We start from the raw sequence: 245,079 nt of genomic DNA on the forward strand, positions 1-245,079 counted from the left end.
TCACAACATAAGGAGTCTCCTTTCAAGCACAGCCTTTGTAAACGGCAATCTTTACCTACAACATCATCATCATCATCATCATCATCATCATCATCATCATCAGGATTAACTAGACTCTTTTGTCATACCTGTTTTCCTCCAGTAAGACAAAAAGGTTAATAGATAGAATGGTTTAAAATAAAGTTTAGTGATTGTGCTTTTAAAACCAAAGTAAAACAAACAACAAACATTGATGACAACACAAAACATAACAGTGCATTATAAAAAAAAAAGAAGGAAAAATCCCAAAGTGGCACTTTCTTGGGGAAGCTAAATAATATAGCAATTTACAACATGGATGGAATTGATAAAATAATTATATTTACTGGCATAATAAAATTAGAATTTGCAAAAAATAAAACAAGGAAGACAATTTTGAGGTACCACAATGGGTAAAACAAGAAGACATCATGTATACATGTATATTTACAGACAGTCCACCTCTCTCTGCTTGCAGCTAATTTATTACAGTAACATCTCACTGTATGGGCTTTCCAAAGTTCTTTTCAAGGCAAGCTGAGTCATGTCAATATCTGGAGTAAGAGTTCACTCCATATTGCATTGGAATTATACATAAATATACTACTGTGTATTTTGTTTTGAATGCACCATTTTATTCTTCACTCTTTCGTTTTTTTCAATGGACATATAAAATGATAAGTTAGAAAAAAAACAACATTGGTCTGTTTTCCAGATGTAAAGAAACACTACTGATGTACAGTATGAGGGCAGCCAACATGATGGTGAAATACTAAGATATTTAAAACTGTAAGAGAAACAATGGTGCTCCATTCTTGGACAAAAAATCAGAACAGTCTGTCCTTTTCCTCCTCCTTCAGCTTTCTACCATCTGGGAAAAACAAAAACATTTTGGTTAGCACAAAGGTCAGCCAATATTGACTCACTGTAGATCTGTATCTGTGTATCCCATTGTTGGAGGACAATTTAAACAAAAGTATTTTATATACGAAATTATTGGCTGCAAAGGATTTTGATTCTTTGCAATCAATACCTTATTAAAGTCATAGACATCACCAAAAGCCGTTTTGTTCAGCCAGGCCATCACTGGCCATGTAACATTTTCTGTAAATTCTGTGAATCTCGGGCAGCTCGACTTGGGGGAAGTGTTTCCAGCTGCACGTCCTTTACCTGGAGTCGAGTGTTTTAACTGATGCATGAAACGATACATTTTTAGACATAAGTTGTAACGGCCGCTGTTTTCTTTGTGAGTATTTATTACACTGCGTGCTGCGGGGAAAAGCCTGTTCTAACGTTTGACTCCAAGGTTTATTTTTTTAGCACCTGGTGGCTCTTTTTTACTTCTCATCCGTTAATAATCTGCTCTTTCACGTGATTCAGTTTATTTTGAAAAGTCTCAACAGGATCTTGAGCTTTATTGTGAAAGGTTTATGTGGAACTTAAACAAGCGGACACACGATGCTGTTACTGTCGTTGTTGCTAATGACAACGCATAAAAACAGGCGCTTGTCCGTCCATAATGTGGTTATATTAAATATAAGAGAGAGAGATTTGGACTGTGAAGTGGTGTCTGTTGGCTGAACCTGAGCTGAGAGTATATCCCTGTACAGAATGAATCCATCTACTTCTATCAGCAGTCGCATCATAAATAAACGCTAGCGACCCAGTTTCATTGGCGGCTGTACGTACCCATTTTTGCTGTGTTTTTGATCAGGAACTGTTGCAATCCTACTAATTACTTTCCTTTTCACGCCATTCTGGTACAAGATAATTTTGGTTTTATTTTTGTTTTCTTTTTTTCTTTTTGTCCAGAAGAACTGTGCTCTTTTATGTGATATGTCTACCTCCTTAAGACTAGCTAACTATTGCATAGGGTTTTTCCTAACCAAGGAAAGAATTTTGTGGTCATTCACTTCAGGTGTTTTCATTGGTCTTTCAGGCCTTTTGGTATTGCTGAGCTGCCTAGTGCATTCCTTGTTTTTAACAAATATGGATTTGGGCCATTACTATAATTTTTGCTTTCTCTCTGATAGGTTTATTTTGGCTTTTAGCCAGTAGTGTCTTTCCCTCTTTTGCATGATGATCTTTTTTTCCTCATGTTAAGACTTCCAGTTATTGAGACTTAACCTGCCTACTACACTATTTGTCAGTCAGTTGTCCAATTCCTTTTCAGCCTCTGAAAATTGCCAAACAACTAATGCAATATGTTTGGTAAAAATACCTTGATTTAAAATATAGAGCCGTTGAAATAAAGTTGGCTCTATGCAGTCTGATGGTGTAGAGAGCCAAAAATGACAAAGATTGTGTCATTGTCCAAAAACTGTATTCAATCTCTTGCCAAAATTAACAGATGCAAACATGGGACATTGTCTTTGACATTACTCAAGTAGAATGCAGATGCCCATCAAGTATATTTCAGAGAAGTAGAGTCTAAGACTACCCTTTACCTCTATCTCTTCATCTCCTGGTTGGAAGGCTCTGGAGGTGTTGAGGCCCATATCTGCAGGGTTCCTTCGCCCTCCTTCTCCTCTCCGCCGGCCCCCTGAGCCCCGGGAGGACATGGAGCTAGAGGAGCTTGGGTCTCGGGGGCTGTTGACTGTAGGGAACTGTGGTCGGCTATACGGCATAATGTCTTCTGAACCTATAAACAGGGAACAATAGTTAAGAATCAAGGTGCTACCCATCGGACTGAAGAATTCCTTTATGCTGTAACTATTGTAGTACCTGCATGCTGGCGTGCTTTGTTGGTAGTGCTACTCTCATGTTTATTCCCTTTCCCTCCGTGAGCAGTCTTTTGTCTATCCTGAGCATCTTTGCGTTCAGATGAGCTGGTTCTGGGGTCCGAGTCCTCTCGGGCTCGATATCCCCCTGTTCCTCCTCTCTTGTCTCGACCTTCACCGGCTTTGGGGGAAATCACTCCCCGGCCCTCCAGAGCTACCTTGGAAGGGTGTGTAGGGGACTTGAGCACTGCTGGAGGGGGGATGGGTGGAGGTGGGAGATCTGAAAAATAAACACAGGAAGCAAAAGCACATTAAAAACAAAATAAAACCCCACAAGAGTTTAGAAAATTGCAACAGACTGGAGAACAAGATCTGTGTACTTATGAAACTTTAGTGTGTATCATCTGTCACTCACTTGTCTCACACCTGCAAGGTGATGCACAAACACAGCTGTGATGTGTGTACATACACCCAGAGCTGCAGACATAGCCATGCTGAACGGAAACTCCTCCAAACAGACAGTAAACAGAACAGATGACATTAGAGAGGCTGAATCTGCCAGAGAGTTATGAGATTTGAGCAAGAGAGGAGGGGAGTGTGACGGTCAGCAGCTGCCTCTCTGGCCTATTCGACTTCTTCTGTCGATGAATCAATGCTGCTTGTCCTTGAGCCATTATTCATATGAGACCAGCCAGTGAGCCGCCTGGCCTCTCACACATCACACGGCTATCTAAACAAAACGCAGAGCAAAAGCCTTGTCTGCTTGCGATCAATGGCATTTCATCTTCTAATCAGCTACCAACCTGGAGGATGGTTTTGTTGGCAGCCAGACCCATAATCCACATTGGATTAGAACGTTATTAAACATAGTGAGCGTCAGCTCTTACACTTAAGATCTCAGTGGCTACCTCACAGACTTTAAGACAAAACTGGATTAGAAGAATCAAAGATTTTTATTCTTTTTTTTTTTTTTTAAACGCAACAAGCTAATGGGGCTGGTAATGTCTTTGCTGTGTTGTTTTAGCAGTATAGTGAAGCTTCAATACACTTTCCTGATTATCCTCCACTCCCCTTGAATACAAAAGGGATGGTCAATATCATATAGCAGAGAGGCGTCTGCAGTTTTTTAATATCTGTCTTGCCTCCTGAGTTCTGCCTCAGTCAGAGTCCGATCAATGCCACAGTCTTTGAGCTATAGCTTGCTACAACGGAGGAGCTGAGCGCCTTTTAGATTTACGAGGAAATATCGGCGAGAACAGAGCTCAGATCTGAAACTGTCTCAGAGCTTGCCAAGGAGGATTAATCTGAGGGTCTGGTGGTTAATTAGGCAGGCAAGGCTGAAGCATATCGGAAGAGAAAGGAAAGGGTTAAGTTCGGTGAGGAAGCAGACAAAGGCATCAGAGTCAAACATAATATGAATCATGGAGAGAATATAACTTCACATCAACTGTGCAAACAAAAGAAATGACTAGGTCAAAAAAGGATAAGTAGTAGGGAAGTGAGGCTGCTGAGGTGCAGGGGTAGAGGTGTTGATTTTTTTTTCTGGTTAGCAGTCTTAACCTAAAGAAATTAGGACACCTCAGGGATATATAAACAAATGACAGATATGTGTTTGCCTCTGTAAATGTAATTTGTGCCTAGAAAACAGGGTTTGTGTTTCCTTTCTTTTAAATTTCATTAAATCTTTTTTACCTATCACCTCAGAAGCAGTATTCCAAACCACAGACAGGGTCTGTAGGGTGGGTGGTTGGGGGCAGGGGAGGCAATAAACTCTAAATGAAAAACAATCCATTCAGATCAAATGTAATCAGCAGGAGGACTGATAGGCAGACAGAACTGCAGAGCTGTCAGTACGCCCCCTCCTTGCTCAAACAAAGACGGAGCAGAGCAGGAAAGGAGAGGAGAGTGGAGTGGGATGGAGAGATCACGCCAATGGGAGGGGCAGCGGATGGGGAGGAAGCCAGGATATAAGGATGATGGGGGTTTTTTTTTTTGGGGGGGGGGGGGGGGGGGGGTTCTGCAGTGATATAGCTGGTCTGGCTCCCAGTGAGCTGGATATTAAATCTCCCTGTCAAGTGCTTCCAACACTCAAGGACACCTGACACTAAGAGGAGAGCCAGCTCTGGGACAGCACATACTGTACACACAGGAGTGACAATGTGCACATTCTCAAATACAGATAAATAATAATAATTTAAAAAAAAAGATCTTTCCACAAGATCAAAGCAGAAAGGAAGTGGGGAAAAACAGGTTGGTAGGCTTCTGAGTTTTAAATGATGGTGCTATAAAATGTTAATTGCTCTGTCCCTTAACAAGGTTAAAGCTTTTCCTTCTCTGTGCAGCTGTTCCAGTATTTAGCCTCTTTTTAGTTTATGTTCCACCCCTACTGAGCTAGGTGATGCTTCAGTATGAGCCACAGCACCTTGATCCATTTCATTAGTGGCTAGAGTAGAGAGACATCCTAGTGTCAGCATCTCCAAGCTGGGCAGAGCCCCCGTGAGACAACCCCCCTCAATTTCTTCCCACCATGGCCCTGGCCTCCAGCCCACCACTCGCCCGATCTGTTCAGCCCTGCCACAGATTAGGAGTGAAGCCACGTATGCATGCGCATAAACACATGAGAGAAGATGATTAAAATTCTGGCTTACAGCACACCCATACTCAGTCATTTACAGACACTCTGTCACAGATAACTGCACTTCTCCCTTCCATATCTTTACAGGAAATATAGGAGCAGCATTGATACAAACTGACCATCTGTGTACTTGTGGGATACAGCTAAACTGCTGCCACTTGTCTGTGTAAATAATGATAAGTGATAAAGAGACTGTGTGTGACCGGATGGAGATGATAAACATTTAATTTTCTTGATAATTGATCATTTTTAGATGCTGCATAACACACACACACACACACACACACCCACCCACCCACCCATAGGCTTTAAACAAAAAAAGACCTGAAAGAAATATTCGTTAAAACAAGACTTGTAATTCTGGATGACTATTACTTGAACCTGAAATGTTTTTACTTAATTGTCAGAAAGGATTTTTACTATTTTATCTTAGTAATCTACAATATCAAATGAGCCTGTTTTAAATATAACTAGATGTAATTAAAAGATGTGTACCTTCATTGAAAACTTCACGTCTCTGGTTCGCTGGATGACCTACTGGATGTTGTTTCTGCTTTTTAGGAGGCCTCCTGTGTACAGCGGCCATACTCATGTTACTGTCTGTAGACACCGGGCTGCCAGGACGGTGACTTGATGGGTTTATTTGGTATTTTCGTGCTGACAAAAGAAACAGAACAATAGTTTTTTCCCCTCTTTTTCTTGGACAGCAAGAGAATAAAATTATTGCAATAAAATTAAATTATTTCCTATAAAAGTGGTCTACTTTACCCGACGCTCCCCCAACTTCTTGGCCCTGTGAATTAGGGTACTTTGCCACCCTGAGGCCTGAATACTCTGCAGCTGCAGCAACCGCTTGAGCAAAGTCGGCGTCTGTGAAGAAGGATCCATCTGATGAGCTGACTGCACTGGATCTCCCCGAAGAGACATTATCCTCTTCGGAAGCTGACCCCCATCCGTTGATCATGGAGCCCGTCACTGAGCTCTCCAGGTCCCCCATGCTAGATGCAGGCGTCTGTTCTAGCCCTCGTAGCAGCAACCTCCGCGGATGCATCTGGGGATGGTGAGGGTTTGTGTGGGGGTGGGTGTGGTGGTAGTGCATCTTAGCCACCTCTGCATCTGTCTCATCGCCGTCCTCCTCTTCCTCCAGTATGTCCTCCTCCTCCATACCATCCGTGTCCAAGGCTAACGGGGTGTTGATATACCCATATGTGTGTGAAGGAGACATGGGCCTGGGAGGGGGTGGGGGGCTCACAGCATGGCGCCTATAAAAAATGAGAAGAAACTCATAAACTGTAGAGTTTTTTGCATCATTAAATCATAGTTACCCAGTTATGGAAAAAACAACCTAATCGTCCCATGTTTTAGCCAATTGACTACAAATGAGGTGCTTTACTGTTGATGATGCTGATGATCTTCTGATGTGACATTAGAAGTTAAGTTTTGATCACCCCAATGATGTGAATTTGCTAATTTATTTTAAAATGGCTTCTCTGTGGAAGATGAACTTCAAATTCATTATGGCATCCCCCCCCCTTCAGGCACAATAACAGGGATGAGTTTTCCAAAACAGTTCTATCTCACAGCTGGATTTCTGCACAATTATAATCATTGACAAAAATACATTTGACTAAATTTACGCTGATGTGCTACCTATTTGAAACACATTTAAAAAACAACAACAAAAAAACCCCTAAATGTTCTACTGCTTGAATCCCCGTACTATACTGAAATGAACTGCAACAAATGACTCCCTAGAAGGTAAGAAATCAGTCTAAAACCTAAGATATGCTTTTGAAAAATGGCCAACGGTGCACACAATATACAGACGATATACATGGAGTTTAATGGGCTCAATCAGGAAAACAGCCATGAATTTCAAATGCAAAGTAAATCATGTTTCTTTATGAGGCTTTAGAGAATAGATACATTTCTTGAGGATTTTTTTTTCTTTTCAGCAGCTGAGCGCTCTTATTCTGCTACTTTATTCTTGCAGACAGCTTGACATCATGCTGCTGTACCTGCGTTCATGGCTGTCTGGGGCATCCTGGAGCATCGGCTGCATCTCCTCCTGGGGTGAGGGGGTGAGAGTGGCTGTGGACTGGTGACTGTAAGACACGGCAGCAGGGGAAGAAGCTGCCCCACGGATGGGAGGAGTGGGCCCCCTCTCCATCTCTTCTTCCTCCTCCAGCTCATCAGGCTGCAGGTACATGTGAGAGGGGGGCATGGGGCACTGCATGTCTGGATCACAGCTGCCCGCAGAGAGAAACAAGCCTCATTACCTTCATATCGCTCAGCAAAAACATGAATGTTTTTTTTTTTAATTGAAGCCAGAAAACATCCTCTAAATATTCATGTCAGCCTTCTATCAGAGTCTGACATGAACCTAGCACTAATGGACAGAAAATGCTCGGGGCAATTGTTTGGAATGAATGTGGAGAAAAGGCAGCCGCAATGAACTAGTATTTAAATATACTGTCAGATCAGATGACCATTTAGACATGTCCCACCTTTCTTCCATCGGTAGAGAGTATTCCTCTGTGTTCCGAGTTGGGGGTGGGTTTGCAGGAGGAGGGGGCAGAAGGTCAGCCCAATTCATTGTGCTTTGTTTGGGTACTTTGGGGGTGCGCACTCCCTTCTTTTGACCCTGACTCCCTGTTCACAAAAGGGAAAACGATCATTCACAGGACCGCTACAGATACACATACTCTCTGTCTCTAAAAATCACATCAATTATTAATGCTGGAGAAATCACAAGGTAACAAAGATACTGACAGCAGAGACAATTGACATTAATAAGGCTGACTGACAAGAAAACGATAATTTTACATGTGAGAGTGAAAAGGCTAATGCAACTCTCCAATTTATGTAAGTATGCCCATACTGCTCAGAAATTAAATGAGGGGAAATACTATAAAACAGCTATTTCCCTGAAGGGGTATAACCCAGTATGAAGAGAAAAGGTAGAAGGAAAACAGCAGAAAAGGGTCCAATTAATAGAAAACTATTAAAATTGTGAACCAATGAGCTGTGATGTGCAGGCAGCACTAAAGGCTGCTCCTTAATGGCTTGAACTTCAAACGCAATATCAGAATGGATACATGGCATTAAGGTGGCAGTGTTGCATGCCGTCTGCAATGTGTTATCATTTGTCCTTGTCCAAAGACAGACATTGAGGCCATGATGAAATTAGGCTGCTCCATACTGGAATTAAAGTAAAGCCAATTAACGGAAGTAATGCAAAATAAGCAAGGACAAACACAGAAATAAAAAGTACAAAGCAGAATAACAAACACAAAATAATTTGAAGATGCATTTCCTTTTATCTAATTTGCTTTAAACATCCTTGGATGATGTTGCATAAAGAAAACAAAAAACAATGGAAACATGCTCTCATGCCTTTGTTTCAAAGTACTGTTGGCACTTGTGTTTTATTCACCATGTTTCCACACTGAAGGCTTTGCTTCAAGATGGGCTAACATGCAAATTAATCAAATTACAATTGAAAGCATATTTTATTAGTGGCTCAAAGTGATTTAAAGCCTTTGAGAAAACTGGGATTTTAAAATGGAGCTTGAGGGTATATGTGATTATAGAATTCATAGTAATAATTTAGCTGGAAAAATAATATTTTGCCTTTTTTTTTTTTTTTCTTCCTGCGAACATCGAATGAGAGTCTGTGTTGATTTGTATAACAGCCGACTGCCCGACCTGAAAAAACTCCTGTCCTTGATCCTCTAACCATCTTACCGGAGGTACTACTGCTGCCCCGGTCAGAGCTGTTGTAGGAGCCCCCAGTGTGGCTGTCATGAGTCTGGCTGTAGGGAATTGTGGCTGGCATAGGGCTGTCACCTCCTCTGTAGCGATCTGGTGGTGAGGATAGTGAAGGATATAGTTATTGCAGGGAGGCAGGCAAACAGGGACACCACAAAGACGACTACTTTGTACTAAACAAAGATCACCGCTTTACATTAGAAACGTTAAACAATATATGGAGTGAAATGAGATTACACCGAGAACTATGTATTTAGCTACACATGAGGCATGCAGGTCATGCTTTCATATTCATTCTCATGTGAGTATGTAAACACATGCAACAGCTGCACTGAAATCTTAAAACTATCACACCAGCTGTGGTTCCTTTCTGCAGGTACGACCAGGTGATGATAGCTTCATTCAAAGCATCTTTAAAGATCTTTGAGTTATCTTTATCTTTCCTTTAGAAATCTGACACCAAGGATAAACTCTCACACCTGCTTTCGTTATAAAACAAGACACCCCAGATACCAAAAGATGATAGCAATTCAAGCCTGGCCCTCATTTAGCAGTAAAGATTCTACTTGATTGCGTGGAGAGGTTGCATGAATGCCATACAGACAGGCAGAAAGACAGTGATGGTGCTTTTGTTGAATGAAAAGGACTGAGACAGAGCCAAGGGATACATGAGCATGAAACTCTTCTACACGTATCCAGAGTGGGGCGAAACAGCCAGGAGAAGAGAGAAGTGAGGGAAAAATCGAGTGGAAGAAGATCATGGCTTGGAGTTGGCCTCTCTAAAGATGGCTGCTGGCTATTCCACACACTCACCCTTGTTCAGCTTGTTTTGCTCCATGATGTTGTACTGCAGCTGGGAGCTTATTTCCTGTTTCTGCTGCTGGACTGAGGGGGGCTTCCAGCAGTGTTTCTCATTCACCTCTCCTCCACCCACGAGTCCACCTCCACTCCCTCCAGTCACTCTGTCTGAGTTCATGTTGTTTCCCATAATGGAGGACTGGATGAGCTGAGTGGTGGCATAAGGTGTCGGCTGGCCCCCTGGACCTACAAAGCGGCCATCTTTAAGGTTTGGGCTGTTGAAGGTCTTCATCTCATTGATCTTGTTGGACAGGTCTACATCTCCATAGACTCCTGACTCAGGCACCATAAGGTTGGTCTGCTTGTTTTCCATCTGGTTGTTATAATTGGCGATACAGTCGGCTGAAGAACATGAGGAGGGCATTTAGTCAGTCTTTTCTACTGCTGATCAGCTTAGCAGCAGTATGCCAGTTTGGCAAAAGATTTCAAACAATAAGGCATCATTTCATCTACTGTCGAGCTGAAAAAATTAAGAAAAGCAACACATTTTTCATCTCAAGCTTTTTGAATGATCCCCACCTTCCAGAGAGACATTTCTACTTATGCTTTAAGTCTCAGTTTTGTTTGCAAAAATGACGATCTGCTCTAGGTGACTGACACAGGTTATGTTACCCCCTTCTCAGTTTCACCCATGACTCAGTGTAGGTGTCATCTGTGTTCTTTTTCTTCTGATGGTTGGGAGCGTCTTTGCTCATTGAGAGGGACGGAGACATGTCTGTATCAAAGACCTGGAATGAGGCGTGCAGTAAAAGCACAGCTTCACTGACAGATCCAATTTTCCCTGGCTCATAAAATATTCAAATCCTCCAGCAGATCTGAGAGCCAGCCTTGCGGTAAATACCAAGGACGGCCATAGGTGCGCGCAGCTCGTGCCACGTAACTCATGTTTCAGCTGCATGGAAAAGCTCAAACACTTCAAAAGGTTGATGTGTGAAAGCGCCCCTATGGCTGAGATAAAGGGACCTTAACTCGTATTTCTTTGCTCTGTCACCTAGTCAGTGATCCTCTTAATGTTCAGAATTTAGGTTTGGCACACACACAAAGCATGCGTCTGGCAAGCTCCTTACAGTCATACAGCAGGGTGTCATGCGAGTGAGGGCTGCCTCTAGCCTGTTATTCCCTGTTAAACATCTCAGACCATGTTAAGGTAGAGTTAAACACTTCAACCTCAGAGGGGTGATTAGCACAAAGAAAAACTCAACTTGACTATAGTCTACAAAATGAATTATTAATCCTCACTGGAAAGGTTTGAAGTCAGGAGAAACTATTTAGTGGCTGGATGGATATTGGATTGAACAGCTGGACAGGAATTATGTGCTGCCCTTAAAGGCATAGTCCCAAAGTGCATAATTTAGAACATAAAGCATTTCATTGCAATCCAAGTTCCAGAGGATAGAGGTTTTTTGGTCATGGCTGTTAATTATTAATATTACGTCCTACATCATACTCTGTGTGTGTGTGTGTGTATGGTTTGGCAGCAATGCATAAGATTCTGAGGCCAAATATGCTTCCCTTTGTTGATAACTGTACTAGTGCTAAATAAACTAGAGGCCACCTGGTGGTGTTCTCTTTTTCCCCCCCTCACCCTACTTATCTTATCTTTGCTCTGTATTTATGCCAATACATCTCACTGTAACATACACTTATTCTTCATCACTACTTTTTCCATCTGTATTTCCAGGTACACCCTTCTCCCTCTATCATTCTCTTTTTCTCTGCTTCTGGCCATCGTCTGCAGTCCAGCCTTGACCCCTTCGCCCGCTGCACATTTCTTAAATAACTGAGCACTTAGGGGAAATTACATTACCGGGTATAACAACTGTATGGAAATCAGCAGAGCAATTTGATTAGCAACAGAGTAGAGCTATGAGCCCTGCTCAGTGTGCTCCTTTTATTTCCTGCCTAAAACAGCTCTACTTTAACCTCAGATAAATCAAACACACAAGCGCACAGCCTCTCTTAATCCTAATATTTCTCTAGGTTTTTCTTGTGGAGACCTACAGAAGGGAGCGATACACAGAATAACTCTCCAGGGAGCTAACCTAGATATCAGATTTTACTTCCTTTTGCACTGCAGATTCCCCCAGCTCCCTACATTTCTTATCTCTACAGTTATTTTGTCAAATGATTGCATTGTTGCCTTCGAGAGGAGGGTTTATTTTGGTTGTTGACTACATACGGCACTGACAAAACATGCATACCTGGTCGGCTGTATGTTGCCAAGTTGCTGTCGCTGTTGCCATTGCCAGCAGTGCAGCAGTTGATGCTGCAGTCATTGTGGTTGGAACATGAGTTGGGCCATGTGTCGGCCAGCCAGGGTTGAGTGGCAGAGTCCCCAATGTTTAGTAAACCAGGCCTGTGGACAAAAAAAAGGAGGAGGGAAAAAAACAAAAAGGGCACCAAATGGTTAACAATAGTAAGAAACCAAGCCAATGCCGCAGTGACATTTATGTGAATGAACTGCAACACCCACAATAACATAATATTTGAAAGAGAAGATTATGTGAGTTTATTTATCCAGCTAAGAAGGGGAAAAGTAGAAATCCGGCTTTAGCACTTTTTGCCTTTCGGCCACACACAGGCCCAGGGAGCACATTAGAAAAAAGCCCAGCTAAATAGATTGTGTGTGCTTGGCTTGGCCATAGCCGATGACACTTTCCCTGAGCCCTCGTGAGCATTAGCGATCCGCCTGGATTAGACAGCTAGATAAAATTCTCTCCCAATGCTGCGAAATCCACGTCCTGAACAGGCAGTGAACCACAAATACTCACAGAGTAGATTCCACAGTGTCACACAATATCTCTATCATTGGAAAGTGTTTTCTTTAAGCTGTACACAAGGAGAACAGACTTGAGCAACGGAAGAAAAATGCATCCTTATCATTGTTTTGCCATCCATCTCTGTCTTGTCTCCTGTTTTTCAGCTTTAATTCAAATTCAAATCAAGCTGGCTCATTTAACAGGATTCTACTGTACTACTGGACCTTAAGCCAAGTAAAGACAGTCTGTTTTTGCTCATTGAACGAATCAATTTAGTATACAAAAAGAATGCAGGAACATATATTGTGTGAGTATCCAAATCTCTATAGAGTGACTCTGGGTTCGCGTATCGAAACAGTGAATTAGCCATGACTTACATTTTCTTATTCCCTCTTAAATGACTCATTTCTTGGATTCGTTTTGGGTAATGAACACATTTGTCTTGTACAGCCAAATACAATCTCACAATGACTCCTCAATCACCCTGGCAGTTATATGTTGATACTGAACAACCATTGTCTTTGTGCAGAGCTGACAATTCAGTCATACAACTGAATAATATAATGATGGCTTCAAGCTAACTGTTCATTAACAGAAGAACAACACACGCATACATTACAGTATTAACTATGTTTTGGACTAGAGTAAAGAGCGCATAATGAATGAATGCATATTTTCCTGTTTTTTCCCTGCTATTTACCAGTTATGTGAACACATGCCAAATGCCATCCAATGGATATACAGGTCCAAGTCCAGACATTCTTGCTGTTTATGCAAAATGCACAATTCCACTACATTAGGCGGCGTGCTGTTGCTGCTGTGTACATGCATGTAGCTCCATTAATGTTTTATGGTGATGCTACGGCACAGCCTGGTGGTTGCATGTGGTTCTCCACCATTTGGGACAAGGATGGGCACTTGGCAGACTATATGGGGCTTTGTTCCTGTAGAATTATTACATACTTAATGCAAGTCCTTACCCCTCTCCTCTGCTCTGTGCTACCTTTGAAAGGCACAGCACTCCCCCTAGTGTTTGTCAAAGAAAAGTACACAAGGCACACCCTACTAATATATTCCGGAGGTTTAAGGATTCTTTGTATTTGAAATTACATTCTTAGCATTCATTCACTTAATGCGCCTGTTTAAAAGATATATTTTTTCAAAGACACTAAACAAACTCTTACCTTCCAGCACTGCTGACACCTTCTCCACCTCTTTGATATGCCACTGAAAGAGAGAAAATGAGTTTGTCGTGATTCCACCAACGTTATGATTGTCGTGATGTCCTTCTTTTCACCACAGCCATGTAAGTTCAACATAAAATTCTTTATTTGAGTTACTTATTTTCTTATTGAATTGTTTATTTATTTTGAATTGCCAATTTTGTGAAAAATGATTGGGAGAAAACTGCTTTTAAGCTAGTGCTGTGTTTTTGTGTTTTGTATCAGAGCAAGTGAGTGTGTGATTGAATGCATGTGTCATCATTTCAGCTGAGTCATAGACACACACGCACACACGAAGCAACAGGAGCAGGAGGATGTGTAAGAGGCTTATGAAGAACAAAGATGCAGAGCTCTTTGGTTGTCTGGCTCGGGTTCAGCGTGTTTGAAGCTCTGTGTGCTGCAAGTTGGACTCTTTCAAGGAGCTCTAAGCTGCCGGTGTGTGTGAAGGCGAGATAAACTTCTAACTTTAATTACAATCTCTTCCCTGAGAGGAGAGAAGGTGGAAGAGGGGTAGGTTGGGCCTTTGCTGTGTTGATTCCATGTCTCTCTTTCAAAACAGGAAGTGTGTGGTTTGGTCTCTGCATGTAGCCAGAGGAGATCTTATGCAAAACTAAATTATCGCAGTCTGGTTAAAGATGAAAATCAGTATAATGCTCAGTAAAATCCTGGTTTCACACAGAGTACCAGGGCAGGGAATTTCTCTCTAAAGAATCGAACCTAAACGCGCAAGCAAGGACTATGTTTCAGCTGAAAGATTTCCATGAAACAAGCCTGCCACTGCAAAATTATTCTACCTGATTGCAAGCCTCAAGGCAGACACAAAGCGCACTGCTACCGTGTAGATACAATCCCTGCACAGACAGGATCAACCAGTAGAACAACAAACACAGAGTGCACTGGATTGTCTCCTTCACTGTTACTTCCTCTTATCTATTCACACGGTTTCACATTTGCCATTTCGCTAAACACCGCCAACACCCTTTTGCACACCTCAAGGGAACAAGGAATTTCCGAGGGATGAAAGTCCACGAGTGAAAGAAGAAGGTGGAGAGAACTGTAAAGACAGACTTGCAGGGACAGAAAGATACAGATATACAAGGAGCTTTTCTTTTATCTGTTTTATGCTGTGTCACTTCAGCTCACAGATAACCTCCTTAGCTCTGCTGCCACTTGCCTGTTTAATTGGTGTGTTGGAGACTCTGGTGGTGTGTCATTCTCCTAAATCCCCTCTGAGGTTGCCAGCAGCCCTTTGATCAAGTTACCACTACTATAAAACAGATTCTTGGTACTGTGGCCTCTCTTTTTTGAGCTTTAAGTTCTGAAACAGCTCAAATATTTGCTGGAATATTTATGTGGAGGTAGACCATTGCTGTGCCAATTAATTGGGCCTTTCTTTGTTTTTTAATCAAGTGTTCCTCACCAACTTTTCTACAGCTGGTAATTTCTCTAATGATTCTATTAGGACTGTGGTTGTTAAAGCCATTAAAGGACGCTTTCCCCAACGGCAGTGAAAATGTTTCTGTTGTTATAAGATATTCTGGTTTGGTTTGTATTTAAAAGGAAACAAAGAGGACAACCTTCCCACTGAAAGAATAACATATTGAAGGACAAACAAGGGATCTTTGAATAGGTTTAGGAATCTTTTTTTGGATTTTATGGGGGATGTGTTTCTGTCATTGTCAGATTCTGATTGTTTTCTTGTGTTGTTTTGTTTGTCCTCCTTTTTTCCTGAATTGGCCTTTTTCTGTTGGGAAACTGGACTGAGATGTGCTTAAGGTTTTGAGCACACTGTTTGGTATTTTTATGTTCCAAGAAGTTTGTGAAAATGGGAAAAGGCCTGTGCTGTAGTACATTGAGTTTATAAAAACATAGATACTGTATGTACTGCAGGAGAAGGTGCTTACCTGTTGGTGTAAAAGTGAAGGATGGCACTGTTGGAAAAGACAGAGAAAGAAAGTTATTGAATTATCAGAACTATCTTTCTAAATATTAACTCCACAAAATGTATAAGTTTCGCAATACACTTCAATAGCCTGTATTCACACGCTGCATGCTGCTTGCTAGTCTTTGATCCTCTCAGACATCCCAGAGGGAAAATGAATGTTGAGCCAGCTGCTGGTTCAAGTCGTGGCCCAGACTGTCGGAGGCCTGCTGTTCAGAGGTCTCGCACTGTTGAGATGTCTGTTGCTATCTCAACACTCACATCATCACCCTCACAACTTAATTGCTCGCACAGGCATGGAAGGGGTTCTTTATTAAACATCCATCTACTGTAGTAGGGTGCCTGTTTTTGAAAACTCTTGTAGAAAATAGGATCCTAAGTATCTGATAGTTACTGCAAAAAATTACTGATATCATGCTATAGTTTTTAACTTTAACTTTGTGACTTTTTCAATACAACATGTGGCAGGCAAAGAAATGCATCAAATTCTGTTTTGTTTTTTTTAAGATTATTGCAGCCCAACAAGTAATTATGGCCTGGTCATGAAAGCCTTAGTACAACATTATTTTCACATTTTCATTTTTATTTATTATTACTTTTTTTTTTTAAAAGCATTGGTTTATGAAATGGTTCAGAAACCCAATGAAAGTGGATTAAATTCTTTAATAACTTCTATATTTTTATGGTCTTTAAAATATAGTTGAGTCGTTTCCCTGTTTGAAGAAGTTAAGAATGCTCCAGTAAACACTCCAGTTGATGCAACTTTGCCCCATGCTGGTAGTCATCCAGCACACTGCCTTAAATATGTGCATTTTTTAGAAATGTTGCACTTTGCCTTCAGACTAAAACTGCTTTTGCGAAGAGACATCTAAGAAGCGGATACTACTGCTGCTGTCACATTTTTATTTCCTCAAATAATTACCTCATACAGTACCCCGTGCGAACAGATGTCCTTTAAACATCACAATCATCTTATCACGTTTGAATCTTTCCCCTTGATGCTCAAACAAATCGAAAGATATGAGTGGTTGGAAAAGATTATCTGTTTGATAAGCCTTTGAAGAAGAGACGTACCCAAAACAGTCGTGAGAAATAGAAACGTGACTAACATGCATAAATCAAGAATCAGGTTGCCATTCTCGCAGATGTTTGTTCCCAAGAGCGATGAACCAGTATGTAACCTGTGACTGTATGTAACTGCTGCTTTCTTTTCTTAAAAATGACTTGAGCTAAAAGATGTGAAGGCTTCTGTAGCATCCCATAATAACATTTGTGTTACACAGTGATGTCATTTGTAGTATTTCGAATAATGACAGAGCGCCATGAGGTCATGAGGGAAACAAGAGAAAGCTGTTTAGACTAATTTTGCATTGACAAAATAAATGTAATCTTTTAGAGACGGCGCTAGCATATACTGTCACACACAGATACACAGTAATGCAAATTCAGCTTAGCGAAGATTGTTGATTCATGTGGTTGCAATTATACTCTTTTCAAAACAAAGACTGTGGTCTGGGAACACCAGGAGGAGAAAAAGGGGAGGTATGTCTGCCTCCTGGTTTTCTAAAGAGCTTCCATCTTCCTTTCTTTCTTTTTTTTTCTTCCAAATTTGACCAAACATCAACATATATGATTCACAGCGGGACATGAGGTAACCTTACGCTACACTGTCTTCTCATCTCTTACCTGACCTCGGATCATGACTGCATTCATTAAATATTGGTCTTCACTTTGTTTTCTCTGTAATCTAAGACATAACAAAAAAAAACCCACAATAGCTCTCACAGACCACACAGGTAAATGTGCAGGAGATCAGGATAAGCTTAGCTGAGGTCTCTTTTACTTTGAGAGACACTGCTCCCACTTTTATCATGGCTGGAGTAAATTGAGAGCACAGATAGCCACAGATTTACAGCTAAAATCATTGTTTGTGTGTGTATCAAGGTTGAAGGGTCTATCTTCTCTAACCTTGGCAATCAGCAGTAAACCTAAACCTGGAAGTGAGGCTGTAGAAGGTAGCACTCACAGGCAACAGCTGCACAGCCCAAGGCCACACATTAAGCCAGCCAACACATAAATGAGACTCTGAAAGAGGGGCTAATGGCTCTCTTTATACTCTAAATATTGCGGGCAGAGGCTGGGGATGTCATGAACCTCATTACTTTAAGTCGGGTAAAAAAAAAAAAATGAATGAGTTAGGCAGAGGCTATGCCAACATCCTTGAAATACAGTCTTTGAGTTTTTGAAACAAAGGTATGAGGTCCTTATTAACCAGAATGAAATAATTGGCTGCTCTGTATCTGAAGGCCTCTCTCTCAAAAGTACTTTGACCACGTGAGAATGTGTCCTTGAAAAAGCGAGATTACAGCCAGACATTATCCCTTTCCCAGCGCAGTCAGAAGGGAGTTGGTAAAAGGAGGAATTTTGGATGCCAAAATGTACTTGACTGCAAACACTCCTAACACACTCCTGCAAAGACAGCGTGACAGAAGTATGAAAACAAAATAAAAGAGGTGTTTATGCAGTACTCTCAGCAGGAGCTCACACTGCATCTTAAAGTACTCTACGGGAGACCTCACCTCCAGCGCTGCTCTACAAAGAAATCTTTGTGTTTGACAGAGAGAATGTGAGGTAGGTTGGCGTCATTTAGGGTAAAGACGATGGGGAAGACCGAATTGCGTCGCACTCGCTCACTAAATGCAGTGAGAAAACCTCACTGAAGTAAACCGGCGCCTTGAATTTGAAATTCAAGTTGATAGTTCGGTGATTGTTGAATTTGTTACACTCGTGTACTGACCTTTGCGTATACCTGCATAGCTGCTGGACAGGCCATTCCGCTTCTTTCGGTGTCTGTACAACCAGATGCTGAAGACCATGAGGATAATCCAACAAGCAGCTCCTATGCCTGCTATAAATGCCGGCTGTTTGACCACATCTGAGATCTGCTGGGACAGGGGGTTCTCCTGGTTCACTGTGTCTGTCATTCGGCCAGAAGCATCTAGAACAGTGAGAACAAAGTAGAAGTTATTTTTTGTGCTTTTTGCGATTATTAGACAGCATATTAGTAGACAGAAAAGCAGTGAAAGTGTGTGGTGGGACTTGACCCCAGGCTGCTGCATTTCAGCCATGTGGCAGTGCTAAAACTGGCACCCACAAAGTAGAAATGATTGAAGAAGCAGTATATTTTGACTTGCAAATTTTGGATGGGACAAGTGAAATAATGTGAGTTGGGAATGTGAAAACAACATTATTCAAAGCTGAAACTAAACCAAGTGGAAAAAGACTGAAATAGAGAAATACATTTAAAATAAATGGAGCCTGCACAATACATAAATAGGGATATTCTTTCTCCTGGTACATAAAAAGATTCTTCATCTCAGCGGGTATGTATGAGGCTGGGGTTGTTGTGGAAAAGGAGTTGTTTCTATAATTCAAAAGGCTTTCATTGCAAATCCCAGTCAACAATAGCAGGTGAGCATATAAAAGCAACCAGAGACATTCAAACAGAGCCTGTGCAGCATAACAGCCTGATGGAAGCGGATAGGAAAAAAGAGAGACATCATTCACACCGAGCAATAGTGGTATCATAATCATATAAATAAATCCAAAGAGATCAAGCTCAAACACAGATACCACAGTAATTAGTCTGTGGAAAAACTGAGGTGTGAATGCCTTGAAGCCTGTTTCACTGTGAAATGCGCTGCTGCAAAGATGCTGGCTGTACAGCTGCTCACAACAACAACCTGCTCTCGGTCTGTTTTTCTCATCGTGACACATGAAAGATTTCTTTGACTTGCCCCAACCCCTGTCACTCTGAAATTTCTTCATGTTCTCGTTACTTTGTCTTCGTCTCTTTTTCTCGCGTCTTTCATGTTGTAGCCACTCTTCTAAACTGGCACTCTTAGCCAGAAGCAAAAACACTTCCCAAAAGAAACCAGCTCGCTGCCTTTACCCCTTCTGTATCTTTCTTTGTCTCAGGCACTGAGGCTACGTCTCCATTTGGCTGCATCCCTTCTTACTTTGCAGTCTTCTCAATTTGTGGCTCTGTCTGGCCGAGGGAACGCAGCATGTCAATGTGACTAAGCAGCCCACAAGGGACTGTACAGGTATCTAGGCCGGGATGACGCATACAAGCTCCGAGTGTGACAAATGCATTTGGGTGAAGCGCTGGTCCCCGAGGCACATTGTTCCAGTGCAGTGTTGGAACATGGCAACAATCACCACAGGAACTCTTCAAGTGAGATAAATTGTATCAGTCACAGCCAATGCTTCTTCATGCCCATCCCAGCCCACTCAATCACACATTTGAAACCAGATGGAGCTCTTTCTCTCTCTGCCTCATCCTGCTATTCATGTGTTTTCCATCTCTCCCGAGTAGGCCAGCTCAGAGTTTTGGGGAATAAAAACTGACAAAATATCTCCAAATATTTGTCCATCTAGACTAAAAGAACAAAAAACAATAAGTAAATTACAACAACTGGCCTCTGAAGCAGGCTCCGCTGTGTGTCTTAGCATTAATAACATGTCATGTCTGAGCCCGGAGTGCACGATTCATTATTGCCTTTGTTGTCTGAAGCGAAGCAGAGGCAGAAAACATTGCATCCTTGACTGGAGAATGGAGCAGGGTGCGGCAGTCAGTTCAACAGCTCTGCCACACAGGAATTTAATGTGCCTGTGTTGATCGTACTGCCAGCTACTGTAAACTAAAGCTATTTCAGACTATGCAAAAGCTGTATAAGACCCCCTGTCATTCAGACTCATCAGACTCCCGTGTGGCAGGTTTGATGATGTTTTTCTAACAATAATCACTCCAATTATAGTTTTAAAACATCGTTGATGATAAAAAAGAGAAGACAGGCAGAGGCTTGCACATGGCTGTTCCCATAAAGAAGGGCATTACATAACTGTCTGTTTACTTGGCATTAAGTCCTTTCTCTCTAAAGCTCTTAATTTAAGATGTCTGGATTAATGCCATAATTATTTGTCAAATATTTGGACTTCACTCAGTTGTGAGGATTGGCAGAAGACAAAGGCACTGAAGTAATGTTTTTAAAAAAGGAAAAGAGGGGAGAGAAGCAACAGTTGTTTCTACTCACCGAGCTGAAAGAAAGTGACATCACTCTTGACCCCTGGACCTGCACCAGTGCTGGCTGCTACCTCCACACTGTAGCGGATCCCCGGGGCCAGACTGGGAATCAGCACGGAGAAGGTTGAGCCATCAACTGTACGGTTGATGTGGTACCTAGTCTCATTCCCCAAGCACCAAATCTGCCATAACAGAGACAAAGATGAAGTGGAGATTGAGGCAATGTTATGAGCGTTTCGTGAGAACATTTAGTTTGGTAGCTGCCACTGGTCTTGTGCTCTTATAATAGGCTGGGGCCATTTTAGCACAATCTGGGTATTGCGTTTCATCTCTGAGGCAGGAAAACATGTTATAACTTACAACATTTTACAGAATATGCTCAACACAGGGTTATTATTACTTGAGGTAGTCATAACATGTCACGGAGCAGTCTCAAACCAATTAAAAACAGTAATCATCTCCTTAACCCAATTTTAGCAGAAGCTTAGAGCTGCGAGTCCCTAGAAGGGCAGCTGTCTCACAGACAAACTCCAACAGGGTCACAGAAGTATACTTTAACCTGGGATTAGGACTCAGAGACATCTCTGTCAGTCTGTTTTCTTTACCCCTCACCTCCTTCCACCAGTTAACTGTGTTAATATGCTCACTTCATCCAGCGTGTGTGTTTTTGCACTTCTGTGATGAAAACTACAAAGGCTTAAAATTTCCTGTGCATCTTAAAAATTGTGGTGAGAAGCAGTGCCGCTGGGGACTGAGCTCAGTAATGAGCAGGGAACACTCTCGAACTGTACTTAAAAACCATGAAATTACTCTAAAGTCTATCAGCAGAAAACATTTACCTGGAAAATTAACAGTGGCTTAACTTTTTCACAGGCTCTGCCTCATCTCCCTTTTTGCCACTCACCTATATCTCTTCTGACTCATAAAGGCTTTCCAATTAAAATAAAGGACTTCCACAGCATAATGTATGACAGGACAGTGCTGTCCTATATTGGCCATTGTTAAAGTGTGAATATTATCTGGTAAAGAGGTAGGACAGGGGACTAGAGTTGTTACAGAAAGAAAGATACTGAGGTCTTTTGCCAAAAGTTTACTCTCATTCTTATACACACACTACACTGATGTTCTACTACATCTTTATTGACAGCAGGAAATAAAGGCAAGTAGTTTGTTCTTCAAAGGAAACTTCTCATTTTCATTAATACCACTACAATCATATATTATAAAATACATAATCTCCCCTAAACTCCTAAAAAACTAACATTCCATCTCTACTTCACAAACACATCTGTAATCACAGCTTAAAGCCTCACTACAGCCCAGCAAATAATAAAAGATAATAATAACATTTTGGTGAAAAATATACAACACTGATAGATTTTTACTTTTGAAATGCCACAAGATGTGTGAATTTACCACCTCCACCAGATGGCACTGTTTCACAACTGTTTCCACTAGCTTTCCAACTTTCCTGTCTCTGAGCTTTTGTCAGCAGACACAGAGGTGTACAAAGGTATGCCTCATCTAGGAATTCATTACCTTTCCATGTCTATGTATTGTCTGTTTCTCTGTTATTCTTTTATCTGAGCATCTTCACCTCTGTTTTGTCTCCTTTGTGTCTCTTTCTGAACAGTCCTACTTGCTCAGACCTGAGGTAAGTGCTGGCTGTTTGGGTTTTTTTTCTTCCTTGTTACCTTGTACTCCTGGACCACCCCATTCTGCTCCTCTTCTGGAGGGGGTTGCCAGGAGACGATGATGGCAGTCCCATTGTCCCCACTCTCTGTCACTGTAACCTTACGAGGAGGGGCACTGGGGGCTGGGGAGGTAGACAAAAGAAAAAAAATGTTCATATATGATAGGGGAAAAAAAAAGCCTAAGTGCCTACAGTCTCTCCCTGCTTTCTCTGTGCAATTTAGCTGTCAGAATTTCTTCTGTGCGTGACTAAAGCTCATGTGTGAACAAATGACTAATTATCAAATTTATAAGCATTTTTTAAAATCTGAAACATCACTTTGCTAAATGTAAGTGTTTTTTGGGGGGTAAAAGCAAACAACTGTTATTCAGAATAGACAGTTATAGTGCTGGGGCATATGCTGCTGTGTGAGCGCCAACCTGTGATGGTAACTAAGCGCACACAAAAGAAAAAAGAAAAAGTCACAGTGTGCGTGAGTGTTACAAACAGACATCATTATGAGAAAACAAACGTTATGTTTAGAACTCCAGAAACAATTATCGACACAATTGGAAACAAAGGAGAATCCAGCAGAAAAAGATCAAAACACTCCCACACATGCAACACAGAAAAACGCACGCACTCCAGTAAACACTCTGCACTACAAATTAAAATTTGCAGTTGGGTTTAAACCAAACCTCACAAGTCTGCCACAACCACACCCTTATGAAAAATGAGTATAACACTTGCAACTGGGGTGTCGTATATTGCTCGCCATACCCAAGCATGCGTGAATATAACACAGTTAGCGATAACATAATCCTGCCTGCTGCCAGCAGCTGTTGTATTCTCTCACACATGCAAGCCGTGCATATAAAACTGTGTAAACATGAAAACATGCATGCACACATGCAAGCACTGAAGCACTCTCGCACACAGCCGTACACATTTACACCCTCCCCACCTTCCTCCAGCGTCTTGCCAATTTTGACATCACTGTCTGTTCCCTGGAATTCATTGAAGAAGGGGCGGACTTTGAATTCGTATGTGACGCCCTTCCGAAGGTGCGGCACGACGGCGCTGCCCTCCCCAGGGGTTCGCACCTCAAACACGGCCCATTCACTCCTCTGTTGCCCCTCTGGTGAAGGCCTGTACATCACCTTGTAGCCCTGGATGTACTGTGACTGCTGCTCCACCTAGTGAACGCAACAGGAACAGAGGCAAAGGTGGTGTCAGCTTAACTGGATCATGCATGTCACAAGTAACAGTGGAAAATGATACGGCAGCGTAATAAACTGTAGCATCACTGGACAGCCATGGATTCATGCAAAGAGGTTCGCCAGACGCAGATGGAATGGGGTGCTAACTCATCACATCACCCCTCTGTTTATCCATCCCCATCTTCTACATTTCTCCTTTCGAAAGTCTGTCTATGCGCCATTTGGAGCAGCAGTGATTTGTGCAAACCACACTATGAGGTCATTGGCCAAAGGTTCCTCCAAGTCTGGAGCTGCTTAAATAGGGCCCAGACTCCCAGAACTGCCTGTCTCATCCTGTCCTGCTCTCTACTGACTGCTAAAGTCAGGAAAGAGAATAAAAAGTGCACCTTTATACACGAAGTAGTAGTAGTAGTAGTAAAAAACAAAACAAAAATACAAACAAACAAAAAAATGGTGTGTAGCTGAATAAAGACATTTGTTTAAATCATAGTGATAATTAATGTTACTTCCAACATGGAAAAGAAAAGAATAACTGCTAACCAGTATGCTAATATCCCTATGAGTCCCTGTGGAAGGCAGGCAGCACTGGCTTGTAAAGATTTTAGTGATTTCTTTATCCCTCCCCCATAAAATATGCTGCTGGCTCAGGTGGTCTTCATTAAGCTGAAAACTGTGCAAGCATTTACCACAACACAAAGGAAAATGTAAAACCAAGAAACTGCACATTGAGAATAGATTTAACCCCACAAAACAAGGAAGTTGTGGTGCTCCCTCCTGTCATGTCTTTTACTGGAACATTCCAGCGAGACAGAGCAACTGGACAGTAATGGTTTAAATCAGTCTTGACATGTCAGTATCCTTTTTACATTTCCTAAGCCCCATTTATCACTCACTATGGCACTTCATAATACCTGGGAATGCTGGGGTGGCCTTGTGTCAAAAGACAGAACTGGGATTGTTTTTGCCCCTTGGTGACCCCCATCCTATAGTCTAATATCTACTATGCAAGGAAGTCGGTGGAGCACAAAAGCGTATTTGCATTGTTCCAAAAACATACATTTGCCAGATTAGTTATAGAAGGCCATTGGTACTTGTTATTTAGCTTGTACCAGAAAAGAAAAATCACCATGAGCTGCCGTTTCTACTTCTTCCTCACCCACCTATCCGTTTTAACATCTGTAAGCCATTTCTACTTTAGAGCATGAGTTGGCAGCTTCTTCCTTCTCACTCGTATTATTTTAACAGCCGTCAACTGTTTTCAATCTTAGATGGCACAGTCTGGCATGGCACACACTGCTATATAGCACTACATGGCCTGTTGCAAGAGGTTGTGCTCTGAAGTCTAGCTTTTGGGTGGATGAGTGGTCTGCTATAGACAGAACTGCAAATCTTTGGTTTCTGGCCAGCTGACCAGTTCAGACTGATGCCAGATGGACACTAAGAAAACTTGGATTGTGTTCCAGGCTGCTTTCTGCAGTGTCCTTTCTCTGTACGATGCTAGGATGTTAGTACATCTGCTCGGCTGAGTGGTCTGACAAATTGACCATAGGCCTATAACTAAACTAACCTTGAAGGCTCTAGTGACGAGCTATACCAGCGATCCACTCTGCAATCTGATCCTGAGAAAAAACAAACTACAACAGTCCATTCATTGCTAAAATTATACTCACTGTCCACTGAACCCTGACAGATGAGGAGGAGAGAATAGTGGGGTTGTGCAGGTGGATGACAGCATCTCCTAGCTCCCTCTGAATCTGACGATGGTCCACACCCTGACTGGTGGGAGGGATATCTGTGTGGAGGCGAACAAAAATGAAAAATAGTGGTCATATTTTAAAACTCCAAATGTGACATTATTATATTTTTAAATTTACATCAATAAGAATTTATTATATAGTTCTCACCTTGTGTTTTCACAGCATCAGTGATTGGACTGGGATCGCTCAGCCCATAGGCATTGGCTGCCCGTACTAAGAAGAGGTAGACTGCACTGGGCTTCAAGCCCTTCAGTACAAATGACTCAGGTTTCACATGCTCTGCCAAGGTCTGCCAGCTGCTTCCTGATGCATGACTGTGGACACACCACAAAGAGAATTAAGATTTAAAAAGCTTTAAATGAAGCCCTCCAGTTATTAGTTTGTTCTTGGCCAAGCTTTACCTGAAGGCTTCTATGATATAGGAAGTGGGCGTGGCTCCAGCATTAAGGTTTGGTTTCCAGGAAAGCGTGACAGAGCTACGGGTAACATCAGTGACCTCAGGTTTGGAAGGAGCGCTGGGGATCAGGTTTGGGTCAGTAGGTCTGTTTGGCTGGAATTGGGCCCCAGATTCTAAATGCAGAACAGAGAAAGGCAAATAATAAGGAAAACATAGTCTACTGCTGTTTTCCAACAACCAGGGGAATGTGGAACATCTCCAAGGCTTATGTCTCGTGTTCGCCTTCAGTTTAAATAAACACAATCACCAAAATAAACGAGAAAAAAAAGAATACACTTGTTAGTAAAGTGGTTAGGCTTACCTTGGACCTCTAAATAGGCTTTCCAAGAGGCCTCTCCACTGGGTGTGGAGGCAGTGCAGGTGTAGGTGCCAGTGTCACTGAGCTGAAAGAGGAGGAGGAGAAGGGAGGATGTTTGTTTAAATGGAAATTATTTAAATGTGTCCCACGGTTTCCTGAACTGGGCTCTGCCTCTTGTTATCTTCACCCTACCATCATTGCTTTTGCTTATTGACATGCCGAAGGAGTCTGTAGCAGGCAGCTGTCATTGCCTGATAATCTCAATATCATCTCCTTTTGAGCAGAAACTGGGGGAAAGCAGCTGGAAAGGCCAAAAGTGGCGGAGCATTCCTAGTCAAATGGAAAAGATTTTCACAGGATCATACACTAATTGGAGACCTTTTCTCCCTTTGCCATCCACCTGAATGCCAAACATGAAAGTGACTGCTCTGTGCAACACATGTGGTATATGTTTAAACCTTGATTCATGATTCATGTGCTTGTAGATGTACTGTAACTTTGCCAGACAAAGACAAGGTTCACTTGCATTTTGGAAAATGTGAACCATTGTGCAGCAAATGGGTAATTAAGTATATTTGTGGAACTGGGCATAACTGGAAAAGGGCTTATTTGTCTTTCTTTCTGACTAGTTTGTTTTGAATAAAAATAAAATTTTAATAAAATTCTATTAATGCATTAGATTCAGGGGAAAGAGTTCTTTCAGTTAAAATGCAGCAGTTTAAGAAAAACTGAAGAAACACATGTTCTCTTTAAAAAATAAAGTCAAAGTTCCAGACATCTGGATCTGGATCCAACCAAAAACAAATCAGAATTTCTTGGCTTGTAGCCTGAATTTCCTCCTAATTTAACTGAGATTTGTTGACAAGTTTCTAAGATGCTAATAAGCCAAACATGAAACATAAACATAATGGCACAGATTACAAAAAGGTACATTTTTAAAACTGTCTGTTCTGTCAGCTGGAGTCTATGCCTCTGCTTGATACTAATGACTCTGTTACGGTTTGTTAGTGATTGATGCTATTCTGACACTACTGTGCTTATGTTTAGACAGTAAAACAGAAAAAATGAAAAAGATAAATGTTTGAATCATGAAGTATAAGGATATCCTGTCAACAGACCTCTGTTTTCCCCCCACCCAAATAAGAATAAAATTCATTAAAAAAGTAACACCCGCAAAACAATATGAATAAAATATATCATCCCAAACATCTTCATTAAAATATTGTCTGGTATAAATGACAAGTTCATTAATGTAAAGTGCCTGCAGAGGTTTACTCTTCTACAGCAGGGGAAGGGTTCAAATGCATCTCCTTTCCTGCCTGGTGGCCCAGTCGCACTGCAATCTTGTCACCACAAGACGTGCCGGCATTCATCAGAACGCCGCAAAATGACGTGACCTCCGACCCTGTGACGCCTCCATCTGGAAGACACGTCGTTACCCCCTCCTTGTCTCTACCTAGAAGTGTGTTCAGCATCACACAGCTTGCCATGACACATAGACGTGTGCGCGCACACACACACACATGCAGCCCACAGCGCCTGCTGACTGACAAGAACTACAGACTGTTCAACTTCACAGACTCCATTTCAGATCTGCGGCAACTGACTGACAGCCTGCTGAGGGTTGGCTGCTGGCAGGCAACACATGCTTTATTTACCAACCAGCAGGGGTTTGCCAAGCACATTATGCATGTGATATGGGTAACCTTGAAGTCTATTTTAAATGGATTGAAATCATGTATTATATATAGTGTATATAAATACATGGCAATTTAGCAGATTTTGAGTGAAATTATGAACAGCAGTGGGTACTACGCTGTCCTTTAACTTTGCTTGACACTAAAAACAGACTTTTTTTAAATGTGTCCAGGTGTCTCACCTTTGCATAGCGTATCTGCAGTGCACCTGTGTCCAGTTGCTTGACCCTGGAGTCATGTGTGGACACTAAGACGCCGTCCTTCCTCCACAGGATGGTGGGTGTAGGGTTACCAGATGTCACACAGTTAAGAACAACCGTGCCATCCACAGCCACCGTCTGATTGGTTGGGCCTTGGCGGATGACTGGTGGCGGGCGGTCTGACACAACTGTGGAAGCAGGAAGGAAAATGGGCAATTATGTGGATGGCGCTAATCTGTGAAGGTTTCATGTGGTGTAGCGGGGAAAGAAAAGACACGGGATTCAGTCAGTTATATCCAGCTTGTGGGAGTAAACACACAAAAGGTATAGAACGGTGAGAATTGGGTAAACAAGCTTGTAACAATGAAAGAATGGGAAAACTGCAATGGTAGCAGGAGAGGAATTCAATTCAATTTTAAGAACTGGAAGCAATTTTCTAATCATTCAACAGCAGGAGTCCAACTTAGCCAAATAAAAACAGTGTAATTAAAATGAAAGCGGCTCAGATACTTCAGTCCTCTCGCTGCAGATCCACCATAAGACTAGCAGTATACATAAAAACGCTTGCAGCCAACAATTCCCTGGCCCATCCCCCTGCCATAAAACACCAAACAGGGAAAAAAGGCTTAAAAAAAAAAAACATCTAGCCAGAACAGACAAAGGTATTAGCATGAGGATGTTTAAACTCCTCCCTGTCTCACAGCCTGTAAACCCCGGGTGTTCAACACAAATCAAACAAAGACAGAGTAAAAGCGTGTGTTTGACAGAAAAAGGATGTAATGCACAAAAACGGCGGAAGACTTTAAATAATTTCTGCCGTTTGCGATTCATCATATTCCTACTATAGGTTTTCTGCCTCCCCCAGATTATCATTATTATTCATAGCACTATTGATGACCACTGCTGTCAGCCCCACTGATTTACTAGCAAGTTGCATTCAGTGAGAAGAACTCAAATTAATATCTAACACAGTGTAAAAGCAACACATAATGATATATGTATGTGTGCGTAGATCTTCAGAACCATGCTGTGGTGTAATCTGTGGGCTGCTTTGTCTTTGCTTTTGTGCCGGGGATGGTGCAATTACTAAAACACTGTCAGCATGACCTGTAATTACCAAATCTGCCTGCGGAGAAGTAGTGGCCTCAGAGCGGCCTGCTCACTTTAATAACTGTTATTATTATCCAGAGAGCACGACAGAATGAGAGAGAGAGGAGGACGTAGATTTGGAGCACGCCATTGTAGGTCTTAAATGAAGAAGGACATTTGTTAAATGAAGGGATGAATCTAGGTGTGTCATAGACAAACTAATAGCTGCCCAGATTACTGTGGGAATGGTGGAAGTGAAGCCAAGGTTAGTCCACCAGGCTTGTCAGGGATTGGCTAGAAGGGTAATTAGAGGACCCAATCCAGACCTCACCACATGGCTACAGTCTTCCAACAGTAGACAGCAGCAAGCCAGCCATGGAATACTGAAGGAGACTTTAGCCAGTGTGAAGCCAGCGAAGCCAAGTACTGCGCCACGGTCTGGGTGCACAGGCACCAGAGAGTCTCTACCTCTGACAGGAACACAACGAACTGGCCAGACCAGACCTCACAAACCTCACTTTGGATATTAATATGCTCTGAAGCAAAGCCACAGCATTACATTTGAACAGCATTATACCAATAAACCAAAGATTATCTGAAATTCCGAAGTATTATCCGACATATTCCTCTAAATGTCCTCCTAGTGTTCCTAATTCTCTCTCAGGCTTTGTTATATGCAAAAAGGGTGTTTAAAAAAAGTTTGCCTACCATCTGTGACCTCTAGCAGAGCCTTGGTGATCACACTGCCAGCAATGTTGAGGGCCTGGCAGCTGTAGTATCCCCCATCTGAGCGCACAGCATCAGTGATGGTCAGATCCCCAGTCTGAGACACTGAAAACCGACTGGAGGGTTGAGGAGGTTGATAGGAGAACAGCAGGTTCTAGAATGGATGAAAAAGGATTACATGTGGTCACCATTTTAGTATTTCCTTGAGCAAATCAACTGGACAGATGGAAGATTTCATTCTAAAATGATAGCCAATCATGTGAAATAAGCTTACAAATAGTTATTTACAAAGCTTTTTGAGATGAAAACTTTTACTGCAGTTTATTTTATTTACCTGACTGCCTTCCCGCTGCCAGAAAATGGCCGGTTGTGGGTTTCCAGTGGCCTCACACTGGAAGGTGACAGTTCTGCCAACTCCAACCACCTGGTTCTTCGGTCTTACCACAAATGCTGGCGGTACTGGAGGACAGCCATGAAAATGGTTAGCCAATGAATAGACAAACACACTACTGCCTATTACATTTATCACAGTATTATAGTTACAAGAGGGTCTGAGTTCTATGAATAGAAGACAAAGGAAATGTAAGCGCAGGCCAATGTGCTTGTATTTAATCTGTTATTGAATCCGGCTCGTTTTCAAAACTTTACATGATGTGTGCACAGCAGATCAAACAGTATGCTGATCAAATGCAAAAATGCAAGCATATTATTGTTGTAATGAATAGAAAAAACAAGGCTCACTCCTGTGCCCCTCATTTGCATGGGCAAGGGCATGGACCATTAAAATTTACATGGAAATGGGGAATAAATTTAAGCCATCTGTCCATGCTGACACCCTCCAGTAGTGCAGACCTCAACCACAATGCCATATCCATGCATGTTAATGACAAAGTCCATCTCAGACAAAGTGTGGTGACACAGACCAATGTCACATGGTGACACTAGTCTCAGTCTGTGAGGACAAATAACCTGTATGTAGAGGTCGAGAGGCAGCCCAGTTTACGCTTTTAATATCAAAAGTGCTGTGGATATGCCCTCAAATGATACAACTCTGCACACATTTTCATATTTTTTACACAGTGGCTGTATAATACATAAGAAAAGCAATCTGAAAACTGTCACTTGAAATACAGAAATAATTTGTCCATGAATAAGATGGGGTTTGGTAATGCATAAAAGGGGGAAATAATAGAATGAAATGGTGCAGCTTTACCTTGGAGGCCCAAGCTGAGTGTACTTTTTTTTTTTTTTTTTACCCATTAATGTCCTTTTGCCACTGTTGCCCGTGACAACTGAAACATGAGTGCTGATTGGATGGTGGAGAGGTGATGTGAGGAGAATGGAGGGGGGTTGTGACAGCTTCCTGTCTCTGTCAGGGCGGTGAATAGGTGACGGGTGACATTTCAACTTACCAGACACAACTAAAAAGGAAACAAAAACACAACAACAACCCAAAGGTGAATAAATAAATATTAAACAGCATGACACAAAGAGGAGAGACAAGGAAAACAATGTGATGTCCACATGTACAAATAATCATGCCATCATCAGTAAAACATGTCATATTTCATACTTCACTCAAACCCTAGGGACCACACGATAACATGCAAAGAATAATTCCTGTGAATGAGTCAGAAAGGCATTGAAATGCATCTGATTCAATGTGATTTTAATTTGGGAAGGTGTTCAAGGACAGGAAAAATGGCAGACTAAGTGAAATAAAAAGGCACAGCGATATGAAGCACACAGAGCAGATGTTTTATGCTCAGCAACATCAAGCTTTGTTTATCCTTTTTCCTCTTGTTCCAGGTGTTGTGTGAAGGTGAACATCCCTACACCCTTAATGAGGTTTAGAGCACCCTTAGGAATGGCTACACCAGTCTCTTAAATGTAGCCTTGCAAATGTACCCCGGGACTATAAAAACACAAGGTGAATGTTAACTGTCACTCTCCGGTCATAAATCTCCCCCAGCCAATCACTCACCTTATCTAATCTGTCTGCTTCAACGGCTCCCTCGGAAACATAAACGCTGTCAGTCAGAGTAATGACCAACCTCTTCCTCCTCCCCCTGCCTATCGCTGGCCTTTAAAATGCAAATAGCACGCACATCAAACAAACCTAGAAGACGCTCAGCACTATCCATGTGCGAGATGCTCCAGGAACACACAGTAATGTGAACATACACAACACCCCCTTCACCTTGCAACGCTTCCACACACCCATTCATGTGTGTCTAAGCCTTTAATTAGGTAACCCTACCTCTCCCATGCTGCTGTGATCACAATTGTGGACCTGGTGGGAGAGGAGATCTTTAAACCTGACCTGGCTACTTTGTTGTGAGCTTTCTTCTGGCTCACAGAGCAGAGGTTAGTCTATCGATAAGCTGATCAGAGCAGCCGAGGAAAACACACCGAGCACTGTGGCATCCAGCCCAATAGGAGGCAGACTATGTACCGAAGACCACAGCAGAGATATTTATAGGGGTTTGATCGAGGCTGCTGTTCAGTGGGCCTGTCATCAACACAAGACTCAGGCTGCATGCAGAGGATTTGGCCTGATTAATAGCAGCTCCCACTGGGAGATGTACATCATACTTTATTCTGTCCCTCGCTGAGATTTTGTATTCTGTACATGAGCCGAAGTGGAGATCTCACAACAACAGGCAAATATTTATTATCACAGGTTTTGGTATTTATTATAACTCGAACTGCACACACAAAGCCGGCGGGAAAGTTCCTCTCATTCACTCTGTTTTGGCACCAGTTCCAAGTCTCCTTCCAGACCCTTTACATGGGTTATTAGCAGCGCTGCTCTAGGGACCACCATTGCATTCATGACCTTTCTGCACATAAATCATGGCTAAGGACAAACTTAACCAGCTCAGAAATAATAACACATCGACTTTTTTAAAATTCTGTGCACTACAATGTGAAACAATGTTTAAATTCCATACTGCATAAACATTGTCCCCATGCCCACTGTAGTGTGTTTTTTTCTAATTCTTAAACCTTATAGATTTTGTATTTTCATAACTTAATGAATAGCTGAACAAACTATCTCAGGACTACATTCTCAAGTGGCTTAGATTAGCTATTTTACAATCAATGTATAAATAGAGCTGGTGACTTGGCCAATTCTGTGTTTCTTCCATCAATCAAATGAATATTTCACTTGACATATTTATAAGACCAGAGGAGCTGTAGCAGACTGACAAACACATGTGTAAGACAATAATTCACTGATTAAGTTAGTAATGAGAGCAGAGCGCATTGAAAGAAAAATAGCCCCAGGCGCCACTTTCACAATGTCGTCATTGTTCGCTGACAATCCCACCACAGAAAGCGTGAAAATCTCCCCGTCCATACAGAACAGCATTCTTCTCAGAAACTGTCCCGCTCTATAATAGATTAGCTTTGAAGGCCAGTATCTTTAATACTGCGTGTCTCGTTATAGTTCTAATATTTTTTTTGTTCAATCAGCTGCAATGATAAAGACATTTCATAATGACATTGTAGGAAATGACTTCTACATTGAACCGTTTTTTAAATCCAGTTTTAATTAAACTGGTTTTATCTTACATTTACACATGACCACACAATTAGAAGAAAAACTTCAATTCAAAGAATATTTATATTCATTTCATTTCAGCCTTATATGCCCCTTTACTTTTCAGGCTTAGCAATATTGCCCTACTTTGAGTTTTGATTCAGGGCAACAGCAATGCCCACTGAACCCACAGGCTAAACGACTGCCCCCCATAATGCTGTTGTCTTCAGTACTATAGCGGCATCTTACTACCTATACATCATTTACTCTACTTTGGCCTGCTCAGACCTACAATTACCCAGCTTTTCTTTCCATTCCTGTGCCCACATCTGTAATTAGAAGCATGTCATTTCCGGGCGTGGGACTGTGGCCTGCTAGTCTTTAATTAGCTGGACTACTCAGTGGCCACAACCTCGATGGCCTCCTCGTGTCCTGGTCTGAATAAAAGTCATGAAATTCAAGGATAAATGGAAATGATTCTTAGAACTTGGGTTTAGGCATCAGCCATCGTTGGATTTAACCATAGCATTAGCTCAAGGAGTCATATGATTTAAATTACATGCTATTCACCTGGTGTTACACTTGGAGAGAAAAAATTGGTTTCTAACTCTGTGGAGGTGGTTTTTCTTTGTAGTTTAAGTGTTTTTTTGTACCTTTCTAACTCTTATAATATGTGGGCAAACAGTAATGTATTAAAAGAGGGTCAGGGCTTTGCTTCTCTCCTTCTCCACACAGCAGGGAACTGGCCCGAGGTTAAGACATTTAATTTCCACTCAGGACAGGAGAGGTTTTAGAATTTCAAATATGACCCTTGCTCAGGAGAACAGCTTATTGAACTGGTGCATCAATGCTGTTCCCTTTCATTAACTAAGCTTTCATCAGGGAGAGAGAAAGAATGAAAAAAGGCAATAAGAGAAGTAGATTTATTGACGGGTTTATTGGCAGGTGTGCCTAATCTTGCTCCTCAAACCAATCTAAAGATCGCTGTCTTGTGGAGAAAAGCAAGAAATAATTGCAAAGGGTAGCCATGTGAGGATGAAGTATCTTTTTTTAAACATGTGGGGGTTGGCAGAGGAATAGAATTGCCTTGTCTCCTTAAATCTCGGCTATGCAGACTGCTGGTAGTGACATTAATATGACTGACCTCACTGGAGAATTCTTTCTCCCCCTCTATCCTCTTCACCACAATTGCCCCCAGCCCCAAATCCCAACCTGTTCTGCATCATTGGTGAGGCACCTCCATGACCAACATACTCACTGCCCTTCCATCCAACACCACTAAGCTCCCCCCTCCTTCCCACCCGTCTTGTCTCACCCGACTCTCAGCATTCCCCCTTAGTTTGCCGTTAAATGGTCTCTGTGTTCCTCTGATTCTCAGGAGGGTTTGGGGGGTGATCCCAGCCCCCAATTCCTCTGAATGGTTTCTTTCTGAATGTTCATACTCTGTGACCAGCTGCTTTATATTCCAACTGTGTTAATAAGACATCCAGTAGAGACGGCTACTGGAGGCACTGAGATATTCCATATTTTCACAAATACTATTGTACATCTTAAAATGTGAAGGAAGACAGGCCTCCGGAGTAATGCCACTTGTATAGGGCAAATGAAATCGATTACAGCCGAGCTCCCATGTGCTCTCTACAGCTGTTATGGATTTTTGCGTTTTGTTTTATTAGAAATCAATCAGCTAATTGAGAGAGAATAGCTGAAAGTGATGACCATGTGGCGCTAAAGCTGAAGACCATTATTGCACCGTAGCTGGGCTAAACTGCATTTAAATCAGGCAGCACAATAACCCAAAATGGAAATGAATTCAGAATAGCTGTCCAAGGGGCCATGAATAACATATTTGTAGGACTACAGGAGTATTTTGTCTTACCGTGGACAGTGAGCGTAGCTGATGCCTCCGCCTTGCCCACCATATTTTCTGCCACACATGTGTAGGAGCCCACATCAGCAGAGACCAGACGACGGATCTTCAGGGTGTGGTCCTCGCGAATTTCATACCTAGATTAAAACAGGTACTCATATATCACATGTTGTCAAAGACAAAAACAGTTGCAGACAAAGACAAAAGCGAGGGTGGATCAAACAAAGACAGGGAGTGTGTGACTTAGGCAGGTATTGTGGGATGAAAGGGGACCAGTTGATGAGTCAGACCTTCCTTTCGGCAGATCACCATCATCTTTCCTCCAGCGAACAGTGGGAACTGGATCGCCACGGGCCTCACACCTGAACTCTACGCTTTGGTCCACTAACACCACCTGGCTACTCGGGCGACGGACAAAGCTGGGACGCTCTGCAGAGATGAAAAAGAGCACGTAAATGAACACACAGCAGTCCTTCAATCATGTTTTTTTTAATAGAGCTGAAGCTTTGATTCCATAAAAAAAAACATAAAAAAATCTCAGATCCGTCCAAAAAAAACAAAAAAAACAACTAAAAATAAATCACAGTGGAGAAAGTTTAAAAACAAAAAAAGAAAAGAAAAGGCAAAAACAGTCGTTTTGTATTTATTTAAACCAAGGTGTCAGTGTTCATGCTAATATAATCTCTCATTATTATTCAGTTTCTAGTACGTGTCAGTTCAGTAAATGAGTTTTCTGATTTGCCTTCCTCTGCTGTTCACCATTTTCTCTCTTTTTAGTGCAACTTCCCTTTACTTTGCCCTACTTTACCAGATAAGCGGCACCACAAAGATTCAATGTAAGCTTACATTGAATCTTTGTGGTGCCGCTTATCTGGTAAAGTAGGGCAAAGTAAAGGGAACTTGACTTGACTTTTGAAAGTCAAATTGCTTGGGAAATCAATTTAGAGCACCTGCATGTGCCCAAATATTGATGTTTGGTGCTAGAGTATTTTTATTTGTAAATCCATCATGGATCCAAGCTATAGCAATATTTGAATCCCACCCCAACAAAGATAGACACCTATAAGACAAAATCCAGTATACTATAGAAGCCAGATGGTATATACCACTCTCGGTCCGACTCTCTCTGCTCAACAAGTCACAAAAGTAAAAAAAAAAAAAAAAAAAAATTATATTAGTAATTTATAATATTGAAAAATAAGAAATTCATATCTCTTAGTCTTAACACATTCCATCAGATGGGACATGGTGAATGGACTGGTTCTTATATAGTGCTCTTCTACTCGAGCAGGCAATGCACTTTTTATATAGGTCTCATTCAGCTTCTATCTAACATTCACATACACACCCGATTAATGCATTTGAGTAACTCTGGGTTCATTATCCTGCCCAAGGATACTTTGGCAAACAGACTGGAACATCCAGGGATGAAACCACCAACATTCCAATTAGTAGATGACCTGCTGTACCTCCTGAACCACAGCCACATACCATGGTTAGTTGTTGTTGTTGTTGTTTTTTAATTTATTTAGAAAGAGGGGCAATACATATTAATGAACATTTAAACAAATGTAAGTTGTAAGGACAACTAAGAACTTAAATGAAGAATTTCTTGATTATGACACTCAGAAAAGTAGAAGGAGTAGGTAGCCCTTATGTATTCTGAGTTTATTTCACTGTAATTTTCTTATCTTGACAAGGTTTCTGGGGAAAGGAAATAAAGGAAGTGAAGAAGATGATGCTAAAAATCAGGAGTCTGGACATGTTCTGTGCTTAGGCCAGAGAGAGTCAGGGTCAGAGGTCAGTGACGGTGAAACAAGATGCAGCTGGTTTGCAGGGAAGCTGCAGAGAACAGCCTGAGATTCATAATGAAGTGTGAGATTGGAGGTAATCTCACACTTCATCTGATAAAGGTCAGTGACACCATTTAGTAACCTGGGAGGGAGACGATCATAGCTTAACATCTGGACCTTTGTTTTTATTCTGCAGGCCAAAAAAAAGAAAAGTGTGTGGCTGTTGCATGTTTTGGGGGTAGCATTAGAAGCAGAAAAATAGACAAAAATCTGAGGTACATACCAAGCACTGTAAGTTCAGCTATTTCGCTTTCACGTTCTCCAACCATATTTGTGCCGACGCACACATACTTCCCAGCATCGCTTTTCCGGGCATTTGTAATCATCAATTTCCCTCCACGTATCTGTGAAAGCAGAAGAGAAGGTGATAGGCTTTGTATGGAGAGAAAAATGGCAATATTAGTCTGAGAGACACTTGGGACTTGTTGTTGACACACAGAAAACAGCAAAGCCCAAACATTAGGAAACATTTCCTGATTGCACTCAAGAATTCCAGCGAGCATTTATGCACCAAAAGCCCATTACAACACCGTGATAAAATGCACTCACAAACATATAATGGCTTGATGGGAAAGAGGCTTTTCACTGGGTTTTTGCTTTGAGCTTACGGAGACACAGTCCAACCGGATGACTTTAGTCTTTAGTTGTTTTATGCCGTTTGCAGTCATATTGAACTTGACTCTAAGCCACTATCAGCTGACCTGTTTCTCGCCAAGCTAAAGAATACTTTTCAAATCCAGCAGAACCACAGCTCACTGAGGCACCTGAGGCATTTTTTTATTATTTTTTATGTACGTTCATACAACTACAAGTGAGAGCAAGTGGACGTTCATTCAAGCACACATGAACTACATACACGTATACACACCCACACACAGAGGAGAAAATGTGTTTGTCCAGGTGAATGTCATGTCTGTTATTTCCCAGGGCTTTGATTACAGGCCAGAGGAGATGCTTTGTTCTCAGGCAGTCGGAAAAGCAGTCCTGGTCCCAGCACAGGCCCCTCAGCCCTTCTCTCTGCTGACAACCGTGCCAGTCAGCAGAGATACACACAATAGCACGGTGCACGGTGATCTCTGTGCCCTGATAAAGCTTAAGGTTTTAAATGCACACATCAGCCTGCAAGACCAGGACCACCCTCTGCAAGCATGTAATGGATAGCTTCATTAGGGAACACCTGACAGAGAACTTGACACACAATATTGCAACAATCTGCTTCAGCCATGACCACCGTGTTAAGCCCAGTTACACATGTAGTCACATGCGTGCTAGGGCATCTCATCTATACCTCAAACAGCGTGTTTTCATCTGTTTTTGTAAAGTAGTTGCAATAAGTTTAACTTTCTTGAAGGACAACTTTGGACAGCAGACACATTCTTCTGGTTCTGCGGCATTCCTCGGCCCTTCACCCCTGATTAATATTCATGGTAAAGCAGGAGGCAGAGGGACTTGAAGAGGCTTGGAAGCCTGGCTTATTTAGGGCACCCTGTGGTGCTGGAGGGGTTTGAAGTATCATTATGTTACTGTTTGTTTGAGGAAAGGCTTAACAGCTAAAACACTGTGACACTCACAAAGGCCCAAGGTCAGGGCAGACCATGCAGCAGAGAAAGAGGGGGTGTACTGTTGGTTCCACAGGGCTTTGACATGAGGAACCACTTAAGGCCCCTGTTCCCTCTATCCATATCCTTACCTCTGTGAGTCTGTGGCAGTTTCCCATTCTCTGCAGGCATATTTGGAGTGCCAGAGCAGCAGGGACTCTGAGAGCTGGCTAAAGTAAATGAATGTAGCAGCGGCCCTCTTTTTTTTCCTGCATGCATATCCTCTCAACACAACACAGTGCAGCACACTGGCTGCTGAAAGCCCCAACAATCTGACCATTATCCCTGCAGTAGAGGGAGATGGCACTATCCTGTTGCCTTTTGTCTCATGTCATTTGGCAATGCTGATAATGCAAAAGCCCCCCATTCAGCACCAACTCTGTTGGTATTCACACAGCAGTTCATTTTCCAGGCCGATAATTAGCCACAACTACAGCACAAAACGAGAAGGACAATGTGCTGCATTTTGGCCATTTATGATGCTGCCGGCAGACTCTCTCTCTAACGAGACAATGGTCTAGGCTTAAATACTGGCATTTTCTCTTTTTCTATTTAGTTGTCCCTCCCTTATTGTTCCTGGAAGACCATTTAGACAGAGTTGAGAGGGATGTGGCCAGCTGCTGCTAGTGGCACAGCAGCAGGGTAACTTACTTTTTATGGCTGTGGGAAACCTTTTGCATGAAGTCATGAATATATGTGAAATGGCGCACAAAGTAGGGACGTATACAATATCAGGCAGGTGGTTTTAATGCCGTGCTGGATCCATGTGTGTCACGGCACGCAGTGTGCAGTAGGTGTTTACGTATAGCTGGCTAAAATAGATAGCACACAGAAGAATTCCGTGCGCTCTCTCTTCCTTTCTGGAGTTAATTCCCTCCTTTTTAAGCTATATCCAGTAAATCCAAGCCATCCCAAACCCAGTATAAAGTGCAGTGCAGAGAGAAAATCCCCACTGCAGGTGGTTTGGGACCTTGCTCTGATCAACAGTGATCACCAAGGAGACTGCACGTTTAAGCATGCTGCATGGTGGGAGAAGTGGATTGAAACAAACATAACAATGCAGACTAGATGGGGTGGGGTTTGACGAGCTCAGCTGTTCATTACATTAAAAAGACCTCTGCTTCTCCCTCTATGGTCATTCATTGCAACCAAATTTACTATACCATAAACAAGCTTGCCGTATGATTTTTCTATTTCTAATACAACTTGATCTGTTAACATCTGTCACCACAGTTGATTACACATATTCCGATTGCCATTCATGACGTCTGGCGCTACTTTTAAAATGGTCATTTGGGAACACTCAATCTGTACGGTTTTGTACTTGACAGGAAGTTTACAGTGAGCAACACCAGCTGGTCCAGACTGTTTTTAGTTCCTCAGAAGGCCCAACATTGCTCCAAGCTACAAGGACACAACTGAGTCATCAAGCAGCAGCATTGAAAACGTTTACTCAGAGAATTTCATCCAACAGCAGACAAAAGTCATAGCTTCCACTATTCTGGGTGTAAAATCAGTATTATTGCAGAAACAGGAACAGTTTATCCGTGTTGTTCTTAAATAGGCACAAACATGATTAGGTGGAAGAACGTGTGTGTGAGGCATGCATGACACGGAGATGAAACAGGACTGCTTTATCTTCAAAGTATGAGGTAGTCCAGTAGATAATAACCAAAACTGAAAGGGTAAAGGATGACAGAGATTAACATTCCTTTTATTTTACAGAAGATCAAATGCTGAACATGAATAGTTTTGATGTCAGTTTAAGGAGAGAACACTATCTGTGATGCAACAGCGGGCAAAGATAGCTGCTGTGCATACAATGGCCAGATATGCACTATTTGAATGAGCAAATACTACACTAAATTCCTCCAGTCAACAAGGTCCACTGTGTAGTGAAATTTTTGTGCTCCTCAGTGACAACTGACTAAACTCAGAGACAGATATGATTTAATTCTCTTTAAACCAGATTATGCGCTTGTTTCTTTCAATTATGCTGTGCAGCGTCCAGATTTCCTGAATGTGCGGCTTAGGAAAAAAAACTGAGAAAGAACAGCTACACTGTTAAAGAGCTTGGGACTCAATATATCCAACCTCAACTCACCCTCGCTGTGCAAAACTGTGTTCAGTCATGAACAGCTCTCCGCTAAAGATAGCCAGCAGCGATAAATCACAATTCTGACCTGCCCAGAAAGTTTTATTTTATTGTGCACAAGTAGCCCAGGCTGGTTTTTCAGCGACAGACTGCAGACATACTGAGTGGAACATCTTTATTAGTAGCTTATATTTATTATCTGGGCAAGATTAGATTTTCCACGACTGTACAGTGAAGTTCAGCACTTTGTCAGCACTTGGGGGGCCAAATTCTTTGATTGCCTAAAAATTGTACAATGTGCAGCCAGAATCTTAAAATCCATCTAGTCAGATTGTTAAAATGTGATCCAGGCGCACTACTAACTACTGCCTACTCACTGCCTGCTTATGTTAGCCAACTGCTGAGTTTGACTTACTTCTAACGAGCGCAGTATAATTAAACCCAAGTAAAAATCTCCTGCTCAAGAACAATTACTACAGACACAAACTTGTGTTTGCCACAAAGTGTTTAAGCTAGGGATAATCAAGAAACATCTTCAGTAAGCAAGCATGTAGAGCTGACTGATACTGTTGTGCTGGCCTGGGTGCTATTTTAATTAAACTGAATAATTGGTGGTTTGGTTGTAAATGCAGATAGTTGTTGTTTTGATTCTGCAGTCAGTCCTGCTGCTGCTGAGTGCAACTTTCTTCGATTCCAGTCAGCTCATTTCTCCCCTCCTGATCTACACTTCTCCTGGTTGATTTCACCAGTAGGCCATCCCTAATCAATGCAATGCTGCCAGCTAATGGAGCAAGACTAATTCCATACCTCAGTTATTAAGTGCAGAAGGCATCAAGATTGGGTATTTTGGGTTTGGGAATTGCTATTTGTGAATAATGAGCCGAACAAATCAATCTTTCAACAAACGCTGAGGTGGTGGTAATGACTTGACCTAGAGTACTAGGTCATTCTCTCTCATAGATTTAAACAGACATATACAAAGCAGTCTCTAAGCTTCAGCACATGTCAGCGATAACAGTTACTTACAGTGATTCTCTCATCTCTGTCATCAATATTCACTCCATCTTTTTTCCATGATATGGTGGGTTCAGGATGTCCACGAGGAGGTTGACACTCCAGGACTGCCGGCTCCCCCGCAGCCACAATCACATCTGCAGGATTTTGTCTGAAGTCGTCACGTAGAACTACGAGAAAACACACAAAAAAGGGAAACATTTAATGAAATGCTAAAATGTTTCCCTCTGGGGATGGTATGAAAAAGAAAGAACGAAAGAAGCACGCTATTGAGGTGTGTTTTTTTTTTTTTAAAAACAACAACAACAACAAAAAAACAACACTTTAAGTCAAGTTGTCTTAACACACAAAACTGGCTCTGCATCAAATGACAAAATGTTGAGCATATCTCGCTTCTGATTTACTCCATGCAGAGGATCATTGTGTACTAAAGAGTGTGTCTGTTATTGCATCTTCATCTCTCCTTGACCTTTCATATTTAGATATTCTGAATTCATGCACCCATTCTATTTTAACATGCTTGAAAGCCTGCCGTAGATCACTGCCACTCCTGTCTTTTTGATTTCCCCTGCTGGAGTGCTTTAAAATAGATGACACAGCCATGGATTTTGATTTTTTTTGGATACACGAGTTCCACTGTTTGTCATTTAATTATTTCTTGTGGAGAGTAATTTGATAACGAATAGATGTGGAGGTTTTAAAATATGAACTGAGTAGTTCTGTATACGTGGCTGCACCTAAAAATCATTAGTCTTTGCCTCCCTGCCTAATCAGACTAGTAGATTAATATCATTAATAAGTGGACGTCGCAACAAAGTAGATCAATGCAAATCCACTTTCTGAGAGGCAGACAAACTTCATATCAATGAGCTCATAATGTGCAGTGTTAAAGATAAACTGGAGGTTTATTGAGCGGAGAGAAGGTTATGAAAAAGCAACAAGCTCCTTTTGGCAGACAGTGTGTGCCAGTAATCATGTTTCCAGCTCCAATGCATATATACATATAAAATATATAAAAACAGTGTCTGTATCCTGAAATTCAGGCCACACACAGAGTAGGGAAGATCAAGGCACTGTGTGCGTGTGCATTGCTATCTGTAGGTAAAACCTGGAAATTATGTGCAAGTTGTTCTGTCTGCATTTTGAGGATAAAAGTTGCACTTTAGCTATCTTTTTGTCTCAGGCTCCTTAGCTTGCTCTAAAGTCACCGAAGGACCCCTCACCTACTGACAGCCTACAAATTCCTGACTAAACCCTTTAAGCACTTAATTGGTCATTGGCAAGCCCAGATACTGCTCTCTGTTTCTTGTAACACTGAGTATTCAGTCCATTAAAAGGAACTTTGTTTTAGAGGAAGATGGCCTGTAATGGCTTCCACAGTCCTGTTGCCTAATCACACCCACGCCTCCCCAGAAGCATCTAAATTCCAAAGCATGCGGCAGCATTTATCAGAAACAAAGCAAAAGGATTCACTGGATATTTTGTGAGTTATTTGCCATTGCACCATCAAGAGAAGGCATGGGTCCGCAGATCTATACACACTGTGCTGTATACAGTTGAAAGGCAATTACGTGTGTAACTCCCTAACTTTTCAGCCTCTCACTCTAATTCATCTCACACTCAGCAGTGCAGCTGTGGGCCGAGTTCATGCTGTATGGTTAATAGCAGATCGAGTCATTCAGGAATGTAAACACCAAACATCCGATCCATTAGAGCACCAGCTCCATCTGAAGAAACTGTCTCTGTTTGTATCAGCAAATCCAGCTTGTCCTTAAGAGGATTATTGTAAAAGTCAACCTAATGTACCAAGGTATAAATATGCTGCATCAGTTGGAGACAGTGATTGATACTGATCAAGAATCTGTACATTGAAGATATGAGGGAAATCATATTTTTCCTTTGAGGTAAATACAGTCTTTCAGTGCCAGGGAGCTAATATTCACAGGCATCTGTCCCTCTGGAAAATAAAGAATGATATGCTCGGAGGAAAAGAGGGAAAAACGATGCTATATTGACTTGTTGGAGGCCCGAGGGAGAGCTGGCATCATTCAGTGTTTACACCAACAGTGCAGTGAACCCCCCCCCCCCAACGGCACTCACGGCCTTTCTCCACCTCCAAACCAACACCTCTTTGTTATAAACACAGCTGAGTGCAGCACAGCAGACAACGCTGAACATCTGCGTAGTGGAAAACAAAATCCTCTGGGATTGAGGAGGAGTGAGCAAGAGGGAGACAGAGGCAGCCAGACAGTCTGTGAGATCGACAGACAGACCGAAATCTGGATGGGGTACAAAGCCCCAACTCTATCCCCAGAAGCCCCATCAGATCTGGATCTGGGGCTGTGGCAGAATCATTTTGCCTGCCCCCTCCAACTCATGTAAATAAAAGATCCAGTATTGCTCCTTCCTGTATTCACATATATCTCTGCTCGCCCCTTACAGCTCCTGTTTTGGGACCCAGAATTCTGGTGGGGGGAAGTGATGCAAGGCGCTCACACTACGTGCTGTCCTGTAAGTGTGTGCGGTGCAGTCTGTATCTGTGTTTGGGATAATGAGCCTACTCTACCATTCTGTCTCTCTAGTGAGCCTGCAGCTGTCCCCTTGCAGATAATATTTCCTGGGCTATTAACAGAGGGGCCAAACTCGGTGTGTGTGTGTGTGTGTGTGAGAGAGAGAGAGAGAGAGAGAGGAGTGTATGCGTGTACATAGAGATTTTCAGTTTGTAGCTTAATATGTGGAAATGAGCCAAAGTCACAGGTCCCAGCATGAAGACGCCTCTTTGTCCGTCCTGGATTTGCACAAATATGCTGATGATGGGATGGAACAGAGTGGATATCCGGACCTGGACAGATATCAATACGCTTTGTCAAGGTAAAGGGATGCATTCTGCCCTGCATTTCCTCTTTTCAGGAGTGGAAGAACAAAACATGTTTTACCTCACCTGGCTGACATGGCTTGCTGCAAGACAAATTGCTGACTATGCATAAAAAAGGGGGAAAAAATCATTCATCAAAGCAGAGTCTTAGCTTGTAGTGGCAAACATCTGTTGGGCTATATTGTACTGTATAATAAAGCTGTCTCCAGGTCCACAGTAGCAAATTGGAGCTGTGTTGAAGCTAATGCAATTAGCTGCCATCATTTCTTGCATTCAAACCCTCCTTTAAAGGTCAGCTGAGATGGCTGCTCTCAGTTCTGAAAACTAACAGGTTCATCACCCCCATAAGCTATCCCCTGTCCACACACACACACACACACACACACACACACACACACACGCTCATTCACACACATAAACACACACTCTTTTCCTCAGGAAATTGAAAACAGATGTTTAAATGTCAAATTAAAATGAGATTCCCGTGCTGCCCTCCAACATTAATGAAAATGAAGACTTAATGCCACACACCAGTCTGGGTGGGAAGATCAGATGAGCTTTGTTCTGAGGAAATTAAACCAAGTAAAACAAGCTCTTCACAAATCTTTAGAGGGATACAAAAAACAGACCCACCAGGGAATTAAAGGTTTATCAGAAGGCACCCGCACTCAATCCCACAGAGACACACAGCACAGCGTGGGTCTCGCCTTTGGCTTTTTCCTCAAAACAGAATGGACATGGCTATCTCCACAACGGAAGCAGCGGGAATGACAGGAGAGGAGAAAGTGAATTAATGAGAGGAAGAAGAAAAGTAGAAACAAAAGGAAGAAGAGACTCTGCTCGATGTATAATGCAGGACCGCTTCCTTTTTATCCATCCTGGTTTCCTCAAGGTAGTTCAAGTTCACAAGCGGCAACATTGTCGGGCTATCAGGGGCCAAATATCATCAAATACTACCTGAGGATAGTAGACAGAGATGAATGTGCAGCGCAGCGAACACCAAGAAAAATATCAAATGGCTAAGCAGCCCCAGATGTTCCTGGTTATAGGTGACTGCTTAAATCCTTAGCTGTAGCAGAAATCCATTCTTTTTTTTATTTTGCACTGCAGGAGTATTTACTATTAAAGTGTCTCTATGATTCAACATGATTGAGATGTTAAAGTCTTTGTACACGCAAAATATGTACATAAGAAATGTTTAAAAAAATGGAAATATTGAATAATAGTTTACAAAGAAAGAAAACATCCACTAAATCTCTCCTTTTCTGGTCAAATAACGGATTTATGTGCATTAAACTAAAGCTTACAGTGGATGAGCTCCCCTCCAGTCCATTTCTACTGACTATTCAACATAAATCCTCTGCCCCATCATGAGTGTTGTTTACGCCATAAGCACAAACCTGGCCTAATCACAGTGTGGCTCTGTTGTATGCTTCCGTACTGATGCTCTTCACCTTGCCTCCAGCACTGTCCTGCGATACAGACAGCGCTCATTCGCTCACTCAATGCATCTCCAACTTTGTCTTTAAATTTCTCTCCCCCCTCTCAGCATTTGACCCCCTTATCTTACCTCTCTTTCGGCTCACACACATTGAGTGGCTTATATCAAAGACAGGCTTATAGCAATGGTGTGTTAACCCATGGCACTCCACTGCAAAGGCTGTTGCAGGTGGATAATTTGCCAGAGGCGTGCATACTGTGTGTCTCTGCTTGCACTGTATAAATCTGTTTTTTTGCTGGTGGGTGTGAAGATATAACAGGACTCCTGGTGCACTCTGGAGAATCACTGCCTCCCGCCTCCTTCTTGTTTCTTGCTCCCCTCTGACCCCACCACCAGAGAGTAGAGACTGGACACAGCAGACGCGCCTCTCTTTCTGGATCTGACTGGCGTTCTTCTGCTCTGAGCTTATTTCCTCTTGCCCACTGTGCAGAAAGTCTTATCCGTCTGTCCAACAGCAGGCAGATAATGCTGTCTAGGACAGATGATTGCAGATACAAACTTCCAACTCATGAATATATATCCAAATACAGAGATAAAAACTGACAAACAGGGCAGCTGAAAAAAAGAGCTGACATCATCGTGAAGCCATCACAGATTTTCCACTTGTAAATGTTTTGTTCTTTAAAGAATTGATTCATAGCTTTCGCATTTATATTTAAAGTCTGGGTTTATAAATCACATAGAAACCAATCAAAGCTCCCCAGACAACCGTGACATTCAGTATGAGGTCACATCTGCAGAGTCACGTCAGTAAAAATGCTTGACAGCCTATGTGCATGGTTGACCATAAGATATCTCATGCACACCCGTAAATATGTCAACAAGAGCAGAAGGACTATTACCCCACTGGCCTTTAGGGTTTGCACCTGCACGCCCCGAACATCATGAGGTCATCCTACAGAATGTGATGTCATGTCACGGAGCAGAGACAGGATGTCCCGATTACTCCTACAAACAGAACTAGCTTGAACAAAAAAGTATGGGAGTCCTTTTGTAAACAAAGAAAACTCAGGCACAGCCCTCAACATGTATTCACAGCTTGTCTTACTTGTCTTTGGTATCAAGATACAAAGGAGGAATCACTGCGGTTTAACATTACTGGAAGATTTCTCAACAACTGGTTTGTTGAGGGTGACACACAGACACATAAATACAAACCAAGCCATGTAGGGAAATATGCCAGCTTAGCCGATGTGTTTGCGCGTGTTGGATAAAGGCATTTTTATTACACTAGGCCAAGTGATTTCAGTAACTGACACTGGCAGGCAGGGCAGATGGCTTTGCGAACCCTTAGGTGACATACCAGAGGGCTTGTCCGAGCTTGCTCTGGCCCAGCGAAGCTGCCAATGCAGAGGGTTCAATCTCGGCACCTCACCCTCTACACACTTTAACACGCACATGTAGGCCTCATGTGCAGCAGTATCCAACAGTAATTATGTCCGTACATAAAGAACACAAACATGTGCTCACACACAGGCGCGCACACATGCACCACATAAAGGAAATTCTGCCCCACAGCCGCACAGACAGAGAGGCCATTGAGTGCCTGTGTTTGTTTAAATGGTCATAAGTCTTCTCGTCAGGCTTGGAGAGCGAGATGGCGTTTGGCGAACATGGCAAAAGGCACAGAGGGCAGCGGGGAAGCAGGTTTATGTGAGTGACTGAGTGAGTGAGTGACTTGGCACCTCATAGTTCAATAAACAGTGCCTGTTTGATTGGAGTGCTGGGTGAGCATGAGTTGGACTAAAATAAAGAGTGTTTCAAGTGCCGGGGCAGTAAAGCCAGGAATGTCAGAGGAAAAAAAAGAAAAGAAAACTCGAGAACAACTCTTTCGGTCCAAAAAAGTTGTGAAAAAGGAAAAAAAAATACAAATCCAATAAAATCCAGATAAGAACACCCACTGCCACAATGCAAGCTGTGCAATAAACATCTGTGTAGGATTATCGCATTTTCATTTAATGACTGAAAAACATTGACAAGCTCCTTGTGGATTTGTGAGCTGACAGATCACTCACTGTCTACATATGAAAGTAATCAAGGCTGTTTGGATTCTCAGGGAGAGCCTGTTACCTGTTGTGGAAACTGCATCAGATATTGTGGGTATTAAATGCACTCAAATCAGTATCAGTACTGGTCAGGCTTAAAAAAAATCCAAAACACTTTTCCAAAGCATTATGCTGCTTCTATTGGAATTCATACTTTTTCCACTCTTGCTGGTTTAGAAGTTTCACTATGCACTAAAACAATAATGAGGGAGAAAGATGGGAGAAACAAGTAAATGAATACACTTTATGAGCAGTGATTTACCTTCACTTTTGACAATAGATCACTTAATTACCACTACAGCAATTCTGCGCACACCTAACTGGTGGGTTCGGGATTTGTCCAGCCTCACTGGACTGTGCTCTACTTTTAAATGTACGTCATCTGAGTAAAACTTCTACTTTGTATTCATAATGGTGTCTATAGGTGGAGCTTTGCATCCAGAGGAAGACGAGGAACTGAGAGCTGGTGTAACTTAACTCTCACCACTCACTGTATAGCCCCGAGCCTGCAGCTCTCTGCACACAGATAAAAAAAAAAGAACAGGTGTAACACTATCGTCCACACAAGCAGGTACACCTGTACTGTGTGCTCGCTCATTCTTTGGCTCTTTCTCCCTCTCAAACACAACAGAGAGACATATTGCAGCCCTGCTTGTCATTTCTCTGAATTGAAGTTTTACTGTGGCTTCCAAATGCTTTCTATTAAAACTGCATAATGTAGATCCTAAAAGAATTCTCTAGATTTATTATTATTTATTATTATGGAAAAGACATTGAAAAGACATTAAGCTTTTAAATTTTTTAAATGTAATTCTTCAGCACTGTGAGCACCAAAAAACAAAATTCGGTTACTTTGTACTCACGGGTAGAGGCAGAAATCTCAAAGATGGATCTCAAAACCTCAAACCACATATACGCACAATGAGATACTAGTTGAAGTAAGTGAGAAAATGTGTTATTTTGCTGCTTGGGTGAACCTGATCCTTTATGAACTCTTTTCTCCCTCTCGTTGCGTTTATAGTTTCACTCGCTGCTGTTCTTTCTTCTCACCCTGTGCTCAAGCTAGACTGTGCTAGTCTGAGTCTTCACAGTGTAATAGGATTTTACACAACACACAACTGGTGAGGATATGCAGATCACACATTTGTCACCACAGAATGCTCATTATAGTAAATCCCTTTACTTCGAGAAAAGCAGGCGTAAACATGCCAAGAGCCATGGAATATCTCTATCCACAAGTGCCTAAATCCCACTATGTGTCTAACACGGCTTAGTTCACATTGTGTCAGTTATGTTTTCTGACAATATCGCGCTGTGAGCTGCCCTCCTGTCTGTGTGGCCCCAGCAGCTAACCCTCTCCCAGCATCTGCAAAGATGAGAACCTTATTAAAACAATCTTCCCAATTAACATTCCTGGCACTTGGAGCCCCATCCCCCAAGGAGCAGGACCTCCTCAGCCTCTCCTCCAAACCTGACCCCTCCTCATCTCTGTGATGACAAAGAAGCTGTGTAGGACCAAGACCAGCCATGAGACCCTTGAGCATGAGTGGTGAGAAAGGGGATGTGAGGCAACTTGTTTTCCTTCCTGCTGCAGAACAGAGATCCGTGTGCTTGTCTGTTTTTACACGTGCATTTGTTTACGTCTTCATCTGTGTACCGTGCGTGTCAAAACGAGAGGGAAAATACAGTTACGCATAAGCGAATTACTACCAATCAGGACAGCACGGTCATCGCAAATAATCCTGATTTGATGTGACGTGCAATGACACGGGCTTATTTGCACAGGGTGGAAAACTCATGATCCTGGGCTCAAAGAGGTACTGTAAGATCAGGCTGTCCACTGCAGCTAGCACACATCAGAGAAATTACATCCATAAACACAGCATGCTTTCCCGTAGAGTGCCATCTGACCCTTTGTGACCCTGTCAGAGATTTTAAAACACAAACATCTGCTGCAAATCTTTTCACTTCTCTATTATCCTGAGATCTCACAACCAGATAATCATACTCGTTCCAATCTCTTGCCCATCTTCCCAAAACAAAGCTATATCAGCTATAACAGCAGAGACTAATGGACACGGAGCAGAGGTATTCTATAGCAGTGCTGTGCAAACAGCACCGTGGTGAGGGGAATGAGATCCTGATGTTAAAAGAGGGATGTGATGTTTACAGTGACTGAGATTCTGGCTATGCTTCATGTGAGTGTTAATGGAAATCACAAATATTAAACAGCTCCTGCTCACCATACGTTGGCTGAACCTCCCATTGTCTTATATACTGAAGCATCTAGTGTGTTTATATGAGTGCTCATGTGCAGGTAGGTGTGTTTGCTTGGGTTTTAGTTCTCCTGACTCACTTTGCTGCCAGTCTGTTTGGACTACTCCTTATTAATGCATGCTTAATGAGATCCAGCATACACACAACTTCACCGATGCCTTTGTAGCATATGTCAAACACACTAATTCAAAGCTGAAAAGTTAGAATTCAGCCTTTCATCTTAAATTGGTGTAATGGAAATCTTAGCCTAATACCCTTAGTTTCCAATGAAAGTCTAATTTGTTGGAGGTTTAGGAAACAGTAGGAGTGAGCGATTGTTGCAGTGTCTTGGTCGGTCTGAACTATAAACTGGAATTACATCAGTTGGTGTTGCAGAGGTGACTGGGGAGGAGTAATGTGATAGTGGCTGCGTCGAGGGAAACAGGCGCTGAGGAAAATGGTGAAAGAAAAAAAAAAAAAAAACGCTAGGGAGTCCAATGTAATGTTACAGCAGATCTCTTAGCCTTTCGTCATGGCCACTTTCATTTCCACTATCCCGTTCCCTCACCAATCACTTTACCAGGCACAGAGGAGATGGGAAAAGAGGAAAGGAAGAGCGACAAAGACAGGAAGAGCTTGTAGAGATCAAGTAAAAGTTGGGAAGTGGGGATAAGGGGATAGAGATATAGGGCACAGGAATGTTAAAGAGGGTGAGACAAAGCAAATGAGGGTACTGGTATCCAAACATGTGTTGCAGCTCCAGAGGGGCACATCTTTGTCTGATCAGTTGCCGTCCCCATTTCAATGGTTTCCACATGGACCCTAAACTTTCCCAGATGAACCCTGAGAAGATGAAAAGCTGTCCACATCATATCTAAGAGGAGATCTGTTACAGTGGGAAGTGTTGCCGAAAGGAATGGAATGAGGGAATGCTGTCAGATACGGTGTGCCAAACAGAAACAGAGAGTTGAAATTTCATCTTTAGCACTTGCCTACTAAGTGCGTACTCCTATGTGATCGCTGCCAGATACTTTGGCGCTATAGCTTTTCACTACGCTTGTCAACTTGTCCAACATGCAATATCGAGCTTTGCTGATACCAAAAGGTGGTTTTGTAAATGTGCCAGAAATTAACCTGATCTCTGTGAAATTGACAGTGTGTAAGGTTTCAAGACTGATAAGTCCCCCATTTTCCAAATTTCAATTTTCACAGGATTGAGCGTGCAGACAAAAGAAATGTTTTGTCATAGTTTTTCTTCTTTGTTTTATGGGATACTTTGCTACTGTTAACATGCCTGAAACATCCTACTGAGCTGATTTATGATAGTCTCCCCAGGGTACAAAGCCAAGCCCCGTAGAAGTGGAAATTTAAGGCTACTGCACTCACAGAGTTGGCGCAGTAGCCTTACAGTAGATTTATAGAGGTGGGAGCAGAATCTTTTCCACCTCTGTGGCAATGCATGCCTGTTGCATAGACTGAATTTTCAAGCTTGGTACCCTGAGACTAGAACAAAGCTGAGTGTCGCAGTGTTTTCCACCTAAACAAATTTTATGTGGGGAGTTTGATTTTGTTAATTATATTTTAACTGAGGTCATTCAGAGTTAGTCATCTTCATCTTTTTATCACAGACAATGCTGTCGTGAAGCTCATTTTTCATAAAGAAGATTTGTTTGACTTTTTCTTAAATATAATTTTCAAGAAAAATATATCTGATTAAAGAAAACAATAAGTGTCTATTAAAATCACATGGTTTAACATCATGTCTGTCCTGTAAAATTGTTACACCTACGTGATGTGACACAAAGTTATAAAACCACATGCGATAAAGCTATTAAGTGATTCGTAATTGGAAATTCTCGAAATAGAAAATATAAGAGGGAAAATTGCTCAGAGATGATAGACATATCCTGGCCTCATTGGGTGACAGCAAAGGATAATACTAAATACTGGTCTCATATCTTTTGAGCCCCATTCCCTGCAGGCTTTCTTTGCAATACAGTTGGAGATGAGTCTTCAAAACACAGACGTGAAAAATTCATCTATGAACATCTAATCACACTAAAGAAATTTCCTCTGGCAGTTAATCCTTTTGGGAAGAAGAAAAGCAGTGACAAGGATGGTGTAAAACCCATCAACTGTACAATGTAATGGACTTATTAAAGATCAGGGACGTTTCAATTGTCTTTTAATAAGGGCAGCTTATCCTGCTGGTTCTTCTTTCTGTTGTTGTTTTTGTCATTTTTCTTTTTGTTTTCTAAATTGTTTCTTTGACTTTCTGTCTTTATTAATCATTTAAGAGTATTTTATTTATTCCTTTAATTTGAAACACTGAGAGCCTTTCTTCTCTTTCCTCATCTTCTGAACTATTTTGCTGACAGACAACAGAAGTGCAACCTCTCTTTCACCTCTTTCATTAAAAAAAAAAATCCTACTCAACACGGATGCCATTCCCAACATCCAAAGGCATGTGGTCAGCCCAAAGCCCCCATGCATCATAGACAAATTATCCTGAAAGCAAGAGAGGAGCCCATCTGGTGCAGAGGAGGGGCAATGAGCAAGAGGAAAGGAAATTTAAGAAATGAAGGAGAAAGAACTGGTCGGCCGATAAGAAGGATAAGGGAATGGAAGGCAGAAAGGCAGAGGAGTGTTTGGGGGGGGGGGGGGGGGGGGGCAGATGTTTGAATTTTCTGCCAAAAGGGAGAAGCAAAGATCCATGAGCTGGGTAGCTAAAGCACTAACTGGGGTGTGTTGTACAAATGAGTCTGTGAGAGGCAAGAACTGGTGAAATAAGAGTTCGTGTGAACACCATTTAAAGCTTGGCAGTCTGGATTATTTAAGAGGGGAATAAACACTCTGCTATAGGTGAAATATAACTAAAAGACATTCAGCATGGTGGCAAACTGTGTATTGCCGGCTGCTAGATGAGGAGCGCATTTGAGGTCAGAAGCCACGTGTACACACACAACGTTGTGTTCAAAGCTGTCAGGTTGCGTGGTCAGTAATACAACTCATTAGCACTTGCTAACCCAACTGCTTCAGTGTACTAATAGAGCAGTGGAGCTGCGGTGTAAAACAAGCAAACATGAAAACTCTGAAACTGTCCCTTGGCAAAACAGAGCATGTGATTGTGAAATCAACAAGCAAGACAAGAAGCCCCCACAACCATCATCCGCTCCCTCAGCATCTCTCCAACAAACTAACAATCTCATTTGCAGAGGTAAAGACTCAGCGAGCAGATAAACTACCTCCATTCCTCCCAGTTCTCCTGAGATAAGACCTAACATCTAACATGCCTCACAAAATACTGCCGCCGCCTCCCTGCGGAGGTAATCACAGAATAAACTATGTTTGGTTTCTACCAGGTACAAAAAAATGCCAACAAATCTTTGATAAGAGACCGTACTACTAAAAAGCTACATTGTGCAAAAAAAAAAAAAAAAGGGAAAAAAAAGAAAGAAAAAAAATCTGAGTCAGGATGTGAAAGGGCTTGTTGCCCTCTGGAGCGCCAGATGAGGGCAGTTTGTTGTGGAGAAAAGCAAAATAATTCAGAGTTCATATTATGTGGGTTAGACCAGCCTGGAGGCAGAAGCCATAAGGGTGACATCAATAAAACATTCCTTCACCATTTTTCTTGAGCACAGGGATTTTGGCATAGTGCAGCTCAAATGCAATATGCAACACTGGAATTGGAAAATACAATATCAGCCTGACAAAGCTTGACGGTTACTTTTATCTTGGTATATTGGTGTTACGTTGCTACAACAAGCAGCATCTGGGTGACATTATGATTCTGTCCCAACAAGAAAAGTTAACATGCGACGTTTTATGATACTGGCCAATTGGAGCTTCCTTTGAAACACGGTGACTCAAAAGAAGTATGGCCCCCTAGCACCTAGTTTCAGATCAACTACAAAAAACACAATGAGAAAGATGATATTACACATCTGGTGTTCAACAGCACAAAATACTGTGCAGTTTGATCCTGATACAGCACAGCCAGAGCTGCAAAAGCAAATTGGGAGTCTTCCTTCCCTGTAATTTGCATCTTTTTGAAATGTAGGATGAAACAAGCAAACCTGGGTCACATTATGCTGGGAGAAAAACTCAGCTAAACACTGCACATATTTTAACTTAGCTAAAAACAAAACATTACATTCCCTTGCAAACAACTGGATCTGTCTGCAATTTTTGAAGTGATTGCAAACACACAACCCTCCTGCAGTACCAGAGACCACATGCCTTCTATTGTTTGAGTCCCCACCATGTTGTCTGTATCTGGGAGAGATAGCATCTCTGTAGAGCGCTGTGGCGTTCAGAGCCTGTGGGAGGCAGCACACCTGCACAACAGAGAATAGCAAACGCTTCTATGGATACTGGGAGTCTTTGAAGTGGAGATGGATTCTAGTTCAATACCCAAGACCCTCTTTTATCACACAAATCACTCTGTGGTTTCAGTGCGCATTCTTTGTCATGAGAAATGGCTTTGAGACAAGTCAACTGGAGCTTTTAGGGATGTTGAAGTGTTTGGCTGACCAGCTACTGAGACATGAGAGAACGCGTTCACACGGAGCATACACAAAAAGTCAAAAACACTAAGATCTCTGAACACCAAGGTCGGCTTACTCAAATTTTTATTGCACAGTTAATTTGCAAAGGTTCAGGTATCAAAACAGAGACAGTGTAAATACACACATTGGGTAGAGACTAATTAATGGAAGATGAACTGAGAGTTACAGTATGTTTGGGTTGGAGAGGGAAAATACCACACACACACACACCGTATCAAAGTATCACAGCTACATCTCCAATATCTACCTTCAGTCTCTGGGCTTTTACGGGCATCCTGAGTATAAACTAGCTGTGAAATATGACATCATAAAAAGCAGTCAGTTTTTCAATTGTGAAGAACCTATGAATTATTCAGAGGCAACTACTGGCAATATATTTCCCCTCTATCTAGCTGCTTCCATCCTTATTGCATAGCTCTCTCTGCTTTTCATCTCTGCCGCTCTTTTTAACTTTTGTATATGTGTCAGTTTTTGTCTTATTTGTTCATCTCTCTCAATCCCCGTATACTGAAATGACTAGCGTAACTGCGGAGTGACGATGACAGAAGAAAAATGGAGCAGAGTCTGGAAAACATGAGAACACCGCATTGTGAATGACTGGTGTTAAAGTGGACACCTCACCCTTTGACAGATCTACAACAAAGTTAAGTGAGTGGAAACCCCGACTAGTAAACAGAGACATCAGAGCACGCAGAGACGATGTTCCAGTGTCAGCTCTGTCATCATGTGGCTAAAAACCCAGCCAGTGTTGTCCTTGCAATCCCAGTGTCTGACCCTCCATCTGTCACCATCTATTTTACCATACCTCCTTAACTACACACCATGAGCACGAGGCCCTAGAAGTAACCCTCTTACTGTACATCACAGTGGTTTACTGTGCTTGCTTAAGCATGATACAGTAGGAGTCTCTGGGGAGTGAACCAGTCACATGACAGCACCTTCCCTCCGTGGTGACAGATAAGGCCATACTGTATGTCTGTATGCACAGTGATGAGTTATGATCTCACCGGGGCTCTTTGTCTCGTATCCTATTTTCTATCTATACAATTCTGCATAAAAAGATGAAGCACATTTCCCGTTAATGGTCCACCATCAAAGCGTGCTGCTGATATCACTAATTAAAACCATTAAATCTCAAAACTACCATATAACGTTTGAGGGTAAGAGAGTGCTTGGGCTAAAGGTCAGAATTTTTAGATTTTTTTTTACTCATATTTAGACAAAACCTTATTAGTTGTCCGTGGCTGGTGGTGGGTGTTTCGTGCAAAATCATTGGGGTGGGGGGAGGGGATTTATTTTAATTCAAATTTGGACGCCGCTCACGACTCAGGATTCAGGAAGTGGGAACAAAAAGGAATAACAGCGATTTGTACAGTAATGAAAGATGGCCATTTGATGAGTTTCCAAGATTTAAAAGATCGGTATAGTCTAGAGAAAACCGATTTTTACCGGTACCTGCGACTCAGAGACTACTTTTCAAAGAAAGTACGAAGTTCGCGTACGTCTTATGGCATCCTGAATTGCGTAATTAAATCATACAGGGGCCTCCAATTCAAGGAAATTTCTGTACTATATAAAAATCTAAGAGAGAACACGACAACATCAACTGAATACATAAAAAAGAAATGGGAGCAGGAAATAAAAACTGATATCTCAACTGAGGAATGGTTAGATATGTGTGAAACCCAGAACACAACGACTAAATCAAGATGCTGGAAAGAATTTGGATGGAAACACCTTACTCGATTCTTTATTACACCAAAAATCAAAAGTAAACAGACCCAAGACAGTTTGCCATGCTGGAGAAGATGTGGTAACATGGAAACACACCATACGCACGTGTTTTGGGAGTGCCTGAAACTGCATAATTTTTGGAAGAACGTGACTCTTGTAATAGGCAATATCTTGGGCTATCAATTTCCACACAATTTTAAAACTGTATATCTTGGGAATATTAGAGAGTATGTTATGTACGACGACTTGTATTTGACAAAAATCCTATTGATAGCTGCAAAGAAAGCTATAACAAGAAACTGGTACAAACTGGATCCGCCTTCTTCAAAAGACTGGTTAAATATTGTTGGAGAAATCTATGCAATGGAAAAAATGACTTACATTCTCAGATTAAAGGAAGATATTTTCGTTGCTAAGTGGGAGAAGTGGTGGTGGTCAGAGGGCCCGGTGGCGCCTGTGTCCGGCAGCCTCGCCTCTGTCAGTGCGCCCCAGGGCAGCTGTGGCTACAATGTAGCTTGCTATCGCCAGTGTGTGAATGTGTGTGTGAATGGGTGAATGACTGAATGTAGTGTAAAGCGCTTTGGGGTCCTATGGACTAGAAAAGCGCTATACAAATGCAGGCCATTTACCATTTACATTATATGGCACCAAGGAAAATTAATGAACGAACAAAACATTTAAGGTCTATAACTCTGTATATCTATTGATGCATGCCCGTATAAAAGTACGTATATAAGCTGGAGTATGTATGCTGCGGAGTAAAGGCAGGCATGCATACGGTAGTTGATTAGAATTGGCACCCACACCTTTTGTTCGCTTTAGTTCTGTTTGTTTTGACTGTGTGCTTGCATGGTTATTTCTCCTGTAATGCAATACATGTTTGTGTTTAAACTGTGACAAAACTATCAATAAAAATTTGAGTGTCAAAAAAAAAATTTGGACGCCACTCAGATTTTTCTTGTTTGCATTCTGACACCAGCTTGAACTTTACACTGAAATGAGTGAATATTTTCTTGGCTCATTTGCAGTTACACATTTTGGACTGAAGTCAGGGTTGCTAAGGAAATGTTTATTACGTGTGTTTGTTATGCATTTATGTTTCCGGATTTTCACTAATTGCTCCCTCATTTAATAAGAAATGATTACTGGGCCAGATGTTGAGTATGTTGGACAGTAATGAAGATTATACAGATACAGTCTATGAAAACTTAACTTCCTGATCCAAAATACATTACCTTTATATAATAACAATAATAATGATAATAAAAAACCCAACTTGTAGGAATAGATGAGCCATGACATCCATTTCAACTGGCTACACAGTCCGATTCTTCCATTGTTTCACTACAGATGCCACATGCACATGCAAGCACACATACTGCATTACATATACCACACGTGTAACTTTAACACCGCTGTGAAAACGCAGCTGTGTGCACCACTAATGTACTCCAAATTATGTCCTTGAAAGAGTTACCACCACTAACAAAAGCCATTGTTTAGAATGGCTGGAGTAAGGACTGGCAGTGATCAACTTGAATGATGTAGTAAGAGCAATCCATGGCCACTCCACAGGAGATAGAAGAGCACTGCCCAGGCTGAAGAGGCCCTCCACCTTCTCATCTGTCCACTAAAAGCCCTCTGTCACTGCTTCGTGCATGTATCCTCATCCACCCACGCCCTGTATGAGGCCATAATGAGCCCTGGGCTAATGCATAGAAAAACACAATTAAAGTCAAAATGGATACTTCCCCACTCAGTCCATGCATGAGCATGCAAGAGAGCACTCTCTGTGTTGATGTGTTTATGTAGCTTACAATGTGAGCTTGACCACTTGTGTACTGTCCGTGTGTGCGTTTGCTGTAAGAAGCTAACAGAGCCGACAGCTCCAGCCAGCAGGCCTTTGAACTGTGGCCTGAAGGCCCAGCAGAAGACAGCAGCACTCGCTTGTAGTTAGTCCCTTCTTTTGGCGCAGAATCCTTGGCAGGTCACTATAAAAGGCCATGTGCACATGGACCTGATCCAATATGCATCGCTTTGTTTGATCTCTCACTTGGCACACACACACACACAGAGGGAGAAAAGTCCCTGTAGAAGATCCATGAAAGTGACCTGAGGGAGAGTCCAGCAGTGTGCTTCACTGTAGTCAAAGAAATCCAAGTCCAAGATTTCCACTCTGAAAGGCCAACTCCAGCTCCCAATAATAGTTTGACAGAAGCAATATTTGCTTCCAACTGCACTGTATGCAAGTTAAACTGCCTACACAATGGTACATTTATTATGGCCCTGATATATTTGTCTTCGTCTTTCTCTTTTTCTGTGAGCCAAGAAGAAAAATCATTCTTGGTTTCTCTGCTTCCTTGCCTTTTCCCATTTCTGTCACAGCTATTATTTCATGAAATCTGACTCCTGGTATTCAGTTTCTTTTCAATTTCCTTTTCAGCAAAGCCCGACTGTTCTCTCCTCCCATGTCAACCATGTCTTAGTGCACATTACAATGTGCCAAAAATATCTCCGTACCAAGAAGCAATCTTAAAACTACATTCAGCTACATTTGTCATTTCATTTCAGGAATGAGCTTTCATGGAAATACAAAAAACAACTCATCTGAAGAATTCAACTTGCCTTTGTTCTACATCTCATGTTGCTGTTTGTTTACTCATCTGAGTGTGTTTGACCACTTGTTTTGGACAGTCAACAAGAGCTCCACAGACTTCTACTGAGTCCCAGACAGCCATCCTTTCCCCAAGGATAATATACACTCTTATGTAGAAGTAAAAAGCAACTAATTGACCAGAAATCAAAGCTAATTGGCTCTGTTTAGCCTCTTCCTGTCCCATAGCAGTATGGACACTGGGGAAATACAATCTGACCCTATTCACAGACTACCACCAACAAAGAAGCAGTAATGAGTAGTGGAAGTGTGATACTGGATTGTATTGGTACCTGCAGGGTGTGGTGGCCCCTGGCTGAGCTGTTGGCCACTTTTGACTTGCTGACCTGTGTCGGCCAAAAGCTGCCTGGGAGGATATTTCTATCAGCTTCCAACATGAGAGACATTTAAACGTCTGTAAGTTCCGTGGATCTTTTTCTTGATTTCTCTCAGGAATCATGCTGTAACACATCTTTAGTGTGTGCATTATGATTTGAATTTGGTGCATTTACTAATCTTTATCAACAGTAAGATTTACACGAAGCAAGCAGACTTCTCTGCTTCTAATATGTTCATGCCGTGTATTTTAGTGTACTGGGCAACGTACAAGCTAATTACATGATTATATTTCCACCGGCTGTGACAACCGCAGTGGAAATAAGCAGTGAGCAGACGAAAGTACCTTCATCCGATAGCCACATTAGCTGTCTGTTAAGTTATCATTAAGGTAGCGCCTAGCGGCTATGGCTAATAATAAAATGGTAATGTTAATGTGGGGGCTAGACACCAAGCGCCATCAATCCTGCTGTCTGTAATGTTATAATAGAGAGTGTTCATTTACGAGGATAACACAATTATTGTGCCCCAAAACTATTATGTTTCTCTTAAATCCCACATGAGCTGAGAAAAGTCTACCAGCAAGAGGACAGCAACAAACATGTGGAGCCAAGTTACCAGAAGCACAGCACTGCTTCAGACAACTTGAACGTTATAAAGACGTTATAAAAAATGGTTCTTGATTTTTTTTTTCCATTTTTGTCCCACATGGTAATGAAAATGGTACAGAATATTTTCTTGGGTATCAGTATCGAGATTGAAATTCTAATATCGTGACAACCTGACTTGATATTAGAAAATAAATTATCAAAAAGGTGGAAATACAATATTATGTGTCAAGCAGTGTTGACTCCCTGTGAAGATGTTTATAATACATTCTTGAAAAGTTACTTAAAGGGGGACACTCCTGTTCAAAAATCTATTGTGTAAATGAACACCGTGTTAACTTTTCCAGAGATTTCACACCAACAATCTCACCAGGTCAGTCCTTGTGAGATTCATGAATCACATGAAAACATGACAAAAGTCTGACAGGGAGACAGAGAAAGAGAGAGATCCAGCTTTTAGCAGCAACAAGATCACTAAACCTTTGAAAATATGGTTAAACTTAAGTTGGTACGTGCAACAGCTGCCTCAATTGCAACAAGTCTTTTGTGCATAAGGCAAAATCTCACATGCACACCGCGGTGCTCTCAGTCATGCTCATTTACTCTGTTCAATTGACGTCTCGAGGAACATTAACTAAAATTTAACGTCCCCACACTTCTAATAGCAAACACAGAATATTCTCTATTGTAAATTTGTTTTAGGAAATTATGTATGCATTTCCCAAACACAATAATGTGGTTTTATCTCAGCCAAGTGGAAGAAAAAGAGGCGCAATGTACTCAATTTCATCTATGAGGTAGAGGGGCAGATAATCCACAATAAACAGTGATGGGTCATAAAACAAATGAAGCAAGCCTCAAATGCTGCTTGCACTGCTGTGGCTACATGACCTACATCTGTAAAGTGGAGGAATGCCGATCCTTATCTAATGTAGGATAGAGCTGGAGGGCAGTTCATCTTGGCACAAAAACCTCACTGTTATTCACCGTAAACTTTCTATTCACAGTGTGTTGAACTACAAGAGAAAACCCTCAGAGTTGGTGAGTGTACTTTAAGTATTGCAGTGATAAAGATTGATTTGTGTTACATCCTATAAGGAGAGCCATGGAGTATCCGATGAGAGCCCTGGCAAGGTTACATTAAAGGCATTCCAGTGAACCCTCAGCTCTCCACAGCACAAGATCCCAGTTTCTGTTTCTCCCTTCCAGACAAATGCCAAAGTCATTGTTTTTTCTGAGCCTGCTTTTCGGAGGGAAAACTCAATCCTACTGGCTGCCGGTGTCACCAGTGGCCCCTTGTCCTCCCCTGTCATTCAATCCCATCTCTCCTCCTTTCAGGAATGCACTTCAGTCATTCTTTTGTACTCGCCTTCCCTTTTTCTCCAGACCACTGTGCCCTAGGCAGTCTGGGGGCAGTGTGTGTGTTTGGTTGCTCCAGATCTATTCATCCTCTCTGGTGAAACAGGATACAGTGACCTCCTCTGTGTCCGGTGGTCCCCATCCCAGGCTCCTGTCTGCTAAGTGTCAGAGACTGGGAACTTGTGAGAGGAGACGAGGTAACTCAATGGCTGATCAGGAGGAAAGCCAAGAACGCACGCCTGTTGGGCATCACAGATAGATGATACTGGATCAGAGTGAATAGACCAAAAGTAATATCAGTTTATGTTAACACTCTGGACCGAATTCTCAGAGCCATCTGGTGTGCTGTCCTGTTCTGACTCCCTTGGAGAAAGCCATATATCTAGGTTCCAAACCGTGACTCATAAATGATGCAGAGTGATGGAATATGCCATACTGTACCTCAGCAGGGGATATACACATAGATGTGTTGATTTCAATGCCATTTTACAACACTGTGTCATACGTCAATGCTACTAGCAAACCCCTCCCTTCCCATTATGGAACAAAAGTGGGAGCATTTTAGGAAAGGTTCCTTCATTATACAGGGGAATACATGGCACCCCCACCTCACGAGACATGACAACCTCTCTGCACCTCACATTAGCATAATCGACTTTTACCACGTGAGCTGCAATTTGTCTGGAAAATCTTTCCCCTACAGGTTCATTATTGAGAGTGTGTCCATTAAAAATAACTGAATTACCATCACAATTGGTTCACCATAAGGTACAGTGTTGGCAGTCTTTGAAAGAGTAATTGGATCCATTAAGGCAGGAAAAAATCCTGCCGCAAGAGCCAGTAAGATGCATGTTCTTTTGTGTTCAGTGTGTGCAAATGTGTGCGTCAGTGTCTCTGTAAATGCCACTGCATGGCAGTTCCTCTCGGCTCTCTTCTTCTGCTACTTCTTCTCCGCAAAGGTAGATTGGGACCAATTAAGATTAAGTTTCATAATTAAATTTAGTATTCTTTAGAGCATATAATGTAGGCAACGATTTATTATAATGACAATTTGCAACAAGAGATCCTCCGAACAGAAATTTGAATGTCACTCCACTAGTCACAAGGATGTTTCTGGCAGTATAAACAGCCACACGGAAGAGTCCCGCTGTATTGATTTTTATGCAAAATAACTTTAAAAATGGAATGGAAATGTAATTTCTATTGCAAATTTCATTACACATAAATGCGATATGCTTTACTTAACAATAGAAATAAAAGCATAACCATAATAAAACAAGTGACAGGCAAAATAAACGTAAGCATGGTCGAAAGTCTGAAGAAAAATCTAGAAAAAAATCAAATGTACACCATCACAAACTTGTGAAAGGAGAAACCATTATGAAGTGCTGGCCTGTTACATACTGTCAGCGCAACTTCAAAGCCCCTTTGTATTGATTCTCTCGAATCAAGTCTCTCGAACTCTACTGGAGGGATGGAAGACTATCCTTACAGAAGATTTTCCTTCATTTGGTGCTTTAATGATGGTGCTGGAAAGCCCTAACATCTAAGATCTCCATCCAAAGTCTCCCAGAAGTATTCGCTTGGGTTCATGTTTGATGACTCTGAAGGCCATAGCATATGATTCACATTACTTTCTTATTCAAACTATCGAGTGAGTGGGCTTGACCTTTTAAAGGACACTTTTCCGTCAGTATAGAAATATTTAACCACATGATAAAGGTGATAACACTGAAATTTGCATATACCCATCCCTCATAGACTATGCCAGCAAATGCACTGCACAGCATAATAAACACCTAAAATCTGGGACTCTCAACCAGTTGCTCTTTGAACTGAAGAAGCTTCTCAGATGAGCGGTGAAACATCTTCAAGAAACTTAAAGAAGCCTAGTTGCTTTTCTTTCCAAGCTCCTTAGATTACCAAGACCTGGATGACAGAGTACCTTCACAAACAACAGCCTAATTCCTTTACTATAAAGGTAAATGTTTTTCCATTAGTCTGTCACTCATCTGTACATCCCGAGCCTTCATTTATTTTTATTTATTTGTTATATAAACTTGAGGATACAGGCTGAATTCATACAATTTTTGATGAATATTGCATTGCTTCTGCAGAAACACCTGTGTTGTCTGCTGACTCACAGAGGATAGCGTGTACAAATAAGAGCAGGCAAGCAGGATGATCCATGAGAAAACTGCTCTCCCGTGTAAAGCACCTCAGTCATGCGAATCCATTTACAGTTTAGCCTTAATAAAAGGCTCTTTAACTTTGCCGCACCCAGTATGCTGGACAACTTATCTAGCTAATGTTAACAAGCTGAGCGGGAGTTGTGCTCCGTGATAAATCTGGCCACAGCCAGGGAAAAGCTCCACCAAACAGCCTCTGCCTTATGATGAATGAACAAACCAGCAATAGTCCTTGAAACATGAGGGTAACTAGAAAGTGCCACAAACTAATCTGTCTCAATTGTGTTCAGCTGCCTGTGATTTCTATGGGTCTACGCAGGAATGTGTGTGTGCGTCTGTGTGTGTGCCCAGAATAAAATGCTGTAACGCCATTACCTGTCTGAAATGGTGGCCCAATTATGACAGTCTCCTTCAGCATGCAGCCTTGCAAAACCAGCCTCCATGAAATTGATTACCTGCACACCTGGACCTCATTTGAGACTATTTTTCCCTCACCCCCCCCCCGTCTCTGCTGGGACCCTGTTCATTTCCAACAACAGGGGAAAAAATGTTTTTTAAGGATGCATGCATAAAAAAGTATTTGTATATTAATCGACCAATGCAATCTCATGTTGGAAGAGAGAAAGTGCAAAAGGGAATTAATTTTTGCTGAGATGTGAGAAAAAACCAATTTAAGACAAATTGGGAGAGAAAATGAGAGGGTGAGGAGGAGTGATACAGGGCAAGGAATGAATTTAGAGATACTGAATAATCACCTGACTCCCAGTGTTGCCGTCCCTGCTGCTATCATTAGCAACCGCAGGTCTTTTATTCCCTCATTCTATTTTGTAATTCTCTTTTAAAAGAGTACCCGCTCTGATTCAAATTGACCTCCTCCATTGGGCTCAAGGTTACTGGGGTAGGCACAAGGACAGCGCTGTGAGAGAAACAGCAATGCTTGGCTGCCATTGAATAAATAGAGACGTTTTATGAGTGCTGGTGACAGTAAAACTGAATGAGATGACAAATCTGCCAATTGGGTTATTCTGAAATGTATTTTATTGCTGAAGTAAAGATGAATGTTTAGAGGTTTTACAACAGTTAATAATTTTTTCCCAGATATACAAGTGTATCATGCTCTTATTCTATGAGATAATATTATATATATCTGCCATATTGAGAAATAAATTCAATGGTTGTTAGTGATGGCACTTCACTGCGGCTGCTGTTCTCATTTTGGTTCACTTTTATTTGGTCTTTGCACCTCTGCCGTGCTTATTTGAGGTCTGCTATAAGGAGGCCTCAGTTCTCATTGACCGATAAGGTTGGGAGGTGGAGGTAAAAGGGGTGGGAGCTAGTTGGTGATGCTGTCTTACTCCCTTACGGCTCCTGGTAAAAAAAGCCCATTTGTGTTCTGCTGTTGACCTCAGTCTCTCAGTGGGAAAATCTCTGGGGACTCCCTCTGCTCTCCATCTCTCCATTTCTCCATCTTTTTAGCTATCCATTCTTCTCTTTATCATCCACTTCCCAGTAGCAATGCATTTCTGCTGATAATGTTACAAGGCTTTTCCCCTCACAGGGATACCTTTATGGGGAAGTGGGATGACAACCTAGTCAAGTAAAATTGCAGACATATGGCTTATATCATTGGCAGTTTTAAAGCAACCACAAATGTCGAGTTACTTTTTTTCTTCTTCTGGGTCCCAGTTTCTAGCCTGATCTTAGTTTTTTCTTAGATGTACTCCAGGGATTGTCTGAACTCCCACTCAATGAGCTCAAATGTGGGTGGATTTAGTCTTGCCTGCTGGCTGCAGTTAGAGCAATGCTTGGTTGCATGGTGCTACAACCGCAATACAGGGCTGTCAGGTTTGTGCAATGGCTATGTTAATACTCAAACAACCAAGAACACAAAGCAGTGTTAGTTTCAAAACAGGATGGAAGAGGAAAAGTTCTGAAATCTGAGGTGGTGAATGTAGCGAAGCAGTCACGCTGTGGTGGGTCCCGCATATCTGTAGCTGGTGAGCAAGCCCGGCGTACGGATGACTGCGAGGCAACCTCTCCTGTCTCTCTTGACTGTTGTTTTGCATTCTTCATAATTAGAAGTGCCCAAGCATGCGAGACATTCCTAATAGAGGTGTTTTACTCTTGTGGCTGACACCATCACTCAATCTGAAGCCAGTGGTCCTTTCCCAAAAGGTCAACAGCGCAGTCTTCCCCTCTTTCAAGCTGCCTCCTTCCAAGAGATGGGAGGCCCACGCGTCAGAGGGACAAAACCACACGCCGCCTTCTTTTGTTCCAGTGCTCCTGTTCTACCTCTGTGAACCCCAGGGCTGGATACTAGTTAAACCTAGCTTCCCTATAGTGACAGATGACTCCGCTGCTCTCTATACCAATGAAGACGAATGCTACGCATGAATTATTAAGGGCCGGAGCAGTTCAGAATATTTTTATATTGAACGTCTCATGAATAATTCCAGCAAGGCTACACCAAAATGAATTACCTTGTTCTTAATGTACTGCAAGGAGGTGCTACTCTTTGTCTCCAGGTAGTGGAAAAAGATGCTGGATGTAATATCTCGGACATAAAAATTCATCTCATACTGGTATTTGGTATTGGGAGTGAGGCGAGAGCAACCTGGGCTGTGATGTGTTTGGACAGTGCGGGATTGTATATTCCCTTTGATCTAGTGGTTGAAGATGGGTCCACCGAGAGACTCACACTGGGATGCGAAGTATATGGAATGCAGAGGGGGCTAGAGAGAGGCAGTGATTGGGAGGGGAGGGATGGGGTTGCATGTCCAATTATCTAGCAGCCAAGGAGAGAGGGAAGCTGGCCAATTAGAGGAAAAGGGGAGAGACCTCTGCCAAAGACCCCAGATATACCCCACCGAGAGAAAGGCTGACAACCAGACAGAAAAACACAGCCTACAGAGACAGAAGCAGAAACTGAAAAGTTAAAAAACTAATAAAAAGAAAAAACAGAGCAGGGTAGATAAAATACATTTCTATTATACTGTCTTGGGAGGTGAAGGAAAGGCAAGCTGAAGATGAAATGATTTATTCCCTCATTGCTGCAAGAGTATTGTTGCATGGTTCCTGCTTAGGTTTACAGTACTGAATACTTTATTATGATAAGCTCAGTTCGGCTTGTGTTACATGAATTCACTGAATTTGGATAAAATCAGATTTCACTTGTTTTTCATTTTCCAGAAGCATTTCAGGAATTTGTTATTTTGTTCACCGGTGGTAGTGCTCGTATATGATGAATACTGTAAAATAATTACTATTTAGTACACTGTGCTGCTGTCAGTTCGGGTAAAATGATGATTTACAACCCTATAGAAACTGCAGCCAGCCAAATCCCCAACTGAAAAACACTTAACGGGATTATAACTTAATAAAAAAATGTCACACATCCACCCTTATAAACCTCTGAAATGTGCGTGCTGCTGTGTTTCCTATAATTTACAGTGAGGCTGACTATTAATCATCTTCTGACTTAAAGAAACTTCTCAAAGTGACTTGGAACTAAATCCAGGTGTAAACAAAGAGAAAGTCAAAGTCTGTTTTTTTACTAAGACAATGCCACCTTGTCTTTCTAAAGATGCAATTCCCTGTCAAGACAAGAAAGGTGCTTGGAAGAAAAACCCTCGAGCACATGGAGCAGAGATAAATGGAACAATTAAGGATCATCCATTATCACCTTCTTATTAGGGAGGTCGATGACTTTTTGAGTCTCAGAACATGATTAATTGTTCACTTTACCAGCACTTAAACTCTTTGAAGGGCTTCCATTTTGAAATAATTTAATATTTCTTGTTATTTCAAGTTTTGCTCAATTACAAATCCATGCTGGATTTTTTAATGATTAATTGTAGCAGAGGATTAACTCAGTTAACATGTTGTGCACTGTGCAAGCAAAAACATGACAAGTGAGGATCAAGGATTGCTCAACTAACTTAGTCACGCACTGAAAACAAGCATGATAAAACTCACCTCAAAACCACAACACTTAAAAGTCCTCAGAGCTCAGAAACTTCATCTTACAGTTAAGACTACCAGTATTTGTGGCAACTCATAAACCGCTTAGCCACCTTCAAACTCAGTCAGTTACAATTGCTTTCTTTGTCTCTCATCTCTGTGCCACTGAAATACAGAATGATTGCTCACTCACTTCAGGAATGTCTGGTGACTTCTCAATGTCTCATTTAAGTCTAAGCAAATTGAGGGGTTTTGAGCTAAACAGCACGGCGCTCCGCGGCCAAGTCAAGTCCAAACAGCGGATCCTGTCGTTTCAGACCAACTGTATAATTTCTGACACCACAGGAATGGAGCCACAACTCTAAACTGAGACAATGGCTGTTTGCTTTGAAAGGCGCGCAACGCTGCCCAGAAGTCTGACTGCCGTTCTACGATCACACTCTTTGATAGCAGGAAATCGTCTTCACTGCAATCAAGAACATGGCATTCTCTCTTTAGGCACCTGTGCTTCTGATTGTCATCTGTTTCCAAGACTAAAAGGACATGCTCAATCATCTTCAAAGCAGCAGCCTCCATTTCTGTCGTGCTCCTCTGATACAGAGAAACATTTAGGAGCTGCAAACAGGATATTAAAGATCTTAGTCATCTAGTCTTACAGCTGGCTCCAAGTACAAAGACTGCAGTGAGTTAATAATTAACCACAGGTCCACTTTACACGCTTGCCTTGACCTCTGACCTTTTTTACTCACCACTACTTCCTGTGAGCATATTTAGGGTCCTATTGTAAATGGCCCTTTGATCATGAAGCAGGGCAGATGTTTAATACATACAAAGCCATTAGTAGTCCTTTGTGCTTTAATACATCATAATTTGGAGTTAAGCAGACAAAGGTCAAGAGGTCACTGTGGTCTGACCTGGGAAGGCCCTTAGTGCTTGATCACTGGTCAGTCTTTAACAAGCCTCCTCACGGAGAGACAGTGTGCCGGCTTAAAGAGCAGTTAGTGGGGGCTGCTTGGTAATGTGCAAAGCAATACAATTTACATGAGACGAGAAGAGAAATTAGAAGTAAATGAGAGGAGGACTGGCTCATCATTCTTTCAGTCCTCAAGCTCACTCCCCCTTCTTTCTCGTAAAATTTCAAAATAGAAATGAAACAGGAAAATAACATAAAACATCTTGTGAGTCTGTCCTTATATTGTATGAACAAAGACAAAAATTCAGACATGATGGGTAATCAGGGTGTAGAAAGGTTTCTGAATACTTTTGGGAAAAACTATTGAGAAACAGACACAAACACTGAACCTTACTAGTGAAACCTAGTAACTCATTGCACATCAGTCATACCCACGGGCAATTTTAAAGCCGATTTTCTTCTTTCCAAATTCTGTCCTTCGGTCTTGGGCCTTTTACATTTTGCCAGTCCTCCTCAGTGTTTTCCAACTTTTACTGGAACTCTATCTATCTCTGAAGTCCTTTTATACCTTGGTTCTGAAAAATCACATAAGTCACATCCCAGGTATTTAATATGTTTTGATATAAATTAGGCTATAATGTGAATTGTTAATTAGCCCTTCCATTGTAAGTCACTACACTAAAGACACGACTTATCGCATACATGCTGATAATACCAAAATGACCAAAGAAGAAGCAATTTGTTCAATGTGCTGATGTTAGTAGAAGCATCAATAAAAACTGTTTTTAATAAATCAGTATATGTCTATGCTGTGTCAAACCGGCTCTCTTTCTGTCAGCAGTTACAAAAGTGCACAGAGCCATTCATCAAATTCTACCAGATTTATTAAGAACCAAATAGCTCTAATAATTTTAGCCCCTTCCCTGGCAGTCAAAGGACACTAAAATTTTGAGCCCGATGAAACACGATTTATTAGCAGACTAAGGAAGAACGCAAGAAAATTGGAAGTTGGCATCTGGACAGATTAAGATAGAGAAATTTTACAGTGCCGCATCTGTCTTCAGTGTCCCTGGGCTAGAAGAAGAGCTCAGACTGATTATAACCTGTGGCTGACGACAATCAATAAAGTCCTGCCTGCAAATCAATGGCTGACAATGGTAGATGATATGGAGTGAATGCTTGTGTGTCTCTGTGTGTGCGTTACATAATCAAAATACATTTGTATGCATGGAAACAGTAGAACAGCTAATCCCCCACACCCACCCAACCCTTATTACAACTCATCTATCTCAATGAGAGAAGTAAGGGATGACTGGCATTTGGCCCTCTCACTGAAGACACTCAGGAACACTCATGCAAACACACAAACAAATGTACTGGGGGGGAAAAAAAAAGACTTTTGTTATTAGCATATTTCCAGGTTAGCTGTTTTTCAAGAGAATGAAATCATGTTTTTCATTGATGTATCTGTGCTGCATGTGCAAACTAATTTGAAATCTTAACCCTGAATACCTGGAGCTACAACCACTTTATTTTATTTATTTATTTTTTTTTGCAAATGAAGATGAACAACCAAAACAACTGTTAAAATTTAAATTAAAAAAAGAAAGACATGCAGGAAGAGAATGTATGTCACAAATCCTATCAGTTTTAGGCCTGCACATGGCTATCTCCTCTTTTTCTTTGACTTACTTATAGCACATTTTAGCAAAAAATATGGCTTATTAGAATTTGTATAAGCGCAGTTCTTTATGTCATTACATTTCTACACACATAGCTGTACGCAAACATGCTTGCACTGAAACATGCCAAAGATGACAATGAATGCTCTATAATTAGTATAATAAACATGTGTGGAAAGTACCATACAAAAAAAGCTGTCGATGATTTACCAAGATAATTCATCCCAGGGAATATGGTGGGTGCAGTAGAATGTGCATAAACACTACTTAGATGCACTAACCTCCCTTTTAACACCTGTCTAAATAAAGAACAACGTTGAAATGCCTGTTTATACTCAGCTGTAATGTCACTGACCTTGCTTTTATCCTTGGGAGATTTTTAAAATAGAAAACTTCAAACAGTTTACGCATATGTTTAACACCAGTGCATGCTGACCCAATGTCAAAGGCAAGTGGATTTTAGATACAGCTGTTTTAAAAGTCGCTTTAATGGCAAAAATGTGGAAACTGGCACCAAACTGCAGAAGTAAAACACTTGATCCATCTTATAATTAATAAATCATCATTAATCAAGTACAAAGTACATCCGACGGCTCCATATGTACGCTAACCATGCCTGTATCAGATGTAGACCATCTTTAAGTGAGCAACAGAATGCTCTTCCAGTCTGCAGAGCACTGGCTGCTTCTTTCATGTAATGAGGGTATGCTATGGAACTAGTCATGACGAACAGCGCACAGATGAGAGTAAATACCACTCGCTCACAGCTGCGTTTGCTTGCTTCTCTGAGGGTGCAGTGGAGAGAAGACAGAATGCTAACATGAGAGCAGGGAGCATAATGCGAAACAGCGCTCATCTAGCCTGACAGTTATTTGCATGCAGGGTAAATAGGAGAGGAAGGAAGGCAAACTACAGACTGCAAAATACACCATGAACCCACCTCCGACTCAGGTAATGATAGAGCAGAGCTTCAAAATGAGTAGGCGCACAGAAGTGTGTGGAAAGACAAGCGAGTTAAATAGGGAGAAAGGAGGAAGGAATAACTCACAGGCAGATATTTTGTCATCAAAATCAGTCTTTTAATCTCAAGAGGCAAAGTTACCTAAAGTTTCCCTTGAAAAGAAACGTTCAAAAGGAGGATATCCTCATATGTCTGCTGCTCTTTTATTGTAAACCTAATTATCACCAACGCATCTGACAAAGAACGAGTCCTCAAAGAAGCGTTTTGTCAGAGAAAATACATAAAAGATTAAAAGCCCGGGGAAGAAGGGAAATATTCACTTTGATAAAAACACACTTATGGTGGTAATGGACGTCTCCGCCTGTGCTGTTTTCATTGCCCTCCCTCATGTTTGGTGAAATTTTATGGTCTCCTGGAATCTCCCAAATCTCTGTTGGTAGGAGGGCTCCTTTGAGCGCAACCACATCCCAGGGGAGAAATGTATGACGAGAATGCTTTTATCCTTCCCAGAACTGTCTTTTTGTACAAAATTCATCATAATAAGTGCTACTTTGAACATAGACACTCCGATTCTGCCTCTGAAAAGATGGTAGATTTCATTTCTTTACAAATGGATCAACTAGTTTCCAAGAGGTGAGCATTTACAAGTTCGAAAGGGATTCATAATGAAGGCTGTTCCCCGTGAAAGTCATTACTACTGATGAGAGCACGGGGCTTATTAACAGTAAGAGAATCACCCGAGGTGTCTGGCATGATCTTCTTTACATGTGTGATCACTCTCGCGCTCTCTTCCTTGCTTTTCTGAAAGGTTAAGAGGGAGGTAATATGTTATAAAGAGAGGATTAATCCAGCTGTCTGACTACCACTTGGCTGCGTGACTGTGCTGATAACAGGTGCCGAAGACATCATGGACAAATTAACAGTAACTCGATTTATTTACTGTTGTAAAGTCCAATAGGAGAAAGGCATTCTTGTGCACCGAGTTAAAAATGAAGAATAGAATTGTATAAAAAAACAGATCAGCTGCATAAATAAGCCAACATTTGCTGTCACACTAAACCAAACAGGCCAAACATGTTCATACAATGCTCACAAACAGGCAAACAAAACCCCGATGCACCTGTACTGCTGCATATAGCTCTAATCAGGTCAGAGACTGTGACATAGAATGCGTTCACTATCTCACTTTATATGATAATGTGCCACGGTTGACACGCTGGAACCTAGATAAGCCATATCAGGCTGGGAAGATAAATGTGACAGGACTTGCAAAGGACCACTGCTAAATCGGCTACAGTATATAGAGTTTATTTGGTGACTGCCTGGCGTGAAAGTGAGGATATGGCCCAATGATCTTGCTTGTTCCAGGTGAGGGCCTTCGCTATTACATTCGCTTTCACGACAGGAGCAGCTGACGTCCTCCCACAGGGAGTCACAGTAAAGGTCAGAAGCACCCTGAAACAGGTGATGGAGAGAGAATCGCACTTGAGCTTTGGATTTAATGTTTTTAAATAAAAACCCAAGAAGCCGTGTTTATCGTGAAAAAGTTGAGTGGGCACACATGTTCGTGCTGAGCAATGCAGGGCTTCACATTTACACCCAGGACCCACCGACAGCCTGTGACTGCTGGCAACTGACCAGACCCACAAGTGTAGCTGGCATCAAGTGTACCTCGACAGCAGCTGCTGAGAAAGCATAGAGTGTGAAAGCAGCAGTGCAGTGGAAACAACATTGAAATTAATGTGGATGTAGAGGCAAAATAGCCCGTTTCCCTGTGGAAAAGCCGAGGAACTGAGGAAATCAACCTTGGCGTGGCAGTGACACATCCTCAAGCGGACGATGATGGGTCAGCAATTCCCCTCACCCTCTGGAAGCAAACCTTGTCAATGTAATTTATGTGAGTGAATCTGTACAGTTTGTCACCTACTGTAGCAAAAAGTGAGTTATAGCCCATTATGTATAACTGATTCTTATATGTACTCCAGTAAATATAAATCCTCCATCGCTCTATCCATGGAGAGCTCATAAGGTGTGCAAGTCTGCTGCACCCTGGCTGGGAGGCTGCTGGTGCTTGTGGCAAAAAACATCCTCTAGTCTTAGCCTCTCTACAGACCAAAGCATGTCCCAGGCTGCCTTGATTTAACCAAATGCAAGATTTTACACTTGAGAGTAATGACTTGACTAGAGCACAAGCAGGAAGAGAATCTCAAGGACCTTCTGCCGAAGGAAACAAGGAGACTGAGAATTCTGTAGCATGCAGCTAAATGCAACCAATGGGGACCAATTAGTTATTAGAAAGTACAATTCTCCACACTTACTCGAAGTCATCGATTAAGTATCTGCCAACCCAATACTCAATTCAATACTCCCTTTTTTTTTTCTTTTTTAAGACTCTGTATGTGTGCACAATTGTGTGTGTAAGGAGAGAGAGGTGACACACATATCCCTTCAAACATTGAGGTATGGTGATGAAGTATGGCAAACATCTCCACCTAAACACAATGCAACAAACACGGTGACCCCGCTTTAACCCTGGCTCTGTCCATCCATCACCCAGCAGCACACACCAGTGAAACCCATATCTCTCTCCTTTGTCGACATCAGGCCTACCCCGTGGAGAGATTCATGCGGCTTCACTCCATTAACGGTTCCAGCGCGCACACACACAGAGCCGGACAGTTTAACAATCTAACAGACATTTTATATATGAAGTTATAGTGAAAATGCTTGGGCATTGACAGCAAGCTGTTTAAATCAAAGAGCACAGTTTAGACTTTAGGTTTAATGACTTTCCACCTGTCCCTTTACAGAGTTGGAACAGAAAATGTGCGCTGGCTAAAGAAATATAGCTCCAGAACAAGTTTTTTTTGGGTTTCTGGAACATATTTTCACTGTGAAAATGTACTTTCCCCACATTAGTCATAATGAAGAGAAAATTACAGAAAAACTTCTGACAACCACTCTGATTGCCAGTGTTTTTTGGAATGCTTTCAGTTTATGTTTATTACGTTTATTACATTTATAAATGATTGGATATCAAGCCTTTCAGTTAAATGGCACCGCCACTCCTCAAAACACCAGACAGATAGAAGATAAGAGCTTAGACAGTCAGACGTGGTCAGAAAGGCAGAGGAAATCCCTATCATTTGTCTCAGGCCCTGCAGACGTATGTTCAAGCTCAAGTCTCAACCCCCCTATCTCTCCTCGCTTCTCTCTCAATAGTTTAAGGTTCATGTGGAGGTGAGGGTTCCTACCTCCCCTTCCTCCACAGTGACCCCTTGCTCTCTGCGTGTCTCAGTGGAACAGAGCCCCTCAGGGATCAACCTCTTCCCCTACAAACAAACAACACACACATCCACACGTGTTGCTTTTATGGTCTCTGCAGGTGCTGCTACACACAGTGAAGCATACAAAGTCCCAAGATGCACACTACGCAAGCCAAGAAAGGGCATGGTTCTTTTTCTCCAAAGAAAAAGATTTCGATATTGTTGTTTTGCGGTGGTAAGACCAAACTGGGAGGGGGGGGGGGGGAATCTTTCAAAAGACCTGGACTCTTGTTTCAAAAGGCAGGTACGGTCTGTACTTTATTGTTCGCAACTGGAGTTAGAAGATTTAGACAGCGCTCGATGTGCTAGAAGTTTCAGACCAGGTAATTATTGTAATTTAATCTTGAGTGAAGGAACAACAGAAGAAAAACTAGTATTACTGCTCAGCGTGAGGGTGTTTCAGGGCGAGAAGCAAAGGGAACTCGGATGACCGTGTGCTGCACAGAGAGCACTGCCAGTCAAAATTACTTTAAATAACTAAAAATGTTACTGCAACGCTTGTAACATATGTGATGGAGGATTTTTCACAGCGTGACACACTGTCCAGGTGATGCAGCTGTTCCCACTTGCCAATCACATCTTCCCCCCCCCCCCGGACCTTCAGGTCTTTCTAAACAGCAAATTTAGTCTGACTAAATTACGAGGCACATAAGCCGAATTCAACAATCATGTGTGACTGTGTTTATCTCCCTAGAGGAACCATGCACTACCACTGACTGACTGAAAAATGTGGGGATCCTGCAGCTGATCTTGACCACCCAGTCCTGAAACTGGAGAACACAGCGCTACGCTTGAGGTGCACAGAAATGCATTAGAACTGTTATCCTGAACTATTTAGATATTTGTTTTCTAGGCATACGGCAGAATTTCTCTTTTAGGATTTTGTTTTTTTAAATATCCATTTGCTTATTTTGGGTACCTGATATCCCCTCACATTCAGCAGTGACCATCCCTTTTCACTACACCCTACTGGTGCCAGCATGCTGACTATGTGTCTAAATTAGGAGTCTTTTTTTTAAAGCCCTTCAGCTATTTTCTTCATAAAAGCACCCAGGAAAAAAATATCTGTGGACAGTGCAGCTTCAAACGAGCTACACTTTAAGAGAAAGGAAAAAAACTCTCTCTTGTATCATTCAGCAAATGAGTATTGAGACTGGGCACTCTGTGAGGAAAAAGTAAAAGAGGCTTCCATTTTTCTCTAAGTGATCATTTTACTTGAAAATACAATGGAATCTAAAGTAGAGTCATCATTGTTAACTCATATGCATGATGACTTTATCAAATTATAAAATCCCATGCCAAATGGCAGCTGAAGCTTTACATGTTCCCTGTTAATTATTAGCAAAGCTCCAGAGCACAAACATTGGTATTCAGGACAGCCTTAGATTGCGGTTACATTCTGGATACACCGATAATGATATGCAGGTCAGAGAAGCTCCATCATCCATAATCAATAACACACAGTATTAGGTCTGCTCATCCATGGAAATGTGATGTGCAATTTTAGACCGCATACATGTTGCTGGAGGCAGAGGCAGCATTGTTCCCTGACCCACATGCTTCACCTCTTAGTGCCTTGGCAGCACCCCTGGGCTTGTGGCGGTAATGAGAGGGCAAGGGGACAGGCAGCCTGGGTTCACACATAGAGCATAGGCCAGGGGGGGGCAAGCAAAAGAGGCCAAAGGATATACAAGCCTGAGATGCATACTAAAAAGGCATCAAGCACAAATTCCATTGGCAGCAATCTTTGTCAGGTCCATCACAGCTAATATAATTACCCTGTGATCCAAAAACCCTGCTGAGCACAGAAAACCTAGAGGGAGGGTTGTGCATATCTTAATCCCTCTGTCAAAGACAGCATCTCTCAACATTAACTGCTCTCGTCACCTTTTGCGAGGGTAAGTTGATAGGAGGAGGGAATTTCTTTTGTATCGCAGTGGCGGAGAGGAGATGATCAGAAACTCCTTGGAATATTTTAACATAACACAATGAATTCTTAAGTAGACTGACATTTAACCCTAACATTAGGTTGCCTGGGATTGAGCGAAAAAGAAGGACAGTGTGTGTTGCGTCTTCTTTTTTTCCTGCAGCGGCGGTTCATTCCCCCACAGGACTGTGGCATGACAGCTTGGGCCCATCACTAAGATGAATGGTTCTGTCCTACACAAGGCCTTTTAATTAGCTCCACAAGCTGCCTTTTATAAAAAGCGCACACAGAAACGCACCCGCACACACGTCATGCTACGCACATGTTCACAAAACATAAAACCCACAAGCAAAGAAGAAACCATATCAAAACTACACTAGGGAAAGTTTTTGAATAGAGCAATATTTCTGTTGGGGAAAAAAAAATGCCAACATTAATTACCTTTGATGAACTTCAGCCCCCATCTATGCTTAACCCAAAAATGTGGGAGGGCTAGTAAAAAGCAATTTCTGCTCGGTGTTATCAATCTATCATCATTTTACTGGCAAAAAAAGGGGGTAGGGATTAGAGCAAGCACTGAAAGGGGTAAGCATGCTGGCGACCAGACATGCACCATCAAGACTGGGACAGGAAGCAAGAAATCACACTCTTCCTCCTCTGGCTCCCTTTCATTGCCTTCTTTTCTCCATCTCTTCCTCCTCCTCCTCCTCCGCCAAGACTCTTCCTCCACACATGGTTGGGAATGTGGAGTCCCATCCACTATTAGAGCGTGGGTGGGGTTATAACAGGGCCTGGGAAGGCTACAATGAACCACCAGGGCTGTTCCAATTACAGAGTGACTGATACCAGATGATGAAGCTTGCGGCATCTCACATTAACATCCACCATAGCCACAGCATCTGCCCAGATGAAGGGCCATAGCAGGACATTGAGCTGCACACACATACTGCACTATCCAATTAGTGGAACTGCCAGCTATGCAGCATGTTGGTGGGTGGAATAAAAGGAAGGCTGCCTGAGTGGACTCAAACCTGTGCTGCAAAGCAAAAATGCTGTAATTGTGCTACACGCTCTCATTAGCTAAAGGTCCTAAGTTGGGTTGTGCGTGGGTGAGTGTGTGTGTGTGTGTGTCTTCGAGTGTGTTAAGATAAAAAGAAAAAGTGAAAATAATGGAGAAAGAGAATCATAGACGTAGACAGAGACATATTTCTGATTTGACAACAGCAAGATGGTCAGTGAAGTACAGATAATGGTTTGATCTGTCAAACTCTGCCTTCACAATGTTCCACTGCTCTTCCTCCTCGCTAGGCTTGTTCAGCCACTTGGACAGACGCACACACGCTTGCGCGTGCACACGCTGATAATAAAAGCAGCAAAGGGCTTTACAGTACATCTGCCACACTGCTGAAGCAAACACTGTGGCCTCTCAACACAACACCAGCTGTTCTGGAGCTATGTTTGTTTATGGCCCATTGTTTTCTCTGCCCTGTCTTTCACTCCTCAATTTCAATTTACTCAAATACACACGAACACAAAGGAGGGCAGTGTGTCAACGCCCACAGGCCTTTGAAGTGCAGACTGAGTGTTAGTTTAGACATCCGAGAGCAGTTATAATGTGAGCGTGCACCCATTGCACCCATTCATTGCACACGTTTGGTAATATATGGGGGCACTCAGAGGATGTAGAATAGATGGAAAAAAACTCTAGCACTTTCTGCCCATTCTGACCCTCAGCTACACCGGGCTGTATCATTTGTATAGTTAAAGAGGTGCAACAAGAGCCGTCTGGTGCGGAAGAAAAGTTAATGATCATAAGTCACTAAAATAAGATAGATATCGAACATCTTACACGTTTGCACGACTGATTTCCTGACCTGCTCCTGGTGGTAATAAAATAATTTGTTATCAGATCTACTTTAATAACTGACAGCCCTATAAATCTGTCAAGTGCACCATGAATTACTGCATTCCATTCACTCAATCCTGATATTCTCTGTCTGCATGGAAAATGGCCGTAGCTGCCAGGCAAGTCAAACAGATTTGATTTCACTCATATCTAGTAACAGTACGTTTTTCTTTCTCCTGCACTGCCTGTAACAGAATATGCCTTGTTCTTCTTGGCCTCAGGAGAAATCTTCTGCCTAGCAGGGCTAGAGATGGACGGAGAGAACCCTGACTGACTGTGCCTGGCGGCGGGTCTGTGGGGAGCAAGCTCATCAGCAGTCTACTGGAGAGGGAAAGAGGGAGGAATGGGTTGAGGGAAGGGGTGAAAGAAATAGGGAAGAGGAAAGGGAGATCAATAAGCCAACCAAGAGTATCCTTTTTCTTGTATGAGAGAAATTTCCCTTTTTTCCCCTCTTTTCTCTCTTTCGCATGAAGGGTTGGTCCACAGCACCCCAATCACACTCACTGAGAAATAAAAAGGATATATATATATAGAGCGACTGATATTACAGACAGTCTTAGCAGGACAAAGAATCCAATCATACACCCAATATGTACTGAACTTTTCTTAGTTTTGGAGAAAACTACCCAAAACTTATTACTGTAGGAGGTTATAGTGCTGGATATATCTACAGGCACAAACATATACGGAAACCAATATAACTGAAAGTGCCACGGGGTGCTTCTTTGAACACATTCACACACAGTATTGTCCCAAGAGGAATTTATTTGATTTCATTAAAACACACAGAAGATGTCTATTTTCTTCTTCCCCCCACATCTAATCCTGTTGTCTCTGAGTTGTCAGCATAAAGTCCTGATTATGATGAAACATAAAGATGATAGACTCCTGAGGGTTAACAGTAAAAGGCAGTATCCCCTGAGAAGTGCCCTGACGACTTGCTGGAAACAGCTAGGGAACACATATAGGGAAGAGAAAAGTTCCTCCTCCAAATGAAGTACATTTATTCTCCATCTTCAGCTGGAGAGAAAAGTATATCATGCAACAGTGCAGCCATGTCTGACAGATTCGTCATTGTAACCCAACTCGTTAGTCACCCTTTCAAAGGCCATCTTTGTTACTACCGTCATTAAGAGGGAACAGATTAGTCAAGCAGGCATATGAACATTTAACCTCTGTCCACTGAGTCAGCATGGCCTGATCGATTCCTTCAGATCAGCAAAGGATGACAAACAATAGCAAACAGTCATTGTAAGCTCAGTACTGAGAGCAAGACCGAAAGCCTCTCCCGCAAGGTCAATACTGGAACCTCTTTACCTTGATAAGGAAGCAATGGGTGATAAAAAGAGGGCAGAGTTGACAGTGTTGTACATTCTAGTCGACATTCATAAAGAAGATGACCTCATATCCTTTTTTATCATCGTCTATCTAACATGGTTCAAAGTCCTCAATAGGTACATAGAGAGTTCGGCTCAACTTAAAAGAGCTTTGACTTCGATTTGATTAAAACAGAGGGGGATCGCAGGAGGGCCCTGACGCTGCCTAGCACAAACTAGAGCTCCAGCTAAAATCATTCATCCTGAATATTGCCAACAAAGCTATGTCACTGTTATTCAGGCTTCATCTGAAAAGGCCATGTTTGATGAAAGGACAGCTGTCATAGCGGGGACCGGAGTAAGTACTATGATGACAGAGTGATGCCGAGAGAAAAGGAGGTCATGTAGCTGAGAGTCACTTAGGAGACATGGACCAGGGGAGGCCAGGATATTGTTCGTCAACACGACTAACCTCACAGGGCTCACAGAAAACAGTCTGGCTCTCATTTAGTCTACCTCCGTCTCACCAACTGGAATCACAGTACAACAAACATACCAGCATTTTAAAAAACTGGTGTTCAACATAAAGATTCATTGATGTCGTATAGGAAATTTACATCTAGTCTGCTTATTGAAGCAAAATTCATGTTTGAATTATCTGGTAAAATGAGTCATCTAATAAAAACATTTTTTTCCTCTTTCCCTCCTTTTTTAAAAACAAAAAAAACAAAAAACAAAAACAAAAAACAGAACAAAACACAGAACAGAGGCATTAGAAGCACTAGAGCCAGAAAAAAAAGAATGAAAAAAATTCACTCACCAGATCCCAATAGCACCTCGGAGAGGCGGAGCTGTTAAACATAAGCGTCCTATCTGCATTTCACTGACATTTTCCTGGCAATATTTCTGGGAATATATGCAGTTTTCCACTTTTCACTTACTGCTATTTGAATCCACCAGTGTGAGCTGGCCATCATACCCCTAAGTCTATAAATAAAGGAAATGTTCAACAAGCCAAGACATTAAAATTAAACTGAGACAGTAGCAAAAGAAAACGCAAAAAGCACTGGCATGTGTCTTGTTGGTTTAGAGTAACATGCAATCAAATTGTTTTCTTCCTTCCATCCTTTCCCCTGTCAAGGGCCTGCAAACAAAACCGCCTCGTTTGAACAATAGAGCCATGATTGTTGTGGGCATAAAGTGAAACTTATCTGACATGTAGCACCCTTTGAATATACAGCACTGAAGCCTTGAGAGGGAAAAGAAAAGCCAAAAAATGTCCCTCCGGTACAATGGCAGCCTTTGTCAGAGTGCAGGCTGATACATAGCAAACTAAATGGTAAATGTTTGAGCAATGAAACTGAATCCATGTTTCACTGCTCAAAGCAGGGTCTAACCTGTTCAGGACTTTGGCAGGCTATTTATGTGTCTGGGGAAGAAGGAAAGAAAAGAAAAGCAATAGAAGGCAGAAAAAGCTCAGTGCTTAACAAAATACCACACTTTAACCAGTTTAAACTCTCTGTTCTCCAGTCTGCCTTTCATTTAGTCTGAGGCTTTGCTTGTAGTCTGCATTTTTTACTGCTGACCAGATGAACCTACAATATTTCCACATTTGTGCCTCTGATGACAAACCTATGTTTGACTTTTTGGTTAAGGTCACGTGCTCTGTTTGGTTTTGGGCCCCTGATCTCAGACTGCCAACACATACAATACAAATCCACAAGTCACTCGACTGGCTCAGTTAAGAACCCAAGCTTAAGTTAATGAGTGTTTCTTTAGCCCCAAATTAAGAAAAAGCTGAGATGATGGAGCTTTCACATAGGACAGATGATGACAACTTTCTTTGGTTGCTGAATCTATCAGAAGACCCTCTAGATCTGGATTAGGGCTCCCCAACAAAAGTGAACTTCAGTATCCACATGAGGAAAGCCAGACCATTCCTCCTACCTCAAGGGACAATGCTGTGGTAGAAGTCTTTGGCATACATGGCCATAATCAGCTGTGGCCATGTTCACTCACCTACTGAGAAAACCCAGATTGATCCCCTTTCACAAAAAATCTCAGGGAGGGATACAAATCACATGTGACACCACAATGTAAAGACACTGAACAGAACTGCAGCACGGAAGGAGACATGGACAAGAGGAAGGAGAGGATGAAAGGAGGCACCAGAATGTCACAGTGAGTCTATTGTGGATTTTTAAAGACTGAATGTGTTCTTCTGTAGGGAGAACTCAAGCATGCCTTCCTCTGCACATCTGATAATGAGGGTATCCACACACACACACACACACACACACACACACACACACACACACACACACACACACACACACACACACACACACACACACCTTAAAAAATATATTGTCAAGACATCTTACTATTGAAAGAAGCTTTGCTTAGTCTACCTATTCCCATTGTATAGCCCTGCTCCATAAATAGATGAAGCCAAATGGTATAACATAAACTCAAGACTGACTTGTGTCCCTTAGTAGCATCTGCCATGGAGTAAATCTGCCCACAGCCTGCAGCTGTCAACAGGAAGCCCAGAATGACCTCCATATACACACACGCACTCAGTCAAACAGTCACACAGAGCTGCACGCACACACACACGCATAGGCTTTCATCTGTCAATGATTGGCTTACATCCAGCAGTGTATATCTGTTCCACTCAGTTTTAATAAAACTTCATACTCAGGCTTACTCAAGACCAGTCTTGAATATTAAAAACTGCTCTTTAACTTTGTCTGTGTATTAAAGGGAAATGGAATTAGTAAGACAAACTGTGTCAAAGAACTGTTAGAATAAATAAAAAAAAGTGCTCTTGGAAGGTTGGAAACACTTCCTATATTTAACTGGAGTGGCAGCACATATACCTTGTAGCAGAGTGCCGACAACCACGTTCTCGAAGGAGGGAAGGGCTTCTGGTTTTTGTCAGCGCAATAGCTCCCAGCACCTCAAGTGCTGCGCCTCGATTGCCAGTTTGCTCATATTTTCCCCCAGCCCCTTGGCAGAAAATTTACAAGAACGTTTTTAACAGTTTGTTATTTCATGGGCTGGCAGAGTCAGTTTTGCTGAGAGCCTTGTAAATGTCTTTTAGGACCTTGGATAATCAGCGGGACTATCAGCTGCAGAGACTAGAGTGCATGAAAATAACAGTTTCCAACAATCCATCATGAAGAGACAAAGGTAAAGCAGACAATAATTGCTGCATATACATATGTGGGATTGCCCTGTTTTCAGGCTGTATCAGAAAATGTCACAATGGCATTTTTTTTTCATTTCTCACAGCTTGTCATTAAGATCAGATGGAGCTGCTGTTTTAAAATTGTACAGATGGGCTTTTACAAAAGATGTTTTTCAAGTGACAGCTGATTCAACCGTCCTGCAAACATCTAAACTCTCACCAGTCTTTGTAGACAGCTGGACTAAACTGCGATAAACATCATCAATGGAACAACAGAGAGGATGCGCACACACATGCGCAAACACGCACACAAGCAAAGCATCATATGCAACAAAACAGACCAACAGCAATCCCTTAGCGATAATGGCCATATACCAGTGAGGGTGTGACTGTGGTAGAAAGATAGGGGGTGTGCACCCTGTTTCAGTGCCAATGTGCCATCTGCACCCAGTACTGGCTGAACTAATGAGAGGATTAGGCCCACATGCACAGCCCTGGGACAAGGCCCCTACCCTAACACCAGCAGGAACCCACCACACCAGCACTTTAATATGGAAAAAAATGACAGAATCAAGGTGTGCACATGCTGAGCAGAAACCCCGCTGACTGACAATGTGCAAGGGCATGTGGGTTGTCTGTTTGGCCATTCATGGATGAGACTCAGTTTAGGTGTGTAGAAAAATACCAGTGTGCACTTGTGTGACTACATTGCATGGGCATACTAATAAAGGACAAAGCAATGTGAACATGAAGGAAACCAGAATCAAAAGCTCAGCAAAGGGAATAGTGGGGATCACAGGGAGTCTTTTCCTCATCTCTCACAGACAAAAGATCTGCTTGATAAAATAAAACAAAGAGAGAAAATAAATCTGTTCACCTATGAAAAAAAAAAATCTGGATTAAAAAAAACATGAATATGTTAGCTGTTCAGATAGCATCGACTCTATGAGTACACTGTTTATACCAAACATACCATCAACACCAACACCAGAGACTGCATATCCTAAGGCAGCCAGCCCTTTTACACGGCCCACAAGGAGTAAAAGCTCCCTTAGGCATTCCCAGCTAGTAGTGAAGCCTTTATGGGGCACTGGCTTCCTACTCAAGGCCATCATCACCTCCAGCGAGGTGTTTTGTTGCAGAGGGAAACACGAAAGGAGGGGTACAGACCTAAATGACAGCAACGGATATAAAAATACCACCAGAAAGGATGATTACTAAACAAATGAACAGATAAATGAATAAATCCACTGACCTTGGGTGCAATTAGTCGTTAATTACTGCACACCATGTGCTCTGGGAGACACATTAATTAAAAGGGGATAATGGAAGGCAACAAGGGAAGCTTCATGTGAAAATGGTTGCCGGCAAAGAAGATCCACCAAAGGCACCAAAATGAATTTTTCATTTGAAGACTGGTGCTCATCTATACTGCATGATAGTGTAGCACGACGATGGTGTGAAAATGACCACAAAGTAAAGATAGCCCATGAGAAAAAAAATAAAATACAACAACAACAAAAAAAATAGTTGGTCAAACAAGTGCTCAGATTTCTTGAAGCTCGAAATTTATTATTATGGCTTTGGGAAGTAATGAAATGTGAAATCACACAAAATACTAATCTGCCACAGAAAATGCCATTATAGGTATTATAGCAAATATCTACTAGCATTCATGCTGGACATTTTAATTTAAACCTTTCATGTCCAATACTGCCTCCTGACCACAGTGAGGAAACTTTAATGACCAGTCAAATTGGGTCTTGGCAAAAGAGGTAATTTGCCTTGTCCCCCTTTTAACTCCATCTGTGTCTGAGCATATTTCTGTTCATAGTCTGCTTATGGTTCTGTTCCCACAACTGAGATGGACATTCTTTCCTTTTTCTTTTCTTTATGGCTGTGGAAACCATCATTACCCTGGCCACCACCTACACTAAAGCACTCCTCTGAGGGCAAGAACAGAGACAAAATGAGTTTGCATCCACATTCAAGGGTCAAACAAAACCTAACCTTTATCATTTGGGCCACAGTCTTCCTTTCTCATTTTGTGCCACATGAAGCAACAGTAGTAAGGGCTGAATACCAAAGGACAATTATGTTTATGTCTTGACTGTCTCCTTCCTGCTCTCTGTTGCCCGTCTCTCCACACTGGCTGATCAAGGCCCTGAGAGTCCTGTAGTAACACTGAGTTTAGACACTCACTGACTGTCAATTAGAGTCTCTGTCTCTTGTGACCCCCCACACAGAGACTTTAAGGATCTGTTGACAGAGTCAGTCATCTCTACCTGGTTAGTCACAGTACTATTTAAGGATAACGTCACCTTAAAACACTGACGTACTGCTGAGTGTCTGCAGTGTGTCCAAGACAAATGGACACAGCTTCAAACAGTATAAGATGACAACTAAGAAAAAATAGTGTACAAAGCTGGAGTCTAACAGCTTGATAAAATATGTGCTCATAAATTAATAAAATAAAATCACTGGCATGCTCAGAAATGGAATGACTCACCGCTTGTTCACGCAAAGCTAATAGAGAAAAACAGACCCAAGAATAGACTTAAATAGAATGAAGGGCATGACTCTCCTGTGCCTCACATACAGGGCCAATAGCAGAGCTGGCAGAACATTGTCCAGCGGTTCTGTTTTATTGAAGTCTTGTATTTGTTAATGTGTCTGGGCTCCTGCACTGCTGAGAGAGACAGCCTCACAGAGAGGCTGTTGTGTTCGGGTCTGGCTGAACTCCACTGTCCCCTCCAACCAAACTGCCATATTCACACTTTTTTATAAACCCTTATGAACTGGGGGCACTATGTGTGGGTGAATAGTCACTCTACCTATTCACACACAGAACACTGTTTTTAGAGTTCACAGAGTCAGCTGAGCTGAGAGCAATTGTTCCAAGAGTGTGTTTATGCTTTATTTCCATCACTTTTTCTTGTTCAGTCTTCCTCTGTGCCTTTCCAGGCTGCTGAATAGTCTACACCCTCTCTTTCATGGTGCCCTCTCTGTTGCTGGAGCAGTGACGCCTAGGCAGGACTTGGGTCTTAAATAAGGCCTTGAGGCCTGACACATGTGGCCTGTGAACTGACAGCAGCTTTGTGGCAGAGGCAAGAGGCGTGGGAGTTGGAGGCCAGGGGCCAGGGACACTCGGGGAAGAGAGACAAGCTAAAGGAGCCCCTTGAGAAAAAGCCTGAGCCAATAACCACAACAACACCTCAACAAGGGCTCCAGTCATCCAGTGGAGTCGAGCTGGAAGAAAAGTAAGGAATGGTACCACTGCTAAGTGCCAATGAGAATCAAGAAATCCAGTGGCAGAGGGAGATGAGGAACAGGCGTGCTGTGGAAAACCAAAAAGGCAAAGTGAACAGATGATAGAGTGCTGGAGAGAGGAAAAGGGAAGAAGAATGAAAAGGAAAGCAGACTTTACGGGTGGGCTACTGATGGCAGACAAAGGCATGTGGAAAAAACTGTGAGGAAGCCAACCTGTATAAAGGCACAGTAAATGTGAAGAACAGGAACAGGCAGGTGAGAGAAGAGAGGAGCTTGAAAGTGTGTTGTGTGTCACAACACATTGCTGCACATGGTGTGGTACTTGTGAACAGGCCAGCAGGGAGGTAAACAACTTCAGAAAGCATATTACAGAAAAAAGCAGCCAGAAATAGTTTGACAGCGGAAGAAAACCTGCAAATATTTAAGAGTGTCTCTATCAAATTAGATAGGGAACAGGCCTAAAACAAAAACTCTTAATGATTAGTATTATTGTTTGCCACCTATAGATTTCAACAAAGTATGAAGGAAACTCACAGCCAGGGAAAGAAACATTAAGAATAAAAGAAAGGAGGGAGTCGGTGCTTTTCCAGAACAGCAGACAAAGAGAAAGACAATTACAGAGGCTCTAAAAATCTATTCAGTGCATTTTGCTGGGAACAGTTCCTCCTCCATTTCAGTCACTGTGCACTTCTCTGGCTCAATCCCAGCTTAATCCTCCAATTTACCTCCATCTCAAGTGATTTCACAGTTGTCACCGAACACTGAATTTCCTTTTTCCCCTCTTTCCACAACTGTTATGGGGTACATGCCAAGATGGCGCCAAGATAGAAAACTGGCGTGGGGGGTTGAGGTGGAGGTGTTTGTGAGTGTGCGTGTGTGTGTTTGGTGGCTGCAAACCTTTCCTTCACGGATGTTAACATTCTCGAAACAGCAAGTTTAAACACTTGACTGTCATTTAGCAGGTGAAAGCGTTCAGGCTGGACCTGCTGTCGTTAAGACTTTAGAGAGCTGGAAGAGCCGTCGCAGCAGCTAATGTCCCTCACTTAACATTGGAACCATCGACATTTCACTAACGAGACAAGAGGCCCTCTGAGAAGTCAGCAATCCAAGTCAATGAGTTCCTGAGGCACAAATAGACACACACATACACACACATATACACGCAGACACATACTGAAGGTCAAAATGTTATCCTCACCTGTCCCCAACCAATCAACTGATGTCCACACATCATGATGAAAGTCGTGTCTGTGGCTGGTCTCCAAAGCACCGAACTGGAGTTGTCTAATTACAGTTGGAGAGGTCACTGTCCTTCCTGCAGCTAATGTGGATTTACTGACACTAAATCCTGCCTTAACAAGGCATGGAATCTATCAGACACATAGAAAAAAAACAACATACAGCTGTGCAACATGGGCATTTTGGATAACAAGACAAGAGACGGTAGCTAATGGTTTAAAATCCTGCTGAACATTAAATCTCCTCTGTCATGTCCACAATTGTGCCCATTGATTCCCTCCTACAGCTGCAATACTGTTTTGTTTTCTACACTTCAGATCTCTTGAGCTTTGTGCCATGAAGCTATGCCACTGGTATGCGACGACTCTGGGCAGCGGAGTGAATTAGGTTTGAAATGGGGTCAAAATAAATACACTGGGGCAATGTTCTTGGCATTGACAGCACCATGTGTTACCCAGGCTGGTTACCGCTACACAGAGAAGTGAGGTGTGGTAACAGTAAACAGCCCAGACACAAGAATGCACAGTGCAGTAAAACGCTATACAGCACCATTCATCACAGCACCCCGAGCGCAGCAGGGGCACAAATATCAATGTTTCCTCCTCACGCCCTGTTCTACAAACAGATTTCAGCATACTTTTAGTCTCCTGCTGTCTATAATTCTCCCCCATGTGCCCCACTGTCTATAACTGACTGACATTCTTGCTGTCTGTTACTGATGTGCTTGTCACTGAGGTTTTCATTAATAGCTCTGTGAGTAAACCATTTGAGGTTTAGCGTTATGCCACATAGGCTGTGGTGAATGCCAAACGGGTCACCTCTGGGACAGAATCTCAGAAAAAAAAAGGCTCTGTAGTGCAAAGTGGTGTAGCAGTCTAATGCACAAGGTTGGAATACTGTTATTTTTTAAATTTATTTTAGGTGGGAGGACAAGATTAAGCACATTAAATAACACTGCACCGTGCTGATTTGATGATAAAATACGAGTCAACATTTGTACGAGCTAACAATAAAAAGCAAGTGTCTGTGACCAGTAAGAGGAGGTGCAGTCCATATACACCGCTATGGATCATTTAGTGCACCATCAACAGAGCAGGGCTGCAGAAGTAGAAGCATGTGTGACATTCAGGCGTTGGAGGTGTCTTTGCGCGAGTGTGTTCAAACGCTGAGTGTAGGAGTTCCTCTAAACCCTTTTGGTGATAAATTCAAGCTTTTCCGGCCAACTTAAACACAGCATAAATCTGTCCTCAGAGCCAGTCAGCAACAAACAGCCTCAGAGGCAGATTTGTAAGGAAGAAAAATCCAAGAGTGACAGCCAGCAATCTATTCTCTGCTCAACGTGTCCTTTTTCATGTTGAACACCATCAGCATTTATCTCACTAAAGCTTTTCAAGTTTCAGTCTTCATTTTCTTCAATTTACTGTATGTAAAAATATACTTATATATATATAAATGTTGCAAGCAAGCAATTCAGATAGTAATAATACATATACCGCACGCTTCCTTTTGTTTTTTTCTTTCTCAAAGATTCCCAAGGATATTGGATAGGCAAAATGATTTAACAAAGAGCTGGGAGTAGAACAAGGTGCTTGAAGCAGAAAACAAAAAAAGGAAACAATGAGCGATAAGGAAGACTGCACAGAGAAGATAATTAATGAATAGCTGCGTCAAATAATACAAGCTGTAACAGTGGGACCTCTTGTCCTACTTCTTGCTGTGTGTTATGCACTCACAAAGACATGCACGCTCAAATAAGGGGGAGGAGGAGGAATTAAGACGTGGTTCCGAAAGGAATTTACGAGTGATTTACTAACGGACTTTCCCATTAAAATAAAATATGGAACAGTATGGGTCATTGAGAAAGACAATGAAAACAGAGAAAAGCTGGCAAACACAAACAGTCTTATAGCAGTGACACGACTGCACTGCATTAGTTGGTTCAGTAAAAAAGAAAAAAACCCCACAGAATTTTAGGTGGAAGCAGCAGCAGTGTGGGGGGGACTCATGAATTTTGTTCTGTGGACGGGGTGTTGGAGTTCACTTTCTTTGTTAGGCTGTTCAGCTGGTCAAGGCCACGGGAGAAACAGACATGCCCACCAAAAAAAAAAAAAAAAACTGGACAGAGCCAAATGGTGTGGAGAATGGGGAACTATTTTATATGGAAATCCCAAAGGTGCACTTGCATTAAAAATAGAAGTCAGTCTAGGAAAAAAATATACCGGTCAGATAATGAAACCGGTTTCCAGATGTGCATATTCACCACAAACTGTGACTTGTAAATTAATATTAAAATATATTCAGTTCACGGGTCCTGCTTCGAATTATGTGAGGCAATTTTGCCAGTGTTGAGAAAGTGCCTGATTTCTGTGGCAGGTAATTGAGAGCAGTGATGTGAATAGTGTCGGATATGGTGAAGACCTGACTCTCCCCTCAGCGTCAATGTCTCTCGGAGGCCCAGGAAAGAACCATTGTTCCATCAAGGGACACAAAAAAGGGATTAATTTGAATTTGGTTTACAATGCCATGCCTTTCAAGTTAATCCATCTGGCCTGTGCCCCGGAGTTGCCAGTTACTCCCTCCATTCCTCATTCACTCTGCCAGTGCTCTTTGTCTACAGGAGGGCTAAATGTCAACTCTACCACTGCTTGCAGACTAAGAGCCCTGAGAGATGCTGAGAGACAGAAACAGAAAATGAAGACAGAAAGAAAAGAGCGTGCTTTACAGATACATGTTTATACTGAAATTTAATTATCCTTTCACTCCTGTTTTGTGCCAGCAAAAGCTACAGTATTGACAGAGAGATGCATTAAATGATAAACTTTTAAAATCTCTCTAAATGCAAAGGAATTTTGCAGTGCTGTACTTAACAGATGGAGATTTGGCATTCTGATTCAGTAAACAGCTGCCTGTGTGGAAAATAAATAAGAAATATAGTCACGTCCTTTCTTCCTTCCTGTGTAGTTGTTAAGTGGCCCACATTATCTGGCACCCCTGCTGAGAGTGGTAAGATGAACCTTCCCATACATCCATCATGTCTGCTTCCTCTCTTTCTCTTGCAATAAAACCAGCTTCTACCAAATTACTATAATGGACTAGGACATTTCAGTCATTCTTTGGTTCTCTATATTAGTTCTTAATATTTTCTGCCATTTAAACTTTCACATTTTCCAAATGTTGTGGCTTTAAAGGTTTAAAACATAAATCTGGTACATTTTTTCTCTTTAAATGGAACAAAACTAATTGGGGAAAGAGTACAATACTTGATGCTGTCACTTCTACACTCAGTACTTAACATTTTGTGTTTGTTTCAGCAATTTTAAAAAAAAATACACATTAATGGTATCTGAAGAACTGCAATAATTCATAGTCATTGCTGCTCTATAGTATATGAGCATGGTTTGGAGAACAAAGTGAGCCAGTGACTGTGAGGCACCAATGGGTGAAGCATCTAAAGGGAAAATGTATGGCGCTTTAGGGTACGGAGTGAAAGATGATTTAAAAACACTTTGCTAGCATCACTGGCTGAGATAATAGCAGCACTTCTCCTTCACTTTCTCCCTTATGCTATATCTGCTGCCAGAGGGACGGTCACATTACTGACCTGTGTTTTTTATCTTTTGTATTCTTTTTCTGCACAACTCCCATCAGACTCCTAATACACTCCTGTAGTACTCACATCTCAGCAGATCAACACAGGAGGACACTAAACAGTTGCGGTAGACATCTGCAGGGTGAGTGCGAAGTGGAGAAATACAGATGGGGTTTTTGAAGTCTCTTGGCTGTTTCCTCGCTAACAAGCCTTTCAATTAGGAAGCGCGGCAATTTATGGCAGCAAATATATCTAAATGCATGAAGATGATTCATTTGGAGCCGAACTTGATGAAAATTATTTTGGTCCCAAGAGAACCGAGCAAAACCCAGATAATAAAAAGAACAAATAAGAAAGAACACTGATTTTAATTAGAGATGTTTTGTCAATGCTACTGTCTCAGCTGATGTCCTCACCCATTCAAATACTCGTCAGTATTAAGCAGACAGCTCGCTGAGTAGATTATGCATAGAGAAAGGTCTATAATTCTCCACAGATGGAGAAAAATGGGATCAATTTTCGACTTTTTCTTCCCTCAAAATCAGGCCCAGTAACACTACTTCATACTTTCCTTTTTTTTTTAGCAAAACGTTTCAAAAGCCTAACACAGGAGGATGACTAACCCAGTGCACAATACAAATTAACAAACCTGCCTGTGATATTTTATTTATAATCATGCACAGAGCTTTTCAAAGACTAGGTGCTAATGATACCAAATGATGTCTGCAGCTATCAGATTCATCTAACTTAAAAGCTGGTGTGAAATGGAAAAGAAAAGAGATCTAAACAAGGAATCATCAAAATACATACACAATCGACGCTCCGCTGTGGTTGGTACTAGACTTGAGGTAATCGCTGACAAACATAATAACAAAGAGATGATGATCTAATTAACTTAAGATAAACACAATGGTAGAAGCCCAACTGTGATGCCTGAAGTGGGCACAGTACTCCAATTACACATTTGGGCTTTTTAGGTCAACGCTCAGTAGTATGGCAAGGATTTAACTAATATTCAATTACACAGTGGCTTAGTTTTTCATATAAGCCTGCAGATTTAGCTGTCACTCAGAGTTTATTTCCAGCACGTAAAACTGGAAATAAACGGACACAGTGTTTTGACCAGGTCAGATGTGTTTAGCCTACAAAGATCCTGCATCCTGCTTGCATTTCCTGGTACACAAGCGTGCCATCAAACCTGTTTACAAGAGGTATTTTCCCACAAATATCAAAATATCTGTTTTACTGCCAAAGTGTCAAAAAGACAGAATCAAGTTGCGGATTTGGTAAACAGCACTATGAGTTCTACAATGCAGCCATTCTTAAGTAATGAATTTGAAACGTTATACTTGAGTTAGAAGTGCAAAACATTGTGGGACTGATGACTGGAGACACAGTTAAAGAGGTGTATTGAGGTAGACAGCTTGTACCACCCCCTTCTCATACACCATTAGCCCTGGCAGTGGTGGGGTGGGGCCCCACAACTGTGGGTCCATCTAAAGAGTGCTAATCCACTGCTGGGCCATGCAAAACAGGGGACGACCAAACATAAATAAATAAGAGAGAGCTGAATCTCCGTCGACTTTTCCCATTTCAATCAAGTGCAGGGATGGAAGCCAGACGGCACGGTCACATTCAGGGGTCAGTTCAGGCCATAGCTGGACTGGCCATCGGGCATACCGGGCATTTGCCCGATGGGCCGCTGGCGATTTTTTGTTTTTATGGGCCGATGTTTTTTTGTTTTTTGTTTTTTTTTTAGGAAGGGTATATATAATGAAAGGTGTTGGATTGGCCAATTGGTCATGATCGACTCTGGGCTGGACCAATTACAGCCGAGGAGGCTGGCTGCACCCTCCCCCTTCTTTAGCAATCACGTGATTTTCGCGCATTGCATGCCGGGAACTCGTGGCAAAACAATCCAAGTACCGCATCAAATGCAAACATTTGCAGCACCGCAAAACGTTCATTCTCCGGTTCCAATACCTTCTTTTTTTTTCTTTGCCGCACAAAAAAGGAATGTACAAAACAAAAGGAGAACAATGCCGGTCCGTACAAAGACAGTCTCGACGAAAAGACAAAGAAAAGATACGAGGAAAAAATCAAAGGAGTGAAAGAGTGGACAAAAGACGTCAGCGTGCTGCCCAACTTTCACCACGCGCAGATTTATAATTACACGGTTCTTGGAGTGAGTGCATACACTCATGAACTTTAGTAACTTCAGGTCACTGCAACAAGCCCAGGTACAGTTTACCGACGGATGGGTGCAGGACCTTGAAATGCACCGTGTAGAACGAAAGACTATTGCACATATCATAAGTTTACCAGTCTCACAAATCGTCTTCATAAATACACATTCATTAACAGTTTAGGACCTTTGAGCTCAACGGTAATTAATTAGTAGTGGAAATAATTTCTGGTAGTGTAACAGTGTTTATGTGGTATTATTCCACTTGCCACAAATATCAGTGTAATGGGGAAACAGCGCCCCCCTCTCGGTGTGGCTGGCTGCAGTAATCGCTGCCAGTCTGCCGTACGAGCCATACGAGAGGTGAGTTGTATTGTTCCGCACACAATATAGCTAAGTAGTACAGACACATAAAACATGTTTGATTAGCTGACGAGCACCGAGTGTAATAAGTGCTTAGTGGACACATGTCCAACACCAGTTTTATGTACTTTTCATTTGTTTATTAATGTGTGAAACTGTATGCTAAAGCGGAATGCTAATGAGATGTTCTGCCGTAGTGTGCTGTGCGGAGTGGTGTGTGGCGAGCCTGTGCACTGATAATACACCGTTGTTGCCATTCAGGTACATCATTTGTTGTTGCTGTTATTTTATTGTATATTAGAAATTGTAATATTGCTGCAGTAATCGCTGCCAGTCTGCCGTAGCCATACGAGAGTGTGCTGTGCGGAGTGGTGTATGGCGAGCCTGTGCACTGATAATACACCGTTGTTTCCATTTAGGAAATAAAGTGGCAACGATCGATCAGAGACTCCTTGTCTTTTTAAAAACACTACACAACGCAGAGTCGAGGAGTCTGTTTGGGCCGAACTGTTGCAGCGGGATGAAGCAGAAACCGGTTACAGTAGCATTACAGAAATGTAGCAGTGACAATAATATTGTATATTGTAATCGCACTGGACAATTAGTGATACAAAACAACTGTTTTATCCTGTGAATAAAAGTATATGTTTTTGTCAGTGTACCATGGTTATAACAGAAGCGAAACGCAATATAGTGTCAGGACAATTCACTATTTATGCACAATAAACAAAGGAGCATAGCGCGACAATTTCTGTTCAGCGCCAGACTTGCTTGTAACCTATATCACCAATTATGTTAAGAAAAATGACGTATTAACTACTACAAAACTCTGACCTTTGTGGGAATGCTTGGAGCAGACTAACATGTGAGCTGGAGTGTTCTGAGACGTTATATTTGGTATATCCAGACCATCCATCAGCTCTTACTTCGGAAACATGGCTTAAAAAAATTTCACTTCAACGACGTAATCCGATAAAAAAAAAAAGATCTCTTTACCCGTCGGCTTCCTGTGGCTGTCATGCGACCGGCTATTGCAGTTAATAATAATACAACAGCTTCTTGCCATTTTTTGGGTTTCTTTTTATCGCTGTGTAACTGAGTTCAATTGAAAGCCTGCGTGCGCTAGTACCTCTTGCCACAAGTTCCCAGAATCCTTTGCGGTTTTATCCCTGAATGACGTCACATTTTCAATCTTTATCCTGGTGGGCCGGTCTCTAGTCAAAATGCCCGGGCCGATTTTTTGTCCCAGTCCAGCCTTGGTTCAGGCCCAATTAGAAAGCCCTCCATTGAAAACGGGAGTGATTATTTTTAAACCTTTCGAGTGTCTCTGCCTACTGGCAGACAAGTGGGGAACTTAGGCTAAGGAAGGAAGGGGGAGAAAAAAAACCTTTGCCCCCCCCAAACCTGCCTTTCTCCCCACACTGCCTGTCAAAATGCACAAGGTTTATAAACAGAGACAGACAGGATTAAAGGTGTAAAGAGGGAGGTCAAAGAGAGAGAAAGGACCTCCAACTCTCTCACTGACACATACCAGTCGCAGGCAAGCTGAGGATCATCACCAAGACCACACTGCTATTGAAAAAAAAAAAAAATACAGCTGAGCCAGTAATGTCTGGGAGCTGGAACAGACTTTATTAATTATTATCACTCATTAAGAATTCAGGTAAAATGATAGGCACCACACTGGGGTGGAAAAAAAGAGTGGGAAGGTGTAGAATGGGCTTGTGTTAGTGCTTCATATACCAAGGGAAGATTATCATGTAAATGGTATACTGTACAGTAAAAACCCTGCTTTTATAAATGATAGCAGCTGGGCCTCAGAGAGGGAGGGATGGATCCGAGCATAAGTGCTCTTCAGGGATACTATCCCTGCATTTTGTCTGCTACATCAAAGAGATGCAGCTGAAGAGCTTCCATTTCCATAGTTCAACACTGTGAGCTTCCTCTATGACATGTCCATAATGCTTTCTCCCTGACAACAGTCATGTGCATGTATGACAGCTGCACATGTTTGTGAAAGTGAATGGTCCTCTCCATTTTATATTGCCTTTCATTTCAGACATTCACAATTATTCTATTTGTGACCTGGGGAACACTTGGGAGGATTTCATTAAAACTCTGCTTGATAACACAATTCGTTTGATTAACTTAATGGCTTCCAGCTAGTTTTATGCTCTACTGTTAAACACTTATTAACACCGTAACTTCCCTCATCATCCAAAGTGTAATTCCACATGGAGAAGTATGCATACCACAACAAAATTTCAATATTTTGGTGCCAATCCCTGTCATTTTCTCAAATGTGTGTTGACACTTATTTGGATTAGGATCAAAGGAATAACAACAACAAAAACACAGCTGGGTGGCAACTGTTGTAGTTCAGCATGCAGCATGCATGATTGGTGAAATTACATCCAAGTCAATTTATTCTCTTTCTACTTTAAACACTGTAGAGGTAATACGGTCGTCACTCGCAGGTCACATTGTGCAACTGTCCACATCAGACTACTTGTCTTCTGCTTGTCTAGTGCAGAGATGTTTAATTCTGTCAGCCAATTACAGGCCAGTGCTGTCAGGAGATTGGTGCTGAAGCTTCCTGATGAATGCACGCATGTCAGGGATATGGATGGGTTTCATCTGGAGTCTCTCCACACGTCCAAAGTGCACATACAAACACACGCATCCACACACTTCCACACCCTCAGACACACATCCTTGCTGAAAAATGTCCCCTTGGGACTCATACATCTCACTTTGTTCCACAAACTCACTTGGGCTCGTTTGCAGAAAAAAGCCTTCAGTGAGCATCTGCTGAACACAGTTGTGCAGGAGTACAGTCTTTTAGCTTGACATCAAAGTTGACCAGTGAGTGCAGTACTTAGCAAGTATGAGAACTCACTACAGATCAAATGGAGAAATTGTATGAATAAAAAAATACTGCATGGAAAAAACAGGCAAAAGTGGACTATAATATGCTGAAACTGGTTCCCACCATCGCTTGGATAAAATATTCCATGACATTCATAACTAGGATGAAGTGTTTGTATAACCCAAATAACTGTATTTTATCCTGCTTTCTAGGTGCTGTAGCTCAGGAAAGCCCTGCAGGGATGAACAGTCTCATTCTGCTACGTACAGGCCTGCTAAGAAGAAATATGGCTACAAACTACCACCAAGTTGGAAAAACAGTTCCTAGTTCTCCCGGAAATGTATCAAATCCCTTGACCGTCTCTGCCTCCTTGAAGATATTCTTAAAATTCCACTGCCAATGAGAACCCCGTTGAGATTAAATATTTTCCTATTCCTCCACTAAATTCCTCAGAAAGGGGAGATAGCCTAGATAATACAATTGTGCATTTAATGTGTAGTCTACCATTTCCATGCAGCAAACCTTTTCTGTAAAAGCTAGATTGATGCTCATTCTCCATCTGTAGTAGAGAGGATTAGCAGACGGGCTGAGGGAGTGTCTTATCTCACCTTGCACAGATAAATCAGACAGGGAAACAGCTCTGTTCATGCACTGCTCTGGAGAGCAGTAGAGAGGAGACACAGGCATTTGAACAGAAATGCCACACACAGCCTCGACACCAGACTGTTTGTTTAAAACCTGCTTTAAGGGTTTATGCTCTGCTCTGGCTGCCCCAAGGAGCGAGTGGGCAACGGCCGTAAGCTCTGAGGTTGTTTGGAATGAGCAGAATAGTCACCTTGATCTCATCTCTTCTGACAGTTTCCACACAACACGACAAAGAAAGCTTCCTGCTGAGAACTTGGCCTAGTTTTTCTATACCTGACCTGTTTCAGATATTTATTCTTTCTGTGGAATATCCTGGCACTCATTTGCATAAACAAAATCAGAATCTTTTACCCAAACAAGAAAATACCAAACTGACACGTGAAGCTTAGTGATGAAAGTCACACATAAACATCAGACAACACTGGGTTTACGTGCTCCTCAAGGTTGCACTAACATGTACCAGGCAACAAGAATTTCCATAGTACTGTGACTGTTATTCACACTGGAGCATGCATACTGTTGTAACACCTGCAAAGACTTTAATGTATGATTCGGTATCACAGAAAAATTGAATGCTGACATTTCTATTGTGTCCTGCATGCCACAGTGAAAAGCTACAGGATTCCTACAACTTTATGGCCAAAAAGGAAAACAGTTGATGTTCAGAATGAATATATTTCTAGTTATGAGGACAGCTATAAAAACATGTGTGTGTCTGGAAGACAAAGATGGCTTTATGTGGACTTGCCTCAAGGGGAAATAGCTGGACCCTTGTGCAGGATGAAGGGAAACTATATTTCAGATGCCATTCAACCTTGGAAAGCAGTGCTGCAGAAGTTCTTGTGGCAAAGCGAATGTAAGGAATTGACCATGTCTGAATGCAAGCAGTGTGTGATCTAATCACTGCAGCAATTTTTCATGTAGCATTTTCCACAGTCACTGCCGAGACAAGCCTGTGCTGCTCATTTGTCTCAAGACTAGGAGACACTAAATGGTGAATCTCAAAGCTAGCTGTTCTGTTAGTGTGTTAGCTGAACAAAAAGATCATTTCCACTCACAATATCTATTAAGCAGTGGGCGTGTATTTGAAAGCTCCCAAGCAAATTAAAATCATTGATCTGCAGAATTATCTCCACGACTGTTAATTAGATATTTAGTCAAAATTAAGAGATACACACGAAGGTACCAGGAACCTTGAAGGAGTCATTCTGCATAAATGATGAAATATGTGTCCCCATTGGCCTGAATGCAAGTGTCATTATGGTCTTTAAAGGATTTTAAATTTCATTACGAGTCTGCTTTAACAGCTGATTAGATTTGGAATGTAACCATGAGTCATATATGGTGAAATGTTTAGATTCTAATCAAGACTGATAGGGAAAATAAATTGAGCGTGGATGCAGAAAGTGCTGATAGTGCTTTCATCTAAAAAAAATCACCATCATTAATTTTTGCATATGAAAAAGTTCTTTGCCACAAAGAAGGCACCCTCATCAAGGTGACCTCTGGGGCGTGAAACATCAATGAATCAGGTGCAAGCCAACTGTTCTATTGAAGGTGGGAAGTTGAAAGGAACTTCAAAGAAACCATTAACAAGAACAGAGAAAAAAAGAACACTCATAAGAGTTGACACCAATCAATAGCGGTCTAGGAAATTGATTCCTATTCGGTTGACCAAAAGCAGTGCTGGAGGGGAATCTTTTTTCTGAGCCTCCACCAGAGCACGATGGCCACGCAGAGCATGAATTACATTTAAGAGCAACTTGCATTGTGAACAAACTTTGTGGCGCTCAGGGATGAAAGCCAGCTGTCAGGCCACTGTGGCAACTGAGTGCTTCACCACTGAGGACAGTGCTTGTTTGCCAACAGCAAATAAGCGCCTCTGGACCATTTAGTGCCATCTCTTTTTCTTTTCTGCAAACAAAAGCAGTCTGCCACTGAGATGACACAAGCTCTTCTCAGTGGCCGCTACACTGCCAGATCAAACACAGCGCTGTATGTGGAACGAGCCCAAAGCCAACACAGTAAAGAACTCCGAACTAACCACAGTACACGCATGCTACATACTGCCAGGCCAGCACAGAGGAATTTTAAGTCCCTTCTGTTTTGGCTCATTTGTCAACCCAGCATTTGCTTTGCATGGAAAAGTCTTCATTGGTCATGAAATAAAGTTCATGAGGCACCGCAGGGTGGTACCATATCGATGTGGAATCCTGCCTACAGTAAAAAGCCTAACAACAACAACAACAACAAAAATCTGTCAATTTTGTTGCTGTTCTCACATTAAGGGTGTAGGTTAAAAAAAAGGCAACAGTTCAACTGGTCATTCATACCTCAAAATGAGCACAAACACAATTGGTTGTGCAACTTTTTGTCATATAGAAAACTGAAAAACATTCACTTCTTTAAGCAGGGTTTGTTCAATTCTACTAACTAGCAACCTATCATTTCTCTCTATCCTCCCTGGTTTTTGGCTGCTAATTCTTTCCCCAAGCACTGTGCACTGTTGTGCACTGTTGACCATGACTGTAGTGGAGGCACAGATAAAGGTAAATGTACGACCCCAGTACGCCACTCCCAAAAGTTGGGACACTGCATAAAATGTAATCAAAAAGAAAATGCAATGATTTCAAATTCATAAACCCAAATTTTATGGGTTGTAGTAAATGTCAAAAATGTGCACCTTCCATTGCTCTTCTACACACAGAATCTACAGATTATTGACACGTTTAATCCTCAACATGCATGAATAAAAATAGTCTAATAAAATATTTACAGGCATAAAATCGTCAAAAGCTGCTGTGTTTCCAGAGAGAAGAAAAACAAAAACAACTATAAAAAATAAAAAATATGACTCGAGAGTGACATCAGCAACATATCTTAGCTGCCAAGTGTTTAAACAACTTTCCAAATGCAGACACATGTAGCTATAAACACACAAGAACTTATAAACAAATGTCACACAAACATGCATACACGCGCTCTCGGAGACATGCACACATTGTATGGCAGCATGCTTATAGGCAGAGAGTTGCCAGCTGTCTGAGATCTTGGAGAGAACAGAACACCACCTGTCCCCTTATCTTCCCCTCACAAGCCAAAAGAGACTCTCTGTCCAACTGGAGCCACCTTCTTCTACTCTCTCATCCCACGCTTAATGGCAGCCTGTCCGCAATTTTCTCCTCAATAGTTTATCTCTCTTTGTTGTTCCTTCCTATCTCTCCTTTTGCATGTTTGATCTCAAAGCAGCAGATACTGCGCAATTATTTAAAATCGCATCAAGGCTTCTTTTTTTTTAAGTGGACAAGAGAGTAATTTAAATGTTGTACCTGGTGGAGATGGAACCTGATGACGTTTAGATTTGGGCTTAGGTGGACAGTTTTGCCAGATGTTTCTCCTATTGTTGCCAGATAGGAATTCGGCCATCAGGTCAGTGTCGGTGTGTGTGTGAGACAGGGTGTGAGGTCAACATTTTTCTGCCTCTGTGTTTACATTATCTCACTCCTTCACCTCTCTCCTCGCTGTGCCATTGTTTTGCTTTTGGTTAGCTGAGTCTTTGGGTGCAGACAGATTGATAAAAGGCAGACTAAAGCATGGGCAAAGTCCAACCACAGCTAAACCAAGTTTTGCTGCTTTCTGTGTACATAGCAGCCAATATGATGTCCTGAAAGAACACAAAAAGTAAATGTGATGAGCAACAGATTTTAGTCCTTAAGTCCTAAAATCAACCTTAATTGGGAAAGATGGGGTTGGGGGGAAAAAAAGGGGAAAAAAAGAAAGCGCTACAGAGCTCTTCCATAGTCTAAGTATTGATCTAGAGCACATTTTTAGTAGCAGCTTTGCTTGAAGCTTTTAAACAAGAGAGATTGTGTCAGTCTGTTTTGGTAGCTAGACGGCAGCCAGTCAAATAAAAGCAAAATGTGCAGTCTCCAGGTAACCAGCCATAGTAAGAATGTGCATATGACGGCAGCGCTAATGGGCCAGACTTCCTCCAAGGAACACACACACACACACACACACACCTTCCTGCACCTACTGTACGCACATATACATACTGAACAGGAGCACTTTAGCCTGAAAGAAAAAAAAACTAGAGGAAGAAATGAGTGATGGTTCAACCAGCTGTCTGAGAGTTATGGTCTGAATCATGGAGAGAGGCCAGGCTGATGCTTTTCAGACAACCTGAGGAGCAGTATAGCAGATGGTGGTCACCACTGGATAGCATAGCTAAAATTAACCCAACAGCTTAGCATGAATTAAGCTGGGCCTCTGGGCAGAGAACCTGCATCCCCTCAGGACTGAGGTGGGTGCTGGGTAGAAAGTACCAGGCCGACAGGGACCAAACCGCAGCTGAAGGAAGGTTTCACAAAATCAGCAGGGTCCTGTCTGTCTCAGAGCAGTTATTCCGACTCCTCTGAGGTTGAAAGTGAATTTACATAGCAGTAGTGAACCCTGGTTAATGTGATTAAATCCTGGCAACACACTGAGTGATGATTAACTTATTCTCTCCCCTCTCCATGCCCTTCCATGTTGCTTTTTGCATCTCTGTAAGACAATCAATAAGCTATTATAGCTCCAAACAGTGGGGTAAATTAACTTAGGCTTCCACCTGCAGAGTCGGCACTCTGGACTAATCCCATTGGCAGGGGAAAAACGCTACTGGATGCACAGGCCTGGTCTCAAGATCATGCGCTTCCACACTGCGATTACTGACATGACTCAGACAGCAAAGTAGCTTCTAAAGCCCAAACATTAAATAAGTTGCACTATAAAAGCAATGGAGTAAAGGTAAGGTGTGGTATAGTGCCTCTTAAAAGTTTTCCTTTCTCAAGAACAAGAAAGGAATAATGAAAGTGTTGAAAACTAGAATCAGTAAGCGTCCAATCCCGAGGTATTTTTAGGGGTTAAGGGAAGAAACCAGCTAGATCCCAACTGGTTATTGACAGCCTGTCTATCCGATCCATCAGATGTGAGCCAATCTGCTAAAGAGAACTAAGGCACCATTGACAGATTTGAATCTGATACTAGTGTAAGGTGGACAGAGAAAGAAACATAGAGAAGGCGGTGGGAGAGGGGGTGGTAGGGTAGGGAGAATAGAAATGTCACCCCTAAGCTTAACAACATCACTATGGTCATACAATACCATGCCTCAGTGAGTCACATGTCAGCTATTTCAAACTTACCCACAGCAACACTGACTACTGTTTGAATTTTGAATGGATCCTCTCTACTTTTCTCCTTTTACACATGACGTCTCCCGTCTGTCTTTTATCCAACTCTTTGCCTGTATATGGTTACACGGAGCTCCCTTTGTGTTGCTGCCACACCCTGTTTAGAAAGGTCAAAGGGGCACAAAGAAGAGGTGAGGGTGTTTCTGTTCTGTTCACTGCTCAAGCAAGCCACCCTCTTCTTCACGGTCCAAATTAGACTGTTAGATGTATATGTTTACATACCCTCCATCGAGGATTATTATGATCACTGCACATGTAATTAACCCCAAGCTGCACAAACAACATTCGCTGTGAAGCTAGTGAGCCAGATGCTTAAACATGTCAAATAAAAGCTTTCAGATACAACCTGCATAGCATTAGTTTGTTGCTGTTCCAGTTCATCCATTTCTTTTCATTTGCTTCATCATTAGTACACAATCACTGTGGTAATGGAGCCAATCCCTTCATTTGTAACATGACCTAGCATGTTGAATATCTGGGGCTTAGAAATGAACTGTTAGAATTACAGAAAGGTCAGAAGAAAAGAAAGCTTGTGGAAGAACTACATTGTGATAATGAGCATCAACTTTCATTCATACTGGTCCTATTCTTGGACACGCTCTTGTCTATGTAACATGACAAGGAGAAACTAATTTTCTCCCAATTTGTGCCTTAATGATCAGAGTAGCTACCACAGCGACCAAGGGCGATTAAATGACAAATGAATGCCATCATATATCTCCTGTTTGTTTGTCACTGAGTGATTGCAGGGCTCTGGCTTTCCATAATCAGTAGCAAGAAGACTGCATTTCATTGGCAGTCAGATAGCACAAGGCAGATTATTATCACTGTTTGGGTCGACTGCTTAGTTCTCCAGCTTTTCCTGCCTGTCACGCTCCAGGCTCAGCAACATGCTACATTTTTGATAAAATTTCAGATGTCTTTTTTTCCCCCACTTTCCCCTCCCTTTCCTTCGCAGAGGTCGTGGAAATACACATCGGTACTTCAATCTTTCTCTTCTTATCAAGTCACAGGAGACAGAGCGAGAGAAAGCAAAACAGTGAGGAAAAAGGGGAAGGCGAGAAACACAGTGGGCAGGAAAAGAGGAGATAGCAGTTTAAGAGGGAATACATATCACATAAAGGCTCGTATCACACGAGTGTGGCATAAACACTGTTTTCTGTGCTATCAGTCCACTGAAGCTGAGCAGAATCAGCCCATCTGTGCTTATACTGCCAGACAACCACCTAACTGCCTCTCAACAGCCCAACAGAAGCTAGAAATCCACAAATTACACAACCAGTTCACATATTTGTGTGCTGTCCACTTGCCACAGTTTCCTGTCACTATAATTTATATTTAATATTTTTTTAACCATTTCTAAAGTTTGTGAACATTACAGTTCAATGTAAAGGAAAAGAACTAGCAAAAAAAAAAAACCCTAACCCAAAACTTACAACTAAAAGTTCTTAAAGACTTATCAGTCTCATGTTATTTGCTTGATACATGATTCATTTGTATTTAACAGTGTATATATTATATTAGAAATATGCTTATTGTTGTTATTGAGGTTTATATATATCTTTTCTTTTCCTAAATGACCTTCTGTGTATTGTTTACATGATATAAATAAATGCTAGAAAAAGTCTGAACAGTCTGTCACATGTGCAAAATTGGTGTCTGTCTTCATGAGTAAATCACAGTATGAGACATTAGTCTTTTAAGATAAACACAAAAAATATTTACTATACTTTTTGATTTTTGGTGAAATTTTACTGGTTGTGTTTTTTACCCTAATTGTAAAACAAGCAATAAGTTTCATTCTCCCATTCATGAGAGAGTGAGAGTAGAGCTGAGGCTATCAATAGATGGTATGTTACACAGCGAAAATCCCTGGATCCTGACCTTATAGACTAATGCCTGTGCAATTTTAAAAACATTTTTCTCCATGCACGCTAGCCTTTCAACTAAATGCGAACACAGTTTTGGGTCAGTAAAAACTGACCCTTTGCAAAACTTGTTTAAGGCTGAAGAGATTCAGAAACTGTTTGCAATGCAGACAGGGAAATCTGAACTATCAGTGCTTCTGACTGGTCAACATAGCTTTGATGTTAGGTTTATATTGCCAGTGATTGGTTCCCAAATCTCTTAACAGCATGCTCTTGACACAGCTTAAGTTTTGAGTTATCGTATAGACAGAGAGCACTTGTGTGGGCAAGATTACATTTTAGAATAAAAATATTCGTGTACACTGGGGCAGAATGTGCCTCTTGAGCACACTTTCAAAACTTTGGCAAAAACCCCTAAAGTTCTGGTCTCCAAACCCCTTAATCCTCCCCAACGCCATCGTCTCGGATCGAGAAGCATGATAGAAGGTTTCAAGTGAGGGCTTAACCCAGGTTTAATAACCAGAGTGTGTCTGCAGAGCAGAACACCTCATCATATGACCAGACACCAGAATGCAGGCACGTATGAATGCGCAAGCCTCAAAGACATATGAACACTCATACGCAGAGACTCTCTGGCCAAAGGAGGGGCTCAGACCAACAAGAGATTACACCTACCAACAAGAGTAATACCCGACTCACAGCAGAAGAAGGGGAGATTAGATCTAGCAGCATGCATTCATCTAGTTCTCACCAGCACTGACGCAAGCTTTACCACCATATGGAATATAACTCAAAAAATATGGACACATTTTCATTAAAAAAAAAAAAAGAGCACAGTAAAATACACTTGCTGGACACAACTCAGTTTTTAAGAGTAGAGGAAGGGAAACTACTCTGTTATCAGTGCTGCTCCTAAGTGGTAGTACAGGACCACTGGTCTCAAGAGCTCACACACTTTATCTTATCTGTCCTAGACTAGCACTTCATAATGTTAATATCATACTTCACTATCCTGGGATCCAGCAGCTGTCCTACAAAACCTCCTGTTCTGCACTACAGCCAAAGGCGAGGATTACATCAAGATGAATAAGCAGTCACTGTGGCGACCGGGGGGTGAAGAAAAAAAAAAAAGATCTGACGCACAAGAGTTTGGGGAAGTGTCCAAACACTCAGACAGACATAGCTGTGAGGTAGTTTTGCCTTTTCCCAAGAAATCCAGAGATATCTGGGCAATGTCATCATATGTAAATGGACGGATTGCAAAAGCCATCACAGAAACAGAGAAAAGTGCTTGACGTGGACTCGGTAAGTCTGGGCTAGCTACCTCGTTAACAGAGACAAGTTATTTACTGCATGAATGCACACTGAGAGATCTGTAAGGCAGAAAGCGCCTCGTGTCAGTGTGTAACAGCTGTGTTTAGCACATCTAATGCGCTACACTCATTCTGTCTTTGTATATAGGGAGATCAAAGAGGCCAATATCTATCACACTAAAAAGACTAACCTAATATAAAGGAGTATATTGTCACCATTACAAAGTGCCTTACTCACCCAGGCTCTGTGTCTATCGTTTAATGGCGAAATTCTACTTGTGACAATCAGATAATATAGGTGATAGATACAGGGTGGGAATCAAATGGACTCTGGGTTCTCAGGTACTTTTGGAGGACACGTCCTGCTTGTCTCACCTGTCCCACATTGCTGTCAGAGATGGGTGGAGCATAAAGGGATTGATGGCACATTGAGCTTTACCCATCCCTATACACCTGCACCTCTAGTCTCTTTCACAGAATACATCACTAGACATTGTTCAGTAGAGCAGTGTACACAGACTGATGGAATTAAACATGAACACACACGCATACACACACACAGGAAATCTCGCTCTGTCGAAAGCATCATTCTTGTGTAAACCAATCCATTCATTCGAGTTTCTCTCACTCTGCAGGATGTGTGTTTCTCTTTAGGCTCTGTGCCCGTGTTCACTGTAAAACACCACAAAGCGCCTAAAACTCTGTCAAAAAGCTGCTCTGGCTCTTATCTGCTGCTACTCTACTGTTTCCCATGGTGAGCAATTTCAGCGCTTGGCCTCCGATCGTGCCAGCAGTATTAGTTTTGGTGGGGGAGGGCTGTGTGGGCGAGGTTACGCTTGCATGGTTGTGAAAACCATGTTCCAAAAATCCCCAAATCACTGTGGCATTTGACACATTTTCACATGACTGAAAGAGACACTAGCATCTTCTCTCCTTCACCCCAGGTTGCCATCACTGCTCAGAGTGACAACTCCATTTTAGGGCAGTTATGTCAGCCAATATCTGCCAGGATGCTTCTTATGAATATTTAGTGAACGTGGTCAAAGTTTTAAGGTACATATCCAAGTCACTAACAAGAACTGCATGCTAGTTCCGGGCTTGCTTGTGTATCACAGAAAATATCATCTCAAAAGGGGACTTGGGTATCGACCAAGCATAGCAAATGGATACTCCAGGTTTAATTAAATGGAATGCATTGATTTATGCAAACAGCCTGAAGCGGCAAAGACGCTAAGTTCAACAGACCACACGTAACATGCATGATAAAAATTGCTCTATGCATATATGGCTATACAGACGACTAATTGAAATGCATGTGTTGAGCATATCTCCCCTGCAGAGGTTTCACAAAGACTAAGCTGACAGTTATGTGCTGTGGGGAGTGTAATTAGACAGTAACCAGTTGCTGCCCATGTACTGCAATTTCAAAATTAACAACAGCGGACTGAAATAGGTTTGAACAGCAGTACACACCCTGGAACTATTTAGAACAAAATAAAAAAATAAACATGAATAATGAATCCAACATTTCATAGGCAACATGAATATTTTACTCTAATAGGAAATGGAGACTTTCTTTTTTTGAGGCAGCTTTGACAGCTACACATGCACACGCCATCGGGCTCAGAGATTGTGGACCGGGTCTGCATTCCAACATGAAACAGATTGGAGTGAAGGCCAAGGAGCGTCTGTGGTGTGGAGCCCACGCCTCAGCTGCATGTTGACTCACGAAGCAGACCCTGGCTGTGCCGTTTGCACCAATTTGCTCTGAACCTCCCTGAGACAAATAACTGCCACAGAGCTGTAACGCACTGCCTCCAGTCCACTGGCAGCTTGCCAGCACACGTGCTACTGGTGGAGTAAGCTATCCTGTTTTTTTTTTTCTTTTTCAAAATCAGTCAGCTCTTTCACCCTTATTCCTTTCTTTCTTCACCTCACAGTCTCATTTTGCTTCTCAAAGTTCTTAATATTTGCTGAGCTGAAAAAGGGGATTAAAAGAAGCGCAATACCCAGGCAGGGATAGCTCAGTAGGTAAAGTGGTCGCCCCATGATCGGAAGGTCGGCGGTTCGAATCCACTTAACGGCTACCCTGAGGTACCCCTGAGCAAGGTACCGTCCCTACACACTGCTCCCCGGGCGCCTGCTTAGTGGGCTGCCCACTGCTTCACTAAGTGAATGGGTCAAATGCAGAGAAAAACAAGTAATTTCCCCATGGGGATCAATAAAGTATCCATTATTATTATTATACCCCGAAAATGATAATAAAAAAAGATGGATGTGAACAAGAAGTTGATGAAATTTATAAACCCAGACCTTCTGCACTATATTGCTCCTCTCGTAATAAGTTAATGAAAGGCAAAGACCATGACAAATAAATAATTACTCTGCCATCAGGCAGTGAAAGAAGCTGTTTCAGTCACAGAGCGTGTTCCATTTCAGTGGGCAGCAGTGGAAAAATAATCACAAGAGAAGAGATGAGGAGATGGGTAAGGGCAGCGGAGAAAGAAATGTTTGACAAAGTCAACTGGAATGTTTATGTTGTGTGTCAGGTGGAGAGGATTAGTCTGAAACGTTTACAATACAAAGACCCCAACTTTTCGATATTCAACAGATGTAGTACAAGAGATGTCCTGCAAAAGAGACAGGAGGGTCTTAAGATCAGTGGGAGGTGGCTTCTTTGCCTTTGGACTGCTGCATGCCAGCCAACTGTCCTCCACTCTGCAGATGACCCTCAGGCATGGCCCAGAATCTGTCAGGATCAACTGAGCCGCCTTCAACACATCTGACGCCCTGACCTACCCCTACTAATCAGAGAGTCGGCGAAGCCAGCTGGCTGCACATGGTGACAGAGATTTCACAGCAGCATTGAGATCAATGCGATTCTGGGGTAAACTTGGCTGAAAAGAGTTATATGCTGTGGACCGAATTCAAGTAAACATCCCTTTGCTTCTGTTGTTAGTGGCTGTAAAAAGTAAACCCTGCCTCTGGAGAAAGGAATCTGTGTGTGGATATGAAGCCTGCAGCCAACCCTGTGCGGTCAGCACTGTGCAGTCAGCCAGGCCACTACACAGCAGGCCCTGAGGTTATCGCCTACTCAAGTGGAGCAGTGTGGCGTCCATTACCTCACTGTACTATCTGCACAACCAGGAAAAGGGAAATAGCTATTCATAGAGCCTCTCAGGGACTCATACACAGCATGGGTAAAACAATCTACTCTGACAGATCACAGGGTATATCGACGATTATCATTTTGTGCCTGTCTGGAAGTGATTACTTAAAAAATTATAACCATTATAAATGATTCTCTTACTTAATATATAAAAATTAATAAAGGTATTCATTTCCATTTTAGTGGAACAGTGGTAAGAAGATTCAAATAATTAACTTAACCCTTTAAAGCACGCTCCGTTCTGCATAACTATTTTTAAATCCCGGTAGCTCTGCAACCACGTAAGCCAGGGTAATAAGTTTTTTTTGCATATGAAACCGGAGGAGTTGTACTTACATCTTATGCCATCAGCCTGTCCTAGGTCAGTTTCCTTCCACATATAGCTTTGCAAAAACTGCATAAAAAGCACTTGCAGCAACAAAAACATAATATTCCAGAAACACGCTTTGCCGATCTGATCAGCTGTTTGTAACACTTCAGCTCGAACTATCCCGTGTCTGCCATGACCTGCCCGAAACCGGAAGTGACATAATGTTGAGGAAATGTAGTTTTTTTTGTTTGTTTTTTTGCCATCAGGGCCTTATGAGCCTATACTGGTGTTTTTAAAAGTTATGTTTGACTTTATGACTTTCTGTGTCGTTTCTGGGATGCTTGGAACTAAAATTGCACTGCTGGAAATGGTTTATTTTGATGCATATGCTGGTTTTTTTGCAAATTTACATTATAATATTTATTTTTCGTTTTTCCTGCACTATATAAAAATTGGTGTATTTCAAAAATAAAACTATGAAGACACTTAAATTTCCTGTGGTGGGAAACTATTTTGTGCAACTTTTTTGTATTTACAGTTTTGAGGGACAGGCATCTTAAATTTCTCTAACTAGAAATATATATTAAAAAAACGAAAACGATTTTCAATTTTTTTATGGTTTATTGCACTTTTTTGCAATTTATGTAATTACTATGCACTTAATGCATACATATTATTAAAATTTGGTCTATAATGGTTGTATTGATGTATATCAACTTAAAATGCTCCCAAAAATGGCTCTACAGCATGTAAAAATATAATATAAGCTCTGGCGGACTTGGTTCTATGGTAGGTCTTAAAGGGTTAAGAAAAAAAAATCAGTTCTGCTTCTTCTGTTCACTCACATTAAAGTAATCTCAGAAACACTTTTTACTTTTACTTTCCCCTGCTGAGTTCAGAGTCTTGTTTGCTCAGTGTTTTGCAAAGAAAAAAAAAGAAGAATGGCATTTGAAGATTTATATCATGGAAAAATAATCATAATGTTTGAAATACTTTTAGTTACAATCTTGAACAAATGGTCTTTATCACCTGGCTGTTCTCAAGCACAAAGGCATTTCATTATTTGTCGCTGACATCTCTAAAGCAAAGAAAACAATAACACAATAGGCAAAGAATTCTATCTTAAGCTTGTCTCAATGCACCAAGCAAACATGATTCATGGTAAATGGCTTTGGGTTAAGAGGCTGAGATAGAGAGATTGTGGGCTGTACTGTACATGTGGTTAATGATAAACCAAACAAACTGGGCTAGCTCTCCTAGCTGGCAAAACAGGACTTGTTGAAATGTGGATTACGTTGACAATCACTGGTGAGCACAGGAAACTGTCAAAGCCAGGGTCTTAGAATAACATCACAAAAAAATTCATGTTTTCAGCTTTTAAAGTGCTTTTAAAGCAAAAATGTTAGAGAGGGAGAACGAGGCAAAGTAAACACAATTAAACCCATGACTTCCTTCTTTGGAGTTTCATTGGAAATTAAAAGTCTGGCTAATCCCTCAACTTAACCTGAGTGAAAAATTCTATCTACTATATTGAACTCATAACAGTATCATTATGACAAGCATCTGTAATGACAACAAGGGGTAAAAAAGGGTTTATAACTTTCCTAAACCCTCATAAGTCAGATATACGTCTCAAAGTTTATTTACTCGGGAGTTTAAATGTAGCCTCGAAAAGAAATCTCAGAGTTTCTGAACTTTTTCTTTTGCTTTTCTTTTTAATCTCCAGGGTTCCATCCTGGTTGCTCCAACAACATAATTACATGTAGTTAAGCATGAACTGTGGAGAGGGGTGAGCGAGAGACACCAGCTAAGCGAGAAGGAGAGAGAGTGCTGGAGCACAGTGGCTTGTCATTATGCATCTGTTTGAACCTTATACAGCATAGACCTAAACTTGAGACTGAGCCAGTAGTGCTCTGGTCCTCGTGTTTCCCGCCAAGTATCTTGTTTTTCTACTTGAAGAATCCACCTCTGAAACAAACACAGCATATTGCCTACTACAAGGGAAAGTTATTTTTAGCACTCTGGCCTATGGAAACTTGTAAGTATACCAAACTTAAATGGTCTTCCACTTTTATTAAATTGTGCAGAATTGTAATTTTTATGTTAGAAGTTAGTTGGGAATATATATATATGATACTGATTCTCTGCAGCTCTTTGTCATTATCCTTACTTCTAAAGGAAGACCTTGACTCTCAGCTCTAAATCAGAGCATAGACAATACACTATAAAAACTTATAGTCTGATCAGCAGGCCTCGAAATGTCTTGGATCTATTGCGTCTGCTTTACATTTCAGCTGACAGTTGGGATAGAAAATATTAAAAAAGCAATCAGAGTGGGGAAGTTTTGTTACATTTGTATATTCCAGATATTCCACTAATTCAGCTTAAACTACACAGCAATCCCTTGACTGACACCTCATACCCAGTACCACAACAGCAGCCCATGCCCAATGCAGCAATGGCTCACATTCATTCACACATGCTCACATTCAAGCGCACACACCATTCTTTCTTTCCCCATCTTGATTAGATTACAGTGAGTGAGGTTGGTGACAGCCTCTGGGCACGCTGGAGGAGCGGTTGATATCTGAGCTCCTCAGCCTTCACTCTCAGCCAGTCAAGAGCGCAACGAGATAATATATCTGAAGAGCTGACCTCACCAACAAAATCAGTCTTTTAAAGAATCATGGGAACAATTTTGTCAACACCAGTCACAACTCTTAGAAAACACTTAAGGTTTTAGAAAGACTTTTTTATTATTTGTCCTGCATTGCAAGCACACTGACAGCCAAATATTAGCCTTGTTAATGTGTCACAAAGGCCTCTTGTTGACCCTACAGATGCTTAATCCACTCTACATCAAAGCTCAACTGTCATAGCACAAGCAAAGCAGACAATAAAAAGACATCGCCGATTCTTCAATGAAATGAGTAGGAAGGCTCTTTATTAAAAGATGACTAAACACAGATGCAGCAATTGCATTCCTTTTGCTATAAAACCTCATATCTATCTCTTTGACAAAAAGCAGAGGTAGGATGAAAACAGAAAGGACATTGTTCCTATTGTAGCTCATGACCACCTACCAAGGGCCCTTTAGAGAAGCATTCACCCTGGAATGATCAGGCCACTCTCCCCCCCCAAGGCTCTGCAGGCCTACAGAGACGGCTGAGCCAAACACATCCTGCCCATCGCCCGAGAGATTATTCAACTCAATGAACACATTGAGCGCAGAAACACAGGAAGAAACTGGAGCCTGCTATTCAGCAACATCTGAACCCAAACTACTCTATTCACACCCCACACCAGAAAGTGGCGTGGGTGTGAAAGTGGGAAGACATGCTGCACTTACTGGCTACTTCCAGCGAGGCGTTGTGGCTCACTGCCTCTCCCAGGTAGTTGCGAGCAACACAGACGTAAGAACCTTCATCCGGTTTACTCCGCCGTCCGTGGACGATGCGCAGGAAGAAGAGAGAGCCACTGGGAAGAAGCATGCGCTGAGAACGGGGATTGTCCCTGTCCGTTTCCACCCGCTCTCCATCCTTGTACCACTCCACTGTTGGGGTTGGACGGCCCTCTGCTTTACAGTTGAGAGTTGCGGGCTCCCCTTTGGAAACAATCAGGTCAGAGGGGTGCTCCACAATCCGGGGTGGGGTGTCCTCTTGGCGCAGACGGGATCCTGAGAAGAAATTACAAAAGTGACGATTTACATCTGCGAGTCCTTATTTAAGCTATTTAAAGGAATGATAGGCTTGTTGTGGACTTTGTCTTATTTGATTGAAAAGTTTTAAAGGGTTAGTGCAATGTGGCTACAGTAGATGCATGTAAATTTTAGCAGCTGATGGTAGGCCACTTTAAAATACTTTTTTCAGTATAAATTTTAAACAGTTAAATTAATTCTACTTTACATATATAGCAATAATCAGTTCTTAAGTATTAAACATGCTGATTATTTTTAAATACAGACAAAATTTGATAGTAATAGATGTATTTAAGGTACTATTTGAGGTTGTGGTGATGAAAGAAGTAAAGAACACGTCTCCCCCCCCCCCCAATAGCAGCTCCTGTGGTAAAGGTTAACATTGCTGCACCTTTGTGAGTGTCATTTCACAGATTGAAGAGCAGAAAAGGCAACGAAGGGAAAGGTAAACAAAAATATGACACACCTTGAAGGTTAAAAAGGAAATTAAGAGATAAAAGATAAGATAAAGGTGCCATGTGTAGCTTCATGACAGAAAAGGAGCAACAGCAGAAATTGCACTTTTGAAGAAAGACAGATGAGCCACAGCAGAGCCAACAGCAGTGCCAAGGGGGTTAACACCCCAGTGCTATCTCTGGTCATTAATATTGCTCTCTGACCAGTCAGCTGTAGCTATCAAACCTGCTTTACATGCAAATTAGCTTCCTGTTGTTAATTCCTGAAGGGCGGGACTGGATGGCTGTGAATGCATTGTGTGGCTACACACAAAAGTGTGTTGTGTGTGTGTCTGTGTTACCAAGAGAAAGAGCTCTTCCCCTCTCACCATATCTCCCAGCATAGGCCTTTGGAGCCCATTCAGCACCAATTAAAGAGAGTCGGGTATAATTGGAGGCGCAGGCCTGCAATTAATTTACCCAGCATCCCGTGAACTTGCCACACTACCTCATTTATGTGCCATACACCCACCCATGTTACCCAAGAGAACTGGTGCTGAGAAGGCATCTTCTTGTGGTCGCCACATATTTTTGGTAAAGTCAGCATAATTAGTGACAGCTTTGTGGAAAGATAAATCACTTCAAGGCAAATGTGTACTTTGGTCAATGAGATATAATTAATCCAGTATCCCAGTGAAGGACATCACGATCCCAAGTCTTTTGAAATATCCCAATAGTAATGATTTTGACAGGTAAGGGCTGTGCGGACTTTTTGAAAATTGCTTGATTGATGAAAGAGACACTGTTAAAGAAATGGAGTTTTTATCTCAGAGGGTTGAGGCTTCTTCTGCACCTCATCATTCTTACATGAACCCTACACAAACACTGAAATGTGGCGTCAGCTCCTCCATTGGGACCCTGTTTGATGTTCATATGATTCTGCACACTTTTTTTTAAAATTATTGGTCACAAACTGCAGTGCTTGCGGTGCTTGTGGGGAAAAATATCACAAAAGCAAACGAGTTGACTGTTTGCAGATTGCAAGGTTGCTGATTATTTTCTTCTCAGGTAATTTAAATTCAATGTTATTATTTTATTTAAAGCGCTTAATCTGGTGGAGGACAAAAAGAAAATCCTCCAATAACTTTTCCAAAAATGAAACACTTGGTGACACTTAACGTGAGCATTTGTTTAAAAACTGGAATTAAAATAATGATAATTAAATGAAATTCTGCGATTAAGATGGTAGCATATTAATGGTGCAGTGCAATAATTGTACACCACAGAGAACTGCAGTCAAAATGTACCCGTAATCAGTACTGTATCTGAAATTATTACACTAACGCCAGCAAAGCTGAAGTTTTATTATTTTGTGGCCACATGACACATAAGATAAAGTCACACACAGAAATCCCCACAATTCTGAAACTGTTTTGGTCCTGCACGTCAGACGCTCCGTGGGTATAAAAAACACATTTGTAGATTAAAGCATTTCTGAGAGTCGAACAGAAACAGATGGAGAATTAGAGAGCGATATATCAAGCCTTTAGCAAGAATGAATTAGTCCTCTATCTGGCACTGAATAAAGTTTATAAAAAATACATATCTCTGCTTTCTGGCTATTGAAACCGTCTCAACCAGTACTAGGCTAATTAACCCCCATTTGTAACCTGCTCTCAAAACAGACCTTTTAACTTAAAGTCCATATGCTAATAAAGACCCAGCCCTTTGGTCAGACAGCATGGAGCTGCACTAACTTTGCTAGCATACACAGGCTGATTACTACTGGAGCAACTGTACCACTACCACCCCTCAGCAGACAAGGCAGGCTAATATGTTTTATTAAAGAGGACTTTGAAGAGCTCAGCCGCTATCTGCTCTGCCCGTTCCCTTCCTGATTTAGATAGCTTCTCTCTAATTTGAAATGGTCTGAAGTTTGGGGCCTTATGGGGGAACCATTAACTATTTAGATGTAGCACACTGTGAAGAGAGCTGTGCAGCAGGCGGAACTGTGTTTGATCATTGACTGTTTACTGTAGATGATTATGGCCGATCTGCATGATGAACATGCAGACTGATGATACAATATGAAGTGGGCCACTGTGTCCTGTAACAGAGAAGCTGGTGAGAATAATTGTATTAATAAATATTCAGCAGTTGAACTACTGAAGTACACTAATAAGTGTTTTGTGTGCGTTTGCTGAGAGGGTGTGCGTTTTGAGCCGTGACTGGGTGCACGGGATGTATCAGTTACACAATGCTATCATCCCTTCCTCGTCACGACTGAATTCTTTCTAGGCATATTTTGCTTGTGTGTGCGTATGTAGGCTTTGCCGTGCTGATCCCCGCAGACACTTTGAGTGACCTCTGTTACTTCAGCTCCATTACCCCTCACCAGGGGAAAGAGAATTATCCTGTCAAGGAACAAACACTCCCGTGCTCCCTTCTACAGGTGCAAGCTTTTAGGAAATGGAAGCTCACTTCACTCCTTCGATGCAGCACACACAGACGACCAAATTTGAGACCGAAATAAGAGATGAACAGAGTGCGTACTTTCACCATTGCTTTCTCGCATTACTTTAAGTTGCACTCCCCTTTATTTCAAAGCGCTGCCCTTCCTTCTCCACTGCCGCTTTCAACCATCCTCTCCCCTGTTTTCTATCCCCCTCGTCACCCCCCACCCCCCCCCACCCCCCCTCTTTGCTTCCAGACAGAGAATGCAAGATGAGCTAATGCAATACACAGCTTCACCAAAGGGAAGCTGGGACTTCTACTGCAAGGATCTGATCGATTGGTGCCTGAGGCAAAATTCTACTTCTCCCTTAACCGTCTCACTTGCTAGAGAGCTTTGTGCATCTGTCTTCTCATTTACTCACATAGGGAGACTCACACTACACAGTGTTAAACTATGCTTGAGGGAGTCTTTGCTCACTGGAGGTAATTAAAAAACAACAACAATGGAGTCAGAGTTTTCTCACTCATGAAAGTAATCTTAGTAACAAACAACAATCCCAATAGCAAAAGCGAACACAATGAATTGGAAAGGCTCATGCCAAACCACATTGCCACAAGGGTGCAGACCTAGACATTGACCCATATACTGTACGCATGCAAGGATTCATGAAGACCTCCAGGCGTTTGCTCACTCTAAAACCCAGACTCTTCCCCCCACTCTAAACATGGATAGACATGGCATAAGAATGAGATTTATGATGGTTCTCATGAAGCAAATGGCCATTATATCACTAGGAATATTTATGTGTATTGAGATTATGGCTACTAGCTTCACATGGATTCATCTATATGTCTTGGGGCTAAACTTCATTTTCACCATGCAACATGAGATGATATACTCTGACTTTATATTCCAAAAGATAATCATGCTTCCTCAATCGGATTAAAGAAATATGCTAAAAAGAGACAGACTACTTCCAATGAAAACAACATAGTGAAACCTCAGGAGGGGACTATTTTTGCACTGGACTTGTAAAACTATCATGAGAGATGATATAATCAAATAAAGTCTCTTTAACTTTGCAGTGTAAGAATTTATTTGTTAATGTTTACTGCCAGTGTTAATCGCCCAGGTATCAACATGAAGAAGCAATAGAGTGCAACTGTACGGTAACAAGTTACAACTATTCCTAAGTCTGGGATGTGGCAATCAATCGAGCTAACTATTCTGACTTAAAATAGAGAAGAAGGCCCTCCATCGACCTTAACTCTCAGCAGCCTGAGGACAAGAAACCCCCCCAAAAAACACAAGGTTAGCTTTCGTAGAGACACGGGCCATTTCGTTAACACTTTTGCACTTTGAATTTAAAATGCAGTTGGAAGAAATCTAGAAAAGAGAAAAATAAATGAATAGGAAATAATAATAGAAATAAACAAAGAAAAAGAGACAGAATTAAAGAATTAAAAAATACTCTTTACTTCATAGCCTCAAGGATATACTTCTAATGCACTTGAAATAATTCAGTGTATATTTTTGGATTAAAACCATTGCTGACCAGATGAAAGTCCTCTGCTTTGCTAGTTATGTCCTTAAGCCTTTTTTAAATGTTTTTTTTTTTTTTTTAAATTTCATGTCATTTTATTAATTTTTTGGCTCTTTATTCTGCTTCATAGTAGTTACCTTCTTTGCGCTGAAAAGCTCTATGATTGACTAAAACAGAACCTAGAGGAGGAACATGAATCCAGTTCCTTGTGAGACCAACTCAATACCAAAAATATTAAAATGTTAATATGATTTTTTTCTGTCCATTGACACCAGTCCATCAGTGGGGAAGACAACTGCATTTATTTATTTATATATATATATATATATATATATATATATATATATATTATATATATATATATTTATATATATATATATATATATATATATATATATATATATATATATATATATATATATATATAATTTTTTTAACTAATCATGCACCACTGACTAAATCCCTATATGAAGGACTGAAGGAAAGAAGAAAGACAAGCTAAAAAGACGTAAAACAATTACCTAGCTTCAGCAATCAGTTCTGGTCCAGTGATTTCCCTAACTTCAAAAATGAATGTGCCTTTGTCCCTCACAGCTGTTTTCCATGGCTACTATCTTCACAGAGTGTGAGGAAGAGGAAGGGAGCCAGGCACCTGCCCTTTACCCCAGAGTACTCACGGGGGAGAAGGACAGTGAAGCAATTTAGATCCGTTGTCAGTCTGGTCCCCTGAGGTAGGGAGACAGGATAATGTGTCTACTTCCTTGACTGATAAAACAACTTCACAATGCCGGGTCATTTGACTGTCAGAGAACAAAGGATCCCAGCGACAAATTTCATTTGATTATATGAGTGAAGTTGCTGCAAGTTTAATTTCCCCCATCAAAATGGGCAAGGTCACAGAATATCATAAAGAGAGGCAGTAAAATTGAAAGCTATTGCAGGAGCCTTAGCCGTATCATCACAAGCCATATCAGATGTCCAGCTGAGCAATGGTAAGAGATATGGAATATGGATCTGTGATAAGGAAGGCCAAGCACAGTAGGGCACTTTTTATCTACAGCCCCATTAATCTGTGATTAGGGGACTTAAGAGGGATTTATGGCAGAGATAAGAGCAAAGGGTGTGTCCCTCGGGGTAGCCAGGCGTACACAGGAGCCACGCCTGCTCGGGACAGGGCTGGCCAATAAATGACTTAACACAAAAGAAAAGGCACCCTTTTCTGTTGAATTAGAGACGATAAGGGAGAGAGGGGCAGAGATAAGCGGGAGAGACGGACACAGAGAGAAAAGACGAGGTACTGTACTCCTGCTGATCAGATGACATTAACAGGAAAGTGAAACTGAATCTTTTACCGTTTCAGCCTCAGAATCCCACCCTGGAATGTGCTGCATGAATGACTTTGCCAGTTGCATCAGATCAGACCTGTTTTTAATGTTACACAAGGCTATCGCTTACACTCCTAAGAGGCAGGATTAGAGCCCTGTGTGTGAGTCTGTATGGAGCTCCAGAGGTTGGGTGATGGAGGGGGTTGATGGATATCTTTATGGCCTCTTTTCCTCCTCATCTCTTTGTCTCCATTTACCAAACACAACAGGGTATGGTTACCTCGCTTATACTACATCAGCACTTGAGAATAGTTATCAATTTCCAAAAAATGGTATCTCTGTCCAAATGCTTTTTTAACACAAGCAAACCAGAAGATTGTTATCTATGAGTTTATACACAACAGTACACTATTGGGTTGGCTGTATTTGTTGTTATAGAAACGAACACTCTCACAGATTACAATGCTCCCATTGATATTTGAGCAAAATATGGCTGTGGCAAACTGGCAATTTGCATACACATCACAACACCCCTTGATAAAAAACAAAACAACCCCCCTCCACCCTGCTTACTATTGTGCGTTTCAGCAGAGCCCACTACAATTTATCCAATCAATTCTTATAATTTTCACAATATGATAAACATAGAAGAAGAAAAAGTAAGCCCAATTACTTGTTATCTTCCACCATACTTGCTCCAATTTCCAACTTGTGCAAACACAACCTAACTATTAAGATCTGTCAGAGTCCCTTTATCACTGTTGTTGCCTTTGATCATCCTGTTGCTTGTTCTCACCTGCAATAAAATCGTGACAAATCAGCTGATGATACCATAAACAAGGCGTTCTACTTCCTTTACTCGGGGCCAAGGGTTACTAGCATAACTTCCAACGCTCTAGGATATTCACACTTATCGCTCATCAGGACAAGAGCCAGCAGAGGTCTCAAGGCCTGAAGCACCAGCCCGAGTTCCTGGCTGTGTCAGCTGGGAAACACATCCTGGCGCATCCCTCTGCAATGCGAGCCAGGTTGAGAGTAAGACAGCATAGCAAAGTACTCCTTTGGGAGGCTGGAGCTCATCCTGCTCTGGGGCCCCCATCTGAATCTAAGACAATAGTAGCAGGATTTTAACTTCTGCACCAGGCTGTAGATACAAGGCACAGGAACAAGTATGATGAATGCAAAAATATTTGTTTCGTGTGTCTTTGAAAGAAAATGTGAGCACAAACGTATTTATAAATAATGTTACACACTGAGGTTTACCCCCACAGTTTAAACAATCCAACATAATTTCACATACACTGTCAGCAACATACCAAGCAGGAGTAAATGTGAAAAGATGTGGCAAGAGAAACACACACACTAAAAATAATGAATTTTCAACAGGCACCCATGGGACACAATTGTGAATGAATTGCAGTTCTTCCTGATACCAATCTGCTACAGTCAGTGTCATTAGACACAAACAAAAGCTGTCAAACTCTGCAGAAGGCCATCAGGGCAGATTTCATTCCTACAGGATAAGTATAATAGCTATTCTTTATTATATCAATTCACTGGGAAGAGGAGGAAATCTGCAGTGGAAAAGACTGGAATGCTTGTTAGGATGCAGCCTGTCAAATTGGCTCTGGAGACCGCAGGCAGATGGGATGAACAGAGCAGCGTGGATGCAAGTACAGAGTCCGTCTGTCTGCATGCATGTGTGTCAGTCTGTCTGGTATCTATCTATCAATCTATTCACAATGTGTGTGTTTGTGTGTCTTTGAGCAGACTTGCAGACTCCTCAAGTTGACCCTGTATATTCACAGTGATGACCTGAGAAGAAAACCTAGCTCAGACTTCTCATGAATGCCGGTGTCAAAGATGTCATTCCATCAGCAGTGCAGATACCCCAGGAAAAGAGTTGTAATTAATATGGAGTGCAGATGACAGGCTTGGACCTTCTATTAAGGAGCTTCATGCAGCACAGTCAAGGCTTCAAGTAAGAGTGGGGAGGGGATGGGGGGGATTACTGAAAAGAAGCACAAGGGAGCAAGACTGGGCAATTACTTCTTGTTTTTGTTTTCCAGCATTGCCGGTTTTTAATGAGGTTTGACCAGTGTGATCTCTGGGATACATCAAAGCTTTCTACAACAGCAGGATAGGAGAAGCAGAGGTAATTGAATACACTGGTACATTTATTTCCCAACAGGGGACAGTGAGTATCTCACTGCTGACTTACGCAAGCTGCTAGACTTGAAATCCTCAAGTGATTAATACAACTGTATTTCAGCAAAATTAAGTGTTTACTGTTTTTGAAAAAATAAAAAAAAGCATTCAAGCAAGAATTATGAGCATATTTCGATGGGAATGGCACAGTAGAGTAAATGTAAATAAAACAGTTTGCTTAATTTAATTTCGAAAAGTGCTGCCTGCTTAGTTTTGTGTCAGTAACAATATGATCAGGTGATTCTCTCCTCCCAAGGTCGCTCTCTGGGCTAACTGCAGTATTTCTGTCCAGCCACTAGACATGTGGGGACTGAAGGCAGGGGAGGGGCTGAAAGAGCAGTGAGGAGGAAGAGGGACCAGCACACTCAGCTGGCACAGCCCAGTCGTGGGGAGTAGGGCATGTGGGCTTAATGCCAAGAAAGAGAACTGCTCTGAAGAGATGCCAATGTGAATTGAGGCAGGCATGGCCAAAAGCACCTAATGCTTTTTTAAATGTTATTTATTTGATGGCAACAGTGATACAAGTCTACTTTGGACCAGCGTTACATTACAGTTGCTTAGTGCAAAGCTGAGGACCTTAACTTCTTATGTGGGCTATTCTAAACACTCAGCCAAAAACATTCTGTAGTAAATCTCAGACAGCTGCATGCAGAAAGGGAATTTCATTTATTGCATTCAGTCGAGGGCACAGTGGTAACATCTGAATGTAGAAACCCGGCACATTTCCTTCTGGTGCCCTTTAGGTTAAAAGGGCAAATACAGAGCACATAGTATTGATGTGTCAATGTGTGCAAGCTTAGGTATTGGCATATGCAACAGCGGTTCACATACTCTTGGCTATGATGGTATCCTTAAAGTGAAACGTGGCTCCCACAGCATAGGTTAAGACTCTGTGGAGCCATGTGGCAAAATCCCAGATACACCAGCATGGGCCTGCTGAGTGGGACATGGCCCAAGTCCAGCCAAATGGAACACAAATTGCCCCAAACTGTTCAAAACCTTGCCTGGAAAAAATTTAAGTGGGATGTAAGGTTTGCCATGTGATGCACAGTAAATATTTGGTCAAAATTAATGAAGGGGCAAAGTCTGCCAAGAAGCCTTTTTCTAGACGTCCACAGAGGGGAGACTGTGCCCAGTCTGGCATTAAAAAGAAATTTCCTTTTGCAGACAACTGCTCACTGGCCTGAATGCTTTCCAGCACCCACTTACCATGTCTCTTCCTCAAAACATACACACCAACTGTCCAGGTACACAATGTAATGAACCAAATACTGCTTCCTTTGATGCTTCAAAGTGAAAACAACTTGATCGCAAATTTAGTTACTCCCCATCTGTCAGTGTTCCACATTTGACAGCAGAAGCACTGCTCAGACTAAAGCTGTGAGAAATGCTAGTTTGGAAATATTGATTTAGGATGATTTAAAAAAAAAAAGAAAAGAAAAGAGAAAGTATATCTGAGTATATCTTAACATCATGCCCTGCCACTGGTCTACTCAACATCCTCTTTTAAAAGTGACCTGTTGAACTGCCAAAATAATGATTTTCAGACAGTACTTCATCATATATGCAGTGCAATACATTATGGTGTGAAAGTCCTTTGTTAGGATAACGGGAAATATGACCATATGTGGAAACGTGTGGAAATATACATGAAAATACAGCACACAAAACAAAAACTGAGTTTGTAAAATTTAACAAGCTTGTAAGTCAATATTTGGTATGACCAATGCCAACGTATTCTTCAATACACTCCAAGTCTTTTAGGCAAACTTTCTTGTAATTTCTTTAAAAAGTCTTCAGGAATAGTTATTCAGGACATTCAAAGTTCTCCTTTGGATGTTGGCTGCCTTTTGTGCCATCATCTATCAGGATGCCACACTGGTTCAACGTTAGTTAGATTCCTTTTTATGCTGAATGCTCCACAGGTCACTGTTAAGTCATTTAACGAACAACAACAAACCAAAAAAAGAAAGAAAGGAAAATGGTCAGGTTCAAGGACTGTAATTAAAATGAATGAAAAAGCAGCCAATGGCCAAACTTTAATAGATCTTCAGAAAGCCTGACCAGACCAGAGAATTATAAGTCTGGCTCGTTGAAAGAAAAAATAAAGAAATAAGGGGTCGCTCAAGACTTTTGCACAGTACTGCAGCTAAATTGAACATTAGTTAGATTTAGAAGCTACGAATGGAAGAAGAGTTCTGAATTATTTTGGTCTTGTCTAAGATGCTCAACGTATTCCCATCATTGTCACTGTACGCTGTGTAGAGGTGAAGAAAGAACTGTAGTATTTTCTGGCTAGACAACCTGTCAAGACTACATTTTAGCAGGAAGTAAAGCCTTTCTACATTAATGACTTCTAAGGCAGGAAAGGTGAATCTGTCAAGGCAAAGTGCAAACAGGGAAATGGGGATGAGGCCCTAAACCTACAATGAACCTGTTTTAAGTCAGAAGTATGAAGCTCACCATTGAGAGTTGCTGACTGACATACAGACAAATACCAAAGCAATCTTATGTTTAAACGCTGAGGAAGCTGTCTTTCACAGAGTACCTACAATTGTTATTCAATTAGAGCTTTCATGGTTTAAGCAAAAGACGGCACATCAGAAGGAAAGACGGGAGGTGACTGCAAAACAATCACACAGTTGAAGGACTCTGAACTCTTTACAGAAGAACTGAAGCAGATTTGCAAGTCTCTCGAAACTGAGAAGTAAAAGCTTTCTGAAAGAGGGGAAATTCGGAGCCTTTACACATAATTAAAAGGCGTTATTCTTGTTCAAAGAGTTCAATAGCATTTGGACATTTTAGAGACTGTGGCACTTCACACATTATCAACCAAGAAAATAAGAGGAAAAAACAGTTTGGGGTTTTTGTGTGAGATTCAATGGTGACATCAGGTTTCAGAAAAAATAATGTCACCAATTCCCAGAAAATATGTGAGGCTGATAATGGGCTGGGATTAAAGTTAATCTCTTAACTCAGAGCAACAGTGTATTTACATGATGGGAAAAAAAAAAAAAAAATCACCCAGTTATTTGAAGCCTCCTCACCATGGTTACTGCTGAATGGTAGAACAGGCTCCAAAAGCAGTCCTGTAATAGTAAGTTTCAAGGTCACCTTCCCATTAATTATGTTTTTCAGTGCTTCCCCTTAAATAAAGTGCACCCCTCCTACTTCTATCACTGTCTTTTGTGTGACAGAATTAGCCCCCAGGAACCAGTAGATTTAGCTGCTGACAGAACTCACAATAAGAGTGGCTTTTAATCATGAATCTGCACTGCATAAATAGATAACAAATGTTTCAAAACATAAAATAAACAGAATAATAATAAAAAAATGTTTGATATAGGAAGACAACCTTGTCACCAAAGGGAATCTTGAATCTTAACAGTGGCAGCATAGCTGAGAGGGGGAGGAACCAAATACATTAATCAACTAATTAGCAGTCTCTCTTTTAACTGCTAATTTAATCTATTCCTCTCAGCCTCTTTAATGGTATTTTCCCCTGTCAGTTATAACCAAAGGGAGGTTTAGCATTTCAAAAGTGTATCCAGGCCTTGAAATGAGAGGGTAATAGAATGGTCACAGAGGCTGGGAGGAGGCCTGAGCTCTGGGAGTGAGAAAGAAAAGACGGATACAGGGAAAGGCTGTCCTCAATGCCATCTCTCAGTCTCCCCAGTGGAGAAAATGAAAGGGAGGGAGGTCTGAACCTTTTTAAAATGCACAAGGCAGAGCACCCCACGGTAGCACAGCTTCACCGCCACAGCAAACGGTAGGCCCAGGGCAAGCCCTGTGAGAGTTCCTGAGCATGCAAATGTTACACACGTGAGGGATGTTGGCCATGCAGCCCGAAAACCAAACCAAACCCTCACCGCACCACTGAAGCTTTGTTCCAGGATCTTTAATTTACTCAGCACTTCTAAAAATCAACTTCACCTGTCCCCACATGTCCTCCTCTAAAAAACCCAACTCACAGTTTACCACCTCTATCACCCTAATCAGCACATTCAGCAGTGCCATGAGGGAACAGTAAGAATATGCAATGTGCGCACAGGGAGCCATATCAAGAGTATTCCCACAAGCTGGCGTATCGTGGTATGTTTGACTGCTCCATCCTCCCCTTCGTCCTCTGTTCTTCCTCCCTCCATCCCCCTTCAACACCCTAGGGTAGCCTTTGTGTGTAGCTGCACTCCTCTCTTCACACACCCTCAGTCTCTGGTGAACTATTCTCTTCCCCTCCTCCATGCCTTACAATCGCCCCGTTAAGGCAATACAATACGGCCTCCTCGTCCCTTCCCCACAGGCTTTTTCTGCGTGTCGGCCTGCTTTATTTAAGAAAGACTCTGCACTGACCAGTCACAAAAAAGGCAAGTCTTAAAAAAATTGGGCCAAAACAAAAAAAGAAAAGAAAAAAAGTGGGGGATGGGTAAAAGGATGAAGAGATTTCTTAAGCCCCTTTTGCCACCCCACACAAACACAAGCCCCATGTGCCTGTCTTTTATTCTTGATCACATCTATATTACTGAAATGATCAGGACACCAGTAATACATTCAGGATAGATCAAAAAAGCATGCATGTGTGATACAGAATCAAATGTAACTTGTAGGGCTCTGTAGGAAACAAAAAAGGTCTTTATATTTTTTTAATAACAGAAAGCTGTGGGAATTCTAAGGGTGCCATTTGTGAAATGGGACGGAAACCAGACAACACCGTTCATCCTATAAGGACACAACATTCATCACTTTTAGACCGAGTGGCAAGAGGGAATGTTTGTCCTCCACGTCAACCGACAGAACAAGATGCATTAACTATATTGGCCCAGGAGTCTAATAGCCTAGACATGCCTGCTGCCTTCAAATATCAGCCAGCTGCAGACTAAAATGCTTATATGACTTATATGAAGTTATGTTCCAGAGTATTCTTAGTGTAGACAGCTTATCTCTGTCTGGCTATACGTTTTTGGGGCTTAGACCGACAGACAACTTGACAGACAAAGTGATACTTGCTAAGTAAGTCATGACAACATTATCAGCATGGAGCGAGCAATACTCTACGAAACTCACACCGTCTAAACTGAATCCTGGTGAGACACAGCCGTTAATTCCTGTGGTACTTAAAATACCAAGAAGTTGACACAAAGGACATTGAGAAGTATCTTCCTCAGGTTTTTTTTTTTAAATCTAAATCCTCCATTTCTCCTTGCAGACATCCGTATCAGTTGAGCTGCAGCCACGGCAAATTACAAACTATTGACGTCAGATGGATTTGTTAATTAATCCAATTAAGCAGTCCTTTGAGGTCATTAAAAGAAGAGCAGCCGAGGGAAGGCAGATCATCAAGAGTCACTGCCTAATTTATCTGCCCTCAAACAAACTGTTTTGAAATGTTTATCTTGTCAGTCATTAATGAGTTAGCCACAGTTCTCATGGACAGGAAGAGCACACTCGCTGGCCTCCCACATTCCTCCATGTGTTTTCACTAAGCCAAAGTCTACCTAATCCCGGATCTTAGGGTGTAAAACCCAGTTTGATTCGGATTAGGATCAGATTAAAGTGTATTAGTGGAAGTTATGGAGCTACAGCTTTATGGACACCATCATCTCACGCAGGTGTGAGATTTTTAGAGGTGACACGACAGACTCGAGACTCAAATTTCTTAAGAAATCTGCTTTGCTTACCCAAAATCAGTTCAGAAGGTTAAACGCTCAGATAAATCATTATTTCATCATCATCAAATTTTCATCATATTTTATTCGCCACATGCAGTAAACTGCAGTGAAATGATTATTTGTATTTTGGGGCCATTTGAAGCAACTCCTAAACACTATTTCACAGAACTGATAAAGAGAAATGGGTAAGGGAAAGACTGGCTTTAATGAGCATGTTTCCAGGCCATGTGGTAAGAAGCCAGGAGACAGAGATACGTCTCACCTGTGGTCTCTGGCCATTAATTGGCTCTGGAACCTGCTGTGTCCTGTCATATGAAATGTTGTGATGTAGCAGGTGGAAGTGCTCCACGATTTATCAGCACTTATGGGTCAATTTGTCAAGACCTCCACAGCTTGAATGTGCCGGGGCTGGAGATGCTTACCGAGGTGGTACCACTCCCACTGTCTATGTTTTTATCAGCATGACTACACATTCACACTTAGGCACTCTGTTGGGCTGGATGTAATCACTCCAAGGGTTTATAACAGCATAGAAGCCAACTTTTAGAGGAAAGTCTGATATGTGCCTTAAAGGTAGAGCCTCCCTGTTAATATATATATATCATTCTAACAACCCTTATTTCCTCAGAGTAATCCATAGCATCTTTCTGTGTGTGAGAAGCAGAGCCACCTCTTGCCCTCATCTGAATGGCACCTCTGAGGCGAGTGCAAGGTTTGATGAGCACTTGGAAGAGAGATAACAACCATTTAGTGTATAGCAGGAGGACAGATCATTCTGATAACAGGGCAAGACAAGACAGAAGGAGGTATCAATTTACACCCTTCACACACAGCAAAGCGGCAATAAGCAAGTCATCACAAGTCTGTCAGGGCAAAGGTCATTTTATCTCTTACTTGCTATTTCACAGATACAAGAAGTATTAAAAATATATTCTCTCACCCAGGCTAAATCTTGAACGTTTAGAATAGGATACAAAGACATGTTACTAAATGCCACTGAGAGTTTGCTTAAGGGATCTGATATATTCCCTACTCCAGAATAAAGTTCTCAGCCATGCAATTAGTGGCAAATGTGAAATATTTTTTCCTGGGAAGTGGCATGAAATCTAATTTTCCTGACACTTGTGTCTAAACCAGGGCTAGTCATTATAGTATTTCTTGTCCAGTCCATCTCTCCCCAGAAAACATCCCGAGACATTCACAGACGGGAGTAATTGGAAACTCTGCTCTCCTACAGGACGGGACCATTACTGGCTTAGGAGCCAGCTTAGGGCGGAGCAGATTCAGTTCTCAGCCCTCACCTCTGACCTGACTTCCTGTTTAGGTGCTACAATATTTTCTTGTAGGTTCACAAGCTCTCCCCATCACCATACAATAAACAATGGCCAAACTTGCATGAAACAAGTCAGAGGTTCAAATAACTCAATGCAGAAACACTGAATCAAAAAATGGATGAATATGGGCTGCCAGACCTTATAGGGAATGAACTGGATATTTTATTGGGGATAGGTCACTTTAAGGCTTAATAAAAGTCATTTAAGTGTGAGTATGAGTTTTGCTGACTATTACTTAGGTAATGAGGTGTGCAGTAGCAACAGTAAACTGCAGTAAAGGGTTCAAATGTCACTGCTATTTCTCTGACACAGTAGTTTCTTTACAAATATAATGTATATTGAGCATCTTCCTGTATAGAAGTTCTGATAACTAGTTTTTTTTGTTTTGTTGTGCAGTTCTTTGTCTACAAAATGTCCCCATTCCAAACCCTCTCCTCTTAATGTCCTAAAATGAGGTGGTAAGCATTTCTTCTCAACTCTGAAGCAGCTGACCTGGAAACCCCAGCTAGCACGGTCCAGAAACTCTATAAAGAGATCCATGTGATGGGTGAGAAGAAACAAAATGTGAAAGATAATGGGAGGGGGGTAATGCAGGATTAGGCAACAAAGACACCTAAAACTGTTGTAGTTCTACATGAGTTGCTTACATTTGTATTACAAAACAACCGATGTAAAAAAAAAAGAAAGAAAAGAGAATAATCTCTGTGATTTGATTTTAATTTTATAAGCATAAAAATAGTGTTGCACTCAGCAATAATCGTGGTCCAGGGGGAGAATCTTGACATACACAGAAACATGTTCCCCATAGGGGCATGTGCTGTCTGTATGACCGATGATAGCTGCTCTTTCCACTCATCCCATACGGCCTCAGCACTTTATGTGTGACTTTATGTGTGCTCAGCTTTTAAAAGTTAAGACAACCCCTTTACCCTGGATGTTGACTTTTGTGGTGAAAGAAAAAAAAAAAATCACCGTTTCGTGTACTTTTCTCATTTCAAAGCATGAAAGTGAAAGAAAATACATTAATAAAATAGGATCATCTTACAAAGGGCAGAGCAATGACTACAACACACTTCCTAACAAAACTCCAGCTCTCAAAATGTGTTTACTTATTTCTGGTAAAGTTTGTAACTACATTAGTGCAGAAACCATTCTGCACGGAGTGCTCCTAAATCAAATACGTTTGTGTATCCACTGTCACTTAAATCATTTTAAAACGGCCTTTATAAAATTAAAGATTAAAACTTGAATTTAATTCTTCCCCGAATTTTTCATTTCAGCTAGTAAAACCCCAGTTAAAGGCTACCAGATTACTTTGAATCATTACCAACGACTTACCTGAGCACACATGGAGAATTCCTAACAGAAATACAAATCCAATTAAAGTTGGAGACATCATTCAACGTCTCTCTTGTGAGAAATGTTCTCGTATAATCCAAATTATATAAATAAAAATTGAGGCATCCGCTTCTTCATGTCAAACTGCACTCAAAGGGAAAAAGCTTAAAATCCACAGTTTAAAAACAAACACACTGATTTTCGTTTGTGAGTCCCAAACGCAAATGATAAAAGTCCAAGATCAGTCCAACACGAGCCTGATATGGCTTCTTGGTGTAGGTGAAATTGGGGAGTTGAGATGGGAAAGAATAAAACAGAAACAGTCCGAGATTTCAACACATGTTCTGTTCCAGTAGTCCAGTTCAACTGAATGATAGCATGTGTTAAATGTGTGCTAGAATCTCTCAGCGCAGAAGTGGCAGAGCTTTATCCTTTCTTTGGATTCATCCCGTTGCTGCTTTCACTGATCAACCAGGATGTGTTGTTTAAATCGTTTAGTTCCTTTGTGCAAAAAAAGTAGCAAAGTAATAATTCCAGCGCAAAGCAAAACTTAAGTCCAAAAGTGCGTGAAATCACGCCAGCGGTCGCCAGAGTCCACGCTAAACTGCTTGCAGTCACATTATTTCATTCCAGTTCTGAATGTGTCACTTGAGATCGGAAACTTTGCGAGTTAGTCCTATCCTCTCTCATCCACCGGATCCGGACACAAGATCACTGCAACTTTTCCATCACTTTCCCCCCCGTTTCTCCTCCGCTGCAACTCCTATCACTCGTGCGCGTCGCAGACACCGAACCTCAGGCGAGTGGGGGGGAATACGGATTCATATTCACAGGATTTCATTCAAGGAAAGCGGAATGCCTCGTCAGTTGGTATGCGCCTTTCTACCCCCTCCATAGACCCGAATCTTTCGCAGAGAGGAAATTTAACCTCTTCCTGCCTGGATCCCACCGAGCAGCAAAGTTTCACAGAGACAACTGGCAGTCTACTGTAATTTCTTTCAGTATGTCCAGTCATGAGACAAACCCTAGAAAGCTAGTCTATCCGGATATGTGTTTTATTATTTCTGTGGCTCCTGACCACGAACATGCAACAGCCGATTCCAGTGCTATTCCTACAGGGATTTAATATAATGTTTTCACAACTCATAGTTAGTAGTCCCTGTAATGGGTTTAACATACTTTAAGGTTTTGTTTTCCCTCCGATGGTTTCTTAGACCAGTGATTATGCAACTTTATAAACTACTTTAGGTATAAAATTGTGTTATTTTAATCATTTTAAGCATTAGGCTAGAGTTGGATGAAATATCTCTTCTTTAAATATCCAATACTGTTTTTAAAACTCCCTTTGTTTTACAGTACATGTAAAACAGTAGTCCTCCAGTCCAAGCAGCTAAATGCTGAGACTGGGAGCTGAACTCATAACATGTTTTTCCAAATACCCCCAGCCTTTCCACCGTTTCAGAGAAACAGTATGAATACATTTTAATATAAACCCAAAGAAAACAGCTCACAGTTATTGCGACAAAGTGCACCGTCCATGACCACAGATAGTTAATTGAATTCTGACAGTATTTATATTCTAGCTTATCATTTCCTTAAAACAAAAACAACAACAACAACAACAACAGAATAACCTATATAAAATGTGTCGTCCCGCGCCCCCTTTTTTGTGAGATTTCTCCGCTATGGTCAAATCAGTGCAGTTTATAGATCCCAACTTCTGAGGCGCAATAGTAGGCATGACGACTTTAGACAGCGAGTAGCTGTCTAACATGTATAAATTACAACTCAGCAGGATATACTATATACTTTATTAGAAGACCCAAAATGTGGAAAGAAAAAAAAAAGGAATAGCAAAAAAAGAGCCACTGAAAGACACATTACCTCACATTAGATCAGAGCGTCTGTGTCGGATCAATTGAGCATTTGTTACCACACAGCGCCCTCCAGTGAACACTATGTGAAATAATCCAACAACGACTGCTTTGTCTGCTTTCGTGAAAGAAGGTGTGGCAGTATTACCACCTGGCACTGAAATATGTGCCCCAGCTTTTTTCAGACAACAAGGAAGTGTTCACACTGTGAAACCTGAGCACACTGGCTTGCTGTGATTACTGTTATAAGGCGTTCATCTTCATTAGAGGGAAGGAAACAGAGTATAACAAGCCCTAACAATCCTTTCTGTTTTACCATGACAGCATTTTGGATGGTAAAAATATTATTATGAATACATAAATTAAAAATATTTCTAACACGCATGGTTTAGAACACCTCTTTCTGCATTCTTAAATTTAAAAAAATATTCTTAGATCTACTTTAAGCCTTCGCTGCTTTGATTGTTTCCTTCTCTGTGCCCCAGTTTTCACTCCTGCTGATGAACAATTCCACATGACTGACATATTAAGAGAGCAGTCTGTTTTTGTTTCTCATTCATCCATGTGTGCATTACATTACACTTTTACACACTCCATTCTCACTCCATCCTTGTGCCAGGTTTTCCTAAAAGCTTTTGCAGCCCTGGATCTCTAAAGTGGCTGTTCAGTTGATCACTACCAGTTGAATAGTAAAATTTCCTCTAGCCAGCAGCAGATGACAGTAACATAGAAGCAATTATCAGCTAAGTTCATGGTTAGCTCCATCAACACAGGAAGGTGTATGAAAATGCTGACTGCTACAAGAGGACGTGAGTATTTTAATGGCTAGATGTTGCCCAGCAAAGACTAAAATGTAGGTATAAAACTGAATTTCACATAGCAGACACAGTTATCTGTGTCACAGATCACTCATAGGGCTGTCTTATGTCTTTTTTCACATTAGCTACAAAAAAGGAGACCCCCCCCCCTCCCAAGATGACACAAGAGAGGCCGAAAATTGTTCCCAACAATAAAATGCCGTTATGCTTTTATGCCATTCTTGGACTCTAACCAGGACCAGGACAATAACTAAATATGGTCAAATTACATTAAAGTCTTTTGTAATCTGTCTTCTTGTAGTTTATTTTCTTCTTTCTTCACTCTTCTTCAATGGTTGTTAAGAAAAGAAAAGAAAAGACAAGAAAAGACAAGAAAAGAAAAGAGCCAGTACAAGTTATGATGACTGAGCTCTGTAAATGGAGGTTCTTTGTCGTCACACTTCCTTCTATAACCTTGATTAGACTAGCAAAGGGAAAAAAAGTGACACAATATCAAGGCTGTGATGGCAAGAGCCAAGCTGAGAGCTTTTAACACTACAGCCTAACGTTTCCTACAAAACATCTTCCAAGAATTTGTGAGGTAAAAAAGGACACAAAAACACCCGCTCCCAGACTGCAAAGTGCTCCAAATAATGTTTTAACAGTTGTTAACTAAAATTACTTTTTGATCCTGTCAAAAATTTCAACTGGTAGTTACATGGCATTGCAGTTTTGTACTTACTGTGAAAGATCTGGCTACACTTGTGGAATCGCCTCAAAGTCTGATGTTTTCTGTGAAGTTCAGGATTGTTTGGCATCTGTTTGCACCAATGGGACTTCTGTAATCCAGATAGGCGATGGGTCGCGTGTGGACCCTTATGGTCTTTAGGGACTCCCAGCATGACCAACATTGCAAACACCATCACCAGCAAACCAACAATCTGCATGGCGATGAGTCTACACAACACAGAGCCAGGGTAATGTAGATGTGCATATAAAAACACACCTTTCAAACAATCTACTGAAGTAAGGAAATTTCACAAACACTCCTTAATTCATCCCTGCTCCAATTAGATAAAAGACACTCCTTAAAATGTAGCAAATAATAAAAATGCAATCCAAATTCTCCAAAGCAACAACTTGCAAACACTGCCGCACTTCCCACCAGTCCTTCATGCTGCTACTCCTGAGATCTGCCAAAATACATAAACCCCTGCAGTCTTGGCTACCCTCCTAAATCCAGGGACAATGTTTCTCCCCAGAGTACGATGGGATCCTAATGAGGGCAAGTCTATGTACAATATGCGTGGTGAAATTCGCTCCCTTCTCCATCTCTTCATCCCAATGCTCAAAGGAGAGACTCTCTCTCATCTTCCCAGTCTTTTCTTTCTCTGATAATTCTTTTTAATATTCAAAAGGAGTTTGTGGACATTCTGTCTTTTCTTATGATGTTTCTATGCATGCAGCAGCACAGGGGATCCTGTTGACTACATGCTGGGCGTCTTTTCAATTCTGCTGGCCTCCTCACAAAACCTAGGCCCCCTCAGCACAGAGGTGATGGGGTGAAACACAGGCAGGCTATAGCAAGGGAGCCTACATCCCCCTTTTTTCTGACTAAGACTATTTAATGGCTTTCATTCCCATCTCGCCAGCACACCAAACAAGATCGCATAAGACAAAAACTTTCCCCCTCAAAAAGATGCTCCCTATTGAGAGGCAAACACAACACTCTTTCCCAGAAGACAGAAAAGTGATGCAGTATGGGATTTAACGTTCCACAGGCTAGCGTTGTTACTCCTAAATCCATTGAGGCATAAACAGAGACAGACTTGCAATTGGAGTCACCTTGGAACCACAGGTACAGTATGTTTGAGTTTCCTTCACAGGCATTTCGGCTGGACTGTTACCATACTTTACTCGCCTCACATTCACTACAGTCAGCTTCTTCTCATTCATGTCGTGTCCTTGCAGAGCCATCCTTTTATTTATTCATTGTGCTACTTTTATAACACAACAATTCAAATTTACAGTCTCCTTGAGTTAGCAGTGGACAGCACAACCCCAAGGTGTTTTCAAAAGATAAAGACGAACAACTTGAAGAAAAAAGGACTTGTTTAAATGGATTCTCATAGCATTTTACAAGACAATCAGCAAACACCTCCAGGGAAACTTTGTCCTGCTCCTGATTTTGACTGTAATGCATTTTACAGTTGCACAAGTAGCCCATCACAAATCAAAGAGAATATCTGAGATGTCAGGAGAGAAATGTCCTTTGACAAGCAAGGTCAAGTCTCTCTGGGCTTTATGCTCAGATCCAGACCTGAAGCTCCATGAAATAAACAAAAGAAGACCAGAAAAAAGCCATGTCCTCTAGTCACCACAAAGCAAAAGATGGACTTAAAACAGATTCAATTAAAGATATGAAATTGGACTTCATAAAACTCCTGTGCCAGTTTGCAGAAATACCCCTTTTTTTAACAACGTAAAACAAAGTAAGTGTTGCATATGTGCTGGATTGAACCTGCAGAATATATCATGTTGAATAAAGATTGCTTCATCATACATGGATCCTACAATGAGAACTTCTTCTTTGTCAGGTCTCTCTTGAGACAACTTGATTTTTAGGAGGCATGACAGACTCAGTGGAAGGAGTGGGAGACAAGAACTGATGTGAGGTGGAAAGAAGAGGTGACTTAGGGTCCTGAAGAAGTTGGATGATATTATTGTTACTGTGTCACTGTGGCAACAAATCATTTCTGATTGGTTGGTGAGGGGGTGATAAAGCTTCAGGAGCACCAACCACACTATAACTAGGTGTACAATCATAAGAATTTCACTACAGTTACCGTAAAGAGAATTACTGCAGTGTTTAACCACAGAACAGTCAAAAACATTAACATATCAATGAAATGGGGGAGGCTCATCAACCAGTGTGGACAAGAGTTTAGTGCACACATCTTCAGGAGTTAGACTGCCACGGTGCCAAACAATGAATCAAATTAAAAACACAGCTGTCTAGTTAGTCTCAAATCAGCCATATTTAGACCCTGACACTATTCAGTGTGCAGTAAGTGCAGTCATGTCATATTTCTGGAACATCTATGACAGAAACCTCAGCAGCTGTCAGGCCATTTCGTGATGCCTCTCCACTATGCACAATTACACTGGAACATCAGCTCTACAAGAGAGCCCAAGAATGTATCATTCTGGGCTCTGTCCCAGGATAAATACAGTTAATCCACTAACGTGCAGCCAAGGAACAAGGCAAAAGCCAAAAAGCCTTTTAAAACTGGACATGACCAAAATGTTTTTGCTATTCTCTACTGACAGAAATATCACAGAATCAAAAAAAGGACAGGCAAAACAAAAAAGCAAGATGCAAAGCTGCATGTAACAAAAGCTGAAGAAAAGAGTAAGAGTTTTTGTCTTCTTACTATAGAATCTTTGTTCAGGCATTTAAAAAAAAAAAAAGTAAGAGATCCACTAAAAGAAAATCACAGAACAAATGTGTTTCTGTTCAGGGAATGTCCTCATGCATGACACTGCTGCAAGAAATGCGAGGCCGGGGTGGGCACTGACGACAAGAAAGAAGGGGTGCTTTGCAGGATGCCACAACGAGGTTTGGAACACAAAACAGGATGAGGCGATAAACAGGCTGTTGCTTTTCCGCTTGCCTGCGCACACTGAATCCCTCTTTCCCTGTGTCTTTTAATGGGCCTCACATTAGCATCTGTTTAGCGTCAGCCTCGACATGGCCTGTGGAGTCTGATTAAAATAACCCAGCTATCACGTAACACGCTGGCAGCGACATCAAAATACAGTCAGACATTGGAATATGTGCAGCAACAGACATTGGGGAAGTTAACATGAATGTTCTCTACTTCTGTTGTCCGAACATTTTTGATTAGTCGCTTCTGTTCAGACTCTCGTCTTGCGAGACCACATTCCGTATGGAAAGACATCAAGCGTTCAGATTACTGTGCAGCGCTCACTATGGTATCTGATTGGTTTTTTTTTTTATTCATGACTGTGCTTGCATCACGTGGAGATAAGATTTGAACAGTACAGGCCTCTCTGGCTGTCCTTGGATGCTCTTATTTTCCTTGAATGCAGCTTGTTCAGTGACCAAAACTTCACTCCTTCCCTCATAAAAATGCACAACGGAAGAAAGAAGCAGCATTGTGTTTCATGCTTAATTGGCTTAATTGCTTTAGAGACACAGGAGCTTTAATGACTGACAGTAGGACTCAGTAACTGAGCCAAGAGATTCTTTTGTTCTTATCACTGCTGGACCTCAGCCAATCACATGGCAGTGAGATTGAAAACAAGAGCCAGAGTGGAGCAGCAATCTGACTTTAATTTAGGTGGAAACATAAACAATCATTTCCTGGTCAGATTCATTTTATGCAAGTCACACACTGCAGCTGTCTGATACAGTATATTTAGGTTTTGACTCTTATGTCCAACTGAGTCAACTCTGTAGGTACTGGTTTGCAGATACGGCATACCTGTACAAAGAAAGTCACATATAAGGAAAAGTATTGCTATAGGCAATCATATATTCAGAATGTTCTGGAGTGCGTCTATGTCAAGAGCAGTTGCTCATTTTACCCACATTCAGGTAATTTTCTTTAAAAAAAATAGTCAAGTTTTAACTGAGAAAAGCAGTAGTTCAGCTAAGATGGAAGTACTGTCAGATAGGCAAAGTCAAAGTTATTTATATAGCACATTGAAAACAACAACTGTTGACCAAAGAGCTATGCATTTAAAAAAATCAAGAGATAAAATAGAGAAAAGAAAATCTGATTAAGAAATAAGACAAATAATAGTAGTAAGAAAAAAGTAAGTAAGAAAAAATCTAAAAGCTCCTTTACTTCCCAGAAGTCATAGAAAGTCTGAGGCACCACTTAGAGGTAAAAACAGAAATAAAAATTTTCACCTCCAAAAAGTGAGTAGCATGGCTGCTCTCTCACCTGTTAAAACAGGTGTTACCTGTTTTAACAACCAGGCATCTAAGAAAAATAGGCTTTATAAGATTTAGCCAAGCTAGAAGTTAGCAGGAAGTTAGAAAGATAGTTTCCACCTAAACATGATATACCATATCCCAAATGAATTATTTCTAAAAAAAAAAAGAAGTACAGCTCTGTTAGCAATGTTTGGAGGGGAAGTGAAGTTGTGCTAAGTGGGGTATGAGGATGTCCTCGCTACAGAGGTATGGTTAGTTTAATATAAACGCATTAGCACAGAAAAGGTTGGGAGGGGGGATAGATTGTTCTTGACAGTTCTTGAAGTTCATATTGAGGGTTCCTGCTGGGCAGAGATAAATACCATTATATGGCAGGAAGAAGATGCTGAAAATAGATCCGATTTTATCCAAGAGAAAATCTGAGATGATCCCTTTCACTACAAGGTTTGTCATTAATATGTTGCTATGTGGTTTGGATTACTTGCTGTGAAAAACTCCTGATCCTATACTCAATATTCACACTGAAGTCTTAGTTTGCCTGACTGGGGATTTAGACTTCAGCAGGAAATCTACAGCATAGGTTCGTCGTACCCACAAACCTCTCTGAAACCCTGTAACATAGCCTGATGTGCAGCCCCCTGGAAATGTAACTGCACGACCACAAAGTAATTAACACAAGCATAAGTACTGGCGATGACATCAGCCACTTACATCGGTTACATTGTTGGCTCTACAAAGATGCACTGCTGAAGTCTAAGACATTCTAATATTTGGTGTCCAGAATCCATGAGCTGTAATGTACATTTGTTTTTAAAACTTAGTTTAAAGACATGTTGCACATACAAATAAATAGTGCTTATAAAACGCTGGAGGGGCACAGAATGACTACTGATTATTTTTGGGGGGCTTGTTTTTTTATTAAATAAAACAACACACACAGCATTACCACATGTTAAAAACATGACAGCCTTAATCACTCAGACACTGGAAACAGGGTTGATCTGTCACTTAACAAGTGGATTTTCTAACAGTTTTGAGCGTACACTATTGTGAAATTACTACAATACTACCAGCTCTCTGAGACTCTAGCACAGTAGCATTTAAGGCTAAATGCTAACACACTCCACATCCTGACCTGAGTTTGGTAAGTGTAAAGGACAATTGTAGTTTAGAATATTAGAATACAAATATTTCTGACTAATAATGCATAAGGCTTGTTGTGATGCCATTAATTTTACAGCTATATTTCCTAATTTACTAATGACGGCCGGAGACGATCACTATTTACAGTTTTAATAATGAAGAAGCCATAATTTTGTATCTGCAAAACCTTGACAAGCTATCCAGTTGTAGTTTAGTGTTTTCACTAAGCTACATTGTGGTGGTAGGTAAGAAGTCAGAGAAAACTAAAGCTCTCAAGGTAAACCTTCTAGGACCACATTTTATGCCAGTCCAGTGATTCAGCTAGCCAACAGGCCCACACTGCCATTGTCAGAGTCTTACAGCTACTTTTATTATAGCCGGTTACTGCTTAACATTCCTAATTCAAAATGGTTTGGTTTGTAAAATCTTTCTTTTATATTTTGAAAAGAAATTGATCAGTGAAGCAACAACACAAACAGTTGTTTCAATAATCCACACAAACCTAAAGTGGCACAAAGCTGAGAATTGATGGGGCATTAATATTTTTCCTGTGAGGTAGTTCTTATAGTAACTTTCCAAGTGTATTTAGAATATCATTCTAGTTGCGGTTACAGTGGATGCTTTGAGCCAACATCAGCGATTGATCTTCTAAGATCCCGAGCAAGGAAAGACGCTGCTCATGCTAAAAGCATTCACATCCCTCAAATAAAAAGCCTATTCTTTCTTTTTCTTTCCCTGGTGCGATCAGCTGCCAAAACAAACTGGTGCTGTGATGAATGCAATAAATATGATCGATGGGATATCTGGGTGCTGCTGACCTCACACCACGCGCCAGAGTAGAGGGAGCAGGTGCTGCTCAGATTTACAGCCCACCTCCTCGTGATATTCCCCTCTCTCACACACACAGACAGCGAGCCCTTCTGAGACACAGTCACACTGTTGAGTTTCCACAGCACCCCTGCAGCTCACGCCGACTCTCAGAGAAACAGGCTTATTATTGTCTCTGGCTATACTTCATGTCCAACATGACTATGCATGAATCATATCACCACTAATAAAACCAGCAATGATTTTACAGATCATCAACCAGTCAGTCCGGCTGACAGTTATTACAGTAATTTCTACTGGGAGGAGCACATGGGGTTGTCGGCGAGGTCGAAGAACTCCTTATGCGTTGGCTCGTAAAGATAGCTAATTGATCTGAGGGCAAAGGCAACTCTGGAAGTGAACATATAAACTACAGAGTTTTGCCAGGAATAATAAACACCAGTGCTTTGGATGGGTCATTACAAACAATAAATCTGGGAGGCATACAACAAGTTCAAAAGAGCCACTGATGAGTCACAAGATTAAAACCAAAGGCAAAATTTCTTTGGTCCCCCTTGTGCTGCTTATGCATCAGGGTTTTTATACTTTGGTGGTTGTTTTGGAATCCTAGATGTAGTTATGGGACACTTAGACATTTTAGTACACTTTAGTAAATGGATCAGGGCTTTATTGAACTGTAGCTTAAGTGAAAAAATTACCCTTGCTCTTAGATCCTGATCAATCCTGCCTTTGTGCCAGGCTGATTGAGGATAGGTAATTAATGTGCATTTGTGGATAAATAACTAAACTCAAATGCTCTCTCCCTTTCAAAAAGCTTGTGAATAGATTGTAGTGCTATGTAATGCTTCAAGTACATAATGAACTGACAACAAACTACCTTCAGCTCCAGTTAATGTTTTGTCAAACTCAGCTTAATGATGAGTCTAGTTTGACCAGTCCTACTTTGTCTTTAACAGTCTTTAACAGAGGTTACTTTTTTGAAAACAAATGAGTTTCACTTGGAACAAGAAATTGAGTGTAGTGTGTTGTACCTCTGCTCTCAAGTCAATGTTTTGATTGTAAATCCACCGAATTTCATCACATAACTAACTAACTCCACATATCTGTACCAAATGTTGCTGTGCTGAACAGATTAAATTCTGATTTTGCAAAAAGCCATTCTGCTCACAGCTGCCTCTTTTGTAAAGGAAAATTGTTTGGGGACTTGTGCGCACAACACTGTTACTGCATTGTTATACCAGAATTATAGTAGCCTCTCTGTGTGTTGAGCAAAGAGATCCAAACAGGTCAATAAAATGAGGTAAAGATTTCTTCCTGAAATTATTTTATTGGCAGGATCCTCACCCTGACATGTGACAGGTTTGCCTTTCTGAGCTTTCATTTGAGGTCCCTGTTATAGAAACTTTGTGAACCACCAACTTATGTATGGCTGGACAAACCAAACCAGTTCGACCACTACCATTTAGGAATGGAAAATTTTGACCCATTTACACTCTAAAATACCTCCAAAACATTTATTATCCTTTCATTTGGAAACAAAGCATATTTGACAGGACAAGAGCAGAAGATTATTAGCACTTAGCAAAACCCCATCCAATTTTCTTCCCAATTATCATGAGGACACTAGAAACGTGAATCTGAATATTCTAATTTAATTCTCACCTCATAGTCTTTGTGTTTTGACCCCTTTGCACTCATGCTAACTCCCATCTCCAATCTTACTGCCACTCCAGTGCCTCTTGACCACATTACTACACTTGCTATCCTGACAAGAATGGCTAATAGACCTATTTTTTTGGACAGGGCTAAGCTAAGCTGTGCAGATCAGGGAGATGAAAAGAGATTGGATGGGGAACAAAAAAACCTCCAGCAGCAAAGAGACTACGGGGAAGCTGTATATAGGGCATTAGTGCTTGGTTATAACTAATTATATCTCAAGTGAATCGCTCCTCCAGGCGTGGCAAGGGATATCTCTCTATTGTTGCACTGTTATGAAATGAGTGCTGTTGCCATACTGGGGATAATGTGTGTGAGTGCAGCAAGCTGAATGTGTACAATTCTCTTTGCTTCCTGTATCATGATTATCAGGGCACTACGTCTGATGAACATAAATGAGTGTCATGGAGATGTGACACGATGATGCTGTGGGGACTCTTGGGTAATATATGTGAAGGTGATGGTGTCAAGGAAATTGGTTTTCAGGGTGGGGACTCAAGGCCAGCGCAAGAGCCCAGTAATGAAAAGAAAGGATGAACAGGGAATAGAGTTCTCCATCTCTATCATGATAACGCTGTCTGTGCCATGTATCCAGGCACAGTCCACTTCAGCTCCACATCAATAAGGTGAAAACAAGCGCCAAGATCATAAAGACATCGAGTAAGCATTAACTCCATCCACTCCAGTTAAATAGAGGTATTATTTCTTTTCCCAGAGGTTAAATTGCTTTTTGTACAGTTTGGTAGCAGCAGCTGATTTTTAAAATTCCTTTTCTGCTAAATTTGTTTGATTGTGCAGTTTGATAGATCATGGTTTAAAATGATTTTATTATTAGTTTATGGACCAAAATCAATTCTTAGTAAAACTGAGTGTAACTGATTAGATATTGAGACTTTATTTAGTTAAATATGCTGGATTTGAACATACAATAACTACTGCAACATTAGCATGAATATAAAAAAATACCTTCTCCCTCCAAAAAATTAAATTTGTGTTTGCTTTTATCGTCATTGTAAAATAAAAATGTGCCATGTGACAAAATGACACCTGACAGAACTGTGTCACACAATGTATGCTTTTACTACAGTATAGGCAAGAAGCTAGGCTCAGCTCAGTGTTGTCTATATTCTTTTGAAAGTACCAGCATGGTTCAACATGAATAGGGTACACACTAAATGTTTTTCTACATTCATGCTGCACTTGGTATATGCATCAGTCTGGTGGATGTTTCGGTAGAATACTGTTTATTCTTAGGTAGACATCAGGTGACTGCTGTTTGACAAATACAGTATTTTAGAGTGTGAGACATCATCAGAAATGACTCGACTACAGTATATACTACAATGTGACAACCAGTGCTTATTGCTTACATACAATTTAGAGATAGAAGTATGCATATGAGTAAGTCAGTAGAAGTGACTGTAAAGACAAAAAGGAGCAACAGCCTAGAGAATGAATATCTTACATGGTGTATATACAGTCATCATCTTTATCACTCGCACTACACCTTTTTTCATTTCACTACAGAAATGTGGACTAACAGCCTGCATTGCACTATGTGAACGCCCTGATGGATAATTTCTATTTGATCACATCTTCAGCAATATTAACCTTGATGCCTCCGCAGCTCTCGGCTAGACACGGCTTTGTTCTCCCATCACCTGTCTGCACATCCATCAGTGTCGTGAATGGTTTCTTGGAGACATTGAGGGGTGACTGCTTTGAGAGAAGATAAAATGCTGCATTTTGACATGCCTGGACCCCTCTATTCTGAAGCCAATCAGTGATGACAGCGTGGCAACCTTCAGTTCCCTCTCTTCCTCCCTATTTCTATTTCCATAACCTTACAAATATAGCAGCTCTCTGAAGTTGCCGTCCTTTGTGATCTGTGACAAACGCAATGGTAGCTGTCAGCGGAGAGGGAGGATATGAGTGCTGATGTGCTCTCTGAAGTAATGCTCAGCCTTTCATGTTGAGGCAGAAGAACCAAAGACCTGTCTCCTCTGTGTGTGTAGGCCTGCCAAGCACTGGCTAGCAAAGTGTAAGTGCAGGAGTTTTAGCGTGCCTTTCTAATCCACTGCTTTCACACAGGTCAGTCTCATTTATTATGAATGTGAAGTTCTGTGCAAAGCTCTTTGATATCGGGAAACAATTTAGAGCTGGCTGAGAGTCAATATCATAAGGGACCAATAAAAAACATTTTTAATGTGTTACAAACTTCAGGTCAGCTTGTGTTTCCTTATAAAATTCACAGTAGGCTGTATTAGTCCCGGGTGACCATAATATAAAACATTACTGAGTCAGTGCCTGGACATGTGGCAGTTGTTTTTAGTTTCACCTAAACTAAAGAAGGTCAGGTTAAAGTAATGATGATATTGGTAGTGATTTCAGACATGTTATAAAAGGACATGGATGACAAGGACATAGGATCCTTGAATCGCGTGCATAGAGTGTGATTAGTTAATCAGTGAAACTTACACAGAAATCAATGAACTTTGTTTCTGGATGAAGGTCACAGAGATCGAATGAAAAACACTCATAATTAAACAAACCCAGGCACCTAAAAGGTTCTTCACCTTAACAATTAATGGAGCAGTCTTTTTTTTTTTTTTTTTTTTAGCTCAGACTGGCAGCTGTCAAGATTATCCTCACGTTTCATCCAGAGAGTCACGCTCCTTGTAAATGGAGTCTTTGGCAGCAGCCCACTTTGTTCTATCAGGGGCAGAATGAGGTATTAGGGCACATTAGTCTCATTTCCAATTCACTGACTGGGCCAGATCGATTTCCTTCATTTTCATGCACAGATGGGATTAAATGGCCAGATTAAAGATGAACTCTTGGCACTGTCCAAAAGGTAGATTTATCATTCTAAAGATGAACACAAATGCAGTGAAGCAGACACAACATGATTTTCCTCTTTAAACCTGCATTCAAAGTCTTCAAGGCCTGTTAGCTAGGTCATTAGCTGCCATTTTCTAGGAGATATCTGTAATGTCTCAGACCTTTTCCCTTGGCATTACTGATGAAGGCCACACTATGGTGTTTCTGATGGTTATGTTATAGTTTTGCTGGTTATCTTTTAGAAGTCCAAGTATAAAAACAAGCTACCAGGCTACAACACATTGTGATGGACCACATAAAGATTTTGGCAGTCAATTTGGATTTCCCTTTTCTTCACAATATTTCCTGAAGATGTGTGAGGTCCGGTAAATCACCTAGTGAGGTAGGCCTTCTTGCTACAACAACACAGGGGGAACACTATTCACCCGCACTCTGGGAAAAGAGCCCAAAACTCAAACAAAACACATGCATCATCAATAATTTTTTCCAGACTTGTTTCCTTTTTGAGTTTGTGCGTATGTGTGTCTGTTAGTCTCTTGGGCTCAGAAGCTGCTTCTGGCTTCTCATTTCCCTACAGAGCACTCATTTATTGAAGACATCCAACTACAAATGCTATTCAGTTTGGTGCCTCATTTTCCCACAATTCTCCTCTTTCAGAAGCGGCTTCCACTGAAACACATATGGAACATGGTGTCTAAACTATGTGCTTATTTATTCTGTGAAAATACTTTCTGATTGAAAAATATAAACAACTGGCTGTTCTGAAAGCATTCTGAAATCCTTTTGACTGCCAATCTTAGTAAAGGATTAGGTACAGTATAATTGGCTGGTGTGCCTTGCTGTGACAGTCAGCTCACTTTTTCTGATTTTAAATTGAATTCCAAGTCTAAGTATAACCTGTTTTGCAGAAGAGAGGCCTAATGTTTGCTTGTTCATTGCAGATCAATAAAAAAAAAAAGAAGATGAAAATTGAACTTGAAAATTCTCTCGAAAAGTGAACCTGGAAAATATTTCGATTTTTTTCACATCCCCCAAGAAAGTTATGTTTTTGGTACCACTGACATGCATGTCATTCTGTCTGTCAACATGATAAGTATCATATTCCTTTGGACTTCTGACCTCTTCTTTAGAGTAAAATAAGGTCAAACATTCACAAAATGCAATTTATCTTTAAAATTATACTTAAAATTCTGCTGCCTTTGTTTGTGTTGGCAACATTTAGGAAATGATACTAATATACGGGGGTTCTAAATACCACACTTTAGTTTGCATCCAAATATCATATCACATTTGACCTCTGATCTATAACCTTGATTTATGTTCAGTTATTTACAAATCAATGCCTCTTATCTATTATTATCCTCTTGCATGTTTATGTAATCAAAGTAAACATCTATCATGCACGATTAACCTTAAAAAACATTTACAACATAAACAAACAAAAATCAAAAATGAATGTGTACTGCTCTCTGGGCAGGTACCTTGGTTGACATAGAGTTCCTGTTTTGTTTGTTCTAAAGTTTACTGCTGGACACAAGGCCGGTCTTACTTTACTAAAAGTTTGCACAGAGGACTCAGTGGCTTCAAAACTGATTGGCAACAATTTAAGGTGAGCACTGAGACATATTTCCACTAAAAACAGCCAAAAGTAGTGTTGTGTAACCAATAAACACAGAACATATGTGAGTGGACTTTTAAGTTAAAAGCAGCAGCAGTACCTGTGTAGCCCAAAGAGTTGTCATCCTCATGCTCAGTGGTAGGAGCTGGTGTTGCCCCTTCGCTGGCACCATCTTGAGCGACTCCCATCTCTGTCAACAATAACACCAAAGGGACTGAGAAACTAGATGCATTCTGCCCACTTTCCACACCCACGGTCCAGACCTCCAGCCCTCTGCCTCCCTGACACAGGCAGACTGTAAATATGCTCAGAAGTGCCAGGCTCCATCCCTGTAAACGCTGTCTCTTGCAGAGGAGTCCAAACACCCACATCACGCAAACATCAAATAATCCAAACACTTGTTTAAATTCCTTTTTATGTGCCTAAAACAAAGCAACCAAAAACTTTTGAAGTTTCAATCAGCCGGTAGGTGAGAACAGATCCATCAGAATGATCGGTTGATGCAATCTTCAGCTTTTCTTTGGGCTCAGCAGGAGGCTGTTCTGCTACCCTGTGTTGGGATTGAATGTGAGCATGTGTGCGCACAACAGAGTCATCCCTACAATATCAATAGCCATAAGTGGCTGCACCCCTATAGGAGCACATGTGGTGGACAGAAGAGGGAGGGCCAGGGCACACTCTGCATGACTGACAACATCACTCTATATGCACACACATACACCGTGCACGCAGTCCTGATGCAAATACAATGATGCACCATTAATCGCTAATCAGTTTCTTTTGATTTGTGCCCGTCTTTGTGCCTGTCTCTCTTTTTGGATTGACAGATTGAGTATGTGTGACAGACTGCATGAGGGCGGGACAGCACGGGGAAGAGAGTAAAAAGAAAGGCCAACGGGGCCCTGGTGTATCTGGCTTATCGAGGAGCCGAGAGGCCCGCTGTGCCCTTATGATGACTCTGTGTGAAATAAATCAGGCTCAGCCATGCCCATTCTTTTTGTGTACCACTGACAGGGGGTTAATGTGGGCTGGGCAGTTGGGGTGGGTGGTGGTGGGGGTAAACTGAATCTTAATCATCTAACCCCTTTAGCTAAGTGAGTGGCAGTCTGTCGGAAGTATCTGTTTCCTCAATGAGATCTGGCATCACTTCAGATAAATAGCAGACGGGCAGACGGAATTGTTCATTGGAGAGTACTTTAAGCCATTAGAGTGAGAAGAAGAAGGTGACCTACAATATCGTCTGCCACTCCCACCATTAGAAAATTGACAGTCCAAATTTATGCAAACTTTTCATACACAGCAATGACCTGAAATCACATTTAACAACAGCACTGGACACATTAATGATGGTAACCACAAAGAAGACATTCAAAATGCAGCGATTACGCACCCCTGCTGTGCTCGCAGTGATGCAATTAGCGTGGCAGTAAAAGGGCTTCATGCTGGCCCGAACGTATTATCTGGCACTTTTCTGCCTGTGTGTTTGTCTAAGCAACAGGATCCGACTGACACAACAGGAGAGCAGAGCCACTGAGTCACACATTAATAACCATGTAGGTTACTCAGTATCGTGCATGCGAATGAAGTGTGATGACACATGTAACGAATGAGATGAAAATGTGCATGGCATGAAGAAACACAGACATCAACAGCAGGTCTGATGCACTGTCTGACAATTATAGCCTGACACCGGCAGTCAGAGATTGTTTTTAATTTGTTCACAACAGACAGATTAAACACAAACATCTGCTACTGGAAAAAAATGTAGCTTGACACTGGCAGCAATTATAGCCTGAAAGCAAGGACAAAAATATAAATGTGTGTTTTTGCAAAAAAATAAAAGAAAAAAAATAGTATACATAATTCCACAACCAGGCATATATAAACTAAATCAAATACACCGACTTAAAGGCTTTTTTCTCATTCTAGTGGAAAAGGATGAAATTAAAAAAAATGTTGTTAAGTTTATAAACTGAGTCCAAAGGTCCATTAATAGCAAATAACACTAACAAATATTGTGGAAAGTATTTTCAGCTTTACTTAGCTTTAATTGAACATCTTCCTTACAAGCATAAGGAAAAATATCAATCTGCCAATTTTAAATAAAATAATATCCTGAATTTGTTTACTTTTTGGATGATTATGACTTACTAGTTTATTTCAGAGCTTTCAACATCATCTTACAGTTTTTAATCAGCAGATGATCTTTGCTCAGTTGTGAAAATGGCCTTTACCATCTATTTCTGCTGGTGAAAACAGTTTGATATGACTGACAACCATTGAGCTAACCTTTGAGTTAAGATAATTGTGTCAAAGACATATCAGCAGAAGCATGTTATTATATAAAAAAAAAAGCATAAGATCAGATAGTCTTAGACTTTGTGTTTCTCCATCTCCACTAGCTTCGAGTCTTGTCTGCAGTATCTGCCCTTTACATCTTTATGCTGTATTTCCTGGGTGGTCCATAAGCGGAGGTCCTATTAGAGACCACTTCAGAGTTCATTAACAGGTGGTGTACACAGATCCCCCTGGGGCATCAAGACAGATATCCAGACCCACAGTCTGGATCTCCCTTTCCTTTTAGCCCAAACACAGCACACAACATCAGATCCCATGCTAACTAATAAACATGGTCCATGTGGAGTGAACTAACTACTTATTTAAAGATACAAAAGCATACATTCTGTCTCTTAAACCACTCCCTTGTTACTCACGGGCCCCTGGTTATAAGCCCTGGCCTCGGAGTCAAACAGAACAGCACGTTGCTTTTTCTCCACCACAGCTGTTTCTTCATGTCCACAGGTTAGGAACTGTTAGTATCTTGGCAACAACGCGAAGTCAATCAGCACTTCAGCTGCTGTCCAGTCTGACTTATGCAGTTATTGCTAAGTGACAAACGCTGGGAGCTTGTAATAAATGTGAATGAAGAAGCTGAGAGACTTGCTGTTGTCTCATTGTTATCTTGTCACTGGCACCCTGGCAGTCTGCAAAAGTGATGGATGGGCTTAAAATGATTAGTTTGGGGAGTCTGACTGTGGAGCTTGTTAAGAGGACTGACTGATTATTTGCTGTAGGACATGTTCCTTCACACAGGCTGATCAGAGAAGCAGCATATTTCTGTAAGGGACCTCAAGCCATTTCACTTATTAAATTGGTTTCTTTGAGAATGTTCTCCACTAACATCTGTTTACTTTTTTTGTCTGATGACAGAGGGGAAAAGTATGAACAGCCAACAAGAATGCTAATTATTAAGCACAGTCAACAAGATTCCCACTGCTTTCATTTGTAGCAGTCATTCTCAAAGCTGCAAATTTAAATAAAATCTTTGCTGCTGATAGTCAAACGCATGACATCATCTTAAAACTTCATTTTTTTGTCGTTGAGGAGCTGAATTCAATGGCCTTCACTATAACAAAACGGTAAAGAAAGAAAGTACAAAAAGCTCCTTCAAAAGAGCCCTTTTCAGCAGAATCTACTCTGTCTGCTTCATCTGTTTCCACAGCACCATTACATTCATTTCCATTTTGATTACTCTTTCTTTGTTTTCTGCATGACTAATGGAGTTTTAATTAGGCCTTGAGATAATACATACGTACGCATTAAGGACAGAAAGCTGGAGAGAAGTACAAAGTCAAAGTGGAGAGGCAGTTTTGTCACATACAGTGTAAAGAAGAATGGTGGAGGGTGAGCTTAAAGAATAAAAAAAATCAACTTGTGCCAGACAGTGGACGAACTGAATGGCCACACAATCCCCAGTATATAGTAAATAAGTATTTTTTTTTAAACTGTGAATCATGGAAATCTGTTTTAGTAGAGTCTGAGAATAAAACCATGATCGTCAAAATGAGCATATTAGGACCTGTTTAAATGAGAAGTTTGACTTTAATTAAAAAAAATGCATAGTTTCTTTCCCCTTGAAGATTAGAGATGATCAATACTACTCACATTATCTTATAGTTGGGGTCAGCAGACTTAGTTTAGTACAAACACTAAGAAAATCTGCCTACTGCTGCTCACAGTTTTTTTTTCCTTGGAGTCCACACTCATGGCAAATAAATAATCCAACACAATTGCCAATAAAATCCCTATTTTTCATTTTTACATTTCAGTTTTTGTACAGATTAAACTACTGATATAATATAATATATATAATATATACTCATTTGTGACTTTAGAGATGCTGGTAGGCAGATTTTATAGCTTTAACACAAAGCCAAGCTGGGTATCACCCTTCACACTAATCTAAGCTAGCCAGCTGTAGCTACATACCATATAGACCACATTTCACATTTTATTTTCAAAACTGGTAAACTATTGTTTAAAGACAAGATTAAAACGGTGCGTTGACAGCATAAAATACCATGTCACAAATCATTAAGTTGTGCAGCAGCTGTCGTGAGAAAGTGGAGCAAATGGCTCACACTCACACATGCACACTTCAGCTGTGCCGAAAGGCTGGCTCTTAACGTTCATGTATGAAACCATACCCCTGCAAACACGGTAAAGTACATTAATAGCTAGCTGATAATACCTTTAGCTCCAAGCATGAACTAATTATTATACCAGAGCAGTTTAATTCATGATAAATGAGAGGAAACCAATATATACAATCCACAAGCTGTTACTGTTTGTATTTTATGTTGCTCTGCCAAGCCCTGTGCATATTAGTTGTCTATAACCTGATCTGTGAAGGATTAAAGTATATTTAACCAGCTAAAACTGCCCCATTAGAAAGAACAAACATGACTTAGAAACTGAAAAAGATATTTTATGTGTTTTTCAATAGTTTCTGTAAGAACAGGGGGAGCGCTTGAGTATGTTTAAGACTCTATTTAATTTCCCACACAACTATTATGTTCTCAACAGATATTTAAGAATCAAGCCATGATATTGACAATGACAAACTACAATAATCAGGCCTGTATTAGTTCCCATGAGTGAACTGCGGGGAAAGGCTGACTGAATGACTTTGCAGCTTTTCCACCAAACCCTCTGATGTCCTTAACAGCCACAGGTTCATTGCACCAGCTGGAGAAAATAAAACGAGTATAACGACAAAGTGTTCTGATCAGACATGTTAGTTTGTGCATGAATGCCTGCAAACAGGATTTTGCTATTGACAATTTCACTGCGGTTGTGCGAACTGTATCCTTTCCCCCCTCATGGTTTCGTTGGTTACAAAACTGCCACACACCTCAAAGTTGGAATGTGACTCACCTCTGAATACATGATTGGTTGATTGTTATTAAATAGAAGCGCAAACGTCAAGGAAGAAATATGTGCCAATTTGCTCACTGATAGATTTGCTCGGAGGGCATCGGCAACCAACCACAGAAAGAAAAACAGTGAGACAGATCCAGGACAAAGAGTGCTGATTGGCTTGAAGGGTGCTAAATATTGCATGGTCACTCTGCTGAGCTGCAATCGGTGAGTGCCAAGTAGAATCCCACTGAGCGAGCAGCTCACGCTGAAGCTCTCATAGCTGCTTTCAGGGCACCTTTATCCCTGAAAAGCTAACTTTTGCAAAACACTTTTTTATGGACATCTTATTCCCATACCTTTACGTTATGTAAAATAGATATTATCATGCTCACTTAAAATGTTGCCTCTCAGATTTGTTTAACCACACTGATGTCAAATAAGTTCAAAGCCTGCAAGGAGTCTGAACTTGCTTTGACATCCCAGTGGAGCTGAGGCAAGCATACTCCAAGCTGCCAAAAGCCCAGATGTCCATTTCTGTGACACTGGAACACTTTTTCTGCTCAGAGAGAGACAAATTGGAGGATGGAGAAAAGAGAATGATAGAGAGGGAGAGACTTCTCATAGGTGAGAAAAATATGATCTTTCTAGAATTTAAAGTTCTGTAGCCAAGGTGAACAGCTCATGGTCATGACTCAGAAGCAGCTTGTCAACATCCGCACCATCACTGCCGACAGACTAGTGACCTTCTCTGACTTCCCGGTATAAAATCTGCTTCATGCAGCTGCTCTACCCTGCACTTCACTCAAATACCATAAGATTTCTTTGTATGTGGGGGTGGTTTGTGTGAGTAATGACAGCTAATACTAGTGTTCAGATTCTCTTTCTTGGTCTATATAAGACAGAGGATGGTAGGGGGAAAAGTAATCTATAAGAGAAACTGGAGGCTCGTGATGATAGAAAATGAGTTTAGAGGGCAGCAGAGCAAATAAATTAGACCTCACTTCAAAGCAGCGGCAAATTACTGACAAAATACAATGATGGCATATTGTCCTGCTCATTGATTCACTTAATCAGGCAGTGTGCTCTAAACATACAAACACACATGCATGAACACACACAGGGAAAAAACACCCTCTAACTCAGTTCACATGTGTTTTTTAATAATCTCTGAAAATTCCATCAATATGTTAATGTGAACAATTCTTTCCCAAACCAAGAGACCAAAAAGCAAGCCTCTAATCCGTCATTCCTCCCAGTAACATTTTCTGGAGCTGCTCCATCGCCGAAGTCTGACTTTCCAGGGACAAGGAAAATTTCTTGGGTTTTTATGCTTAAATGAGATTTGGTGGTTACTGACCAAAATTCTTGACATGTGACCCCAAAACTTGTTGGTGTATTTAAACTCGAACTCTTCTCATGCAAATTATGCAGGACAGAGATGTAAAGACTTGATAGTTGTTTATCATTTCCAGTTCACCTGTGCCCTCAATGCCCAGCAAAGTTTCCTGGTAAACGCCTCGAGGTTGTTTGTGGCATTAACGTAAGCCAAGGGGAATTCTGCGACTTTTTAATTAAAGCTCATGAGAGGGGAAAAGATCCACAGCTGATGTAAAACCTTGTCAGTCTTTGATGTTATGACACCCGGCTTTCAGTTCACACTAGGCACACCTCTTAATCTCTTTCTTCTCTCAAGCTGTGTTGTGGTCAAAACAAATGAGCAAATATGAAATGCATCTTGGTTTGGCAGTGTTTGCTGAATCGCTTCAATGACATGCAATTATTCCTTCACATAATACCTTTTCCCCCCTGACCTCTACTTAGAAAAAAAGACCAGCTGTTAAAGGATGTGTGCATACATAAAGACAACATGACAAATTAAAGGAAAAAGCCTTGACCCATAATAAACTAGTCTCTCTGTTGTACTATGGAAGAAACCGCATTATGAAGGAAAGATCTGGCACTTAAAGAATTTAAGGAAATAGAAGGACTCCATAACCAAAGCTGGTTGTTGTCCTTCCCTGTCAACTAAAGAGCTAATCATCTGTTTAGTAACTGTGGGATCAGGAAACATATAAAGCCAAACATGTTGTTACACAGTTGCTGTTCACGGCAGCTTCTGACTTATGGTAGCAAGGATATTTCCTCATTAGAGATGTACGCTTATAAGTGTGCTTTTCATTTTTCCTTGCATATTATGTTCTGGTGAGATGAGCCAGAGTCACTAATTATGGTGACACTCCGGAGTGAACTGTAAATGATGTTGTAAATTTGCATATGTAGCAGAAGTAAGCAAACCATATTTTGCGGCAAACAACAACAAACTTTTGAGGGATGTTTTTCTTTAATCTAATTTCTATATTTATCATATACACTGGTCAATGCCCATGCCCTGCTCTATTATAGAAATATAATTGTAGTAGTTATTAGGTGGTTGCCAAGCAATGTGATGGCTTAATAATATAAATCATAATATTCAAGTTTTGTTTTTAAAGTAGAAGTTAATTGTGGTGATATGAAAAATGTCTATAGGTACAAATGCTAAAATATGAGGAATTTTAGTCTATTTGTAGGTGGTTGCCAGGCAACACAACAATGTCGTAATATCTGATATAGATAAGAAAACTCAGGAGCCTAAGATGTACCTGTGTTCGCTTTTGTTGCTCAACTTTTGATCATGTAGAAGGAGTTGGCAGACAAAGGAACAAGCACACAGACAGAAGGAAAGAGATTTACTGTAATGACTCAAGGGAATGATTCTGTCAATGTACGATATTTAGATTAAGATTTTATATACCATTGAAATTAAAGTTACAGATCTCTCCCCATTTATTTAGGTGGGGCCTTGTTTAACCAGAAATAACGATGCAGAAGGTTAGCCCAGAAGCTTTTAGAAGGACTGGGGGAGCATTTTGCTGCCATAGTTTTGGTCCAGTTCCTCTCTTAGAGGACAGATGCAATGCCAACAAGTACAAAGTTGCTCTAAGCAATCCTGTTAGAAAACATAAAACATGCGATAAAACATTTCCATAAGGTAGTGGTGACAGTACACTCAATTACCAGTATCAAAACATCAAATATGGGAATATCTTTTGGAAGACTGACAATTATTCCTGAGGCACAGATCCAGTTCCAACTTAGAGAATCAGTGCCAAGGAGCACTGAAGTTGTTCCGATTTCACATCAGGATCTAACTTACTGAGACACTTTTAGTTTTTACTAGAGATTAAATCATTACATTGTATCACATTTTATTATTTATACAAATAATTAGTTTGCAGTTTTACAAACCTGAGTTTCCATGCTTCAGCTTTAGTTTGATGTATAAGACAACACTTACTGGCCTTTACTCTGAGATACAGGTATTTTGCACATAGCAGTTTTGTAATGATTCTGTTCATTTGCCCATGTCACAGTTCAGTCACGATCTGATCTGAAGTCAAGCAAACTGAACAAACAGCGAGCGCTATCTCTCTTTCCCAGCCTATCTCCCTCTCTTTCTGCCTACACAAACACTCTCATTCCACCACGGACTGGTGCTTGTCAGGGAGAAACATGTGTATGCTAATTTACTGGAGCACACACTAACCATTCACAGTCCAATGAGAGAGGGCAGATAAACCAACTCATGCTCTGAGTATGCCACTTTCTGATTAGAAGAGATGAAAATGAGGACTTGAGACGATGTGCGGTAAGAATGTTGCAGGCATGCAGCCAGTTTCTCAGCACTCATAAAACTAACAATCTCAGTAGACAGCCAGATCAAGTTGGTAAGACCACAAGGGGACTGTAAGGATTGTTTAAATCTACAGGTCAACTTGAAAAACCCACCTCTTTTTCTGATGTTTAAGTTACAGTGTAGTTTACAGCTGCCAGCACGGATCAAATGTCAGGAAACCTGCGGCACGGCTGTGATTTTGGTCTATATCACACACAGGCACGTCTCAAGTTTGTCATACAGTCTTGCACATCTGTGATGCCATTTTTAGTATAACAAACCAAAATCACTGTTTCAAACTTCAACTAACTCAGTGGACAAGAATGTGGATGCTGTTGGTAGGCCAGCTCAGATTAAACCCATTTGTGCTCTTGTTAAAAGAAAGCCTTTCTAAAGACAACAAAGACAGTAAGAAAAAAAGAAAGAAAAGAAAGCAAATGTAGTGTCTCACCTGAGGCAGTTTTTAAGCAAAATTCTTAAGGATGAAGACTGGATCAAGTTTTACAATGTGAGACCTCAACATCTGCTTTCTCTGACAGCTTAAGCCATTCATTGTATGTTCACAAAAGCAGTTTTAAAGCAGTATAGTGTATTTATGTTTTTTTAATGTCCAGCAGGTTTAAGGAAGATATCAACCCAGTCACTTTACCAACGTAAGAAATACACTAAAATTGAGCAACATATGGCTTTTGACAATATGACCTCAAACATACCCTTGAAACAATATTCTTCTATGCAATTCATCTAACTGTCATCTCATTAAATCAAAGCTTGTTTCCACCTGAAATTCTGCCTCTGCCACGGGGTGTTTAGATGACGACATAATTATAGGCCATAAAACAAATCACAATATTTCATTCACCAGTTTCCATAAGTCATTTCAGTCCAAAATCTTTTCTTAAAGATTTACAACCTTAAATGTATCTACTAACCTCCCACTTTATATCTCCTTCAATATGATTCTCAGCTGTCTAAGAAAAACTGTATTTGTGTGTAGAATAGGAGCCACATACAAAAAGGGACGATCTGTGATATCCAACCTTATACCTGATATGGAAAATAGTAGCTGACTGGCCTCATATAGGACCATATGAAGACTTTTTTTCTATCACATTCCAATATATACCAAGAGCAAATTCATTATTTAACCTCTTATTCAGTCACTGTATTAGGCAGATAATAATAATTTGCATGGGCATATACAATGTTTTCCTTAGACCCTTACTTTAAAAGCTAAAACTTTAAAAGTTATACATATAATAAATAACTTAATATTATTATTAGCTTTGGCAGTGTTAAAAAAGCCCACAAGCAGCTTCCCAGGCATGGCCTCTGATGATTTTTGCTAGCTGTAAAGCAGAGGTGTCACATGACACATGGGAGAGCCGAAGCACCGGAGGGCCGGAGGCTGTGAGAAGCACATCGTAAATCCAAGAAAGGCAGGAAATGCAACAAAAGGACAAAGTGCAACCCTCCAGTCCTCCTGTAAAGGCATAACAGCTCTCCCTTCTGTCACCCCTTCACCAAATGAAATCAGCAAAATTTATTAGTGACAGGTGAATTTCTGGATTGCAGCTAGATTATGGAGTGATGTGTTACAGGCAGGGTATTGCATTACCATCTGCTTGTGTTGAGTACTTTAAAAAAAAGGGTGAATTTCTATCCAAGGAAACTTGGCACACTGTCCATGAAAGATGAGAACGTAAGGTGGCTGCACACAATGGAATGGGTGATGTTTTTAGTTAATGCTTTATTGCAGTACATCTGAAGAAATATAAAACGTGCAAGAGACCAACAACATTTTTGTTACATTCAAAGGGGTTACAGAGGGTGAAACAAATCACATGGTGTCAGACATCTGGTGGTAATATGTCCAATAGCGCCTTTATGTGGCTAGGGACTATTTCTGTGCTCATTCCCTTTTATCCCACCGTTTTCTGAATGATGTGTAAGGCTGCTTCCAGCATCTAGTACAAAATGAAGTGAGCATCTAAATATAATACCTATAACATTAATCAAACTCAGTTATTAATTGTATTCCAGCTGCTTTTTCTACTTACAGTCTTCTCAAAATTAAGTTACAACAAGACAGTTCAATATAAGAACACCAACCTTGTATTGTTCCAGATTTCCAATTAGCAAATTAATTAGACAGGTTCATTTTAGGTCTTATGACGTGAGACTCCACAGCCAGTCTTCATTAGTGCTGATTAGTGTCGCTGCCACAATAGGCCTCTCACTGAATCATAAGTAGTGGGTGATTCCCTACTGTTCCATTGCTCACGCTGCACTTAAAAAAGATGTTACAGCAAGACATCAATATTTCATTCATGCAGTAATGTGACATCATTTGAAAATGTTAAAAGCACAAAACCAGAATACCTCTTTGAATTAAAATCGTTTTAATTTTTTATGCAGTTTTATTAGAGATGCTCCGTGTGGTGGCAGTAAAGAGCAATTTAACGTCAGGAGTCTACCCACTAATCAGCCTTGGATTCTGCATTCACTTTGTAAGCCACGATCATCGTAGCTCAAGAGTTGGCAGTTCATCTTGTAATCGGTTTGAGCCCTGGCTTGGACAGTCTCAGTCGTTGTGTCCTTGGGCAAGACACTTCACCTGCTGCCTACTGGTGATGGCCAGAGGGGCCAATGGTGCGATATGGGAGCCTCGCTTCTGTCTGTCTGCCCCAGGGCAGCTGTGGCTACAACTGTAGCTTGTCTCCACCAGTGTGTGAATGTGAGAGTGAATGAATAGTGGAATTGTAAAGCGCTTTGAGGGTCTCGAAAACCGCTATATAAAGGTCCAGATCATCAAGTGGCATTATTATTAATGCCACTTGATGATCTGGACCTGGACCAAGAGAAAATCTCTTGTATGCCTGGGTTGTGGAAACAGATGGCTTGAATATCTCCACACAAATGCAAATCATGAGCTCACAAGTTAACCAGTGTCTGAGGAATGGATTTCCATTATGACAGTGCTGATACTGTAAGATGGAGCAGGGGATTGTTGTGAGTAAATGGGGTGTGTGAATGCTGTGGAATGCTGATACATAGACCCTCTCCCACGATGGACGCCCAACCACTGGCACAGCTGGATTGTGCTTAAACCGATGTGTGTTTGCCACTATTGAGGACATGCAGACAGCAGAGGTGGATTAGTTATTGAGCTTTCCAAAAGAAAAAAACAACAACAAAACTGTGGGGGAAATATGTTTTTGTTTATACAGGGCAGCTCCAATGGTTCTTTAAAAAGATAGGAAAAGCATAAAAAAATAAATATAATCGTTCAAATGGAGTGAAAACAATTAGTTGCAACTCAAATATTTTTTGTTCCATTTGATAAGAACTTAAATTTATGTTAAATTTGTGTAAACCATGAATCAGCAGAAACAGTAACAAAACACTGCAACAGCCACAAACCTCCACTAGCCACGTTGCCTCTGGTTCACAGTGTGACCAAAATGTGTTACAGACAGGCATAACACCACAGCGACTTAAGATTGTGCGCTCTCTGGAGGTGTGAGACCTCTATAATTACCACTTCATCAGTGAAGTGAGGGGAACGAGAGCCTCAGCAGATTTTCATCTGGGCTGGTAAACAGCTTGCTCTGTCTTTGCTGTGGTTGGACGGTGTGGGTTTGCTGCTGTCTGGCAGACAGACTGCCTGTCCTATATATGCACAGTTATGTCTGAATGCCCTACAGCATGTAGTTCAGAAAATCAAAGCAAACCTGTCTCATCAGCAGAAAAGTTAATGGAGTCGACAAATGTACCTTAAATTGAACTCGCTCTATCAAACGTGAATATTTAATGTTCATGCAAGAATGTGCAGTCATCAGTATTTCTCTTCAACAATAGCATAGACTTGCAAAACCTCAACATTAATTTCTGTTAAACCAAGAAGGCAAAGACATGAAAAGTGTGATTTTTTTAACTTTTACCGCAACCTCAATATACTGTGCAACACAGACTTAGTAGTACTATAGTGAGAGCATAAACACAACCATGTTTCCCTTCTAATAAACACTGGATTGACAATTTCCGCAGACTGCAAATAAAACAGAAGGGCTACTATGATGTCACCCATGACTTGTTAGTTTTTTGCAGCCAGAAGTTGCCATAATTGGTTGAGCAGCTGGAATGCTAACTAAGATTAGCAAGCTATCTCCATGAATGTGCAATGCACAACATGCATATCTGTTCATTTGCACAGACCAATAAACTAACAAGACAGAGTGCACCACCATGTTATTTCTCAGATAATTTAATTAAAAATGGCAAAAGGCACAAACATGAGAGGTCCAGTATAGTGTTTGCTGGCAGCCAGCTGCTATAGCTACCAGTATATCAAAGCAGAAACATAGTTTTTAAAGCTATACAGCTGGGCATATAATAATGTGACTTGCTTTAAGAGCTAGTCAGAAGTGCTGTCAGTGACTTTGCTGAGCGCAAGTCCTGAAAGCTGAAGTTCTGATAGGTGAATATTTTGTGTCTTTTTAAAGGACGAAACATTGGCACCAGTTACGTGTTCAGAAAATTAGAATTAGAAATAGAATTAGAAGCGCTTTTTGTCATTATAGAATGTGTAATAAATTTGCAGATTGGCTATGCCTCAGGTGCAATGAAAAAGACAAACATACAGTCATATACAAAGAAAATGTAGAGATAAAAGTAGTAGAAATGTTAGTAGGGCTAAATAAATAAGGTAAATACAAGGTATGGTGAGGTTATTCAAGGTTTGATGTATATGTACTCAGACTATAATATGTGTTACATATCTGGAAGATATATGGGTGTCCAGACTAAAACAGAATAAGAAAGTGAAGTAAGAGCATGTGCTTTTCCCCCCATTTTATATATCTCACATCCAGATGTGCAAAAGAAAAGCATCTGCGTGTGCAAACATTTCCCTATAAAATGGCTAAAGTGAAAGTGGCGTGAAAAAAGGAGGAATAAAACATCAAGGAGTGGTACCATTTGAATTTTAGCCTTTAAAGACATGCCTCAGTACTTAATGACCCTTGACCCTGAATGTTCTCAGAATCCTGTGATTTCCCTCTGGCTCATGCTTCTCTGAGCCCCATATTTATGGGCCATGTCTGATCACAGTATCCACCTGTTTTTTTGACATCTCTCTGCTGAAAAGTTTAAATTCTTCTCACATGAAGCTGTTTTTGTGAACGTATTAGAAATTCAAGGATTGGATTACTACAATAAGAAAACATTTATTTAATTATTTATTTATTTATTGTGCAGGCTTGTTTGGAAAGCAAAAGAATAGCCACTGAACAGGCATAGAAAACACACGCATGATTATCATGTGTGCCATGTCTTGCTATAGATCCTGTTTTTACAAATACTGAGTGAATCAGGTTCATTGCATTTTAGGAACTGTAACAAGATAAATGATCCAATATCAGTGACACTGAGATTCCATTTGCACCCTCTTCCCTTTTGCCATCCCACTGTGCCATAAACTGACCTTCCATCGCTTTGTTTCTGACCTTGTGTATGGCGTGCGGTAATTGAGATTCCCAGCTCACGGTTATCTAATTAAAAAATGTCTGTACCTCTTAGAGCCTTGGGCAGGGAGAGAAATGGGAAAGGTGTGATGAAGAGCACAGCTTAGAGGAAGCAATGCATAGAATGACCAAAAAACCTGGGAAAAAAAAAAGAGAGAACACATCTGGGCTCCGGTACTCATTAGCACATCTAATAGTGAATTAATTAGAGTGTGAGTGTGAATAATGAAGAGTTGTTTCTTATTTGGTTCCAAATATGGAAAAAGTAAGTGATGAGGGTTGAGGAAGGTTTCTAATATTACAGCAAAGAAAAGATTTGGATCTGGTGCTCATACCATGAGATTCACTTTATTCCTTACACACAGTGAGACATCTACAATAATTGTTCCACATATTTACAAGCTTCTACTGCTTTGGGCTTTGTTTCTGATGACTGTGTGTCTGTGGTTAAGACTGTCTGGACTCCATCTGGCCTCTGACCCAAACCACATGATACAGTCCACTGCTCTTTATCACTCATTATTTCCCTCAAACTCAAACCAGCCCAGCATGTCGCTGTTGCCATCTATTGGATGTATCAGTTTATATCTTTGCATATGCAGCTCCAACAAAAAATCATTTATGCTAGCCACAAACTCCCACAGAAAATCATTTATGCTAGCCACAACTAAATTTGATATTTACAATGTAGCGTAAAGCTGCACACAACGAGGTTTCATAAGTTCAGGCAAATGAAACCAGAGAATTATACCAGAGACTTATATAGGCCACATACTTTAAACTACATACAGCTAGATAATTTATCATGACAATATTGCAGGCAGTAGTATTTTTTGTCACACAAATCGACCATGTAATGGAAAAATATGGCGATAAATCAGTCAGTTTATTTACTTTTTTTGCAGAATAAACTGGAATGGTTATAAACCGTTTGCATGGAAAACATTTAGTATATCTGAAATAAATAAGGCACTTTGATCAAATTTTGAGAGGCAGCCAGCTAGATTTCTGTGGATTCTGTTAGCATCCAGAGCAGAGTAAATCAGCCATAAATCCTATAATCTGCCTCATAAATCACAAGGATGAGGCTGTGACAGAAGCAGAACCGAAACCTCAGCAAACAGCATAAAGCTGGTGGTCCATTTGTGGACTTGTTCATGTAAGGGTTCACCAAAGCTCATGTTTATCCATGAATACTGTAAATATACTGTATCAGTTATAAATAATTATGTCATATCTGCTTGGAACAATAGAGCTAACACACTCCTGAGTTGTCTTCTTGACAAGCAGAATGTTGTAAAAACTAAAAGTTACACATAGAGATGGTGCATCTGAGGTGTGTGGAGACAACTTGATGCTAAAAACAGAAAATGTAATATTTTATTTATTAACTGCATGCACTCATACCTGCACACCAGTTTTATGGATTCTGCTTCGAGTTCATGCACTGGCCAACGTGTAAGATCATGAGAGGGTGTGACATGAAAATACAAAAAACCCACTGTGTGCTGACATTAGCTGTAAAAGTACACGTTACTCTTCCAGCGAGAGGAGCTCTGCCTGCACACTCTTAGCAGAGATTTAGTCTCGGATAGCAAATATTAGCTAGTGACATTATTACTTATATCGTCAGAATTCACTTATGCATATCTCTTTATGCTTTGTGTGCTGCTAAATGAAACTTGCATGCAGCAGTCTGCATGCCACATTCAGTATCCAGGAGATGAGTCGGATAAACCCATGAACATTTTATGAGTAACATTTCCCCATTTTCGTGGTTTTTAGAGATTAAACAATTTTTTTCTGTAGAGTGGATAAGGTGACAAGATAAGGCGACTCTAAGGTGACAGCCTGCCACAACAGAAAGGTTAAATGATTATATCACCACATGGGCTTGGATGGAATACAGATGAATATTATTGTGGAGACATAAACCCCAGCATTAGCTCATTTGTTGACCATTTTCACTGGCAGCAAGCTATAAACACTAAAAAACTGATGTGTTATCACTGGCAAACAGCTGTGTATTTACATATCTAGCAGACATAGAGGAACATCTGTGTTCATTTTGATTTGTAATACAAAAACCTTTTAGACATCTGTTAATGCAAAATATGAGGAAAATGCATTAAAAGAAAAACACATAAAATTTGATCACGTCCTATTGCATTGATAAAACTACATTAACACTTTAAGTAGTCCTTAGAATGCAAATAAAACAAGAAAAATATAAAAATGTAGCATATTGTCCATCATTATAACCCGTTATTGCTATGTTTTGAGTCATGTTTTATTGTAATAACCACACATCCTGTTAAATAGATAATTAAGTGGTTAACCAGCTTGGTTCACACAGGGGGCTAGAGCCTAACTCACCCAGCATTGGAGTGACACAGACATGACACAGACGTCTATGTCACAGACATCTTGGAGTTTGTGAGGCTTCACTCAGAACTAACAGAACCATACACTGCATATAAAACATGAATATGACTTATTAGTTTGTGAAGTTTTTGCTGGAAAGTTTGCCTGGCTTCTTTTTAAGGTCTCATTATACCTGCTGTGTGGGATCTGATGAAGAGCACTGTATGACAAAGATGATGTCAAACTGACATCACAATCTGCTGTCACGAGCTGCCCTTCCTGCTTGTGCTGTACCTCTTGATTTTTGTGAGCTGGCTTGTTGTGCCCCCGCTGCTCAAGCTGGGTTGAAGCACAGATGTATGACTGTGTCCATTTTTACTGTTGTTTTAATGGCGTATCAGAAGCTTAGAGATTCACAGATTATACGGAGAGATATATTTCAACCATTTCCAAAGATGAAATTTTGCAGGGACAAAAAGTAATTTTGAGATTACAATAATAAAGACTATCACTGCCAGGGTACATTTACTATACACCCTCCACAATTCTCACTGTGTTGCCCAAACACAAAAAACACATCAGCACTACTGCTGTTGGTCAGACAGATACACATATTAAGGAGTTAATTTCCCACATTTGTAGACTGAGCATATACAAAGTTGTTCAGTTTATATGTTTTAAATGGTTCAACAGTCTTTTCCCCACTCTTTATCATTCTCTCCAAACACACAGGGACATCTTTCAGTGACAAACAAATACACAAAAAAAACCCCAAGGAGTTGTGATCAACCAACATCTGTGCAACCACACAGTTTCATTAACTCTAATTTAAAACTCAAAACCAACAGACATAAATACCTCACTCGACCCTCTCCTTTTTTCTCTCATTTTGAGATGAAGATGGATTGCAATAGCTGAGTCTCACATGTACATTCAACTTTTCAAAAACAGCTTGCCTGCAAGCTTGAACCTGTGTACACTTCCACCTGGGCATGTCCTTTTTGTCCATTATGTTCACAAATGTCAACATGAAACTGTAGCGAGATATATTAAATTTAACATGAACTGCCCCCTGCAGGCCATTAGAAAAAATGCGGGTTCAAAACACTGCCGGGGTGATTTCTTTGTTCAGACCCAAAAGCTATGTCCATCTTTTGTGTACAGTCTGTGGTTGGAGATGATGATTGACAGCAGGTGACAAAAGAGTAACAAGTCTGAGTGGATGCTGCAAGTTTGTTTGATAAACACTGAAGCATGGAAACATTTCTTATCTCTTATTATATCTAAAATAGAATTATGAACATGGGCATGAGCAACCAGCTTAAATAACAACCTAGAAACTCTGAACTAAAATTACTTGAAATTTGAAAGTGAAAATGTATTCTAGTCATAAACCAGTCAGACAATACACACCTGTATTTCCCTGCGGATGTTAACTGAGTGAAACTGCATAACTGCATATTAATGTGTATGAGCGTGCTTCTGTCTCTAGATACACAGAAGTTGTTTCGAGCTTAAAAAAAGCACAGCTTTAGAGCACAAACTTGCTGTGGCTGCTGTAAAAAGGCAAATTATCAGTAAATTTGATTGACAGGGAGACTGCATAACAGAAACAAGGCTTAAGCAATAATTTGTACAATTTGCAGAAACAGTCTTTTCTATATTTTCTGGGTAAAAATGTTTCACTTATTCAAGATGATATATTTTATAGAGAGCACACTGTGTGCAGAAGTGCTTCCCAGAGTGGTGTAGGTTTTTGAGAGTCTCGTACCTTTTTGTATTTACATTTCACTTCCAACGTTTAGTCTCAGTGTAGGTTTCCAAACCAAAAGCCAAACATTTCTTTCAGTTTGCCATTCACTAAAAAAGAAAGAGGGTTCTTGTAAAAAATACTCTAGTGATCTGGTGACTGAGACTACTAATGCACTTTACAGGATTTCCAATTCCTTTGTCAAGTAACTAAATATAACACCAAACGCAACACTTCCAGTGTCATTGCCATCTAAAACTGTTAACAATATCAATTTTCATGCCAACTTGAGACCAGCTCTGTCTCCTTGGGAAGGCAGTGACCTCCTCTAGGCTGACTTAGTGTCTTTTCCATCCCATTCCAGTCATTTAATCTTGGAACAGTATCAAGATAGCGATCTCCCTTTAACCTCCACAGAGGGGACAGACACAGACACAAAGGGACATACCCTGCACTTCATCACTCAGAGTCAAGCAGTGGTGGCATGCCAAACAATCCTATTAGCCAGCAGCCAAAAGCCAGGGACAGCAGCAATGTCCTGAAACAACCGCAGCTCTCATTTGAACATTCTCTCTCCTCCCAACATCCATGCACTCATGTGTCAGCATATATAATGAAGTCGGAGCTACTCTCAGCTTTTACTCTGAGGAAATAGGCAGCTCTATCACTCTGAGTAGCTTTTTACAACTCCACACTGATCAATTAATGACTACGAATGAGACCCGGAGAGATATTCATACAGGAATATTAGAGTAATGCTGAGCGAAAGAAGGACACATGGAACAGGATAATAAACTATGGATTGCAACTCATAGTAAATTCAAAAGCAGAAAGGCACTTTGCAGTCACGTACATATTGATACCTCTTAAAGCTGGCAACACATGCCAAGCTTGCTGGACTCATATAAGTGAGTTATTTCACTCTCATATCCAGGTGCCTGTCACAGAGAAATGAGCTGAGACTCAAACAGCAACCAGAGCAATCAAAGTGGCACACAGTGCTTAGTGCTTCCCAGCTCGTATGTCACAAGTCCCAACAGTGAAAAGAGCAGTAAAAAAACAGCCAGAAAAGAAATGCTGTTGGACACTCTTGCAAAAGAGGAAAAGGAAAGACAAGAAAGAACAAGTAGAGAAAATCTGATGCAGTAAAGGAAGGAGGAGTTACTCACGGCTCCTGTCACCTTTCCACCTCCAGCTTCCTTTGTACTTCCCTGAGCCATCTGCTGGTGCACAGACTCCACTCAACACCTCCACCAGCACCACCAACAAGAGAAGAGGCAGCTGCCCGGTGGCCATGCGCGTCTCTGAAGCTTGCATCAGGGCTACAGCAAAGAGTCAAGGGCCATGGGGAGTGCTGTCCCACTCTCAGACATATTTCACACAGCTGTTTGGTTTGAGAACACCTCCTCCCCGGCTTCCCCTGGAGCGTTATTCTCAGGTCACAACAGTGAAGCCCCAGAAAGGGTCACACAATCACAGCAGAAACCACTCCTCCTCCTTTCCTTGGAAAGATCCTTTTGAAAGAAATAGCCTCGCAGACTGACTGTAATCCCAGCATTGATAGGAAGTGAAAGTAAGCCTAGAATTTTGGAACTTTGTAAGTTTTTTCTGTCTTTGCACTATTTTTCTGTGCCTCACAGAGTTAAGAAGCTATCTGTTGCAGTCCTGGTCAAAGCAGAAGAATGAGCTAGAAACTGTTGAAACAGCAATAAATCCCCTTCATAAACATACATAGCACAAGAAAAAGCAAATGTTTCACCCTCTTGCAAAGCTGAAGTTGTCACACTGATGGTGACACATCCGACAGCAGCTCACGCTTGTCACCCACACCAGGTAGTAGCTGAGTGAGTCCAGGACTGTGTGCAAATGCATGTGTGTCCTCCCCCTCTCTCTTCATCCACCAACCACAGGTCTCAGATCACAAGAGGTAGTGTTGATATAAAAAAAAAAAGAATAAATCACAGAGATAGTCACTTCAGAGCAGCCTTGACTTTGTAAACAGAGCGTCTGAGAGAGGGAGAGAGAGCACATCCACAGAGCAAGTGAGGAGGGAGGGCAATGGAAGGAGAGAGAGAAGCTGAGTGAGGGGGGGTGGGGGTGTGAATAGCAATTTCACAAGTGCAATGGCGCTCTTGTATCCATATCCATGATGCTCATTCATGAGCGGATTTTCAACGTGGCCAGACTGATTGAGCTAACTGGTTATAACATGTGGCATACATGTTACTAGAACAAGATCACAGAAGACTAATGCCTTGCAACAAACAAGACAAACTCTAGGACCTGTATGCAAATAATCAACCGACACGGCTGTTTAAATAAGTAAACAAACCTGCATGACAGCCTGTGTTAGTGCGTGTGACAGTAAGTCTATAATTCAAATTATTACAAAAGTCTGGAAAGGAAGTCAGAACAATATCACTCCTGTGAAACAGATTAAAAAGTTATTATGACACAATAAACGTAAGCTTGTTTCACTGTCAAAGAATCATTTCCCATCATTGAATCAAACTGATGAGTTGTTCAAGTTTAAACAAGTTTAGGCTGGTTTGGATATATATTAATAGACCTAATAATTTAAGATGAATTTTGTATGAAAAAAGCAATTACAGTTATAGAAGCTTGTTTTGCAAGATGTTTGTACCTCTAAAGTCTTCATTCAGGAAAAAAGAACAACATTATTCCACTAAATTACCATGCTTCTTTATTTGAAGTGTAGTAAATACCCCATATTTTGTATATCTTATTAAAAATATATGCAATACACCACACACATACACACATTTGCAAACACATACACGCATTGCAAAAGACTATTTTTATAAAACACAAGCTCAGCAAGTCTGAGTTTCAAGTTACATTGCCCGTTTCCTCCCGCTGCCCCAGCTGTCAGGAGGCAGGTGAACACAGGTTAACGTGGGAATCTGGAAGTGTCAGCAGCACCTCCCCCTCTGCCCACTCCCCACATCTCTTTCACATGCCCTTCATTACTGCTGTGTAATTGCCAAGTGTAAAATACTACACAAAAGCAGCCAAGTCCAAAGTATTTCAAGTATGGGAGGTGAATCTAAAGATAATAACAAATGTGTATACTGACTTTACTATAAAATTTATTCTACATATTGAGTTCCTAATATAAGTGTCGTCACTTGATGTTCTAACCTAATTGAATAGTATGGACAATGCCTTACAAAACCATGCCTATTTGTCAGTCATGTAATCCTGATGTAGTGGTCCTTAAGGATCACGCTGCTGGAGATGTAATTAATCACGTTCCATTGGGCACTGATGGAAGTCTGATTAAAACAGCTCTCTAATGATTAGGCCTCTGGAATAATTATCACTGCAGTGACGACAGGCCACTTCAACCCCTCGGGGTGCCAATCTAGCTCTCCCACTACCTGCGAAATGTCACTGCTAATGCCAACAGCACAGACGCTTAGACAATGCAATGCTAATTCTACTCATGAAGAATAAATGGTGTGACAAGTTACAACAGAGGCAGCATTTGCAAACTGTCCGCCTGGTTGCCTAACATGTATAAGGTGTATCTTTGTTTATATGCAGTGTGAAAAAAACTGTTTCGCCTTATGTTTACTCAGAGTATGCCTAATGAAAACATATAAATAACCCTCTCTGACAGGTTTTAAAGAACGGATTTATTAATAAAAGATTCTAATGCAAACTCTTAGCATGGCTATTATGGACTCCAGTCATTTTTCTTTTCATGTGTGCTATGAAAATGTGACAAACAAAGGGGCTAAAAATTAGTGTTCGCACAAAGAGGGAGAGAGATGAGGAGATTTATTGTACTGTCTTAAGCAACTCCTTGTTTCTTTAGATCTTGCTTTGAAGGACCCACACTTTATTGTAATTTTTTTTAAGTGTGTCTTCCTGTCTTCCAAACAGTTCTCCCGGTGTTTCAAAGCTTTTCTTTGGATATTGGCTGGTTTTTCATTCATTTTCAGTCCAGTTCTTGTACCTGATTATGTTTAAAGGATTTGTTTGTTTGTTTCTTTGTTAATTTTGTTAACTTAACACTGACCCGTGAATTGGAAATGAATTACTATTGTGTGTACATATATAAAAAAAAAAACTTAGCAATGCAGTGTGGACAGCACGGTGGCATGGTGGTTAGCACTGTTGCCTCACTGCAAGAAGGTCCTGAGTTCAGTCTATCATCAGGCCGTGGCCTTTCTGTGTGGAGTTTGCATGTTCTCCCCATGTTTGAGTGGGTTCTCTCTGGATACTCCGGCTTCCTCCCACAGTCAAAAGACATGCAGTTCGTTGGGTTAGGTGAATTGGTAACTGTAAACTGTCCATAGGTGTGAATGTAAGTGCGAATGGTTGTATGTCTCTCTTGTTAGGCCTGCGGCAGACTGGCCAGGGTATACCCTGCTTTTCGCCCTGTGACAGACTGGGATACGCTCCTGCGACCCTGAAAGGATAAGCGTAAGAGAATGGATGGATGGGGTCTTGAGGCATTGTGTTACTGCTTTTTGCACATCATTAGTTCCATCATTTTTTCTTTAGCTGAATCTACAAAAAAGAGAAGACAGTTTGACCAAGGCGATTCACTATTAGCCAAGAATTTGTCGGAATTTAGCAATTAATGTGCCATGTCCTTAAAAAATCTGAAGAAACTGTACAAGTGGAGAACAAAAGAAGTAGTATCAGGCCTGAAAGACAATCTACAGCAGATCAACAGTATCTGATGAGTCCTGATGTGTCCTTACACAATCAAAATATCTTTTCTATCTCTTAAAGAATGCTGTTTTAAAGAAAGAGCTTAAAGATGTAAGACTCAGCACAGTAATAAACAGTTAGGTCAACATATATTTGAACACTGACACAAGTTTTGGTTTTTTTTTTTTGGTTTTTTTATCTGTTTACTGAAAGATATTGTAATTATAGTGTTGTGGACATGGACATAGTGTGTAGTGTCTTAGTTTTCATTAGTGGGTAACCACATTCAAATTGGGTGTAGGGCTTAGAAGTTTCAGCTCCTTAACATGTGCCACCCTCTTTTTAAAGGCAACAAAAGTAATTTTGGACAATTGACTAAAAGGCTATTTCATGGCTGTGAAGAAACAACATGGGGTCAAAGGAGCTCTCCATGCAGGTGAAACAAGCTATCCTTAAACTGTGAAAACAGAAAAAAAAAACATCTGAGAAATTGCTACAGTATTAGGAGTGGCAAAATCTACAGTGTGGTACTTCCTGAGAAAGAAAGAAAGCCCTGGTGAACTCAGCTACGCAAAACGACACGGAAGTCCATGGAAAACAACGGTGGTGGATGCTCAAAAAAAAAAAAGATATGCATATCACATCACCAGCATAGCTGTACCAGGAAATCTAACCTGGTTTGTGAAAATTTAGCTGTAATACCATTGAAGTTGACTGTTGTAGTATATTGTTTGTTAACTTGTTTGTAGATTTTTATTTGATTTTCTTTATAATTAGAATGAACTGTAAGATAAAGCAAAATCATCTACGCATTATTATGTAGCTTTTGGTTTAAAATAAAAAATGTGCAGCTTTCAAAATAACTTTAAAAAAAGACAAATAAACACTTCAGTTCTCGCAAAGAAACTGACAGATTATTGTGCAAGGTTACACCATCTGCTATTTTGTTTTATTTAAACTTTTGTCTCACCTCCACATGCTATTATATCTCTCAGGTTTCACATGCTCTGTGTGTACTTCTTCCTTTTTTAAATGCTGGTTTATGTGTAGGAAAAGGTATACCCATTGTTTTTGCCTGTGTATGTTGTTTATACATAAAATTCTACATCTCTTAATGCTGTATGGTACAAAACAACCTTTCTTGTGCCTCCACAATACAATAAGACTGTTATGTATTGGATCTTTCAAAATTTACCTCCATTTTCTTACTGCCTGAGGTCAGAGGTCATACATATTTGCATGTGTGGGTTCTAACAGAGAAAAACCTTTGCCTATAGGGAGTTACAAAAGCTGCCATATACAAAGTCACAACCATAAAGTGTCTATAAAAGTCCAGGGCCAACAGCGCTATGTAACACTGATAAAAAAAACCCCAAAACATTTATCTCTCTTTTCTACCTCCACTGCAAGTCTGCACATAAGGTTTGGATGGACAATTAAACTGAGAGCTATTACATCAACAACCTAAGACCTCGGTCCTAGGCAACAACATCAGACTCCACCCCACCATAAGCTGAGATGAAGAGGAGATGAGAGGAGCCACAGAGTGATTTAGCTTCAAGGTTAAACTGCAATGTACTCTTTACTGGGACCTTTTCCAGAAATCTCCAGAGACTTCATTCAGTGCAGCAGACTACACTCAAATCACACCTCAGATTAAATAGCTACCCCCAGGACTAGGGAGGGTGAAAAAAGTATTAAATGTTTCATATTGAAATTCTATTTCCAAAAAAAAACAACGTCCAACATCCAGAAAAGTTGGTGAAAAATAGATACAAAAGGGTGGAACTTCTCCCAAGTGAGGAGTTTGGGACATTGCAAATGCATTATGAATGCTAACAAAATATAAATGTTTTGGACAAACATATGCTAAAAAGCTCTTTAGTCCCTAGGGAAGGGTTTGTTTATTTCAGCAAGAAAATGCACAACCACATTCTGCATATTTTACAACTGCATGTCTCTATAGTCAAAGCAGGCCTTTGACTATAGAGCCTGAGACGTCTCCTATTGAAAATGTTCAAAAACAGACAAAAATTACAAAGTCTCAAAGAGGTGATGCAAGATGGCCCTGACTTCACTTTTTTTTAAAATTTTGCATCAAATGCCATACACTCAAATAATTTTCAAAAAACAGTGAAATGTATTATTTTCATCATTTGATGTGTTGTGTAGAATTGTAAATTATTAGTTAGGAGTTGTTTTTTCTTTTAAGACAGTGGGGTTTTTTCAGCCAGAATCATAAGCTGAATGCACTATGCCCAACATATTTGATTTTCCATTGGTTTACTCACTATTTTCTTGATAAATGTCGGATATAACAAGATTATTGGATGGCACTATTCAAAGCATGCATCACATGCCCACAGCTCAGCCTCTATAAAATATAGTCTTGAAAATTAGATCGCCATCTTGTGCCTCCCCCCTTGTGCAAGTAGGGTGTTTATGATGCTTCCTTTCTGGCTCCTCTTAGTTCTGGCAATGTGATGTGACAGCAGGGTTGATGGGTGGTACAAAGACTCCCACCAGAGATGAACAGACAAATGACTGGACATTAGCACACAGCTTGGAACACAGCAAGATACTGATTGGGAGGTGGGCGGGGAAAGCGACTCTCTCCCTCTTTTACCAGCATGTAGCCTCAACCATTGTGAAGTGAATGCCTGCAGGGGTGATTACAGGGCCGGTTTTCCCTGCTATCTTAGTGTGGACTTTTAGAAGTTAAAAACAAATAGATAAATATACATGGACAACATGGACAGTGGAAAAAGCCCAGAGATCAGAAAAACAGGCTAAGTAGAAAAACCTTTGGGCAACTGCAAGCTTACATCTATTTTTTTTTTAACATTTTGGCTGACTAAGAAGAGGTTATACAGGATTGATTTGGGAAACTTTTAAAGGGTATTTCTCTGCCTGTCATAAATATTGCAAAGATAGTCTACAAGCTATGAGTCAAGCTAGGGTAAAGATAACCTGGCTTACACACAGACACACTTGTTTAAAGTATGGTTTGGTGTGGGGTGATACAAACATTCATTCAGACACTGGCTGCTGATAATCCAGATGCCAACGTGCATTTGAGTGCACCAAGAAAAGCTTGCCTACCCAACAGCCACTTAGCTTAGCGCAAAGCCTCAAAATAAAAGAATGTCACTGGCTCAAAATGAAATACAATGTGCTAATACTGTATGTGAGATTAAAAGATGGTGGTAAATGGATTACTTTAAACTGAATTTTTCTCCAAACTTTAAGCAGAAGTTGAATATTGGCTGTTCCATATCAACGTTTTGTCTTCAAGAGTGATATCAGTTTTTTACCCAGCACGGGGAAACACAGCAAACAATGAAATTCCCAAAATGTGAAACCATTACTAGTGAGTGAGTAGCTAAAATGTAACACCTTTACCAAACTTACCAAACAAACTTGACTATTTAATAACTGCTTCATCTAAAGTATATACTAAGCTCATCAAAGTAATAACATTCAACTTTATAAACTAAAGAATAATTTTAATAATTTTTCTTTCACAACTTTAAAATATAATAACTTAAATATAACTTTTTTTCCCAAAACTTGATTAGGATTTTAATTACAGTGGAGGATGGCAGCTGGAGCTTAAATTAGCCATCGTGATGCTGTACAGTAATACTGTATGATGACAGAAGGGTTCCTAGTGATTCATGTTTCATTAGTGTCTCAACCTCAAGAATAAAAAAATCAGTACCCATCCACATTTAAAGGAAGGGAGTGTCGACCCAAGGTAAGAGTTACAGCACAGCACAGGCTGTAAATATAGTTCACAACCTGGATGTGCTGTGGTGTTCCAGTATGTAGGCACGCTCTTTGGAAGACTGCAGCAATACTGTACTGCTGTTGGAAACACATGTGCTGCACAGCAAAGCCCTGATGTTTCTCAGTGATTTATGTCAACCATGTATGGAGGATGATAAACAGGACCACACCCAGCATTCCCTGCATGATCATGATGATGGCCCCACTCAATCAACACCACTGTCCCACCCACACCTCCATCCTTCAATCTGTCTTCTCCAATACAAATATATCACCTGCCTCTCCAGTGCAACTCTCCAATCAATGAGAAGTCACAGGAGGAACCTGGCTGAAGGTTAATGTGTGCAGGGGAAAACACACGTGATTACTTACAAAGATGCAAAGGGGAAGAAACTGCTTCTAGACAGTTGCTTAGTTACAAAACTCAAGTTTTACAAAATGTTTTCAGTCTTTAATGTTCATTTGTTCATTTTTTCTCACCTGTACGCTTCCCATGTTACCATTCAAATAATGCAGTGTGTAAGTTGAAATCATGTCTGAATGCGTTACTATCATTCAATCTCTAAATGTAATCAATTAAAAATGATTAAATATGATTAATGATTGCAGCAGTCAAACTAAAGAAAAGAAAACAGTACAACAATTTTCTCAAATTGTGTGTTAAATGAAGCTGGCTGACATTAGCATTCAAGAAGAAGGCAGAATGAATGAGTTCAAAATACTTCTGTTTATGTCAGATGATTTTATGGTGCCACACTGCTCCACTAACATCTGCCATTTTATAGAGACAAATAGGGTGAATGTCATTTGCCTCCCCTACCTCCACCCAAGTGTCCTGGTTTCATTTCCTGTAATGGCCGTTGTCAGCAGTCTCACCTTGCAGAGAGATTCCAGCCCGCAGCACTATCGTCCAGATCGTAGAACGCACTGTGATTTACAGCTGCTGTGGCTGCAGGGCCATCTGGACCATAACCACTCCTGAACACTCAGCATTAGGCTCTACATCTCTCTCTCCTTAGCGCTCTCTTGGTGCATGCTGCGTGCTTTCGGTATAAATCTTCTTCTCTTGCATATATACATATTCCCTGCTCTTTCTTCATCCAGATGCAAACTTTCTACCTGGACACCCTCTCTCTTTCATCTTTGGATGACATACATGCGTACATCTGCTCCATATAGACGCATTCATGCTTGCTTTCTCCAATGTCACTGGGTTTTGAGGCATCTCAAATTATAAATTGCTACTGTTAAAATGAAAACAACCAGGAAAACGGCATGCAACACCTTTTATTATCATTATAGAAGACCAAAAAAGCAGTGTAGATTATATTACTGAGTAGAACACCCTATACCATCTAATCTAATCTAGTCTTTTTCTCTTTACTGTAAACATGTTCACAGGAACAGGTTCACAATTAAAGCAAGGGTAAAAATGTGCTTTTGCTTGCAAAAAATCAGCTAACAGGTGCCTGCATTGCATTTAATGATGTCTAATTAAGAAAAACACACACAATATCAATGCTGAAGCTGCACTTAAGGTTTGCTGGCTTCCTCCCAAGTGCATAGGTGATAATCGCAAAACCTACAGCGTAAATGTGCACCATTCATGATTATGGGGTTGTCATAAATGTGTACCTGCATCTTTTACTGCCCTGTTCCTCTGATTCGGTGTCTCTCAAAGGCTCCTGCAGCAGTATGCGCTCGCTGAGCTGTGTGATGAGACCCAGTTGAAACATCTGGTGTCATATAAAAGGTGTTAGAGCATTAAGAGCAGAGGTATACCAGCTTCAAAATAGCTGCAGATGTAAGAAGGTGCAGCTGAGGTCAGCTGCTGCAATGTACCTATTGTCCAGGAGGAGGCAGTGTTGGGTTTGACATCAATATCAATCTGAGCCACCACTGAAAGTGATTCCACCCCAGGGAGGTCAGGGACACCTGAGGAAAATCAGGGTTTTGGTGTTGATGTGACACCTAGCAGCCAGGCCTGAATTAGAACCATTTAGAAAACATTTCTCATTCAGCCACCCTCAATCTAAACGATAACTTACACCACAGACTGATTGGAATAAATAATTGTCAGTTAATTTATTTAACCTTATATCCTTTCAAGGACAAGCCCTTGTACTGCTCAGGCTCATGGGAAAATCATGTGACATCCAGAGGAGTGATCTGATTTTGGTAGTTTACTCAAGGAATGTGACATTTTTCATCTAGTCGAAAAAGGAAATGGGTTTAACAGAAAATATGCAAATTTCTTTTCTGTGGGCTACATAATATACCTGATAGAGTAATTTTAAAATGCCAGCTAATTTTAAAGTCTATTTTCAGTATAAATTCTTTTTCTGCTTATAAAGAGCCCTTGATTACTTTGGGTCCTACGTGGGTTTAAATTTCATTCTCAGCTCTCAATATCAGCAGAAAATATGTGTGTGTATTCCTGTAACTCGGTGCAGGACGTATACCCTATCCCATAAGTGTGCATCGTTTATATTAAATTTGTGCATCACAGAGGAGCACTGCAAATCAAGTGGGATCTCACTCTGTTTTGTGCTAAAAACCAATCTCTGCAGAAGCTGTGCACATAAAACATTTACCCTTTAAAACGGCACAGAAGAGTCTCGGATATAAAGTAAAATTCTAAAGTTATATTTATTTGTGAATCAAATTTTAGTACCTGCTGTTGTGTGAAGCAGAAGATAATGGGAGAGATATGAGAAATACAGCCTCTGACCACAAGGTGGCACTCTAAACCAAGATAAACTTGGAATCATGACTGGAGGCTCTGAACGGATCTGTTCATGCTGTGGAGATATTTCTTATATCAAACAGCGCTTTTTGTGGACCTCAGTTCACACTAAGACGTCTTTAAATCTTTCAGTTTAATACACAGATCGATGTTCTACAAAAAAATAAAATAGACCTACAATTAAAAACATTTTTGTTAATGGTACCACAGCCCGACACTGAGGAAAATTATGATAACAACAGATGCAGAAAGTATAAATGTATATGCATCTTTGACTTGTTCCTTGCAGTTTCATATCACTATATTTGTGTTCTCTTCTCTTTGGAAAGTTTGATGTTTTTTATTTAACTTTCTTCCCCCATTTTTATTTACGTTCTTCTAAAATCCAAAGTCCTTTACTTTTAGATTGCTGTGTTTTGTGTGACGTTTTCTTTTCTTCCAAAAGAGGGCAGTAGAGTCTCATATTGTGAGACTGACAGGGCCAGCACTTAAAGCTCTGATTGTTCATGCTATAGTTTCCTCGAGCCTATGCTCGTCACGCTGTTTCATCGGGACTAATTAAAGTGTCCTTCATCAAAAGCAAAATGTTAATGATTTGCTCCCAAATTGGTACTAAAATGGCTGCACTGGGTAAGTGTTCACTAATTGTTCAAAGTACACACACACACCTACCTGAAGTATATGCTGACATACTGCTCACATTAAATACTCAAGTTTCTCTCTCATTTCTCTTTCCCCTTGAGAGCCCACTATAGGGTTTATTTTTCCACTCTTGCACTGTTCCCCCTTTCTATCTGGATGAATTGACACACCAATAAGCCTTTAATCTCTTTAATATAAACTTAACAGAATGATTTCTTGTGGCATAAAATAAACAGAGAGTGTGTAAACAGATCTTCTCCCAGGATACGTTTAGTTCGGCTGCATACAGCGGATTAACTTGAGAAGTAAGCCTGCAAGTTATTTTAAGAGAAAAAAAAGAATGGAAGTGTGGAGAATAGCACTGAATGTCACAATAAGTCCTGTGCAGAAAGGAGTTAGGCAACACATGAGGAGAATAATCATATGGAGATGATGGTGGTGGTGGCTCTGTGATTAATGGGCCCATTTTCTTTGCACAGCTTGGATAGTGGGCCTACTTGGCCCCATTAGGAAGAAGCCTAAAGCCACCCGGTTCTGCTGTATGCCATTCATCAGAAAAATATGAGCAACAGAAATGGTTTTGCCCCAAAACCCATGAAATATGCACTGTAAAATTCCCAGAAACACATTCCTAAATTCCTTTTATCCTACTTTGGGTTATGATCTATATAGGAGAATACCTGTGTCAGAGGTCTTCAGTAGTCAGTGAGATGCACCAAGAGAGGCATTTTTTCTTTTCTGCTGTGCAGAATTGGAGGCAGAAACTAGTCCTTGTGTATTTTCTTTCTTATTTGATGGACTACAGGGAGCAAAAGTGCCAAATACTGGCCATACAAGCACAGAGACATGCCAGTCCCCCCTTTTAGAGCAATATGCAAATCCACTGTTAAATTTCATTTTTCTAATCCCTTTAATCAGAAACGGGGGAATAAAGCCAGCTGGTAGGAACCCATGTTAAGATGTAATTAAGCATCTGATTGAATTTCAGTGCATACCAGAGTGTGTGTGCCAAGGCGAGAGCAGGAGTAGGAGGAGGGGGTAGAAGATGGACGGGGGGGAGGGATGGGCACTTGTACACCAGATTGAGTGTGCGGGCTGGTGGGGGGGACACATTGCCCAGCGACAGGGGACCTAGAGCTCGTGGTGGGCTTGGTATTTTCCAGCACGCTCCACTGCATGAGTGAACAGTGATCAGAGGCACATTTTTATACATTACTACAACGGCTCCCATGTCAATCATCTCCCTGCTGGCACTGGAATGGTTTTCTCCTGCTTGAAAGTCAACAAAGTTTCCAGAAAACAGACACAAACTGCATCGCAACATGTCGTTCCCATTAGCAAATATGTGAAGGAAAGTAGCGCACGGGTTATTTGCCTGTTAAGTAAACTTCAACACGGCCTTTTACTCTTCCATCTCATTCGGTCTGGTTTGTTATCGCCACACAGTATTCTTTTGGGGTCAAAGATAATCCATGCTTACCTTGGTAGCAACCAAATATGTGACCCAATTCATGTGCAGTCAATAAAGGCAAATGTAGGAGTGAAGAGAAAAGAAAAGAAAAGAAAAAACATGTGAGCATACACACACACGAGAGCCTCTAATGAAATTCATTCACTCAAAATGTATTCGCTCCCAGACAGAGACAATATAAAGTCTGGAATGGGGAGAGGGAAGAGCTGTCACTCTAGTTTAGTTAAGCTTGGATATAGAAAAGATCCATTACTGAGACCTTTCATCACCAAATGATGCATAATACCTGTGGGGCTCTGAGGCAGACCCTGACAAGGGGAGGGTGGTGGGCCACGAAGAACAAAAAAGCAGACAGAGACAGGTGACAGAAGTTGACAGGTCATCATGTGTGTGCCCTCCCACTGTCCTTTCCCAGTCCTCCTTCACCCCTGCTCCGTACTATGGCTGTCAGCACCCAAGGCCCATCTGCCGAACAAGCTGCCTCTGACAAACAGAGTTAAATGAGACCCAGACTACACCACCCTGACCTCTGCTACCCCAATTACACATAACTAGTCAACAATATTATGCAGATATTATGCAGGCATCATTTGCCAGCAGATAACCAATTTTAAACTGATACACAAGCTTAAGAAGTCCAGATTGATCTCAAATGTCCCCGAATAATGGCTAAGTGCCTAAAAGCATTCATTCAAACTACATTGTCTCAGTCTACAGCACAACAGCATCACCCTCATCTGGTATGGACTCTGTGAAATGAACAAGTTCCAATATTCAGTCTCTTATTCATTCTTCCACTTGGATTTTTCACAGCAGTTCAACAACATCTCGGAGTAATTTCCTTTGTAGTAATGTGTGTAACATTCAAAGCTGACAGGGGAAATCCTTTTTTTTTTCTTCTGTTGTCAAGCTTCACTCAGACAGATTTAATGCTGCATTCTCACAACCAGTTACAGTGTGTATACATAACTATAGATAGCTCTTTGTCTACAAGCCACAAAAAGAAGTAGAACTGTTATGTGTTTGTTTACAATTCATTGTTAGAGATCCACGGTTTCTTTCAGGGAGACAAAAGGACAGAGGTAAGCACTAGTTCAGTGAAAGGTGATGTATGATCAAACGTGAAAGCAGTATTGATTTTCCTGAATTGTGTTTGCTCCGTTTGCCACTATTAAATATGGATTCTGCGTGACTGCCAACTTGACTTTGTCTTGAAATTGACACTCTCTCTATAAAGGGCTATAGCTTTTTCAACAAAGTGTGTGTCAAGAGAGACAGAGCCAGAGATTCCACGTTGGACTTGATTCAATGCCACAGCTGGGCTCAGGTTTAAAACAGCCCAACCAATGGTAAGACAGGGAGCAGCCACATAAGAAAGCGACTGATGTTGGATGCTCCTCTAAAAACAGTACTGTCTAAAATTTGATACTGATTTCAATGCATTGCATTTATTGCCCAGGTGCACATGTTATTTATTTTCACAGAGGTTCTAGATGTAACAGCTCCAAAAACAACCACACAGGGCCATGTAACAAACTGAAGAAGACCAAGCTTCGTAAAGCTGTGCCATGATGCTGCCCTGGTTCCCCTAGGGTGGTGAAACTGTGTCTCCATTTCCCACCCACTCCATAGTTACTGTAGCTAAACTTCAGTGTTCAAGATGGTTATGTGCTGTCAAAGGAGAGCAGGAAAATGATTATGAAGTTGATTGGGCAGTTGTGTTTTTATAGCATACTAATTATTATTTTAAAAAAGAAATAACTTGCATAAAAAAAGATAACAGAACCTTTATAGTAAAATAACAATATACTTTACATTGTTAAAAACAAAAATGAGTAACACATGAACATGTCTGAGAGACGAAGTATCTGTAGCTTGAAATGAGGACAGTCTTTGAATTGTGACAGTGAACACAGAATAATCTTTCTTTGCAGCATCGATTATGGTCAAACATTTCATTCAGTGCTGTTCCTGCTTTTGTCTGGAGATGAATAAATCCAGGCTGATGCCCATCTAATGCAGTGTTTACAGCCATCGCTTGTGACAAATTGCACATTACCCTGGATGCCATGTCCTTGTGAGGCCGTTCCTGCATTGTAGCATCTATTAGACACATTTTGTTTGAGTTTTTCCTGACCATTACAACCCCTTCAAAGAAACCAATGCTGCTCAGCATCACACTGAGGAAGTAGAAAGCGTGCGTCACTCTGGCTTTCACAGTTCTTTAAACTGAGAAGGTGAAGCTATGAATAATTGTCCGTTTAAAGCACATATGTAGACACAGGTCTGTTTTGAATATATATATATATATATATTCTGATATAGAGTTGGTTTTCAAGATACTGGCTCACATCTGCGTATATTAAAAAAAAATATTAATGCTACAGTTAACAATGGACCAGAGAATGGATCCTATTGCAACAGCCAGAGTTTGATAATGAGATATTCATCATCATGTATAGTTATAATAGCAGTATAACTTGATTGCCTAACATTACAAAGTAATTAACTTAAAAACTATAGAGACCAGTAGCTATAACTGTGACTCCAGAGATTAAATTAAGGATATATAAAATAAGCGCAATAGTCCAGAAGATCTCAACACAAATGAACACCAATGGGAGATTGTTGAATAGTGTCTTTGACAGTGCTCTCCAACACTTTCATCAAAACAACAAATGAAAAAATATATTTTTCCAGGAACAGCTTTATGCCTCCAGCAAAGGCTCACTACCAAAGTACAGTGAAACTGCTCTGGTAGCACATGGCGCAGCCTTTACATTGTTTTTTCCTTCAATTTGTATTGTGCCTTTATGTGCGAGTGCACATAGTCAAAGTTAAGTAAAAAAATATGCTGATTTGGCTTTTAATATCTCCTGCAGCAGTGTCTGCCAAGGGTTGTAATCTTATTATGAAACCATATTAAAGAGCACACATTTTGACCTTCACATTAGAGTCACCACTGATACTGGCAAGCCTATAGCCATTGTGTGTCTGCATATTGCAGAATCACAATGGCTAGCATGTGCTCATATAGGTATGTTATCCCTACAAAGCCACTCTCATTATTCCGTGCCCCTGATATTTCAGAACCGCGGACAGCTCCCATATTAATCTTGAACTGTGTATTGCCTGTTCCCCACACATTCCTGCCCCTAATGACAGTTTTATCATAACTTATTATTGCTGCCCCAACCCTGAGCTGAAATTATGTAAATGTTGTATGTTTGGTGGGGGAAACATCTTTATGTTTTGCTCAATGGTCGCTCAAGCAGGAATCTAATTCTGCTCACCGACAGCCTAAATGAATCGTCTTGTTACGGTTTGAATAATGGCCTAAGCAATGGGAGACGGGGTCGGGCTAACTGAAGGTTGAGAAGGAGAGACCCACTTAGTTAGATGCCGCCTTATCGGATTGTACCCCCGCCTCATTCATTACCTTCCATCACTTCCCTCATTTGCAATGAGCAATATCATTACAGGATGATTTGCCTCAAACGTGGGGTTGAAGTAACATCTCCAGGCAGGAATAACTGCTCCAAGATTTGTAATTTGGGGTGCAATATAGGCCAGTAATAAAGCTTCAAATTTACTCTGAGACACACACACACCCACCCTGCTCTCTTTGTTTTCCCTTTGTCTTTTTCACTTTTTCACACACACACCTACACACACACACACACACACCTACACACACACACACACACACACACACACGCACACACACAGCGAGGCAATAACACAGAGAACACCACTTTAGCTTTAATAGGATTTTCTTGAATGCACATCTTAATTGGCCATAAAAGCTTCACAGATGTCCAAAAAGTATCTACTCCTATCTACATTTCTGTCTGTGTTGCTATCAATTTGTCCATTTCTGACGCTTTGTCTTTCTCTCTCTTTCTGTCTCTTGAATTCTCTCCCCTTCTCATTTGCAGTCAGCAACATCAGACTCCAGCCATATTATTCATTAAGGTAGTTAAGTTAGCAGCCTCACAAGCAGCAAGCCTGATTTCCAATTACACTCCATTTTTCTTCCTATGAGAACATCTTTAGCTTTAGGAAGTTTGTGCTGCTGTTAGTGCCGGACTTAATTTATGTGAGTTTACAACTTTCCAAAGCCCCACCAAGATTATAAATCCACCATGATTGATATCTATACAGAAAATGGGTCTATACATTAGAAAATTTCTTCCTTCCACTCAATGCACATGACAGTCCATAAAGTCTAAAAGTAGACTCAGATAAAACAAAATAGGCACTGGTTTTGAGTACTCTTAATTCAATCTCATTTTGACAACTCACGCTGGCTTAGCAACAGCATCTGAATCCCTCAACCACTCCTGCCACCATGTGGTAAAGCACCAGTGGGCACGTCTAGCGTCTTACTGGTGATGGAATCCCATCCTCCGTAATTAGATAAATGTCCCCTAACCACCCTTTCAGTGCACACTAACATGACTAAGTATATGAGTCCTAATAAATTAGCAGCTTGTGAAAATGAAATTAAAAGGATCACGGACCTATTTTGAAAACTAAGCCTCCACCCCTACGATCCATCACTCATGTAGCATGAATTAAGCACACCCAGGGAGCAAAATAAATTCAGAGAAGAATATAAAGTATAACTTGTGATATGCGTTTATGGTTGACATTTAGAGTCTCACACTTCATTTTCTGTCTGGAAATGTCACACAAAGAATATAGACGTTCCTAAATCCGTGCCCTTTGCTGTAAAGCAGATGCTAAAAAACACAGGTGTCTTTTAGGGATAAATTGAGGAAAGACAAAGAAGAAAACAACATGATCGTAATCAGTGGGTAACAATGGGTCCCTGACAGGAAAACAAACCAGAGATAAAAAAGAACGTTTGCAGCTGCAGGGTTCAGCTGCTAACGCTAATGATGAACCTGTACAGTTGCCTTTAGGATCGTAATTACTATTGCAAACAGCCTCACTGCTTCATGTTTTCCACAAGGTTTGTGTAATGGGTGATGGGGTTCGATAGCACTGGGTGTGAGTCACAGACAACAAACAGAGGGATATAAAAAGAAAGACAGCCTTCTTGAGAGTAAACACACCACACCTGCAAACTGGTCAGAGTTGGAGTTGGAGGAACATTTCTCCCTTCGCCTGTATGGTCATTGATTATGAGACTGCTGAATATCGACAACACAGCCTGCAGGCAGGGACAGATGGGCCGGTGCTGCTGGAGCACACCGACAGCACCGAGTCTATCTCTGCTGTTGGGGCCAGCTGATCCCAGATGGCTGGCTGGACAGGGGACAATGAATTATGAGTGATGCAAAACCACTGGGTAAGTGCACTGGAGCATTTTTCATGGTTTGTGTAGCTGTATGGCTAAGGGAATGGCTTCTCGGTGCAGGACAAAGTAACAGAAATAAACAAGTATGTAGCAACAGCAGAAGACAAAGAATTATTAAATTACTGAAACAGCATTTCAAGTTGTGTTGGAGTATTTTTGGTTTTTATGTTTGCTTGTTACAGTCTGTTATCGTCTTCTTCTTGTTTTTAAGGTCTGTCTCAGACACACTGTTCTCTTAAAATAAACAAAGAGTGGCCTTTCACCTTTCTTGGCACACACACAAACATACACGCACGCACACAGCTTTCTCCATCTCTACTGAACTGGAGGCAACTTCTTATTCTGTACTTATGTCTGTATATTTAGGGGAGTGGAGCTGGAGTGCTTCTCCTTGGCTCTAGGTCAGGGGTTTTGTCCGCCAGGGACTCTGGCTTCTACCAACTTCTCAGTGCTCTAATGGGGCATCGAGGGAGAGGGGGTGTCAGCCGGGATCGTCTACCTCCTGTGGAAAGCTTAATTGGGTATAAAGAGGTAGCCCTCTCTGCGCCCTCCACCTCAGGGTAAATCATATGATATGTTTAAGGAAAGGCTCTAGACGTGGTGTGCAGGTTAAAGCTTTCTTTGCCTGGAAGGGAAAGACAGCATCTGCCTGAGCCTTTGTATTCTTAGATGTGTGCAGGACATTACCCTCAGCTGAACAGTTTTCATTTTTTCTGATGACCACAGTGGTTCACTTAGTGCTCTGTTGGAATTGCCTGTGTTTCAGGAGAAAACTGCCCTTTACATTGATTAATGGGCCAGACTGTCACTTCTCTGCAGCTCTCGTCAATTTCTTCTTAAAACTGATAAATCAAGTCAGAAGCTATTGAATGCTCTGTAGCATGGGGGCATTTACGGTGGTAGAAATGAACATGAAACCTCTCAAAGAAAAAAAAAACATTTTGAATACAAAGGTGGATAAATCACCGTGCAGGTCAATATTATTGAACAATATACTTTTTTTTTTTTTTTTACCTTTCTTTTATTAGTGATCAAAGAAAGGCTGGCAACACAGGTACAGTGGGGGTTGGTTCAGCATTGAAGGAACTGTTAATGTGTGCCAATACACTAAAAGCCATGGGGCCTTTTCTAGGTGATGGATGGTCACTACTAAATTAGTGAGCATGACAGCTCTAGTGCTGCACTATAGGTCAAAGGAAAGCTGTGGTAGTGATGAAGGTAGCGATGGATAGGCTGAGGTACAAGTGAAAGACAGTGGGTTAGAAATTGAGTGCCAATGGCAGGCAGTTAGCTTCAAGTCATAAACGAACAAAATATCCAAAACATGCTGATAGCAATACTTGTGCTTCACATGTAGAAAAAAAATGTTGGAATAGATGTTTCTGACATTAAAAAAACTTGATAAAACTATAGATTTCCTGAATAAGTTACCTACACTATTAAAACAGATACAAACATGTTGTCTCGCTCAGAAAAAGTGCAGATATATAAACCAAAGATACACATAGCAGAGAACCATGTTACGAAATACATAGTTGGATCATTTTGATGATATTTATCCACTAATGATATAGTATATTCCATTTATCCATTCTATTACCAATAAAGTATTGGTCAGGGTTGGACCATGCATAAGCCCATGACTGATGGCTAATCAATATCAAGCGGCACAGGTCTTATTGAACAAATGGCTATAGATAGAGAAACATCTGGAAATGCTAAGCCTTCTGAAAGCTCTGGTAATGGAAGACAGCAACACATTCACAAGAAAACTGGTGAGCACAAATACATGTCTGTAGTGAAAGTTGGAGTATACTGTGCACATCTTTAAAAACCTGACCTGTCAAAATCCCAACACGCAAAGCAATAAAACTATTAAACCACGCAGATCTGTCCCGAAGACCCACGTAATGCTGGTGAGGTGGAGCACAGTGGGGAGGGTCAGTGTTTGACAGCAAATGTCAGATCTGGTGTGAACATGTCAGGTAGGAGTGAAACAAGCCCTGTCAGGTCCTCACTCACACTCCAGCCTAGAGCGCTGTGTCAGCTATCTTGCTATTGATTTGTACGCTTCTTTGGGGAATTTTGCTTCATCCATTGTCACAGGAACAGCAAAACCAATTGAAAAGAGAAATCAGATGTATAAATAAGCAATGTTCTGCATGAGGGCGCCCAGGAATGACACACTGACATAGTCACCTTGACATAAACCTGCAGCCCCCCTCCCAGAGCAATCAGTGCTGACCAGTGCTGTAAAGCCTTTACACAATGACACACTCACATCCCCTAATGACTCTATATGTGCTTTTAAGTAGATAGAGTCCGTGTCTTTCACTGTCATCAGTAGAAGATTCTTTTTTTTTTTCAAAGTGGAAGAGAGATTTCTCCATCGATTTTTATTGCTACTATAAAATTATAAGACAAGTTTTAAATCTGCCGTTAAAGGGATCATTAAAGACTGTTATAGCTATGCTTGATACTGTCCTGTCATTCGTAATTATTACTATCACAGGATATCTTAAGAGTGTGTATAGTACTGTGCCACAAGACTGTCTGACCTGCTCTTTGTGATTGACTATAAAGATCTAAAAAGTAAATATTTAAGCAAACTAATATTTGATATGTGAGGGTGGGTATGATGAGGTCAAATTATGCTCTTTGTCTGCTCCTTCATAGGTTTGGACAAAAGAAGACTGATCAAAGAATGAAATGTACCATTTATTTATTCACCCTAGAGTTGGCGATATGCACTTTTAGGATATTTAAGCAACTTGTGTGTAGAGGGCAAGAAAACATCTCTATTTTGTTATTCATTTCACTCTGTGGGTAAATTACACTTTATCACAGTTCATAAATAACTGTCTCTTGCAATTGCATTTTTCATCTCTCTGGCATGATAAGCAGAAGACTCTTTTTCTAAAGCAGCCACACTCACAAAATCACACAAATGAAGCATTAAAGGGGATTGTCTAAAATGGGCACAGCTCACACAGTCATCTTACTACTGTTAAGTGAGAGTTGAGTGCTTCTCTTCTCTTTTCTATGCTTTGCTTCCTGCTGTTGCTGGGTCAGGAAACATGAGCTTAGCCCCTTAGCTTCTCCCTCAGACATGCAAAGAATGGTCATGTCAGCAGACACTAAGGGCAGTTTTCACTATGGTCCACTTATTCACCATGCAAAGATGTTTACTGTGCAGCTGCACAGAAGCTGAAAATCATTTTGCGGTGTGATTTGCAATGCACAGAGGGCCTTTGGAAAGTAACAGGAAAGCTCATTCTGCAGTGTAGTTTAGTTCCATCATAGTTCTACTTCCAATGAGAAGTAGGTAAAGATGAGCCACCCCATGGGTCTCTTCTGCCCACCTCCACTCAGCACACTCATCATCAAATACAGCTCTGATCAAGTGATTGCATGAGTGGTAAATGGGTGGAAGCCTAAGAGGGATGGGACACGCTTTCTTTTGCTTTTACAACTCCGGGCGGTCAGGAAAAAGAAGAAGAAGGGTGAGGACGAGGTAAAAGATACTTTGAAAGACAGTTCACTGACAGCAAGATTAATCACCCAACACAGAGAGGTCTGGGGCAGTGTAGCCATTTGATATGGAACTCTGTACCCCCTCCACACCTGGCCACAATCCATATGAGTCCTGTAGATTTCAGCACCCATTAGCAGCAGCCTTGGCAAATGATACTGTCCCTCACATCCCGTCCCTGCCAGCATCTACTCTAGATAATAAAATACCGCATAACAGACAAAAAGAAAAAGGACCTGTCAAAGATTGTGAAGGGCAGTTATATGGTAATCTGGGATATGTGTGTGTAACTGTGTGTGTATTAGCGTTGTGCAATTTATAAGCACAGTAGAGGTAAGTGGGCAGGTTGAAGACCTCTTCACCACTGTTGTTCATATGGAAATGAGCAATAATGAAGTCAACACTGTCAACTTCACATCTCTCTGTATTGTCACAGTGATAAAGGGCACTAGAGGCAATTAATTTCAGTCAAAATAGTGAATACAGAAGGCCGGGGAAAGGATGTCACAGAGGCTGAAGAGGCTGTATTGTGCCATTGTCAAGTTTCATGTCCTCACAAATCTGTCACAGCACTTCACACAGTTTCACAACAGGCCTCTTTAAACACTAATAACTACCTATTTACACATTAATTTATGTAATTTATGAAAAAAGGAAAACCAGGGCTACCCCCCCCCCCCCCCCCCACCCCCACCCTCTTTTTCCCCTGTTCGGTTGAAATATGCAAAAGCACTCTTTGTCCAAAAGAGTGCAATCCATTGCATGCATGGTGCGACACATAATGTGTAGATGTGATGTATTATGCAGCTCAGTCAACACTGTTGGACATAAATTTATTTCTTCCTTCATCTTTGGGGTAACTGTGGCTCAGGTAGAGCAGGTCATATACTAATTGGAAGGTTGGTGGTTTGATCCCAGGCTGCTACAGTCTGCATGCAAAAGTATTCTTGGGCAAGCTTCTGAACCCCGAGTTTATCCAGGAGGGAATATTAGATAGAAAGCACTTATACACAAAAAAGGAGTAGAAAGGTGCTACAGAAAATCAGTCCTCTTACCAATTTAAAGGAACATCTTCTAAAACAACTTAATCTTTTTGTCTTTGAACAAAGCTAATGCAGTGGAATGCAACAGCACATTGAAGTCGCAACAGCATATTGATTGAAAACATGAACATGACATGAATACATCACCGGTGCTCTTATTTCAGAAATGACTGATCTGACGTCATATAAACCCGTTTAACTGTGGCAAAACACAATCAAACGTTTAAATATCAGATGTTAATTATATTATAATGCATCTGAAAGACTGCCAATAAAATACATAACTCTGTAATTTGCTACAGTACATTGGTGCATTTTCATCACCTCAGTTCAGTCAGTAAACTCAAAAGTATATCTTTAAAAATTACAGAAAGAACATACGTAAACATAACATTAGCCAAAACGTGTTTTTATTTAAGTTACTGACTTTTATACAAAATTCCCTCTTGGTCTCACAACAAGTAAACTCTATCCAGAGACACACAGAGAGAAGCTTCCATACTGTGAGAACTAACTTTAAAAGGTAATATAATTGTGGCATTAATTATAGCTTCTGTTTACCTTCAGAATATATTTTTGCACAGAGCGGTGCACAGCTGCGGATTTTATCACCAACCGCTTAAATCCGAATCGATTCTTTCACAGTCCGTATAAACCGGAGAAACAATTACACACAGCATTATCTCTTTCAGTGTACATACAAGTATGAGAGTGTTATATCAAGAACACATCTCAGAAGTCATCTCTTGATGAAGGCTGTTGGCTAATGAGGCTAATAATATGAGTGAATCTTGAACAAACAAAAGAACAAGCTGGTACCTGTATTACACAGGTCAGAAATTCTCAAATAATGATCATTAACTTGCTATTAAAGCCTTCAGGCATAAAAAACCTGTGACTAATACTAATGTTATAGCACTAAAATGATCGTGAAGGATATATCAATACATTGTTTTGAATTGCTGCTACTCGTGGGGCACTGTAACCTTCAAGCTATGCCTCCTGCAATCAACTCCATGCAGCCGATAAAAGTGAATGTCGAGTACACAGCTGCACTTTTGTGCAGCAAAGCCTGAAGGTGTGACAGACACAGGCAATAAAACTGCGCAAAGAAAAGCAAGATGGTAGAGGAAGCTCGGTTTCCCCTTACCTTTACTCGAAGAAACTTGACATTAATATGACAGGGAGAGATGTAGAGTGGGGGGAGTGCATCATATGGATTCAAGGAGAGGGAAGCAGGGAAAGAAAAAGAACAAGGTAGAAAAGCTGACACTTGACATCAGTCAAGTGAATGTAGTTGGTGGTTCTATCACCGTCAGTACCATCATTATCACCACGAAGCTGTCTCTACAAACAAATGTGTACTTAAAGTATGCGCAGGTGTGTGAGAATATTTACTGTGAGCATATCTGGACTCTTGTGTCTGACTGCATGCGGAAAGATTCCCTTTTCTTCGATGCTGCGGCCTAGCTGTGTACGTTTAACCCCCCACACACTTGGCTCTGCCATAGGTCTTCTCATCCAGGCAATCACATGACAAAGGCCAACGTCCTCTCAGCATCCTTGAGTGCCTGTGATGGGCACCCAGCCAGTGACTGATCACCCGCTCGTTCCCTCTTGTCAGCACTTTCGCTCATCCAGCTCGTCATCAGTGCTCCGGGGTAATAAAACCAATGTCAACCTGCTCCTTGTGAAGTTCACATGGAGAGATAAGGGGAAAAAACCTTCCACTGGCTTTTTGTTCCAAATTAATTTCCCGCAGTCTTTGTGCACACCGTTTCCTGGGTGGCATTTAGTGCTGACAGAATGCTAATCTGATGTTTTCCTGCCTGATTTAAGTGTTCATTAGGAAATTCTGCTGTTTTAAAGCCATTTTCCATTTGACTTTTATAGTCAAGTGTGTGTTTCTAAATGGAAATAACTGATCAGGTGAGGCTGTTCTAGAGCAACAGGGACACCTCTTTCGTTAATTAAAGCTGCATGGGGCTGCTGTAAACATCAGGAAAATAGGGCTGTATATCAGGCTTATTACCTAGATATGATCATCAGCATGGGGACTTTGTCCAGGGAAATCTCTTTTAGTCCGTCAAACAAAGGCTTTGCTCCCCCTAAGGCCACCTGTTCTATATACACACATCATGAGATCCAGAAGAAATTGTAGTCATAGAGAAGGTTAACTGCAAGAGAAATGGAGCAAAAGTTTTGGTAGATCTGCTATAACTCCAACTGGGACTTGGAATGTGCCTTTTTTAATTTCTGCCTATTTACTATTATATAAAAAGTGGAACATTCCCTTTGTACAGTAAAGAATCCTATCTCCCAATGTCCCCTAACAGTTTTTACCCAAATCATTACTTGGAATTGCAACAGACAGCAGTATGTTGGAAGCAAGAGGACCTGTAGGGATTATGAGGGTACAGGTGGGACAACATTAAGAGGAGATAAGGGAAAAACAGAAATATTCTTCCCTAAAACCACAATAGATGCTAAGGCAGTCTTACAGACCGTTATCAGGCCATCATCATAGCTTGGTTATCGTCCCACTGAATGGAAAGGTGGACCGAGACCATCTCAGCACTGTTTACTAGAATGTAGGCATGCAGGCAAACATTTTCTGATTAGTGAGCTTACATTCATAATGACTTGACAACCTAAAAATGTGATAGAGGAACTTTTTGTCACAATAATAACTGAATTTTTACTATAAATGAATTCAATATATAAAATATGCTTATTTTTTTGGAAAAATATACACCTTCTAATTAAATTAACTTTTAGAAACATTATGGAAAATTCAATTACAAAGTCTACTGTTACATGCAATATGTGTTGTCTCAATTGGAAGTGCTTCCAAGCAAGCCACTGCGGTTGTTTTCCACTCTCAGCCATGATATATAACATCCAGTTAAGTCTTCAATGTTAGACTCGATATGAGCAAATACACTAAACACATTATATTTGTGGTAGAATACTATTAAAAATTACTGTATAACACTGAAATCCTTTTTACATACTGAAATAATGGATCAGATGCATCTTTCAGCTGTGGTTTATTGATGTGGTTGGAAATTTTATTGTAAAGAAAAATATATAACACTGTCCACAGAAGGAGTTGTTTTTTTTTAAATGATTTTTGGTGTACACCGTTTTTCAGCTCCAACATTTCCAACAAGTTGTGATCTTTTTTTTTTTAAATTTTTTTTTAATAAAAGTCTATTAAAATCAGCAAAATCATTGTGCTACTCCACTATATATAGGCAATGAGGGCAGCTTCTACAGGTGGATCCAAATCCCTAAATATTGCAATTTTCACTCAGAAAGAGCCTTAAAAATGGAGACAGGAAGCCTTCATCCTGCTCGCTTTTTCCTCATCGATTGTCTGCATGTCTGTGCCATTGTGCCTCACGGTGGCAGAAGCTAAAGTGATGGAGACAAAAGGCAGTTTGAGTATTAATTCAGCACTCACGTCTTCTTTCAGGATCTTTTCACATGCAAAGCACCGGGCTGCGCATTGGGCAGAAGGGGACGCTGACAATTACAGCCTCACATTGAGCCACCGTCAGAGACTCACTCTTCAGCCTGATTGACAAATGAAAGAGCTGAAATAGCTTCCATTTAAAATGGCCACTTGCCAGAATAGGGGGATCATCTCCAATATCTTGTCTCAAATGGGAAAGGGAAACGATGAGCGTGCATAGGAAATTGAGCTCACAATTCAGTACTTTACAAAGGCCATTCAGGCTACATGCACAGAATACCCAGTGGTACTGCAGAGGCTTTAAAGCTCAAATTCAATGGAACATCAATTAAGACAGAGCAGCGACTTTAAGAGAGGATTTGCATCCAACTGTTCTTTCCCGCAAAACCAAAACATTTTCATACTTTTCCAACTCACCCACCCCCTGAAAGATGCACAGATGAACATATACAAGGAGTGCATGTGGAACATAAACATACACTGATGAGTGAAAATTGCCTTTTCTATATGCCTGGAAATCCCTGAAATCCCTGCATGTGATTTCAGCAGGAACAAATAAGATGCTCATTGTCCCAAAAAGCACGTAGGCAGGCACATGGATTTCCAATCATGGGTGATGCTCAATTTGTCTGCCAGTCCTTCAATACATCTCCACAACTGAGTTCAGAATCCAAATCAACAGTTTGTAGAGACGGATGCCTATTGAGCTCCTCATCAAAAGTGAAACTGGAACGACATGACTCCTGTGTGAGTGAGAAATGACAATGTTTTCCTGTTGTGGCAGTGTTATATTTTACTGACCTTGAAAACGTTAATATCCTGTCATTACTGCATGCAACTATGCTAGATCCAAAAGAATAAAGCAAAAAAGCCAAGAGGAGTTTTCAATAGGCTGGACATTCAATGTAATCTAAACCAAAATCATAAAACGATAGCTGTGACTACATAGGAAACAAGGAAGCATGTGATTTTTGTAGTTTGTCTGCTTTCTTGATCATGACATTAAATTTAAAGACCACCCTTTGCAAGAATGCAATAATGTCTTCACACTGACTTAACAAATTCAACAACCTTGATGGGAAAAACTAGTAAAACAATGAGAAGCACACATGAACAAAAGCACATGAGAAATGCAATATGGCAAGAAAGAGTCTCACTGCTGAGTGCATGAGATGCAGGTAGCCAGAGCACAAACAACAGAGGTATATAAAGAACAAGTACTTGTGTCTGAGAGCACAAACAGCTGCAGGGGAGTTCTGCGTGCTGCTGTAGGAGCACAAACAGGTTCTTTAATGGAGAGCGGGATGTGAGGAGAAATTCATTTGTGAGATGACACTCTCCCGTAGCCCCACAGCACAAACCCCATGAGAGGGATGTTTCAGCTCGGAGAATCAGGAGGGCGGGGGGGGGGGGGGAAAGCAGTGGGGTCGTGCATGTATGTATGTATGCATGTGAGAGAGGGCCAAACTTGAGGTATGAGGTGAAAAGATACAAAGGTGCCTGTGTCATGTCTCTGTGGAAATCAATAAAGTCTGCTGTATGCACAGCACACCATATCACGCGTGCATACAAGTGTACACACATTCGCAACTGGGGAGAAATAATGTATGAAGGAGCTGCATGTGAAAAATATGTGCAGCTACACTGGTATTGTACCATCTGGTACTATATTGCCAATTATATTTTATTTAAAACTCCTATAGGAGCCTAATAAAGAATAGACAGGAATATGATTTTTTTCTCTCTCAAATGTGTCCACTGGAATGTTTCTGAATGAAATCATTAAGCCACAAGCTGAGTCATACTGTATGAATATTCAAGTGAAACACGTAGTGCTGCTTGAAGGATGTTCAAAATTAGATTAACAAATGCCTTAAACAAGGTTTCCCAACATTTAGTTAAAATGCCTGTGAGGTTGCTGATGTATGCGTGGCTGGTAATGGTTATAATTAGTCAGCATATTTTATGATGACATTACAGCTTCAGCCATTTCTGTTTATCTTGCTTAAAGTGCCGGAAATGGCTTGCACACACTTGGCAAAGCATGTGATATTAAAGTTTTTTGTAGTCTCATCATAGTTCACCTCTGCGCCTCTGTGGTATTTTATCTTTTGTTGCCTTAGAGGAAGTGTGACCTGAGCTAAATCTTACCTTCCCCTTGGACTAACTTTGTTACAGACCCATTCTTAATGGTAGGGAGCTGAGGTTCAAGATAAAGTCACACTTCATACGTGAGAAGCTATAGCAGAGGGTGTGAAATACAGAGAGCACTACTTCTAAGCTCAGAATATCAAATTTCAAGCCTGCGAGCAAAATATATTGCCAAAAATATGCTGGTTGTGTACAAAAACACCCTCCTTTCATTCACAGACACACAGCTCGATGGCAAAAAGAGAAAAGAATGATAATAAAACAAATGCCCAAATCTCCCACAGCAGATTTTTCATCATTAAATGATGGCCTGAGGGTGGAGGGAGTGTGATGAGGAAACACTGGCTTCTGCTCTGCTCTGTAATTAAATGGTGGCCGAATGAAGTGAGAGGCAGGGAGATGATAAGCACAGGGCTCTGTGCCCCAGGACAGAGGAAATGTGTCAGATGCTCCCAACAATATGGTTATCTGTGACCGAAAATGCTGTTTTGCAAAAAGAAAGATGGCAGACAGATTGCCGCCATTTCCTAATGGAACACTGGAGGCTCTTACACAGAAGTGCAAAAAAAAAAGGCATATTTACATGAAAAACAGAAAAAAAAACCCTCCGTCAACAATATATGATTTTAAATCCTCTCAATAAGACAATCAATAATAACATCAGATACATTTGGTTCAATTTTTACTCCCCGGGAAGCATAAAAGCAAAGACTTTGTTTTTCTGAACACAATTATTGCCATGTATCATTCTTAATGTTGCAACAGATTAAAAACACATGAATGTGAATGCACTAAAGACAAAAAAAAACATGGGATAGAAAGTGCAAAGGAAAATAACGCACGGCCACAGCACCACAATTTCAGATGACAAGACTGGGATCGGTTCGCTGAAATCAGTATGGACAGAGTTCAGAGGGAAAAATGAGCACTGGTGTCTTTGACAAAGCTTTTTAATATGTCTTAATGGAATGAATAGTGTCACTAAACTGTATTGTTTTAAAAAACATTCTATCACAAGAATTTCATTATATTAAATGCCAAGCGTTCAATCCTTCCTCTTCCTCCAATAACGCCATACTCTCTCTTGAGAAAGAAAAATGAAACAGTGGTGGTGAAACGAGGATTTTTCATCTAAATACAATTACTGAGCATTTTGCAAAGTGCTGTGAAAAGCAATCAGGAATTACTCTTGAAACTTGGCTAGGAGAGAAACAGACCTGGTTTTTAATGTCTGGGTATTTTATTCTGACTTTTTCATTGCTAAAAAGCTTTTCCTGCCCTTTGCCAAGCAGAGTGTTGTATCGCTGCCAGTCAGGTTTAGAATTCTTTTGATGGGGATTGAAGATGAACACAGTCATCCCTGAAAAAATGGCTGTGACTCCAAGAAGTCACGTGACTGATGCTGAAACTGGCGGCTTCATTTTTTTGGCGTTAGCCTCAAATTAAATCAGACATCAGAAACGACCTTCAAATATCTGCAAAGCCAATATGCTGACTAGGATGCATCAGAGAAAAAGGCCAGTGATCAAGATTTATGGAGTGAGGCTACTCTGTGCGTCAAGAGTGATACATGTCTCATCAACGGTGAAATGAAATGTCAAATTAGTTTGTGTATGCAGGACAGCTGTTTCAGCTCATCTACGCAGATACTCTAACAGTAAACAAGATACAGAAACAAAACGACCAAAAACTGCAGTCAAATGAGATCCAGAGTGAGAGAAAGGAAGGAAAGAATGAGTGTCAAATAGGGTGCTTATAGCGCAGAACACTAATAAGGAGAGCGTCAGCAGGACAGTGGCAGCAGATCCATTCTCCTCCAGGCTTCATCTTGGCAGTACCTGTTATAAACTTCCTCTGCCGTCTCGCACAATTGGTTCTGTAATTTAAAAAGGTCAGCATGGCTCCTGTGTAATTCAGTACTCTCATGGTGCTGTATTAACCACATATTTAATCACCCTCGGGGTGGTGTGCAAGCTGAATATTGAATGTAAAGGGAAAGAGTGGGACCCACAATACACCACAGGGTCTGGCTCTCTCACCTGACAGAAAGCACTCACACTATGTGGTGGCGCAGTTTAACCATGAACTTTGCTTAGTGTTTCAATTTTTTAATAGAAAAGCATTGGAAACCTGAATGTTTTAAGAAAAAATAGAAGGTCTCTGCAGGAAAGTTTGTTTCTAGTCACACAATGGATGAGTAAATTGAATCAGTATCTGTTGCACTTTGAGTGTAACAGATGTAATATCGTTTGTTATGGATTTCATTTGTCTAGAGAATCACATCAAAGAGCAGATTCACCAAAAACCGCTGTATGAAGAAAAGAAAATTCTCCTTTATGGGACATGCAGAGCCACACATACTATATATTGAATGTTTGCTACAGTACAATGTTAAAAAATCAATATAAAGAAGAAATTTAAAGTCAAACTGCCGATAAAACAGAGAAAAGCCTGTATCTGTATCTGCAGTAAATGGACTACACTAGATTCAAACCCTGGCCTGTACAAAAACTTTACGCCATATGGTTGCCTGATCAACCAAAACTGTAACTTTATTCAGTTGATATATAAGATACCCTGGAAATGGATTTGGCCTTTAACATGTCAAAGCTGTACCGTTAAAATTGTATTCTGTAGGTAATATTAAATAATAAAAGAAAAAAACCTACATCAATGTCTGAAGCCATATTTGACACAAATATATTTGCTTGTATGGTTATATCACACATTTTGCAATGGCCAACTGTGAGGTTACTAAAATTATCCTCCAACCCTTTCACCAGACACAGACAAGCTCATTATTTGTAACGTATGCAAAAAAACCCTCCAGATCATGTTCAGCAACAACTTTGTGTGAATTTGTGCTCGCTGAAACATCTGTGGATGGCAGCTACAGTACAGTAAAGATTACAGCATGTTTACACAAGTCAACTTTCTGTTGCATGCCAGTCAAATGTAACTTTTTTCATTAAAAAAATAACTTTATCCATTAACTGTATCGGTCTTTGAACACTTTCAAAACATGAGTGCCCTATACTCAGTCCTCCAACTGAATGCAGCCTCTCAGATCACAGATGGAGGACTGAAGATCATGCTAACAAGCTGTTCAAGCTATGCAGTCTGAAACAGTCGAGATCTGGGAACGTGAGATACACTGACACCCACCACCATGATATCCCCATCCACAGTGTTACAAAGAGTACTTCTTCCTGCACTGGCCCCGAACAATGTCACTGAGTGCAAATTACTAGCTGTAGAATCTTTTAGAGCAAACAAAATTTTTTTATGGTGTCCTATTTTTTCCGCCAAAGTTAGATAGTACACATAATAATGGTGCATTACTCATGAATCAGACATGGTTAACAAAGAAGCTCTGAAAACCCAAATGATGAAAGTGCCCTAAATAAAGGAAACAGGGAGTCACTGCTTTCGGGAACAGCTGATATTTACATTAAAGCAAGGAAAATAATAGCACTGTCAGTCATGAAGTATGTAAAGATAAAAAAAAATAAAGCGGCGCTTTGACATTTCTCTCTCATTGAGAAACACGGTCCTGGTGGAATTCAGCTTTCCTAAATCTAGACATTACTGAGAGCTGCCTTCCTTTGCTGACACATGTACAGAAGGTACAACCCATGACTTAGATCTTAGGTTAAGGTGAATTGCCACTGAAGCTAAACAACAGGTGCCTTACATAAGAAAGAATGTCTTTTTTCATATCTTTGTTCCTGACACAATTTTGACTTACAGATACTTCACCCGCCACTTAGAATTCTTGTGGGTATCACCTTGCATCTCTTCAGTGATAAGCTATAGAGATAAGTAAAAGCCCTTGGTATAGCACTCTGATGCCATCAGATTGTTAAGCAAAAATGTTTCGATTCAATCTTAATATAGCTCCTACTGCTGCCAGTCAGAGATCGTGCTCCAAGAGTGTGATTGAAAGCATTTCTGCCAAGGTAGCGATCCCTCATACACACACACGCACACGCACGGACACCATCACATCAGAGACCAGGGAGCTGCATAGTGCCCTCTGCTTGACAAGTAAATTGCTTCCTAGATAGTGCTGGCGAAAGAAAATACAAAGAGAAGAAGGTGGTGGCGTGAGCATGGTTAAAGAAAATGAATGAGAGGTGAAAGGCAATAGAAAGAAGCAGAGTAGCCAGAATGAGAAGGTAACAGCAAGCAGTGAATGTGAAATGCTCTGCTAAGCAGGACTGCAAGGGCCTGTTGTCTTGCTGGATGAGAGCTGGGTGGAAAAAAGAGAAATCAGCATGGTGGAACTGAAATGACTGTCAATTGCGGTGACAAAAGCACATAGTGTGGGTGGTTCACTTATCTCAAACAGGGAGACATTTCAGTAAAATGTCACAGGTTAGAAAATCAGTCATGTAAAAACAACCATATCTTAAAGTCTTAAAGCAAACAAGACATGGAACAATTTTGATTATTTATCTCATAGACAGATAAGAAGAGAAATCTGTAAAAGTCAACAGACCAACTTTCAGATATTGATGGCAGAAGCCAGTGAAGTATTCATTTAGCAATCTGTGGGTTATTTCAATCTATTTCCCACTGTAAAAAATGAAATAAAAAATAAAAAATCAATTTTTAATAACTTGCAATTTTCAAAGGATGTGAAATCCTTTGGTGACCTTGTGAACTTGAACTTTTTATCAGAAACTACAGAGTACCGTAATTCACTTACTCAGTCAAAACTAAGACTTGAAAAAGTTCACCTCCAAATCGCATACACTACAAAAACAACTCCTAATACTTGAATTCATGTGCTTTCCAACCATGCAGCTTCATGGCATCCATTTCCATGCAAGAAGATCCTGCAAATGTAACATGTTGCTGGTCTGGTACTTTTGTCCATATAGTGCATGTATTCAATATATGTACATATATGTTGTCAGGGATCTTCAAAATAACGTCATCAAACATGTAGAGGACTCCTAAAGAAGTTGATAATAATGATCAGCGGAAGGATAAAGTGTTAGTAACATCTACAGTATACTTTGGACACATATAATGAACATAACTGAATGGTGGCTGGATGTGCAGCCCCCACCACAGCTGGTTTTTCTTTAATTCCTATGATTCCTATGACTCTGCTTTATTTCATGTACTTTACTTGTACATCAAATTCCCAAACAAGTTCAAGAAAAATTGTTTAAAACAAGATCATCTTACTGGCATAACTTTAGAATCTCTATATCTGTTTTACTGTCCATCTAAGGTTTCTGTGTATTTTGTGTCTTTGTAACCCTTCCATTCTGTATTGTATTGTTTTACAAACCCAAGAAGAGGGAAGAGGTGGGTAAGGTGTAAGTTATTTTCATACTGACAAGCCAAATTAAGTTCATAGCAGTGCAAAATTAAAATTTTCTGAATATTAGTGTGCTCAAGCCACGGAGGGCCGTTACAAAATAGTGTACTTCTTTATTTTGTTGTTTGGCAAATCAGGGACTTTTCTAAATATTCCACAGGTACAAGTACCTTTCAGTGAATCAGGAACAGTTGTGCAAATAACTTGAGGTTTAGAGCTGCAAACGCTTTTACTTGTTGTAAAAAATGTCACCAAGAAAATTACTTTGTGCCAAAAAAAAGTTGGCAAAAAAAAAGTTATCTTAGCTCCAAATGATTCAGGATTTAAGTCCCATGTCAACAGTAAGTCACTAAAGCTACAAGAGCGGTGTCAAGCATACAATAAGTCAGACAGCCGTTGACTGACAGACAGACACAGACAAACCATGACGATGGAGGCAGACCATGAAGTCTTGATCACTGATGAGCTGACAAGCACGTGCTGAGAAACATGTCATGTCTTACCTGGGATTAAAGGAACCTCTTGACCCCAAGCCAGCCTGAGGAGGACCATAATGAAGAGGGGCGTGGCCCCTGACCATGTGCCACGCATAATGATGCTCACTGTCCTGGCATCACTTAAGGTCAAACTGAAAAAACAGATTAAAAACAAACAGTTAAACATCGGTTATATAGCTGGGAATTCTCTCACACATGTAAATACCAACCGGAAAGAAAAAAAAAGTTGTGTAATGCATAAAATTTCCTACTTCTTACTTTCAAGAATCATAATACACAACGCAGCTCTCACATCTAAATGACTCACAATCTTTTAATGAGTTCCTTCACGTTGTAATTCAGTGTCATTCCATAATTTTTTGTCAGAAGAGAGTTCAGTCTTGCTAACAATGCCAAGAAGGCTACAAATCAACTTTCCTTGTTGCAAAACTCTGACCTAGCATCTTATTTTGTTCACAACACAACAGAAGTCGGTGTCAAATTGATTTCAGACGCGGGAGCCAAGAAGTCAGAGTTTAGTGGTGTGTGTGTGTGTCTGAGAGAGAGAGAGAGAGAATGCTGCCCTACTGAAATCACCTGCACATAGTGACAAGGACCGTCTGTGGCATGGAAATAAATCGGAGGATTCTCCAGATCAGCCATCTGTGGAACAACCTGGTCACCCTTGTTTGATTACATCCAGCAGGCCAGGCAGCCTTGACTGCTTCGTTTCTTGGTCTTTCAGACTTCCCTCCCTGCGCTGTGAGGCAGTATGATTTTCTCTTTACAGCCTTTTTTCCAGGCATGACATACTCCTTGAGTTGGATATGCTTCAACAAAAACATGATGGACATGCTTTATCAAATATTTCAAGGCACCACAGCAGTGACTGAGTCTCTACAAGCATTGGATCATTTATAATGATGATTTACATTACCATTCCACAACAACCAGTGGAATTCAACATATGTTGCAATGACAGTGAATTTGGCACTGCTATGAAAACTTTCTGGTTTCATATTACTTAATTCTTCCAGACTTGCATGTCTTTTAATAACGCACTAAATGGACCATGTATTTGCCACTTATCATGGAAGCTTTTATGTCATTCTTTTCCTCACAGCTGCATCGATTTAGTCTTGCACCTCTTTTATTTCCTGGCTTTTGAATGAGATAAGTCACTGAAAAGTCTCTCTGTTAGATCTCAACGTTGGGGTTGCACCAACATGTGTTTTCATTACTTTATTCCTTCAGTGTTACAGCAAACTCTAAGAATTATTTGTTGTATTTGCACATTTGTTTCCATATGACAATCATTTTCCTGCCTAAATGTCTTATAAAGTCCCAGTTGTTGCATTCACTACTCATGGCCATGTGAATCCATACCATACTAACAGTTTCCTTGAAGACTAGCAGGCTAGCATCCCCCATTATTGTTGATAATTGTGTCAGATAAACACTGCATCTTCCTCTTGCAGGCAATCTGATAAATACCCAATTACCAGTAAGGAGATGGCTGTGACAAGTCAGCATCAGAGGTCTTTGGTTTGGGAATGGCATTGGGAGGACCCCCTCAACCCTCCATCAAGTAGGGAGCTGGATTCATAATTCAACTCATCACAGTGTTCCATTTGATTGATGAATGGACAAATTGGAGATAAAAGAAGATTTATTTGAGCCCTACCTCCTGGAAACTACAAACACACATAAGGATGCATCACAGTCCAATCATTGACTATTGCTCAGGACTCATTATTAAACCTGCTTCCATCAAAGGGAATGCACATGTTTCGCTAGACTTGTTTCAGCGCCTTCGACTTTGTTCACTACAGATTCAGTTCGGGAGGAATGAAAGGACTTTATTGTCTCTTTTTATCTGACTCAATGACTGCTGAATGGATTCAAGCCAATTAATCAGGCACTGACAAGCAGCATTGCTGCTGGCTCAGTGACCAACTCCAACAAAAGACGGGAACCATCAGCAGAACAGTCGCTGCCCACAAATTGATTTCTGTAGGCCTACAAAACCGAGGCAATGCCAACTCAACAGGAATCACAACCTGTGGGTGAAATATTATCGAACATTAAGGAACAAAGACATATGTTTTTCTCAACTTGCAAGTATTTCGTGATGAATTAAGAAAACACAAAATCCATGTGAACTATCCATGAACCTGGAAATTCTCAGGTGAAATGTTTAAATACAGGACTGGCAAATAACTTTCGGGAAAGCTAAGTGGAGACCTCTGGTTATAAGAATGAACTTCATTTTACCTCTGACTGGGACTTCTACTTTTCATTGCTTAATCCTTTTTTTTCTTTCATCTTCTACTTCTGATACTAACTGCACACTAACCAACAGTAAAGCAGCTTGGGAAGCAAAAGCACCGAGGGACAGCATTGGGGATGTATTGGCTGAAAAGGCTGAAACTGCCGTTGTCGAGTGCAATCAGCATAACAACAGACAAATAAGCTGACAATTACTAAAGGCAGTTATTTGCCAATGTTTGTTTATTGTAATGCATCAGTTTTATGCTTATGTTTAAAGATAGTGTAATAAAAAGCCGAAAGACTTCAAGATTTCAAAGAATCAGCCCAACTGGTATGACATAAACAAATACAATAAATGCAAAACATAAAGTTAAACTGTGACATAAATGCATGGTATCATTTTGCAATAACTATTTGAAAGATTAAATTGTAAAGACTTCTTGTAAAGTACTGGTTTGAGTGTACAAGCAGAAATTAGTTTTCTGTTCGCATTTTCTCTTCAACACTTGTTGATCACGTGATATAGTTTGGGAAATGTCACTAACCATAAAGATGCCCCATTCCACACTTTTTTAGCTCATGGATCACTTTATGCCAACTACCATAATTTCATCCATTCTTAGAGATTAGATGACATAAAGCACAAAAACATTAACACAAAAACATTGTGGTTGATGGTTCGATCTCTGGCTGCTCTAGTCTGTATGTCAAGTATCCTTGGGCAAAGCACTAACACCAGTGCATTCATTGGCATCTGATTTTGTGTGAATGTTAGATAGAAAGCATTTGAGCACAGAAAAAAGTGCTTGTATGAATGGCATGTTGTATAAAGCACTTTGAGTACTCAGGTAGAGTATTTAATTTAATAGTTAATATTTAAATCTGACGTTTTCTTGTTATTTTCTATCCAGAATAAAGTTTATTGCTAAATACTCTACCGACGTGCTTCTTTACCGTCTTTCTTACAAACAAACACTGCTGATATGCTCACACTGTTTTAAATATCTGGTCACAATTTGTCCCCAGTTTGAAGAGAACCTAAAATTTCAAATACTGACAAGCAATATTATCTTGGTGACTTTGATCAGAAAGCTCTTAGTCTTTAACCACAGGGTTAGCAGTTCCATTATAGACCCTGGCCTCTCCAGTATTAATGAGTATTTCTATTTGCCACTGACCCTACTTCTGAAATGCATCCGATGCCCTTCACAGCCTCATCTTAGCTGAGTGTGAGTGGAATATTGCTGAAAGTTAGCCAAATAAAACTGGATATTTTCCAACATTAAGGTATTTTTAGGATTAAATCGGTACCTTTGTTTCTTCCGTGTTCCTTTGCCTTGCAGGACCAGAAAGATGATAGTCACATGCAGGTTTGTTTTTTAGAACACAGCAATAACAATTACCCACCACTGGGACAAAAATATCCACAGGGTTTGTTAACTCAGACTGCTATAGCTTCAGCAGTTAGAAATAAAATAGATAGAAATGCCTTTTTGCATGAAATATTGACTGTAGATGTCATTTATTTCTGAAATGTATTCCTCACTATTTAAAGAAATCATATTTTCTTTTCTTTTATCACTTTCTCTGAATATTTTGGCACACCTGGAAATGGTCAAACAGATTTGAGAGTAGGTCAAACAGTATTATAAGTATTAAATAAATCTTATATTATAAAAGTTCTGTGCTTTTTCCTGCTCAATAATAAAAAAAACTGCTTTAGCGATTCATTGACTACATTTTTTCTTAGATTCAGATTCCAGAGTTAAGGATTAGTGCGCCATGTGCTATATATATCTATAAAAGACTTGAATCATATGTACAGTAACTGGTACAACAATAGCGACCCAAACAAAAGCGCATGGGAATCACACTTTAATGAACAATGAGCTTCAGTTCATAGCAGTCCATTTCTGATTTGGTGAAATGTGCATAAACTGATAAAACCTACTGTATCGGAACAGGTTACAATGAATGAGTGAAAAAAGAATACATTTACAGTACATGTGCAGTGGTCATCAATACCATTAAGGGGATTTGCTGCTTCTGTACATACACCTGCAAATCTCATTAGGTGTGGTTTATCATGCTGTGCCATGTCAGCACTGTATTTTGATGAATAGTCCCTGTGCCTCTCATGCACTCCGTTCTCTGTGTCACCATGTCTTCTCCTTTCTCATAAAAATGCCAACACTGGATTAAGGATCTCACATTCACATTATGCTCCTTCACTTCATTACAATAAACGGATTAACCTGCCTGGGTGGTGGAAAGTGATCGGTAGGGAGGGTGGATGACACGTGGCTGACCTGTCCTTCCTTCTTTGTGTAAATCATATCTCTCATGCTCCTCCAAGACCTACTACAAATCTTCCACACTGCTGTGGGAACCACAGTGCAGACAGTGGCAACATTCAGGGACGAGAAACAAATCTGCAGCCATTAAGACGCCCTGCAGTTGACTTACATAACAGCATATGCTCCATCCATTCCACCGGGAGAGACCCGTCTTCACTGTCCCACTTTCTGTTCATTGCTACTGTATGTCATGTAGTGAATGATCATTTGGATTTGTTTTAATGGTGGAAGCTACTAGCCTAGATGGAGGTTTTTATTCTGGTATAGAAAAATTAGACAATAAGCAGATCCAATTTAATAAGCATCTCTTTGTCTAGAACCGGGAAGTTGATGCAGATAGAAGAAAAAATAAAACTCAAATCACAGCTGAAGCCACTCCAGTATCTCTCCGGAGATGAGCTTGGTAACTTGGCTTCCTTATAGTGACCTGTCTTCTCATGAATGTGATCTTTAAAAAATTAAAAGCTTATTATTTCCTGGAGTGAGAAGCCAAGCGCACGGCCCCCAGCCCCTTCACTAGTGATGATGGATTAGTCCTTAGCCTGCACTATGGACCTGTCCCCACTGACTGCACAGCGAGTGACGCCACAGGCCTAAGTGCCTGCTATCAAGATGCCATCTTTGACAACTCTTAATTTATTTGAATAAAGGCTCCACCATTTCTTTAAAGGACAATTCCATTATTTCAGGATACAGATGGGTGGTTCTTTGATTTTTTCGAAGTAGTATTACCATAAAAACATCCAATCCTATTTAGTCCTATTACTCCATGTGGAGTTTTTTTTAAAAGCTGGGCAAAGTGCTTCTTTCTGTAAACAGAAAACATACATTTGTTTTCTAATATCAATAAAACAGGCCTTTAGTTAATACAAACTTAACTTTATTCCTTTTGAGTGACTTTAGACCATGATTGGGAGATTGCAAAAGCTGTTACTCGGTGAGAAATGTCTCTCAGTGAAACAGTATTATTGAAGTCAGAGAGCACCAGGGAGCTATAGGTTCTGTGCTCAGGTTCAGTGTCCACAAGCTTAAAGTAGCCGAGGTTTTCGCATTATGGGCCCGTTCTTATGTGTCTGAACCATTTTCCCAGGGTCAGCATCATTTGGACGACTTACAGCGCAATTTGTCTGCAGTGATTGGGTCTGCCTGGGTTTGAACAAAAGCAGTCAGCCTGGCTATTGTGTCCTTTTGTGTCCCATATGTCAGAAGTCTGCTACACAAACAATGCAGCAACTGCCAAGAGCACAACAGTCATTATCGGCTGCAGAATCGCTGTCATTATCCTGCTGCAATCATAACTCTAATTACAAAAGTTGCTATGTAAGCAGGTAGATTATGCAATGTTAATTACGCGTGCACAATGCGGCAAGCGTATGTTCAAATGCCACTCTCTATTATGCCCCGCACAAAAGCAGCACACGTTTTACCCTCTGCCACATGCAAAGCAACACCGAGTCCCTTGATGGCTGGTTTAAGCACTCACAGTAGAGTCGCAGACCTCTGGTCATTAACAATATCTTATTAATAGTTGCTATTAATCATCCCTAACTATATTTTCTGTAAGAAACTAAAAATGATTAATTGATGGTCTTCATCCCACAAACTGGTCCATCTCATTACTCAGACTCACCTACATTGGATATCAGCTGGATGAAGATGAGCTGCAGGCATTTTCCAATTTAATTCACAACCAGTTCCCACATACTGCATACAGATTTGTAATTAACCTCTCACCAAACACTCTCAGATTTAACATCTGTCACATCCACCATATGACAGGCACAGAAACAAACTGTTAGATATAGAAATATACATATAAAACTGATTAAAATGTCACACAGGCAGGTTTACAACTGCACTAAGCTTACTTTTCAATTCCAGGCTAAACACGGTTGAAAAATGTGTGTTAATAAAATCTCAGAGATTTTATAGACAAAAGCTAGACAGTGGACGGTTTTCCTAAAGCAGAGCACAGGGTTTTTTGCATTAATCATCATGAGGGTGCACTTTCCCAACCCACTCTGGCAAATTAAATCCTCAGAATAATATCTCCATCATTGCTGTATTTCTATGCTCTGTCACAAGCATCTATCTGGGTTTGGAAAGGAGTGCAGCAGAGCCTGCCAACTCAGAAAAACCTGAAACCAAGGGGCAATAAAAAGTGACATCAGCAATGGGAAAGTTAATAGTGTGTTTCAGATGCACTTTCTGGAGGACAGGAGTAGCAGAGGTTTCATTTACTGTAAGTGACAGTGGCTGACAATCTCCTTCTGCCTTCCATATGCCCTTATGAATCTCAACCCGCTCTGTGTAATAACCTATAAATAGATAAGGCTTCTGGGGGGGGGGGGGGTTCTTTGACAGTTTATAATGTCTGGACATATACTGCATTTACAGTTTGTGTACAGATCATAGTAACACCTTGTTTTTTCTATTCATCTATTCACTGTGATGTCTGATTGAAACCGGGCTGCAGTTCCCTGTGGGGTTGTATGGTGTAAGAAGTGTCACAATGGTGGTTGTGTAAGACTACTTTTTTTTAACTTCAGAGGTCTGTTTCTAACTTTACAGAGCTCATTTCAGCACAGCTGTCAGAGAATGCCTCAAGCTGAATAAACAGAATACAGAACCACGAAGGCAGACTGAAGACAACATGACTCCAGGCGTCTGTTTGAAATTGGGCCACAGGCACATTTTCTTCTGTTTCCTCCATGCTACATGTTCTCTTTCTCATTTATTAGCCAACATAACTCTTGCTGCCTCTGTAGTGAATTATCATGTATCATTTATCTTTACAGACCTAGTTAAGCTTTTTGTCATAACAGTATGATGTAAGACAGTTAATCCTGAAAATAAATAGGGTTCTTGTATACAACACAGCAATCTCTAATACAGCTTTATGGACTCCATTTTGCAATACTGCTCTAGGCCTGTATTTATCAAACTGTTAAGAAAACTTTATAATGTTTTACTGAGCAAAAGAAATAAATAAAATTGAAGAATAAGAAGCATTTATCAAATGACTTGATAAAGCGTAAGAGGAGCAATTATGGAATGCATGCTCAGTAAGTGTCGGAAAAAATAATGATACAGCAGTATCTTCTACAGGTTTCTGTTATGATACGTTGTCTTTCAGTATTTGACTTACCAGAGTCACTATTCCTTATCTCTATTATCAAATGAACGAGGTAAAGTAAACAAAAAGTAACTAACTAAGAGAAGAAGAAACACAGACTAAGACAAATCAGACAGCAAATTAACTAAATTATGTGCCAATTTAATGACAATAAATAATACAGTACACAATTCATGCACGTTTAGGGTATTTTTTTCTCTTACATATTGGATAAATCTTAGATGACTGTTGTATATGGGGTATGGTATAAAAATGTCCTGCCCTGTTATTGTCATTATTGTGAGCAGAATATTGTAGCAGCATTGTATTATATGTAACTGAATCCCACCCCATTGTACAGAGCAGAAAAAGAGGAATTTATGCTTCTAATTATACTTTACTTATTATACTTATTATTCTAGTTTATTTAATTTATTCTCCAGTTGAGTAAAAAGTAGCTCTTTGAAGGACACCCTCTGCCTGCTATGCAATTTTATTTTGTAAACTTAAATCATAATTCTAGCATATGTACTCATCTTGAACATCTGTTTCATAGAACACAGGAAGAGAAACAAAGGGATTTTTTTTTAAATCTCTCTTTGCTGGGACCTAGATTTTAAATAGGTGACTTACACCTATACAGTTAAGGTAGGATTTGGCAGATGTGGGAATCCTAACTCTCCAGCAGAGTTGGAGCTGAGCTGTGCTGCTGCTCTTTGTGTTAGCCAACTAAATTTAACAACCTATAAGTAGATGGTGTGCAGTCATCATAGCTAATTTGCTACTCAGTGTAACCCTAACATTGACCATGAACATCATAGTCACTTCGCACCAGTGGAACATTGTGCATTACTGTAAACTTCACCAAAATTTTGCAAATTAATCATTATATCCTGTCTTAAACGTCGCAGCACTGCCAGTCACCCAAATAGCATAGTTCAGTTTGTTTTGCAGGACTTTTCACAATATGAAATAAATAAATAAATAAAATTTTACTTCAGCAACACATCATGAATTCAATAACATTCTCAGATAAATAAGGACATTCTTAGCAAGCTTTATAATCCCAGTTTATTAAATGTCACTGAGCAGTCCCTATCTCTCTTCTTCCTCTCCTGCTTTCTTTCATCCTTCTCCATCTCTAAGTAAAGCTATCTCACATTCCTTTCTCTCCCTGAGAAATACAGCAGCTGTACCTTTAGCTGGCAGACACATGTGACAAATTGCATGGATACAATTTGCGTGTGTGATTAAATTTGCTAAGCGTTTCAAAATGTTGCATTTGAAATTGCCTGCCACTTAAAAAAAAGTTACTCTCTTTATACTGGCTTTTTCTCTGTAGTACTACCTAGATGCTGAAATACTGTGAGTCCTCATTGTTCCAGATCATTCTGGCACAGTCTATCCTCAGAGTATAGTGCAATGATGCATGAATTATATAATCTTTGCCATTTTCATCGCTTCATTTGCATTTAGCAGTAATGGATACACCAATGGAATTGCATTTCATGTTTTATTTTTGCCTCCATTTAGCTCCAAACCAGTTTGATTTGACTTACAGCTAAGACAATAAGCATGTTATGAAAATGTAAGTACAGAAATTAGTACTGAGAAAGTACCTAAATTTGTGTTAAAATGTAGATAATAAAAGTTAAAAGTTGAGAAAAAAGCAAATATTCAAGTATAGCTACTGAAAATTCTGCTTAAAGTAAGAAAGTATTTGCACTTCATTACTATCAGTTTCTATGTTTATCCAATCACATGGCAGCAACATAGTGGTTTTAGGGATGTAAACTTGAGTACGATGATCTGCTGAATTAAAAACTGAGCATATTGTGGAAATCTGAAATAAATCGAGCTACACAAACTTTGTAGGTCTTTGTAGGTTTTTAATTCGCCTTAATAAAAGGTCTCTAATGACGATACAGGGTAACAGTAGTTTGCTTGGCTTTTGACGGACAATAAAGATAATCACAGATTCATTTATAGCAACATATTATCCACGCACCGTTGTCACAGAATACAGTCAGAAGATTCCATGCAAATTATAGCTTGAACAGTCGAGTATGTCTTTTATTAAAAGATTACATAAAGACAAAACATGGTGCTATGGAACCTTCATTCATCCAGGTCAGCTTATCACAGTAAAGGGCAGAATGTTGGGGGAGAAAGATGATTTAAGTGACTTTAAATGTAGCATATTTTTGATGCCAGAATGACTGGTTGGAATATTACAGGAACTGCTGATTTACTGGAATTCAATGACACAACCACCTAGGGTTTACAGAAAATGGTCTGAAAAAGAGAAAATATCCAACTGGCAGCAATTCTCTTGGCAAAAATATCTTGTTGAGGTGAGAGGTCAGATAAGATTTGATTAATGGGAAGACAACAGTAACACTTGTTGCAAACAGAGTATGCAGAAAAGCATCTCTGACATTGACATTGAGTCTCAATGGGACTACCCATATAAATAAAGGTTAAATGAATTACATAAAAAAAACAGCAGCACAAACCTTGAAACAGCTGGGCTACACCAACCACACCAGGCGCCATTCCTACCAGCTAAGCGCAGGAAAATGAGAATACAATTTAAATGCGCTCCCCCACAAATTGGGCAATAGAAGATTGGAAAAGTGTTTCCTGTTCTGACAAGACTCCATTTATAGTGCCACATTTTGATCACAGGGTCTGAATCTGGTGTAAAAGACATGAAAGTATGGACACGTCCTACCATCTATAAAGGGCTAAGGCTGGAGTTAGTGGTATAACAGTATGAGGGATATTTTTGGCACATTTTGATTCCTTAGTATTAGTGACAACAGACCACCCATCCCTCAATGATCATAGTGAACCCATATTCTGATGGCTGTTTCCAGCAGGATAACATGTCATGTCACAAAACTCAGACCATCTTAAACTGCTTTCTTAAATGTGACATTTAGTTCATTGTATACTATGGAACCTTTCATCTATACAGGTCGGTGTGAGGTTGTTACTGTACATGCTGTAATGTTTCCAGCACCTTGTTGAATCTATGCTATGGAGAATTAAAGCAGTTTTGAAGGCAAAACAGATGATTCTAATGTTTATAAGTCATAATGATTACAAGACGGCCCCGATCTCAAGAAACTGATACTGTAAATCCATCTTTAAAATGGACCAGCTGTGAAATGGATACAGTTCATTCCTCCCCTTTCAACATTCAAACCACTGGCCCTGACAATTCATAGTGGTAGACTTTCATGCTCCAGCAAACAGCAGACAAAGATCAAATGTGTGATATGAGACATGAAAACTATACAGGGATAAACAGCAGCAGCTGCAACGACTGCCACAGAGCAGGAAAGAGAGGAAAAATCAGGTAGATAATGAGAACACAGTGGGTTTGCACTGCCTTGTTGCTGACAGACAGGAGCAGTGGTCCTGAACATGTACGTGGTTCAACAAGGCTCCGACATGGTGAGCCTTTCTCCTTGGGACTGTCAGCCTTCAGCCGAGCACATCATCTCTCCATGAGGATTTCAACACATTAGCCTAAGCCGGGTGCACAGATAGTAACAACAGAGAGTGTATCGTCGACAGGCAGGCACACAGTACCCAATTAGAGCTATCACACACACTGTAATTAGCAAGACTGACTGATTTCAGTTTGTGTAAAATGTATTCATATTATCCAGATTACAAATAAGCACATTCATCTAATTAGCTCACGTAGCTCACAAGCTTAATTAAAGTTAATGCATTATGATACTCCAAAATCCAGAGATTACAATGCTCCAAGGTTCTAGTTAATTAGAGTATTCACACACTGACAGGCAGTGATCCCAGCCTCCTTTTCCCTTAGCCAATTAAAACAGAGGGTCAAAGTGGACAAAAACTTTGTTTCTCTTGTTTTTGAGGTTTTTCCACAAGCATCTGGTAAATGTAATGTGCTCAGAGAAATGCTTAACAGACTCTTCTTTTGTCAAAATATGCTTTTTCTGTTTCAAACTTTTTGTCTTTTTCTCCACAAAGTGACACTACCAGGTAAATCAAACTGGCAATTACAGAGTCCTACCTTAGAGTCAGGTTATGAAAATAACTGACAAAATCAGATTCATGCCTCTTCATTTATCTTTACAGTGGCAGTCAAATAGAAAGAAGACTGAGCTGAATATTCATTGACTTTCCCACTACTCAGAGTTCACTTTGCACTTACATGCTCTGCAAAGCTGCATTAACATAAAGTCTCTTATAACAGTATTGCAATGTTAGCAGGCCTGCTTTGTTACGGATGGTACTTTAAATTTGAAAGAAAAGTGCCAGTGTTAATTTGTTGATAGGGCAGGGTATTAAATCTGAAAGTGCTAAAAACACAAGCTCTTTAAATGTTGCCCTTGTTAGTATTAGCCTCGTCCTCTCAAGTGTAGGTATCACCTGCTCTACTAAATCAGACACCTACAGAAACACATGCTGGCACACACCTACATCTCCAGTGTATTTTATCATTTGAGTGCATACAAGGACAGAGACATCAAAAGAATTCACTTAAAATGCATCTCAAGTTCCATTAATAGGCTGTCAAGAGAGAATTACGATATGGACAGAACATGGGTTTTTAAAAGTAGTAAAAACTCTTTCTTGGTCAACTTTTTTAAAAGTTTTCTTTCTGAAGGCAATTGGGAAGATCAATATCACCTCAGATCTGGGGTGTTAAACATATACTGACTATGGTTGTGATCTAAACAGTCAGTCCTTAAATCTCCTTTCTCTGTCACACAAAGCCATTTAGCTCTCATTGTTCATGTGTGTCCCCCCCACATTCTTTCCTAACCCAAACTGTTTGAGGTACACTGTCTTCAAGTCCCTGCTCAAGGGTGAATTATTGTGTTAATGTTATTCTATAAAGTGCCAGAAGATGACTCATGATTTGGCACTTTCTTTTTTTTAAAGATGAATTAAACTGAATGAAAAGTGAGAAATATGAGACTCTTTAAAATTGTCTCCTGCAGAAAGTGAATGCTTCCTGATGAATTATACGTAATTAAAAATACGTAACAATACAAAAAAAATAATCTCCACTTAACTCCACAATGCCATCAACAAATGAACAAGTTTTCACCCCTTTCTATCAGCAGGTCATTTTTCTAAAACCAGGTCCCACACATTAAATTTAAATTGGTTGCCAGCTGCTAATCTTAGACACTGGGGAAATGTATTAGTTACACCTCACCTTGTAAGTATTGGTTTGGACCACCTTTTGTGACATGGCACATTATTTCGCTGGAAGCAGCCACGAGTTGATGGGTACAGTGCTGTCATAAAGGGATGGACAATATTCAGCAACAATACTCAGGTAGGTTGTGGTGTTTAAATGATGCTCATTTGGTACTCAGGGGCTCAAAGTCTGCCAAGAAAATATCCCCCACTCATTACAAGCTGAGGAAGAAACATTGATACAAGGCAGCGTGAATCCATTCTTTCATGCTGCTTACACCAAAGTCTGACCCTACCAGTGGGATGTGGCACCTGAAATTGAGACGCATCAGATCAGGCAGCCTTTTTCAATCTTCTGTTGCCCAATTTTGGTGAGCCTGTGTTAACTGTAGCCTGAAGTAGACATCTGTGTCAAGGTTTGTTACAAGTTACAATTGCCTTCATGTCAGTTGTATCTAATATATTGGACATAAGTTCTGTTTAGTGTAGCATGTGTATTTCTTTTGTTATCTTCAGACAGAATCAGGCTAATTGTTTCCGGCATTAAATGCTAAAAACAAACATATTTATCTGCCAAAACAGGCTTACTTATAAAATTACTCATTTAGAATGTATTTATGTAACTGCAGGCAAGGAGGGCAATTGGCCAATAGGTGCGAGACGGTTTTCAGATGTGGAGCTGAAAAAAAAGATTTGCAGAGAAAGGGCAGGGGTTGAGTGTCTCTTTATTTTATGGCTTGACTCTCTATTAACTTATATATTTATTTCCTATAGGAACAATGGACTTACATCATTGTAAATGTTCCAGTGTAGTGGAAACAGTGCAGGTAGTTAAAGCATCAAACATGACTTTTAAACACTACACTATCATCTCCCAGACTTAATCTGAAAAAAGAAGGTGATAAAATATTTACACTTTGGTGAAATACTGCCTGCTCTAACCCACCTTACAATTATGACTATTTATTAAAAGAACGTTTATAATATGCTTTATAGAAGCCTGGCATAAAGAATGTGAAATATAGTTTGGGGAATCTTGACTGAACAATGTCCTTAAATTTTGGATGAGGAGAGTTATATAAAAGATGTGATCAAAATGTTCTGAGGACAGAACCATAAAAATATAAAACCTTACCTGATTTAGATTTTGCTGTTGGCGATCAGTTGTCTCATGCGCTTGGTAACTGTTTTCACTGAGTTATTTATTTTTGTCCCCTTGAACTTGTCCTTCTGCAATGGGCATTGGATTCTCTCCAGTGTACCAAAACAGCAATCTTTCAACTTGATTTTGATTTTCAGGAAGTGGGCGAGGCTGTGGGGCTGCCAAATCTGGAGAGTGGTCCAGGTGTTCAGGAAAGATTGTGTTTGTTTGAGCAAAAAATTCAAGAGCAAAAAATGCGTTTTCAATGCATTCTGAGCTGGCATGAGATGGGACGCACTGCTGTTCTGATCGTTTCCTCTGAATGTTCTCCCTCAGGCACCACAGTATGTTATTGTACAAGTCAGCTCTGCCAGTCTTACCTTCGGGGACGAATTCACAGTGTACAACCTGATGAATCTTTAAAAAAAATAAAATAAATTGAGCATGCTTCTGGTTTTGCTCTTCACCTGACATGTTGCCTTTAGGCTAGAAAACTGTGGACTCTTCAAATAAAAAACTACAGAAAATTGCTCATGTCAAAGCCGGAGACATGCCTTTCATCACCAGAGATGATCCTTCACTTGAAATTTGGATATAAAAAAGAATTAACTGTTTGCCCTTTGCACAAGTTATAGGTTTGTTGTAAAATCATAGAGCACACAGGTTGGAACAGAACTTCCAGGGAGCGGTGTAAAAGTGATAGCCATGCTAAATGTGACATTGACCAAGTTTCAGAATTAAAAAATTTAAGTCTGTTAAAGATAAAGTGATAAGAAGTCACGTGATAAGAAGTCAGAAGTCACGTGTGAATGCTAAACTTCTTAAAAGGATAAATCATCACTTAAATCATAGCTAGAAAATGTTCATAAACTTTCAGGGTAAAAACATTCATAACCTATAATCCCCTTATGCAATGGGAGATGCCAAAAACTAATTATTATTTAATGTTTAATAGATAACGTTAAATAGAATAGAAGTTGCGTCCAGCTGCAGCAGCTGATTCAAAATTCATGATGAATAATAAAATAGTACTCTACTGAACTATAGTCTTTTTCTTAAAATTGGCAGATATTTGACATTCAGTTTTAGCAGTAAAAGGTAATGCAGCACAAAAGCCTAGCGCATAGAAAGTGTCTTCTAAAATACCCAACTGCATTACTCTTGGATTGAGGCATTCGGGCATACTCAGTAGCTAAACATTATATGTTCACAATATCATAAATATCTCCAACAAATATTAAAAGAAGAACTTAAAAGTTTTACGACCAAAACAAGAGGCCATTGTTGCATTCAGGTGGTGTAAGTGGTAACTGAGAAGAGCAAGAGACTGAATAACTTAATAAAAAAAATAGCTCATTTTCACGCCAGTCAAAGTGAAAGTATGCTTATCTTGCGCTGTGCAACTCTGGTGCTAGAACACATTAGGTGGATCAAAATGAACCCTTCCAAAAGGCTCACAATACCTCAAACTAATGGTTTGAGACATCTGTAGATGAGCAACTCCATTGTTCTTCTAGGTGAAATTACTATTCTTGTCAATGGATTCTGGTGGCTTTGAAGAAAGCGACTTAACAGCTATGAGTCCTCTGTTGGAAAAGAATGTTTGACTGCTGGGTAAAAACCCCAACTGAGTAAAATCAGTATACCCAGTGAAACAGTTACATTTAAAATATTATAACAGAATATGAAAAATGATCTTATTAAGTTTCTCAAAAATGTGCATTGGCTCCTGACTGCTTTTAAGTATGTCATCACATTTTTTTTCTAAATCACAGTTTTTGGTTGTAATAGATGTGCTTCTGACATCTCACATAATGCTTTGACTTGCAAATGAACAGCTAGCCCACTCTGTGGAAAATATCATCTAGCACCATTCAGTGTAAAAACTCCAGTAGGAATTTTATGCCCATATCTCCTAGACCTAGTTCAGGAACAAAAACGCTGTTCTTATGTGAACAGACATGAAGGGACAAACATAAACACACACACACACACACACACTCAAGCTCGCAGACAGACTTGGAGGGTATTCCTGTCTCCTGCACCCTGATGTAGATGGATGTCCCGGGCTGCTGATTCTGAATCTACATCAGGTCATTACAATAAGCTGTGAGGCCCCAGTGAAACCTGAAAAGTGGAGGGAGCGGAGCAGCTTGGGAGGAGAACTACTCTCCCAGCCCTGTGGGGAAACAACCTTGACATAGTCATCTGTCTTAGTTACATCGGAGTTAGACCTACTGACACATACACAGTGGAGCTGCACCAGCCCATGCAATCTGTGCCATGTTGTTATGATACTGCATTAAAGGAACTAATAGAGTGCACCTAAAAATATTGAAAATGTGTTGAATATCATAGATGACAAAGGTATTAGGCTGTTTGGGGTGGGGGTTGTTTCATGGTCAGCTGGTGGAAAGGGTGCAGCAAGGTTAGCAATAAACTCGCCTCAACACAGGTGGCTTCTGACCCTGAGCGTCAGGTGAGGGTAATGGGAAGAGGTGGAGTAGGGAGGCCGAGGGTGGACCAGGTCATGACAGATAGACACACAGAGATGAGAAGTCTGGAGAAAGAGAGAGAGGAAGAGGAAGAGGGAGAGAGGCGGGACGCTGGTGTCGCTGCAGTGAGCTCTCACTCAGTCACCCCAGGGCTGTGTTTACGGAACTGTCAGTCACGTGGTGACGCGTCTCCCAGGGGACATAGGCCACCAGGGCGATGAGAAAATAATAGCTCCTTCTGTCAGAGCTTCGAGGGACAGGGGTCTGATGGACACCACAGGGAATTAGAGCCAGCCTTTGGGACATATCCAGCCCAACACTTAAATACAAGCGGGATAGAGACTCACACACAAGACAAGGAGGAAGAAATATCTACCAGCCTTCCCAATAATATGAATATTCAAATGAACAGTATTCATATCCAAAACTGGAGTGCCCAAATGAGCCTTGTTGATAATATTCAGATAATGAAGTAAATAGAGGTAAAAGGTATAAACTGTGCTTTGTAGCGGTATATAATAGACGATGTAGTTGTTACCCTCATTTTCAGTCCAGATTACCTAATTGTGTCGGAAACCTGAGTGACATCAGCTATCCAAATCCAAGAAATCATCAAATTTGCTGGAACGCTACAAAATTTTGTTTCCTGGGGTTGCTTTAAGGGCATCAGAGTCTGTCAGTGCAGTATTAGCCAACTCTAAAGTCCAACATGTCTTTCCATTCTTGCATGCAACAACAAACCGAGTTCTCAAAGTGCAATTGAGCCTAACAATAAGAGATGGCATATAGCTGAAAAATGTAATTGATTACATATCGCAGAATAATTTTGAGTCTCTGCAAGTTAATTTTCACATTGCACTAAAATGAACAGTGATCAATGGCTGTCTGGCTGAAAGAAGATCGAGGTAGACACGGCTCGCAGTGAATGGGACAAATTTGCTGGTTTGCCTCAAAAACAAGCAGTACCAGATCTGACATAAAGCTGTCTTTACATCAACCTCTAAAGGACAAGGCAAAGTAAAAAAAAATACAGTATCGCTGTCTAAAAGCTGCAGCGCAGCCCTTGGTTATGAGAAAGACTAGAAACTACCGCTCCATCCATAAAATCTGACTTTAAATCAAGCTGAACCTCCATTAAAGGGTTGAAAGATAGACTAGTGATGCTCATCATTAGTACAAACACTCAGAAATCATGGGGTAGCATCTGTTTTCTGCACATCCTCCCACATCAATGCTCAGAGCAGCAGGCCTCTGGGAGGGGGGGCGTACAGACAACTATTCCCCCGTCCCTTACCATGAATAACAATCTCTACCTCCAGGTAATTAAAGGGGACAAACGATGTCCACAGGGCCACACCAACCCATCATTAAGCAAAGAAACTATTGCAAAATGTGTACACAGACAGGGAGAAAGGGACTCTTTACACATGTATCCAAGTAGCATAATGGCCATTGATCGGAGTCGGCTACGAGAGAGAACATTTCAATATATCTATTGCGCTGATTAATCCATATATCTTTTTTTAATCTTCCTGCATTAATGCAAGTCTGCACATTTAGTGCTTTGTTCCCAGCTGCTACAAAGGGGGTATCTACTGCCTTTGTCTCTGTGGGGAGCTGAGACAAGATGATGTGCTCCTTACTGATGACCTGGCCTACGTTATGGGTTACCACTAATCCCAGTGGCTGCATACACCTCAGCCGGCACATGCACACATTAAAAACAAAAAAGCTGTGCACATTTGCACTGCTAACTGATTATTCAGATTCATATTTGGGAGTGGATGTTATTACACACAAATAATGCAAATGAATGTGCACACATACACAGGGTACATTTGACTTTGTTGCAAATTTAGAGCAGCACAGACAACTGAGAGACTGACAGACAATACACACCAGGCAACTGTGTACTCTTTCTCATCCCATTTGGAATTGGGTATTGACATCAAACAATGAGCCACTGCTGAGTATGCAGAACTTGGCCACTATGTTTAAAGAAACTGCGTGAGACAAACAAATGCATGCAAATAACAGCTGGCATTCAGAATTTGAGTTAACAAGAACACACTGCAGAAGTGACCTTGCCTTGGTTTTTGTGCTCTCCACTCAGTCCAATGTCGCACAGTAAAAGGCACTTTATTCATTAAGTGTGCTTTGGGTAATATGGAGATTGAGGGACTGAGGCATTCTCATCCCAAGAAGCAGTGGAGCAGTTACTGCAGCTGACCGTGATATCAGAGGCACATGAAAGGAAGAAGGTAGAGCTAAGGCAGAAAAGGAAAAAAAAAGGGGGAGGACAACCTTCTGATAAGAAAAAAAATGTGATATTCAGCAGCCCCTTTCTGCCTCCACCCCACATTTCAAACTGTGTCCAGGCACAGGACAGTCCCCCAAAATCAAAAGACGCTTTAAAAATCCCCAGAAATGAAAAAACACCCCAAGTACAGCTCAGTGCCTCCCGCTGGGACCCAAGCTGTTTTATGACTTTAAAACCTGTTAAATAATGCAGCACATTATAGCAAGAAAAACACAAAATAATAAACCACAGATATCCTGCCAGATACTGGCTAGTGTGGGTGCCAGTGATGTAGGAGATGTCAAGACACTAATATTGAGTTTTATCGCAAAGTAGGCATACTCCAATGAGCTAGAGGAGAAAAATCAAGATATAAGATATGGCAGGGAAGAAAACTGAATTCTTATTCCTAACCCTTGGGTAAAAGCTGAATATGTAAGTGCAGTAATTCAAAGGTAACACTTAAAAAAAATTTTTTTCAGAGGCAGATGATAGGCCTTGGGAAATGAAAGAAGGAGAAGAATAAGACTTAAAACTATTTTTTTCACATTTCATTTGAATTCTTCACAAGAAAACATAAACTGAGATGACACTAGAACTATTGTGTACATTTTCCTGAGAAGGATAATGTCAGCAGTTGACTGACATTTGTGCACTAGTATTGTTAGTAAATGTCATAGCGCTAAGTATCTGACTGTACATCCTCTGTATGGTCTTTAAGCAGTAATAGAGTGAGTTTTCAAGCGTTGCAACAACACATAGCTGCTTATTTGACATTTCCAACTTTCAGCATATGGGGGACTTGTGCTATTCTAGGAACGTGTTCCTCTCAGAAATAGCAGCCAGCATGGTAGACTTCTCGATAGCTAACCCTCACTATGAAGAAAGGATTGAGAACTGGATAAGTTAGCTTTCTAACATTAGCATTAATTCCCTCTTGCTGTGTCAGCAACTCCAGCGCCCTTAAGTTGGTCCCAGATTATAAAAAGGAGAAGTATCCTGTTTCTGTTGGAAGGGTATAGTCACGAGGATGGAAAATGAGAAAGTTGCTGTCAAAACCCACAGCGAGGAGTAGGTTTGTGTTGACCTCAGATCCGTGTAGACTCCAAGATGTAAACCATTACACTGACAGACTGCACAGATCTGCCAATCTAGTTAGAAGTACTAACAGGGGGTGCTGTCATGACAACAGCAATCTAAAAAACTGGTAATATTATCCCATTTTAAATGGTACTACCTTAATACGAACTTTAATCTTTAAATATGATTATTGTACTTTTTTAACTTTTGGACAGAAGAAAAAAAGCTCTTATGTGGCCTGTGAATGCAAAAATGCACAACTTCATTCACTTTTGATGTTAAACAACAGAGAACAACAACTTTTCTGTTCAACACTTCTAAACTGAAGAAGAACTAACAAAGCACTTGTCAACATTTTAACAATTAAACTTTTTTGAATATAAGCAACACCAGAAACCACATGACATTTAACAACATAAGCCACCACTGAACACTACAAAAAAGAGCATTTTTTGTCTCTCTTTCTACCCACAGTATATTATGGATTTTATTAATAAACTTCTTTTGTTTTTACTTTAACGTTTTTGTCTAAAAATCAGATGTCTTGTTAGGGATCTTGAGGCTGACAGTGAATAGTGAGGGTTTTTTTTTTTTTTGCATTCACAGAAAGCTTTTCTCAGCATTTACATTTCTCTGTTAGCTTTACTATGTAGGGAAACTTGTGCATGCTGAGGAGGCTGACGGGCCAGGAGCTTATCACCTGATGCAGGGGCATGAAGCAGCTTACAGCAGCTGCACAACACAAACCCAGGGATAGGACAGCAGTCTATCGCAAAGGCTTACCCCCAATACATTTGGTTTGATACTAAGTGGCAAGCAGCTAAACATTTTTTTTAAACTTTTTTCTGTACTGAGGTGTGCAACAGGGCGTCTTAGAGCCAGCTACTGCTGATCGAGATCACACTTTATGTGGCCCATTTTACTCAGAGTTTTAGAGCAGCAAATGCACAGTTATCTTGAGACAAATCATGGAATACACTCTCAGCCACATTTTCAATCGTTTCCATTTCACACTTTATGGAGCTGTACATTGCTTTGACATTACAGATTTGGGCACAGAACAAATTCCTCTTCTGTGACAGTATGTTCATAGAAAAATACAACTACTGGCCTGGCAAAGACAAATATATTAAAGCTGAAAAACTATAATAGCCCTCATCAAAGAAAATATTGATGTGGTTTGAGAATCCTGTATTTTGACCAAGATGAAAAAGTGGAAAAAAATAGAAAGTGAGTCATTCATGAGACATCTGCAAACAAGCAACCTCTGTTAAAAATACACACATACAGAGTAAAGACAGACTTAAGAAAAAAGCAATCATCCAGGTACTTAACAGCATAAATCTCCATGTGGTGCTGCAAATTCTGTTTGATTCACACAACACTGAATCTCCTTGAGAGGCAAGCATAGACACCTTAAACCACAACTTTGATCACAATCTCCTGCATCCCATTTCTGACTTTTCTAGAAAGCCTTCATCTTTTTCTCATTCTGTTGTTTTTGTTAGTCATTTATTCTTAACTTTGGTCTTATAACATGTTTTCTTAACAATTACTTGAGGAACGTTTGATGAATTAAGATAAAAATGTGAGTCCTTAATTGTTTTGTGGCATACAGTAAGTTAACTGATTGTGATGGGAAAATTGTAATCCCTTTCCAGCGTGTCCTCCACGTGCAGATGAATGACAAAATCCAACAAGCAAACATACCCTAACTCCCTTAAGACGTGACTAATTGACTTGCCACCATAGGTGACTGACATGCCATCCAGGGGGCACCATAATGGCCGTGTCATGGGGGAATGATGAGACCTGCCGACAGCGAGCAGCCCTCGACCTTTTGCATGTGAGGTCGGGTGTCAGAGGGAACGGGATCTCCCCGTTGATGGAGCCACAGCCTCGGGGCTCTGAGGGGGATGAGCTAAACTGAACTGGAGTTTTTCAATCAAGCAACCTTGCAGGACAGCAATTTCATCCGGTATGACAGAGAAATGAAAAATAAAAACAATAAAATAGAAATCAATCGTCAGAAGCCTCAGGGTATTCAACCATCTTCAGGGTGGAAAGTAGATGAAGAAGAGTAATGGTTACTTCCTCTATCATTTTCACCTAACAATGGGTTATCGTTGTGGTTTTTTCTTTTTTGTCATTTTCTATTGCAGAAATGTTTCGAATACATGAAATACCTGCAATTTTGAATGATGGTTTCTTGTACTCTTTGGAAATCTTTCAATCTTCTTAACCAGTGAATACTAATAAGTGAGAACAGGTCTTTTTATAAACAGTGAAAGTGAAAGTGTGTAAACACAATCAAAATATTGTAATGCAATTCTGGAGATTTGTGACAGGAAAACCTTTCAAAGAATCTTTACTGATTTTATTAGTTACTGTTGTTGGTTTTACTCACAATGTATTAATGTTTTATTCATTACCCGCTTTGCTGTCTTATTTCCAAATATCCCTAATCCTGTTAGATGAGATCTCTTCATGTCCCGCTCTGACTGCCACGCACAAAATTTCAAGTCTGCTGATAAGCCCCAAATTTGCCATGACGGCATATATGATCCGCCTCTCTGGATTAGAGAGATTTACTGAAGCAACCATAGACGTGTGACCAGCAGTTCACAGTGGGCAAAGTCACCCATTCAACAAACAAAAGCAAGAGTAAGCTGCAAATAAAATGATTTTAAATTCTGCTATTATTCTCTCTGAATAAGTCCCTAATATCTCATTCTTTGTTTTGTCCCTGATCTCAATTTTTGAACCTAATTATTATCAATTTGATGCAGTGTGATATGGAATATCCAGCATGTTTAATATGCATGTAATATCATTTTCTTTGTCGTGACAAAGAAAATGGTAATATACCGACATGTGAACTGGAAGTGCAGTGAAGAGGGAGAGATAAGATTACAGCAAAAATGGGATTTGGGAAAAATGAATTGTCTTTGTAATGTAACAAATGCTAAATGCACACAAAAGAATAATTGATAACATAATTAAATGTCAGTAACACAGCAGGAATGGGTATTATAAAAAGACTGATAAAATTATTACAACAGGAGAGTCGAATTTGCATGAGAAATATGTAATCTTATTATTTCCAATAATAATGTGTGTTTTTACATTAAAAAAAAAAGTCTTAAGAGAAGTTCCAGAAATTCTTACTTGCCTTCAAAAATGCTCAAGGAGGGACTTATGTTATAACAAAAAAGCCATTCATTGGTTTTAAAATCCAGCCAGCCCAATTCATCACCACCATCACTAAAACCAAAAATAGGAAAAAGATAAAGAAAAAGAAAAAGAAAAGAAAACGCTGGTCAGCTCTCTGAGAAAGTGAATCAGTCTGTAAAGTGCCACTGTGCCAAATGCTGCCAAGACTATTAAGACTCACACAGTATTACAAAGGGCAGTCTGCTCTGGAGCTTGAGCTGAGATAGAAAATACTGTATGAAGCAATGCCATGGCAGCAGCATCAACGGCACTCCACCTGTCTACAGAAATCCTCACAGCCATATTGTAAATCTCAGATGTGAAGAGCTTCAGATTAGTGATAACAGCAATCACAGACAGGAGCTCCTCACAGTGAATCTGAGTTCACATAGCTGCAAGCCTTCAGCCAAGCAAAGTCCATAAATAGACCAAAAACTGTTCAAAACTGACTATAATGCATAACCATAACTCTTAATGCTTTAAATCTTAAAATATAGCATAAAGTAGATCGTTTTACAATTTTAATTAAATTCCGGTTTTTTTTTTTAAATTCCCTTTGTGTTCATTCAAATGATGCCTGTTCCATCCCTCTCACTTTTTACCGTAGTCCCTGTTGAGATTTCAGTGCTGGAAGTCAGTGCCGTGGGAGTTACACGCATCACCCTGTACGAACCATGTTGCAGGTAGACCGGTAAAGAGCTTAGTTGTGTTTACCTTTCAAATCCTAAATGTCAGTCCCTGGAAATAACAAAAATACACGAGTACATTGCTTGATTCCTGTCACTGCTCTCCTGTGATGCGACAAGCCACGCGGCCAGTTGGGAAAGTTTCAGCACCACAGAAAAGGGACAGCTCCGCCGGCGGAGTATGACAGCCCATCAGTCAACAGGGTGCTTTGACAAGTAACAGACACACTTGTCAAATCACAAGACGACATGACACTAGCTGTGGAAATGGCTTTAAAATAAAATGTTAATTTTTACGACACAATTTTATGTACCCGAATACATCAAATTTGCTGTAAAAGTAGATCGCCGTGTTTTATGCGCTATAAAGAAAAATCTACCAAAAGGCACCAGTTTTACGCATAGAAAACCAGTGTGTCTGTGCAATGTGTTTAGTCAGAAGAACTGCAGACTAGCCTCCATGAATCACACAGACAATAGTACACAGCAAGCCTCCGCACCGACAGAAAGAGCACCATTTTTCACCAAACTGCGCTTGTCATCGCACTTTTCGCAGCACTATTCACTAACAACAGCGAAATTCAACTTACCTCTCCAAAATGACGCGACGGGCTGCTGCACGTGTGTGTGTTTCACTTAAAAGCCGAGGTGATCCATGCCGGCTGGTCCGTAAAACTTTTATTTGCTGTGCACGTAGCTGTGAACAAAACCCAGGGACATGGACAGCCTACAACTAGTAACTGAGCGACTTGAGTGGAAGCGGGTTATCCTGCTTCCCAGAAACAAACCATTGGAAACTGGAACCAATGCAGAGTCCTTTGATAAACCTTATCCTTCAGGGTGAAAATGAGAAATTCCGGTCCGTTATGTACAGTGGTGTTAGGGTAGCGGTGGAGAGCCAGCGCATTCAAATCTGTTCATGCTTCTTCTGCAGGGAGCAGCCGCGTCAGCCTCTCTGGGTCCTAAAGCTGCGCTAAACTAACGGCACCGATATCTGCCTGCGTGTCTGTCAGAAGACTGCAACCAAACAGCCTCCTAAAAAATGCCTGCTTTATAGATGGTTCTCGAGGTTCTCGTGGCCACATCTTCTAAAGCAAACGAAATTCAAGACATTTTTGAATAATAACCTATTGTTGTTTTTTTCCCTTATAGAATCATTTTGAGAACAGTTGTCTTTTTTATATGAAACACTGGGAAGAACTTAACCTAGCTGTGTTTTGAAAACTGAAGCTTTGGTCGGGGTAAAACTGAGATTTGATAGTGAATTCATCAGGTAAAAAGTGTTTGAAAATTCACAGCTACTTTTTCAGCCCAGTAACAAGTGCAGGTAACAGCAAAGTCAGCTCTGGAAGGACGAGTACCCCACTTGAAAAATCACTTGTATGTTCAATCAGCTGCTCAAAACCCGGATACGGTTCAGTTTAATGAGCTGCCAATCAAACATATTTATCTCACAAAACTGTGTCCCTGAAACGCATCATTCAGTGGTGGCGGCTTCGGGATGACTGTTCGGTTTGCTTTCCCCAGGTAGTAAAGTTCCATGTTTGCGCAGCTGGACAGTGCCAGCAGCCTTAATTTATGCGCCCACGACGTCACATGCGCCAAGGCGTTGGGTAAAGTAGAATATAAATAGGAGGGTGTGGCAATTAATTATAGTCTTCGCAGGTGCGTCACTCATCTCATACATTTTAAATGGCTTTGAAAAACACAAAAGGGCAAACTGCAAGCTGAGTTCAAACCCGATTCTTACTGTTGTCTGGCACAGACTGATATATTCACACATTCTGAATAGTTAAGATATATGATATTGTCAAGGCAAGAAATGTATGCACTAACTCATTAGCACTCACCTCAAGCTGTATTTGGATAATGATACAATGATAAATTCTGCTCTCTACTAGCAGCCCGACTGGCTGGAGATCCCAAAATTTAGCTGTGTAGCGGGCATTTGTCTCCAACTATAAGTGTATTTAATATTTCTGAAGAAAAAAACAGCCTACAAATCTTCAGATTTGCATCTGTTTGTAATCTGTGCTTAAAGAGGAACTTTCTCCCACTGCCTTCTTTAAAAAGAAAACCAGCATGGACAAAAGATTCTATTTGGCTTTAAAATTGAATTTCTATATTGATGCATTTATGTATTCCATCATCCTTTTGAATCAGTCCATCAATTCATGCATTATGCCTCCCATTTCTTTTTTCCTCCTGTCCAGCTATTCACTTGCCAAGCAATTTTGCAGTACAGTATTTGTATTCCTCTTATTTATTTACTTATTTTTTACAGTCTCATGTATTTCTATAAGGGTAAACATGAACACAACCTCTCCTGTCAATCAGCGCAGAAGCTGACTTTCTGAGTTGGACTGAACATTCAGACTGCTCCTGCTCTCTTTGCATCTTAACAAGTCTGCCTGGTGTGTCCAACGAGGGACAGAGGTTATGTCCACTGGGAATGAAGATCCACATCACAAACTTCTTATCTAGCAATGGACCTGCAGTCTGACTTACAAGTTACACGTGTATGTCAGACAGAGAGACCGTGTGTGGTGTCTAAATTGATCTAAATGCATCAATGAGATAAAATGCATTGTCTTGGAGTTGTTTAATAACAATTATGTGTCATTATATTTTAAGCTTATTAATTTCAAGGTCCTTGCATAGAGGTTAACATGACAAATGGCTGCCAATATTGAATAAGACAACTGCATACTGCTAGTTTCTGAGCTGCTTCATAACCAGTCTCTTAACTATGGGCACCATAGTAAATGAAACTGCTGCCATCTGCTATGAGCACTGCGCTGAGTCAAAATCCATTGTTCCATAATGATTATAATGTAAATATTCCTGTTGATTGACTATGTTTACTTGACCTGTTTTAATGCAAAAGGTTTCAATCTAAAATGTACTCTAATGCCATTAATCACTAAACCATACTGATCTGAAGACCTGAGCTGAAATATTTTAGTTGAAAGCTTGAATTATTATTCTATTCTTTTTGTCAAATAATCAGACCAAATCCTGGAGAAAGTATTAGGAGAATATTTGAGAAAGAAGTGAAAATATTTAGGTTCCCTCTGCATATCAGTCACAAAGAGTGGCAAGTTCAGGTGTCATGTTCTAGGTGTATGTTTGGTGGTCTGACATTATCTCAAAATCAGTTAAATTGGCAAATTTATTGACAAACAGTAGTTAGCTTGCACCTCATTACCTTAAAAAGTTATTACGCACCTACGTGGAATGAATATCTACTCAAGTTTCTGGTGCTTTGATGAATAAAAGGACGGTATTAATAGGTTTAGGCTTGTTTTCGATCACTATTAACTTTAAGAAAAAATCCTGCTCTTTATCTTCAGCAGCTTGTTGATCATCTTGTCTATAGCTTGAGATTGGTAAGGTACTGTACACAGCAATTGGCCTCTCTGGGGACAACAGCAATACATGTTAATATGCTCTATATTTGACCCCCTTAAATTTAACACAGATATTTGATCCATTGTTAAAAAATATTACTAACGCTGCTTCAATACTGAAGGTACTGCAGCAATGATTAGATGGAAGACAATATGCTTTATTAAATAAAACTCCCATATGTCATGCACATATTTTCATTGCAGTTTGATTTAATTTCATTGATTATACACTGTTGTTTCTTTAGCGGATGAGGTGCCATTGGAGGTCCTGCAATATGTCAGAATGTGATGTTGAAAGGCAGCTAAAGTTCAGATCCATTTATATTCACTCGGTGTTCGTGGATGGAGAAGAAATCTGAAGAGTCAGCTGCTGAGACTATGCTTGATATGCAGGATAACCGGCTGCATCTGCAACTTGTTAATCATATAAAAACAAGAAAGCAATGACACACAGTGAGGTCAGGCATCAGTCTTGAATAAAAGAATAACAAGAGATAATCTTTTATTCATTATTTGTTGAAGCACACAGGTGCAGCTGCAGAGAGAAGCCGTTCACGATGCAGGTATTAACAATGAATAAATATAAAGAGAACGCTGATCAAATACACTGGTGTGTTCATACAACGCCTGGTCATGAAAACAACCTGCATTAGTAAGTGTGATAACTTATGCAAACCACTGTCTCACATATTGCCTTGAGCTTGTGGTTTGGCAGCTGGTAGGTGGGAGAGTGTGAGATTAATTCTTTCACTCATTCTAACAAGACTTTTACCGAACATCTCATCAAACATTTATTCTTTTATGCTGCTTGCACCATAAGCCGTAATTGCCACCAGCATGCAAAGGTGCAAATATCCCAGGTACTTGATGGAATGATGCGTGTGTGCGTGAGCATGTGTGTGTCAGCAGCAGTGAGACGAACAGATGGAGAGAAAACAGAAGCAGTTGCAGATGGGCATTGATGGACTTGAACATTAACTTGTAGACAGACCGACAGGTCAGCTTTCCAGGAGGACTGCCACATGTTCAGCATAACCAGCCAAAAATACCATGCTGCTATTCTAAAACAAAAATACTTCAGTCTACACACACACACACACACACCACACACACACTGAATAATGAAAGCAAAGCACATCTGTACCTCACTGTTACACTGGTATAACAAGTCTGACAAACAGCACTTTGATATCTGCTCTCATACTATGAATAGTGATTAAAGCAAAGAGAAGTCTGTCAGAAAAAAAACTTGTCTTGTTTAAACACTGGGTGCATTCACAGCTGCTCAAAGGGCCCTAAGAGAAAAGTCAGACGAGGTAAACTTTGAAAAAAGAAACTAACTTTTAAGTACTTGGAATGTAAACTCTTTGAGGAGTAAAAAGCTGAAACTTACACAGTTAAAAGTACCAGTCAGAAAGCTGGACTTGCTTTTGATCAACTCACAATATTAGATCATCGGTCTCCTTGTTTTTGAAGGTAGCAAGACTATTTGTGTTGAGGAAAAGACACCATATGGTCATTACATTTTGTGAATTGTGCCATCTATCACTTTTTTATCCTAAGATAATATTGTATTAAATGGAATTCTACAATACAGAAAATATGTGAGAATACCCTGCAGTATGGTAAATTATATTTATGGAAAATATAGAAATGCCCCAGCAAATAACAACACAACCATCATGAATTAATTCAATGTATTATGAAGATCTTCTAATATTGAGTTTTTCACAGATTAAATTGTAAGCACCCGTCTATAGAGTTATATTAAATCAAACAGTCATAAACTGGCCACACTTGGAGCTTCAAGACAGCAAAACAGCAGAGAAATTAATTATGAGCGGGGAAGAAAGGAACCACACAACTGATAAAATATTGTATAAAAGAAATAACATACTGAAAGACACCATACGTGGTTGCAGTTGGGAGAGTGCTGAAAACATTTTGAAATACACTGAAAACGTATGCAAACATTCTCCAGTGTGAATTTTGAACATCAGGTTTGAGCAGAATATAAGATCAGATACCAGCAGAGGTGTGACAGATGTTCTGCAATCAGCATATCACTTAAATTTGTGCTTAACTTGGTTTTTGGTACTTCTTATGAACTCTGTAAAGGTTTGCAAGACTGATCCTCATACTGGTAGGTAAAATAGGTAGGTAAAAACATTATTTAAATATTACAGGTAATTGGGAAGACAGAGACACTACTGATAATGCTTTGTAGTTCACAGATTTTTTTATGACCTGAGTAATTTTTAAGCTTTCATCTGCTAAGAACAGGCTTTACTCATTAGTAAAGTAAAGTAAGACCATAAACGTAGTGTGAATCAGATAACTTGGAATACTTGAACTGCTTATAGTGAAAACCAAAGGACGTGTACTAGTCTGGCAGCTAATACTCCCTCATACACAATGGTGAGTTTTTGCATCGACTTTTTGCATGACTCAACAAATATAAGCAGTAAAGACTACTTGAAAACTACATTGAAGTACATTCAAAGTGGTTCAGGCGCTGTTTTGTTGTAATATCTGAGGCATGCTTGCTGGGTACAGACCTCAGGGCAGGCATATGGTTTCATGGATTCCAGTAGATTTCCCCTCTGTTTTGTGAGGCACTGAGCTCTTATGGTAAAAGGAAGTTCACCCTGCTTTGTTTGTCCCAGAGGCACTGCAACCCTTACTGGGATAACTATCAAGATAATTGAAGCAAAACTGCAAACAGATCCTCAGCTCCTCTAAGACAGGCAGAGGATGTGTTTGCAGGTTATCTTGTTTCTATTAGTCTGTTAAATCAGTTAAGCTGGTTCACATCAGTCCCATTTCACTCTCAGCTAACCATTGTTGAAAAGGGGGCATCATATCTGTTGTTGACATAACTGGACAACACCTCTGTTAGAAAAACCCATGCCTTGCCAATTTTCCCCTTGTCGCTGCTATTCCTGGAAGAGTTGTGTCTGTAAATTTAACACTATACCAGATTTCTGTCAGTGCCCTTTACAGCATCCTTGAGCTTCAGAAAGGACACAGCTCAAATAAAAAGGGAGCTGTTTGAATGCCTGGTGGCTTGGTACTCAGTGGGATAAAGACATGAAATACACCATGTGTCATCTGCCATCCACTCTTTTTTAAGCAATGTGTAGTTGCCAAGAATCCCATCCTGGGGTGTTCTTCTCTTCTATCAAAGTGGGGTGGATAGAAAAGAGCAAGTCATGCTCTGTCCTGGTCTTCAGCCACACATGGTTTTCTGTCACAAATGGAAAGCATCTGAACTGATTTCAAACTCCCTCACATATTCCTACAGTCCTAATTGCTTGCCCTACTTGTGATTAGGATGCTGTCATTTTACTTCACCACAGTTTCCAGTGTGATGACATAGCATGACAAAAACACTTTTCCCTCCACTGCCATACTACAAATAAAGACTTGGCCTCCAATACCAGTGCCACGTTTACAGAGGAACAGAGGTAGTTGTCACAAATTGGTCATGGAGTTGACAGCGTATTGTGTTTGTGTTATTTCCACTTTCTCCTGCCATCTATAAGTCTGAAGCCCTGCAGTATAGCTGCTGTCTTGTTTGTTCAATAAATGCTGTGGCTTTTCACACTGTGTGCCATATGCCACAGTTAACAAACATCCTACAATACCGAACAAAGAAACAACTTATTACAGCTATTCCTTATGTGTACATACATTTGAGATTGCGCTACGGTTTAGAGTTATGCATTATAAAGTGCATGGGCATTTGTAGTGACAGGTGGGGATCTACACACATGTTTGTACACCTAGCAATTAGCATTGGTAGAGGTTAAAAAAAGATACACACATGCTCCATATTTTCCTCATGCCTGCACAGGAACTAACATCAGGTGACTGCAGCCAAGTCAAAGAAATCTTTTGTCTCTCAATCCACTCATTAATAAGCAGCAACATTATTGTGAATGTAATGTGATTATTGAATTTAATACAATTATGTTTTATGTGATTCTGATAACAAGTGATGGCATGGTGGTTATGTCTTTTTTTATACAGCCTACAGCATTTTGTTATAAAATATCGTAACTTTTTTGTGTTAATGAGAGTGACATAAATGATAAATGCTCTGTACTTATAGGCCCCTGCAGTGATCATTTATCCATTCACACACATTCCATGCAAAGGACTAAACTGGTGGTCTTACTCAAGGACATTTTAGCATTTGAAGGAAAGAAGGGTCAAACCTCTAACCCTATCATTACTGGGCAATCTGGTCTACCACCTGAAATCCATCTATTTTCACAAGGAGGGGGTTGAGGCCTGTCCCAGCTGTCATAGGGCAAAAGTCTGGGTTCACCCTGGACAGGTTGCCAGTCTATTGCAGGGCTAACACGGAAAGATAAACAACCATACACATCAAAGGCAAATTTAGAATCATTACATGTAAACTCCACATAGAAAGGTCTCAGCCAGCCTCAAATGCAAAACAACCCTCCCTGATAAAAGTGTTAAGGAATTACAAAATGAATTGCAGTTTATTTAGATTGTAGACTGAATATCTGCACCAAATGATAGTCCACTCAATGACTGTTGAGGCATTTTGTTCAAAACCCCGCTGGTGAACCTCACAGTGGCACTAAAAAAAGTAAGACTATCACCAAAACCATCAGGTTTTATCCATAAAAGTTTGTACAAATATAAAAATCAACATAATATAATTGCTATGAGATCAAGAAGATGGACTATAAATGAAATGGATAAAACTTCCATGAGAAAGAGCCTCTGCAACTATGTAGTAAAACAAAAAAAGAACGGAGGCAGATACAAGAGACACAGAACAGAGTAAGGATTTCTGGCACATCATCACTCACTGCCAAGGTGCATGGCGAAAAAGAAAAGTCTGAGGAGGTCAAAACTCTTGCAAAACTTGGAGCTTAAAAAATACAATAAAGTGGACGGTGCCTAAATAGCTTCTGACTTCATGTTCTTTTCTTTGCAGATATTTTGCCTCACCAAACAGGGGAAGCCAATAACATTAATAGTAGCTGTATTAGTTGCTCCAGTAGCAGGATCCCGTCACATGACAACACTGGCTCACTGTGGCACCAAAATAAAAGGCGAGGCATCACATTTTTACTTGTTACATCAAAGCAAAATGTGTGCAACATAAATATCCATTTTGTTCTGCAATATTGTTAGATCTAGGTTCAGTTAAGTCTGACTATTAAGTACTATGGGGCTTCCATTCCATTAGGAGGAAAGGCAGCAGAGCATAGCACATGACAGGAGAGGGAATTGTACTCCATTCTGTTGTGATAGATTCTCCTCAAAAGTCGAGATTGCATTTTTATTGTGGTTTCCACGGAGCACAAAATCCATAGGCACTGGGTATTTTATAGGCAAACCTCAAAGTTTTACCATTCACCTGGGATGGCCACGGCAGTACTTTACCGATCAGCAGCTCCCCAGTTAATAGCTTCATGTATTGGGAGTTAATACAGCAATGGAATTAAATTATAAACCATGTCCAAATAATTTAACATCAAGCCACAAGCAGGTGCATTTTTTGGACAGGCTGAGAGCATTAGCAATCTAACGCACAAGCCTTCTCTCCTCTTAGCTGTGGGGCCCCAGCTTCCAAGTAATACACCTGCTGCCCTCCCACTTTCCCCACAATTTCCCATTTCAGAGGCCATTTGGTGTAGAGGCACATGGGGGTGAGAAGTACTACATAGCAGCAAGCTAGATTAATGTGTCATCTGAATGTGGATCTATAAAGAATGGGCTTCATCTCTGTCCAAAAAGTCAAAGGAGGAAATATTATCAAACATCTCATTGGGGGATTTACCTGTTAAAACATTCATTCTCACTTTCAATTACTATTTGGCTTCTCATCACAGAGAAGAAAATTACCACGTATGACATTCCCATGGGATATAGAGATAAATTGAGACTGAAATCCACTTTGATATTGCTATGCAAATAATCCGATGTGAGTAAAAGTGTTCCCCTTCTACATTTGTAGTGCTGAGTTTGAGTTCTTTGTGAGAAAACAGAAGGTGAATGTAGTCTGATAGCAGTGATTTTTTTTTTGTTAGAGTTCAGGGACAGAAAAATTATTGGTCCCTGTGCCTGTTCTTTTGGGACATCAAGCTCTGTAGATGCTAAAATACAACATGCTTTTATCTTAATAGCTCTCAGGGTTCTTAATGTGTTAACTACTTAACCAATGCTTTGATAACAGTGCCAGATATTTAACCACTGCATTCTGCTTGGAGATTAACACTTTTGTATACTCAACATGGTTTTACCAGTGTGGTATTTTCTTCTAATTTTATGAGAATTTAATTTAGATTAAACACGTTGAACAGTCAAAGTGTGTTTCTGTCTTAATTTATTCATCATAAATCTCTATGTGTGATGAATTTTGGGTAAAATAAAAACAAAACTTTGCTAGTTAAACAGTTTGAAATTATGTAACTTTTCTCAAATGTGTAAGCGCAGTTTTTGGCAAAAGGCTGGTTTATCATTTTATAACAAATTGGGTTTTTTAATGAGGTCTAACGAGGTAGGGGGGAGGCTGGGTGTTTCTATCACTGCCATTATTTTTGAACATACACGGGTGAAGTCTGCAGGATCCCAAGCAATGAGGAAGAAAAGCCAGTGTAAAGAGCACATGACTTAAAGTGCATCCTTATCTTCTGCATTTCATCCGAGTCATGCCAGCAGAATGGAGTGTTGCATCACCTCACTAATGAACCTTTTCTTTGCAGAGGAATTTTCACAAAATAGATCATGCCATGTGGTCATGTGGGATTTCATTAGAAAAATCCCAACTATTGCTCCACTTGTCATACTGTCATATAGTGTTGAGAATACTGAATGTTTCCCTCTATTGGATCTGCACAATGAAAAAACCTCTTTCTCTCTCTAGAAAAATATAGTTATACACACACGTGTATATCTATCGATCAATCGATAGAGAGAGAGAGAGAGAGAGAGAGAGAGAGAGAGAGAGAGAGAGAGAGAGAGAGAGAGAGAGAGAGAGAGAGAGAGAGAGAGAGAGAGAGAGAGAGAGAGAGATACAGGGAGTGCAGAATTATTAGGCAAGTTGTATTTTTGAGGAATAATTTTATTATTGAACAACAACCATGTTCTCATTGAACCCAAAAAATTCATTAATATCAAAGCTGAGTGTTTTTGGAAGTAGTTTTTGGTTTGTTTTTAGTTTTAGCTATTTTAGGGGGATATCTGTGTGTGCAGGTGACTATTACTGTGCATAATTATTAGGCAACTTAACAAAAAACAAATATATACCCATTTCAATTATTTATTTTTACCAGTGACACCAATATAACATCTCCACATTCACAAATATACATTTCTGGCATTCAAAAACAAAACAAAAACAAATCAGCGACCAATATAGCCACCTTTCTTTGCAAGGACACTCAAAAGCCTGCCATCCATGGATTCTGTCAGTGTTTTGATCTGTTCACCATCAACATTGCGTGCAGCAGCAACCACAGCCTCCCAGACACTGTTCAGAGAGGTGTACTGTTTTCCCTCCTTGTAACTCTCACATTTGATGATGGACCACAGGTTCTCAATGGGGTTCAGATCAGGTGAACAAGGTGGCCATGTCATTAGTTTTTCTTCTTTTATACCCTTTCTTGCCAGCCACGCTGTGGAGTACTTGGACGCGTGTGATGGAGCATTGTCCTGCATGAAAATCATGTTTTTCTTGAAGGATGCAGACTTCTTCCTGTACCACTGCTTGAAGAAGGTATCTTCCAGAAACTGGCAGTAGGACTGGGAGTTGAGCTTGACTCCATCCTCAACCCGAAAAGGCCCCACAAGCTCATCTTTGATGATACCAGCCCAAACCAGTACTCCACCTCCACCTTGCTGGCGTCTGAGTCGGACTGGAGCTCTCTGCCCTTTACCAATCCAGCCACGGGCCCATCCATCTGGCCCATCAAGACTCACTCTCATTTCATCAGTCCATAAAACCTTAGAAAAATCAGTCTTGAGATATTTCTTGGCTCAGTCTTGACGTTTCAGCTTGTGTGTCTTGTTCAGTGGTGGTCGTCTTTCAGCCTTTCTTACCTTGGCCATGTCTCTGAGTATTGCACACCTTGTGCTTTTGGGCACTCCAGTGATGTTGCAGCTCTGAAATATGGCCAAACTGGTGGCAAGTGGCATCTTGGCAGCTGCACGCTTGACTTTTCTCAGTTCATGGGCAGTTATTTGGCGCCTTGGTTTTTCCACACGCTTCTTGCGACCCTGTTGACTATTTTGAATGAAACGCTTGATTGTTCGATGATCACGCTTCAGAAGCTTTGCAATTTTGAGACTGCTGCATCCCTCTGCAAGATATCTCACTATTTTTGACTTTTCTGAGCCTGTCAAGTCCTTCTTTTGACCCATTTTGCCAAAGGAAAGGGAGTTGCCTAATAATTATGCACACCTGATATAGGGTGTTGATGTCATTAGACCACACCCCTTCTCATTACAGAGTTGCACATCACCTAATATGTTTAATTGGTAGTAGGCTTTCAAGCCTATACAGCTTGAAGTAAGACAACATGCATGAAGAGGATGATGTGGACAAAATACTCATTTGCCTAATAATTCTGCACTCCCTGTGTATGTATGTATGTATATATATATATATATATATATATATATATATATATATATATATATATATATATATAGTAGATCAGCTTGTTAGTGTCGGTAATCGTGGTTGTAGGTATTGTCCGTAGTGCTGCATTAACATCATCTAGCAGACCTTCTGAAGGTACTTCACGTAATCTTGGTAACCGGCTACGGGGGATCCAGGTTTCAAGCTTGGCCATGATCCTATTTTTCAGGTCAGTTCCTCTCGCACTCAACGATCCTTCTCCTATCGCACTTGGGGCTATGTACCCAGTGAGATCATTAACAAGACTGGCTATGGATACCGACTACGGAACAGAGTAGTTGTCAGCCACCTCCTGTACATGGATGACATCAAGCTGTATGCCAAGAGTGAACGAGACATCGATTCACTGATCCACACTACCAGGCTATACAGCAATGACATTGGAATGTCGTTCGGACTGGAGAAGTGTAGTCGGATGGTAACAAAGAGAGGGAAGGTATTCAGAACTGAGGGGATTGAACTACCAGAAGGCAACATTGCAGACATAGAGGACAGTTACAAGTACTTGGGGATCCCGCAGGCGAATGGGAACCATGAAGAGGCCGCTAGAAAAGCTGCAACCACCAAGTACCTGCAGAGGGTCAGGCAAGTCCTGAGGAGTCAGCTGAATGGTAAGAACAAGATCCGGGCCATCAACACCCATGATCAGGTACCCTGCTGGGGTAATAGGCTGGCCAAAGGAGGAGATAGAAGCCACTGACATCAAGACAAGCAAGCTCCTTACCATGCATGGAGGGTTTCACCCCAAGTCCAGCACCCTGAGGCTGTACGCTAAGCGGAAGGAAGGGGGCCGGGGACTGGTGAGTGTCAGCACCACAGTCCAGGATGAGACAACGAACATCCAAGAATACATTGGGAAGATGGCCCCAACTGACCGAGTGCTCAGTGAATACCTCAGGCAGCAGAAACCCAAGAAAGAGGAGGGAGACGAGGAACCATCATGGAAGGACAGGCCCCTGCACGGTATGTACCACCGGCAGATAGAGGAGGTGGCTGATATCCAGAAATCCTACCAGTGGCTGGACAAAGCTGGACTGAAAGACAGCACAGAGGCACTAATCATGGCAGCACAAGAACAAGCTCTGAGTACAAGATCCATAGAGGCTGGGGTCTATCACACCAGGCAAGACCCCAGGTGCAGGCTTTGTAAAGATGCCCCAGAGACAATCCAGTACATAACAGCAGGGTGCAAGATGCTAGCAGGCAAGGCATACATGGAACGCCATAACCAAGTGGCCGGCATAGTGTACAGGAACATCTGTGCCGAGTATAACCTGGAAGTCCCGAGGTCAAAATGGGAGATGCCCCCAAGGGTGGTGGAGAATGACCGAGCTAAGATCCTGTGGGACTTCCAGATACAGACGGACAAAATGGTGGTGGCTAACCAACCGGACATAGTGGTGGTAGACAAACAGAAGAAGACGGCCGTAGTGATCGATGTAGCGGTTCAGAATGACAGCAATATCAGGAAGAAGGAACACGAGAAGCTGGAGAAATACCAAGGGCTCAGAGAAGAGCTCAAGAGGATGTGGAGGGTGAAGGTAACGGTGGTCCCCGTGGTAATCGGAGCACTAGGTGCGGTGACTGCCAAGCTAGGCGAGTGGCTCCAGCAGATCCCGGGAACAACATCGGAGATCTCTGTCCAGAAGAGCGCAGTCCTGGGAACAGCTAAGATACTGCGCAGGACCCTCAAGCTCCCAGGCCTCTGGTAGAGGACCCGAGCTTGAAGGATAAACCGCTCGCAGGGGCGTGCTGGGTGTTTTTTTTTTAATATATCTATCTCTCTCTCTATATATATATCTCTATCTATCTATCTATCTATCTATCTATCTATCTATCTATCTCTCTCTCTCTCTCTCTCTCTCTCTCTCTCTCTCTCTCTCTCTCTCTCTCTCTCTCTCTCTCTCTCTCTCTCTCTCTCTCTCTCTCTCTCTCTCTCTCTCTCTCTCTCTCTCTCTCTCCATCCATCTATATATATCAGTTTTCACAGGACTCCATGAAAAACTACGTATACCTCTACAGCTGCCATAGAAATTAAAGGGTAAATAGCAGTCAGGTGTTGCTAATCAAATGATTAATTGACTTTCATCACCTCTAAAAAAGCAGAGATTTTCTGAGTTTGCTTGTCTGGAGCGTTTGCCACAATCCTCCCAGGACTGGGCTTCCCTGAAAATTCACCATAAGGTCAGACAGTGCAATGCCTAAGTTACATCTCAGATTCTTCAGGCCTCAGTTAGCATGTTAGATGTTCAAATTCATGACAGTACAATTAGAAAAAGATTGAACAAGAATGGTTTGGTTTGAAGGATTACCAGGAGAAAACTTCTCTTCTCTAAGAAAAGAAAAATGGCAGGAATAATTTAAATGATTTTCTTCACTTAAAATCCCATTTTTGTTCATCAACTTATTTATTTTCGGTTACTGTAAACATTGTTTACCAATAAGCAAAATGTGAGAACAGATGACCAATAAGTCATGTAACTGAGGTACAACTCACTTGTTTAGTGGCAATGACTCAGCAGCCTCTCCCATTCTCTCTTCACCTTCTCATTGACCCAACAAACCCCTCAATAACTCTGCTGTGTCTCATTAAACTGTTTGCCATTTATTGTGGGCATATCTCTTCAGTCATATCAATTTTCCAGCCAGTCCTGTTATTATAACACAGCTTTAAAAGCCCGGCGGACATAAAAGGAACTTTTAAGTCGCATGTCTGAGAAAACATGTCAACTACCAAATTAATCTGTGCAGTGAAGGATTAAACATGACTGAATATTTTTGTGTAAAGAACAAGTCACCACAAATTAAACATTCCTGAATGCCACACCACAAGCCACTGCAGTAACTGAAAAACAAACTCTCTAAATAAAGGAAATATAAAACTGAAGCTTGCATTTCTGAAAATACTGTCTATGTGATTAAACAGCTCACTTAAAAAAAGTTTTCTTTTAATTATGAAGATTTTTTTTTTTGTAGTGTACTTTTCACTGGCATGCAAAAGGCCAGATGTAAAGACTGCTAAAAGCAGTTCCTGTTAAAATGGTACTTTGAGGATGTGGAAGAGGTCAGTGAGGGTTTTTCAATTATGATGATCAAAGCACAGCTTCCTCAGTAAATAAAACATAATGAACACAGAAACAGGGGATTCCTTCATGTCCTAGTGGAGGTTTGACTACATTACATCTCTACTCTTGGTGAGTTTAAATAGTTTTGTCACACTAATTAGTCTACTTTGTAAAAGTTTTCAGACAAAACGCATTAGCAGTCAGCCCTTATGTGGGGGTTAGATGAAATTTAAAATGTCTCTTGTCATTCTAAACATGTTTTATTTGGTATTCCTCAGCGCTCAGTTCCCTTCTTCAAACAAAAGCGACATGTTTGCTCTTCCACACTGTGATCTTCCATGTAAATATCATTGTCAGCTAAGCTTGAGCACATTTGCATTCTCACATCCCTCTCACAGAAGGCCCACACCAAATACAAGAACCCCTGAGTAGACTTTGAACATCACACAGATGCTCATGCAGACAGTTGCCGAAGAGACTGAGACAGAAAAAAAATCAAAAACAAAGAAGCAGAGAGTCCATAATAAACATGATCCCTGTGCCCTCCCACTGAGTGAGTGGTAGGCTGGCAGACATAATGTACACTCAGAGGCTGGTTGGCAGTAAACAGTGCAGAAAGGGACAGATCGAATGAGGGCCTGAGCATGTGGTTATCTGTGGCAGAATCACGTGTGAAAGGAGCTTTTGCCCTTTGATAGAGAAAAGATGAAGGGTGAGGATAAGAAATGGCTATTGATCGATAGTCGCTTTATCTGCCTCAACCCTGATAACCAGACAATGCAATCTAACTTGGCCCAGAAAGGTGCAAAGGTGCTGATGGTTTTTCAGACTACATTAGTTTCACTCTTAGAGTTCATACAGTCTCATTATAGCTCTATTAAATTCAACACATTTCACTTTTTTTTCCTCTCTCACAAAAATATCAGTTCAAATTTCATGGAATATCAAAGCTGAACTTAATATTTTAATATTACCAGTAGCGAGAAGAACACATCATAGCAAGTGATTGCTTTTCATCTTTTCTATGTAGGCCACAGGTGACAAAAATTGGTGCAAACTAACTATTTTTATTTTCTATTACTTCTTATAACCATTTGTGGCTGGAGAAACAATCTAAAAGTGCAACACTGCCCTAAATAATATTGGTAGCGTGTCCAACATTCATACTCTTTTTACTGTATGTTAACCCTTGAAGGAAATATCTGGCTTTAACTGCTAAAATCACCATCATGTTAGTTAAACACTGTTAGTCAGTCTGGCTATTATGTGGTATTGCAATAGTAAACTGCAATAGAATTTCAACTACTTTCCCCTATCCTCCAGACCATGATAACTCTGGTAACATTGAACCAAAACACCAAAATGATCTGTCAATCCATCCACTTCTGCTTGACCTTGTCAGGGTCGCAGGGCACCGAAACTAATGTTTTGCAGATCTCAAGGGTAATGTAGTCAACTAATGGCTCTTTTTCATGCAAGAGGCGATACTGTGCAATGTGTTATTACTGGAAAAATATCAATCAGAGATTCTTTAATATCATGGATCTCCTTCTTTCATTGCACCACTCTGATCATGTTGTGAAATCTGGTGCATTCACATTTTCTGTTTCAGGAATTTATTCTGGTTATCTCCAATGATCCAACCTGAATCAAAAACATTCATTTTGCCTGGCTGCATCCAGCCATAGCTTATTAAGTGTGATTGCTTGAACAAAATGCACGAGGCAGATTGCATTTGCATTCCCTAACACATTACCATTCAATAAACAGAACGCATTGGTATCATGGGAGATGTGTGCTTTATAATGAGGAGCCACACTGCTATTCTCAAATGTCCCTTAAACCACAAAATGCACAAATCCAGATATATACAATCAAGCAGAGTACACACACACACACACACACACACACACACACACACACACACACACACACACACACACACACACACACACACACACACACACACACACACACACACACACACGCAGCATAAAGTCAATGGGTGCGCTTCAATAAAAAGGCTCCACTTCTCTCCACAAGCAAAGATCATTTTGGGAGCACTGATGGAATATGGTGAGCCCATGTGGCCCGAGGTGGATATCAATTAAAATGATGTATAGCCCCAGTGTTTTCTAATTGGGACATGGTGATGTATTTAATAACACACATTAGAAGCCTAATTAGAAGTAAATTGAGCTGCATCCTATTGTCTGCTAATCAACATAGTGGACTGGGTAGATAAATAACCTTAGTTGGAGGGTCTCTGTGGTTTAAGGCATTTACCTTTCCAAAAACATCTATTTGTTTCTTCCATTTGTGGGTTTCAGCGGTGCATTTTCTTTTGAGGAATTAGGTGGTGTTCAAAACAACGTGTAAAAACCCTCAGTTTCACGAGCCGCTAAAACATTTTCTCCTCACCCATTTAGAAGTAAATCATATTTTTTAACGGATGCTGAAACAGATAAATCACAGTTAATCATAACGCTCCGTCAGTAATGAAGCTTAAACATAGTTCTCCTCTAATGAGTTGTCATGATGGATTTTCCGGCTGCATAAGGATCAGGGAAAAGAAAAGACAAAGAAGCACTCTTGATTATTATCATCCTTTCCTTTAAAATCATTCGCCCTTGTGTAACTAAATGACTTCATCTCAGACTGAGAGACAAAGAAGTCAAATCAATCACATTATTAGTTCCAATAAAGCAACAAAACCTTTTTTTTTGTTACTTGGCAGGAGGTGCTTTCCATCACGGATAATTGGGATTTGCATGAAAAGGACCTGAAGTAAAAAGAACTTTACTCATGAATTATTGTCATTTGTACTGTTTGAACAAAAGGCAGTATTCTAGACTTAATATTGAAAACTGAAGTACATTTTACATACTTGTGCCATGAAGAACGGTTTAGAAAAGAAAAACGTCCAATAAAGGTAACGATCTATGTAGCAGGAAGTTTGGTGTTTTGCTACAGCATGACTGTTTTTCCAGGAGGTCAGCATACTGTAAATAGTAGTCATACATCCTTACTCCAGCGTAAAAAACCCCTGTGAGCACATTTTATGGATTGCAGAAACGTTTGACAAGCTCTCTGCAATCGGATGTGTCAGTATAAAGGATTATGTGTTTTATGGAGCTTGGTCTTAGGAGCAGATCTGCTCCAATAAACATGCACTACAATTTAGCCCAAGGTGTGCACTGGAAAGGTTATCCAATCACCCCTTTGAAAGTGCCTCTCAAAATGAGTGAAAGCCTTGGCCGGTGCAACACAGTCATGCTGTAGCACTGCAAAACACGGAAGTATTCTATCAAGTGGCTGAGATAGAGAGCAGCACTAAAACAAATGCAGCTTCTGCTTTCTATCAGTATGTTCGATCATTCCTTATTTCTCTGTCCGCTTCCTGTTTTGTGTTTTTTTTCTCAGAACTAAAACAGCTTTCTCTGTATTTCACACTACACAGGAGCAAACACGCCCACGTATTGATCGCAAACTCACTTGTACTGTATTGGTTATCTATATGGTAATGCAGGATTGCGCTTCTCATTTTATTATTGCATCTTTCTCTGTCTCCTCATTACAACGGTGCAGAGCTGTGAACACCTCCTGTGTATCTAGATAAGGCTATTTGAATGGATAACACATTCTGCTTTACATACAAAGGGTTATCTCTCAAAGAGCAAGCCCACCTTCTCCAACAAAGCCATTAATCATTGTAGTGCCGTATTCCTTCACTTTGGTAGATAATGAACATAACTTTGCCAAAGGATTGCTTATTTAAGGGCAAAAAAAGATGTATAGATGGATATTATCTGAGGGATGAGTTAAAATGTCAGGAACTTTACACTGTCATCGTTAGATATGTTTAGAGAGTTACTTTCACAAGAAATCACCTAAATGGCCTTTTTTATTTTGGCACAGTATTCACTCCCACTTATGCCGAAACCCTGAATTCGTCATATAGTGACCTAACATATTGCAGATGAATCAGAGCAATAGTATTCACTAGATGTCTTCTCCCACCTCCCATCACCTTACAGACCCCCTTGTTTTGTGCAAATGAATATATCTGGAGCACAGCAAAAGAAGGGAACCGTAAAGCCTCATACAAACAGATCTGTGGGTTATAAAAGTTTGTAGCTTATTGCAAAGCAGAGGCTGTGGTCAGTGAAGTTTTGATAAGAGTTCACAGTGATATAAACTCAAATGTTCAGAATGTTCTTCACAAACAGCTCCTGCAGCATAATCTACTTCTTTGCTATCCATCTGTGTGCCCGGTATTTTCCAAACTGTCAGATTTTTACAAAATGCCTTGGCTAATAACTCTGCTTCTGTCTCAAGTCCTCTGCTTTCTTTTTCCTCTTAGCAAGTCTCTAGTCTCTCAGTGGAATATTTTTCATGATACCAGTTATCAAATAATTTAATTAAAGGTTTTGATTGGATATGTTTATGTAAAGGAAATCAGTTTGGGTAACTGGAACTTAACCACAGGTTAAGATAGAGCAGCCTAATACTGGCAGGACAGATGACATAACAATGATAGTAGCAGATAAACATGACTTCAAGAAGAAAGGTATGCAAATTAACGAACATGTGCAAATGCCAATCTTAATGCATTACACACAGTTACTGTAATTAATATTTTTCAGTAACACAGTAATGTAATGCATTACTTTACAAAATCCAGCAATTAGATTACAGTTATAATTCAATGATTACTTGCGTTACAAAGATTCTTCAGTTCTTTAGAAAAACAAACAAACAAACAAAGATTTTTTTTCTTTCTATCCTCTTGCACTACAATTTGCTGATTTCAGGTTGCATAGCGAAAATGATGGAGTGGTACAGGACTACAGATCTGCACATTACTTTTATAATTATTGCCCAACATGAAATCTGTTTGATGATAAAGAGGAAATTGCATCCAGGACAGAAACAACCACATGATACTCCTAACCTTTTTTGGCTGTTTTATGAGTATGTCTTAATTTTGGCCCCTTCACATGATAATTACTTCCTAAGGTAGGCTTAACACCAGAGAAGTTTGAGAAATGCTTTTGTTTTTGACCATTTATAACGCCTTTATAGCTCTAATCCACTATAACAATCATGAAAGAAACTGAATATGTCTTTCATTTTCTGTGAGGAGGCAAACTACAAGCTTTATTTCAATGCTTTTCTGTAAAACAATGGCAGCATTTCTCTATTCATGAAGAGTAAAATCATGAATTTCCGTGCATATCTCTGTGTCAGAATAGATGACAGTGATTTTTTTTTTGTCCCACTGCTGATTTCTGGATTTTTTTTTATTTAGCTTTAGATTCACTCATGGTCAGATGAACCTAATGAGGAGGCAGGTGCAATTACCAAGTTGTGAAACAGTCAGTCTTTCTGTGCTTCAGGCCCTGTGCTGGCGGCAGTAAATATAGCTAATTACATCTTCCGCTCCACAGCCTCTTTATCTAAACTCAGCAAGACATAGACCTGCCCACCCAGCACTTCATTAATGTGCACCAACCTAATAGGGACTTGATGTTTTTGACCGCCCTAACAAATTGCTTTGTAACAGTCAGCAGCATGCAACAAAATGCACCAAAAATGACCATCTTAGGGCAATCGTGGCTCAAGAGTTGGCAGTTCGTTTTGCGATCGGCAGGTTGCCGGTTCAAGCTTCGGCTCAGACAGTCTCGGTCGTTGTGTCCTTGGGCAAGACACTTCACCTACCACCTACTGGTGTTGGCCAGAGGGGAAGATGGCGCGATATGGCAGCCTCGCTTCTGTCAGTCTACCCCAGGGCAACTGTAGCTACAACTGTAGCTGCCTCCACCAGTGTGTGAATGTGAGAGTGAATGAATAGTGGAATTGTAAAGCGCTTTGAGGGTCTCGAAAAGCGCTATATAAATGCAATCCATTATTATTATTATTATTATTATTATTATTATTATTATTATTATTATTATTATTATTATTATTATCATCATCTTTTTTTTTTAAATCAGCCTTATTATAGTCTGAAATATCAAAGTCTAACTTTAGATAAAATTATTTCTTTATCTCATATTATAAGGACCTTACTATAACAAGTTACCAAAATGTACATTTGAATATATCTGTATATAATGATCATGTTCCATGCCTTTACAGTTTGGCTCAGGTTGGCAAACATAGTATAGACATTAATAAATGTCTATACTAAATTTGAAACTACAACTCTATTTAGAATCTGGCATGAATAAAAGGATGATTAACTTTTAATTAATGTTTCAGAGAGTATGAAGAGTGTATTTTTAGGTTTTACAACACTTTAAAAATAGATATTTGTAGGTAGGAATGAGTATACAGTATGACTGTAGATCATGTAGAACTAATGACTAAATCCAGAGTGATATATAAACAAACAGCGAGGGAGTGAAAAAAATCCCACAATGCATGTTGGGAGTCCCCCAGCAGCCTAGGCCTATTACAAAGTAACAAAGTGAGGATTCAGAGGTCACCTGAATCAGATCTAACTATATACTTAATTACAACAAAAGGTTTTAAGCCTAGTCTTAAAACTAGAGTGGGTGTCTGCCTCCCAAAAACTGGGACCTAGTTCCACAGTAGAGAGGCCTTAAATCTGAAGGCTCTGCCTCCCATTCTACTCTTAAATACTCTAGGAACCAAAGTAAGCCAGCAGTCTGACAGCAAAATGCCCTTTTGGGGTGATATGGTTCTATGAGGTCATTAAAGTAAGATGCAATAAATGCAATCATCCAATAGAAGCCTCACATATCTAAGTGCATGCAGTTTTAAATGGTCAAACTATCCTACTCCTACTTGAACTTAACAGAGTCGTGAAATGATTATAATAACAGTTTATAATAGATTATAATAAATTTCATTTCTTTGGTTAATGAATGTTTTGGCTGACCTTACTGGACTCAAGAAAAAAAAAGGGGGGGGGGGGCGACGGGCTCTTGAGTGGCAGACAGGAAATGAACGAAAGGGAAAAGTCATGTCTGCCGTCAGCTCTTTTACAGTCAGTCCCAAGGTCAATAGTTCTGCACCCGGGGGAGAGCGAGAATGAGAGGGAGCAAGCGAGAAGGACTTAACTTCACACAGACCAACTTTTTCATTTTCAGTCAAATTACAGTGAATGAAAGAGGATCATCAAGATGACATGGAATTCATTCCATGTAATTCCTCTGTCATATCTGTGATAGAGAACATCTCATTTACAGTAGCTGTGAGAATTAATTTCCGGCTTGATTCAAACCCGCCGCTGCCTATTTCACACACTTGACTCTTCACCTGAGTCTGAATCTGCACACTCGGCCGTTCAATTAAATGGCCATCCAGCACATATGAATTTGTAATGTACATTCAAATTAATCATAAAATTCCCACACACTTTATTTTCTATTACGCAGGCTGAGCAACCATTAATCACATTATTACAGGAATATGATTACATGTGACAGGGGCAGGCAATGTGTAAGATCAGCAGCTCTGAGGTGTTTGTGTTTAAAGGTCAGGTGTAATTCCAGCGCCAGCCAGAAACCACCTTGCACGCTTAAAATGTGCAGCCCATTACATTCTGTGAGGCGA

At 40.6% G+C, this 245,079-nt stretch overlaps 1 protein-coding gene across 7 annotated transcripts; it reads right to left on the reverse strand.

The window, feature by feature from the left end:
- Positions 1-231: 231 nt before the first annotated feature.
- On the reverse strand, positions 232-223,052 carry robo1 (roundabout, axon guidance receptor, homolog 1 (Drosophila)). 7 transcript variants are annotated; one of them, XM_026191735.1, is made up of 33 exons: positions 222,925-223,052; positions 198,506-198,630; positions 145,348-145,437; positions 112,814-113,140; positions 42,118-42,275; positions 37,622-37,742; positions 35,836-35,974; positions 35,555-35,682; positions 31,541-31,549; positions 30,463-30,587; positions 30,111-30,282; positions 28,296-28,501; positions 26,420-26,501; positions 26,063-26,231; positions 25,809-25,975; positions 25,575-25,696; positions 23,649-23,880; positions 22,707-22,828; positions 21,023-21,194; positions 18,724-18,924; positions 15,889-15,915; positions 13,946-13,988; positions 12,204-12,358; positions 9,958-10,344; positions 9,121-9,237; positions 7,881-8,025; positions 7,392-7,622; positions 6,142-6,635; positions 5,869-6,030; positions 3,154-3,246; positions 2,743-3,018; positions 2,466-2,659; positions 232-889 (listed from the first exon to the last, which is right to left on the reverse strand). In XM_026191735.1, exons 2-33 carry the CDS (start codon positions 198,591-198,593, stop codon positions 875-877), a joined length of 5,169 nt encoding a protein of 1,722 aa, XP_026047520.1. In that variant the 5' UTR covers positions 198,594-198,630; positions 222,925-223,052; the 3' UTR covers positions 232-874. The 7 variants fall into 7 exon arrangements, with proteins under 7 accessions (XP_026047520.1, XP_026047516.1, XP_026047522.1 ...); XM_026191731.1 differs by having other exon boundaries at positions 18,736-18,924; positions 222,925-222,973; XM_026191737.1 differs by lacking the exon at positions 3,154-3,246.
- Positions 223,053-245,079: the final 22,027 nt, after the last annotated feature.

This window comes from Astatotilapia calliptera, chromosome 14 (genome assembly GCF_900246225.1).
Source record: "Astatotilapia calliptera chromosome 14, fAstCal1.2, whole genome shotgun sequence".
In the NCBI taxonomy this organism is placed as follows: domain Eukaryota; kingdom Metazoa; phylum Chordata; class Actinopteri; order Cichliformes; family Cichlidae; genus Astatotilapia; species Astatotilapia calliptera.

Excerpts from the sequence above, each read along its gene's own strand:
- robo1 (XM_026191735.1), bottom strand. The coding sequence starts at position 198,593 with ATGCGTGGCACATGGTCAGGGGCCACGCCCCTCTTCATTATGGTCCTC. Across the intron at positions 28,502-30,110 it reads TCTGCTAGAGGTCACAGATG|TTGTGTCAGACCGCCCGCCA; the intron begins GTAGGCAAACTT and ends CTGCTTCCACAG. Across the intron at positions 26,232-26,419 it reads AGCCTATTTAGAGGTCCAAG|AATCTGGGGCCCAATTCCAG; the intron begins GTAAGCCTAACC and ends TTCTGCATTTAG.